Source organism: Oncorhynchus mykiss, chromosome 1 (genome assembly GCF_057628025.1).
Source record: "Oncorhynchus mykiss isolate SJ-2025 chromosome 1, ASM5762802v1, whole genome shotgun sequence".
Lineage (NCBI taxonomy): Eukaryota > Metazoa > Chordata > Actinopteri > Salmoniformes > Salmonidae > Oncorhynchus > Oncorhynchus mykiss.
In genome coordinates this window covers 14,625,001-14,837,500 of record NC_143022.1, presented here as the reverse complement: position 1 = coordinate 14,837,500, position 212,500 = coordinate 14,625,001, and the positions used below count along the sequence as shown (strand labels likewise).

Genomic DNA, 212,500 nt, shown 5'->3' with positions numbered 1-212,500 from the left:
CCTCATGGAGACCTGCCAATCTACATCAAGACTGTCTTCAGCAAGGTAACCATCTCCAACTCTGCACCATCACACACATGTCCTGATTTCCCCTCTGGGACATTAGATGGCAGCAAAGTTCCCTTCCCCACACACACACACACAGAAACACACACACAAACAGATCAGTGATTACTTGAAAGAAGGGAGGAAGGATCATAAGGTGGCATTTAAAAAATACTGTAACAAGGCCAATTTTTGTATTTACACCATTTTGTGTGTGTGTGTGTGTGTGTGTGTGTGTGTGTGTGTGTGTGTGTGTGTGTGTGTGTGTGTGTGTGTGTGTGTGTGCGTGCGTGCGTGCGTGCGTGCGTGCGTGCGTTCCCCTGTTGTCGCTGCAGGGGGCAGCAGCGGTGGACGGGCGTCTGAAGAGGGGTGACCAGATCTTGTCTGTGAACGGAGAGAGTCTGGAAGGGACCACACACGAGCTGGCTGTGGCCATACTGAAGAGACAGAAAGGGGCCGTCACCCTGGATGTGCTGTCCTAGCTCACACACACTCTACCCCTTGAACTGGTTTGAACTCCCCAACATGTTGGAAAGAGTTGACCAACAACTGATGCCCGTCTCCAGCCCATTAAACAGCCCGTTAACGTGAAGGGGACATTGGTTCTGGAAGGATTCAGTCAATAGTTAACACATGTGGTTGAACCATGGGAAATAAGAGGACTGTATATGGGGGGTTGCAGGAAGTAGGGACACCTCATTTCCTGTGTGCCATCTTATGAGCTTCACTGTGAGGGCGGTTCAACCGCTGTACTGACTGGATACACGACTCAAAATGGTGAATGTTTGGATATTATGAAGCGAGGAAGCGAAGTGGGAAGCTTTATATGTGAATATCGGATCTCTTTGTGTCATTTCAACTTTGTGTGATCACACATCATAGAACACTGATAGGGCAATATGAATGGTTCAGTTGGTTAAGGAGGTCTCTTCACCGTTAGCCTAGCGTTAGCTTAGCATCTCCCTTATGGGGAGACACTGGTTAGCCGTTAGCGATGTTAGCTGCAGGTACTGCTAATGTGAAAACTGTGAGGAGGAATGGTCTCGGCAGGACGCACTAAACTGGACAGATACTACACACACACACACACACACACACACACACACACACATGCACAATAGGCTAGTTAGTCACTGTCAGGTTGACACATTCTCATTCATCACAGACACTTGTCCATTTGTCTCATATCATGTCATACTTGTTGTAAACAGACCATTTAAACTCCTGGCTCTTACACCACAACACTACTCAGTTCAACAGTGATTAGGCTAGACATGGCCAAAGGAAGAAGAAATGCATTCTATAGAAACTGGTAAACAGCCGTGCACTTCTAATACACTTCATAGCATCAAGAATGACATAGCTCCCTCTGTAGACATTCAAAGGCAGTTATAAAGGCCACCCAACTACCAGCTGGTGTCACTAGTACCTTGTGTAGTCCTGCAGGAAGTTGCTGTAGGAAGCTTCTTTATTAATTTTTTTACTTATTTTTCTTCGCAATTTCGTGGTATCCAATTTGTAGTTAAAGTCTTGTCCCATCGCTGCAACTCCCATACGGACTCAGGGGAGGCGAAGGTCGAGAGCCGAGTCCTCCGAAACACAACCCAACCAAGCCACACTGCTTCTTGACACAATGCCCACTAAACCCGGAAGCCAGCCACACCAATGTGTCGGAGGAAACACCGTACACCTGTAGACCGTGTCAGCGTGCACTGCGCCTGGCCCGCCACAGGAGTAGTCGCTAGGTCACGATGGGACAAGGACAAACCCTCCCCTAACCCGGCCAAACCCTCCCCTAACCCGGACGACGCTGGGCCAATTGTGCGCCGCCCCATGTGTCTCACGGTCGCGGCCGGCAGCGACAGAGCCTGGACTCGAACCCAGAATCTCTAATGGCACAGCTAGCACTGTGTGGCAGTGCCTTGGACCACTGTGCCACTCGGGAGGCCTACAGGGAAGCTTTTCTTTAAAGTTGTGAGACAGATTATACCAGGTGCTAATACTTGTAGTTTGACCTGCCTTTATATTACGTGGATGGTACTACCTGTATGTTACTGCAAGCTTATTCTTTAGCTTTTCACACTAAAACAATTGATTATTTTTGACATCATTTTTGGGAACTATGAGAATCAACAATGATCCGTTATTTTCTTGTTATGAGACATGTTAATCATCATATAGCAGGGCTGTATTCATTAGGCACCAAATGGAAGAAAATGGTCTGAAACAGGAAGGGACAGACTGAACTTGTCCAGTAAGATACGCTTTTTTTTGTTTTTGCGAAGAAAAACATTTTGCTACGGTGTGCATTAATGAATACGACCCATGTGTGTCTGTGGCTTCACACTGTCCTGTCCAGTGGTGAGAAGCTTGCCACATCCAACAATGACAGGATATCCTGTTTCTCTCTGAGCCCTTCGTCTGTCTCCCGTAAACCCCTCCACACTCACAGGAAGTGAAAACATGTTCCTCCATAACACTTTGAGACTCCCCAGGGGTCATGTTCCTTAGGCACCAAACTAGGAAAAATGGTCTGAAACAAGGAGGGACTACCTGAACTGAATAAAAAAAAAACATTTTGCTACGCTGTGCCCTAATGAATACGACCCTGGTCGACACTGTATATTAACCCTGCATATTAACTCTCAAACCCGTCTCAGTTAAAGGGTGGCAGGTAGCCTAGTGGTTAGAGCGTTGGACTGAAAGGTTGCAATATCAAATCCCCGAGCTGAGAAGGTACAAATCTGTCATTCTGCCCCTGAACAAGGCAGTTAACCCAATAAGACTTTGTTCTTAACTGACTTAGTTAAAAAAAAGTTGAAGTGCAATCTGGTGGCAATATCTAATTGTAGGCTGTGTCTTAAATGTGCGCCTTGAATACTCAGAAGTGGTCCTAGGATTTAGAGGAAGTGTACTATTAGTGCCATGTGGTGCCTCTTAAGGGAACTACTGCTGTGCCATAAGTCTCTGATGTGCTAGAGTAGACAGTGGCTATTTATCATATGTCAGTCTTAGTTCTGTGAGAGCCTAGCGCTGTCAAGTCTTAATGCTCAACCCCTTTAAATGCACACATCCGGCCACTCACTGCTCTCTCTCCCACTCCCTCTCCTCCTGTGATCTCTCCATCTACTGTTGAATTTTAGCTTTTGTCTGGCCTTGTCCTAAGCGTGTCAATCAGCCATAGGCTGTGTGTGTGTGTGTGCACATACGTGTGTGTGTTCATCAGAAGTTGTACTGATGATGATCCTGTAACTCCCAATATTTCCGTCTTATGATGCCACCGATGAACTGACTGCTCGACCTTAGCGTCACAGAAAACATCTTAATTCACCTCATTGATCGTTGGGTCGCATTTTCAAATCCAAAGAAACGATCCACCTTTCATATGTCCACATGTGACAAGTTATGCTGTAAAACGTGTATACAGAGTATATACAGTGCATTCAGAAAGTATTCAGGCCCCTTGACCTTTTCCACATTTTCTTTCGTTTACAGCTAAAATGTATTAAATATTTTTTTTCCCTCATCAATCTACACACACACAAAAAAAACATTTTTGTATTTAATCCATTATAGAATAAGGCTGTAACGTAACAAAATGTGGATAAAGTCAAGGGGTCTGAATACTTTCCGAATGCACTGTAGGTCTATAGAAGAACTTGTGTGAAAAATATATTGTCTATGATCACAATTGCAAGTCGTATCTTTAAATGTGTGTACTGAGTGTGTTCCTACATTGATGCTCTTTATGAATTCTGATTCATTGTTTGATGATGAGGTTTTATTAAATGCAAGGGGACCACAACCATTTCCACCATGTCCTCCCTCTGATCTTCAAGTGTGGCTGTTCAGTCCTTAAAATACATGTATTTTAATAAGAGGTCATTCTACCATGTCTCATTGATACACTGTTAAGGAATATCTCAATTGCTTCCATTTTTATGAGGATTGTTCCTTTTATGTTTCATGTCTGTATATTATTAATACTTCAGTGGGCTAAATCAGGGTCATGCAGAGTGCTTCTTGGGAGTCTTAAACAAATCTACTTTGAAACAAAAGTATACACCTCACACACATGGTTATGAGCTTATAAAAAAGAAGACGCCTGTATCATACCAGATCTAGAGTTGTAATGTATTACATTTTGAGTTTGCACCCCAATATTACACTTTATATACATCACAGAAGATTGAAATACAGTATAACAAAATTATCTGAAATAGAAACACCAGATTTTCTTCTGTAAAAAAATGTAAAAAAATGTTTTATGATATTATGAAAAATATGAATAACATTCCACCCATGAGGCCACTAGATGGCGATTTGGTCATTTGACTGCAGGAATGGGTTTTAAGAGTTCTATCACACATTAGGCCCATATGTACTGTAGCTTTTTAAACAAATCAGAAAGTTGTTGGACAAGATTCTACACTCTAAGATTCACTTTAATGGATATCTACTGATCTTGAAACTTTTTGCGACTTGCTTGGATTGCTCTTGGTAAATTGCTTTTGCATGTCTCTGAAACTACGTGTGTGTGTGTGTGTGTGTGTGTGTGTGCGCGCGTCCACGACAAACCACAGATTGGTGGCTTCTATTGGTTCTCATTGGTCACATGACAGTGACTTTGTCTTCAATACCTTCGAGGTCCATGTTCTCATATGCACCCTCGTGATCTCTGCTCCTGTGGGTCACACACACACACACACACACACACACACACACACACACACACACACACACACATACACACATACACACACACACACACACACACACACACATACTTATTAGAACACAGGCCCTACTGTAATTGCACACACACCAACATTATTTCTCTGTGGGTCACTAGTACTGTACTGTTAGAAAAGTAGACTACGGCCTCCCGGGTGGCGCAGTGGTTAAGGGCGCTGAACTGCAGCTGTACTGCAGTGCCAGCTGTGCCATCAGAGACTCTGAGTTTGCACCCAGGCTCTGTCGTAACCGACTGCGACCAGGAGGTCCGTGGGGCAACAATTGGCCTAGCGTCGTCCGGGTTAGGTAGGGCTTGTCTCATCGCGCACCAGCGACTCCTGTGGCGGGCCAGGCGCAGTGCGCGCTAACCAAGGTTGCCAGGTGCACGGTGTTTCCTCCGACACATTGGTGCGGCTGGCTTCCGGGTTGGATGCGCTGTGTTAAGAAGCAGTGCGGCTTGGTTGGGTTGTGTATCGGAGGACACATGACTTTCAACCTTCGTCTCTCTCGAGCCTGTAGCTACTAAAACAATTGGATACCATGAAATTGGGGAGAAAAAGGGGTAAAAAAGAAAAGTAGACTACGAAACAAGAGCGATTAAGTGGCATCTTACCTGAACATGTCCAGGCTGGTATCATAGCTGTCTCCATTGGTGTTGGCATACCCAGGGGTCTTCCCACACTCACATTCTTTGGTGTCAGGCCTTCATGTAATCAATGGTATACATTCAGATTCAGAAGCAATTATAACGTTTTGTCAATCTCATGCCGTTGGGTGCAGGTGACATGGTGTCTTGGCTCACCTCGAGTCCTGACACCAGGCCTTGTTGACCAGAAACGCCACGAAGATGAGGAAGAGAAACACAGCCACAGCTATGATGCCTGTCAGCCACTGTGGCAGTGCCCGCTCCACCTTATCTTAAAGAGTCAGGACATAGGGGGGAAGTCATCATTGGATACCGGTGTGTAGGTGCAATATGCAGAAATCTCTCCGTCGTTTCCTGGTCGCTAAAAGTCTAATAGTTCGTCTAAATTCAGTTTATGTGACAAAACAAGAGAAACACGTATCATTGTATCATCTTAACTAAAATCTAATATTCTCAGCTGTTTGAGGCTAAAAGTAAAAGACGCAAAAAACAAAACTTAAGAACGGGAAGCATAGAAATAGAGCACATAGAACAGATCTGCAGGTTCTTATACTTGCTTTCAATGACAGTGACAGATCTATAACTACTATTTCTATGTGAATTTGGTCATGTCACCCAAAAATGTACATTTTGCCGCTTTAACGGTGCTCAATTAAGCAATCGTTTTGATTCCTCATGTTGTTACAGGTGCAATTGTTGCATAGATCACTTGTTTAAAATATATATTTCATGATATCCAATTGGTAGTTATAGTCTTGTCCCATCGCTGCAACTCCCCTACGGGCTCGGGAGAAGCGGAGGTCGAGAGCCATGTGTCCTCCGAAACACGACCCTGCCAAGCCGCACTGCTTCTTGACACACTGCTCGCTTAAGCCGGAAGCCAGCCGCACCAATGTGTCAGAGGAAACACCATCCAGCTGGCGAATGAAATCAGCTTGCAGGTGCCCGGCCCGCCACAAGGAGTCGCTAGTGTGCGATGTGACAAGGAAATCCCGGCCGGCCAAACCCCTCCCTTAACCCAGACGACGCTGGGCCAATTGTGCTTCACCTCATGGGTCTCCCGGTCATGTAAGTTACAGGTTGCACCTTTAAACGTTTAATTTAGACAATGCTGTATGTCTGTCACTTGTCATTCTAATGTTCTGTAATGTGATTTTTATTCTCTTGAGTTATCGTCCCAGTTGATGGGATTATTAACATGGCAGTCAAGATAAACTCTTGAGTGACAATATTAATTTATCCTCTGGTTGAAGGCTCTTAACTGATGAGAATCAAGAAACCCCAGGCAATGTGTCATTCATCTCTCAAAACTATACGCATAGCTGTAGGAAGTAGGGGTGCTAACGATGCTGCAGCACCCCCTGATAAATATAACTAAATAAAAAATACAAACATTTCCCCCCACAAAATGAGTAAACTAGGCCTTTATTACTCCTGTATGAGCAGAGAAAACAACTCCATGAACCTACTCATGCATTATGCTGACAGAGGGAACATGTAAATAGTAAGCAAAAGGCCAAACATTTGTTGTAAAAAAAAATATTTTTAATGAATGAATAGATGGTTCATTATGGAAAATGATTGCACACTGTTAGGAAAATTCAACCACTGGTATATTATATATATATATGTGGTATATATATATATGTTAATATGTGTGTGTGTGTGTGTGTGTGTGTGTATATATGTGTGTGTGTGTGTGTGTGTGTGTGTATATATATATAGTACCAGTCAAAAGTTTGGACACCTTCTCATTCAAGGGTTTTTCTTTATTTTTACTATTTTCTACATTGTAGAATAGTAGTGAAGACATCAAAACTAGGAAATAATGTAGTTACCAAAAAAGTGTTAAACAAATCAACATTTATATAATATTTGAGCTTCTTCAAAGTAGCCACCCTTTGCCTTGATGACAGCTTTTCACACTCTTGGCATTCTCTCAACCAGTTTCACCTGGAATGCTTTTCCAACAGTCTTGAAAGAGTTCTCACATAGGCTGATTTTCCTTCACTTTGCGGTCCAACTCATCCCAAACCATCTCAATTGGGTTGAGGTCGGGTGATTGTGGAGACCAGGTCATCTGATGCAGCACTCCATCACTCTCCTTCTTGGTCAAATAGCCCTTACACAGCCTAAAGGTATGTTGGGTCATTGTCCTGTTGAAAAACAAATTATAGTCCCACTAAGCGCAAACCAGATGGGATGGCGTATTGCTGCAGAATGGTGTGGTAGCCATGCTGGTTAAGTGTGCCTTGAATTCTAAATAAATCACAGAGCGTGTCACCAGCAAAACACCCCCACACCATCATACCCCCTCCTTCATGTTTCACGGTGGGAACCACACATGCGGAGATCATCCGTTCACCTACACTGCGTCTGACAAAGACGCGGCGGTTGGAACCAAAAATCTCAAATTTTTCCAAAGGACAGATTTCCACACGTCTAATGTCCATTACTCGTGTTTCTTGGCCCAAGTAAATCTCTTCTTATTATTGGTGTCCTTTAGTAGTGGTTTCTTTGCAGAAATTCAACCATGAAGGCCTGATTCCCTGCAGTCTTCTCTGAACAGTTGATGTTGAGATGTGTCTGTTATAGTGGTGTAAATAATGTTACTTCATTCGTTTTTGGGGGTATCTGTACTTAACTTAACTACTTTACTATATTTTTACAACTTTGACTTTTACTTCACTACATTCCTAAAGAAAAGATTGCACTTTTTACTCCTTACATTTTTCCTGACAACCAAAAGCACTTATACTTAAGTATATTTAAAACCAAATACTTTTAGACTTTTACTCTATTTTACAGGGTGACTCTCACTTTTACTTGAGTAACTTTCTATTAAGGTATCTATACTTTTACTCAAGTATGACAATTGGGTACTTTTTCCACCACTGGTCTGTTACTTGAGCTCTGTGAAGCATTTATTTAGGCTGCAATTTCTGAGGATAGTAACTCTAATGAACTTGTCCTCTGCAGCACAGGTAACTCTGGGTCTTCCTTTCCTGTGGCGGTCCTCATGAGAGACAGGTAACTCTGGGTCTTCCTTTCCTGTGGAGGTCCTCATGAGAGCCAGTTTCATCATAACGCTTGATGGTTTTTGCGACTGCACTTGAAGAAACTTTCAAAGTTCTTGAAATGTTCCAGATTGACTGACCTTCATGTCTTAAAGTAATGATGGGCTGTCATTTCTCTTTGCTTATTTTAGCTGTTCTTGCCATAATATGGACTTGGTCTTTTACCAGATAGAGATATCTTCTGTATACCACTCTACCTTGTCACAACACAAATGCACTTTTAACGAGGCACACCAATTAATTGAAATGCATTCTAGGTGACTACCTCATGAAGCTGGTTGAGAGAATGTGTGCAAAGCTGTCATCAAGGCAAAGGGTGGCTACTTTGAAGAATCTCAAATAAAAAATTTATTTGGATTTGTTTAACACTTTGGTTACTACATGATTCCATATGTGTTATTTCATAGTTTTGATATCTTCACTATTATCCTACAATGTAGAGAATAGTAAAAGTAAAGAAAAACTCTTGAATGAGTAGGTGTTCTAAAACTTTGGACCGGTAGTGTATATATATTATATTTTATGCTCCCCACTCTTATCAACAGTGAGTTGGAACAGCATGCAGTCACATAATTTAGCTATTTCTTTATGTAGGCTACTATAAACTTCAAATGTAACCATTAGTTTCAGTTCTTACCTATTTGAGCTGTGACTACTCCCAAAGTCAGCATCAGCCATATAACCACAGTAGGATCTCTCCCCATTGTTGACTCTGAAAATCCACAAAATGTTTTTAGATCCCAAAATGGCCTCGTGAGCAACTCTTCGGAATAGGTTTGTTCTATGTGGCTCAGTTGTGTTTTTTGGCATGTAAAGAACACACATCCTGGCACAGTATTCGGTTAATAATTAACCCATGCCTGCTTAGACAAACAACTGGTGATGATTCGGTAATAATCGCTATAACCTCATGTTTTATTTGCTGATTTCGTTCAGAGATTGACATTTGTAGGCCATCCATCTATTAACAGAAAATATGCAAATATTTGTATTATTTCAGATGTGCAAATGAATCTGTCTGTCCTACAAAAGTACACATAATTAGAGAACATTTACTTATTAGGTCCACTTCAATACATAACACTTGGTACAGGGGATTTTCCACTATAGTGACCAGGAAGTAGACTATATAAACACACTCCAATAGCAGCTCAGTGGAAACACACAAAAACCTAGAGAATAAATATTAATCTCTGAAGAAGGACTTTGGCTTGGTTAGTGTCTCATGACCACACTTCTAATATGTCACTGGAGGTTTTAGTTTAAAAGAACCGTGGAACTCAGTTTTTGCCCACTAAGGAGTTACCACTTGACAAAATCTATTTTTTCATAGTAAACTATATTAGCCTGAGTTAAACAGCCCTCTCCTGCTTAATGTATAATTCTAACATGATTTAGAGTTGTATACTAGGATGATTTGTTATCAGAAAACTATAGTTTACTATATCTCGTTAAAAAGGTGAACTTGACAATGCGCCAGAATGACTGACATAATGCAACAAGGGAGCTGACTTTGCAGTCAAAGTTGACGTTTAGCAGAGCCATACTTGTGTACTTTCAGTAGTTACTGTAGCCTGCATGGGTATAGATGGTGCAGTGGGCTTCACATGGGTGCATGTTGTTATTTCAGGCATGACGGGGAAATGTAAAAGGCTGGATTAGTCGAGCAGAAAGGGGGATGTGCAGGAAGGTTAGGGGACACACCCCCTCTGGACTCCAGGGACACATGATGAGCGTGTGTGTGTCTGTCCATCCGCCTGTCCGTCTGTCAGTTTATACAGTCCATCAGTACTAGGCTTTGTCCTAACCTTAGCACCAGCCAAATTAGCAGGTCCCTTTCAGCCAACCCCGCCCTCTCATTAACACCACCCCTTCTCCCCCCTCTCTCTTTCTCTATCTCCCTCACACACACCTCAGGGGAGTAGGTTGGCAATGATATCAGATAGCGACCCTGAGAGCCAGTAGTAGCGTCTCTCCCCACTGTCCCGTTACCTGCTGAGAACCAGCCCTCAGTTCTGTTCTCTGGAGAGAACACAATTCCCATATGGCCCATCCCATCCATCCCATCAACCACACACAGAGGCAGGGAGGGATGGGAGGGAGGGATGGGAGGAGGGAGGTAGGGAGGGGGCCTTTAATTGATTTCTCCCCCTGTCTATCTAGTTATCTCCAGCCATAAAGAGGTTTTATTTTGTTATCTGTCTGTAACACTGGTTTTTGTTTGAAAGGCCCAAATGGCAACCTATTCAGTGCACTACTATTGACACGGGCTCATAGGGCTCTGGTCAAAAGTAGTGCACTATGTAGGGAATAGGGGGCCATTTGGAACGCATTCCCAGATTGGCTCCTGGCTGCTCTGACTGCTCTCTCACTGTCTTCTTATGGGAGAAGGGTTCTAAGAGTTAAAAAGAGGCAAGAATCCGCTGTGATTTTGCTGAGTTAAAGTGTCTTGATTTAATCCATTATTTCAATGGAGGGAACTCGCTCTCATACTCAATACGCTTGAGTGGACATAATGCCATGAATGTGAAATGAACATATTTATAGGTGGATATACACCCGAGTGGTTTTTATGGATGGGGCTGATGTTTTGTTAATATCTGGAAGGCCTTATTCTGAGTGTTACCCTGAAAGCAATACATAATTGGTAGATAAGTGTGGCACAGACCTGTAATTAATATTGTTGGATCGCTGTTGCAAGTATAAAGATATGACATTCGGTGTGCGTGCGTGCGTGCGCGCGTGTGTGTACAGTGCCTATAAAATTTCCATTGCACACCAGCCTAAATTAATTTCTATACATACAGTGCATTTGGAAAGTATTCACACCCTTTGACTTTTTCCACATTTTGTTACATTTACAACCTTATTCTAAAATGGATCAAATAAAATAAAAATGCTCATCAATCTATACACAATACCCCATAATGACAAAGCAAAAGGATTTTTAAGAAATGTTAGCAAATTTATTACAAAGTAATACAGTCACTTTGCTATGAGACTAAGGTCCCACAGTTGACAGTGCAGAGCAAAAACTAAGCCGTGAGTTCGAAGGAATGTTTTTCAGCAACAGGGCCTGGGAGACTAGTCATAATCGAGGGAAAGATGAACGGAGCAAAGTACAGAGAGGTCCTTGATGAAAACCTGCTCCAGAGAGCTCAGGACCTCAGACTGGCGTGAAGTTTCACCTTCCAACAGGACAATGACAATGGCACACAGCCAAGACAACGCATGCGTGGCTTCGGGACAAGTCTCAGAATGTCCCAGCCAGAGCCCAGACTTGAACTCGATCAAACATCTCTGGAGAGACCTGAAAATAGCTGTGCAGTGACGCTCCCCATACAACTGAAAGAGCTTGAGAGGATCTGCAGAGAAGAATGGGAGAAACTCCCTAAATACAGGTGTGCCAAGCTTGTAGCGTCATATCCAAGAAGACTCGAAGCTGTAATCACTTCCAAGGGAGCTTCAACAAAGTACTGAGTAAAGAGTCTGAATTCTTATGTAAATGTAATATTTCAATTTTTTTTATCCACTTGCAAACATTTCTAAAACCCTGTTTTTGCTTTGTCATTATGAAGTATTGTGTGTAGATTGATGAGGGAAAAAAAACGTTTGAATCAATTTTAGAATAAGGCTGTAATGTGGAAAAAGTCAAGGAGTTGGAATACTTTCTGAATACACTGTAGCTACAGAACATAATCCACGTCTTTTATGTGAAGGCCTCTGAAATATAAACCTGTGTTTGTTTAATCTCTGTGTTTGCCTGTGTCATTATAGTGGGGGTGAGACAAGTGCACAGTTGCTGTGTAAATACTGGGGTGATGTAGCACCTCACTCATTGTGTATTTGTGTCATTACTTCCTTAAGGGCCAGTTCCCTGGACATACAAATTAAACCTAGTCCTGGACTAAAAATGAATCCCAATGGAAAATCTCTATTGAAAGTGCCTTTGAATTGTGGACTAGTCTTAATCTGGGTCCTTCATGTGCAGTATGAGATCAATGTAGTCCTTCTTAACGAAGAATATATACCCACATATACACCCATAATATATACCCACATATACACACATAATATATACCTACATATACACACATAATATATACCCACATATGCACACAATATATACACACATATACACACATAATATGTACTCACATATACACACATAATATATACCCACATATACACACATAATATATACCTACATATACACACATAATATACACCCACATATGCACACAATATATACACACATATACACACATTATATATACCCACATATACACCCATAATATATACCCACATATACACACATAATATATACCCACATATACACACATAATATATACCCACATATACACCCATAATATATACCCACATATACACACATAATATATACCCACATATACATACATAATATATTCTTACTTATGAACTGGATGGTTCGAGCCCTGAATGCTGATTGGCTGAAAGCCGTGGTATATCAGACCGTATACCATGGGTTTGACAAAACATTTATTTTTACTGCTCTAATTTCGTTGGTAACCAGTTTATAATAGCAATAACGCACCACGGTGGTTCGTGATATATGTCTATTATACCACGGCTAAGGGCTGTCTCCTAGCACTCCTCGTTGCATCGTACATAACAACAGCCATTGGCCATATACCACACTCCCTCTGGCCTTATTGCTTAAATATACACATATAATATTTACCCACATATACACATATAATATTGACCCATATGCTCATATTTTGTGTGATATACTAGTTTACTTACAATCAGAGCCATTTATAAAGAGACCGTATATCTCTGCTTCTAACCATTAGGCTCTTTTCCCCTGAAATTAAAATGATGCCCGTAGACCGCGATGGGAACTGGTGATGCGTCAGTATTTCACACACACCCCTTCATTCCCTACGGGACCAGTACCCTGACCTCTCCGTCTCTGATGGCTTTTTCATTGGCTGTGATTCTTATCAGTCATCTGCACCATCGCTCCACTCATCACAGAGCTGTAATCAGGACATACTGCTACCCAGTGCCCCCTTAAATACCTTCTAGCTCCACTCTATCACAATCCTATTAGTGGATAATAACAATAGTGGTCAATTCATATGGTGGGAACACGAAGGTTACATTTGACCCATTGCATCTCATCTGAAGAGGCATCTATCCTGATTGTGGGGTCTGTCTGTGGATGGATCTTTAGGGATTGGAATTTCAAATGATGGGAACTTCCCTAAAAATGGGTTGAAATTCAATTGGCATTTTTAATGGATAGTTTTGGGGGTTGGGGTCAACATAAAAAAATTATTATAATAAATAAATACAATTCCTTCCTCATACCAATTCCTTCCATGTACTGTATCTCTATTTGAAAACCAATTTGGAGTAGGCATAAATTATACTACTGCCATTGAATTAAACTGGAATTCAATCAAACTCATGCACCGAACAATGTTTACACCATGTCTTTGTTTGCAAACTACTGCCCATGCAGATTGCAGACAGGCCTCTAATTCACAAAATGGGAAGCATCTTCCTGTGAGGGGTATACCCACATATCCTATAATTCACTATGATTCTATACGTAGTTCTATGGGTCCACCTGGTTGATTTTAATACTTTTGTTTTTGAAATGTTTAAAGTAAAATAGATGATGGACAAATATAACATGTAACAATTGGAAACGATTAGCACAACAGCACACGATTGTCAAGTTATTTTTCTCCATTTTTTTTATTTTGTGGTTTCATACAATTCTCTGAGATATAACTTTGCATGTATTTATAGATGGAAAAGTTTTATCCTACAAAATATCACACACAAAAAAAAAAAACTTTATATCATCATAGAATTAAAAGGTACCAATTCTGGTTACTCAATAGTATGCTGAAATAGCATGTACATTATGTTAAATACAGTGGTAAAACACTTCCTTTATGAATGTTATCAATAAAAGATAAATGAAAGAAGTGAATGTGTAAAAATAGGATAAACTCAATGTACCGTGGTTACAGGGAAAGAAGGAGTTGAACATTTTTTCCATTGTCCGTTTTATGTACACTAGAAGTGGAATGCTTGTTGTACCTGTCTTTAAATATCTTTAGATACAGAGATATTATAATGTTGTTTTATTGTTCTGTTATTGGACAGGAATCATTTCCTCCTTTGTTTTGGCTCTCAGTTAACTTGAATGGTGTTTGTGTGTGTGAACTTTGAATGGTGTGTGTGTGTGTGTGAACTTCAAATGGTGTGTGTGTGTGTGTGAACTTTGAATGGTGTGTGTGTGTGTGAACTTCGAATGGTGTGTGTGTGTGAACTTCGAATGGTGTGTGTGTGTGTGTGTGAACTTTGAATGGTTTGTGTGTGTGTGAACTTCGAATGGTGTGTCTGAACTTCGAATGGTGTGTGTGTGTGCACTTGCGTCGTACTTATCTCAATTACATTTTGTATGGTAAATATTGCAACCATGTGGTTTATGTGAATATCACATTAACAAGTAGACTTTTAAACATTTTGTTCTTCTCCCAACATTGACAGCCACACTGAGACCTCACTTTTTTTTGTCTTGACCGATTATCGGTTATTATCAGTTATCTCACTGAATAACTATTTGTGCTGGGGATTAACTGTGCCATCCAACAACTAATGAGGTGATCTTCAAGAAAACCAATTCTGGACTTCAGGTCTGGACATTATTATTTGATAAACCCCAAATGTTAGGTTCTAAAGGAACTCAAATTAACTTTAGCGGACCCTAAAATGAAGACAAGTCACTTACATTTAGTAGTCTGTAGTACTTAAGAACACAGTTCTCATTCTTGTTTAGAGTCAAGCAGTGTACCTAAACAAACTTTCACCTTAGACAAGAAAAGGTATCATTTTGCAATTTCATGCCTTTTTCCATAAATACCTTCACTGTTTTTAAATATTTTCAACTTAGTTTGTACTTTCATGACTTCCAAATCCATCACCTGCTTACAACAGCAGCTGGGACATGTTCCACCAGAGAACACACCCTCCTCTGGATTGGCCAATAACAGACAGAGCCATTGAGCGAAACAGGAAGAAGAGAGAGAGCAAATCTGTACACAACACAAATGCATCACCATTCGACACACCCTCTCTACCCAGGTGGAAAAATGCTCCAAATCGCCAACCTCCTGCTTCTCACATTGTCTCTTTTCTTCTCCACATAGGGAAAATGCTGAGTCATCTGTGGTTGTGTTCGTCCATATGGAGTCCAGAGTGAGGATGGAGAACCCTGGAGGTTTGCGTTCGAGACTCGACAGACGAGTCCTGGTCCTCGGTGTAGCTGTCGGGACTCCCATCCCCTCCCAGAAGACTCCCGCAGCTGGAGTTGCTGGATGACAGCATGCCCTGGAGGAGCTCCTCCCGGACCAGGCTCTCCTCATGGCCCTCGGGAGCCCAGGCCCCCTCAGCACCACTGCCGCCCCCCACCACACCTTCCTGGTCGTCCAGTAGCTTGGCCAGGAAGTTGATGTACTTCATGGCCAGTCGGAGGATCTCGTTTTTGGAGAGCTTCTTATCGGGCGGGTGGGTAGGGATGAGCTGGCGGAGGTCAGCGAACGCGCCGTTCACGTTCTGCTGGCGCCAACGCTCGCGGCTGTTGGTGAAGATCCGCCGCACAATTTTAGGCTGTGAGCCTGAAAGGGGGAGGAGGAGAGGGTGTTAAATACTGTGGGTATTCTGATATGTTTGATAATACACTGTCTGCATACACCAGCAGTATGTACAGTATAGTTGAATCATATGTGTTAGAGCTAGGCTTTAACAAAAGCTTGCACTGTGGCCTTCCAGAACCTGAGTTTGTCATTCCTATTCCCTACATGCCCTTTCCTTCTGTCTAAAGACCACCAACCCAGATGTCAGCTCTCTGTGTTAAACCACACTTTAATGGTATGACAGTTAGACTTGATGCAGCACTTTACAAGTTGTCAGTCTCTCTGTATTCCTGTTGCAGCTTTTCTCTTTAAAATGACTATTGTCCAGAAACTCCCTTTGCACCCTGACAGTTTGATGCAATATCCAGAGCAAAGTGTGGATAGACATAATTATTAAAATCTAAAATACTCTTACCATTATCATCGTTGATTTCAATCTCATAAGGCGCGGGTCGTCGTTTGATCCTATGGCTGGGGTACATGCCATACTGTTCTGTCTCGCCACCATAGCCACTAGAGAAAGTAATTAGAATTAGAAGTGGAATTAGACCACACATTAATATATCTATAGACTTTTATACTGGTGATTTTGTTGGACATAACTATGACAGTTAATATAGGCCTACGCATTTCCATTTGCAAAGTAAGAAATGAAAAACGCAAAGCATTTATAATAACACAAATCATTATTATTATTACTATTATTTAATAGCCAATAATAATAATGAAAACAATTTAAATCGGAATGCACATTTCAGGCCTAAACTTGGGATAGACCTAGGCTACATAAATCCAATACATATCCAACAATAATTGCGCTGACCCACAGCATAAACATCTCAAGACCACGCACATAATTTGGACATAAAAACATTTCCAAACGGTTAGTATGCCTTACCTGTTCATTGTGGCGAGTGGTTGAGCAAAGTTACTGTACAGCATCGCTCGTGCAGGGAGAGGGAAGGCGAGCGGGCTCAACTGCACCATTCGAGTTTCGCTCAACAACGGGTCCCGGGAATCCAGTGGCAGGGGTATTTGCGGTCTGCACAGCTCCGTGGTCTGTACCTTGTGGTTAATGTCTGCCGTCTGCTCCCTAGCTTTTATATCCACCGGTCCTCCTCCCCTGGCCAATTCGATAACCGGTACTAACTTTTTTAGCTCGCTGTGGTACGCCGTTTCCTTGGAAACGCCATTAATGAAGATAGTCCCGTTGCAGTGCTCCCTGGGGACACGCTTCCTCTCAGCTGAGTCCCCCGACGCCGCAGTCGTGTTTTCCTGTGTCTCGCTAACAGCTTCGCCCCCCTCCCCACTGACACGACCTGTTATGGAAGTAGTCAGGCTGTCGTGCTGTGGGGACTTGCACCCATTGACAATAGGACTGAGATGCCTAAATTCTGGTTTCCGTTTTTCCATCATTTCAACGGCTATTCGATAGATTCGACCGTGCGTAAAAATGCATGAAATAGCCTAGTAAAAACGCAAAGGCTTAATGGTAGGCTTATCCGAGATTGACTGAGTTGAGCATCGAAAAGACCCCACTCATCTGGCGATATTAATCCTTGATGTCACCTGCAAAAACAAGATAGCTTTTATGCTTATGCTTTAATGTTATGAATATAAACATTTTCTAATGAATAAACTCATTTTTCTAATGAGTATCCAAAAATGCAGACTCCTGCGGTCGCGACACTGCGGGTCCAGTACTGTCAATCCCGCGCACGCCACCTCATCAACCAATTCAGCAGGCAGATAGCTGCATCCATTAATTTGCACTTGGTCTAGAGGTGGGTGCATAGGCCTATACTATCAACGTGTTTAACTGTTTGAGCACACTGTTGCATTACTGCTGCCCTTGTCAATTACAGGCTATAAGCCAATTAACAATTTTGAATGCACTCTTGTAGTCCATCAGATCGGAATTATCATATCACATGACATGGCTACTACTTTAGAGAATAGTATTGTTTTTTAAAACAATTGTTGTTCTATTTGGCCTGTACATAAAAGATAAATAGAGAATGTAACATAGCTGGCTTTGTTCTAACTGGTACTCCACGTTCACGTGACCCTGACCTTATAAGCTGCTATTAACTGGCAGGGTGGATAACAATTCTGATAACGCGCAGGTTTTAACAGGGAGGGGTCTTAATCATTCTTCCACATTGTTGCATTTGCCCGACAATCGTCGTGCGGTTAAACGGAAGCGATATCTCTGCGTGGACATTTAAAAAAAAAAAAAATATATATATATATATATATATATATATATATATATATATATATATATATATATATATATATATATATATATATATATTTGGGATTTTTAGACAATTGTCTAAATAAAAAAATACAAAAGTATATATTTTAAAATGTCCACGCAGAGATAACGCTTCCTTTTAATGTCTATTACAGACAATAGACTTAGACAAAATACAATAGACAACATTTCACATACATGGATCCCCTAAATTAAACATCAATATAATTAGCCTTTGTCTTTCGCTGGATCATTATCGTTATAATATAGCAGCCTATACCACACTCATATTCATTAAGTTGCAATGATAACCGCTGTCACTCTTGAGCACATATTTTTCAATTGAGCTCATAATTCTTCGTTCATTGTCTTTTTCTTTTGAATGTATTTTATTTGATATATTCTTACTTTTTTGCTTGAGCATAACTTAGTTTCAAATTAAATGTTATTTCTTCCCATGCTGCTAAAGGAATAAGTGTAGTGTTTTTCACAACCAATATTGTTTTGGTTATGGCTCGTGCGCTTAAAAGGTAATGACAATAACAGGGTATAGAGTACGTTTTTGCGTCGTTTATTTTAGGCTATCATTCATTATTAACTTATGGTTTTGTACGTTTGAAGCGAATTAAATCAGGTTTTAGAGTGCACAAAATGTGAGGTGGAAACCTTTTCATTCCATAGCCAAACTGTGTAGATAGACCTTGGCTTCACACATTTTTACAGAAACAGAGTGGTCATTTTCTGTTTCACAATAGCCTATAAAGATGTAGAGATTAATAACATTTTTAGACTGGGCCTACATAACGAATATATTAGGCTATTGCTCCGTAACCTAAATCAGAATGAAATTATCATCCACAAATTATTCTTAGCCTATAGCCTTCCCAAAGTATGTGGATAGTGGAAATTGACTGAGGATATGTTGCTAAACGAATAAAAAAGGAAAATATCGAAGCCTATTATATTGGTAGATAAAGTGAACGCCAAATCGATAGGCAAACTGCTGTATTTCCCTTGACCGAGAAACAAATTGGCCTGCATTTTCAATCAGAAATAGGAACGAACAATGATAAACAATTTTCTATATTTCCATTACAGATAACATATCCACAAATCCATACCAACAACAAATATGACTTGATAATGCCTATTTGGGTGTGCTGTCCTTACCATAGCCGGAGTGTTGTTGATAGAGTATGTGTGGAGCCATTTTGTCGAGGGTCGTCCATGTCTAAGGTTTTAGATTCACTGACGTACTGTGTGGAAACTGGAAGTGAGGTTTTATATAATTCCACATCATGTCCAGTGTGGCGCTTAGTGTGGGGAACGAGCTGAACACCGGTGCAATGTGGTGACGAGAGATAAGGGCGCGCAGTTGCGCCCCCTTAACCATTATTTATACAATTATTCATTATTATTTGACGTTTTATCGAGGGCAAATGGGAGGACATTTTTGTTGTTGTCTTATAGGCCTATTGAGAATGGATATGCACTGAAATATAGGCTAAGCGGGAAATTTGAAAGGAAAACATCCCATGTGCCTTGTAAAATGCTCCAAAGCTTAGTCCAAAATTAATTATAGAGCAATGGGGCGTATTTAAAATCATATCCGTGAAGATGTTGACTTGAGAAAAATACTATTAGGCCGTGTTTGTTTTGACTAATATCTTAACCTTTTATGACGGAGAATAACTAAACAGTGTGTGCGAAAATCATTAATGAATTTGAATAAATTAATGCGACATGTACAATTAATATCATTGGTCTTCTGAATGTATTTCTGATAATATTATATTGTGCAACAATGATAATTAATGAATTCTCTGTCATTTGGATCAAACTCTTAAGTTAATGCATTTGACAACACCCAGAACACTGTCAATCAATTATCTCTAACAAGTGTCTCTTGGGCCAGATATTCAATATTCACATGAGAGGTTTGCATGAAAAACCTCAATTGAAACAGCATAGCTTACACCTGGTAACCTACCTTGCCAATTATGGTTATCATTATTATTTAGCTGGCTCTACAATGATGTAGTCTATTCTTATAGCTAAATAGTCTATATGAAATAAACATATAGATCTACAGAGAAAAATAATAGGCTAAATCAGCTAAATTATCAGAAGCCTTTATCTTGCTTTGTTCATTTTGCAGGGGTTGCAGTCATTACCGAGATAAAGACAGATTCAGGTTGGATATTCATTCGCCTGTAGTTTTCCTTACGTCCACCAACAGCAGCTAGGGACCGTCAACATAGTGACAATTCAAATGTTCAAATTTCAATAGCTCTTTAACCATTACTCTTACAACATTCAAAACTGGTTCTAGCTAACCCGATGGCATAGACACACACATAGCTTTTTGGTTGTGACCTACTGACTTAAAACAAGGTTCAGAATGTACACTCAGCGGGCCTACACATTGCACCCCCTTTAGTTTGTCAATTTTCATCTCATGCAATTTTACATGAATTTTCTATGTTTTTTAATGTATCTAATTTCAATAGCTACTTGGAAATGTGACCTAAAAACCCCTGCTTGGACTCGGAGTTCCCCCCCGCCTTGATGGAGGTGTCCATGTGCACCTGGTAACCTGAAACAAGCTCTATGCACCTGGTGACCCACCTGCTTTAATCCACTCAGAGACTAAGTCCCCAACCCAACCTTCACAGCCTGAGTGCTGCCCCCAGCCCCTGAGTCCGGCCGCCCCTGCTCGGACTCTGAGTGCCCCCCCGCCTTGGGGGAGGTCGCCTCGTGCACCTGGTAACCTGAAACAAGCTCTATGCACCTGGTGACCCACCTGCTTTAATCCACTCAGAGACTAAGTTCCCAACCCAACCTTCACAGCCTGAGTGCTGCCCCCAGCCCCTGAGTCCGGCCGCCCGGACTCCAAAGCTTGGATCGAGGGCTGATTTTCAATAGATCGCAGCGAGTGAACTACTCTGCTACATACGAAACCCTGACCCAGAATCAGGTCGTCTACGAGTGCTTTAGTACCAGGTTCTCCGACAAACATGCGCATCAGGAGAGGGCCAGCATCTCTCCGGCCACACCTCAACCCTGTCAAGAACGGTGTGAGATGAAAATTGACAAACTAAAGGGTGTGCAATTTGTAGGCCCACTGAGTGTGCATTCTGAACCTTGTTTGAAGTCAGTAGGTCACATGACCAAGGAGCTATTGAAATTCAAATGTAAAAAAAAGTTTGTACTTTGTTTACGCTCTCTAACTAATTCAACTAGGAATACAAAATGTCTTTACCTCAGTGCAGTCTTTACAGGATCCCGGATGACTTTGGAAACTTGGCAGAATTAGGTGTAAAACTCACAGGACCACCTCGCCGACGGAGATTTGGTGGTATCAGTACGCCAGCAACCTGCAGGGTCATCCATCAAAGCAGGAGGCGAGACACTCGATGTGGGTATGGTGCGGTACAGTTTACTGTATGCTCAGAGATGCAAGCTTAGGTCCAACATTAGGTGTACTTTAGGCCTACATGTCTCTTTTGTCCTTAGGCCTACCATTTTCGATCCCATATTTCAAAGTAGTGTTTGGGGGGTAAATCTCAAAGACATATGCCGACATTAAATGAATATTCAATAATCAGTAGGCCTAGTGAACAGAACAAGTATCTAAATATATATGCGTGAGTCTATTTGAAATATATATATTTTCTAGCAGATTGGCTAATTAGCCTATGTCAGACATTCAAAAGATGTCTGACATTTAGGCCTGGAAAAAATATATAATAATATTTCCTTCGGTCCTCTGTTCTTTGTCAACGCAGCTCCCTCTGTCACGACCATAGACAAACAGTGTGGTCACGGCTCATGACCACCAACATCCATCCTGTCAGTATCCAAGTCCAAGCGTCACACAATGTAAACTACCGTAGCAGGCGAAAAAACACACATTCTAAACCCAGAGGTGCAACATCGTGAGACTTCCGGGAACGCTTGTGAAACAGACCATACAGGCCAGGTTTGGGGTTTGAGAAGTCAATGAGAGAAGTGAAAAATTAATAATTAGTTTATTGTGCCTTTATATTCTCGAAATATGAAGGCACAACCTAGATAAGAGCCAATGTCTTAAGTAGTTTAATTATTCAAACCTCGTGAAAGTGATAAACGTAAATTTTTATTTTCGTCAAAAACAACTTTATAATATAAAGTATATAATATAAAGTTGTTTTTGACGAAAATAAAAATGTAAGTTTATCACTTTCACGTTTCAGCGCATGAGTTTAGTTAGCTAACGTCGCCATGACATCGCCTACACGTGTGATCGGGGATTTCTATTGGATATGCATTTTCTACCTATCGTCATACTGTATTGCCTTTGGTAAAAACATATATATATAAAAAAAGACGCCTGAGCGGAGTAACCACATCAGTTTTTCATGGGGTATTTCAGAAGCCTATGAATGTGAATTCCTATGTTATGCTTTAACGTCCTCTGCTGGTCATTGGCTGGCATCACAAGAAAATGTATCTTGGAGCCCTAACTGTCAATACCCGCTCTCGCTGTCTCTCTCACACACGCATGTAGAGTGGAAAAGCACCTCAAAAAGTTAATACGTTGCCACAGTTTTTAGTAGGCTACATCTCTCTCACATTCTTTTCTACTTCTTGTTTTTCTCTCTCCCCTCTCAAAATTCGGTTCACACATAAATGTCCAGAGGAGATAACTCCCCCCTATCTGATATATTTACTGCAGTGTCATCCTCCACATACAACACCCTTTCTGCCAGTCACATTCTGTAAAAGGTCCCCAAAGCGCACACACATCCCTGGGTCGCTCATCTTTTCAGTTCGCTGCAGCTAGCGACTGGAACGAGCTGCAACAAACACTCAAACTGGACAGTTTTATCTGAATCGCTTCATTCAAAGACTCAATCATGGACACTCTTACTGACAGTTGTGGTTGCTTTGTTGTCTCTACCTTCTTGCCCTTTGTGCTGATGTCTTTGCCCAATAATATTTGTACCCAGCAGGTAGCCTATTTTTTAAATATTATTTTTTATTTAACTGGGCAAGAACAAATTCTTACTTACAATGACGGCCTAGGAACAGTGGGTTAACTGCCTTGTTCAGGGGCAGAACGACAGATTTTTACCTTGTCAGCTCAGGGATTTGATCTACCAACCTTTTGGTTACTGACCTAATGCTCTAATCACACCTGCCGCCCCAAGTGGTTAGAGTGTTGGCCCAGTAACCAAAAGGTTGCTGGATCGAATCCCCGAGCTGACAAGGTACAAATCTGTCATTCTGCCCCTGAACAAGGCAGTTAACACACTGTTCCCTGGTAGGACTTAATTGTTAATAAGAATTTGCTCTTAACTGACTTGTCTAGTTAAATAAAGGTTAAATAAAACATTTTTAAAAAATAACATATTTAAAAGGCCAATTTTTCTCCCTTATCATGCTTATGTCCATATCACCCTTCAACACACGCAGGGGCATCATTTCAGCTAAACCTGCCAGGGCAGCGTTTCCCAAACTTGGTTTCCCAAACATTTTGGTTTTTGCCCTAACACTACACAGCTGATTCAAATAATCAACTCATCATCAAGCTTTGATAATTTGAATCAGCAGTGTAGTGTTAGGGCAAAAACCAAAACATGCACCCCTTGGGGTATGTCATGCCAAATAGTGACCTCCTGCCAAAGCCCCCCCCCCCCCCCCCCCCCGTCACAATGGGATTCGAGAAGCTATTAGCGTCAGATTTTGGAGATCATTACAGACAAAATTCCTTTATTATCATTCCTGCTATGTAAACAAAGCTTATTTCTGCAACAATATCGCTGTTTAAGATGAAAACACTATTTGGAACTACTTTTGGGTAACCTAACATGTCAACAACGTTGAACAACGGAAACATGGCTCACTCGAGACACGATATCTGAGTCGGTACAGCCACCTGGTTTCTTCACGCATCGCGCCGACAGAAACAAGCTTCTCTCTGGTAAGAAGAAGGGCGGTGGTGTATGCCTTATGATTAACAAGACGTGGTGTGATCATAACAACATACAGAAACTCAAGTCCTTTTGTTCACCTGACTTAGAATTCCTTACAATCAAATGCCAACTGCATTATCTACCAAGAGAATTCTCTTCGATCATAATCACAGTCATGTATATTCCCCCCCAAGCAGACACATCGACGGCCCTGAAAGAACTTCATTGGACTCTATATAAACTGGAAACCACATATCCTGAGGCTGCATTTATTGTAGCCGGGGATTTTAACAAGGCTAATCTGAAAACAAGGCTCCCCAAATTCTATCAGCTTATCGATTGTGCTACCAGAGCTGGCAAAACCCTAGACCACTGTTATTCTAACTTCCGCAACACATGGGGCAGCAGGGTAGCCTAGTGGTTAGAGCGTTGGACCAGTAACCGGAAGGTTGCAAGTTCAAACCTGCAAAGTACAAATCTGTTTAACCCACTGTTCCTAGGCCGTCATTGAAAATAAGAATTTGTTCTTAACTGACTTGCCTAGTTAAATAAAGGTAATAAAAAAAAATAAGGCCTTCCCTTTGGAAAAGCTGATCATGACTCTATTTTGTTGCTCACTGCCTATAGAAAGAAACTAAAACAGGTAGCGCCCTTGCTCAGGTCTGTTCAACGCTGGTCCAACCAATCGGATTCCACACTTCAAGATTGCTTCGATCACGTGGACTGGGATATGTTCTGCATTGCGGCGAACAACAACATTGACGAATACGCTGATTCGGTGTGCGAGTTTATTAACAAGTGCATTGGTGATGTTGTACCCACAGCATCTATTAAAACATTCCCAGACCAGAAACCGTGGATTGTGATGGCAGCATTCGGGCAAAACTGAACACCGAACCACTGCTTTTAATCAGGGCAAGGTGACCGGAAACATGACCGAATACACACAGTGTAGCTATTCTCTCGCATAGCAATCAAACAAGCTAAGCGTCAGTACAGAGACAAAGTGTCGCAAAGTGTCGCAAAGTGTCGCAATTCAACGGCTCAGACACGAGAGGTATGTGGCAGGGTATATCAATCACGGACTACAAAAGAAAAACCAGCCCCGTCACGGATGACGATACCTTGCTCCCAGAAAGACTAAACAACTTTTTTGCTTGCTTTGAGGACAATACAGTGCCACTGACACGGCCCGCTACCAAAACCTGCGGGCTCTCCTTCACTGTAGCCAACATGAGTAAATCATTTAAATGTGTTAACCCTCGCAAGGCTGCAGGCCCAGACGGCATTCCCGGCCGCGTCCTCAGAGCATGCGCAGACCAGCTGGCTGGTGTGTTTACAGACATATTCAATCAATCCCTATCCCAGTCTGCTGTCCCCACATGCTTCAAGAGGGCCACCCTTGTCACTTTTCCCAAGAAAGCTAAGGTAACTGAGCTAAACGCCTACCGCCCTGTAGCACTCACTTCCGTCATCATGAAGTGCTTTGAGAGACTAGTCAAGGACCATATCACCTCCACCCTACCTGACGCTCTAGACCCACTCCAATTTGCTTACCGCCCCTATAGGTCCACAGACGACGCAATCGCTATCACACTGTACACTGCCCTAACCCATCTGGACAAGAGGAATACCTATGTAAGAATGCTGTTCATCGATTACAGCTCAGCCTTTAACACCATAGTACCCTCCAAACTCGTCATTAAGCTCGAGACCCTGGGTCTCGACCCCGCCCTGTGCAACTGGGTCCTGGACTTCCTGACGGGCCACCCCCAGGTGGTGAAGGTAGGTAACAAAATCTCCACCCCGCTGATCCTCAACACTGGGTCCCAACAAGGGTGCGTTCTCAGCCCTCTCCTGTATTCCCTGTTCACCCATGACTGCGTGGCCATGAACGCCTCCAACTCAATCATCAAGTTTGCAGATGACACTACAGTGGTTGGCTTGATTACCAACAACGACGAGACGGCCTCAGGGAGGAGGTGAGGGTCCTCGGAGTGTGGTGTCAGGAAAATAACCTCACACTCAATGTCAACAAAACAAAGGAGATAATCGTGGACTTCAGGAAACAGCAGAGGGAGCAGCCCCCTATCTACATTGATGGGACAGTAGTGGAGAGGGTGGAGAGTTTTAAGTTCCTCGGCGTACACATCACGGACAAACTGAATTGGTCCACCCTCACAGACAGCGTGGTGAAGAAGGAGCAGCAGCACCTCTTCAACCTCAGGAGGCTGAAGAAATTTGTCTTGTCACCAAAAACACTCAAACCTTTACAGATGCACAATCGAGAGCATCCTGTTGGGCTGTATGGTACGGCAGCTGCTCCGCCCACAACCACAAGGCTCTCCAGAGGGTAGTGAGGTCTGCACAACGCATCACCGGGGGCAAACTACCTGCCCTCCAGGACAGCTACACCACCCGATGTCACAGGAAGGCCAAAAAGATCATCAAGGACAACAACCACCCGAGCCACTGCCTGTTCACCCCGCTATCATCCAGAAGGCGAGGTCAGTACAGGTGCATCAAAGCGGGGACCGAGAGACTGAAAAACAGCTTCTATCTCAAGGCCATCAGACTGTTAAACAGCCAACAGTGGCTGCTGCCAACATGCAGACTCAACTCCAGCCACTTTAATAATGGAAAAATGTATGTAATCAATTTATCACTTGCCACTTTATATTAAATAATGTTTACATACCCTACATTTCTCATCTAAAATGTATTTACTGTACGCTATACCATCTACTGCATCTTGCCATCTTGATGTAATGTATCACTGTTACAGGAATTATATTCCTATATATTTTAATACCCAATTAAAATGAAACACTCTGTCAATCCCTAAGAATTTGTAAGACTCTTATTTGCATAAAATGGACAGGGACCAGTCTCAAAATCAACCAGCAGCGTTTATTCTGGAGAGTACTGAACATGATACAGTTGACCACAGGTTATAAACTGAAAATGACGTCATTAGTTTTCTAACTGTCCCGTCTCTTCTTCACCCTGGTACAAAGGCTGTATAGTTCTCAAGCCTTCCCACATCGTCTCTCCTAATTTAGATAATTTATGACCCGAGCCAAGGTCTGCCTGTGTAGATAAGCATTCTAGCCAGTCTGGCGATAAGTTCATTCATTTCTACCAAGGAACAGACAGTCATTGTTCTACTTCTTGATTATATTTACACACATTATATTCAGTACTAGGATTAAAAGAAAATTCATAGATATACAGTAACATAATAGTATTCTGATTAGTCAGTCCTGATTTAAATGTATCCATAATTAGTAATTATTGATAAAAATCCCTTAACAATCACTAGCCACTTTAAACAATGCCACTTTATATAATGTTCTCATACCCTACATTACTCATCTCATATGTATATACTGTACTCTATACCATCTATTGCATCTTGCCACCTTGATGTAATGTATCACTAGCCACTTATATGATATAATGTTTACATACCCTACATTACTCATCTCATATGTATATACTGTACGCTATACCATCTACTGCATCTTGCCATCTTGATGTAATGTATCACTAGCCACTTTAAACAATGCCACTTCATATAATGTTTTCATACCCTACATTACTCATCTCATATGTATAAACTGTACTCTTTACCATCTACTGCATCTTGCCTATACCGTTCGGGCATCACTCATTCCTATATTTTTATGTACATATTCGTATTCATTCCTTTACACTTGTGTGTATAAGGTAGTTGTTGTGGAATTGTTAGATTACTTGTTAGATATTACTGCATAGTCGGAACTAGAAGCACAAGCATTTTGCTACACTTGCATTAACACCTGCTAACCATGTGTATGTGACAAATAAATTTGATTTGATTTTTGAACATATTCTAGTCTGTGATAGCAAAACAGTCCTGTAGCATACATATGCGCCATCTGACCACTTCCGTATTGAGCGAGTCGCTGGTGCTTCCTGATTTAGTTTTTGCTTGTAAGCAGGAATCAGGAGGATAGAATTATGATCAGATTTGCCAAATGGAGGGCGAGGGAGAACTTTGTACACGTCCCTGTGTGTGGAGTAAAGGTGGTCTAGTTTTTTCCCCCTCTAGTTGCATGTGACAGGCTGGTAGAGATTAGGTCAATTGGATTTAAGTTTTCCTGCAATAATGTCATCGGCCACTATGTGCAAATCAGTTTAATTCATACACTGGCTCCTCTGGCTGGCATATTTTTATTTTGAGCTTCCCTCCCCGTGTCTTGTCTTGTACGCTATTAGTCCTATTATGATTATGTTCCCCTTCTTCCACCACATGCCATAGCTCAGTAATACAGCAGTATACTTGTGGTTGAATACGATGCAGTACACAGATAGTTGAATAATGTTGAACTCACAAATACCAAAAGGGATTTACAACAACACCTAGTGGGAAAAAAACAACCTGGCAATATTTAAGATTGAAATATGAAAAAGTCGTTTTTGTGTGGAACAGCTGGGTCATGTTGTGGAACTTGTTGATTTGAGTTAATATACCCACATGGCAGTTATAGATTGAAATACATGAGTATAGGCTAACATCAACACATCAACAATACAATAGTAAGAAGTAAGAATGACAATGAAAGTCTGTGCCTGTTTTGCTACGCTTTAACCACGTCGGAGTGTACATCCGTGGTCAGTGGACGGTTCTGAAAATAAATGAGTTGTTTGCATCACCGAGCGGTGGTCAGGAAATAATTAAATCCAATTGTTAGATGCTACCACCCCCTTCAAATCAAAACCGATGTCAATGTTTGCGAGCACACACTCCATTCTACTTCCTGTCTGCGGCAACATGTAAATAAGTCACATGGTTGGCTAGTGTTATACAAGACTGAGATCTTGGTCTAGAAGCTTGGCTAAGTAATATTCAGCTGTCAGAGCAGCTCACAGCTGTCAGAGCAGATCACTGCACCTGTACATAGCCCATCTGTAAATAGCCCATCCAACTACCTCATCCCCATACTATATTTATTTATTTATCTTGCTCCTTTGCACCCCAGTATCTCTACTTGCACATTCATCTTCTGCACATCTACCATTCCAGTGTTTAATTGCAATATTGTAATTACTTCGGCACCATGGTGTCACGCCCTGACCTTAGAGAGCCTTTTTATTTCTCTATTTGGTTAGGTCGGGGTGTGATTTGGGTGGGCATTCTAGTTTTTCTATTTCTTTGTTGGCCGGGTATGGTTCCCAATCAGAGGCAGCTGTCTATCGTTGTCTCTGATTGGGGATCATAATTAGGCAGACTTTTTTCCACCTTTAGTTTGTGGGATCTTGTTTGTGTGTAGTTGCTTTCTGCATGTAGCTTTACGTTCGGGTTCTATTTTTTTCTGGTGTCATTTAAAGATAGACAAATTGTTTTCATGCACATTTTTTCACTTGAGAAATACTACACCAAAGATCTTAGATGTAAAATTGTGCGACTAAGATCTCCTCTGAAAAACTGTCAAAATTAATGACCGATTTCTTTAGTTATTTTAGATTAATTCAGACTATTTTGAGGAAGAGTATATTGGGTACAGCGTCTCAAAATGGCCAAACAGTACTGTTGCCATTTTATTCTTGTTTTTCAAGCGAAGGGAGCATTTTAAGGGAGTATGCTAGCCGAGTTAGGCTAGATGCCAGCCAAACTGAAGCATGCTGACACCTTAACCCACCGTGTGTGTGGGTGTGTGTGTAAGCAGGGTCAGGCTTAGGTTCTACTTGGATGACAGACCGCCTGGGAATACCAGGGTACATATTCATGAAGCGTCTCAGAGTCGGATCTAGTTTTTCCATTTGCATCATAATTAATAAGATTAAGATGGACAGAGGGGACCTGATCCTACTCTGATAAGCATTAAAAGGGGTCTGGTTATGTAAACCTTTCCTCTTTTTTTCTCTCTTTCCCCAGCAGAGGGCAGTGGAACCCTAGTTGAAGTTTCTTAAAATTATATATTTTTAAAGCATCACACAGTCCAAAAATGTGGACAGAGAATTCTTTGGAGGAACAGCAGGCGGACAGAGCTTGTCAAACTACAGGAGTGTGTGAAGCTGTCTCCAGAACTCACGGTCATCCTTGACTTCTATCCTTGCTTTTAACAGGGATGGTCAGGGATGAGCACACTGACATCACCCGGTTCTAACCTATACCCTTAAACCCCTTGGTCTATATCCCAATATTTAAATCTCTCATTTGTGATTTTTAAAATGTCTGTCCTCTTCTGTATCTGTCCTAGAATCCATTGCATTGTAGTAGCCTTTGTACAGTAATTATTTCAGATCTGTTTACATACCAATACTAACTTTATTTGAAATGTGATTTTTATACATTGCAGTTGTTATTAAAATACAACCGATTGAAAAGAACAAGATACAATTAAAGAACACTATTTACAATAATAAAAAGTGGATGCTACCATGGTTACGGATAATCCTGAATGAATCGTGAATAATGATGAGTGAGAAAGTTACAGACACACAAATATCATACCCCCAAGACATGCTAACTTCTCACCATTACAATTAGAGGGGAGGTAAAGAAAAACATTTGGGGGGGGGGATGATATTTGTGCGTCTATAATTTACTCATCATTATTCACAATTCATTCAGGATTATCCATAATCATGGTAGCATCCAAATTCATGTAAAAGTGTTAAAAATTCCAGGCCTAAAATTAGCTTTTTGTTCCACAAGCCACTGTGGCAGGTAGATTATAATATTTATCAGTCACTCAGATTTTTTACCAGCCAAAACTATTTTTCCCAGCTAAAATTACACCAACAAAACACAAAAAAAAATATGATCATGATTTGTAATCTTTCTAAAACAATAAATGTATTACTAGTAAGAAGTAATGTGGTATATTGTTTAATTTCATATTTGTGACCTGAGTTTTTTAACCAGAATATCACGGATGAGACAAACATTTTCACCTGCCCCTTTAAGGGCAGGAGGTTACCGTGGTTACGCAACTCCAGTCATGTTTGTGCTGGGGTCGAGTGTGGGAAAATACTGCATTTTTTACAATGTATCGAAATAATGTATTGTAATAGCATTATGCAGTTTCCCGCAAGACATAGTTTCACACACTACAAAGGGTAAAGAGTGCGAGAAAAGCGGGAGACAGGCAGGGAGACAGACAGGGAGACAGGCAGGGAGACAGACAGGGAGACAGACAGGTTCTTGGTGCTGTGTAGAGACAGCAGGCCCAGGGAGGAGGAAGACAGACAGGCAGGGAGACAGACAGGTTCTTGGTGCTGTGTAGAAACAGCAGACCCAGGGAGGAGGAAGACAGACAGGCAGGGAGTCGGACAGGTTCTTGGTGCTGTGTAGAAACAGCAGGCCCAGGGAGGAGGAACACAAGAATGAAGACAGGAGTGAAGGCACACAGCAAACCTTTTTGTTTAATTTTTACTTGTTTTCACCTACACACACACTTTTCCACAGTGGACCCGAACACCACACATGTAACATGTGTACAGTGTGCACTCAAGGAAAATGTGTTATTTTACATGTTCTTCACAGAAAATGAGCCAAGGCTAATGAGTCTCAGCTTGGAAAAATTATTAATTGTATAATTTTTATTTGAATAAACATTGAAAATGGGTCCCACAGACCCACACAAGGGTTAAAGTAAATTAGACCAACTTTTATGCCTGTGCGCAGCGTTTCTAAAAATGAATATATGCCCACAGCCCCCAAGCCAAGCAGTGTTGCAGCGCGAGGAAATAGGCTATATTGGATAGGTAGTTCTTTGACTTTGTGCGATTTAATTTACCAGGTATGAAACAAACCGGCAGAACTACTTTAAAACTGCTGTTTTTGTTATCATACTTGACTATTTCTATTCACAAATGCGAGTGAAATGGTCACACTGTGGAGCCCTGCCCACCCGCCAATGTGGCTAGTGAAATAGACATCTTATCCGCCATGTTAAGACATTGAAAAAGTGATCCTTTTTAGATAAAACTATACTAAATATATTCACGTCACCAAATAATTGATTAAAACACACTGTTTTGCAATGAAGGTCTATAGTAGCCTCAACAGCACTCTGTAAGGTAGCAACATGGTGTAGCCGGAGGACAGCTAGCTTCCGTCCTCCTCTTGGTATATTGACTTCTGTTGAGGCTGCTGTAGACCTTCATTGCAAAACAGTGTACTTTAATCAATTATTTGGTGAAATGTGAATATTTATGTAGTATAGTTTTATCTAAAAAGGATCACTTTTTCAATGCTTTACCATTTTTAGTTTTATGAAATTCACTAAGAGGATGGTCCTCCCCTTCCTCCTCTGAGGAGCCTCCACTGGTCCCCCCCATTTCTAAACCCAAAGCTGCGCCCTTACAAAACCTGATGATATGAGTGGGCAGCCACCCACACAGAGAGTGTGGTGAAGAAGGCACAACAGCACCTCTTCAACCTCAGGAGGATAAAGACATTTGACATAACACCTAAAACCCTCACAAACTTTTACAGATGCACAATTGAGAGCATCCTGTCAGGCTGTATCACTGCCTGGTACGGCAACTGCACCGCTCACAACCGCAAAGCTCTCCAGAGGGTGGTGCGGTCTGCCCAGCGCATTACCGGGGGCAAACTTCCCGCCCTCCTAGACAGCTAAAGCACATGATGCCCTAACAATTCCAAAAAGATCATCAAGGACATCAACAACCCGAGCCACTGCCTGTTATTCCCTCAATCATCCAGAAGGCGAGGTCAGTATAGGTGCATCAAAGCTGCGACCGAGAGACTGAAAAACAGCTTCTATCTCAAGGCCATCAGACTGTTAAACAGCCATCACAAGCACATCAGAGGCAGCTACCTATAGACATAGATTAGGAATCACTGGCCACTTTTAAAAATGGATCACTAGCCACTTGAATAATGTTTCCGTATCTAGCATTACTCATCTCATATGCATAAACTGCACTCCACACTAGTCACTTTTAAATTGGATTTACATATTGCGTCACACATTTCACATGTATATACTGTATTCTATACTACACCACTGACTGTTAAACAGCCATCTCCAGCACATCAGAGGCTGCAGCCTATAGACATAGATTAAGAATCGCTGGCCACTTTAAGGAAATGAAACACTATGCACTTTAATAATATCTCTGTATCTTACATTACTCATATGTATAAGTCCCTTAGTCACTTTAATTGTGTGTAAATATTGCATTACTCATCTCATATGTATAAACTGTACTCTATACTATTCTACGATATCTTAGTCACTTTAATTGTGTGTAAATATTGTATTACCCATCTCATATGTATAAACTGTACTCTATACTATTCTACGATATCTTAGTCACTTTAATTGTGTGTAAATATTGCATTACTCATCTCATATGTATAAACTGTACTCTATACTATTCTACGATATCTTAGTCACTTTAATTGTGTGTAAATATTGTATTACCCATCTCATATGTATAAACTGTACTCTATACTATTCTACGATATCTTAGTCACTTTAATTGTGTGTAAATAGTGCATTACTCATCTCATATGTATAAACTGTACTCTATACTATTCTACGATATCTTAGTCACTTTAATTGTGTGTAAATAGTGCATTACTCATCTCATAGGTATAAACTGTACTCTATACTATTCTACGATATCTTAGTCACTTTAATTGTGTGTAAATAGTGCATTACTCATCTCATAGGTATAAACTGTCCTCTATACTATTCTACGATATCTTAGTCCAATGCCACTCTGGCATATATTTATATTCTTAATCCATTCCTTACTTAGATTTACGTGTATTTTGGGTAGTTGTTGTGAAACTGTTAGATATTACTTGTTAAATATTACTGCACTGTCAGAGCTAGAAGCACAAGCATTTCACTACACCCGCAATAATATCTTCTAAACACGTGTATGTGACCAATAAATTAGATTTTGATTTAACAAGATGTGACTTATTTTGGGTCGCCGGTTTGCCTGGCGTGGGTCCCTGGGCAAGAAAAGATTGAAGACCCCTGTGCTAGTACATTGATCCCATCGAGTAAATGTTAGGCAATCTAATCTGTTGTGTATCCATGGTGCTTTGGCGATGGCAAAGCTTCAGCAAGATCACCTTCAAGTGATTTCTGAACTTAATCCCAACAAATGCGTAGAAGACAGGGTTGAGACAGCAGTGGGAGAAAGCAATCAGTCGACACACATAGAACCCATAGTCAAGCCATGTGCTGACCTCACAAGTATTGAAAGGTGCTACGGAATAGTCAGTCAACAACCTCAGAAATATCACTACGTTGTAAGGCGCCCAGCCAATGAAAAATACTGCCACGATACTGAAGATCAGCTTCACGGTTCGATTCCTCATGTGTGACCTTGACTTGAAGATTGTCCTCAATATCCTCACATAGCAGAACCCGATCACTGCAAAAGCAGCCAAGAAGAAGATGTTCTGTTGGTAGCTGCCCACTCTCTTCCACAGCGGATCCCAGTATTCACAGTAAAAATGGTTGTCTTCTTCATGGGGGTTCTTTTGGACAGAGCTGAAAATCAAAGCAGGGACGGCCGCCACAAAACTAACAACCCAGATGACGAGAGAGACTGTGACCCCGTAGCAGCCCCTTTGGTAACCATGGTCGGACAGAGGATGCACCACGGCCAGGTAGCGGTGGATAGTCATGATGGTCAGGAACAAAACGCTGCTGTAGAAGCCAGCGTAGAAGACAAAGGTAACGGTCTTGCAGAGGATCAGGCTAAAGGTCCAGCCCCAGATGTGGTAGGCTGCCCAGAAGGGCAGACCAAAGGTGAAAACCAGGTCAGATAGGGCCAAGTTGAGGATGAAGATGTTGGTGAGAGACTTGAGGTTCTCGTACTTGGCCAGGATGGCCAGGACCAGGATGTTGCCCGCTAGACTCAGGATAGTCACCACAGAGAAGAAGGCAGGGGTGGCGATGGAGCCAAACTTGACAACGCCGTTCTTGTTACAGACCTCGTCTGTATAACCCTCATCATATTCGTAATCGGCGTCGTTGGTTTCAATATCGCCCATGGCATGGCTGAAATCTTGAAAAGTGAAGAGTGCAGATGAAATCAATTACATCACATCTTCATTCACAATACACTGTTTTTAAAGCAGCAATTCAAATAATTCTGATGATTTAGTAACACACCTACGACTACAATTACAGAAATATAAAAAGGCATAAAAAAAGAGAACACCTGAAACTGCAACAATTAAAATGTAAAAAATGCATATTGTTTTTGCTCTATAGTTTTGTTTGGGTTTAACTCTAGAATGAAGTTTGAAAAATGTGGCATACTATATCATTAACCAAATCAAACGTACCTGTCGTACCCGTCATAATGGTTTAGCGTGATGGCCTCACTGTCCCTGCTAGGCTACACAATGATACGAGGACAGGGGAGTTGTGATGAAGGTAAGGTACTGTATCTCTGTTATAAACACCCCCATAACGTATCTCTTCCTCTACAGCTCCAGCGTAAGACCGGACAAAGGCCGGACAAAAAAACAAAAAAAAAGATTTGTTATTTTTGGGCCAATATATGCGGCGCTTTCGTTGTAATGAACTGTCCGTTCTCCCTTTATAATGCACTGTCGGCTTTCTCAAGTTGATGCGCAAGAGACCAAACCACCACAGATCAAGCGCTCAGATCATGTTCGAGTCTTGGATTGGACAGTGAAACGCACACCCTCGCACCATCAGCCGACGTGCAGATGTTTCATTTCTCCCTCATGCAGTCATCGCTGAAACCAGCGCGAATTCCTACTGTTGTTGTGTCCAGATTAAACGTCATTATAAACAAACAGTCGGTTAAATTAACGGTTATTGGTTAATGCATATTTTTTATTTTATTAGAATCGATTATTGGATGAAACAACAATGTCATTGAACCAATGGACTGGCCAGAGATCAGGGCATTAATCAACAAAGACGCAGAGCAAGCTGATTAGTATTTTGGGCAACAAAATTGAAGTCAAAATGATTGATGAAATCTAAGTGTGTCAGCTGCAGTGGCGATTTTAGCCCGTAAATCTTGGCGGGGCAAAAACAAAATGGTGGGATGCATGCCAGCAAAGCCACTACACAACACTAAACAATACATTAATTGCACTATAACGGTGCCCACAAACTGTTAGGGCCTAAATAAAGCATCCCCAACAGCAGAGTCCCAACAACAGACCCAACACCTTACCACTGCTACACCTGGCTATCAGCAGAGCCTTGTCTTGCAGCAAAACAGGTCATTCAGCCTCATTTACTGCCATTAAAAAAACATAGCTGATATGGGTGACTTGCTTAAGCAAATGTGGTTTCTACTGACAATTGAGATGTACAAACTATGGCATAATGGGATGACAAGAGGATAAGAGGCTATCCGTAATTTCGATTAAGACATTCAGGGCTAGGACGGACGTAGTCAATAACTATTTGTTCAGCACTTTTGAAATGTACAGAGACAGAATTCAGAACATGGGCCATTCTTACAGTGTTCTCCCTGTACACCAAGTCAGAACCGTAGGATAAATAAAGGGTGCATTCATATAAGCAGTCAATGAAAGCTCTTACAATATTTGATGATTACATTTCTCTAAAACAGGTTATAGGCTACATGTGCACACCAAGTCAGAAGAGTAGGCAAAATTAAGAGGTGAATATAGATCAAATGATTAGGGTGAGGCACATGGGCTACTAACAGCTTACTACACAACATACACTTAGTATTTTTTTATTAGCTATAGCATGCATATCTCCCTGGCATATTACATAATTTATGCAGTAGCATACGAGACAGTTTTGGACACCTTGTTGTGCTGTGTTTACTTGGACAGGAAGGTGACGTGGCAGTCCTTCGTGGGCAAATGTTCTAATCAAACTTTGTCATCAAAGTCCGACATTCTCTGGATTTATGGGGCTTTCAAGACAACTGGGAACTCGAGAAAAAAAAGGTTAAATCATGATGACGTCAGTGATCTTCAGGTCGTAGCTCTAGAAAGAGGCCCGAGTTCCGAATTTACAATTTCAAGTTGGATGAAAGTTCAAAATGTATTTTCCCAGTCGTAGCTAATTTTCCACGAGTTCCCAGTTGTCTTGAACTCACTTAAGTCCGATTTTACAGTTCCAAGTTAACAGTTGTTTTGAGCGCACCACAAATCATGCTTCATTGATAGCATGGTGTCACGCCCTGGCCATAGAGAGGGTTTTATTCTCTATTTTGGTTAGGCCAGGGTGTGACTAGGGTGGGCATTCTGGTTTCTTTATTTCTATGTTTTTCTGTTTCTATGTTTTGGCCGGGTATGGTTCTCAATCAGGGACAGCTGTCTAACGTTGTATCTGATTGGGAATCATACTTAGGCAGCCTTTTCCCTTTTGTTATTGTGGGAAGTTATCTTTGTTAGTGGCACTATATCCCTTGTAAGCTTCATGGTCGTTTCTTTGTTTTTTGTTTTGTTGGCGACATTTATATTAATAAACAAAAATGTATGCTCACCACGCTGCGCTTTGGTCAACTTCTTCAGATGATCGTGACACATGGCCAATGTTGAATTATAATTCTAAACTATCAAAATAGACCCTTAATCTTAGACTTGGTACCACACAGCCACTCCACTGAAAAGCAGACTAATGATTGCTTTGCAATGCTTGCAGTTAGACACTGATTCATTCCAAACCATTCATTGTTGAATTTGCGATTTCCAACTTGTTGTGTAATGTTTATGTCCAATGGCCGTTGAGCATCGATACGTTTTATCTATCATTTCTCTTCATTATTTCTCTTCACATAACAAGGATTTAAAAGGATTTGCCAGTAGATTGTCAACTTGATTCATGATGATGACTGCTAGCTAAAATTTTGAAAGTATGATATTGACAGTCCAATCAAAGATACTGTAGATATAGCGTGATTTGACTTAATATTATCTGTGGCCAATGACCTTCTTGACAGCTCTATGACAGCACCCAAGGGGCTAGACTTTTCGAGGTCGACCCTTAGGCGTTGGCGTAGTGTCTCCATGAGTGACAGAACACTGAGCCAATCACAGTGCAACGCTCTGTATTTTCTGCTGGCTTGCCCCACCACAAAAAGCACTGCGGTATTTTACCTTTATTTAGCTAGGCAAGTCAGTTAAGAACAAATTCTTATTTTCAATGACGGCCTAGGAACAGTGGGTTAACTGCCTGTTCAGGGGCAGAATGACAGATTTGTACCTTGTCAGCTCGGGGATTTGAACTTGCAACCTTTCAGTTACTAGTCCAACATTCTAACCACTAGGCTACCCTGCCACCCCAATGCTGAAACACCTGCATTTTGGAGCTGCCTTACTCAAGTAAACAAAAATATGCACATGCTGCCAAAGTGAACAGCTACTTCCTGAGAGAAATGTATCAGTTTCTAACTGATGACAAAGAGGTCAGCAAACAATGATGAACAGGGCCTACTTGATGAGAGAGTATCCTTATTCCTCCTTGATGGTGATGACCCAGACCTGATCATGGATTTAAGGAAGCTGAATGGCAAACCACAATCCTCATTCCAGCCCTTTTGGGATGAAGTACAGAAGTATTTTAACGAATACACAGTTTAGGTCAAAGATAAGACATGGGGAGTACTTGTACTCACCTCTTGCTATATCAGTTGAGGACTTGCGTGACAGAGTGGAAAAGCGGCTTCCACCAGAAACTAAAATCCCATCAATACAGTGGCTAAGGAATCACTGGCCACTTTAAGGAAATTAAACACTAGCCACTTTAATAATGTCTCTGTATCTTGTATTACCCATCTCATATGTATAAACTGTCCTCTATACTATTCTACGATATCTTAGTCACTTTAATTGTGTGTAAATATTGTATTACTCATCTCATATGTATAAACTGTACTCTATACTATTCTACGATATCTTAGTCACTTTAATTGTGTGTAAATATTGTATTACTCATCTCATATGTATAAAGATATTCCTATAGTGGTGGGGGGCTGTGCTTTGGCAAAGTGGGTGGGGTTATATCCTTCCTGTTTGGCCCTGTCCGGGGGTGTCCTCGGATGGGGCCACAGTGTCTCCTGACCCCTCCTGTCTCAGCCTCCAGTATTTATGCTGCAGTAGTTTATGTGTCGGGGGGCTAGGGTCAGTTTGTTATATCTGGAGTACTTCTCCTGTCCTATTCGGTGTCCTGTGTGAATTTAAATGTGCTCTCTCTAATTCTCTCTTTCTCTCTTTCTTTCTCTCTCTCGGAGGACCTGAGCCCTAGGACCATGCCTCAGGACTACCTGACATGATGACTCCTTGCTGTCCCCAGTCCACCTGGCCGTGCTGCTGCTCCAGTTTCAACTGTTCTGCCTTATTATTATTGGCCAATGCTGGTCATTTATGAACATTTGAACATCTTGGCCATGTTCTGTTATAATCTCCACCCGGCACAGCCAGAAGAGGACTGGCCACCCCACACAGCCTGGTTCCTCTCTAGGTTTCTTCCTAGGTTTTGGCCTTTCTAGGGAGTTTTTCCTAGCCACCGTGCTTCTACACCTGCATTGCTTGCTGTTTGGGGTTTTAGGCTGGGTTTCTGTACAGCACTTTGAGATATCAGCTGATGTACGAAGGGCTATATAAATAAATTTGATTTGATATAAACTGTCCTCTATACTATTCTACGATATCTTAGTCACTTTAATTGTGTGTAAATATTGTATTACTCATCTCATATGTATAAACTGTCCTCTATACTATTCTACGATATCTTAGTCACTTTAATTGTGTGTAAATATTGTATATACTGTATTCTCTACTATGCCACTGTATCTTAGTCCAATGCCACTCTGACATATGTATATATATTCTTAATCCATTCCTTACTTAGATTTACGTGTATTTTGGGTATATGTTGTGAAACTGTTAGATATTACTTGTTAGATATTAGTGTACTGTCGGAGCTAGAATCACAAGCATTTCGCTACACCCACAATAACATCTGTTAAATACGTATACAGTGGGGCAAAAAAGTATTTAGTCAGCCACCAATTGTGCAAGTTCTCCCACTTAAAAAGATGAGAGAGGCCTGTAATTTTCATCATAGGTACACTTCAACTGTGACAGACAAAATTAGAGAAAAAAATCCAGAAAATCACATTGTAGGATTTTTAATGAATTTATTTGCAAATGATGGTGGAAAATAAGTATTTGGTCAATAACAAAAGTTTATCTCAATACTTTGTTATATACCCTTTGTTGGCAATGACAGAGGTCAAACGTTTTCTGTAAGTCTTCACAAGGTTTTCACACACTGTTGCTGGTATTTTGGCCCATTCCTCCATGCAGATCTCCCCTAGCAGTGATGTTTTGGGGCTGTTGCTGGGCAACATAGACTTTCAACTCCCTCCAAAGATTTTCTATGGGGTTGAGATCTGGAGACTGGCTACTCCTTCGTTGCCCGGGCGGTTTGGGATCATTTGTCATGCTGAAAGACCCAGCCACGTTTCATTGTCAATGCCCTTGCTGATGGAAGGAGGTTTCACTCAAAATCTCACGATACATGGCCCCATTCATTCTTTCCTTTACACGGATCAGTCGTCCTGGTCCCTTTGCAGAAAAACAGCCCCAAAGCATGATGTTTCCACCCCCATGCTTCACAGTGTCCTCCAAACACGACGATTTGAGTTTTTACCAAAAAGTTATATTTTGGTTTCATCTGACCATATGACATTCTCCCAGTCTTCTTCTGGATCATCCAAATGCTCTCTAGCAAACTTCAGACGGGCCTGGACATGTACTGGCTTAAGCAGGGGGACACATCTGGCACTGCAGGATTTGAGTCCCTGGCGGCGGAGTGTTTTCCTGATGGTAGGCTTTGTTACTTTGGTCCCAGCTCTCTGCAGGTCATTCACTAGGTCCCCCCGTGTGTTTCTGGGATTTTTGCTCACCGTTCTTGTGATCATTTTGACCCCACGGGCTGAGATCTTGCGTGGAGCCCCAGATCGAGGGAGATTATCAGTGGTCTTGTATGTCTTCCATTTGACTATGCATATAAGATAAACAGAGAGTAGCAGCAGCGTAAAAACAGGGGTTGGGGGGAACACAATGCAAATAGTTTGGGTAGCCATTTGATTACCTGTTCAGGAGTCTTATGGCTTGGGGGTAAAAACTGTTGAGAAGCCTTTTTGTCCTAGACTTGACACTCCGGTACCGCTTGCCATGCGGTAGTAGAGAGAACAGTCTATGACTGGGGTGGCTGGGGACTCTGGCAATTTTTAGGGCCTTCCTCTGACACCGCCTGGTGTAGAGGTCCTGGATGATTACAACAACAGTGGACTTGTACCGTTTGTCATGTTGATCCCAGACATCCCAGCATCTCCATCTAGTTCATTATATGATGGGAAAGTTCATGTCACTGTGAAGGACAAGGTTTTCCAGCCATCCAGCTCCCTTCGACACACAGTTGAAAATCTCAGCATCGTCAGAGGAGAGAACTACAGTGAAGATGATGTCTCTCTCAACAAGTCAATCTTGATCAATCAATCTGGGCCAGACCACAGAACCATGTATGCCTCTGTTTAAGCATGCCACACACTCCTGTTTGTTCAACTGGATCTTGACATGCTTATCGCCTGTAGAACAGCACCAGCTGACAGCTGGGCCAATCCTGCCGAGAGAGTTAATTCCCTTCTAAACTTGGGGCTTCAGGGAACAGCCCTGGCTACCCTGACCCTAGGGAGAAGATGGAAGAATCAAATGAGAAGCGTGTGAAGAAGTGAGGCACAATGACACGCCCACGTGAAACAGCCACCAAACAACCAGAGGTTTTTGAAAATGATGTGCATCCTGTTGCAGCTCTTGTGATTGGCCGGTTTGAGCGCCTGGCAAGGAACACACGTAGGAGTACATCAGCCCGCAACACAGGAAGAAATTGCCAATATTCCATAACAATTAAACATCATTGATACAGAAGTTGACATGATACATGACCTCAGCATAAAAGTCCTTAACAAGGAAAGTACAAGCAATTCCAGGTCACACATTTCAAGATGTCACAATACATGGTACAGATCAAGAAATGCGAGGGAGAAAATCCATGCTGGTACTTCTTGCCAGAAGAACAATTTAAGAAATGAAGCTTTGTGCCTGATCCAATATTGACAGCAGACAGATGTGAGCATCAGACATTTGATGACCTGTACAGCCTGGAAACCACTGACAAGGATAGTCCTTCTCTGACACCAAATATAGAACGTGTAAAGAGGTGTGCTGCCATGGTCAGTGGAAAGGGGAGAGCGACCATCAACTATGTTGAATGTGAGAAATCAAGGTGCTTGTATGCCAAAAGCTGCCTAAAGAAGAACAGAATATAGTCCAACGCATTCGGGATGAGAACAATTTTAACATGTGGTTCAGACCTTTTCCAAGAAGACAATCCATATCACGAGCAGATAGATGGTTTCAAGGGGCTAACCTGTGGAATGCAAATGGTGACGCAGTATTACTCAGCAATCACAGTGTCATTCCCAGATGTGTGTGTCCATTGCGGATGTCCAGATGTTCTTGAGGGGGAAGAGGTAGTGAGGCTCAAACAGCAATATTAACATGTCCGGCCAATGTGCCCAGTGTGTAAGCAAGAAGGAAAGCAGTTCATTACGAGAACTCCAAGAAATCTTAAAAAGAAATGGAACACCCTATAGAGATGAAACATCTTATAGAGATGGAACACCCTATAGAGATGGAACACCCTATAGAGATGGAACACCCTATAGAGATGAAACACCTTATAGAGATGGAACACCCTATAAAGATGGAACACCCTATAGAGATGGAACACCCTATAGAGATGGAACACCCTATAGAGATGGAACACCCTATAGAGATGGAACACCCTATAGAGATGGAACACCCTATAGAGATGGAACACCCTATAGAGAGGGAACACCCTATAGAGACCAGAATAATCAACAAATAAAGGACAACTGTTGAACAGTAAAAAGCAGCAGGTGATTGTGCTATTGCCTCTGACCACAGAACATTGGCCGTCATTTTCATTTCCAGATGATTCTACGAGTTGAATCGCCATTGTTTGTATTGTATTGTTTGTTTTCACCCTGTAGGCGATCTACTGCATCCGGCCAACCTTTGTTATGTTATGGTGTCTTGTGAAGCTGTTCTTGATATTTTTTTCTGTTTTTTTTTTTCTGTGTTTAATTTCTCATGGTTATAACAACATTGAAACATCTGCATTCTTTTCAAGAAAAATGTTGTAGGTTTTCACATGGAATGTGAATTAGGCCTAGAGCCTGCGGAAAAAATAGTGACATAAATGAACCAGAACCACACAAACCATATGTACAGCCATATATAATATATATAAGAATTCATGATTTAGTAATTATATGCAGAGCCACTACGCTATGGTAGGCTACCGTGGTAAATCCCCCCCTCCATGGTAGGCTACCGTGGTAACCCCCCCTCCCCCATTCACTGACCTTCATGTCTTAAAGTAATGATGGACTGTCGTTTCTCTTTGCTTATTTGAACTGAACATTACGACCAGGAATACGACTTTCCCGAAGCGGATCCTCTGTTTGGTCCACCACCCAGGACAATGGATCGGATCCCAGCCGGCGACCCAAAACAACGGCGCTGCAGAAGGGGCAGACGGATTTGTCTTCTGGTCAGGCTCTGTAGAAGGGCACATCGCCCACCGCTCCCGAGTATACTACTAGCCAATGTCCAGTCTCTTGACAACAAGGTAGACGAAATCCGAGTAAGGGTTGCCTTCCAGAGAGACATCAGAGATTGTAACGTTCTTTGTTTTACGGAAACATGGCTCACTCGGGATACGTCCTCAGAGTCGGTACAGACACCCGGCTTCTTCACGCATCGCGCCGACAGAAACAAAGATCTCTCTGGTAAGAAGAAGGGCGGGGGTGTATGCCTTACAGGAACTCAAGTCCCTTTGTTCACCTGATCTAGAATTCCTTACAATCAAATGCTGACCGCATTATCTACCAAGAGAATTCTCTTCGATCATAATCACAGTCGTGTATATTCCGTCCCAATCAGACACATCAACGGCCCTGAAAGAACTTAATTTGACTATATGTAAACTGGAAACCACATATCCTGAGGCTGCATTTATTGTAGCTGGGGATTTTAACAAGGCCAATCTGAAAACAAGGCTCCCTAAATTTTATCAGCATATCGAATGCGCAACCCGGGCTGGCAAAACCCTGGATCATTGTTATTTTAACTTCCGCGACGCATATAAAGCCTTCCCCCACCCACCTTTCGGAAAATCTGACCACGACTCCAGTTTGTTGCTCCCAGCCTATAGAAAGAAACTAAAACAGGTAGCACCCTTGCTTAGGTCTGTTCAACGCTGGTCCGAACAATCGGATTCCACGCTTCTAGATTGCTTCGATCACGTGGACTGGGATATGTTCCGCATAGCGCCGGACAATAACATGGATGAATATGCTGATTCGGGGAGTTTATTAGCAAGTGCATCGGTGATGTTGTACCCACAGCGTCTATCAAAACATTTCCCAACCAGAAACCGTGAATTGATGGCAGCATTCGTGCAAAACTGAACACGCGAACCACTGCTTTTAATCAGGGCAAGGTGACCGGAAACAAGACTGAATACAAACAGTGTAGCTATTCCCTTTGCAAGGAAATCAAACAAGCTAAGCGTCAGTATAGAGACAAAGTGGAGTCGCAATTAAACAGCTCAGACACGAGAGGTATGTGGCAGGGTCTATCAATCACGGACTACAAAAGGAAAACCGGCCCCTTCGTGGACCATGATGTCTTGCTCCCAGACAAACTAAACAACTTCTTTGCTCGCTTTGAAGACAACACAGTGCCACTGACACGGCCCGCTACCAAAACCTGCGGGCTCTCCTTCACTGCAGCCAACGTGAGTAAAACATTTAAACGTGTTAACCCTCGCAAGGCTGCCGGCCCAGACGGCATCCCCAGCCGCGTCCTCAGAGCATGTGCATACCAGCTGGCTGGTGTGTTTACGGACATATTCAATCAATCCTTATCCCAGTCTGCTGTTCCCACATGCTTCAAGAGGGCCACCATTGTTCCTTTTCCCAAGAAAGCGAAGGTAACTGAGCTAAATGACTATCGCCCCATAGCACTCACTTCTGTCATCATGAAGTGCTTTGAGAGACTCACCAAGGACCATATCACCTTCACCCTAACCTGACACCCTAGACCCACTCCAATTTGCTTACCGCCCCAATAGGTCCACAGACGACGCTATCGCAATCACACTGCACACTGCCCTAACCCATCTGGGCAAGAGGAATACCTATGTAAGAATGCTGTTCATCGACTACAGCTCAGCATTTAACACCATAGTACCCTCCAAACTCGTCATTAAGCTCAAGACCCTGGGTCTCAACCCCGCCCTGTGGAACTGGGTTCTGGACTTCCTGACGGGCCGCCCCCAGGTGGTGAGGTAGGTATCAACATCTCAACTCCCTGTTCACCCATGACTACATGGCCATGCACGCCTCTAACTCAATCATCAAGTTTGCAGACAACACTACAGTGGTAGGCTTGATTACCGACAACGACGAGACGACCTACAGGGAGGAGGTGAGGGTCCTCGGAGTGTGGTGTCAGGAAAATAACCTCACACTCAATGTCAACAAAACAAAAGAGATGATCGTGGACTTCAGGAAACAGCAGAGGGAGCAGCCCCCTATCCACATCAACGGGACAGTAGTGGAGAAGGTGGAAAGTTTTAAGTTCCTTGGCGTACACATCACGGACAAACTGAAATGGTCCACCCACACAGACAGCGTGGTGAAGATGGAGCAGCAGCGCCTCTTCTACCTCAGGAGGCTGAAGAAATTTGGCTTGTCACCAAAAACACACATCCTGCCGGGCTGCATCGCCGCCTGGTACGGAAACTGCTCCGCCCACAACCGCAAGGCTCTCCAGAGGGTAGTGAGGTCTGCACAATGCATCACCGGGGGCAAACTACCTGCCCTCCAGGACACCTACACCACCCGATGTCACAGGAAGGCCAAAAAGATCATCAAGGACATGAAACCACCCGAGCCACTGCCTGTTCATCCCTCTATCATCCAGAAGGTGAGGTCAGTACAGGTGCATCAAAGCGGGGACCGAGAGACTGAAAAACAGCTTCTATCTCAAGGCCATCAGACTGTTAAACAGCCATCACTAACATTGAGTGGCTGCTGCGAACATACTGACTCATCTCTAGCCACTTTAATAATGAAACATTTATGTAATAAATGTATCAGTAACCACTTTAAACAATGCCACTTTATATAATGTTTAATACCCTACATTACTCATCTCAGATGTATAAACTCTACTCTATACCATCTACTGCATCTTGCCTATGCAGGTAGTTGTTGTGAAATTGTTAGGTTAGATTACTTGTTAGGTATTACTACCTAACGGAACTAGAAGCACAAGCATTTCGCTACACTCGCATTCACATCTGCTAACCATGTGTATGTGACAAATAAAATTTGATTTGACAGTAAACAAATTTGTGCACAACATTGTAGAGAAATAAGCTTTTTGTGCATATGGAACATTTCTGGGATCTTTTATTTTCAGCTCATGAAACATGGGACCAACACTTTACATGTTGCGTTTATATTTTTGTTCAGTATAAATGGAGTGTCTCGGATTTACCTATAGAATACGAAATGCTCTGAGACCAGGTTTCAACCCACTTCGTGGTCATATTTTCACGGGCAGATATTGGGTAGAAGTAAACCCCTTCTCTTCGCCTGTGCAGCTCTGGCTAAAAGCCTATCTCCTACAAATCATGCCTGAGTTGGGTGTGGTAGTCCTGAGAAATAAACCAGTCCTACATTAATCATCCCACATGATTTTACTATTTACCTTGTAATACTCTACAACCAAACTACACATACCGAGTCCTCTGCCCTTGGGTCGTCACTAATTACCCCAGCCACAAAGTCGTACACACCGCCTATTTCTACAATTTATCTTCTTAAAATCTGATTTTAAACCTATCCCTAACCGCAAACCTTAACCTAATCACACTGCTATGTTTATGCCTAACCGTAACTTTAAATAAATACAAAAAAGCTTTAAAAAATAACGATAGGCCAATAGCCAATTTTGACTTTGTGGCTGTAGTAACTAGTGGAAACCCATTGCCCTTGTCCTCATTCTCGCATTGTAAGTGGTTGACGTACTTGTCAATCCAGTTATTGTTGCCGGCCCATACATAGCAAGATTGTGTGTGGACGTAAACTATCTGGATTTTCATGGATCACGCAGTTTAACGTACGTTTAAGTTGTTTTTTTCCCTTAAATGATCAATGTCTATTTGTTTATATTAATATAAATGTGTTTTATGTACATTCACTTAGAATGAAATAACTGATTTAGGGCTATATACATGCCAAGGACAGACTGTCACTGGATATAGTCAGATAATAACAACATTATTAGCTATGTGGACATACCAGCCCATTTTATTTTGGGTTTTAGTCAAATGTGTTGTTTAACATACTGTAGTCTAGAGTCAAATTATTTGGCAATTAGTGTTTTAATTTGAATAGCTATTAAGAATGAAGTACAGTCTATATTGTTACGTTTGGACAGCTTGTTCTTTTTGAAATACAAACCATAATAAATCCGCTCCCAGTTTTCGGTTCCCTTTATCCAACAATTAGCAAAATTATACAACAACGTAGGAATAGTTTCACTTAGTTTACAGTTCCTCCCCACTTCCTCTTTTGGCAACATCGCGGTCTGAGTGAACCTTTTTAGTCTCTCGCGTATTACAATCGATCGATGGATTTTCTCATGAATAAAACCTTGTTGTGTGCGAACATAATCAACTTTAAGCGTCAAGTAAAATGTTTAAAGGACTAGTGCCCAATGTTTTCGCATTCCGGGGATTGATAGTTAAACATTACCCTGTTCTTACGCTAAACATTACCCTGTTCTTACGCAACAGTTTTCAATGATCTGATTCTTGTTGCAGCCACAATACAGTCTGTTCCACTCAGAGGATACAACTATGCAATTTAAACACACACGTAATATACAGTTGAAGTTGGAAGTTTACATACACCTTAGCCAAATACATTTAAACTCAGTTTTTCACAATTCCTGACATTTAATCCTAGTAAAAATCCCTGTCTTAGGTCAGTTAGGATCACCACTTTATTTTAAGAATGTGAAATGTCAGAATAATAGAATAATATAATTATTTATTTCAGCTTTTATTTCTTTCATCACATTCCCAGTGGGTCAAAAGTTTACATACACTCAATTACTATTTGGTGGCATTCCCTTTACATTGTTTAACTTGGGTCTAATGTTTCGGACAGCCTTCCACAAGCTTCCCACAATAATTTGGGTGAATTTTGGCCAATTCCTCCTGACAGAGCTGGTGTAAACTTTTCAGTTCTGCCCACAAATGTTCTACTGGATTGAGGTCAGGGCTTTGTGATAACCCACTGTTCCCAGGCCGTCATTGAAAATAAGAATTTGTTCTTAACTGACTTGCCTGGTTAAATAAAGGTAAAATAAATAAAAAAATAAATAAAATATTCACATAATTTTTCTGCCTCATGATGCCATCTATTTTGTGAAGTGCACCAGTCCCTCCTCAGCAAAGCACCCCCACAACATGATGCTGCCACCCCCGTACTTCACGGTTGGCATGGTGTTCTTCGACTTGCAAGACTCCCCCATTTTCCTGTAAACATAACGATGGTCATTATGACCAAACAGTTCTATTTTTGTTCCATCAGACCAGAGGACATTTCTCCAAAAAGTATGATCTTTGTCCCCATGTGCAGTTGCAAACCGTAGTCTGGCTTTTTTATGGCGGTTTTGGAGCAGTGGCTTCTTCCTTGCTGAGCTGCCTTTTAGGTTATGTCGATATAGGACTCGTTTTACTGTGGATATAGACACTTTTGTACCTGTTTCCTCCAGCATCTTCACAAGGTCCTTTGCTGTTGTTCTGGGATTGATTTGCACTTTTCGCACCAAAGTACGTTCATCTCTAGGAGAAAGAACGCGTCTCCTTCCTGGGCAGTATGACGGCTGCGTGGTCCCATGGTGCATACTATTGAAGGAACAGATGAACGTGGTACCTTCAGGCGTTTGGAAATTGCTCCCAAGGATGAACCAAATTTTTTGCAGACTGGCTGATTTTCTTGGTTGATTTCTTTTGATTTTCCCATGATGTCAAGCAAAGAGGCACTGAGTTTGAAGGTAGGTCTTGAAATACATCCACAGGTACACCTCCAACTGACTCCAATGATGTCAATTAGCCTATCAGAAGCTTCTAAAGCCATGACATAATTTTCTGTAATTTTCCAAGCTGTTTAAAGGCACAGACAACTTAGTGTAATTATTAAACTTCCGACCCACTGGAATTGTGATACAGTGAACAATAAGTGAAATAATCTGTCTTTAAACAACTGTTAGAAAATTACTTTAGATGTCCTAAACAACTTACCAAAAGTATAGTTTGTTAACAAGACATTTTTGGAGTGGTTGAAAAACTAGTTTTAATGACTCCAACCTAAGTGTATGTAAACTTCCGACTTCAACTGTATATAATACAGTGCACATTTGCAGCCATCACATTAAACTGCGTTACTAGGCTAAGATAGATAGAGAGAGAAAGAACGTTGATAAGAAAGAAAGGAAGAACCAAAATAAAAGACAGTTGAATTAAGAAGTCTGATACGTTATTTTAGAATTGGCCTGAAGGTTGGCCTGCATATTTTATAGACATTTTGCCTTTGTAGCCTGAGTGCCAACCTAATAATATCCACTTCACCTATCGTAGATAAGACTAAGCAAAACTCTCAGTACAGTAAATGATAGGTGTGGAGGTGAGGCAATGGATGCTGTGGTAAATGGAAGAATCTCTATGTAACCTAACATGCTGACCACACCACCTGCGTTGCCTGCAAGAACGTTGCAAAGTAAATGTACACATACATGTTATTCAATAATTTCATCCAAAACGCTCGTGCACGTCAACTGGTGTCTGAGTAGCCAGGCGCTAAAATAGAATTTGGCAAGTCCAGTTGGTGGTGGTAATGCACCTTAAAGTTGTTTGCCAACCGCCATATAAAGTCCACAGAAGAAGAAGACTGAAGGAGGAGAGATTACTAGAAACTAACTAGGTTTCACCTTTTAACTCAAAATGAGTCAAAATTCTACAAAGTTCCAGAAAAAAAGGACCTTGTGCATTTCAGGTAAAATAACAACCCAATGTTTATATCCCAGGACATATTCGCTAGCTGGCTAAATGTCCATAAATGTTTCATGGGTTTCGACCTGTCCCAAATTAATATAGTTGGTTCGGAGTTTGTTTTGATATTTCAATCTGCGTGTCTAGATGGCCAAAATCAACATGTGTGTTATGGTGCACGCGGACGCATGCACGTGCCCAGTTTAGTCAGCATGTGACGTAGCAGGCATAACGGAAACACCTGAGCAGCATTTCATTTTTGATGGCCCTGTCGGGGAAGGTTATCTTCTGCTCTGGAGAACCAATCCAGTAAATGTGGAGGAGGAGTTACATGCTGACTACACTGGGCGTCCGTGTGCGCCATCTTGCACATGTTGATTTTGTCCATCCACACAGGATGAGATCAGGACATGCAGTTTGAAATATCAAAAATAACTCTGAACCAACTATATTAATGGGGACAGGAAGAAACACATGAGACATTCATGGACATTTAGATAGCTAGCTTGCTGTTGCCAGCTAATTTGTCCTGGGATATAAACATTGGATTGTTATTTTCCCTGCCCCAATGCATAGTACCAACTGTAAAGTTTGGTGGAGGAGGAATAATGGCCTGGGGCTGTTTTTCATGGTTCAGGCTCCTTAGTTCCAGTGAAGGGAAATCTTAATGCTACAACATACTGTCACGACTCCGACCGAAGGACACTCCCCTTCCCGTTCGGGTGGCGCTCGGCGGTCGTCGTCGCCGGCCTACTAGCTGCTACTGATTATTTCCTCCCCCTCCTTATGTGTTGATTGTGTGCACCTGTTTTGAGTTAGGTAGTAGGCTTTATTAGTCAGCCGGCCCGCAGGGTTCCTTGTGCGGGATTAATTATTGTGATCGTCTGTTTGGTGTACTTGTGTGCACGTCTATTGGGTTTTGTGGTTTCCCATTTTGTGGGTTTTCCCTGGACAGTTTAAGTCCCCCTGTTTGGGGCATTTGTTTGTTCGGTACGCCCTGTGTTTTTGTGAGGGTTGGCTTATGTTCAGCGTTTATTCAGTGCATTAAAATAGCACTCCCCTGAACTCTCTGCTTCCTGCGCCTGACTCCTCACCCACTTCACTCAGACCGTTACAGAATCCCGCACCCGCCTGGAATGGAGTCAGCAGGAGCAACAGCCACTCCCCTCCCATCGATGGAAGAGAGGGTTCTACATCACACCACCGTTCTCCATCGGATCGGAACGGCGATGGATCTGGTGATGGAGAGAATGGACCGATGGGAGAGAAGCGGTCTCCTCTCTCCACCTTCGGCCCCCCTCTCTCCACCTTCGGCCCCCCCTCCTCAGGACTCCCCATCTCCCGACTCCAGCACCCTCCGTCTTACGCTTCCAAGGGTCTATGATGGAGCGGCAGCAGGGTGCCAGGGGTTCTTACTCCAGCTAGAACTGTACCTGGCCACCGTCAGACCTACTCCCTCGGGAGCGGAGAGGGTGAATGTCCTCATCTCCTGCCTCACGGGTCGTGCTCTGGAGTGGGCAAATGCAGTTTGGAACGGCCCAGACTCAGCGAAGGAGCACTACCCCGAGTTTTCTCGCCGTTTCCGCGCCGTGTTTGACCATCCTCCAGATGGCCGAGCGGCGGGAGAACGACTATTCCATCTCCGGCAGGAGAAAAGGAGCGCCCAGGATTACGCGTTGGAGTTCCGTACCTTGGCAGCAGGATCCGGGTGGAACGACAGGGCCCTTATCGACCACTACAGGTGTAGTCTCCGAGAGGACGTCCGCAGGGAGCTAGCGTGTCGGGACACCGCTCTTTCCTTGGATGAGCTAATTGACATGTCCATCCGACTGGACAATCTGCTGGCTGCCCGCGGGCGTTCGGAGAGGGTCCTGTGTGTTCCACCACCCAGCACCTCCACTCCTGTTACGATGGAGTTGGGAGGGGCTTTGCCGAGGGGTACCGGAGGAGGAGGCTCCCTCTGCACCAACTGTGGTCGGAGAGGACACACGGCCGATCGGTGCTGGGGGGGTCCGTCTGGGAGTCGAGATGGTAGGCGGAACATTTCTCGATCACCCCAGGTGAGTCAGCACCAAACTCACCCAGAACCCCCTGTTGGTCACATGTTTGTCTTGATTTTTTTCCTTAAATTTTTCCCCTCTTCCCAGCATAGGGCGCTAGTCGATTCAGGCGCAGCTGGGAACTTTATGGATCGCGGACTAGCTATTAAATTAGGTGTTCCGCTTGTGCCGATAGATTCTCCCTTTCCCGTGCACTCCCTAGATAGCCGGCCATTAGGGTCAGGGGTGGTCAGGGAGACCACAATCCCACTGGACATGGTAACGCAGGGGAACCATAGGGAGCGTATCAGTCTCTATATTATTGATTCGCCTGCGTTTCCAGTGGTGTTGGGGATTCCCTGGCTGGCCCGGCACAATCCTAAAATTTTGTGGAGACAGGGGGTTCTCAAGGGGTGGTCAGAGGAGTGTTCTGGAAGGTGTCTGGGAGTTTCCGTCGGTGCCACCTCGGTGGAAAGTCCAGATCAGGGTCCCACAGTGTGCATTCCCCCCGAGTATGCCGATTTGGCAATCGCTTTTAGTAAAAAGAAGGCGACTAAATTACCACCACATCGACCGGGAAGAGATTGTGCGATAGATCTCCAGGTAAACGCTGCGCTTCCCAAGAGTCACGTGTACCCATTGTCCCAAGAGGAGACGTTGGCTATGGAGACATATATCACGGAGTCTCTGGGACAGGGGTACATTCGGTCCTCCATTTCACCCGTCTCCTCGAGTTTCTTTTTTGTGAAGAAAAAGGAGGGAGGTTTGCGTCCTTGTATTGATTATAGAGGTCTAAATGCCATCACAGTGGGGTTCAGCTACCCACTACCTCTCATTGCTACGGCAGTGGAATCCTTTCAGGGAGCGCAGTTCTTCACAAAATTGGATCTCAGGAGCGCGTATAGCCTGGTGCGTATTCGGAAGGGAGACGAGTGGAAAACCGCATTTAGTACCACATCGGGCCACTATGAGTACTGCGTCATGCCGTATGGGTTAAAAAATGCTCCAGCCATTTTTCAATCCTTTGTAGACGATATTCTCAGGGACCTGCACGGGCAGGGAGTGGTTGTTTATATCGATGACATTCTGATCTACTCAGCCACTCACGCCGCGCATGTGTCTCTGGTACGCAAGGTGCTTGGTAGACTGCTGGAGCATGACCTCTACGTCAAGGCTGAGAAGTGTGTGTTCTCCAAACGAGCCGTCTCCTTTCTGGGTTATCGCATTTCCACCTCGGGGGTGGAGATGGAGGGTGACCGCAGTAAGGCCGTGCGTAATTGGCCGACTCCAACCACGGTAAAAGAGGTGCAGCGGTTTTTGGGTTTTTCCAACTACTACCGGAGGTTTATCCGGGGTTTTGGCCAGGTAGCGGCTCCAATTACCTCACTGCTAAAGGGGGGCCCGGTGCGGTTGCAGTGGTCAGCAGAGGCGGACAGAGCTTTCAACAGGTTGAAGGTGCTGTTCACGGATGCACCTGTGTTGGCGCATCCGGACCCCTCTCTAGCATTCATAGTGGAGGTGGACGCGTCCGAGGCTGGGGTGGGTGCCGTGCTATCACAGCGCTCGGGTACGCCACCAAAACTCCGCCCCTGCGCTTTCTTCTCGAGTAAGCTCAGCCCAGCGGAGCGTAACTATGATGTGGGGGACCGGGAGTTGTTAGCGGTGGTCAGGGCTCTGAAGGTGTGGAGACACTGGCTTGAGGGGGCTAAGCACCCCTTTCTCATCTGGACCGACCACCAAAATCTGGAGTATATTCGGGCAGCTAGGAGACTGAACCCGCGGCAGGCAAGGTGGGCCATGTTCTTCACCCGATTCCGGTTCACTTTATCATATAGACCAGGCTCCCAGAACGTGAAGGCGGACGCACTGTCCCGCTTTTACGACACGGAGGATAGGTCCACCGAACCTACTCCCATCCTTCCGGCCTCAAAGCTGATGGCACCGGTGGTGTGGGAGGTGGACTCGGACATCGAGCGGGCGTTACGGGCTGAACCAGCGCCTCCTCAGTGTCCGGCGGGGCGGAGGTACGTGCCGCTTGGTGTTCGGGACCAACTGATTCGGTGGGCTCACGTCCTACCCTCCTCGGGTCACCCTGGGGTGAGGAGGACAGTAGGGAGCCTTCGGGGGAGGTATTGGTGGCCTACCTTGGCTAGGGACGTTAAGGTTTATGTCTCCTCCTGTTCGGTATGCGCCCAGAGTAAGGCTCCTAGGCACCTTCCTAGAGGGAAGTTACAACCCCTCCCCGTTCCACAACGGCCATGGTCACATCTATCCGTAGATTTCCTGACCGACCTTCCCCTGTCTCAGGGCAACACCACGGTTCTGGTGATTGTGGATCGGTTCTCTAAGTCCTGCCGTCTCCTCCCGTTGCCCGGTATCCCAACAGCCCTACAGACTGCGGAGGCATTATTCACCCATGTCTTCCGGCACTACGGGGTGCCGGAGGACATCGTTTCTGATCGGGGTCCCCAGTTCACGTCCCGAGTATGGAGGGCGTTCATGGAGCGTCTGGGGATCTCGGTCAGCCTGACCTCCGGTTATCACCCTGAAAGTAATGGGCAGGTGGAGAGAGTAAACCAGGAGGTGGGTAGGTTTCTGCGGTCGTACTGCCAGGACCGGCCAGGGGAGTGGGCGAGATACATCCCCTGGGCGGAAATGGCCCAGAACTCATTACGCCACTCCTCTACTAATGTGTCCCCCTTTCAGTGTGTGTTGGGGTACCAGCCGGTCCTGGCACCGTGGCATCCGAGCCAGACCGAGGCTCCTGCGGTGGAGGAATGGGTGCAGCGCTCCAAAGAAACCTGGAGGGCCGTCCAGGAATCCCTTCAACAGGCTAGTGGACGGCAGAAAAGGAGTGCTGACCGCCACCGCAGTGAGGCCCCCGTGTTTGTACCAGGGGACAGGGTCTGGCTCTCGACCCGAAACCTACCCCTCCGCGTGCCCTGCCGGAAGCTTGGGCCGCAGTGTGTAGGGCCGTTCAAAGTCCTGAGGAGAATAAACGAGGTGTGTTATCGATTACAACTCCCTTCCTATTATCGTATTAACCCCTCGTTTCATGTGTCTCTCCTCAGGCCGGTGGTAGCTGGTCCCCTACAGGACGGTGAGGTGCTGGAGGTCCCTCCTCCCCCTCTGGACATCGAGGGGTCCCCGGCGTATACGATACGGGCCATTCTGGACTCGAGACGCCGGGTGAGGGGCCTGCAGTACCTCGTGGACTGGGAGGGGTACGGTCCGGAGGAGAGGTGCTGGGTACCCACCAGGGACATTTTGGATCCGTCAATGTTGAGGGATTTCCATCGCCTCCATCCGGATCGCCCTGCGCCTCGTCCTCCGGGTCGACCTCGAGGCCGGTGTCGGCGCGCTGCGGGAGCCACGCGTCAAGGGGGGGGTACTGTCACGACTCCGACCGAAGGACACTCCCCTTCCCGTTCGGGTGGCGCTCGGCGGTCGTCGTCGCCGGCCTACTAGCTGCTACTGATTATTTCCTCCCCCTCCTTATGTGTTGATTGTGTGCACCTGTTTTGAGTTAGGTAGTAGGCTTTATTAGTCAGCCGGCCCGCAGGGTTCCTTGTGCGGGATTAATTATTGTGATCGTCTGTTTGGTGTACTTGTGTGCACGTCTATTGGGTTTTGTGGTTTCCCATTTTGTGGGTTTTCCCTGGACAGTTTAAGTCCCCCTGTTTGGGGCATTTGTTTGTTCGGTACGCCCTGTGTTTTTGTGAGGGTTGGCTTATGTTCAGCGTTTATTCAGTGCATTAAAATAGCACTCCCCTGAACTCTCTGCTTCCTGCGCCTGACTCCTCACCCACTTCACTCAGACCGTTACACATACAATGACATTCTAGACTATTCTATGCTTCCAACTTTGTGGCAACAGTTTGGGGAAGGCCCTTTCCTCTTTCAACATAACAAGGTAATTGTTTTTTATTTATTTAAACATTATTTAACTAGGCAAGTTAGTTAAGAACAAATTCTTATTTGCAATGAAGGCCTACCGGGGAACAGTGGGTTAACTGCCTTGTTCAGGGGTAGAACAACATATTTTTACCTTGTCAGCTCAGGGATTTGATCCAGCAACCTTTCGTTTAATGGCCTACGCTCTAACCACTAGGGTACCTGCCACCCCAATGCCCCCGTGCAATGCCCCCTGTGCAATGCCCCCGTGCATTGCCCCCGTGCACAAAGTGAGGTCTATACAGAAATGGTTTGTCGAAATCGGTGTGGAAGAATTTGACTGACCTGCACAGAGCCCTGACCTCAATCCCATCGAACACCTTTGGGATGAATTGGAACACCGACTGTGAGCCAGGCCTAACTGCCCAACATCAGTGTCCGACCTCACTAATGCTCTTGTGGCTGAATGGAAACAAGTCCCCGCAGCAATGTTCCAACATCTAGTGGAAAGCCTTCCATATTAACACCTCCATATTAACGCCCATGATTTTGGAATGAGATGTTCGACGAGGAGGTGACATACTTTTGGCCATGTAATGTATGTGTACATTTATTTTGCCACACTCGCACACGCAACGTGCTGGTGTGGCCAGTATGTAAAGGTGGCGTGTTGCCTGGTGTCGCCTTGTTAATGCAACGTTTCTAAAAACCATAGGTGGAACTTGCGAAACAGACTAAACAGACCAGGCCGGGGTTTGGAGTTTGAGAAGTCAATGAGAGAAGTGAAAAATGATTCCTTTGTTAATTTTCTTGAAATCTAAAGGCACAACCTAGATTTGAGCAAATGACTTAACTAGTTGAACATCTTAATACTCCAACCTCGTGAAAGTGACAAACTGACACTTTTTCATTTTTGTCCAAAACAACTTATATCGAAGAAGTGCTTTTGATTTGACGGCCTGCACATGCTCAGTTCAGTGCGAGATGACCATTAAACCCGCTGACGTGTTTCTACGCATGAGCTTAGCAAGCCAACGTCGTCATGACGTTCACCTACAAGTGTGATCAGGGATTTCACCTGGAGAAGCAGTTTCTGCCTATCTTCATACTGTACAATCTTTGTTGTTAACGTCCAAATGTGGTAGTTGCGTCACAGGATCTCTTTCCATTTCCCATGAAAACCAGATGCATCTGTTTGTTCTGGCCTCGCAGAGGGTGATCTCTATGCAACCAGGCAGCCAAGAACACCATATTCAGAATCCAAGAACACCATATTCAGAATCCAAGAACACCATATTCAGAATCCAAGAACACCATATTCAGAATCCAAGAATACCATATTCAGAATCCAAGAACACCATATTCAGAATCCAAGAACACCATATTCAGAATCCAAGAACACCATATTCAGAATCCAAGAACACCATATTCAGAATCCAAGAATACCATATTCAAAATCCAAGAACACCATATTCAAAATCCAAGAATACCATATTCTAAAAGTGAGTTCCCTGTGGAACTCATAGAAAGCTCATCTATTTCTTTCTCAGACTTGTCTTGAGGTAACACTGATCTCACAGGCTTATGTACCAGAATCAAATATTTAATTTTGTTTAGCCACGACCAAGGTAGGTGGAGTTCAAACCACAAGTTGGGAAACACAGCATGGTCTCCAGCGGTGCTTAGAAATGTGTAATGAAAGTGTGTGTGTGTGTGTTTGACTGTATGTGTGTGTTTGCATGCATGTGTGTGTGTGTGATATAGTGAGTGAATGACAGATAGAATGAGAAAGGGATGTAGTACTGAGATGTTGGGCTGGTCCATTTTTAGCCCAGTCGGATTGTCTAAATTGTCTAAATTATCATTATGTAGCTAATAATGGGGGTAGATTTTTGGTCCCAGTCCGCCCGCCCGTGTGTGTGTGTGTGTCAGTACATGCTTGTCTTTTGTTCCTGACTGTCCATCTGATTCTCTGATTCAGCAGACTGTGTATCACCCCGTGACCTGGTTGCCATAGAGCCAGTCGGACCATGGCCGGCGGTGTGGGGGAGAGCCAGCTTCAGAGGATTATCAGAGATCTGCATGGTACACTGCCATTGTGTGTTTTTGTGTGCGTGACTGCGTGTGACTTCTCGCGTGTCGGTCCCTTTGTAACAACCAGTGCGTGCGGGCCTGTGTGATAGTTACAGGGGTAGAGTCAGAGAGGGAGAGAAAGATAGAAAGAGAGTAGGATCACAGAGGTAGAGAGTGACAGAAGGGTTGCAGTGGCCTCGATGTAACTGGCTTGGCCTCGGCTTCAAGCCCGACAGCATTTCTTTCCACACATTGGTTGTCCGGTCTCCTCATTGGGACGACATCATGGAGCCGACCCTCTCCCCCAGTCCCCGGGGTGTACCCCCCAGGGTGTGGCTGGGGCGACAGAGAGGCCCTGTCAGCATGCAGCGAGAGAGAGAGGGGGTGCTTAGCCTCAGGGTGCACCCGTCACGGGTGTCTTTCCTGTTTTTACGCTGGATGAGAGGCAAGTGGGTAATTGTACTGAGCTGGGATGTGTGAGGAAGGGGTCATCTGTGTGGAGTTAGAGGTTGTGGGTAGGGGTTGGGGAGACATGCCTGGGTGGATATACTGGTTTGACCTGTATATGACCTGGAAACCATTGAAATGTATCCAGGGCACTGTGAGGATATTACATCTGACTGTGTGTACTGTATTTGTGGTACATTGTAATGGTTTCTAGAAATTTTAGGGTTTCTGTGCCCACTTAAAACGTTCCACAGATACTGTGCCTATTGGCCTAGATCGATTTACGTTTTTTTTTGTTTAGTTCAGGAGAAAGAGGCTACCAGGTCAGGGACGATCACAGTAATGTGTTTCTCTCAACAGGTAAAGCTCGTGTAGTAGAAACTCAGTTCCTGTCAGCTGTGTATGAGTGAGGGGAATACTTGTGTAACGTCGATGTACAGTACCAGTCAAAAGTTTGGACACACCTACTCGTTCCAGGGTTTTTCTTTATTTTTTACTATTTTCTACATTCTACAATAAGAGTGGAGACATCAAAACTATGAAATACCACATATGGAACCATGTAGTAACCAAAAAAGTGTTAAACAAATCAAAATATATTTTATATTTGAGATTCTTCAAAGTAGCCACCCTTTACCTTGATGACAGCTTTGCACACTCTTGGCATTCTCTCAACCAGCTTCATGAGGTAGTCACCTGGAATCCATTTGAATTAACAGGTGTGCCTTGTTAAAAGTGAATTTGTGGAATTTCTTTCCTTAATGCATTTGAGCCAATCAGTTGTGTTGTGACAAGATAGCGGTGATATACAGAAGACAGCCCTATTTGGTAAAATATCAAGTCCACGTTATGGCAAGAACAGCTGTGCTGATTCAGATGACCTGGCCTTCGCAATCACCCGACCTCAACCCAATTGAGATGGTTTGGGATGAGTTGGACCGCAGAGTGAAGGAAAAGCAGCCAACAAGTGCTCATCGTATGTGGGAACTCCTTCAGGACTGTTGGAAGCTGGTTGAGAGAATGCCAAGAGTGTGCAAAGCTGTCATTAAGGCGAAGGGTAGCTACTTTGAAGAATCTCAAATATAAAATATATTTTGATTTGTTTAACACTTTTTTGGTTGCTACATGATTACATATGTGCTATTTCATAGCTTTATGTCTTCACTATTATTCTACAATGTAGAACATCGTATAAACAGAGAAAAAACATGTCGCTCTCGCTCTCTCTCTCTCTCTCTCTCTCTCTCTTGTCCTCTCTCTGAACCACAGATGCTGTTGCTGAGCTCACTAAAGAGTACAGGGAGAATAGGGAGCCAATCACAGATGATAGTCCCAATCTGCAGAAATTCTCCTACAAACTGGAGTACCTTCTACAGGTGAGTCACTCACTGTTCATAGACAGTGGTATAGTACGAACAGTGTTTTCCCTTTCTTTAGGCGGGACCAAGGCCCCAAAGCAACATCCAGGACTGGTTAATTAATCAAAACATCTATAGATCAATACGTTTTTTTTTCCTACCAGACACAGATTAAGCAACATGCTTTTCAATCCAGGATTAGGTGTAATCTGTGTCCAGGAAACCGCCGCACAGAGTCCAAGTCAAATCAAGGCCAACCTGCTATGCTCACCAATATGGCATTGTTCAGATCTCTGTACAGTAGGTCACGTACAATTTGTCGCTAACACGTCATCTACGCTTTTCAGTTTGACCAGAAGGAGAAGACAACATTTCTTGGCACCAGAAAAGACTACTGGGATTATTTCAGCGACTGTCTGGCCAAGATCAAAGGAGCCAACGATGGTATCCGCTTTGTCAAATCCATCCCTGAGGTATTGAGATCAGCACTTTTAAAGGTCAATTATAAGGATTGTCAACTGTTATTACACAATGTATAGTAGTAATTCATACATAATGACGTTCTATCTTTAGAGTTCTTTACCACTTTTTTTATGGGTCACAGCAAACATTTCTGAAGTTATGTATACCATTACAGTTTCACCAAATGTGAAATAATGAAGGAACAAATTAACTGTATCTACAAATGATCTACCAAATCTACTTTGACGCATATTTCCCTTGTGTGATGAAACGGATAATACTCCTGACATTGCAGCTGTCACGGATTGCATAATTAACATAGATGCATTCAATTGTCAGTCTCACTGATAAGTAGTTATAAGGGCATGGGGGAATTTAGCATTCTGCCGGGTAGTGGATACTAGCCATGAAAAACAAATCATATTTGTTAACAGGATCTACACAACAGATTTAGTTGAATATGGATGATTGATTATAGACCACTTTTGAGGAATGAAAATGTCTGACGAACTCTGATTTTAACTATCCCTTTAATGGACACATTCAGGAAACATACGCTAGTTTAAGGCCTCATTGGCAGAGGAACAGCTATCACATATATTTGCTGTACAGCACTGTGAATATTTCCTGTACTTTTCCCTTCCAGCTGAAGACTTCTCTGGGGAAAGGCAGGGCTTTCATTCGTTACTCCCTGGTGCACCAGCGACTGGCCGACACGCTGCAGCAGTGCCTGATGAACCAAAGGGTGACCAGGTAAAACTCGACCCAGCACAGGATTCACAGGTCATTGGTTGAAATCCCTGCGGCAAAGAGGGGGTCAAGTCTCAAATAAATATCATACTTGGAAACTGCAAAGTGAGCAGACACTTTTTTTTTTCAAATCTCAAACCTGACCCCACTCCAGCAACAGTTTTAGCCGTTAAACATGGTAGGTCATAGGTTCACGTCTGGGATAGTGTTTGGCTAAATGAAGGGACTTGTTTATGTTACAGACTACTATTCTGAAATCGATTGTTTCAAGTAAACAACGTCTCCTTCCTGATTCTTGTTAGCGCCTTTCATTTCTCTTTTCCTTTGTGGTGTTTTACTTCTGTAAACGTTTCCCTGTTCCTCAGGTGAGTAAACACAGTGTGCTGGTTCTTATGTTGCCAAAGGTTACTGGAAGCAGTGTTCAGTGGGAGGGGAGTAGACGTTGTCTGACTCAGTATAGATACAGCATTTTGTACCAATCCGCTTCTCGAAAAGTTACTTCTCCCGTTGTACAGAACCACGTCTATATGCTCTATGTACTTGTGAAATGTACCTGTGTGTTTGTAAAAGGCATGTACATTAGTGCAAAAAAGTACTTTTTGTATGTGTCGAAGTGATTTAATATAAGGAACAATCCAAGTGTGTTAGTGAAGGTATTTCTATGTGAATGTATGCACATGTGTGTAGTTATGCCTATCTCTCAACTCATTTCCCTGTATATGCTTCTCTCCTTCTCCTTGCAGTGACTGGTACTATGCTCGCAGCCCCTTGCTGAAATCCCACCTCAGTGTTGACATTGTAAGTCACCTGTATGAGCTCAACGAGATCCAGTTTGACGTGGCTTCCAGGGGTCATGACCTTGACTCGTCCTGGCCCACCTTTGCACGGTAACCAATTGCAAAGTCATTATGTTTATAAATGCACCCCACACTCAAGATGCTGCGCATTGGATTGAGGAATTTATCAAATGTAGACACTTGGTGATGTCCCCTCATCACATGTGTGTTTTCTTATCTCCAGGAGGACACTGGGCATGCCCAACTCACCTGGCCACATGTGGAAACCACCCAGTCGCAGCTCCAGCATTAACAGCCTGGCCAGCACATACTCACAGGTACTGACACAGATCCTCAGAGCTTTTACTCTACTGGGACTAATATGGTTCTATAAGGAGCTAGTCATATCTTGTGAGATCATACAGTATTTCTAGTGAAGTCTTAACAATGTGTCAAGTCTGCAGTACTCACTCTAGTACCCTGTTTCTCTAATAACCCCCCAGCACGCTCATGAGTTCCCCGGCAGTCCTGAGTACGGCCCGGGCATGCTGAGCGAGCTGAACGAGTCGCTGCCTTCCGGCGTGGAGGTGAGCATGTTGGACGAGCTCCGCCTGGAGCTGGACCAGTCAGAGCTGAAGCAGCGGGAGCTCCAGGACAGGGTGCGCCTGATGGGGGAGGAGGGTGCTGAGCTCAAAGGCGTGGTGGTGGAGCTCCAGAGGCAGCTGGATGTGTCGCTGACCGCACAGGAGGAACAGCAGGGTATGCAAGGGACCCTGAAAGCCCTGGAGAGGCGTGAGGAGGCCTTGTCCCACGAGCTGGAGACCCTGAGGGCTGGGGAGAGGGCCAGGGAAGCAGAACAGCGCCACCTCCAGGAGAAGCTGGTGGCCGCAGAGGGGAAGAACGTAGAACTAATGGCCAAGCTGGACGGTGTGTTGGATGAGAAGGGCCAGCAGGTGACCAGCTATTTTGACTCAGCACAGAAGATCCACGAGCTGCTGGACAGACTGAAGGAGGCAGAGGGGGGGAAGATAGAGGCTCTGGCAGAGGGAGAGGATAGGAGGCGGCAGGCCGAGAAGCTGGCAAATGAGCTAAGGGTCAAGGAGGTGGCAGCAAAGGAGGATGAGGCCAAGCTGGAGGCGCTGTCAAAGTCTGCTGCAGAGGAGAAGTCTAAGTTCGCAGAGTGTGCAGAGGAGCAGTGTATAGCCATTGACAAGCTGCAGGGGGCATTGACTTTGAGGGAGAAGGAGGCCAGCAACCTGCAGAGGCAGCTGCATGACCTCCAGAGTGCTCTGGAAGAAAGGGAGATACAGGCCGAGGAGGCCAGGGACAGGGCGCAGGAAGAGAAAGAGGAGATCCAGGGAAGCATGGGCAATCTGAAAGAAGCCTTGGAGGTGGAACTCCTCTACCTGAAGAAGCAGTTGAAGACCAGAGAGGCGGAGCTGCTCTCCAGCACCCAGAAGCTCCAGCACCTGGAGGTCCAGAGCCATAGCCTGACCACAGAGCGCGATGGCCTGAGCACCAACCTCTCAGAACTGGAGTCCAGCGTCAGGGAGCAAGCCAATAGGATCGAGGAGTACAAGACCCAGTGCACCAACCTGATGGAGCTGAACGGGAAGTTGCTGGGCACAGTGAAGAGGAATGAGGAGCTGAAGAAGGAGCTGGCAGAAAGCCGGGTAGCCCTTGAGGGTGAGGTGGCTGCTCTGAGGGCCTCTGACAAGCAGTTGAGGAGCCAGCTGGACGACGCCAAAGTGACTGTGGATGAGAAGGACAGGAGGCTGCGTGAGGAGAACCGGGCCTTGGACGAGAGTCTGCAGAGGGCAGCCATGGCTGCCGAGGTGTCAGACGCCGCCGGCAAACGGCTGGAGCAGGAGAACCTAGGCCTGAGGGAGGAGCAGGCCACAGTGAGGGCGGCCCTGAGCTCCATGCAGGATGAGCTGAAGGCCATCCATGGGCAGATCGGAGAGCTGGAGAAGAGCTTGGGTCGGTCCCGCCGGAGTGAGGCCAGCCTGCAGGAGCAGCTCAAAGACCGGCAGGCACAGCTCGAGAACAAGGAGAAGGGCTGTGTAGAGCTCCAGGCCAGGGTGGAGGCCCTAGAGGCCAGGGGTAGGGCACTGGAGAAGGCTAAGACAGATGCAGAAAAGGCCTGCGCCAAAAAGACAAAGCTGATAGAGAGGGTCACCACCGAGAAGCAAACGGTGGAGAGAACCCAGCTAGTGAGGAGCTCTGCCCAGGCCAAGGAGAGCCAGGAGATAACCGCCAAAATGACCATGGTAGAGGGCCAGCTGGAGGTGAACATGAAGGAAGTGACCAGGCTCCAGGCAGAAGTGTTGGATCTGAGGGTGCAGCTGAACACCTCTGCGGAGGACAGGATGAGGAGCCAGGCCCAGCTGGAGGTGACGGAGGCCCAGAGAGACGAACTCAGGACCCTAACGGAGCAGCTTAAAGCCCAGACCGAGGCACTCAACCAGAGGCACGTAGCCGAGCTCCTGCAGTGCAATGAGAGGGAAGAGGCACTGAGCAGGGAGCGTGACCGGGTGGAGGCAGCCACCAGGGCAGAATTGGCTGCCGCTGAGGCCTCCGCTAGAGGAGAGCTGGCCACACTCAAGACCCAGAACGAGAGGCTGGCCATGGAGAATGCTGAGACACGCGAGAGCCTCCACCGGGCCAATACAGAGATGGCAGAGCTTGGGATGACCATATGTAGACTGACGGCAGAAAGGGAGGAGGCCAAGGAAGGCTGGGCGGGGGAGGCAGGCAGGATAGGGGAGCTAGAAGAGCGGACGTCCAGGGAGGTGGAGCGGCAGGAGGCTTGCATGGCCGCCCTTCGCCAGGAGAACGCCAGCCTGAGAGAGGAGCTGAGGATGATGGAGAACCTTCCGGCAGCCATGCTGGAACTCCAGGAGAAGCTGGAGAAGGCGGAGGGCCAGGTGAGGAGCCTCAAAGACTCAAGTCGGGAGGAGATGGAGGCGGTCAAATTCCAGATGAGCTCCGAGAGCATGAATCATCAGAACCAGATCAAGGTGAGTTTGACTGGAGTTCTGTGAAAAGCGTGTGCCTTGGGGGAATCCCGGACAGGAGCAAAATCATAGCATTACGGCAGCACATGAAAGGGCAGTTTATGGTGTATTTCCACCCAGTGTTTACCCAAAAGTCTCAGACTTTTCTGTTTCCATCTGCGGGGGTCAGCACCCGTGTCTCACTGGGCCATGACTCAGACGGACCTGCTCTAACTTGGGGCCAAAGCCAGGTCACTGGTACTTTTCAGCTGACATTTAAATTACAATGTCTGACTGTGGACTTCAACACCCAGCGGAGGATGTTGATTCTGCTCTTCACAAATCCTCACTGTCAGCCCTAGCTACGGAGACACAATTTCCCTAGTATATCATAAGGGTGTAAACAGTTAATGATTACTTGGCACCATTAGAACACCTGTGTGTTTTACTCTCCATTAGAACACCTGTGTGTTTTACTCTCCATTAGAACACCTGTGTGTTTTACTCTCCATTAGAACACCTGTGTGTTTTACTCTCTATTAGAACGCCTGTGTGTTTTACTCTCCATTAGAACGCCTGTGTGTTTTACTCTCTATTAGAACACCTGCGTGTTTTACTCTTCATTAGAACACCTGCGTGTTTTACTCTCCATTAGAACGCCTGTGTGTTTTACTCTCCATTAGAACACCTGTGTGTTTTACTCTCCATTAGAACGCCTGTGTGTTTTACTCTCCATTAGAACGCCTGTGTGTTTTACTCTCTATTAGAACACCTGTGTGTTTTACTCTCCATTAGAACGCCTGTGTGTTTTACTCTCCATTAGAACACCTGTGTGTTTTACTCTCCATTAGAACGCCTGTGTGTTTTACTCTCCATTAGAACGCCTGTGTGTTTTACTCTCTATTAGAACACCTGTGTGTTTTACTCTTCATTAGAACACCTGCGTGTTTTACTCTCCATTAGAACGCCTGTGTGTTTTACTCTCCATTAGAACACCTGTGTGTTTTACTCTCCATTAGAACGCCTGTGTGTTTTACTCTCCATTAGAACACCTGTGTGTTTTACTCTCCATTAGAACACCCGTGTGTTTTACTGTCCATTAGAACACCTGTGTGTTTTACTCTCCATTAGAACACCTGTGTGTTTTACTCTCCATTAGGACACCTGTGTGTTTTACTCTACATTAGAACACCTGTGTGTTTTACTCTCCATTAGAACACCTGTGTGTTTTACTCTCCATTAGAACACCTGTGTGTTTTACTCTCCATTAGAACACCTATGTGTTTTACTCTTCATTTGAACACCTGTGTGTTTTACTCTCTATCAATCCAGAGTGTGAATGATGAGCTGGGGAAACTGAGAGTCCAGCTGCCAAAAGAGCAGGAAAAGGTGTCCGGTCTGGAGGCCAAAGTCTCAGAGTTAGAGGTCTGTATCTTCACCTCTTCGCATTATTCACATACAGTGCATTCAGAAAGTATTCAGACCCCTTGTATTTTTCCAAATTTTGTTACAATACAGCCTTATTCTAAAATATATTAAATTGTTTTTTCTTCTTCATCAATCTACACACAATACCTCATAATGACAAAGAAAACACAGGTTTCAATAAATTGTTGCAAATTTACAATAAAAAACAACTGAAATTATCACATTTACATAAGTATTACTCAGTACTTTGTTGAAGCACCTTTGGCAGTGATTACAGTCTTCAGTCTTCTTGGGTATGACGCTACGAGCTTGGCACACCTGTATTTGGGGAGTTTCTCCCATTCTTCTCTGCAGATCATGTCAAGCTCTGTCAGGTTGAATGGGGAGCATCACTGCACAGCTATTTTCAGGTCTCTCCAGTTATGTTTGACCTGGTTCATGTCCAGGCTCTGGCTGGGCCACTCAAGGACATTCAGAGACTTGTCCCGAAGCCACTCCTTGGTTGTCTTGGCTGTGTGCTTAGGGTTGTTGTTCTGTTGGAAGGTGAACCTTCGCCCCAGTCTGAGGTCCTGAACAAAACATCCCCATAGCATGATGCTGCCACCACCATGCTTCACTGTAGGGATGGTGCCAGGTTTCCTCCAGACGTGACGCTGGTCTGAGAGTCTTTAGGTGTCTTTTGGCAATCTCCAAGTGGGCTGTCATGTGCCTTTTACTGAGGAGTGGCTTCCGGCTGGCCACTCTACAATAAAGGCCTGATTGGCGAAGTGCTGCTTCCTTCTGGAAGGTTCTCCCATCTCCACAGAGGAACTTTGGAGCTCTGTCTGAGTGACCATCGGGTTCTTGGTCACCTCCCTGACCAAGGCCCTTCTCCCCCGATTGCTCAGTTTGGCTGGGCGGCCAGCTCTAGGAAGAGTCTTTGTGGTTGCAAACTTCTTCCATTTAAGAATGATGGAGGCCACTGTGTTCTTGAGGACCTTCAATGCTGCAGACATTTTTTGTTACTCTTCCCCAGATCTGTGCCTCGACACAATCCTGTCTCGGGGCTCTACGGACAATTCCTTCGACCTCATGGCTTGGTTTTTGCTCTGACATGCACTGTCAACTGTGGGATCTTATATAGACAGGTGTGTGTCTTTCCAAATCATGTCCAATCAATTGAATTTAGCACAGGTGGACTCCAATCAAGTTGTAGAAACATCTCAAGGATGATCAATGGAAACAGGATGCACCTGAGCTCAATTTCAAATCTAGTAGCAAAGGGTCTGAATACTTATGTATAGAAGGAAGGTATTTCTGTTCTTTATTTGTAATCCATTTGCAAAAATTTCTTAACCTGTTTTCGCTTTGTCAATAGGGGGTATCGTGATGATTTTTTCCTTAATTAATCAATTTTAGAATAATGCTGTAACATAACAAAATGTGGGAAAAGTCAAAGGGTCTGAATACTTTCCGAATGCACTGTATGACAAGAGTGCAATATAACAGACAGTCTCCAATCCCTTGTCTTGTAATGTCTTTTGTCTGTAATGTCTTTTGTCTGTAATGTAAATTTTGTTATATGCCGGAACCCAGTAAGACTAGCTGTTGCCATTGGCGTCACCATGGGGATCCTAATAAATCACAATCGAGATACATACAGTAAAACACTTTGGGAAACACTGGCAGAGAAAAAAATGATTGGCTACATGGCATGTCTGTTCAGCACTGTCATTAGACTCAATTGAAATAGCTGACATTGAAATAGCTGAAAGCAAAGAATCAGTAAGATTCATAAGAATCTTAAGAATTCATAAGATTATCATATAATTGGGTGGATGACAAAGTCAGATGTGCACACGTCCAGCCTGTCTGCTCTGGCGTATGTTTTTACGTTTTCATTAGAGATGCCTAGGAATACATATGAGGGAGGGCAAAGAAATGAATATGAAAGAAGAGCAGGCCTGTACACACTTGACCGGGTTAATTAATACGAAACAGATTAGAGTTCGGTGTTCATCAGCCGAGTATGATAAAACAGAGAGCAGAGTGGTCTTAATCTCCTTCCTGTCCTTGCCTAGACAGGATGTGACACGTTGTAATTCATCTGCCTGTACTGTGCTATGATAATCTGAGTGAAGGAGAGAGATAGGCTGTTCATTTACAAAGCATCGCTCCTCTGTAGACTTCTTAAACCTTGGTCTGTATTAATTTATCAACCGATCAAACATCTGTTTCTGAAAGTTTGTTGGTTCTATTTTTATAACTACTGCATGTTATGATTATGTTTGATGAAGGGGGTGAATGAGGAGTACTCACGGCTGATTGGAGAGAAGGATGCTCACATCACAAAGTCCGAAGCAGCCATTTGTCAGAGTGAGGGAGAGATTCAGCACCTAAGAGACTCTGTCACCAGGTAAGGCTATAACCCCGGCATTTACCTATTATACCCCACACAGAAAACAACCTTTCCATTTAGATGAGCTAAGTAGCCCGTCTTAAGATATTTTTAAACGCATCGTACAGAATCGACAAGACAATTATGTCTGCTATTCTCTTATGTAAGTGCATGAGTCAAAGATTATGTCCCTGATTGAGTCTGTAATACCAACATGTTTCAAGCAGACCACCATAGTCCCTGCGCACAAGAACACAAAGGCAACCTGCCTAAATGACTACAGACCTGTAGCACTCACATCAGTAGCCATGAAGTGCTTTGAAAGGCTGGTAATGGCTCACATCAACACCATTATCCCAGAGACCATAGACCCACTCCAATTTGCATACCGTCCAAACAGATCCACAGATGATGCAATCTCTATTGCACTCCACACTGCCCTGGACAAAAGGAGCACCTATGTGAGAATGCTATTCATTGACTACAGCTCAGCATTCAACACCATAGTACCCTCAAAGCTCATCACTAAGCTAAGGATCCTGCGACGAAACACCTCCCTCTGCAACTGGATCCTGGATCCTGACGGGCCGCCCCCAGGTGGTGAGGGTAGGTAGCAACACATCTGCAACGCTGATCCTAAACACTGGAGCTCCCCAGGTGTGCGTGCTCAGTCCCCTCCTGTACTCCCTGTTCACCCACGACTGCATGGCCAGGCACGACTCCAACACCATCATTAAGTTTGCAGATGACATAACAGTGGTAGGCCTGATCACCGACAACGACAAGACAGCCTATAGGGAGAAGGTCAGAGACCTGGCCGGGTGGTGCAAGAATAAAAGCCTACCCCTCAACGTAACCTAGACTAAGGAGATGATTGTGGACTACAGGAAAAGGAGGACTGAGTACACCCGGGGCTGTAGTGGAGCAGGTTGAGTGTCCACATCACCAACAAACTAGAATGGTCCGAACACACCAAGACAGTTGTGAAGAGGGCACGACAAAGCCTATTCCCCCTCAGGAAACTAAAAAGATTTGACATGGGTCCTGAGATCCTCAAAAGGTTCTACAGCTGAAACATCGAGACCATCTGGTTGCATCACTGCCTGGTACGGCTCGGCCTCCGACTGCAAGGCACTACAGAGGGTAGTGTGAACGGCCCAGTACATCACTGGAGCTAAGCAGCCTGCCATCCAGGACCTCTACACCAGGCGGTGTCAGAGGACGGCCCTAAAAATTGTCAAAGACCCCAGCCACCCCAGTCATAGACTGTTCTCACTACTACTGCATGGCAAGCGGTACCGGAGTGCCAAGTCTAGGACAAAAAGGCTTCTCAACAGTTTTTACCCCCAAGCCATAAGACTCTTGAACAGGTAATCAAATGGCTACCCAGACTATTTGCATTGTGACCCTCCCCCCAACCCCTCTTTTACGCTGCTGCTACTTTCTGTTTATCATATATGCACAGTCACTTTAACTATACATTCATGTACATATGTACATACTACATCAATTGGCCCGACCAACCAGTGCTCCCGCACATTGGCTAACCGGGCTATTTGCATTGTGTCCCGCTACCCGCCAACCCCTCTTTACGCTACTGCTACTCAATGTTCATCATATATGCAAGGTCACTTTAACCATATCTACATGTACATACTACCTCAATCAGCCCGACCAACCGGTGTCTGTATGTAGCCTTGCTACTTTTATAGCCTCGCTACTTTTATAGCCTCGCTACTTTTATAGCCTCGCTACTGTTATTTTTCACTGTTTTTTTACTGTTGTTTTTATTTCTTTACCTACCTATTGTTCACCTAATACCTTTTTTGCACTATTGGTTAGAGCCTGTAAGTAAGCATTTCACTGTAAGGTCTACTACACCTGTTGTATTCGGCATTTCACTGTAAGGTCTACTACACCTGTTGTATTCGGCATTTCACTGTGAGGTCTACTACACCTGTTGTATTCAGCATTTCACTGTAAGGTCTACTACACCTGTTGTATTCGGCATTTCACTGTGAGGTCTACTACACCTGTTGTATTCAGCATTTTACTGTGAGGTCTACTACACCTGTTGTATTCGGCATTTCACTGTGAGGTCTACTACACCTGTTGTATTCAGCATTTCACTGTGAGGTCTACTACATCTGTTGTATTCAGCATTTCACTGTGAGGTCTACTACACCTGTTGTATTCAGCATTTCACTGTGAGGTCTACTACACCTGTTGTATTCAGCATTTCACTGTGAGGTCTACTACACCTGTTGTATTCGGCATTTCACTGTAAGGTCTACTACACCTGTTGTATTCAGCATTTCACTGTGAGGTCTACTACACCTGTTGTATTCAGCATTTCACTGTGAGGTCTACTACACCTGTTGTATTCAGCATTTCACTGTGAGGTCTACTACACCTGTTGTATTCGGCATTTCACTGTAAGGTCTACTACACCTGTTGTATTCAGCATTTCACTGTAAGGTCTACTACACCTGTTGTATTCAGCATTTCACTGTAAGGTCTACTACACCTGTTGTATTCAGCATTTCACTGTAAAGTTTACACCTGTTGTATTCAGCATTTCACTGTAAGGTCTACTACATCTGTTGTATTCGGCGCACGTGAGAAATAAACTCTGATTTGATTTTATACAGTCAACACCATGTAATCGTACACACTCCTTCTTCCATTCACTTAAAGTAACTGTCCAGTATTTCCAGATTTCTATGAAATATGGCCTATAATTAATTTAAAGTTGTTATTACTAAGTATGTTAAAAAGCAGCTTTCATGTGTTGGAAATATGTGGGAGTACCTCAACAACAAAATGGGGTGGGCGTATACCAGTCATTAAAATATTCATGGAAGTAGACCGCTGATTGGCCAGCTCAGCCAACAAGCCAACATGACATCATGCTCTATGAGGAAATAGCAAGCATTTTTTAAACAATCTTTTTGAGATACAAGTTTGAGGTGGGGTTTTTGAAGTGTTTTTTCTCCAATTTATGTTTTGGCCACATATACTAGTATAGGACAAGTCAACAACATTATTTGGGGTGAGTTAACAGAATATTAACTTGTACAAATATTTAGTGGACAGTTAAAGCCAATTTATGCTTACTCCAGAAATGCGATCCGGAGGCTCTGTACAGAGAGTGTGATGCAATTGCGGAGCCTCCGGAGGCTTGCGAAGGCCAAATCGAGCTAGCGCCGCACTGCGAAGGGCTCCGTATAGCTCCGCATTGACATGATTGGTTGATGGTAGGTGGGGGCAGGAGGTCCTGTATAAATACAATCAAACTTCCTTGACAACTTCCTTCACAGCAGCTCGACTCTGCTCCGCGATGCGCAAGAAGTATGAATGCTCTGACTTCTGTGGAGTCCTCATTGCAGTAAATGCTGTACGGCAACTTTAGATGTCGGATTGACCATGCAGAGCCTTGTACTTTAATATTTTTCTCTCCCTTATCTTTCTGTCATTTAGTGCTGAGGAGGCTCTCTCAACGGTCCAGGCGGTGTGTGAGGAGCTAAAGCAGAAACTGGAGCAGGCCGAGGTGGACAAACGTAGTTATTACCTTAGGACGACCGCAGAGATCGACGACCTATACCGAACCAAGAGCACCCTGGAGGAGCGCCTCATCGAACTTATCAAGTACGACCTAGTCCCTCCTCTGCACTATCCTGAGCGCGGGAAGAAAAAGACAAAGCGACAGCTGAAACTTTGATCTGTAGATCTAAGACAGGCTTTTGTTTAGAAACTGGAAAGGGTGTTGTTGTTTTCTGCCTTCGTTTGGGTGATCAGATAGCAAGGTCTGGTTCTACCCTCTTGGCTGAGTCCTGTGGGGAGTGTTTCTTCTGAGGATGCTCTCCCATAGCGAGCACAGTATGGGTCTTTGTAATGCCATCTCACCACTGACAGTCTCATCTGATGAAAAGGAGGGAGGGAGGGATCTGATGAAAAGGAGGGAGAGAGGGATCTGACAAAGGAGGGAGGGATCTGACATAAAGGAGGGAGGGAGGGATCTGATGAAAAGGAGGGAGAGAGGGATCTGACGTAAAGGAGGGAGGGAGGGATCTGATGAAAAGGAGGGAGAGAGGGATCTAATGAAAATAATGGAGAGAGGGATCTGACAAAGGAGGGAGGGATCTGACATAAAGGAGGGAGAGAGGGATCTGATGAAAAGGAGGGAGAGAGGGATCTGACATAAAGGAGGGAGAGATCTGACATAAAGGAGGGAGGGAGGGAGGGATCTGACATAAAGGAGGGAGAGAGAGATCTGATGAAAAGGAGGGAGAGAGGGATCTGACATAAAGGAGGGAGGGATCTGACAAAGGAGGGAGGGAGGGATCTGACATAAAGGAGGGAGAGAGGGATCTGACATAAAGGAGGGAGAGAGGGATCTGATGAAAAGGAGGGAGAGAGGGATCTGACATAAAGGAGGGAGAGAGGGATCTGATGAAAAGGAGGGAGAGAGGGATCTGACATAAAGGAGGGAGAAAGGGATCTGACATAAAGGAGGGAGAGAGGGATCTGACGAAAAGGAGGGAGAGAGGGATCTGACGAAAAGGAGGGAGAGAGGGATCTGATGAAAAGGAGGGAGAGAGGGATCTGATGAAAAGGAGGGAGAGAGGGATCTGACATAAAGGAGGGAGGGATCTGACATAAAGGAGGGAGGGATCTGATGAAAAGGAGGGAGAGAGGGATCTGACATAAAGGAGGGAGAAAGGGATCTGATGAAAAGGAGGGAGAGAGGGATCTGACATAAAGGAGGGAGGGATCTGACATAAAGGAGGGAGGGAGGGATCTGATGAAAAGGAGGGAGGGAGGGATCTGACATAAAGGAGGGAGGGATCTGACATAAAGAAGGGAGAGAGGGATCTGACATAAAGGAGGGAGGAAGGGATCTGACATAAAGGAGGGAGAGAGGGATCTGACATAATGGAGGGAGGAAGGGATCTGACATGAAGGAGGGAGAGAGGGATCTGATGAAAAGGAGGGAGGGAGGGATCTGACATAAAGGAGGGAGAGAGGGATCTGATGAAAGGAGGGATCTTTGCCTAGGAGTAGTCCATTCGGAATTCAGAAAGAATCCCAAGATATCAAGGAAGAAGACAGCGAGAGGGGGATATCAGGGAGGAAGACAGGAAGAGGGGGATATCAGGGTGGAAGACAGCGAGGGGGGATATCAAGAAGGAAGACAGTGAGAGGGGATATCAGGGAGGAAGACAGAGAGGGGGATATCAGGGAGGAAGACAGCGAGGGGGGATATCAAGAAGGAAGACAGTGAGAGGGGATATCAGGGAGGAAGACAGCGAGGGGGATATCAGGGAGGAAGACAGTGAGGGGGATATCAAGGAGGAAGACAGTGAGGGGGATATCAGGGAGGAAGACAGTGAGAGGGGGATATCAAGGAGGAAGACAGTGAGGGGGATATCAGGGAGGAAGACAGCGAGGGGGGATATCAAGGAGGAAGACAGTGAGGGGGATATCAGGGAGGAAGACAGCGAGGGGGATATCAAGAAGGAAGACAGTGAGAGGGGATATCAGGGAGGAAGACAGAGAGGGGGATATCAAGGAGGAAGACAGTGAGAGGGGATATCAAGAAGGAAGACAGTGAGAGGGGATATCAGGGAGGAAGACAGAGAGGGGAATATCAAGGAGGAAGACAGTGAGGGGGATATCAGGGAGGAAGACAGTGAGGGGGATATCAAGGAGGAAGACAGCCAGGGGGGGATATCAAGGAGGAAGACAGCGAGGGGGATATCAAGGAGGAAGACAGTGAAAGGGGATATCAAGGAGGAAGACAGTGAGGGGGGATATCAAGGAGGAAGACAGCGAGAGGGGGATATCAAGGAGGAAGACAGCGAGGGGGATATCAATGAGGAAGACAGTGAGAGGGGATATCAAGGAGGAAGACAGTGAGGGGGGATATCAAGGAGGAAGACAGTGAGGGGGGATATCAAGGAGGAAGACAGTGAGAGGGGGATATCAAGGAGGAAGACAGCGAGAGGGGGATATCAAGGAGGAAGACAGCGAGGGGGGATATCAAGGAGGAAGACAGTGAGAGGGGATATCAAGGAGGAAGACAATGAGGGGGGATATCAAGGAGGAAGACAGTGAGGGGGATATCAAGGAGGAAGACAGTGAGAGGGGGATATCAAGGAGGAAGACAGCGAGGGGGGATATCAAGGAGGAAGACAGCGAGGGGGGATATCAAGGAGGAAGACAGCGAGAGGAGGATATCAAGGAGGAAGACAGCGAGGGGGGATATCAAGGAGGAAGACAGTGAGGGGGGATATCAAGGAGGAAGACAGCGAGAGGAGGATATCAAGGAGGAAGACAGCGAGGGGGGATATCAAGGAGGAAGACAGTGAGAGGGGGATATCAAGGAGGAAGACAGTGAGAGGGGATATCAAGGAGGAAGACTGCGAGAGGGGGATATCAAGGAGGAAGACAGCAAGAGGGGGATAACAAGGAGGAAGACAGCGAGAGGGGGATATCAAGGAGGAAGACAGTGAGAGGGGGATATCAAGGAGGAAGACAGCGAGGGGGGATATTAAGAGGGAACAGAAAGCGACAGCTCTCGTCTGCTTATGAATTTTCAGTTTTTTTGGCAGGCATTGCTCTCTCGCTCTTTCTCTCTTTTTCTGTGTCTGGGTGTGTCTCTCTTTCGCTCTCTCTCTCTCTGTGTCTGTGTCTATGTGTCTCTCTCTCTATGTGTGTGTGTGTATGTGTGTGTGTGTGTCTCCCCTATTTGCATAGCTCTCATCCCCTGTAGGGCATAAAACACAATGCCAGCTCCCCTGGGGTGTCCTTATTTAACCACAATCTTTTTTGTTTGTCTTAATTTACTCCTACATTGTTTTATATTCCAACTGCTCATTGGCAGAGAGACGTACAGTACATCAGAACAGGGGGTCGTTGGAAGTGCATGTAAAATTAGATTAGGACAATATAACCAGAATAGCATGAATAATGATTTTGTTGACTTTATTGAGCTCATTTTTACAGGGACAGTACACATGAATCGACGTTTCAGGGAAAGTGATGGTTTTAGCTCGTTTTCAACCGCAGTCCTTGGGGATGTTAGAGAGTCCATGAGCAGGTGGACACTAAGTTTAGTCCTCAAATACCCACAAATCACAAAAATGTATGATTCACTGATTACAAAGAAACCATGCCTAAAGAAACCTCACTGAGCAGACAATATCCTGATTTTGAAGAGGGGAACAACCAGACTGATGTAACCTGCCCTCTAAAGGCATCCGCATGCTTCCCAGCCGGAAGACTTTGTGCAAATATTATGACAACATTTTGTGATGTTTTTGTTAGTTTTGGATTTACTTACGTTTTTTTCCGGTTGTTCGGGCACACATTTTTTTCTTGAGGCAAACCGAAGTTGGTAGCCAAAGTCGACGCCCCTACATCGGTGATTGGTCAACAGTAGGGATTCTTCAGTAAAGTTTTTGTTGTCATTCAACGAGAGACGACTCGTTTTCATGCACATTTAGTCATTGAGAAATACTGTTCCAAACATCTTAGTTAGATGTAAAATCACGTGACTAAGATCTTCTCGTCCAAAACGTCAAAGTTAATATCAGATTTCTTAAATTATCTTAGATTAATTCTGAATATTGTGAGGAAGTGAATGCTGGCTATGGCGTCTCAAAATAGACAAACAGTACTATTGCCTCTTTTTCTGTGTTTTTCAAGTGAATGTCTTTTATTTGAGCACACCTGTTTGGTTCAACGAGCCGACTTCGGCTAGCCGCCAGCGGAACTGAAGCATGCTGACGCCTTAACCGCCCACCTGTGTGTGTCTGTCTTTGGGTGTCTGTCTGTGTGTGTGTTGGTGATCTTTTGGGTCCATTGTACTTCCATGCTGGATCCAAACATAAAAAATGTATTGTGTGTGTGTGTGTGTGTGTGTGTGTGTGTGTGGGTTCCTGCAGGGATAAGGATGTTCTGTGGCAGAAATCGGACGCTCTGGAGTTTGAGCAGAAGCTGTGGGCAGAGGAGCGGTTGTTGCAGGACAAGGAGACCACCCACTGCCTGGGCTGCCAGGCCCATTTCACCTGGTGGTTACGCCGACATAACTGCAGGTGGGCACAGAGAGTGCGCTGACTCACTAGATGGCCTTGTTATGTCTTGTTACAGGAACAATGGACAACATGTTAAGCGCTACTAGCAACACAACCAGATAGCAGAGGAAGAGTAGGCAATGATTTGACTGAGATTTCAACTTGTGTTTTCACACACAATACACTGCCAGTCTTGGCCGAGATTTGGATTAGTGATCAGCGCATGTGTAGTGGAAAAAGGAAGTAAAATCAAACCAATGTTATTTGTCACATGCGCTGAATACAGTGAAATGCTTATTTACAAGCCCTTAACCAACAATTCAGTTTTAAGAAAATTCCCCAAAAAGGGAAGAGATAAGAATAACAAATAATTAAAGAGCAGCAGTAAATAACAATAGCGGGGCTGTATACATGTGGTACCAGTACAGAGTCAATGTGGAGGCTATATACAGGGGGTACCGGTACAGAGTCAATGTGGAGGCTATATACAGGGGGTACTGGTACAGAGTCAATGTGGAGGCTATATACAGGGGGTACCGGTACAGAGTCAATGTGGAGGCTATATACAGGGGGTACCGGTACAGAGTCAATGTAGAGGCTATATACAGGGGGTACCGGTACAGAGTCAATGTGGAGGCTATATACAGGGGGTACCGGTACAGAGTCAATGTGGAGGCTATATACAGGGGGTACCGGTATAGAGTCAATGTGGAGGCTATATACAGGGGGTACCGGTACAGAGTCAATGTGGAGGCTATATACAGGGGGTACCAGTACAGAGTCAATGTGGAGGCTATATACAGGGGGTACCGGTACAGAGTCAATGTGGAGGCTATATACAGGGGGTACCAGTACAGAGTCAATGTGGAGGCTATATACAGGGGGTACCGGTGTCGAGGTAATTGAGGTACTGGCAGAGGAAGCTGTAATGGCAGTGCTTCTATTGCTTTTAGAGCTGACTGGACACGTCAGAGAGAGTCGGTGACTTTGTTTTGTTTGTATCGTGGCTTCCACAGACTTCGGTCTGACTGGTCATTTGAATGTCACTCTTGAATTGATGTTGAGAGAAAAGGTGTTCCGCTCTATTGCACTGTGATACAATAGTTTCCAGAAATTTAGAAAATCTGAGAGGTTTCAGGTTTTGGGTGAATGTTCCACAGTGTTATAATACTACAGTACACTCTTCTTGTTTCAGGCTGTGTGGACGTGTCTTCTGCTACTACTGTAGTAACAACTTTGTGATGACCAAGCACAGTGGGAAGAAGGAGCGTTGCTGCAGGGAGTGTTACTCCCAGCACAGCGCCGTGGTGGAGAGGTTCACCGAGGGTGAGCTGAGCCCCTCCGATACCCAGCCACCTCCCCTCAGTTTTGGGCCTCACTCACCCCCCGAACCAGCCCCCTACAAACCCACTCCCAGGGTTAAAGGTGAGATGTACACACATATGCAAACGCACAAATATCATACCCCCAAAACATGCTAATCTCTCACCATTACCATAACAGGGGAGGTTAGCATTTTTTGGGGGGGTATGATATTTATGCCTCTGTAACTCATCATTATTCATGATTCATTCAGGACTATCCATAATCATGGTAGCATCCGCATTGATGTAGAAGTGTTCATATTATATTCTTATTTACAATAAAAGTGACTCCAAAATGACAATACATGATTTACCAGTCATTGCTATTGGGCACAAAATAATATGAAACACAACCAAAACAAACAAACAGCAAATGCATCCAACAAGTTCGTAGAGTCACAAGCTTGATGAGGTCCTTGTGTGCTAGGAATATGGGACTAAAGACTAAACTTTTGACAACTTTAATACACATATAAGTGAATTTGTCCCAATACTCTTGGTCCCCTCCATGGGGGGGACTTTACAAAAAGTGGTGTGGGGTGCCGGCCACCCCTAGCCTGGTTCCTCTCTAGGTTTCTTCCTAGGTTCCTGCCTTTCTAGGGAGTTTTTCTTATCCACTGTGCTTCTACATCTGCATTGCTTGCTGTTTGGGGTTTTAGGCTGGGTTTCTGTACATCACTTTGTGACATCTGATATAAAAAGGACTTTATAAATGTGATTGATTCTAGGGGTTTACCCTGTTCTGAGCAAAAAGGGAAACATTTTTTAATCTAATTTCTTTACTCTCCATTCTGCTTTACTGCATTCATTTGAAAATGACAAAACTCGCAGCGGAGATTGCGTTTAGATAAACTTTTAGATAAAGTTTGTAAGTGAATTAAACATGTTCAATTGCTTTGATTAGCTTATTCTCTCACTGCCCTGAGTTTAAGAGAAGGGTTTAGCTATCTTGGAATTAAAAACATTTCCAAGAACAAATCCAACTTTATTTTCAAGAATCGTATTTCTTCTTGAGTTATGGTAATGAGCTTGAGTCTGTATTCACGCTCCCGGATCCGGGATGGCTAAGTGCTAGAGGTTAACTATGTATTTTAGACATAAAAGCTGACAGTATCTCATTTTTATCCACATAAAATATGCGTTGAAATACTATCAGAAAGATTTTGGATAATTTTCACACCTTTTCATTTCCTTTAAACCGGTCAAACTTTTGAAATTCCCCTGGTCCCTAAATGGCCTCTTTCTGTGAGAGAAGCAGAAATGAAAAATAAAACGTTACTGATGTCAACTAGATTGTTGATGATGCATTGATCATTCTATAAATGTATGCCCATTATTGTGGTGATCAAGGCTTTCTTTAATATTCTGGACAAGCATCAAGTAATGACAGAATACAAACTGCATCTATCTAATTATAGACTAAGAAGTTGACTAAGAAATAGCCTACCAAATGTCAGAAATTATAAGCAGAAAAATATCTAAATGAGGCTTAAAAGCTATTTTTTCCCCCTGCACAGCCTATTGTTCTGCCATCCCTGAGTAACGTGTGCAGGTAGCCTACATGTTGCCTGGCTACCCAAACTCCTTGCTACGGCCAAACGCTATTCCACACCCACGGACGTTCGTTTCTTCTCCGCAATGAGTCTGGATCCGAGTACCCCCCCAACGATTTCTAGGACGCAAACACCTTCTAACTGTTCTGATTGGACCCAGAAACTGATGGGTTGGGCCAGAGCCAGAACTTTGATACTCTAGTTGATTAGAGATGATCCAATCTCGGATGACTTTGTTTTGTACAACACCCCTCATTTTGAAGTCGCCACAAAAAGTATCTAGCGAACTAAAGTATCTAGTGAACTAAAGTATCTAGTGAACTAAAGTATCTAGCGAACTAAAGTATCTAGCGAACTAAAGTATCTAGCGAACTAAAGTATCTAGCGAACTAAAGTATCTAGTGAACTAAAGTATCTAGCGAACTAAAGTATCTAGTGAACTAAAGTATCTAGTGAACTAAAGTATCTAGCGAACTAAAGTATCTAGTGAACTAAAGTATCTAGTGAACTAAAGTATCTAGTGAACTAAAGTATCTAGCGAACTAAAGTATCTAGCGAACTAAAGTATCTAGCGAACATAATGCAGCGGAATAATTCAGTTTGAGTCGTCAGGCAAGCCTTTTGGAGTAATTGTTTGACAATCGGATAAAAACATCATGACCTGTTGTGTTTATGCCACATTAAAAGGTAGGCTAATACATTTTCAAAGTTAAACAGCATATCTTCACTATTAGGCCCATAAAGACCCTATTAAATGAATAGGGATTTTATAAGTAATTCTATGATTATGCCCATATAAAAAGAGAAGTGCTTGAACATATAGGATATACGTCTACCCAGTGATGCCAACTTAGCAATTTCGTTGCTAGATTTAGCAACTTTTCAGACTACCCTGGCAGCTTATTTTTCAAACAGCACCTAGCAACAAATTTAGCTACTTTAAAAAATGTATTTGTAACTTTTAGCAACTTTTGAAAGGTGACTCAAATGTTAAAATGCATTTTCCCTCTAAATGACACAAAAGCGATTTTCTCTGTCACACAGTCAGTCACAACACACCTGCCTGGCTGAAAAAGTGCATTGTGAGTGATGTTAGCAGCAGGCGCTCAGCTCGTGCACAAGCAGCAGCAGGCCAGCAGCAATTTCAGCAAATTGCAAATCATTGTTGGCAGCAGTAGTACGGGTTCGATGAGCCAAACCCAATGATTATAGTTGGTTACTAATGTTTGATCTTGAACAGAACTTACAACATCAATCAACATGTCTCAATCAAAATTGTACAGCCAGAAGTACAGAAAAGAGTGGGAGTCTGCACCTGAACAAATGTCAAATCCTATTTTTTGCAGAGATGGCCAGTCAATTTGAGTAACGTTATTGTGTATGCTACATAATGACGCAGTTTTACGTCATTACAAATCAACCTGCCTCTAGCAACTTACCCTGAAAATTTGTTGGCAACACTGCTTCTACCTCAGAGGATAGTAGACAGGCTGGTAAGTACATCAAGAGAAAAGCCTTGGTGATCACAATCTGTTGTGCATAAACACACAATGTTATCATAACAATGGCTTTTCTCTGTGTAAAACGTGTATGACTGTCTGGTATTAGAATAGGCATAGGTTTGACTTCCTGTCATGTCTTATGTAGCTCTTATGAAGGCTTTATGAATGTATACATAAGAGGCTACAGTAAAGTGTTACAGGTACATGACTGGTTTGACGTCCTGTGTCCTTTGCAGTGTCGGACCCCAGTGCCAAGTCTGATGACGCGGCCTATGACATCATCACGCAGGAGGAAGTGAATGGGACCTACGACAGTGACTCACTGTCCCAAACAACAGGCGGTTCACTGGAGGGAGAACAGGACACACGGCCACTGGGGGCGCTAGACATGTGAGTGCAACCAGACGTGGACAGATACCTAGCCAAATTAAACACGCCCGCGCGCACACACACAAATGTGTACGTACACATACACACACACACAAATGTGTACGTACACATACACACACAAACACAGCATTCACAGTCCAAGTGTCCAGTCATGACAAACTCTCTCTCAAACAGTCATGTCAAAGCCATGACAAACTCTCTCTCAAATCTCTGAAAGACAAAAAGTTCAGTGTGACCTTCACACATTCTGCTGCCTTCCATTTATGAACACCTGCTGCTGAAATGATTGTAAATGGAAGGCATGAGCAGACCAAGGAGAACCCCAGGAGTAAACAATGGGAGAGAACATGACTGTGAGTTTATGCATCCAGAGGTGCGATTTAAGACATCCACATTTATAAATGTGATTTCTTATATCATCGTCTCCCGTTTTGGAGAATATTCTAATCTCAGATATTGCTTCGGCTTGATTGGACCCTTGTTTGTGAGGGGTGTCGTTATCAAAAAACACACCATGAACAAAGTGAGCGATGTCACCCAAGATCATTCCAAAAAATGTATTTGTGACTCACCGTAGCCATCAATAAGTCACTCTCTTTACAGGTTTCTCAGTCATCTGAGAAACCTTCGAAATATAGAGCTTTACTTGTCACACTTTCACTCTGTATCCTTCTGGTGATCTAGTCGATCCCCCTACGGACCCAAGCCCTAGCTGTACTGGGCCAGGTTACACTGGAGCCAAGCTGAGGCAAGCCTAGCTGTACTGGGCCAGGTTACACTGGAGCCAAGCCTTAGATGTACTGGGCCAGGTTACACTGGAGCCAAGCTGAGCCAAGCCTAGCTGTACTGGGCCATGTTACACTGGAGCCAAGCTGAGCCAAGCCTAGCTGTACTGGGCCAGGTTACACTGCAGCCAAGCCTTAGATGTACTGGGCCAGGTTACACTGGAGCAAAGCTGAGCCAAGCCTAGCTGTACTGACCCAGGTTACACAGGAGCCAAGCCTAGCTGTACTGTTCCAGGTTACACAGGAGCCTAGCTGTACTGTTCCAGGTTACACAGGAGCCAAGCTTAGCCAAGTCTAGCTGTACTGTTCCAGGTTACACAGGAGCCAAGTCTAGCTGTACTGGGCCAGGTTACATATCCACCATACTAGAACCGTGCTGGAAAGGACAATGTGAAAGCAAAATGTGGTCCAGCACAGCACGGTACGGTTCTGGTCAGTCCCATAGTGTTAATCAGCCCAGTAGGTACAGTGGGGCAAAAAAGTATTTAGTCAGCCACCAATTGTGCAAGTTCTCCAACTTAAAAAGATAAGAGAGGCATGTAATTTTCATCATATGTACACTTCAACTATGACAGACAAAATGAGAAGGAAAAAATCCAGAAAATCACATTGTAGGATTTTTAATGAATTTATTTGCAAATTATGGTGGAAAATAAGTATTTGGTCACCTACAAACAAGCAAGATTTCTGGCTCTCACAGACCTGTAACTTCTTCTTTAAGAGGCTCCTCTGTCCTCCACTCGTTACCTGTATTAATGGCACCTGTTTGAACTTGTTATCAGTATAAAAGACACCTGTCCACAACCTCAAACAGTCACACTCCAAACTCCACTATGGCCAAGACCAAAGAGCTGTCAAAGGACACCAGAAACAAAACTGTAGACCTGCACCAGGCTGGGAAGACTGAATCTGCAATAGGTAAGCAGCTTGGTTTGAAGAAATCAACTGTGGGAGCAATTATTAGGAAATGGAAGATATACAAGACCATTGATAATCTCCCTCGATCTGGGGCTCCATGCAAGATCTCACCCCGTGGGGTAAAAATGATCACAAGAACGGTGGTAAAAACTCAACTCGTCGTGTTTGGAGGACAAAGAATGCTGAGTTGCATCCAAAGATCACCATACCTACTGTGAAGCATGGGGGTGGAAACATCATGCTTTCTGTCTGTTTTTCTGCAAAGGGACCAGGACGACTGATCCGTGTAAAGGAAAGAATGAATGGGGCCATGTATCGTGAGATTTTGAGTGAAAACCTCCTTCCATCAGCAAGGGCATTGAAGATGAAACGTGGCTGGGTCTTTCAGCATGACAATGATCCCAAACACACCGCCCGGGCAACGAAGGAGTGGCTTCGTAAGAAGCATTTCAAGGTCCTGGAGTGGCCTAGCCAGTCTCCAGATCTCAACCCCATAGAAAATCTCTGGAGGGAGTTGAAAGTCTGTGTTGCCCAGCAACAGCCCCAAAACATCACTTCTCTAGAGGAGATCTGCATGGAGGAATGGGCCAAAATACCAGCAACAGTGTGTGAAAACCTTTTGAAGACTTACAGAAAACGTTTGACCTCTGTCATTGCCAACAAAGGGTATATAACAAAGTATTGAGATAAACTTTTGTTATTGACCAAATACTTATTTTCCACCCATGACCTGCAGAGGCACAGGAGCAGTGTCCCCAGACGACCCGGAAGAGAATGTACCCACTGTGCAGGACACAGAGATCACCCTTCTCAAGTCTGGAGAAGTCACGTGAGTCTAGAACCTTGCGCGCACAGACACAATTGCACACACACAATCACACATATGTTGGAAATAAAAGCACTACCGTTACAGCTTCCTCTGCCAGCACTTCCTTTTTCCACAATACCTACGCTGATCAAGAAACCAAATCCTGGCCAAGACTGCCAGTGTATTGTGTGTGAAAACTCAAGTTGTAATCTCAGTCAAATCAATGCCTACTCTTCCTCTGCTATCTGGTTGTGTTTGCAGGCTGGTTGTCCCTCTCAGCATCGAAGACATCTCTCAGTTTGGCGATGGCTCCCGAGAGCTCTTTGTCAAGTCCAGTTGCTACAGCGTGATCAACATCGCCGTGGTCGATTGTGGGCCTACCGTGAGTTGGGTGTTCTCCTCGGAGCCCAAGAGCATCTCTTTCAGCGTGGTGTACCGTGAGACCACCGATGTCCCGGTGGAACAGTCCAAGGTAGGACCACTATGGACCAGCTCCGCTCATAGACCAGTGGTCAGTCACTAACCCTGGACCTAAAGAGCTATTGGAGGTACAAGCAGGATTTTGTGCAGTCATCAAGACTAAGATGAGTTGGCCTGTTGCTCTCCAGGGCCGTGATTAGGAGGCCTGTTGCTCTCCAGGGCCGTGATTAGGAGGCCTGTTGCTCTCCAGGGCCGTGATTAGGGGGCCTGTTGCTCTCCAGGGCCGTGATTAGGAGGCCTGTTGCTCTCCAGGGCCGTGATTAGGAGGCCTGTTGCTGCAGATGATCCCAGTAGCTAATAATAACCCTCGTTGAGTCTAAATAGTGTAGGATGATGTTGCCCCTAGACGCTGATCTCTGGTCAGTTTTGCATTTCCCTAACTAATGTTTAAATTCTGGATTGAGAACGGAAAGATTATTCTAAATCTGTACCTGTAGGGGAAGCTTCACCCGAGAGCAGTGTAAATGAGAGAGGAGCTCCCCCTGCTGAGAACAGAACTCTTTATTGACCTTTCACCTAAAGTAGAGCAAGCAGCCTGGTGCAGCTCAGGTAGTCCATTGCACTCCAGGGAATTAACTATGGACTAGAGGTCGACCGATTAATAGGCAGGGCTGATTTAAAGTTTTCATAACAATTGGTAATCGACATTATTGGGCGCCGATTATGACCGATTACATTGCATTCCATGTGGAAACTGCGTGGCAGGCTGACCACCTGTTACGCGAGTGCAGCAAGGAGCCAAGATAAGTTGCTAGCTAGCATTAAACTTATCTTACAATCAATCTTCACATAATCACTAGTTAACTACACATTGTTGATGATATTACTAGTTTATCTAGCTGGTCCTGTGTTGCATATAATCAATGCGGTGCCTGTTAATTTATCATCGAAACACAGCCTACTTCGCCAAACGGGGGATGATTTAATAAAAGCGCATTCGCGAAAAAAGCACAATCGTTGCACGAATGTACCTAACCATAAGCATCAATGCCTTTCTAAAAATCATTACAAAGATGTAATTTTTTTAAAATCTGCATATTTAGTTAAATAAATTCATGTTAGCAGGCAATATTAACTAGGGAAATTGGGTTACTTCTCTTGCGTTCATTGCACGCAGAGTCAGGGTATTTGCAACAATTTGGGCCGCCTGGCTCGTTGTGAACTAATTTGCCAGAATTTTACGTAATTATGGCATAACATTGAAGGTTGTGCAATGTAACAGAAATATTTAGACTTGAGTTGCCACCCGTTCGATAAAATACGGAACGGTTCCGTATTTCTGTGTTTATTATATTATAATTAAGTCTATGATTTGATATTTGATAGAGCAGTCTGACTGAGCGGGGGTAGGCTGCAGCAGGCTCGTAAGCATTCATTCAAACTTTACTGCGTTTGCCGACAGCTCTTAGCAATGCTTGATTCACACGCGGTTTATAACTTCAATCCTATCAACTCCGGAGCTAATGCTGGCAATACTATTGTGCCTATTAGAACATCCAATAGTCAAAGGTATATGAAATACAAATGGTATAGAGAGAAATAGTTGACGCGTTGTAATTCCAATAACTACAACCTAAAACTTCTTAACTGGGAATATTGAACCTCCAGCTTTCATATGTTCTCATGTTCTGAGCAAGGAACTTAAAACGTTAGCTTTTTTACATGGCACATATTGCACTTTTACTTTCTTCTCCAACACTGTGTTTTTCCATTATGTAAACCAAATTGAGCATGTTTCATTATTTATTTGAGACGAAATAGATTTTATTTCTGTATTATACTGTATTAAGTTAAAATAAGTGTTCATTGTTCCTTCAGTATTGTTGTAATTGTCATTATTACAAATATATATAAAAACCGTCCGATTAATCGGTATCTGCTTTTTTTGGTCCTCCAATAATCGGTATTGGTGTTGAAAAGTCATAATCGGTCAACCTCTACTATGGACAGGCCTAAATGTAAATGCTTCTAATGGAAACAATTATGAAAAGCAACATGCATAACCATGGTAACAGGTGAAAGGGAACCCTTTAAAGCATGGGTTCCTAAACCTTTTGGGACCACCACCCCATTTTGACATCTGAACATTTTCGAGACCCGATCCATTTGAAAAAAAGTATGTAATTAACAGTCAATGTAAAAAATATATATATTTGGGGCTATGACAGAAAATTGAAAAACATTCTAACAGTATTTCTGATTGTCTTCTCAACTCATGATCCATACTTTTATTGTGGGGATATAACAGTCAATCTCAAATTAGTCTTACGTAATGTATCTTATCTCACCACCACTAATGAGATGGGTGTGCTTGATGCATGTCGCGTCAGAGCTTCTCAAAGTCAGGGGGCGTGGTCGACAGTGAGCACCTCATCTCTGCTGTCACATCCAACCTGGATTGATATTTGGTTTTAATGCAGACGAGAGCACTGATAAGAGCTGGCGAAGGGTAGCCTACCATGAGTTTTATGGTGCTTTCAAGACAGCTGGGAACTCTGAAAAATAAGAGGTCAAAACATGACATCAGTGAACTTTATTATTGTTATTATATTCTTTTTTTTATACCCCCAATTTTGTGGTATCCAATTGGTAGTTACAGTCTTGTCCCATCGCTGCAACTCCCGTATGGACTCGGCAGAGGTGAAGGTCGAGAGCCATGTGTCCTTCAAAACACGACCCCGCCAAGCCGCTCTGCTTCTTGACACAATTGGACACCTTCAAAATTCTTGTCGTAGGAAACATGTACACCTGGCAACCGTGTCAGTGTGCATGCACTCGTCCCACCACAGGAGTCGCTAGAGCACGATGGGACAAGGACATCCCGGCCTGCCAAACCCTCCCCTAACCCATACGACGCTGGGTCAATTGTGAGCCGGTGGAGACAGCCTAGAATTGAACGTAATGCGCCAATGTAAACTCAGATTTTGATATAAATATTAACTTTATCAAACAAAACACATGTATTGTGTAACATGAAGTCCTATGAGTGTCATCTGATGAAGATCATTAGGTTGCATTATGTTTGATTTGATAGAAGGGTTAAAACTCAAGCAGGGAGTTACATTCTGTTTTTCAGGAACTCAGGCTAGTGGCTGGTGGCTGGTGGCTAGTGGCTACAATATGGCAGCAACTACAAAGATGATTCTACATCATCACAGAAAACACTGATTGTTTTTGCTCCAATGCAATCTGTTAGGGACAGCGTCCTGCTTGTGGAACTGCAATATATGTTACAACTGACAATAAATATTTGTGGGAATGTTCGTTTAAAACGTCACAAGGTTTTCATTTCAGCTGTTTAAAAGTAGAGAGATAGGCTACATCATCATGGTTCAGAAGAGGTTGAGTAAAGACTGAAACGTAAACGGACGGGGAGTGTGAGCAGTAGCTACATAGTGTGTGTAAAATAACACGAGCAGAACGTGGTCCGGATCCTTAGCTTTGAGAAAGAGGTTTCCATAGGGACAGGAGAGGGCGGGGGCTAAAACTCTCAATAAAATAACTTTGGGTTTTGAATGGTCACCTAAAAGAAGGGCTCCCCCACTTCCCAATTCCCAATTAAATGAACCTATCAGATTACAACAAGACTGAAGATTGGGGCCTCTTTTTGAACATGAACTTTAATATCTCAAATATAAACGGCTCCACATCGACAATATTATCACTGAGTGTTATAAGCTAGGACTTATTCTCGTGTTCTCGTCTCAGGTGCTGATTCCTCTGACTCGCTGTAACTCTCACAAAGAGACCATCCAAGGCCAGCTGAAAGTCAGGAACCCTGGTCTCTACACTCTCATCTTTGACAACTCCTTCTCAAGGTATGATACACCACACACCTTTATTATTAGAATTACCCTTGTAGTCAGTCGACACTCTTTACCTCTCCTTGTGCTTGTGTAGAGCAGAACGTTATCCCTTCTCAGCGAACGATAGGCAAAACAGTCACGTTCTTAACCGTAACCACACTGAAACCCACCTTCTCATGGCAGTGTGCTTCTGTAGAACATCTATCGCTAGCATCAAGTCAGTCTCCAGTTCCCATGTGCCCTTGTGGTGAAGGATGACACAGCTCTCTGAAGCACTGCAGTACTATGAAGTTGCTTTATGAGGGTTTCATTTTTGTTGCAAAATGTTATATTGTTCTATTTCTTCACTACAACCCTGACAGGTTCATCTCAAAGAAAGTCCTCTACCACTTGACAATCGAGAAGACGATTATATACGATGGGAGTGACTTCTAAGTCTGGATAATGGATACTTACGCAGGGTGGAGGTTATAGTTTTTTTTCAAATGCGTATTTGTTTCTGGATGCCCCACCAAGTACACTATTTTATGTTTGGTTTTGCTCTTATATATATATTTAAAAAAAAAAGTTTTTGTTGGATCCCTATATTTTTAACACTAATGTTTTTATGTTTTGAGTGTGTTGGTCATGTTTTAGTTAGAGCACTACAGACATGGTGGTTGTTTTGAACTAATGGACTCTTCACATAGAGTATGTGGTGAAACAAACGTACAGATGTAGGGTCTTAATTTGATTACCCTCTTGCAGGAGAACTTTCATGAAATGTAAAACCTGTTGTGTATTTGAGGCTTAAAGAGGCTTCTAAAGTTTGTTGTTTCCACTTTTACATTTCAGACTTGATTTTCCCTTACAAAAATCTATCAAACCCTAAAGAAATGCCAATTAATTATAATTCACATTTTCTGTTGCTGCAGGATTATTTTCCTGCTGTAGCAAACGGGGTCCAAATTTAGATCCTACATCTGTAGGAAAACCAGGAATTCAAAACTTAACCACAGGTGAAGAGTTAAAAGGGTAGCCTTATGAGTTCACTACATGGTCTTGTTAAACAGAGATAGAGAGGTTATTGCGTACACATTTATACAATGTTATTAGCTATGATTGTTTTCTATCATGGACTAACACAGTGTCCACAAGTAAGATGACACTTATTGAGCAACTGCTCACATTGTAATCACACAATACAGAGGACAATACTGAACAAAATAGCATATTTTTCATGCTACAAAAACATGAATAATGTTAATAAAACAAGTACAGCTAGACTACATTATGTTTAGGAGGAGGCAGTTACTTTGTGTCATCCTCAAATGCTGCCAGGCTGAAGGGAAGATAATTGTGTGGGGGGAAAATGGGCACTAAGTAATACAAGAGATTGAAAGCTTTGCTACCAATTGCTTGTGTCTGTGGGAGCTTTTGAAGCCTTCTGTTTAAACGAATTGAACTCAGACTCATGGGTTATACACTATAGAGGAACTCTCTTCGACCGTTAATAGGCTTTCCTCAAGTTTTTCCATAGTTTCAAGATTTCAAATGAAAGACTGCAATATTTATTTGAATGTAAAAAGCACGTGGGGAGCATTTATATCCCAAAAGGATCGTTTTTAAGAAATCAATTTTCAAATGGTTTTGATGCAAAATAATGTTTAATGATAATTTCATTAAGATAACTGCAACATAATAATTTGGTTGTATTGCTTCAATATTATACAGCACACTATCAACTAACATGATCTATTACTGTGACCTATAAGAACAATGTCACTTACTGACAAAGCAAGTGCCAACTTTTGCCTATAGGAGATAAGTTCCCCTTCAACATAGTTTTGAATTATGTTTTGATTACAAAAGACACATATAAAATTGCACTTTAAAGAAAAAAAATTACGATTTTCCAAGTGTGGATTTACACGTGTTTTGCATAGCCAGTTCTTGCTATAGTCCGCATCTTTGAGAATACACTGCTGTGCCCAGGGCTTATACTCTTTTGTGTTTAGGCTATCCTCCCTGAGCACCTCAAGGCATAGTGTAGTGTACCACGGCAAGCTTATGTTTGTGTAAGGTCTCTTTGGATAAGATCTGGATTGAGCATAACAGCAGGCCTATAGATTATATACCATCATAGGAATATGATTTCGTTATGTTTCGTTATAAGGGATTTTAGTATTTTGTTATAGCCATACATTTTAGATACCGTGTATAAATAGGACATCTGTTTTTTTGTTCTTGTAAGGATCATAAGTGTTGATATTTTCCTTTGTATGTATTATAGTATCTGAAAGCAATAAGGAATGACATCTCAGTCATACCATCAGTCAAGGAGGCGACCAATGTTCTTCACTAATGAAGCCAGCTCTGGGGTGAATTTTCCTTTAGTACAGATCTAGGATGAGCTTCCCCTCCACCAGTCATAACCTTAACCCTTAGTGAGGAAAATTTCAACACTGACCCAAGATCAGATTCTAGGGGCAACTTCACCCTACCTACACCAATGGGGCTCAGTAACTACATCGAATGCTGCTTTTACAGAGAACTGTTTTCCATTTTTATTGGGAGCTTTTCTTTTGTATTTTATAAGTGGTCTAAATGTGTGCGATTTGTATACAAAGCCTCATATTTTCTCTACAGTTTTGCACTTTTGGATTGAATTTAGCAATAATAATGATTTACAATGTCACAAGGAATAGTATTTTGATAGTACTTTCTGGTGTTTGTAAAAGTGATTGTGCAGGGAAAAATATCCTATCTTTTTTAACAAACTGAGGGCTTTCAAGTCTGCCACCAGCATCATGTGACTTCAGTGAAATCCACATGACCCTATTCTTTATCTATGCAGTCACTATGATGTAAAAACATGTACAGTTCAACTTAAAAATAAAGTTTGTTAATGATGTCACTCTCTTCCTCCTCCTAACTCCTCACACCTGTTCCAGGTTGGAAGTCTTTAGCCCTGTTTATATCTGGTGCTGGTATCTGGTGCTAACATGCACTGGGTATAACATGCATCTTGTCCACATTCTGATTGGGCTCACAGTTTTAGACAGAAGTATTCAATTAAGATATGCATTGTGATCTGATTGTGATCAGATCTTCCTTACCACCTCCAGAGGATCCATTGTATCTTGTCGTTTGGAACTAGACTTGGCGCTCCGGTACCCCTACCTACATGGAATCATAGACTATCGTATCCACGCAGCTTGGGGGCAGCCGTGACAACAAGATGAGGCGAAAATGTGCATTGATGTGTGCGCCGGAGCTACCAGGCCATTAGTGAATTAAGTGCGCATTGTGCTTTAATGTTAATGTATGTATTGACTTCTAAGATTAAAATAAAGAGGAAAATCAACTGTGTACATTCCAGTCTACAGGTGATCTGTCCAAAGTGGAAATGGCCCTAATTACACCCCACACATGCTTACAGAAATGTCCAATGATGCACAAGAAAAGACTGGAATACAGTCGGACACTGGGTTTAACGCACATAAGGCGCAGTAAACCCACAATAAAAGTTTACATGGGTAGTGTTAGATGTGATAATCAAATTTCAAACAGATTCTAGCTTCAGTAATGTGACTTTGTAGTGTAGACCGCCGGTGGCACGCGCAGGCTCCGACGCAGCGGAGATATGGTTTTAGATGCATCCCTCCCTTCTTCAGCGCATGTCATTGGAGACTTAATTAAATAGACGGCAGTTCAGTGAGAGTGAACGGTTTGCTGAGTTGATCTGACGCATTCAAACAGCATCGAACACTCAAGATGCGTGTCCTTCTCTATTGGATTATTTTCGTGACGTCTTTGGCTCCATCTGTAAGTATTTGAAGTGCTTTCTTCCACAATATGACTTACTGTACACAGATGTTGAGGACCGTATTGTGCATGCATTAGCCTCTAAAAGTGTAAACAACTGCCGAAGCATTGACAATTAGGGTACACGCATGTATACAGAATAGGTTATCGCCTACATGTTTTGGATAACTTAAAATGTCACGTGTATGATGAAGAAATACGCTGTGTACAAAACATTAAGAACACCTGCTCCTTCAATGATATAAACTGACCAGCTGAATATAGGTGAAAGCTATGATCCCTGATTGATGTCCATTGTTAAACCCACTTCAATCAGTGTAGATGAAGGGGAGGAGACAGGTTAAAGAAGGATTTTTTAAGCCTTGAGACATGGACTGTGTATGTGTGCCATTCAGAGGGTGAATGGGCAAGACAATATTTAAGTGCCTTTGAACAGGTTATGGTAGTAGGTGCCATGCTCACAGCTTTGTGTCAAGAACCGCAACACTGCTGGGTTTTTCATGCTCAACCATTTCCAGTGTGTATCAAGGATGGTCCACCACACTCAGTGTACACTTTCATTCATCCCTTTATTTCCTTTTTTGAAATATCAAACTTTGATGTAGCTGTGTATAAAAAATATATGTATTATTTTTACCCCCTTTTCCTACCCAATTTTGTGGTTACGATCTTGTCTCACCGCTGCAACTCCCCAACGGCTCGGGAGAGGTGAAGGTCGAGTCATGCAGCCTCTAAAACGTGATCCGCCAAACCGCACCTCTTAAAACCCACTTGCTTAACCCGGAAACCAGCTGCACCAATGTGTTGAAGGAAACACTGTTCAACTGATGACCGAAGTCAGCCTGAGGCAACCGGCCCACCACAAGGAGTCGCTAGAGCGTGATGAGCCCATTATAATTCATTTGAAAGACTGCAAGGAGATAGCTATATCAAATTTTAAGTGTGTGTCTGTACATGTGTTTTGCGTGTGTTTGCGTGTTTGTGTGAGTGTGGAGGGGTCTTTCATTGGCGTAATTAAATCCATGGCACGAAAGCCCCATAATGAATGAGTTTGTGCTGACACTGATTGTCTTCTAATAAGCCCTGCTCCTCCCCTCTATAGGGAAATTATAATTAAAGTAATTCTTCAAGGTTAATGTTAATCCCATGGGACTACGTGGTATCTGCAGAGTAATGATGTGATTTATTAATGAATGTTGTTTGTGCCACAAGGCAGTCACCCTATATCCACATTTTGAAGTGTAGCCAGGCTATTAAATGAACTGTATCTCAATCATGAAATTAAAAGTAGACTGTGTTCCCATATAAAAGTAGGATTTGTGTTAGCCTGGTGGTCCCAGATCTGTTTGTGCTGTCTGTTTGCAGACTCCTATGGCTGATGTGTGGCAATGACAATGACCATATAGCCTAGTAGTTGACAAGACAACACAATTAGATCTTGGACCACCAGGCTAGGTTTGTACTAAATTGTTGTTGGAATATACTGGTCATATATGACCGTGTTGGCTTTCCTCTTCCTCCACATGGGTGGGCCTATGGTAGCCCCGGGGCCAGTCTGTTTGTGCTATCATGCCAACTCCTTGTCATGCCAATGACAATGTCGTGTTCAGCTTTTCAATGACAGCTATGTCGTTTGCAAGAGCACAAACAGATGGGACCAGGCTAGGCATACGGTGCTCTGATTTAACTAGAACCAAGGGTGATGTTGTCTCCGTCAAAATGAAATGTGATCAGTGAAAATTAAATGGTGTTCTTGGCCCATTCACTTTTGCAGAGACACCTAATAACCTATCTCTGGTCCACAACGTTAGTGTGAATTTCTCCATGCTCATTAACAACCTTGATTAGGAGCTCACACTAACGACATGGACCAGAGCTAAAAATAGCCAAGCAAATACTCTATGTTCAGCTTGGAGGGTTATGACTGATTCCACTAGCCATTAGAGTCTGGTTACCAATGAACAAACTTTATCTCCAAAGGTTTATGTATGTGACATCTGCCAAATTAAAACCATATTCCTGTCCCAAGCTAACAGTATGACAGTGTGTGTGTCCAGGATAATAATGGACAGAGTGATTACCTAACTAAGCTTGGTGGTGACAACAGAGTGATTCACTAACTAAGCTTGGTGGGGACAACAACAGTGTGATTACCTAACTAAGCTTGGTGGTGACAACAGAGTGATTACCTAACTAAGCTTGGTGGTGACAACAGTGTGATTACCTAACTAAGCTTGGTGGGGACAACAACAGTGTGATTACCTAACTAAGCTTGGTGGTGACAACAACAGTGTGATTACCAAACTAAGCTTGGTGGTGACGACAGTGTGATTACCTAACTAAGCTTGGTGGTGACAACAGAGTGATTACCTAACTAAGCTTGGTGGTGACAACAGAGTGATTACCTAACTAAGCTTGGTGGTGACAACAACAGTGTGATTACCTAACTAAGCTTGGTGGTGACAACAACAGTGTGATTACCAAACTAAGCTTGGTGTGACAGCAACATTATGATTGCCGAACTAAACTTGGTGGTGACAGCAACAGAGTGATTACCAAACTAAGCTTGGTGTGACAACAACATTATGATTACCAAACTAAGATTAGTGGTGAAAACAACAGAGTGATTACCAAACTAAGCTTGGTGTGACAACAACATTATGATTACCAAACTAAGCTTGGTGGTGACAACAACAGAGTGATTACCAAACTAAGCTTGGTGGTGACAACAACCGTGTGATTACCAAACTAAGCTTGGTGTGACAGCAACATTATGATTGCCAAACTAAACTTGGTGGTGACAGCAACAGAGTGATTACCAAACTAAGCTTGGTGTGACAACAACATTATGATTACCAAACTAAGCTTGGTGGTGACAACAACAGAGTGATTACCAAGCTAAGCTTGGTGGTGACAACAACAGTGTGATTACCAAGCTAAGCTTGGTGGTGACAACAACAGTGTGATTACCAAACTAAGCTTGGTGGTGACAACAACAGTGTGATTACCAAACTAAGCTTGGTGGTGACAACAACAGTGTGATTACCAAACTAAGCTTGGTGGTGACAACAGAGTGATTACCAAACTAAGCTTGGTGGTGACAACAGTGTGATTACCTAACTAAGCTTGGTGGTGACAACAGTGTGATTACCAAACTAAGCTTGGTGGTGACAACAACAGAGTGATTACCAAACTAAACTTGGTGGTGACAACAGTGTGATTACCTAACTAAGCTTGGTAGTGACAACAGTGTGATTACCTAACTAAGCTTGGTGGTGACAACAACAGAGTGATTACCAAACTAAACTTGGTGGTGACAACAGTGTGATTACCAAACTAAGCTTGGTGGTGACAACAACAGAGTGATTACCAAACTAAGCTTGGTGGTGACAACAGAGTGATTACCTAACTAAGCTTGATGGTGACAACAACATTGTGATTACCAAACTAAACTTGGTGGTGACAACAACATAGTGATTACCAAACTAAGCTTGGTGGTGACAACAACATAGTGATTACCAAACTAAGCTTGGTGGTGACAACAACAGAGTGATTACCAAACTAAGCTTGGTGGTGACAACAACAGAGTGATTACCAAACTAAGCTTGGTGGTGACAACAACAGAGTGATTACCAAACTAAGCTTGGTGGTGAGATGTGACTGCTCGTCTCTTACCTCATTCCATTCCGATGACCCAAGACCTCTAACTGCAGCATAACGAGAAATAATTCTAAACACTGATAATAATAACAACAACAACAATAATAATTATAATATGGGTCTCTCTGGTTATCTGTTCACCCTCTCCTGTTCTCTCTCTCTCTCTCGCTCTCTCTGTCACACATGAATTAATATACTGGAGACTATACATCCCTCTCTCTCTCTCTATTTCGTTCTTTCGTTCTCTTACTTTCTCCCCCCCTCTCTCACTCTACAATCGCAGATTTGGCGAGAGTGGAACGTTCCATTTACCGTCTGGAGTTATTTGTCAAGAGAGCTCTCTTATTTGTCCATCTCTATGGCTACGTTCCAAATGGTGCTACAGTACCTCTCTGCCCCCATGGAAACATCTGTAGAATTTCAGGAACACACACACACACACATCTGTCTATCTTACCCTCTTCTCTCTCTCTCTCTCTCTCTCTCTCTCTCTACTCCAATGTTTCCCACAGTTGTGTCAAGTTGGCCTGATGTTCTTTGGGTGGTGGACCATTCTTGATACACACAGGAAACTGTTGAGTGTGGGGGGGAAAAAGCAGCGTTGGCCTGGCCATGCTACCATACCCCGTTCAAAGACACTTAAATATTTAGTCTTGCCCATTCACCCTCTGAATGGCACTCATACACAATCCATGTCATAATTGTCTCAATGCTTAAAAATCCTTCTTTATCCTGTCTCCTTTAACAAGTGATATCAATCTTTCACCTGGATTCGCCTGGTCAGTCTATGTCATGGAAAGAGCAGGTGTTCTTAATGTTTTGGATACTCAGTGTATATTTCCTCTGTGGAATTGTGAAAATAATGATAATGCTCTGTTAGTGTAAGAGCTGTTGGAAAAGACCACCTGAAATGTTAGCCTGTTTTGGTGGGATGGAGTTTTGGCCTGCCTGGTGACATCACCAGTAAATTAGTTAATAGACCAATAAGAAAAAGAGTTCCAAACCTCTCTGCCAATAACAGCTAGTTTTCAGTTTTCCCCTCCCCGCTCAGGCAACTTCCAAACAGTCCTAGCAAAATTCTCTCTTAAGAAATACATTTTTGCTAAGAAGCTATTTTTGTTTATTTTTGACCATTTTAATTGAAAACATTTACAGTAAGATACTTAATTGTTACCCAGAAATGATTTGATCTATATTTAACTAGGCAAGTCAGTTAAGAACAAATTCTTATTTACAATGACGACCTGCACCGGCCAAATTGTGAGCCGCCCTATGGGACTCCCAATCACATCCAGTTGTGATACAGCCTGGAATTGAACTAGGGTGTCTATAGTAAGGCCTCTAGCACTGAGATGCAGTGTCTTAGACCACTGCACCACTCGGGAGACCCGTATTAACATACAAACTGCTACATTGAAACATTAACCGCTCTTTATCCCTCTTCCTCTGAAACATTTCTGTAGTCAGATTGAGACAGAAAGGCAGTGCAAACAAAATAACCAGGTAACTGGGTCAAGTATTACAAAAATTACTAAAAAGTGTTTTTACCGACAAAGTTAGAAGTTGAGCATTGAACTCCACCATGATATCTGACTGATTTTATTCAATTGTAGCACTTTGCTCTTCACATCAGAACATTTGGTCACATTTGGCAATGCACCCAGAGCGTTGGGCCAGTAACTGAAAAGTTGCTGGTTCCAATCCCCGAGCTGACAAGGTAAAAATCTGTTGTTCTGCCCCTGAGCAAGGCAGTTAAGCTGCTGTTCCCCCTGGGTGCCGAAGATGTCGATTAAAGCAGTCCCCCGCACCTCTCTGATTCAAAGGGGTTGGGTTAAATGCGGAAGACAGATTTCAGTTGTACAACTGACTAGGTATCCCCCTTCCCATACACCCTTAATATGGTATGACATCAGATTGTATTTGTCACGTGCTTTGTAAACAACAGGTGTAAACTAACAGTGAAATTCTTACTTAAGGGTCATTTTCCAACAATGCAGAGTTAAAGATAAGATAAAAATATAAAATCAAATTAGAAATAGTGACACAAGGCATAAATACACAGTGAATAACTATAACGAGTAAAAAAAATAACATGGCTATATACAGGGAGTACCAGTACCGAGTCGATGTGCAGGGGTACGAGGTAATTGAGATAGCTATGTACATATTATAAGGATTTGTGAAGCATCTTTAAAGTGCTTATGAAGATGTTATGTATGCTACATAAAGCCTTTAAAAGTTGTAATGCCTAAAGTGGGACTGAAAGTTTCTATTGGGTAGCCTTCATTTGAAGAGTGAAGAATTGACAGGAAACAGGAAAACAAAATGTAACCTTTTTCAGTGACAAGACTGACATATGGATGTGTGTATGAGAGAGACCCCGACCAACCTGTGAGTTATCTACACTTTTCTACTCCAGGGAGATTATGTCGTCGTTGTGCCTCGGCTTATCCAAAGAAATAAAGTCCTTTATCAGAATCAACGTGACCTGGTTTTTCAAAACGACAATTATCCATTTTATAGCAACTGCCAAACCAGGAGACAATAACGTCTGGTGGGAAATATTCCCATATGGTGAATTTGACAAGCGTGTTACTGACACACACATGTTGTTATTGTTGATGATATTGTTGTAATGAAGCCAATAAGAGCAACCAGTGTAAATGCTCTACACAAACAAGTTCAAAGGTCAATTACAGTAGTGATGTGGTTAGCATTAGCTCTCTTAGCGTTTTCCAACATGACCGACAACATGACCTGCATATCTTACAAATGTAAACATAAACCCTGAGATTATTTTAGTTGAAGTGACTATGCCACTAACTACATCATACAGAACACACATTGCTCTCCTCTTCTGGTATCCTTTTTTCTCTACTCTTCTACCCAGAGACTTGTAATTACCTAGTTATTAACCCTACTAACCTAACAGTGATCCAGACAAACACAGAGTGACTCTACTCTGCTTATGCTCAGTTCCATATTGATCCCTAGACCCTAACCCCTAGCCCTACACCTTAATCCTAACCCTTAGACCCTACACCCTAGGCACTACTGTAGATCTGAGAGGATTGGATAGATGGAACCAATAGGCCTATGGCAACCAATTAGAACCAATAGACCTATTGCAACCAATCAGAAGTGATTACCGTAACGCTGCTATGTAGCCAATCCTCTGAGATTAAGACAAGTGTCTAGGGGGCGATATGGAATTCAGAGTGTGTCGGTAAAAGCCACGAAACTGTCCGTGTCTGAAATCTGTCTTGCCTACTACTTACTAAAATTATAAGCTAACTATATAAGCTAACTTTTTTTGATGAATTTAAGCAAAATTCCCCAAATTAACTCCCCATGGAGAACTTCCAGAAAATGTCCGGAAATTTCCAGGAAAGTTTCCGACCCTTTGCAACCCTAGTCAAAATCGAGGGAAAGATGAACAGAGCAAAGTACAGAGAGATCCTTGATGAAAACCTGCTCCAGAGCGCTCAGGACCTTAGACTGGGGTGAAGGTTAACCTTCCAATATTACAACGACCCTAAGCACACAGCCAAGACAACACAGGAGTGGCTTCGGGACAAGTCTCTGAATGTCCTTGAGTGGCCCAGCCAGAGCCCAGGCTTGAACCCAATCAAACATATCTGAAGAGACCTGAAAATAGCTGTGCAGCGACGCTCCCCATCCAACCTGACAGAGCTTGAGAGGACCTGCAGAGAGGAATGGGAGAAACTCCTTAAATACAGGTGTACCAAGCTTTTAGCGTCATACCTAAGAAGAATCAAGGCTGTAATCTCTGCCAAAGATGCTTCAACAAAGTACTGAATTAAGGGTCTGAATATTTATGTAAATGTGATATTTTCATTTTTAATACATTTGCAAAAAAACAACTGTTTGTGCTTTGTCTTTTGTGTGTAGATTGATGAGGGGAAAAATACAGGTTAGAATAAGGCTGTAATATAACAAAATGTGGAAGAAGTCAAGGGGTCTGCATACTTTCCAAATGCAGAGTATGTCCATCCACACAACCACTCAACATATCCTAAAACTAACAATTCCACAAACATACTCTCACACACGGAAATGGAAGAAATATGCGTGTGTTGCTTCCTCCAGTCCTCCGTTCACGCAGGCACACGCGCACACGAACGCAGGCACACGCGCACGCGAACGCAGGCACACGGGCTCACGAACACAGGCACACGGGCGCAGGCACACGCGCACACGAACACAGGCACACGGGCACACGAACGCAGGCACACGGGCGCAGGCACACGCGCACGCGAACGCAGGCACACAAAATGTTTTCCCCGTACCTGCTTAGCCTTGTAAAGAGCACTGTATATATTATACTTCCCACCTAGAAGATAATGGTTTCATATGTCTGGTTACTTTATCTGATCATCCAGGCACCACACAATCATCTCTGCAGGTGTAACTGAGCATCAGACGCTTAATATTCAGGCTTTCCTAACTTGAAATTCATAAAACTCTTATCAACATTTGCATAAAATAACACACCAACAGTAACTCTTGAACCGTTCAAATTAGTCACCAAACCAACTTTCACATATTCAGGCTATCTTGTCCACCGCCACAAAAATACTTTTTAAAGAGCTGAAGCAAGTCACACAATTTTACTTCATGGAAAATGACCATCTAGTTTATATGTATATCTTAGATGCTTTTATAAAACGCAATTTATTTTTAGAAGGACTGTAGGTAAAGGGACTGTAGGTAAAGGGACTGTAAGTATAGGACTGGGTGTATAGGACTGGATGTATATGACTGTACAGTAAGTATAGGCAGATAGATTGATGGAAAGATAAACTATAGTAGATAGATCCATAATCGGCATCTAATGTCAAGGTACAGGTACTTAGTAATTCAGAGCAGTCTAGGCCTAAGTTAAAGGGCTCTAAGGGTTTGCCTATGTACATATTGACTTCAGGCGACTTGGCATGACAATGACCTGCGACCCTAATTGAAACGAATGTGGCATTTAGAGAAAACTTAATGAATTAATGTCTCTCGCTCGCACTTCCTTTCACCTGTCTCAGTAACCTACAACACAAGGCCAAATCTACACTGGAGTTGCTTACCAAGAAGACAATGAATGTTCCTGAGTGGCCGAGTTTGACTTAAATCTACTTTAAAATATATGTCAAGACCTGAAAATGTTTGTCTAGCAATGATCAACAACCAATTTGACAGAGCTTGAAGAATAAAACAAAAACAAAAAAACTGGCAAATGTTGCACAATCCAGGTTTGGAAATCTGTTAGATCCGTGACATACCTAGTCGATGTCCAATAGTACGAGGGAATTGAGGTAGACGTGTACAGTTGAAGTCAGAAGTTTACATACACTTAGGTTGGAGTCATTAAAACTCGTTTTTCAACCACTCCACAAATATCTTGTTAACAAACTATAGTTTTGGAAAGTCGGATAGGACATCTACTTTGTGCATGACAAGTAATTTTTCCAACAATTGTTTACAGACATTATTTCACTTATAATTCACTGCATCACAATTCCAGTGGGTCAGAAGTTTACATACGCTAAGTTGACTGTGCCTTTAAACAGCTTGGAAAATTCCAGAAAATGAATTAATAGCTTTAGAAGCTTCTGATAGGCTAATTTACATAATTTGAGTCAATTGGAGGTGTACCTGTGGATGTATTTCAAGGCCTACCTTCAAACTCAGTGCCTCTTTGGGAAAATCAACAGAAATCAGAAAAGACCTCGGAAAACAAATTGTAGACCTCCACAAGTCTGGTTAATCCTTGGGAGCAATTATCAAACTCCTGAAGGTACCACGTTCATCTGTACAAACAATAGTATAAACACCATGGGACCACGCAGCTGTCATACTGCTCAGGAAGGAGATGCGTTCTGTCTCCTAGAGATGAATGTACTTTGCGAAAAGTACAAATCAATCCCAGAACAACAGCAAAGGACCCTGTGAAGATGGTGGAGGAAACAGGTACAAAAGTGTCTATATCCACAGTAAAACGAGTCCTATATCGACATAACCTGAAAGGCCTCTCAGCAAGGAAGAAGCCACTGCTCCAAAACCGACTTAAAAAAGCCAGATTACGGTTTGCAACTGCACATGGGGACAAAGATCGTACTTTTTGGAGAAACGTCGTCTGGTCTGATGAAACAAAAATAGAACTGTTTGGTCATAATGACCATCGTTATGTTTGGAGGAAAAAGGGGGAAGCTTGCAAGTCGAAGAACACCATCCCAACCGTGAAGCACATCGTCATGTTGTGGGGGTGCTTTGCTGAGGAGGAACTGGTACACAAAATAGATGGCATCATGAGGTACGAAAATGATGTGGATATATTGAAGCAACATCTCAAGACATCAGTCAGGAAGTTAAAGCTTTGTCGCAAATGGGTCTTCCAAATGATCAATGACCCCAAGCAAACTTCCAAAGTTGTGGCAAAATGGCTTAAGGACAACAAAGTCAAGGTATTGGAGTGGCCATCACAAAGCCCTGACCTCAATCCTATAGAAATGTTGTGGGCAGAACTGAAAAAGCATGTGCGAGCAAGGAGGCCTACAAACCTGATTCAGTTACACCAGCAATCCTACCAAATACTAATTGAATGTATGTAAACTTCTGTCCCACTGGGAATGTGATGAAAGAAATAAAAGCTGAATTAAATCATTATCTCTACTATTATTCTGACATTTCACATTCTTTAAATAAAGTGGTGACCCTAACTGACCTAAGACAGGGAAGCTTTACTGGGATTAAATGTCAGGAATTGTGGAAAAACTGAGTCTAAATGTAGTTGGCTAAGGTGTATGTAAACTTCTGACTTGAACTGTACATATAGGTAGGGGTAAAGTGACAATGGGATAGATAATAAACAGTAGCAGCAGCTTATGTGATGAGTCAACAGGGTCATTGCAGATGGTCCGGGTAGCTATTGGTCAACTATTTAACTAACCATTTAGCAGTCTTATAGCTTGGGGATTGAAGCTGTTCAGGGTTCTGTTGGTCTTGTTGGTTAATTTTCCTTTCTCTGACATTCGGGATACAGACTCTGTCAATGTCAAGTTGTTTTGTGTTCTTTTTTTCCTTGGGAATAGCCACCTTCAAATTTCAAAAATGTCATTTCATCTGGGTGCACTTAAAATGAATAATAAAATGTGCAGACATCTCAGCTAGTAGATAACATTCATTACTTTCTTCAATAGCCATTCAGGTGGGTTCTGGAGGGAGACGTGAGTGTTCTTCCATACACTTAAGAGAAGAATGATTGGTTTTGTTTCTATGGTTTCAACTTTTGGTTCAATATTTGCCTCACTTTCTGTTTCTCTTTCTCTCCCCGACCCATCTCTCTCGCCAGGATCTGTCCAGTCTGCACCCAGACTGCGAGTATATATTACAGCTGGAGAGAGAGGAGCGGCATTGTCTTCAATACATCGCAGAGCATGACAACAACCACAGTACACTAGGTATCCATGTCACTATCGTCTTAGAATGAGCCATTACATTTTCTCACTCTCCAGTTTACTGCTCATCTCAATGAATAGTCAGTCATAATATGATATACAGTATGTTCACATGTAAACATGAGAGTCTGGCATTGAATAAATGGTTTATAGACAATAGTTTGTTGAAAGAGCAGATTCCAAAACGATTCTAGTGTAAAAGTAGTAAGTGTATTATAAAATAACAAAAGAGAGGAGCTACAGTGCATAGTTGAGGTGATCTATCCCTTTAAGGCCTATATACTGGGCATAGTTGAGGTGAGCTAGCCCTTTAAGGCCTATGTACAGGGCATAGTTGAGGTGAGCTATCCCTTTAAGGCAGGGGTGTCAAACTCAAATACCCAGTGGGCCAAAATGTAAAACCTGAACAAAGTCACGGGCCAACATTGAACAAATTAACCTTTTAATATGGACCCAAACAAGTTTTGCTTTAACATTGAATATGGAACAAGCATCGCTTATTACCATACAATATATAATTTAATAGTGGAGACATGCAAAATCGAATTTCAAATGAAAAAACACATCAATGGCATTAATTTATTAAATAAATAAAATTTAAATAAAAATTGTATGCCTCTTTTCTATTTGCAGCCTTCTGATTTAAATACCAAAATAAACTTTTTCCACTGGCTAATAATTTTACAAATAAAATGATAATAAATCAATCAACCATTCAAGCCCATGCCTTGTAGCAAGAAAAAGTGCATAAAGAAAACATTAATTATTGCACACTGGTCTAATCTGATGTGCCCAAGCCAGATACCTGGCATCTCTTCTTGGATGCTAGTTCATCAATGTCTGGGCTCAAGCTCTGAGCTGAAGAAATCCTCAGTATCGAGCGAAGATGTTCATCAGTCAGACGTCTCCTGTGAGTTGTTTTGGTCATCTTCATCGAGGAGAAAAGTTGCTCGCAGAGATAAGTGCTGCCGAACATGGAGAGCATCTGAGCAGCTTGGGTGCGGAGATGAGGCATTGTGTCAGGGATGAACCGTGGAGACTGTGCGGCGCCCACAGCATCATACTTTGACTTCAGCGTGTCGTTGAACTGGAGTTCAATCAGCTCCATTTGGATGTTGGTTGGTGCATTTTCCACATCAACTGCGAAGGGATTACTAAGCAGTTCAAACTTGCATTTCTGGGCATCGAAGTCGGCAAATCGCCGGCTAAACTCAGCGGCGAGAACACTGAGTTTTTCAGCAAACTGTGCGCATGGGAACACGGCGGTAGAGATCTGCGCTTTTATGGATTGGCAGCAGGGAAAATGGCAAGGGTTTCCTTGCAGCATCTGATTCTCCCACAGGCACAGTTTAGTTTTGAAGGCCCTCACTGCAGCGTACATGTCTGTGATGATGCGCCCCCGCCCCTGAAGCTGCAGGTTCAGCGCATCGAGATGGCTCGAGATGTCACAGAGAAAGGCCAGCTCACACAGGAACTTTTGCTCCCGGAGCTCTGCTGTATCCTTCCCTTTGGTTTCCAGGAATTGACATATTTCCTCACGCAGCTCGAAACATCTGTTCAGTACTTTTCCTCTGCTTAGCCATCTCACCTCTGTGTGATACGGCACGTCTGCGTATTCCGAACCACACTCCTCCAGAAAAGATTTACATTGGCGGTGATTTAGACCTTTGGCTCTTATAAAGTTAACTACCTGTGTTACTGTGGTCATAACATGTTCCATCTTTAGGGCTTTGGCACACAGTGCTTCCTGATGTATGATGCAGTGGTAAACAGTTAGCTCACCTGCACAGTTCTCTTCCCGCATCTTCTCCCGAACCATGCCCACCAGTCCACTCTTTTTACCGCACATCGCTGGCGCACCATCTGTCGTTAATCCAACGAGTTTATCCCACGGCAGCTTTATTTCAGTTACACATTTGGAAACCTCCTCAAATATTTCATTTCCTGTGGTTGTGCCATGCATTGATTTGAATCCTAATAGCTCCTCCGTAACACACAGATTTGAGTCCACTCCACGGATGAAGACTGACAGCTGAGCAGTATCAGATGCGTCGCAGCTCTCATCCACAGCGAGGGAGAACGCAACAAAATCTTTTCCCTTTTCCATCAGCTGGTCATACAGATTGGTGGCAAGATCACATGTGCGATCAGCTACTGTGTTCCTGCTCAGGCTCACGTTTGAAAATGCTTGTTTTTTCTCTGGGCATACGAGGTCACAAACCTTCATCATGCACTTTTTCATGAACTCTCCCTCATTAAAGGGCCGGGCTGATTTTGCGATCTCTGCTGCCACTATATAACTAGCCTTTACAGCAGCCTCGCTTTGGGATGTGGCTTTTTTAAACATATTCTGTTGTGAAACCAAACTTCTTTTCATCTCCTCTACTTTCTGGCTCCTTTGAGTCATGTCCAGGTCCTTGTATTTGTCATGGTGTTTCGTTTCATAGTGTCGTCTAATGTTGTACTCCTTACTTACAGCCACGTTGACTCCACAAACAAGACAAACAGGTTTGTCTTTTACATATGTAAACAGATATTCTGCCTCCCACTTGTCCAGAAAGCTCCTGTTTTCTGCCTTTCTTTTCGCCATTTTTGGGAAGGGTTAGCTCGCTGACAGTTGTAGCGTCTATGTTGCTATGACTACTGTCACAGAGGAGAGAGCGTTTCTGGGTCCTGTCCTGATTGGCGCGCGAAAACAGCAGAGCATTATGGGATTCGTAGTATTAGTGGTGAATGCGCTGTATAATACCGGCGGGCCAGCTCTAGTAGTAATTTGGTATTGTCTCGCGGGCCAAATATAATTACCCCGCGGGCTAAATTTGGCCCACGGGCCAGAGTTTGACACCTATGCTTTAAGGCCTATATACAGTGCATAGTTGAGGTGAGCTATCCCTTTAAGGCCTATATACAGTGCATAGTTGAGGTGAGCTATCCCTTTAAGGCCTATATACAGTGCATAGTTGAGGTGATCTATCCCTTTAAGGCCTATATACAGTGCATAGTTGAGGTGAGCTATCCCTTTAAGGCCTATATACAGTGCATAGTTGAGGTGATCTATCCCTTTAAGGCCTATATACAGTACATAGTTGAGGTGAGCCAACCCTTTAAGGCCTATATACAGTGCATAGTTGAGGTGATCTATCCCTTTAAGGCCTATATACAGTGCATAGTTGAGGTCAGCTATCCCTTTAAGGTCTATATACTGGGCATAGTTGAGGTGAGCTATCCCTTTAAGGCCTATATACTGGGCATAGTTGAGGTGAGCTATCCCTTTAAGGCCTATATACAGTGCATAGTTGAGGTCAGCTATCCCTTTAAGGTCTATATACTGGGCATAGTTGAGGTGAGCTATCCCTTTAAGGCCTATATACTGGGCATAGTTGAGGTGAGCTATCCCTTTAAGGCCTATATACAGTGCATAGTTGAGGTGAGCTATCCCTTTAAGGTCTATATACAGTGCATTCAGAAAGTATTCAGACCCCTTCCATTTTTTCACATTTTGTTACATTACAGCCTTATTATAAAATGGATTAAAATACTTTTTTTCCCCATCATCAATCTACACACAATACCCCACAATGATAAATAGAAAAACAGGTGTTTAGACATTTTTGCAAATGTATTATAAATAAAAAAACAGAAATACATGATTTACATAACTATTCAGACCCTTTGCTATGAGACTCGAAATTGAGCTCAGATGCATCATGTTTCCATTGATCATCCTTGAGATGTTTCTACAACTTGGAGTCCACCTGTGGTCAATTCAATTGATTGGACATGATTTGGAAAGGCACACACCAGTCTATTCAAGGTCCCACAATTGACGGTGCATGTCAGCGCAAAAACCAAGCCATGAGGTCGAAGTGACCAAGAACCCAATGGTCAATCTGTCAGAGATTCAGAGTTCGTCTTTGGCGATGGGTGAACCTTCCAGAAGGACAATCATCTCTGCAGCACACCACCAATCAGGCCTTTATGGTAGAGTGGCCAGACAGAAGCCACTCCTCAGTAAAAGGCACATGACAGCCCGCTTGGAGTTTGCCAAAAGTCACCTAAAGGTCTCCAGACCATGAGAAACAAGATTCTCTGGTCTGATGGAATCAAGATTGAACTCTTTGGCCTGAATGCCAAGCATCATGTCTGGAGGAAACCTGGCACCATCCCTATGGTTAAGCATGGTGGTGGTAGCATGGGGGATGTGGGGATGTTTTTCAGCGGCAGGGACTGTGAGGCTAGTCAGGGAAAGATGAATAGAGCAAAGAGATCCTTGATGAAAACCTGCTCCAGAGCGCTCAGGACCTCAGACTGGGGTGAAGGTTCACCTTCAATGAGGACAACGACACTAAGCACACAGCCAAGACAAGGCCGGAGTGGCTTTGGGACAGGTCTCTGAATGTCCTTGAGTGGCACAGCGCAGAATGCTCAATGAGGTTAAGATGAATCCTAGACTAACAGAAATCTCTGGAATATGCTAACATCTCTGTTGACAAGTCTACGATACGTAAAACACTAAACAAAAACGGTGTTCATGGGAGGACACCACGGAAGAAGCCACTGCTGTCCAAAAAAACATTGCGGCACTTCTGAAGTTTGTATAAGTGCACCTGAATGTTCCACAGCACTACTGGCAAAATATTCTCTGGACAGATGAAACTACAGTTGAGTTGTTTGGAAGAAACACACAACACTATGTGAGGAGAAAAAAAGGCACAGCACACCAACATCAAAACCTCATCCAACTGTAAAGTATGGTGGAGGGAGCATCAGGGTTTGGGGCTGCTTTGCTGCCTCAGGGCCTGGACAGCTTGCTATCATCGACAGAGAAATGAATTCCCAAGTTTATCAAGACATTTTGCGGGAGAATGTTAGGCTATCCGTCCGCTAATTGAAGCTCAACAGAAGTTGAGTGATGCAACAGGACTACAACCTAAACACAGTAAATCAACAACAGAATGGCTTCAACAGAATAAAATACGCCTTCTGGAGTGGCCCAGTCAGAGTCCTACCTCAACCTGATTGAGATGCTGTGGCATGACCTCAAGAGAGCGGTTCACACCAGACGTCCCAAGAATATTGCTGAACTGAAACAGTTTTGTAAAGACGAATGGTCCAAAATTCCTCCTGACCGTTGTGCAGGTCTGATCCGCAACTACAGAAATGTTTGGTTGGGGTTATTACTGCCAAAGGAGGGTCAACCAATCTCTCTCTCTCTCTCTCTCTCTCTCTCTCTCTCTCGCTCTCTCTCTCTAAGGTTGTCTACCGTTCTGGGACTCTGTGGTGTGCTGGCCATATGCTGCAGTTGGTGAGATGATCAACACAACCTGTCCTGCTGTCTTCTCTTTTTGGGGGAATAACACAGGTGCAGGTGACATTTGTGTATGAGTTCACATAGTGGGTGGTACAGTACAATGATATACAGGTAATATGTTATGGTTTTTCTCTTATACAGTAATTATCTTCGTCCGTTTTCCACTGGCTTTCAATCCCTGTCAGTCACAGTGACTGACAGCCCATAGTCCCGCCCCTCATGGGGGTTCTGTTTCTCATCCCCGGTGACCCCTAACCTTTGGCCTCTACCTCAGCAGGGTCAGTCAGCAGAAACTGCACCAGCATCGGATGGTCGCGACCCTTCCCCCCGTACCACACAGCCTGTAGTGTGGGCGACGACGTTCCCATTCCAGAGGTGAAAGAGAGTTTAGAGATAAGGTTCAGGGGTAGGGTTGCAAAGGGAGGGTATATTACTGGAAACTTACCAGTAAACAACCAACATTTTGGTAACTTTCAAGGAATATATGAATTTATCGATGACATCTAGTGGCCTTTTTGGGTATTTATTACAAAATTATTACAAGTGTCTGTAATTATCTCTGGCCCTCTGTGTGGCCCCATCACATGTAAAATATATATAACATCAAATAAGATCATTTAAAAATGTATTTAAAATACCATGATAAAGCTGTAAACATTATCCTAAATATAAACCATCAATGTAGTGAACACCATTGGTTTTCAGGGTTTCATAGTCAAATAATGGTATGGTGTTTAACATGTCAATGTTGTAAATGTTTTGGGGCCAAACTGGTGGCAGTTGTGAAAAAAACCTATAGTTGGAAATCTCATTCAAGTCATGGGACTGATATTATCATCATGAGCAAAAGCAATTGGTTTTCTACCCAAAGTTGCAAAGACAATTTTATAAAACACAAGAGACCAGAAACATTTATAAAAGGGTGTGGTGGCAGTAGCAGGAACAGCGACATCTAGTGGGCAACACTTGGTACTGTCACACTCATTTATGGTAAAGATTGCAAGTGACTTCAATGGCTAATTTCTCTGAACAGGGGGGATAAAAGTCACCATGTTCAAAGGGAGTGCATTACAAAGGTTGAATTATCAATACTCTAAGCAACAGCTCCATAATACTTTCAATCAATCAAATGTATTTAAAAAGCCCTTCTTACATCAACAGATGTCACAAAGTGCTTATAGGTAAACCTAGCCTAAAACCACAAAGAGCAAGCAATGCAGATATACAGTAGACGCACGGTGGCTAGGAAAAAAAACTAGAAAGCAGGAACCTCGCTGTGCCTGTGGAGATTAAAAGAGTACGTGGCCATTAAGACTAGACTGTTCCTCAAGATGTTCAAACGTTCCTAGATGACCAGCAGTGTCAAATAATAATCACAGTGGTTATAGAGGGTGTAACAGGTCAGCACCTCAGGAGTAAATGTCAATTGGCTTTTCATAGCCAATCATTCAGAGGTCGAGACAGCAGATGTGGCAGAGAGAGATGGAGGGTTAAAACATCAGTTCCGGGATAAAGTAGCAGGTCCGGTGAACAGGTCCGGTGAACAGGTCCGGTTCCATAGCAGCAGGCAGAACAGCAGAAAGGTCGACTGGGGAAGGGGACAGTCAGGAGTCGTCAGGCCAGGTTGTCCTGAGGCATGGTCCTTGGGCCTAGGTCCTCTGCGAGCGAAGAGAGAGATGGAAGAATTAGAGGAAGAATGCTTAAGATCACACAGGAAACCAGATAAGGCAGGAAAATTTCACCAGATAAGACAGACTAACTCTTTGGGGGTGGTGTAACGTCAGTGACTTGACTTCTGTCAAGACTTGATGCACCCCTCCTAGGGACGGCATGGGAGAGCACTAGCAAGCCAGTGACTCAGCCCCCCTGCTCTTAAATATAAGTCAAACTAAATGCATGCTTTTCAACCGATCACTGCCTGCACCTGCACTACTCTGGATAGTGTTTCAGGAATTATTATCTTATCTGTTTCTAACTACAGAAACGATTTCAGAATAATCTGAGTGGGTGTCATGGTTTGCTGAAATGACATGGAATGACCCCAGAGCCTCAGAGCTGATTTAGGATCAGGTCCCCCTGTTCATATAATTGTACTTATTATGATCTAAAATAGAGAACTGATCCTAAATGAGCACCCGTACTCTGAGAGGCTTCATGAGTACAGGTCCTGGTGTCAAGTGGGAGTGCCGATATAAGATCTGTTTGTTTTTAGATCATAATGAACAAAAGTATATGGACATGGTGAAGCTGATCTTAGATCAGTTCCACTACTCTGAGCCTGAATATGGGTTCTGATCTCTATGTGAAACCTATGCAGGACTCCTACTTTGCCACTGTCAAGCTGATCTACACCATTGGTTACGGCACCTCCCTGGTCTTCCTCTTCATCGCCGTGGTGATCCTATTGCTCTTCAGGTAGGAGGAGGTCAAAGGTCACAACAGGAGATTGTTTTGAGGTCGTTGTTGGGTGAAGAAAAATAATGGCTAGAATTTGCATACTCTACTGTAATACAGTAGAGGGGGGTGGCATACTAAAGCCGAGTGGTATAATTTATGATCTCAGTAACAAACACCTGCTAACGCCAGCACGCACTCTCTCTCTCTCTCTCTCTCTCTGTCAATTCAATTTCAATGTAAGGGCTTTATTGGCATGGGAAACATATGTTAACAGTGCCAAAGCAAGTGAAGTAGATAAACAAAAGTGAAACAAACAATTAACAGTAAAAATGACACTTCCAAAAGAATAAAGACATTCAAATGTCATATTATGTCTACAGTGTTGTAATGATGTGCAAATAGTTCAAGTACAAAAGGGAAAATAAATCAACATAAATATGGGTTGTTTTTACAATGGTGTTTGTTCTTCACTGGTTGTCCTTTTCTCGTGGCAACAGGTCAGGTATTCTGCCACTGTGTACTCTCTGTTTAGGGCCAGATAGAATTCTAGTTTACTCTGTTTTTTGTTATTTCTTTCCAATGTGTCAAGTTATAGTTTTTTTGTTTTCTCATGATTTGGTTGGGTCTAATTGTGCTGCTGTCCTGGGGCTCTGTGGGGTGTGTTTGTGAACAGAGCCCCAGGACCATCTTGCTTAAGGGACTCTTCTCAACATATTATTGTTTCTAAACCTGAGGCTCCCCTATTGTTGTACTATTCTCCTTGACCTAATTTTAATGTCTTTCAATTGTTGGTCGAGAAGTGTGGTCCTTCGTCCTGACAGTGTTTTGTGTGTGTGTGTGTGTGTGTGTGTGTGTGTGTGTGTGTCCTCTGTCCTGACGGTGTTGTGGGTGTGTGTTCTTTGTCCTGACGGTGTTGTGTGTGTGGTCCGTTGTCCTGACAGGGTTGTCCTGACAGGGTTGTGTGTGTGTGTGTGTGTGTGTGTGTGTGTGTGTGTGTGTGTGTGTGTGTGTGTGTGTGTGTGTGTGTGTGTGTGTGTGTGTGTGTGTGTGTGTGTGTGTGTGTGTGTGTGTGTGTGTGTGTGTGTGGTCCTTTTGTATTTGTATTTATTATGGATTAGCTGTTGCCCATTAGCAGTTGCCAAGGCAGCAGCTACTCTACCAGCAAAATTAAGGCAGTTATACATTTTAAAAACATTACAGTACATGCTCCGAGTGGCGCAGCGGTCTAAGGCACTGCATCTCAGTGCAAGAGGGATCACTACAGTCCCTGGTTCGGATCCAGGCTGTATCACATCCGGCTGTGATTGTGAATCCCATAGGGCGGCGCACAATTGGCCCAGCGTCGTCCGGGTTTGGCTGGGGTAGGCCATCATTGTAAATAAGAATTTGAACTTAACTGACTTGCCAAGTTAAATAAAGGTTAAATATGAAATCATAACAGATTTCACAACATAAATGTGTGCCCTCAGGCCTCTACTCTACTACCACATATTTATAACACAAAATCCATGTGTGTATAGTGTGTATGTTATCATGTGTTTGTATGCATGTTTCTATGTTTGTGTTGCTTCACAGTCCCCGCTGTTCCATAAGGTGTATATTTATCTGTTTTTTAAATCTCATTTTACTGCTGGCATGAGTTACTTGATTGGAATAGAGTTCCATGTAGTCATGGCTCTGTAGTACTGTGGGCCTCCCATAGTCTTCTGGACTTGGGGACTGTGAAGAGACGTCTTGTGGGGTATGCATGGGTATCCGAGCTGTGTGCCAGTAGTTCAAACAGACAACTCAGTGCATTCAACATGTCAATACCTCTCACAAATACAAGTAGTGATGAAGTCAATCTCTCCTCCACTTTGAGCCATGAGAGATTGACAACAGACTATGATCTATAATGTCAAAAGCCGCACTGAAGTCTAACAAAACAGCCCCCACAATCTTTTTATAATAAATTTCTCTCAGCCAATCATCAGTCATTTGTGTACATGCTGTTCTTGTTGAATGTCCTTCCCTATAAGTGTGCTGGAAGTCTGTTGTCAATTTCTTTACAGTAAAATAGCATTTTATCTGGTCAAACTCAATGTTTACTAAGGGTTGGTAACAGGCTGATTGGTCGGCTATTTGAGCCAGTAAAGGGGGCTTTACTATTCTTAGGTAGATGAATTACTTTTGCTTCCCTCCAGGACTGAGGGCACACACTTTCTAGTAGGCTTAAGTTGAAGATTGTCCTGATGGTGTTGTGTGTGGTCCTTTGCCCTGACTGTGTTTTGTGTGGGTGTGGTCCTTTGCCCTGATGGTGTTTTGTGTGTGCGGTCCTTGGCCCTGATGGTGTTTTGTGTGTGCGGTCCTTGGCCCTGATGGTGTTTTGTGTGTGTGGTCCTTTGCCCTGACTGTGTTTTGTGTGGGTGTGGTCCTTTGCCCTGATGGTGTTTTGTGTGTGTGGTCCTTTGCCCTGACTGTGTTTTGTGTGGGTGTGGTCCTTTGCCCTGATGGTGTTTTGTGTGTGCGGTCCTTGGCCCTGATGGTGTTTTGTGTGTGCGGTCCTTGGCCCTGATGGTGTTTTGTGTGTGCGGTCCTTGGCCCTGATGGTGTTTTGTGTGTGCGGTCCTTGGCCCTGATGGTGTTTTGTGTGTGCGGTCCTTGGCCCTGATGGTGTTTTGTGTGTGCGGTCCTGGCCCTGATGGTGTTTTGTGTGTGCGGTCCTGGCCCTGATGGTGTTTTGTGTGTGCGGTCCTTGGCCCTGATGGTGTTTTGTGTGTGCCCTGTGGTCCTTGGTCCTGACCATGCTTTGTGTTTGCCCTCTGGTCCTTGGTCCTGACACTGCTTTGTGTTTAACCTGCGGTCCTTGGTCCTGACCGTGTTCTGTGGATCTTCCCAGGAGGCTTCACTGTGCCAGGAACTATATTCACATCCAGCTGTTTGTCACCTTCATGCTAAAGGCGGTGGCTGTGTTCATCAAGGACGCCACACTATTCGCCAGCGACGACACCAACCACTGCACCCTCTCCACCGTAAGTCAACCACTGCACCCTGTAAACCATAAATCAACCAATGCACCCTGTCCACCGTAAATCAACCACTGCACCTTCCACTTCCCACTACTGTTACCTCTCTTTCTCAGTCTTCCTTCCCATGCCCTCTCTCTCTCTGATTGTCTCTCTCAATTACCTCTTCCCTGTTTTTCCCCTCTCTCCAGGCAGCCTGTAAGGCATCAGTGGCCTTCTGTCACTACTGTGTTATGACTAACTTCTTCTGGCTCCTGGTTGAGGCCCTCTACCTCAACTCACTGCTCCTCTCCTCCTTCCACCACTACCGTCGCTGCCTCTTGGGCTTTGGCCTGCTGGGCTGGGGTAAGCACTTTCCACCTCGCCCCTGTCTGTCTGTAGTAATTCCTTTAGTTCATTTAAGACCCATTTGTTTATGTGGCTTGGGTTCGTGGTGTGTCACTATTCAAATCCTGTTTGATATTCATTCCACTATGCACTTTTAGAATGAATTCAAATGAACTCAAACTGTGCAAAACAAAACATCACTTGCTTACTATTTTTAAATGGCACAAATAACTCTCTACATAGATGGTTCCATAATGAAAGTTTACTCCTAAGTTAAACTTATTGGCCTGTGGCAATTCTCACTGGTATTTTGGATTGGATTAAGAGTTGAATAATATATTTTTCCCCCCTATGCTGTCTAGTGTTGCATGCTTATTACAGTTATTAATCATCTGAGATACAGATTTTTTCTTCAATGAGGTGCCTCCTTGATATGCATATGAATCAACAGATTGATAATTAATAGTTCTGTCACCATTTCTCCCGCAATCGGACCATGATGCACATTCTGCTGAGATGTGAACAGCAGGTGTTTCCCACTCAGTTAATGAAATGCTTAAATACATTACTTTTACCATTTCAATGCTTGGTCCTTAGACATTCAGGTGTATTTAACTGAAGCAGAACGGGGAGTAGGTTACCGAGAAGTTCTAGAAAAACCTGTCCAGCTACTGCAAGTAGTACTTAGTTCTATGTTCTCCATAATTACTCAGTAAGTGCTACATCTCAGCATATAATTGTTACATTCCACCGACTAGTCCAAAATGTACATCTTATTTTCTATAATTACTATATGTCACTCATGTTCAGCCAAACAGCACATTCCTTCTTCCATCTTCACAAACTTTTACATTTGCCTCCACTCATTACATTAACGTTATGATTTTACATGAACATGTTTCCTTTTCAAGTTGATTCTTGGCCTTACTTTTTTAGGTGTACCCATCATCTTCACAGTCATATGGATTGGGTCCAGGGTGTATTTTGAGGATACTGAGTGAGTATTACTCTGTCATTCTCTCACAGTACTGTATAGTGCATTTGGACCCCTTCACATTTTTACATTACAACCTTATTCTAAAATTTATATAAATGATTTATTTTCCTCAAACACAATAAATACCCCATAATGACAAAGCAAAAACAGGTTGTAACGGGTGTCGTCTTCTGAAGAGGAGGAATCGGAGTGCAAAACACTAAACAGAAAACAACTACCCACAAAAACCATGCGGGAAAAAGCTACCTAAGTATGGTTCCCAATCAGAGACAACGATAGACAGCTGTCCCTGATTGAGAACCATACCCGGCCAAAACAAAGAAATACAAAACATAGAAAAAAGAACATAGAATGCCCACCCAAATCACACCCTGACCAAACCAAAATAGAGACATAAAAAGCTCTCTAAGGTCAGGGCGTGACACAGGTTACAAAAAAATTACAAAAAAACTTTATCTAAACTCAGCAAAAAAATGAACGTCCCTTTTTCAGGACCCAGTCTTTCAAAGATAATACGTAAAGATCCAAATAACTTCACAGATCTTCATTGTAAAGGGTTTAAACACGGTTTCCCATGCTTGTTGTAATGGGTTTAAACACTGTTTCCCATGCTTATTGTAATGGGTTTAAACACTGTTTCCCATGCTTGTTGTAATGGGTTTAAACACTGTTTCCCATGCTTATTGTAATGGGTTTAAACACTGTTTCCCATGCTTGTTGTAATGGGTTTATATACTGTTTCCCATGCTTGTTGTAATGGGTTTAAACACTGTTTCCCATGCTTATTGTAAAGGGTTTAAACACTGTTTCCCATGCTTATTGTAATGGGTTTAAACACTGTTTCCCATGCTTGTTGTAATGGGTTTATACACTGTTTCCCATGCTTGTTGTAATGGGTTTAAACACTGTTTCCCATGCTTGTTGTAATGGGTTTAAACACTGTTTCCCATGCTTATTGTAATGGGTTTAAACACTGTTTCCCATGCTTATTGTAATGGGTTTAAACACTGTTTCCCATGCTTGTTGTAATGGGTTTATACACTGTTTCCCATGCTTATTGTAAAGGGTTTAAACACTGTTTCCCATGCTTGTTGTAAAGGGTTTAAACACTGTTTCCAATGCTTGTTGTAATGAGTTTAAACACTGTTTCCCATGCTTATTGTAATGGGTTTAAACACTGTTTCCCATGCTTATTGTAATGGGTTTAAACACTGTTTCCCATGCTTGTTGTAATGGGTTTATACACTGTTTCCCATGCTTATTGTAATGGGTTTAAACACTGTTTCCCATGCTTGTTGTAATGGGTTTATATACTGTTTCCCATGCTTGTTGTAATGGGTTTAAACACTGTTTCCCATGCTTATTGTAATGGGTTTAAACACTGTTTCCCATGCTTGTTGTAATGGGTTTATACACTGTTTCCCATGCTTATTGTAATGGGTTTAAACACTGTTTCCCATGCTTGTTGTAATGGGTTTATATACTGTTTCCCATGCTTATTGTAAAGGGTTTATACACTGTTTCCCATGCTTATTGTAATGGGTTTAAACACTGTTTCCCATGCTTGTTGTAATGGGTTTATACACTGTTTCCCATGCTTGTTGTAATGGGTTTAAACACTGTTTCCCATGCTTATTGTAATGGGTTTAAACACTGTTTCCCATGCTTATTGTAATGGGTTTAAACACTGTTTCCCATGCTTGTTGTAATGGGTTTATACACTGTTTCCCGTGCTTATTGTAAAGGGTTTAAACACTGTTTCCCATGCTTGTTGTAAAGGGTTTAAACACTGTTTTCCATGCTTGTTGTAATGAGTTTAAACACTGTTTCCCATGCTTATTGTAATGGGTTTAAACACTGTTTCCCATGCTTGTTGTAATGGGTTTAAACACTGTTTCCCATGCTTGTTGTAATGGGTTTAAACACTGTTTCCCATGCTTATTGTAATGGGTTTAAACACTGTTTCCCATGCTTGTTGTAATGGGTTTAAACACTGTTTCCCATGTTTGTTGTAATGGGTTTATACACTGTTTCCCATGCTTATTGTAAAGGGTTTAAACACTGTTTCCCATGCTTGTTGTAAAGGGTTTAAACACTGTTTCCCATGCTTGTCCAATGAACCATAAACAATGTATGAACATGCACCTGTGGAACGGTCGTTAAGACACTAACAGCTTACAGACGGTAGGCAATTAAGGTCACAGTTATGAAAACTTAGGACACTAAAGAGGCCTTTCTACTGACACTGAAAAACACCAAGATACCTGCTCATCTGCAAGAACATACCTAAGACATGCTGCAAGGAGACATGAGGACTGCAGATGCGGCCAAAGCAATAAAGTGCAATGTCCGTACTGTGGGATGCCTAAGACAGGGCTATATGGAAACAGGGCGGACAGCTGATCATCCTAGCAGTGACAGACCACGTGTAAACACCTACACAGGATTGGAACATCCGAACATCACACCTGCGGGACAGGTAGAAGATGGCAACAACTGCCTGAGTTACACCAGGAACGCACAATCCCTGAATCAGTGCTCAGACTGTCTGCAATAGGTTGAGAGAGGCTGGACTGAGGGCTTGTAGGCCTGTTGTAAGACAGGTCCTCACCAGACATCACTGGCAAAAACGTCACCTAAGGACACAAACCCACCATCGCTGGACGAGACAGGACTGGCAAAAAGTGCTCTTCACTGACGAGTTGCGGTTTTGTCTCAACAGGGGTGATAGTCAGATTTGCGTTTATCGTTGAAGAAATATGCGTTACAAGGCCTGTAATCTGGAGTGGGATCGATTTGGAGGTGGAGGGTCCGTCATGGTCTGGGGCGGGGTGTCACAGCATCATCGGACTGAGCTTATTGTCATGGCAGGCAATCTCAATGCTGTGCTTTACAGCGAAGACATCCTCCTCCCTCATGTGGTACCCTTCCTGCAGGCTCATCCTGACATGACCCTCCAGCATGACAATGCAATACTGCTCGTTCAGCGAGTGATTTCCTGCAAGACAGGAATGTCAGTGTTCTGCTATGGCCAGCGAGGAGCCCGGATCTCAATCCCGTTGAGCAATGGGACCTGGGACCTGTTGAATCGGAGGGAGAGGGCAAGGGTGATTATACAAATATTTACACATGTTAAGTTTGCTGAAAATAAACGCAGTTGACAGTGAGAGGACGTTTCTTTTTTTGCTGAGGTTACATACTATAGGTATTCAGACCCTTTGCTATGATAATTTAAATTGAGCTCAGGTGCATCCTGTTTCCATTAATCATCCTTGCAATGTTTTTACAACTTAATTGGAGTCCACCTCCAATTAAGAGCTCAGAGACAGGATTGTGTTGGTACCGCTACCAGATCTGGGTAGGGGTACCCAAAAACATAGTGGCCTTCATCATTCTTAAATGGAAGAAGTTTGGAACCACAAAGACTCTTCCTAGAGCTGGCGGCCCGGGTAAACTGAGTAATCGGGGGAGAAGGGCCTTGGCGTGACCAAGAACCCGATCGTCACTCTGACAGAGCTTCAGAGTTCCTCTGTGGAGATGGGAGAACCTTGCAGAAGTACAACCATCTCATCAGCACTCCACCAATCAGGCTTTTATGGTAGAGTTGCCAGACAGGAGCCACTCCACAGTAAAAGACACATGACAGCCCACTTGGGGCAAAGGTTCACCTTCCAACAGGACAACAACCCTAAGCACACAGCCAAGACAATGCAGGACTGGCTTCGGGACAAGTCTCTGAATGTCCATGAGTGTCTCAGCCAGAGGCCAGACTTGAACCTGATCTCTGGAGAAACCTGTAAATAGCTGTGCAGCAACGCTCCCTATCTAACCTGACAGAGCTGGAGAGGATCTGCAGAGAGGAATGGTAGAATGTCTTCAGATACAGGTGTGCCAAGCTTTTAGCGTCAGACCCAAATAGACTCCAGGCTGTAATCTCTGCCAAATCTCATGCTTCAACAATGTACGGAGTAAAGGGTCTGAATACTTATGTAAATGTGAAGTTTATTTTTAATACATTTGCAGAAATGTCTACATCTGTTTTTGCTTGGTCATTATGGGGTATTGTATTGTGTGTAGATTTATGAGGGTGAAAAATATATTTAACACCTTTTAGAATAAGGCTGTAATGTAACAAAATGTGGAAAAAGTCAAGGGACCTGAATACTTTCTGAATGCACTGTATACCTGATAACCCTAATCGGATCCTGTCCTCAATTGAAGCCATTTTCTTTCCTCTGGAAAATGTGCTACTCGCTATTCTCAGTAGGGTTGTACCGTCAGTGTTTACATGGAACTATAATATTCACAGAGAAAGACTCCCACCAGAGAGTTCTGTCTGACCGATTGTTCGCATCTCCTCCTATAGATGCTGGGACATCAATGAGGACTCCCCCTATTGGTGGATCGTAAAAGGGCCAATTGTTGTTTCTATCGGGGTAAGTAGACCTTACAGGGGTGCAGTCATACACAATGTGTCATATTTTAAAGGGAGATACTTACTAATTATAGGCCATTTATATCATGGCATTGTTCAATACTCGTTTCTGACTAGCTTGAAGGGCATTCTAGAGTACACATTATTTAAAGTGGAACTTAAAGCATTAAGTACTTTGCAGATATTAAACAAACAAACAATCATAATATCAGTCAAAAATATATAATTCCCAGTTTTTGCCTCAAAACCAACTTTAAGAGGTTATAAAAATAGGTTATATTTCACAAATTCCATGACGTACAGTAAGACATTGTTGGCAGAATAGATGGATGCAGTTCAATGCATAATTAATATAATTCACCAATACATTTCTTTGTAGTCCCAAAAATATTGCTATCAAGTTGTAAATCACAGCTGGCCTGGTATATTGTTTGCTGCCTCCATTCAGGATGCACTGGTTCAGTTTCAATGACTCAATATTTTGAACAGAAACGGACAACTGTAACTAAGGCTGGGAACGACAATACAATCAAACTAGCAAGAGCAATGATCACAAGTCAGTCATAACGTGGCTAATAGGCTAGTGCACACGCAAGGCCTACGGGCTGAATAGGACACGCAAGGCCTACGGGCCGAATAGGACACACGAGGCCTGCGGGCCGAATAGGACACACGAGGCCTGCGGGCCGAATAGGACAAACGAGGCCTGCTGCGGGCCGAATAGGACACACGAGGCCTGCGGGCCGAATAGGACACACAAAGCCTGCGGGCCGAATAGGACAAACGAGGCCTACGGGCCGAATAGGACAAACGAGGCCTGCGGGCCGAATAGGACACACGAGGCCTGCGGGCCGAATAGGACACACGAGGCCTGCGAGCCGAATAGGACACACGAGGCCTGCGGGCCGAATAGGACACACGAGGCCTGCGGGCCGAATAGGACACACGAGGCCTGCGGGCCAAATAGGACACACGAGGCCTGCGGGCCAAATAGGACACACGAGGCCTGCGGGCCAAATAGGACACACAAGGCCTGCGGGCCAAATAGGACAGTATAAATGAGTCAACAGTTGAGTCATCTAGTAATTACAGCCTGATGTGCTTGCATCAGTGTATTCAAATTCAATTGTGCTGCTTTCGTGTGTCCCATTTACAGTACACAGTGGAGGGAAAGTGTACAGACACATGCCACAGTCCTAGCTAGGATACTAAAATGTTGTAGTCTGGCTTTGGTCTTTTGTTAAAGCTTGAGAATGAATAACTAAAAAACTAAACCTGCAACAAAACACCATGAATAGGCCTATGACAGCAACATTTGAGCAGTAGCCTAGGCTAGCTATTCAACTACAGTACATTGAGTGCACCATATAGCAATGTTGCATTCACCCGCACAAGTTCAGTGTTGCCAACTAATTTTCAGGGTAAGTTGCTAGAGGCAAGTTGATTTGTTGCTATAAGTTGTTAAATTACGTTGTGATGTCATTGCGTGATAACGTAAAACTGCATCATTATGTAGAATACATAATAACGTTACTCAAATTGACTGGCCATCTCTGCAAAAAATAGGATTTGACATTTGTTCAGGTACAGACTCCCACTCTTTTCTGTACTTCTGGCTGTACAATTTTGATTGAGACATGTTGATTGATGTAAGTTCTGTTCAAGATCAAACATTAGTGATCAACTATAATCATTGGGTTTGGCTCATTGAACCCATACTACTGCTGCTGAGTCAGCCAACAATGATTTGCAATTTGCTGAAATTGCTGCTGGCCTGCTGCTGCCTGTGCACGAGCTGAGCGCCTGCTGCTGACATCACTCACAACATACTTTTTCAGCCAGGCACATGTGTTGTGACTGACTGTGTGACAGAGAAAATCGCTTTTGTGCCATTTAGAGGGAAAATGCATTTTAGCGTTTGAGTCACTTTTCAAAAGTTACTAAAAGTTACAAATACATTTTTTTAAAGTAGCTAAATTTGTTGCTAGGTGCTGTTTGAAGAAAAACGAGTTGCCAGCGTAGTCTGAAAAGTTGCTAAATCTAGCAACAAAATTGCTAAGTTGGCATCACTGCCAGTGATACTGTACATGCAGTGCATTGAAAAAATATTACATGTTTAAAATGTTACAACAACCTATAGCTACGTTTTTGTTATTTGGAGTTAAATACTTTCGGATTAGGGTTGCAGCATATTATGCACATCTGCAAGCATCAAATCAAATTTTTTTTGTCACATGCTCCAGATACAACAGGTAGAACTTACAGTGAAATAGCAGCAAATGTTGGACACATATTATATCTCTTTTGTTTTAATGTTACAATGCTATATACAGCATTCTATGTACATAAGTTGACATTATAAAGGGTGAATTTGTTGTGTTTTATCTATATGGCCCGTGAGCTGATTGAGTTTGACACCCCTGTGCTAGCGTATCTATTTATCTAGCTAGCTATTTATTTAGCAAGCTAAATGCATTTGCTAATTAGCTAGCTATGCTAAACTTGAACGACTGTTATCCACAGTTAGCATGTCTCTTAGTTGTCAATCAAATATATTTGTCATTGACAAAATGGACGGGCAGGCAGGTAAGTTCCCATTCAGTTGTCAAAACGTGGGTTGGGGCAAGCTGCAGAAGGGCGAGCAGGCTACTCTTCCACATCGTTTATCAGTGCAATTTTGACGCCCAACTAGCTGAAAAAGTTTGACAGGGTTTATCTAATGTTACCTCGTTAGATTTGAGCTAATCTCGCTCTGGCAAGCGTTGGTTGATTTTGTTGTTGATGTGCATAAGCAACCGATACAGTAGGCCTATATTTGCATATAAGCCTACTGTAGCTCTGATTGGCTATAGTGCACCGGTCAGTGTAGACATATGTTTTTTTAGGTTTCATTTACAGTACTGCAGTATTTTTTATTTTTTTCACCTTTATTTAACCAGGTAGGCCAGTTGAGAACAAGTTCTCATTTATAACTGCGACCAGGCCAAGATAAACACAAAGCAGTGCGACAAAAAACAACGACACAGAGTTACACATGGGATAAACAAACGTACAATCACACAATAGGAAGATATGTATACAGTGTGTGCAAATGACGTAAGGAGGTAAGGCAATAAATAGGCCAATAGTGGCAAAGTAATTACAATTTAGCAATTTACACTGGAGTGATATATGTGCAGATGAGGATGTGCAAGTAGAAATACTGGTGTGCAAAAGAGCAGAAAAACAAATATGGGGATGAGGTAGGTAGTTGGTTGGATGGGCTAATTACAGATGGGCTGTGTACAGCTGCAGCGATCGGTTAGCTGCTCTGACAGCTGACGCTTAAAGTTAGTGAGGGAGATAAGTCTCCAACTTCAGTGATTTTTGCAATTCGTTCCAGTCATTGGCAGCAGAGAACTGGAAGGAAATTAATTAATTGTCCAAACTTGGCCGCTTTCCCACTCTATATTGCTATAGAATTTTCACAAAGGCCTTACTATACGTCATTCTCAAACATTCTATGGATTTATGAAAATTACAATTTAAGTGCTCGTTTGCCAGAAATTGTTTTTTAAAAAGTGTCATTCTTCCTGGGGGTGTAAATAAACCAATTTGAATAAGATTTCATGTTGCTAAAACACTGTCAGTTCCACTTTAAACAATAAGGCACATGAGGCAGTGCTATATCTTGAATACTGGAAGGTATTCTGTACTGTGATACAGAACTGGCCATCCATTCTAAACAAAATGGTGGCTACACAGGCTGGATAACGTTCTTGTCACTTGCTAGCTAATTAGCAAACTTCAGCTAACTCATTCACGTCAAACATTGAACCAGTTGTTTTTCCTCATATAACTAGGCAAGTTAGTTAAGAACATTCTTATTTACAATGATGGCCTACCCCAGCTAAGCCCTGTCCTAAACCGGATGATGCTGGGCCAATTGTGCGCTGCCCTATGGGACTCCCGATTACTTGCGGTTGTGATACAGCCTCGGGATCAAACCTGGGTCTGTAGTGCCTTGGACCGCTGCGCCACTCGGGCCCCCCCAATGACACTACACAAGCTGCATTTCCGTTTGTTTGATCATTTTATCTATTGCCATTTTCTTGGACATGTCCCATGATAATGACTACAGAGATCAAAATTCAACAGTGAAATGTTTCCAGACAGGCAGACAGCAAGGTTCATATTAACCTCTGCTTTACCAAACTAAATACTAGACTGGAAGCAAGGGGGGATAATGTGAGTTGATATAAATACACAAGATGATTCAGACAGCTACATGAACATGATATTATGTAATAATTTGGTAATCATTTTCAGATGGAACTGTTAGCAGGCATAGGTGTGTGTGACGGCCAATACAGCACGGCTTGGAACGCTGCTCATCCAATCAGTATTCCCTTTATAAACTGGGTGGTTCGAGCCCTGAATGCTGATTGCCGTTGTGCCCAAGAACAACCCTTAGCCGTGGTATATTGGCCATATACCACACCTCCTCGGGTCTTACTGCTTAAATAACTTATGGTACAGTATGTCAGCATGGTAGAATTCAATGATATAGTTCATTCTTACATGTTCTATGTTTGAGCTGCTTTTGAAAGCAAAAGTCAAATTGAAAACAGTACAGGCATTGTTGAATTAGATTTTCATAATAGCAAGCTAGGACTGATGGTAAAGTTAGCTAAACTGGCAAGTCTGTTTGGTTACCAAGGCAACTTCAGCGGCGGTTGAAGACATTTCTTGCTGCAAATGTGTTAAATTATAGCCATGGTACAAAAAGGATAATCAACCTGTGTCTTTATGCTTTCTCTGAAAACTCTGCAACTCTTTGGAAGGTTAGTTCCACCAAAGATTGTTATAACTAAACCAATAGCCCACAGCCTGTCGTTTCCAATGGGAACACGAGTCATAGTGGGCAGAACAAGCAAGAAGGTGGGCAGAGGCCAAAGGGTAAAGTCTTAGTCCACTCTGTTCATATGATTCTAGTTTGGGTAAAGTCTTCCACTCTGTTCCTATGATTCTAGTTTGGGTAAAGACTTCCACTCTGTTCCTATGATTCTAGTTTGGGTAAAGACTTCCACTCTGTTCATATGATTCTAGTTTGGGTAAAGTCTTCCACTCTGTTCCTATGATTCTAGTTTGGGTAAAGACTTCCACTCTGTTCCTATGATTCTAGTTTGGGTAAAGACTTCCACTCTGTTCATATGATTCTAGTTTGGGTAAAGTCTTCCACACTGTTCCTATGATTCTAGTTTGGGTAAAGACATCCACTCTGTTCCTATGATTCTAGTTTGGGTAAAGTCTTCCACTCTGTTCATATGATTCTAGTTTGGGTAAAGTCTTCCACTCTGTTCATATGATTCTAGTTTGGGTAAAGTCTTCCACTCTGTTCATATGATTCTAGTTTGGGTAAAGTCTTCCACTCTGTTCATATGATTCTAGTTTGGGTAAAGTCTTCCACTCTGTTCATATGATTCTAGTTTGGGTAAAGTCTTCCACTCTGTTCATATGATTCTAGTTTGGGTAAAGTCTTCCACTCTGTTCATATGATTCTTGTTTGGGTAAAGTCTTCCACTCTGTTCATATGATTCTAGTTTGGGTAAAGTCTTCCACTCTGTTCATATGATTCTAGTTTGGGGAACAGAAAACTGTATTGAGATCAAATGTTTCATTGATGAGAAAATGTGCAGAATGTCGGCCAAAATCCATCTCACGCCATCTTCTCCCACTGCCGGCCAATGGGCTTCCTCTCGCTACCATATTTGGGAGTGAGTGGAAACGCCAAGCAGATGCTTCACGTTCATACATCCAGTGAAATATCCGTCTCATTGTTCTGTGGTTCCACTCAGCGCGTCGTGGAACACCTTCCATGTCATTCATTATTTTCCATAGAATGCATAGCCTTATCCCTTACTTATGTGACAGGGAACTTGTCATTTATTCTGATATTTCACCATTGATCTCTGTCAATTCTAGGCAGGGAAAATTGTCCTGAATCCATACCAAGTACAGATTGGTGTTCCTGTTGCCATGGCAATGCAAGTTGCAACTCAGAAAAGGAGGAATATTGTTTAGTTTACTTTATTGAATCCCCTTGGGAAGATTGTCTCCATGTTTTTCTATAGTTGTACTCATGTTGTGTTACTGTAAAGCACTCAGACACTGTGGATAAAAAAAAGGGCTTTATAAAATGATTGATACAATTTGTATTAAATCAACAGGTCAATTTCATCCTCTTTCTGAACATCATCAAAATCCTGATACAGAAACTGAACCCTCGTCTGATCCAGTTCAACAACTCCGACCACTACAGGTGAGGTTTTCTTTTCTTCCATTGGATGATACAAGAATGGATCGATATGGGGGAGATGATTTGATTGGGCAGTTCCAATGGGAAGTTACTGCCCGGAAAAGACAGGGGGAGACAATTATAGGATACAATCTAGATTATATCTACTTTTCCATCTATTATGACGTCTGTCTGCAACAGATAAATGGGAGATCTGAGTGAAGTCAACTTTCCTAGTCTCCATTTTGAGGAGAGAGACAGAGTCACCATAATGACTGACTGACATAGTATTCTGAGTACCTTATGCAATGCAGAAGTAGGTAATGAAGGTTGTTGCTCAGGCACATTCTGGGGTCACTGAAGTTCAGTCCATTTAGCCTACAAAGGGAAGCACAGCTGCGAGCTGCCCAGTGACACGAGCCTGCCAGACGAGCTAATAATATGCTCGCTTCAAGGCAAGTATGCAAGCATGCATGAGAGCATCAGCAGTTCCGGACGACTGTGTGATCACGCTCTCCATAGCCGATGTGAGTAAGACATTTAAACAGGTCAACATTCACGAGGCCACAAGGCCAGACGGATTACCAGGACGTGTACTGCGAGCATGCGCTGACCAACTAGCAAGTGTCTTCACTGACATTTTCAACCTCTCCCTGTCCGAGTCTGTAATACCAACATGTTTCAAGCAGACCACCATAGTGTTCTTGGGTACAGGGACAAAGGCAACCTGCCTAAATGACTACCGATCCATATGCACTCAACCCCAGGTGATAAGGGTAGGTAATGACACATCCACCACGCTGATCCTCAACACAGGGGCCCCCGAGGGGTGCGTGCTCAGTCCCTTCCTGTACTCCCTGTTCACTCATGACTGCACGGCCAGGCACGGCTCCAACACTATCATCAAGTTTACCGATGACACATCAGTAGCAGGCCTGATCACCAACAACGATGAGACAGCCTATAGAGAGGAGGTCAGAGACCTGGTCGTGTGGTGCAAGGACAACAACCTCTCCCTCAATGTGATCAAGACAAAGGAAATTATTGTGGACTACAGGAAAAGGAGGTCCGAGCACGCCCCCATTCTCATCGACGGGGCTGTAGTGGAGCAGGTTGAGAACTTCAAGTTCCATGGTGTCCACATCACCAACAAACTAACATGGTCCAAGCACACCAAGACAGTCGTGAAGAGGGCACGACAAAACCTATTCCCCCTCAGGAGACTGAAAAGATTTGGCATGGGTCCTCAGATCCTCAAAAGGTTCTACAGCTGCACCATCGAGAGCATCCTAACTGGTTGCATCACTGCTTGGTATGACAACTGCTCAGCCTCCGACCACAGGGCACTAAACAGGGTAGTGTGTACGGCCCAGTACATCACTGGGGCCAAGCTTCCCGCCATCCAGCACCTCTATACCAGGCGGTGTCAGAGGAAGGCCCTAAAAAGACACCAGCCACCCTAGTCATAGACTGCTCTCTGTTACCGCACGGCAAGTGGTACCAGAGCGCCAAGTCTAGGTCCAAAAGGCTTAACAGCTACTATCCCAAAGTGTTACCCAGACCCCTCTTTTACGCTGCTACTGCTGCTCTCTGTTTATCATCTATGCATGGTCACATTATCTCTACCTACATGTACATTACCTTGACTAACCGGTGCCCTCGCACATTGACTCTGTACTGGTACCCCCTGTATATAGCCTCGCTATTGATATTTTACTGCTGCTGTTTAATTATTTGTTACTTTTATTTTATATTTTTTTTTACTTAAGTAAAAAATTGATAACCAACAAGTTAAGAAAAATGTGTTAAGGGCTTGTAAGTAAGCATTTCACTGTAAGGTCTACACCTGTTGTATTCAGCACGTGACAAATAATCTTTGATTTAGAGGATTACTGAAGGGAACGGTCTACTCAGTGGCTTGGCTGCTGCATGGCACTGGTTAAATGGAGTACATTTCAGCAATTAGAGAGAGAACGTGTACGAATTGTAAAGCACTTTTCATGTACACTGTTGGGTGCTTTTAGAGAGTTCAGAAACAGGCCTCTTATGAAGAGCTCTGTTGCAGTTTTAATGAGCTAGGAGGCTTCCTATACAGGCAAAACTGCATCAAACTTTGAACTGGAGTCAATTTACTTAAATGAACTGAAATCAAATGATCAGTTCATGTAAGTACATTTCCATTCAGCTCACTTCAGTTCCTCTAGTTCATTTCATGTGGATGTCTGTCTGCTACCTTCTGTAATCATAGCTGGATTTCACTTCTAAAACGCACATTGCACCACCTTTAACTTTCCCTCACAGATCTGAGAGCACTAACAGGTGAAAACAACGGTGGAAAATCGACCTATTACTTACCTATCCAGTCTCTTGATATCCAGGAAGGGGAGTAGTCAAGGGCTGAAGGAAACATGTGTTTGTAATGGAATGCTTCCAATGTGGGCAAGGTCTGATTCACCCACCTGGAACCTACACCACTTCACCACTCAAGAGGCTTAGTAGATGAGTACCTTACTGGGGGGCAGTGCAGAGTAATTGACTAGAGCCTTGAAAGCCCTATTATATTCTCAAAGGTCAGTGAAGTAGACTTAAAAAAAAGACATGAATAATATGATACCAGTATTTTCCTACTCGTAAATTACTTTGAAATGCATTATTGTACACAATCACATTTACTCCAACATTTCGCTACACCCGCTAAATTTGTGTATGTGACCAATACATTTGATAAACATGAACACCCCCAGAGCTTATTACTCAAACGTATTTTCTCTTCCCTCTCTGCTAGACGGCTGACTAAGTCAACCCTGCTCCTCATCCCCCTCTTCGGGACCCCCTACATGGTGTTTAACTTCCTACCTGACTACTTCAATGTTAGCGTGCGCCTCTGGTTCGAGCTCTGCATGGGGTCCTTTCAGGTACTCTGATCCACACACACACACACACACACACACACACACGCACGCACACACCAGGATTTCCGATGGAAAATGTGGGCTCCGGACACTTGACCGGAAGCCTTTACATTTACCGGGCATTTAAGAAATGTACCGGATCCATATTGGTTGGGCAACCTGAGGGGCATCCACTCACTGTGCTCAAAATTCCAGAAGTCACATTTATTTTATGGAAATTCATCTTAACACAAAATATAACAGCGTGCGGCATTCTAACCGAATTCTGATGAGCAATTTGAAGACGTTAGAATAAATAGGTGGGGCATCAATAAAGATAGGGAAGCTAGAAGTTCCCTAAATAGCTTACTCTTCTATACATAAACAAATATAATCATTCAAAATAGGCTACTACACCAGAAAGCATGATTTGGCCACAGAGGATCATTGGCTTATTTTTATTTTTTTTAAGCTGCTGATTGTTTTAGATCGCATAACCTACAGTCTGAAGGGTCGACAATTTGGCCAGAGCGCTCGGCAAATACCAAATAGAAAAACAGTTTGGAAAGCGAAATGGCTATTGCTGTTAATATAAGAATGAAAAGTCTCGGTCTTTTAATAAGCAAAATTCGCAATTTAATTGAGCGAAAAGTAGCCTCTTATTGGCACCAGCGGAGAACATCGGCTATGCCCCCCTCGGCGAGTGAAGCCTGTCTAGTTGCCTATGCGAGTTTCAATTTACCATTTGAAAAAAAAAGAGTATTTTTACACACCAATGCTTTTAGAATTGTTGTGCACTGATGTGTCTTATTGAAGCACGTTTCACTCTCGCTACAGCGACTGCTATTTCAATCAATGAATAGGCTCAAATGCATTATTTCGCAATGGATTTTTTCCCCTCTTCTCCTGGACAATACACCGGTGCCAATTTAATTCATCTGCTTTTATTTTTAATAGATTAAAAGCCAGCCATTACCGGCTAAAGAAAACACTGACACAGTCTTATGAAGTGGATATGTTGCCTCAAAATGTGTTGTGGCATGTACATCGTATGAATATTTATATAAATCTAATTTACATAAATTACATAAATTATTCCTGGGATTCCACTTTTACAGCCTGTAAAAAAAGGCATCAGAATATTGAAAAAGAGCAGTTACTTACATGAACAATTCTCAAGCTATGTAAAGCCTGATAATCATAGCATATTAGTTTTTCATTTGGCCTTTTACAAAACTTATAAAAAATCTGATCAAATAAAATTGGATAACATCCCCAAAAATGTTTTCAAGCTATCACTTGCTCTGCCCAATCATGCCCTCTAGAATGCTCCTCTCCCTCTGTAAGATCAAGTGCTTGATAGAGGGAGACAGCCCGGGCTAGTGGACCAGACAGCTCCGTAGAAACACTTGATTGTCAATATTTTATCCAAGGTCACATGAGGCTAGGGTCTGATCACTTCCAAAACAATGGTCGTGTGGTTTGGTAAAAATAATGCCTTTTTCCCCACCAGTGTGATTACTACTTCTGAGGGTTTAGAGCTTGAGATAGTCACCTCATACAAGTACTTGTGAGTATGGCTAGACAGTACACTGTCCTCTTAGCACATAGCCAAGCCGCAGGCTAAGATTAAATCTAGACTTGGTGTCCTCTAACTTAATTGTTCCTTTTTCACCCCAGCTGCCAAACTAACCCTGATTCAGAACGGAGTGCTCGGTTTGGGGTGTAGGCTTTGAGCACAGCCTGAAGGTGGGGAGGAGAAGTTCCTCTTGTTGCTCCGTAGTCAAGCACCATGGTCTCGTACTAGATGTGAGCATCGATTGGAAGCCAGTGGCGTGTGCGGAGGAGCGGGTGCCATGGGAGAAAAGTAGTAGAGTATCAACCGCATAGCAGTGATAGGAGAGACCATGTGAGGATGATAGGAGAGACCATGTGAGGATGATAGAAGAGACCATGTGAGGATGATAGGAGAGACCATGTGAGGATGATAGGAGAGACCATGTGAGGATGATAGGAGAGACCACGTGAGGATGATAGGAGAGACCATGTGAAGATGATAGGAGAGACCATGCGAGGATGATAGGAGAGACCATGCGAGGATGATAGGAGAGACCATGTGAGGATGATAGGAGAGACCATGTGAGGATGATAGGAGAGACCATGTGAGGATGATAGGAGAGACCATGTGAGGATGATAAGAGAGACCATGTGAGGATGATAGGAGAGACCATGTGAGGATGATAGGAGAGACCATGTGAGGATGATAGGAGAGACCATGTAAGGATGATAGGAGAGACCATGTGAGAATGATAGGAGAGACCATGTGAGGATGATAGGAGAGACCATGTAAGGATGATAGGAGAGACCATGTGAGAATGATAGGAGAGACCATGTGAGGATGATAGGAGAGACCATGTGAGGATGATAGGAGAGACCATGTGAGGATGCGAGAAGAGGACTCCTGTGTGGCTCAGTGGGTAGAGCATGGCACTGGCCTGCGAGGTAGGATGCAGGGTGGCGAGGAGGTTCTGATGGTTCACTGTGTTGAGGACGAGGAAAGAGAGTTGTCTTTGGCAGTGCGGAGAGCCTCCATGACACAGGAAGGCCGGTCTCAGTTGAGTGACCTGTCTTGAAGCCTGACTGGTTACATTCAAGAAGATTGTTAGAGACAGCACACTCAAGTGTTTTGGAAAGAAAATAGAGAAGGTCTGTAGGTTTTCACATCAGATGAGTTGATGGAGGGGAGCCTTGTGAGTTTCTTGAGGGGTGCGACTCAGGACATTTTGAAGTCCGAGGGGAAGCAGCCAGTGGTCAGAGATGAGTTGATGAGGGAAGTGAGGAATGGGAGGTTTCCAGACATGGTCTGGAGGAGGGTATGGGATCGAGAGGGCAAGTTGTCGGGTTGCCAGACCTCACTAGTCGCAGGATTTCATCTGGAGAGAGGGGAGAAAGAGGTCAAGGCATATGGTAGTTCTGTTTGAGTGGGACTATTGGACTCAATAGGTTGAGTGGTTGAGGAGTGGATGTTGTCAACCTTCTTTCAAAGTGGTTGACAAAGTCGTCAGTAGAGAGGGACGGGGTGGAGGATTAAGGAGGGAGGAGAAGGTGAAAAGAGGGTTGGAGGCAGAAGCCTGCCATTTAGATTGAGAAGGTAGCTTTACCAGCACACACAGAGGAGGAGAAGGTAGAGAGAGACTGAAAGGATGATAGGACCTCCAGAAGTTTAGTTTTCCTCCATTTTTCGGTCATCTGCCTGAAGCCCTGTTCAGTAAGCTTGCAATGAGTCACTCAGCCACGAAGCAGGAGGGAAGGTCCGAGCCGGCTGGGAGGAAACCGTGCGAATCATAGGATGCGGAAAGGAAGGAGAGTAGGGCCGAAGAGGCAGAATCAGGAGACAGGAAGGAAAATGATTTATCAGAAGGGAGAGATGATTGGATAGAAGAGGAGAGAGTAGTGGGAGAGAGAGCTTAGATTGCGATGGCGCATGACCATCTGGGTAGGGGCTGAGTGGTTAGGGTTGGAGGAAAGGGAGACAAAGGAAACAAGGTAGTGATCAGAGACCTGAGGGGGGGGGGGGGGGGTTGCAGTGAGGTTAGTAGGTGAATAACCTCTTGTAAAGATGAGGTCAAGTGTATTGCCTGCCTTGTGAGTTGGAGGGGATTGGGAAAGGGTGAGGTCAAGGGGCAAAGAGGGGAAAGAGAGTTGGAAAGAAATTAATCAAAGGCAGAAGTCGGTAAGGTTGAAGTTGCAAAGTAAGAAGTGTGGTGAGCCATTGTCAGGAAATTTGCTTAAAGGTGTCAAGCTTATTGAGGAACTCCCCAAGGGCACCTGGTTGGTGATAGATGACGACAATGTTAAGCTTGAGTGGACAAATGACAGCGACTGCATGGAATTCACATGAGATGGAGGTGAGAGAGGGAGAAAACATAAAATATCCAGTTAAGAGAAATGAATAGCCCTGTGCCATCACTGCGACGCCCAGATGCTCTTGGACTATGAAAGAAAATGTGGTCAGAGAGCAGCAGTGTTCTCTGGGTCTCCATCAGGGCCAAACAAGTAAAGGGAGTGAAGGGCAGCATAGGGTGAGATGAACTATGTGTTCTTGACCGTAGATCGGCAGTTCCAAATGCTGCCAGAGAACTTGAATTCCACATGGGTTGTGTGCACAGGCTACACTAAGAGTTGCAGCCAAGGGGTGGGAAACGTTTGTAAAGCCTGCAGGGAGAGGAGCGAACAGGTATAGAACACACACACACACACACACACACACACACACACACACACACACACACACACACACACACACACACACACACACACACACACACACCCCAAAGCTACAAAAGAGCTAAATGAGAATCTGTAAATAACTTTGTAAGATATTCAAATGAGATAATGGTGGGTAGCCTCCCTCTCCTTCCTTCATTATAACTCTGCAGAACCATCTTTGTTCCGGCGACGGTCTTTTCCGACGAGACTGACACGACCCGCCATTTACAGCTGCCGCTGAGAAACCAGGGGAGACTGAAGAACTAACACTAATTGCTAATTGCCAAGCACAGGTGGAGAGCACACCTCCCTGTACTAATTGCTGATTGCCTAGGAGAGTAGAAACCATTCCCCCCCAATAAAGTCACTGATTACCAAAACAAGTCACAAATTGCCCTGCCCATTGATTCTGGTGAATGTGTCAACAATCATCTGAGCAGTCAGCAGTTCACACCACAAGTACGCAACTGGGGAGACATACAGCACTTAAAGCAGATGGCCCTAGATAGCAAAAAGACAGTACTAGACAACAGATAAAGACAACAATTATACTTATCAAATATAGAAAAATAAACCGTTAGGCAACTATGAGAAACAGGAATAAACTATCATAAATTAGCTCTAATACAGGCTTTGTTCATGGGAAGAGTGAGAAACAGCTGAGAACTGATTCGTGCCACGTCTTTAGGTTGTAAAGGCGACAGGAAAAGCAGGAGAGTTTAGACAGTGCATGCGTCCCAAATGGCGCCCTATTATAGTGCCCTACTTTTGACCAGATCCCTAGTGCACTATGTTGGGAATTACAACCAGTCTCATCAACTAGTTCAACACTAGCATAGCTTACAGCGAGCTCATTAACAAGCACGATACATATTTGTGGTCGTTCAGCTGTTGACGCTATGGCTGAATCTGTGCAGCAATATATAATATACCTTTTATGGCTTTATGTACAATTATACTTGCAACAATTATACTTCTCTTAAATTTTGAGAACATCTGGGTACTTAAAATCTATAAATATTGAGTTATTGATGATATATCCTCTGTCTTGTAGGGGCTGATAGTAGCGATCCTCTACTGCTTTCTCAATCAAGAGGTGAGTAGCCTTCACTAACGTTCCAACAATAATAAACACCAACTATTCTGCTCTCTAAATGTTGCTTTGATATAAATCAGAAGCTAATAATGTAATATAAGCCATTGAGCAGATGCCTGTAGCCAAAGCAACTTACACAAGTGTTTTAGGTGTTAACATGGGTTACCATGGATCCCGGTGTTATTAATATGGGTTACCATGGATCCCGGGGTTATTAACATGGGTTACCATGGATCCCGGGGTTATTAACATGGGTTACCATGGATCCCGGGGTTATTAACATGGGTTACCATGGATCCCGGGGTTATTAACATGGGTTACCATGGATCCCGGGGTTATTAACATGGGTTACCATGGATCCCGGGGTTATTAACATGGGTTACCATGGATCCCGGGGTTGTCTCTGGAACACTCTTCACATTTCCTGAAAAATCGAATGACAAGACCTGCCAAAGAAATACAACATCCCCAATGTCGCACCAATGCAATTCCACAAAAATATGCAACATTGCTCCAGGGTCACAGTCAATAATGTTTGATCCCTGGCCGTGAACCCACTCTCCGAGGGTGTCTCAGGGGGAGCGGGATGTGGAACAAACACATAATGTTTGATCCCTGGCCGTGAACCCACTCTCCGAGGGTGTCTCATAATACATGCACATGTGTGAAATAGGACAAATGTTAGCACCCACCCACCTGCTGCCCGTATGAGAGCTTCGGGAGAGAATGTGTGATCAACAAACGGTATGACAGTAGAGATGATCCCCGTTAAGATACCTTGATATTTAAACAATTTCCACTCTCCACCCCCCCCCCCCCCTGTTATTCATGAGCTGATCTGCCATCTGTATAATCATCCACTTGATTTTGCCAAATATAGGATATATTCTGTCATTCGTCAAAGGAGGTTATCTAGCAAGCTTAGCAACTTTGGTTTTGACTGCCATTACAAATGTTGTATGATTGGAAAATGCTATACTCTGGGTGTGCTCTGTGTCGAAATGCGCTGAATTAATTGAGAAACATGATAACGCTATGAATCTATGAAAGGCCTGTTTTGCAATTCACAACAATGTCATTGGTGATCAAATATATTTAGCAATGCACGATAGTTACTCTATCAGTTTAATTTGCTCTGAAATCTTTACATAGTGGCGCAGTCAAGCCGACAAGGTGGCGCAGCACCACTCTTATTTGGGGAGAGCCCATAGTGACCACATCTTGGTTTTAAATGGTGTAGATGGGGCACATCTGATTTTTGCGGTATTTTCCGAGACTCTAGAGATAAATTTGAATTATTCCCGGTATTGAAACTTGGTAGAATTTCGGGAAAATATTCATCCCTACTGAGTTTACACCGAGTGCTTAGAAATCAGTTAATTTGACCCCAGCTGGGTTTTTTTTTTTTTTTCAGATGTGCACCACTTAATGACTAGCTTGTGTAATTCAGCAATGAAGCTCAGTGCTGCTGTATATAGAAACACACAATAGTCAATAAGTGATTCATTTTTTCAAATTAATTTATTTCATTTGTTTGTTAATTCGTTCATTTATTCATCCATCCAATCATTTTCAACAACACTAAAAACTGGCTGTCGTGATCTGAAGTATCTCCTACAATGTCTGTGGTGATGTAATCTGAGGTCTTTGTGTGTGTGCATTTAGATCCAATTAAATTACTAGAGGGGCTATGTCATAAAGTTCCATAATGGGGCGAAAATGGCAGCCATCTTGGTCAAGAAGAAATTCCAAACCAGTCTAATTGGATTGAATGGCAGTAGAGGTATAGGTGATGCATTCCCTGCTTTTAGTTATGCAGGAAAATAAAAATAAGGCATTTAATATATACAAAATTGTGTAATGGAATTATAATCAACCTGTCGTATAATTATAAATACAGTTTATATGGGTTTTATACACTTTCTGTATAAATAGCCTCTAAAATATATGTAAACAGACCATAAATGTTTTAGATACTGTTTTCTTGGAAATCAGTGAGTGGTGTTATATGATACAATATCAGTACATTTACAACTGGCCTGTCCTATCATCAACTGTTTTGAGCCAGTGTATAGCTGGGGATTGACTTTGAATGGAATGTTGGCAGTTAATTTGAAAAATGTATGGAATCATTCCTCTAAAACTGTCTGGCAATATAGCTAACACAGATACAGTGCAGATAAATTCTTCACCTTCATTGTTTTGCACAATGATCTTATCACAGTACTGGCAAATCATATTTGACCAACTCCTGACCAAAATGGTTGCCCTTTATCCCATCATCGTCCATTCTAGTATTCTAATTCCTAATTCTCTGGGTGTGTTTCTGTTTGTATCAGGTCCAAAAGGAAATCCATATGAGGTGGCTTAGGTGGCAGGAGAACAGCAACGGAGTGGTTCTGCCCGGTGCCAAGGGAAGTCAGATGGACACACATTTCTAGGGCTACATTCTTCATCCACCTCCTCCTCCTCCTTTCTCCAACCTCTATATGTGTGTCTTTCGGCGGGGTTGGAATAAACCAGAAGTTTCCATTGGACAACGGTCATATTCTTCTTCTAATTCCTGTGGCCTCCACACATTGCGTATATATTTTTAGAAGGAGAGGGTGCTGTACATTGTGTCCCTAAAGCATACAATGTCCTCTCTTCCCATCATCACAATCTCATTGCTAAAGGGACCACCACTGGGTTCATCCATTGTGTCCAGCTCAAGATGAACTGTTGCAGCACTGTGAAATGCCCTTCCTCCTCCTCATCCTCCTCCTCCTCCTCTTTCTCCTCTTCAGTATCATCTATGGTTAAGTTACAGAGAAGCCTGTCTCTGAGGTACTATACCATCAAGGATTGTATCCCAATTGGTATTGAGACAGCAAATAAAGTGTGGATTTTTTTTTTTTTTAACGAAACAAAGTTCAAAAATAATTTCGACTGGAAAATAGAGGGTTTTATGTATCAAATGTGTCCCTGTTTTATGGGAATATTGTCTTGTAGCTTTCTCTCTGTGTTTCAGTGCCTCTGTGTGTGTTTTGCTCTCTCTCTTTCTCTCTGTGTGTTTAGCTCTCTCTCTTTCTCTGTGTGTTTAGCTCTCTCTTTCTCTGTGTGTTTTGCTCTTTCTCTTTCTCTCTGTGTGTTTAGCTCTCTCTCTTTCTCTCTGTGTGTTTAGCTCTTTCTCTTTCTCTCTGTGTGTTTAGCTCTCTCTCTTTCTCTCTGTGTGTTTAGCTCTCTCTTTCTCTCTGTGTGTTTAGCTCTCTCTCTTTCTCTGTGTTTTGCTCTCTCTCTTTCTCTGTGTTTAGCTCTCTCTTTCTCTGTGTGTTTTGCTCTTTCTCTTTCTCTCTGTGTGTTTAGCTCTCTCTCTTTCTCTCTGTGTGTTTAGCTCTTTCTCTTTCTCTCTGTGTGTTTAGCTCTCTCTCTTTCTCTCTGTGTGTTTAGCTCTCTCTCTTTCTCTGTGTTTTGCTCTCTCTCTTTCTCTGTGTTTAGCTCTCTCTCTTTCTCTGTGTTTTGCTCTCTCTCTTTCTCTGTGTGTTTAGCTCTCTCTCTTTCTCTGTGTGTGTGCGTGTGTGCGCATGCATGCATGAATGCGTGTGTGTGTGTATGCATCCATGTCCTATTATCCAATGCTTTAGATTCTGAATACAGTATTAGGTCCTCTGGAGACCCTTTCATTAGGCTTCTTGTGGCTATTGATGGGTAACGTGCAATGTATACAGGAGTACTGTGTGTCGAAGACAATTCTCCCCTGGAGGATATTAAAGTTCATCCTATCCTTTCCTATTGGCCGTAAGCATGAGAAATACACACATGTATGGGCTACAGTACATCACCACAGGAGAATTCCTTAGCCTCTAGCAGTGTCAAGAAATATGAAAAAAATAGGACCAATTCTGTTTGAATTAAGCTGTGTGGTTTAATGTGGGCTGAATGTTCTGTTTGAATAAAGCTGTGTGCTTTAACGTGGGTTGAATGTGATGTATAATACGACAGAATTGAAAATACTCAGAAATATATGGTGTCTCCTGAGATACAGCTACATTTATACTCGAACAGGTTACCACTAAAAAGAAATGGCGTCTGCTAAGAGAATCAATTACATGTGCCAATACAACAATGCAGTTGTTTAAGAAAATATTTAAGAAAATACCCCCCCCCCCCCAAAAAAAGTAAGAGATAAGAATACCAACTAATTAAAGAGCAGCAGTAAATAACAATAGCGGGGCTGTATACATGTGGTACCAGTACAGAGTCAATGTGGAGGCTATATACAGGGGTTACCGGTACAGAGTCGATGTGCAGGGGCACCTGTTTTGAGGTAATATGTACATGTCGGTAGAGTTATTAAAGTGACTAAATAATAACAGAGTAGCAGCAGCGTAGAAGAGAGAGGGGGGGGGGGGGGGGGCATGCAAATAGTCTGGGTAGCCATTTGATTAGCTGTTCGGGAGTCTTATGGCTTGGGGGTAGAGGCTCTTTAGAAGCCTCTTGGACCTAGACTTGGCGATCCGGTACCGCTTACCGTGAGGTAGCAGAGAGAATCTTTGACAATTTTTAGGGCCTTCCTAAGACAACGCCTGGTATAGAGGTCCTGGATGGCAGGAAGCTTGACCCCAGTGATGTACTGGGCCGTACGCACTACCCTCTGTAGTGCCTTGCGGTCGGAGGCTGAGCAGTTGTCATACCAGGCGGTGATGCAACCAGTTAGGATGCTCTCGATGGTGCAGCTGTAGAACCTTTTAAGGATCTGAGGACCCATGCCAAATCTTATCAGTCTCCTGAGGGGGAATAGGTTTTGTCGTGCCCTGTTCACGACTGTCTTGGTGTGCTTGGATCATGGAACTTGACATTCTCAACCTGCCCCACTACAGCCCCGTCGATGTGAATGGGGGCGTGCTTCGTTCTCTTTTTCCTGTAGTCCACAATCATCTCCTTTGTCTTGATCACGTTGAGGGAGAGGTTGTTGTCCTTGTACCACACGGCCAGGTCTCTGACCTCCTCCCTATAGGCAGTCTCATCGTTGTCGGTGATCAGGTTCTCACTCTACTATAAGATGGCCTTGAGGCTGCGTGACTATCAGCAGGTGCAGGCAGTTCTCAGCCTGAGTACTAAAGCAGTACATCTCCATTTACCCAGTACTTTTCCATCATTGTGCATTGCAAGCATACAAAGGTTATCACATATATACAGTAATCATGGCATTGGCATCATGAGATGCTCGCTTGAGGTAGAGTAAAACCTCTAGACTTCCTTAGATATCGTGCACCAGCTGTTGTTTACAAATATGCGTCCCTGTGTCTTACCAGAGGCTGCTGTTAAATCCTGCCGATAGAGTGTATAACCCGCCAGCTGTATGTTATTAATGTCGTTGATCGTTGTTCATCCACGACCTGGTGAAACATAACATATTATAGTTTTAATGTCCCGTTGGTAGGATATACATGCTTTCAGTTCGTCCTATTTATTTTCCAGCGATTGAACGTTAGCTAGCAGTACAGAGGGCAAAGTCAGATTACCCACTCGTTGCCTGATCGTCACAAGGCACCCTGATCTCTTTCCGCAAAATCTCTGTTTCATTCTCCAGCGAATGACGTGGATGAGGGCCTGTTCGGGTGTTTGGAGTATATCCTTCTTGTCCGACTCATTAAAGAAAAACTATTTGTCCAATTTGGGGTGAATAATCGCTGTTCTGATGTCCAGAAGCTCTTTTCAGGCATAAGAGATGATAGCATCAACATTATGTACAAAAGAAGTTACGAATAACGCAAAAAAATAAATAGCTCGGTTGGTTAAGAGCCAGTAATACAGCAGACATCCCCTCTGGTGCCATCACAACAACAATTCACATTTCTGCAGAAATGTGTCAAATGAATCCGTAAAAGGCTAATTCCTGCAGGAGGAATTTATGCATCTATGCTATGCTTTATAACTCACCCTGAATATCAGGTTTAAAATCATTAGTGTATCTGGTGCCTACTCGTTCAACTGACTCACTGACTAGGCAGCGGCTCCCTCTGTGGGCTGTAACAAGCACAACACCCCTTGACACAGATTATCCATTATAGTTACCAGATTCTCTAGCCAACCCAGTATCACAGATTGTGAAATAGGCACAAATGGCTCATTGGAAATTCATGACAGGCACACAAAATGTAAAAACACTTTGTGTGCAGTACACAATGTTGTATGCATTGAATTTCAATCTCACAGATAAAGAAATGAGGTTACTTAAGACAGAAACAATGATCGAGGTTGGCCAGGTGTATAATGCCACTAGACTTGACTGATTAACTGCGTGATTCATTGGGACACATCTCAAATTACTAACAGGCAATTCATAACTGCATAGCTTTTGCAGAAACTATTCTCACAAACGTTTTATTGTATAACAATTTGTGTGTATTGTTGTGATTGCATTGTGTTGAATATAAACAAATCGTACAACTAACTGTACGGCACAACGTACATGTAGAGCTAGCTAGAGCACATTTAGTCTTCAATAAATGACTCGCATACAACTGCTTACACAAAATTACTTTTCATGTTTCTAGTGGTTGTGGTAATTGTGGTGGTGCAAAATTAGATTTCACCTCCCCCAACTAGTTGCAGCCATGCAGTCCCTGGCAACACTGGCAGACTGCCCAAAAGCTTCCTGCACTCATGATGAAGTTGTTGCTCGTGCTGCTCCGTTACTAGTGTACAGGCAAAATAGTCCCAGCAACGCCTCTATCACACCTACAGCATCTTGAGCAAAATGGTAATCATCTGGATATGTGTGCACCAAAAGTTCAACATTCACCTTCTGCTACCATTTTTGTCAAGTCCTCTATGCATACAGTGAGGCATACAGTTTGAGGCATACATTTGATAAAGCCAATGTATGCACCACACAGAACGCACTGCAACTGCCTCTGCAACACAATGTTGAAAGGAAAACGCAGCGTTCCATTGGAAATGTATGTACTTCTGGTGTACCAAAATGCAATGACACTATCAGTAACTAGCAAGATGGCAGCTACCACAAAACGGTGTATGCGTTGAAAACAACTGTCGGCCATCTTGGATGCTGTCTCCAGTTCTTTATACCTCAGTGATGGCGTAGCAGTGAAGACGTGTTTTTTTAATACTTTTGTATTTTTTTCATATTTTTTGTATATATATTTCAATTTATTTTCAAACTCTTTTCGATTTTTAATTAGATTATACCTTCCGGTAACCTGCCTCACCCAATGTGATACGGAATCGCTATTATTTTCAATTTTAGAACACATTCAAGAACCTCCAGAAGCTAACCAGCTAATTAGCTACAAGCTATTTAGTCATTGTTAGCCACTGCTAGCGGCTTTTACTTTCTGCACAGATACCAGCCCTGTTTTTAGCCTGGATAATACTCGCTAGTCTACCAGTATCGGACTGTCTCTCCACAACAACGCCGGATTCCTGCCGTAATCCCTGGACCACTACTTCTGATCTTCACAGCTAGCTAACAGCTAGCTTGCATTCACCGTGGCACCGAAGCTATCCCTGAGGCCCACCTCCTGGCCTACTCAGCTGTTCACCCGAACCCCACTCATACACGGCTAGAGCCCAATACTCCACCGGATCCTTGCTGTAAACTCTGGACCTTGGCACCGGATCACTGCTGCTACCGATTGGCTTTAGTGGCTAATGACACTGCCACGAAGCTAGCACCAGTTAACCGTGTTAGCCGTGAGCCAGGCGCATCTCCCGGCTAGCAAACTAAATTCTACATCGCCATCTGGCTTGGATTCTCTGTCGACACGGCGCCCCGCCGCACCACCACGACTGGTCTGACGATGAATACTCCATCCGCTGTGCCTTCAACCGGCCTCCGTCGGAGCAGACGCTCCTACTATCCCCGGGCTACTAACGCTGTGTCGCCCGCATGCTAACGTAGTGGCGGCTTCCCTGTTCCATCTACTGCTGCCCCCTGGACACTATGATCACTTGGCTACATAGCTGATGCCTGCTGGACTGTCCATTAATCACGGTACTCCATTCTGTTTATTTATTTTTATCTGTCGGCCCCAGCCGCGAACTCAGGCTCTGTGTGTAGTTAATCTGACCCTCTCTGCCTAGTCATCACCATTTTACCTGCTGTTGTTGTGTTAGCTGATTAGCTGTTGTTGTCTCACCTGTTGTTTTAGCTAGCTCTCCTAATCAACACCTGCGATTACTTTATGCCTCGCTGTATGTCTCTCTCAAATGTCAATATGCTTTGTATACTGTTGTTCAGGTTAGTTATCATTGTTTTAGTTTACAATGGAGCCCCTAGTTCCACTCTTCATACCTCTGATACCTCCTTTGTCCCACCTCCCACACATGCGGTGACCTCACCCATTACAACCAGCATGTCCAGAGATACTACCTCTCTTATTATCACCCAGTGCCTGGGCTTACCTCTGCTGTACCCGCACCCCACCATACCCCTGTCTGCACATTATGCCCTGAATATATTCTACCATGCCCAGAAATCTGCTCCTTTTATTCTTTGTCCCCAACGCTCTAGGCGACCAGTTTTGATAGCCTTTAGCCGCACCCTCATACTACTCCTCTGTTCCGCGGGTGATGTGGAGGTAAACCCAGGCCCTGCATGTCCCCAGGCACCCTCATTTGTTGACTTCTGTGATCGAAAAAGCCTTGGTTAAGTGCATGTCAACATCAGAAGCCTCCTCCCTAAGTTTGTTTTACTCACTGCTTTAGCACACTCTGCTAACCCTGATGTCCTTGCCGTGTCTGAATCCTGGCTCAGGAAGGCCCCCAAAAATTCTGAGATTTCCATACCCAACTATAACATTTTCCGTCAAGATAGAACTGCCAAAGGGGGAGGAGTTGCAGTCTACTGCAGAGATAGCCTGCAAAGTAATGTCATACTTTCCAGGTCCATACCCAAACAGTTCGAAGTACTAATTTTAAAAATGACTCTCTCCAGAAATAAGTCTCTCACTGTTGCCGCCTGCTACCGACCCCCCTGAGCTCTCAGCTGTGCCCTGGACACTATTTGTGAATTGATCGCTCCCCATCTAGCTTCAGAGTTTGTTCTGTTAGGTGACCTAAACTGGGATATGCTTAACACCCCGGCAGTCCTACAATCTAAGCTAGAGTCCCTCAATTTCACACACATCATCAAGGAACCCACCAGGTACAACCCTAAATCTGTAAACAAGGGAACCCTCATAGACGTCATCCTGACCAACTGGCCCTCCAAATACACCTCCGGTGTCTTCAACCAGGATCTCAGCGATCACTGCCTCATTGCCTGTATCCGCTACGGATCCGCAGTCAAACGACCACCCCTCATCACTGTCAAACGCTCCCTAAAACACTTCTGCGAGCAGGCCTTTCTAATCGACCTGGCCCGGGTATCCTGGAAGGATATTGACCTCATCCCGTCAGTTGAGGATGCCTGGTCATTCTTTGAAAGTACCTTCCTCACCATCTTAGATAAGCATGCTCCGTTCAAAAAATGCAGAACTAAGAACAGCCCTTGGTTCACTCCAGACCTGACTGTCCTCGACCAGCACAAAAACATCCTGTGGCGGACTGCAATAGCATCGAATAGTCCCCGCGATATGCAACTGTTCAGGGAAGTCAGGAACCAATACACACAGTCAGTCGGCAGGGTAGCCTAGTGGTTAGAGTGTTGGACTAGTAACCGAAAGGTTGCAAGTTCAAATCCCAGAGCTGACAAGGTACAAATATGTCGTTCTGCCCCTGAACAGGCAGTTAACCCACTGTTCCTAGGCCGTCATTGAAAATAAGAATTTGTTCTTAACTGACTTGCCTAGTTAAATAAAGGTAAAAAAATAAATAATTAAAAAGTCTGGAAAGCAAAGGCCAGCTTTTTCAAGCAGAAATGTGCATCCTGTAGCTCTAACTCCAAAAAGTTCTGGGACACTGTAAAGTTCCTCTGACAAGAGCACCTCCTCCCAGCTCCCCACTGAGGCTAGGTAACACGGTCACCACCGATAAATCCATGATAATCGAAAACTTCAACATTTCTCAACGGCTGGCCATGCCTTCCTCCTGGCTACTCCAACCTCGGCCAACAGCCCTGCCCCCCCCCGCAGCTACTGGCCCAAGCCTCCCCAGCTTCTCCTTTACCCAAATCCAGATAGCAGATGTTCTGAAAGAGCTGCAAAACCTGGACCCATACAAATCAGCTGGGCTTGACAATCTGGACCCTCTATTTCTGAAACTATCCGCCGCCATTGTCGCAACACCTATTACCAGCCTGTTCAACCTCTCTTTCATATCGTCTGAGATCCCCAAGGATTGGAAAGCTGCCGCAGTCATCCCCCTCTTCAAAGGGGGAGACACCCTGGACCCAAACTGTTACAGACCTATATCCATCCTGCCCTGCCTATCTAAGGTCTTCGAAAGCCAAGTCAACAAACAATCACTGACCATCTCAAATCCCATCGTACCTTCTCCGCTGTGCAATCTGGTTTCCGAGCCAGTCACGGGTGCACCGCAGCCGCACTCAAGGTACTAAACAATATCATAACCGCCATCAATAAAAGACAGTACTGTGCAGCCGTCTTCATCGACCTTGCCAAGGCTTTCGACTCTGTCAATCACCATATTCTTATCGGCAGACTCAGTAGCCTCGGTTTTTCGGATGACTGCCTTGCCTGGTTCACCAATTATTTTGCAGACAGAGTTCAGTGTGTCAAATCGGAGGGCATGTTGTCCTTTTCCTCTGGCAGTCTCTATGGGGGTGCCACAGGGTTCAATTCTCGGGCCGACTCTTTTCTCTGTATATATCAATGATGTTGCTCTTGCTGCGGGCGATTCCCTGATCCACCTCTACGCAGACGACTCCATTCTGTAAACTTCTGGCCCTTCCTTGGACACTGTGCTATCTAACCTCCAAATGAGCTTCAATGCCGTACAACACTCCTTCCGTGGCCTCCAACTGCTCTTAAACGCTAGTAAAACAAAATGCATGCTTTTCAACCGTTCGCTGCCTGCACACGCATGCCCGACTAGCATCACCACCCTGGATGGTTCCGACCTAGAATATATGGACATCTATAAGTACTTAGGAGTCTGGCTAGACTGTAAACTCTCCTTCCAGAATCATATCAAACATCTTCAATCTAAAATCAAATCTAGAGTCGGCTTTCTATTTCGCAACAAAGCCTCCTTCACTCACGCCGCCAAACTTGCCCTAGTAAAACTGACTCTGCTACCGATCCTCGACTTCAGCGATGTCATTTACAAAATAACCTCCAACACTCTACTCAGCAGATTGCATGCAGTCTATCACAGTGCCATCCATTCTGTCACCAAAGCCCCATATACTACCCACCACTGCGACCTGTATGCTCTCGTTGGCTGGCCCTCGCTTCACATCCGTCGCCAAATCCACTGGCTCTTGGTCATCTATAAGTCGTTGCTAGGTAAAGCCCCGCCTTATCTCAACTCACTGGTCACCATAGCAGCACCCACCTGCAGCATGCGCTCCAGCAGGTATATCTCTCTAGTCACCCCCAAAGCCAATTCCTCCATCGGCCGCCTTTCCTTCCAGTTCTCTGCTGCCAATGACTGGAACGAACTACAAAAATCTCTGAAACTGGAAATGCTTATCTCCCTCACTAGCTTTAAGCACCAGCTGTCAGAAAAGCTCACATATAATAGGTTTATTCAGAGAGAACAAATCATGCAGGGCGATTGATGGTTGCTGTTCATGCGCCCGTCCCCTGTGATTCTCTCCACAGAACAAAGGGACAGGATGTACTTTATAACCAATCCCTAGCCTGTGGTTGACAATTAGAATTCCTTGCAATAAAACTGTGCCAATGACCAAATAACAAGTATCCTACTTCAGGTTGTACCAATGAGAGCTTGCCACATGTAGCTATGAGTTCAGGACTGACGTTCCTAACAAATGTTGAACTGAAAACCAACTATTTCCATTGATAATTCCCTATTGAACGTTACTACTCTATTGACTGTTAGTACTCTTGATCTCTCGTTCTCTGTCTCTAGATCTCTCGTTCTCTGTCTCTGCGTTGTGTATTTATCTTCAAAATATTCTTATACTTCTGTAAATGAGACGTGCAAAAAGTCATAAAAACAAGTTCACTTGTGGGTGAAACTCACTTTAATCCATTTTGAATTCAGGCTGGAACACAACAAAATGTTGAATAAGGCAAGAGGTATGACTACTTTCTGAAGCCACTGTAGCTTTACTTTAAAGCATTGCTGAGCAATTTGAGTTAAAATAATCAGTTGATAAAAGCAACAGGGTTGAGAAGTTTTATTTGTCACTCTAATGTCTATAACATCTTAAAAAACAAACAGAGCAGAAGCGCTTCAGGTATTACAAAACAACCACAGGTGCTTTTTGAGGGGAATAGGAATTGAAAAATGTATGGGAAAATTACAATATCAAATAAGTGATAAGTGGCATAAACAATCAAAGTCAAGGAACCTGGTGGGTATGAACTTTAGGAAGCCTTTCATTAATGGAATACAACATTAAAATACACTAATGCGCATCGGCTTAGGCCTTCATCAGGGTGTCTGATACAAAGTGAGTCAAGGCTATACAACTGCATCTCCTCCATTTTGTATCAGACACAGTAAGCCGATACAATTTTAATAATGGTGTAGCCCATTAATTAAAGTATTTTTTAACTTTCAAACCACACGAGTGACTGGACTTGGATTTAACAGTCCAAGGGAAGACTTCTGCAGTCATTTTACATTACCCTACATTAATTACATGGTACAATATTGATGCATTATCAATGACCTGATCCATAGCAAATAAATATCATATACCACTGAGAATTTGAAAAACTCATAAATAACACAATGTCCTTCATTCAATTATGTTTGATATGCACATGGTTAAATAAATACAAACCAATATCATGAGCATTATGTTCACCTGTGCCGTATTCAGTTGGGTACAATGTAGCAACAATTTTGCAACACAAAACAATTCTGAATTGTTAAACAACTTCAGGTACTACCTTCCTGTTTCAAAATGTTTTATCCCATTTCGTGCCAATATAACACACACACACTTGGTTAAGTACAGTATGTCCCAATTCTAAACATCTGATCATGTACCTGTCAAAATGCCACTCTGTCAAAGAGCACTATTGCAGAAAAGTAACCCCAAAAGATGTGTACGTTCAATTTCAGAGTATATGTCATACAGTCAGTATATAAATGTATATGTCCCAGGAAAAAGTTTGGAAACACCTACTCATTCCAGGGTTTCTTCATTGTTACTATTTTCTACACTGTAGAATAATAGTGAAGACATCACAACTATGAAATAACACATATGGAATCATGTAGTAACCAAAACAGTGTTCAAACAAATCGAAATATATTTGAGATTCTTCAAAGTAACCACCCTTTGCCTTGATGACAGCTTTGCACACTCTTGGAATTCCCTCAACCAGCTTCATGAGGTAGTCACCTGGAATGCATTTCAATTAACAGGTGTGCATTAAAAGTTAATTTGTGGAATTTCTTTCCTTCTTAATGTGTTTGAGCCAATCGGTTGTGTTGTGACCAGGTAGGGATGGTATACAGAACATAGCCCTATTTGCCAAAATACCAAGTCCATATTATGGCAAGAAGAGATAAAATAAGCAAAGAGAAATGACAGTCCATCATTACTTTAAAGACATGAAGGTTAGTCAATATGGAACATTAAGAACTCTGAAAGTTTCTTCCAGTGCAGTCGCAAAAACCATCAAACGCTATGATGAAACTGGCTCTCATGAGGACCGCACCAGGAAAGACCCAGAGTTACCTGCTGCTTAGGATAAGTTCATTAGAGTTACCAGCCTCAGAAATTTTTGCCCAAATAAATGCTTCACAGAGTTCAAGTAACAGACAAATCTCAACATCAACTGTTCAGAGCAGACTGCGTGAATCAGGCCTTCATGGTCGAATTGCTGCAAAGAAACAACTAGTAAAAGGACACCAATAAGAAGAAGAGACTTGTTTGGGCCAAGAAACACAAGCAATTGACATTAGACCGGTGTAAATCTGTTCCTTTGGTCTGATGAGTCCAAATTTGTGATTTTTGGTTCCAACCGCCGTGTGTTTGTGAGAGGCAGAGTAGGTGAACGTATGATATGTATGGAGGAGGAGGTGTGATGGTGTGGGGGTGCTTTACTGGTGACACGATCTGTGATTTATTTAGAATTCAAGGCACACTTAACCAGCATGGCTACCACAGCATTCTGCAGTGATACGCCATCCCATCTGGTTTGCGCATAGTGGGACGATCATTTGTTTTTTAACAGAACAATGACCCAACACACCTTCAGGCTGTGTAAGGGCTATTTGACCAAGAAGGAGAGTGATGGAGTGTTGCATCAGAGGACCTGGCCTCCACAATCACCCGACCTCAACCCAATTGAGATGGTTTGGGATGTTTTTCTTGTTTTTTAAAAAACATTTATTTAACTAGGTAAGTTAGTTAAGAACACATTCTTATTTACAATGACGGCCTAGGAACAGTAGGCAGAATGACTTAGTTTTACCTTGTCAGCTCGGGGATTCGATTGTGCAACTTTCGATTACTAGCCCAATGCTCCAACCACTAAATACAAATACACCATGACAGCGCAACACACAAGGGGTGGAACAGTGGCAAAGGTACCCACAGGACCAACAGAATAATATTAGTCTGAGGAGAGATGAAATACTATTAATACCTGCCGCCCCGAGTGAAGGAAAAGCAGCCAACAAGTGCTCACCATATGTGGGAAATCCTATAAAAGACTGTTGGAAAAGCATTCCAGGTGAAGCTGGTTGAGAGAATGCCAAGAGTGTGCAAAGCTGTCATCAAGGCAAAGAGTGGCTACTTTGAAGAATCTCAAATATATTTTGATATGTTTATTACTTTTCTGGTTACTGCATGATTCCATGTGTTATTTCAGTTTTGATGTCTTCACTATTATTCCACAACGTAGAAAATAGTACAAATAAAAAGCCTTTAATGAGTAGGTGTCTCCAAACTTTTGACTGGTACTGTATATATGAAATTATGATTAGGAGGAAGTTGTAACCATGGCTTCCGTGTTTTAAAAGCATTTGAAAATGAGGTGGATACATAGCCAGTCATTTCAGGTATTGAACTACATTCCTATGGGGAAATGATTTACTTATATTCTGTTTTATTTGGACAAACTTCAAATTGACCCAGCGTTAAGTATGATGTTTCACTGCCGTAACATCAGAAAAACACAATACCGAAATAAAATGTTATTGAGAGCTAATCATACTGTATAGGTTCTTTTTGTGATCAGTCTTTTGTTAGTCTATAGCTACCACTGCTGCACATAATACTGTAATTGTAAACATAATGATTTAAAACATGAAATAAAAAAAGTTCCTGATTATTTTCATCAAACACTAGCAAAAAGTACAAGGTTACTTTTTTGCTATTTACAAATGTTTAGAAGTAGAAAAGCCTGACATTTAGACATCATTGCAATGGACTCATTGCTTTGAGGTGAAAGTTATTCAAGTATTGCAGTAAAATTGGTAAGAGCAATTATGTATTTACTATTAAACTGAACAAAATTGGTAAAAAGACAAATTAAGACAAAATAAATGCTGCAAGTCATGTATACTAAGCTGTATTTTTGAATTCAGACAATACGTTCCAGGCCTCCCGAGTGGCAGTGGGCTAAGGCACTGCATCACAGTGCTAGCTGTGCCACTAGAGATTCTAGATTAGAGTCCAGGCTCTGTCGCAGCCAGCCCGACTGGAAGACCCATGGAGCTGCGCACAATTGGCCCAGCGTCATCCGGATTAGGGAAGGGTTTGGCCGGCAGGGATGGCCTTGTCCCATCGCGCCCAAGCGACTCCTGTGGCGGGCCAGGCGCAGTGCAACGCTGACCCGGTCGCCAGGTGTATGGCGTTTCCTCCGACACATTGGTGCGGCTGGCTTCCGGGTTTAGTGGGCATTGTGTCAAGAAGCAGTAAGGCTTGGTTGGGTTGTGTTTCGGAAGATGCGCGGCTCTCGACCCTCGCCCATACGGGAGTTGCAGCGATGAGACAAGACGGTAACTACCAATTAGATACCATGAAATTGGGGAAAAGGGTTTTTTTTAAATGTGAAAGATAATACGTTGCAACCTCAGTGTGCTCCTGTCTATTTCTCTCTAGTCTCTATTATTATAAAGGACATTGAAACACCAGTGCATTACCAAATGCAAAGTAGAAATCATCTACAATCATATAGTTCATCCTGTAATAGGAAGCCTATTGGCAAGGTGGGTCGAGACAACCATTCAGGCCAACAGAAAAATCATTTACAAACATATTACATCCTATTCTTATCGGACTAATAAAATAATGAACAATACATCTTGATTCTTGCAATATATACATCCAACAACGCTCTTTTTAACCATAATTAAACCTTTGTATATAATTTTAAGACAGATGAAATTAAACAAAATAAGAGCCCAGTAACACAGGAGGGATTGTCATAAACACACATTCAAAGTACAATTTGAAACCTTTGTCCGCTGTGGCCGGACGTTAATAAAATGCAAACAAATAATCAATGCTCAAAAGCACACACACACACACACACACACACACTTCAATTTGAAACTCTCAAAAACCCATCCCCACACTCCTATTAGCCAGGTCAATACCTCTGCCAGAAATGAAACTGCAAATTGTAACAAAACCTTGCTGACCTCTGACCTCACACCCGGCAGAAGCCAGTTTAGGAAGCCATCCTGATTACGCCAAATAAAGACATTTATTTAGAATGGTCCGTCATAATGTCGAGATTCAAAAAGAACGTTGCTCTGATATGAAAACGAAGCCTCGGAGGTCTGCGGTTGAGGTGGACGATGAACGTCTCTCACTTGGAGGAGGAGGCCATGTGTCCGTGCACACGGAAGCGGTACACGCATGTGTACTCCAGGTGACCCCAGTTACTCAGAACGCGCAGCTCCACAAAATAATAGATGGCCCTGGTAGGATTCTGACATAGAGAACAGGAAGGGTTATAACAAGCAACACAACTGATGACTGTATGGATACTGCATTAGGGTCAACAGTAGCTACTAGCTAGGTATTTAGAACGAAGTTCTATGGTCCTGGTCCAGTTCTATTCCAGGCTTATTTCAGCTATAGTCTGTTGCATAAACATCGAGCCCGACTAATGTCTCACGCCCCCCAAAAATAACCTAGTAATCCTAACTGGAGGTCGTGTTCACTAGGCACCAAATGGAAGAAAAACTGAAAGAGGGACTACCTGAACTTGTCCAATAAGAAACACACATTTTCTGTAGCAAAATGTTTTGCTTCATTTTTGAAACGGTGTGTACTAATGAATACAACCGAGGCAAAGTTTAAATGATGGGACTCACAGGCAGTTGGAAGGTCTGGATTGCCCCTCCGTGCTGGTCATAAGTGAAGGTTCCCAGCCAGGTGCCGTCTTCTGTCTCAGTGGACATACCCTGCACCGATTTTTAAAGACAGAAATGAGTCATCAGCGTTAAAGATATTCACCATACTGCTCTAAACATCTCTGTAGGAAATCTTCAACAGTAGATTATGTAGATGTGGCTCTGGGAAAAAGTTGTGCACTGAATAGAGTGTCAGGGAAGGGCTAGAGGTCACAGATGACTCACGTAGACAGAGAAGGCCTTGGGCGCGCTGTCGATGCGCCCGGTGGGCGCGTTGGAGACCGGCAGGTGCTCCAGTGTGACGTGGGTGATGTGGGCAGGATGAGATAGGGCGATGACCAGGGTGCCCTGCGCTCCGTAGAACGCCCAGCACTTCCCAGCTTGCACCGCCTGACCCTGGATAACAGTGCGGGGGTTCTCAGAGGGGTACCAGAGGGGTACACCCAGGAAGGACACGCATGCCGAGCGGGTACGGTACGTCTCGGAACACCGTGTGCTCACAACACTGGCACCTTGGGACTCCAAGGCAAAGTCTGGCATCCTGTCAGCCAATAGGGGACTGCAGTTCTTCACAACCTCTTTCACCATCCGTGGCTCATTCTGGGGCACATTTTCATGCAGCCATTTGGCCATGGCCTCTTCGAGCTCAGGGGTCAGGTGTGTGTTGGCTGTGGGAGCTGGAGGAGGCTGGTTCTGAACAGAGTAAACCTGCTTCCCCAGCTACACAACAGAGAGACCACATCCATTAAGTTAGGAAGGCTCATCAATTATTGTGTCCCAAACAGCACCCCATTCCCTATATAGTGCACTACCATAGGGCTCTGGTCAAAAGTAATTGTAAGTCGCTCTGGAGGAGAGTGTCTGCTAAATGACTAAAATGGGAAATGTAGTGCACTATGTAGGGAATTGGGTGCCATTTTGGACTCTACCATTCACATTTGAGTTATTTAGCACCATCTCTTATGCAGAACCACTTAAGAAAGTGCAAAAGTTCAGTGCTACAAATTTGACTTGAGTTTGCGTGTTTTGTGTACATTACCGTGGCACTCTGGTCCTCCAGGGCAGCGACTCGCTGCTTGACGTGTGTGTGTTGGTCCTTCAGCTCGCCCACCTGACTGATGAAGCCGGCTGTCTGCTCGCTCAAACGATGCTGCCAATCCAGTGGATTCACACTACAATAGAAAAATATATAACTTAATTGTCCAGTGAGAAACAGAGATATTTATTTATCTTCAACCCCCTGAGACAGCAAACTCACAAAACATTTTTAAAGGCTAAGTCAAGATTGTCTTCAAATCAAACCAAATTTCAAATGTATTTATATAGCCCTTCGTACATCAGCTGATATCTCAAAGTGCTATACAGAAACCCAGCCTAAAACCCCAAACAGCAAGCAATGCAGGTGTTGAAGCACGTTGGCTAGGAAAAACTCCCTTGAAAGGCCAAAACCTAGGAAGAAACCTAGAGAGGAAATCTTAAAACCAAGGTTTTTTTTGCAAACAAGGTTTGGACATTAGATTGGTTAACAGAAAAAGTATGGGAGTATGTTTTCACTCCTTTCAATTCTTCCCAAGTGCCTAGGGAGCATGGGACAGGAGCTAGGGATAAGGGCAGGAGGTAGATGCTAGGAGGTAGGGGCTAGGGGCAGAAGCTAGGGGGCAGGTTCTAGATTGGGCTGGACACACACTCACCTGTCCACTCTCACTCTCACGTCCCTCATGTCTGTTCTGACGTCTGCCAAGTCTGTCTGCAGTCTCTCTACCATCTGTTGGGATAGACGAGCACTACATCTCAACCATATACGTAAATATACAACAATTCTATAAAACATATATACAGTACCAGTCAATAATTTGGGCACGCCTACTCAGTCCAGGGTTTTTCTTTATTTTTACTATTTTCTACATTGTAGAATAATAGTGAAGACATCAAAACTATGAATTAACATATGGAATCATATAGAAACTAAAAAAAAAGTTAAAGAAACCAAAATATATTTTACATTTAGATTCTTCAAAGTAGACACCCTTTGCCTGGACTCTTGGCATTCTCTCAACCAGCTTCCCCTGGAATACTTTTCCAACAGTTTTGAAGGAGTTGCCACATCTTCTGCGCTCCCGAGTGGCGCAGCGATCTAAGGCACTGCATCTCAGTGCAAGAGGCGTCACTATAGTCCCTGGTTTGAATCCAGGCTGAATCACATCCAGACGTGATTGGGAGTCCTATTAGGGCGGCGCACAATTAACTCAGTGTCGTCCGGGTTTGGCTGTCATTGTAAATAAGAATTTGCTCTTAACTGACTAGCCTAGTTAAATAAAGGTTAAAAAAAAAAGAATAATTGGCTGCTTTTCCTTCACTCTGCGGTCCAACTCATCCCAAACAATCTCAATTGGGTTGAGGGCGGGTGATTGTGGAGGCCAAGTCATCTGATGCAGCACTCCATCACTCTCCTTCTTGGTCAAATAGCCCTTACACAGCCTGGATGTGTGTTGGGTCATTGTCCTGTTGAAAAATAAATGATAGTCCCACTAAGCGCAAACCAGATGGGATGGCGTATCGCTGCAGAATGCTGTGGTAGCCATGCTGGTTATGTGTGCTTTGAATTCTAAATAAATCACAGACAGTGTCACCAGCAAATCACCCCCACACCATCACACCTCCTCCTAGAAGGCCAGCATCCTGGGGTAGCTGCTTCACTGTTGATGTTGAGACGGGTGTTATGCGGGTACTATTTAATGAAGCTGCCAGTTGAGGACTTGTGAGGCATCTGCTTCTCAAACTAGACACTAATGTACTCGTCTTCTTGCTCAGTTGTGCATCGGGGCCTCCCACTCCCCTTTCTATTCTGGTTAGAGCTAGTTTGCACCGTTCTGTGAAGGGAGTAGTACACAGGCGTTGTGCGAGATCTTCAGGTTCTTGGCAATTTCACAAATGGAATAGCCTTAATTTCTCAGAACAAGAATAGACTGACGAATTTCAGAAGTTAGTTCTTTGTTTCTGGCCATTTTGAGCCTGTAATCGAACCCACAAATGCTGATGCTCCAGATACCCAACTAGTCTACAGAAGGCCAGTTTTATTGATTCTTTAAATCAGTACTACAGTTTTCAACTGTGCTAACATAATTGCAAAATTATCTAATGATCAATTAGCATTTTAAAATGCTAAACTTAGATTAGCTATACAATAATATTTTGAAGATAAACACACAACGCAGAGGATGAGGACGAGCGTCCTAAACTAAATGGAGTACTATGGTCAATAGGGATGTGTCAATGTAAATAGGAGTTGGTTTTCAGTTCAACAGCTGTTTAGAATCTGTGGAATGTCAGTCCTGAAATCAGAGCTACGTTCTGTACATTGAGTCTGGAGCAGGATACTTGTTATATGGCCATTGGCCCAGTTGTACTGCAAGGACTTCTGATTGGTTAACCCCAAGCTAGGTTGGGGGGTTATAAATGACATCCTGTTATTTGTTCTGTGGAGAAAAGTTGAGGACAACAGGGGGAATGAACATCTACCTCCCAGCATAGCATCTATGATTTGTCCTTTTCAAATAAATACATTTTGCTTTGGGGTTTGTGTTATTGAAGAATAACAACTGCTAACAGCTAACACATCGTGCCATTGGAACACAGAAGTGATGGTTGCCGATAATGGGCCTATGTAGATATTCCATTAAAAATCAGCCGTTTCCAGCTACAATAGTCATTTACAACATTAAAAATGTCTACACTATATTTCTGTTCAATTTGATGTTATTTTAATGGACTATTTTTTTTGCTTTTCTTTCAAAAACAAGGACATTTCTAAGTGACCCCAAACTTTTCAACAGTTGTGTGTGTGTGTGTGTGTGTGTGTGTGTGTGTATATATTACATAAAAAAGAAAACACTATTTCCCAAATACTGCACTATTATAGAGCCCTATAAGAGGACTCCCTATCACACTACTACAGACATCTATAACTGAAACCCTGTTCTCCATACTAGACTGACCTTATGACACCCCATTCCACATAATACTGCACTATAGAGCACTCACCTCGGTTACAAATTTCTGCTGGTGTTCCTTCTTCTTAAGAATTTCAATTTCTCTCTGCGGGAGAACACGGACACAAGTGAGTTAACCAAATGAACACACCCAAATGCAGTATAGTTTGTGCATTCTCTCTGTCTCTCTTACTAGGATGGTGTTCATCTTGGCTTCCAGAGCAGAATGCAATACCGAAGCTCCATCCTGCAGAAAGAGTTTCAACAAACAAGCTTTTAACTGTACAATCCAGGAGTACACATGCAGAGCGTCAATGTAGCATCCTACCAAATCAAGAGAAAGAGAGATTATTGCCGGGTATGTGGTCCCATCAGATCCTACCATAGCCTTGACAGGTGGCGTAGTGAAGACAGGTGGCGGAGTTGGGGTGATGACAGGTCGGTTCAGGGTCATAGTGATAGCATTCAGGGCTGAAGTCAGGGTGGCCCATACCAAGGGGGCAAGGAGCCAGCAGCCTAGTAGAAAGGGGTAGAATAGACTTGAATACACTAAGGAGCACATTATCATACAGGACAGGCTACACAGACAACATTTTGAACATTTTTGCTCGTCAACAATGGGTGTGTGTTGTACTTCTGCTATTTAAATTGTCAGTAAGTACTATGGTTAGGCATGTCATCTGTGGACAATGTACTGCTGGCACCAATAAAGTAACAGTGATGTTGGTTCTTTTCATGGAAGTTCTATAGAACTATAGACTGTCTGATTCTGTAGTGTGAGGTCACTCACCGAAGGTCAATAGGATGAGGAGGATGGCAATTAGAATGGCCTTCCCCACATCGGCCGGGATAAACGGAGGGGCTACAGGAGGAGAGAGAGATAAAGCTAATGCTAACAAACAAGCTACAATCATAGAGACCAGCTAATGCTACGCTAGCACACACACACAGTACTCACTCCAATTGGCTCTAGCACTTGTCCTGTTAGTGCCAGATCTCTGGCTGGCGCTAGCCCTTTGTTCGCCTAAGGAAGAGTCTCCAGAGTATCCTCTGTAACGTCTTGCCTCTGAAGAGGAGTAACCAGAGCTGTCCATGGCGCTGGTCTGGCTCTGGGCCTGGTTCAGGCCGGTCTGGCAGGACGAGAAGCCCCTGGGGCTGGGAGCCTGGTTCAGGCCGGTCTGGCAGGACGAGAAGCCCATGGGGCTGGGAGCCAGGTTCAGGCTGGGGGCTGGGGCAAGAGGTTCCTGGAAGGTCTTCCTTCTCTGAACCAAGCTTGAGACCCCTGAAGGGCAGGGGGTGTGGGGACAAAGAGAGAGAGTCAGATGGTTCGTTTTGAATAGCCATAATAGCTAACTATAACCATAGACAAAGAGGCAGCTGCAATACAAAGCTATACTGTACAGTGTATACAGTATAGGCCTAGACAATGAAAGTAACTGAGTGAGTAGGACTGAGTGTCAATAGGACTGTGGATGCAGGAAGTGGTGTGAACCGTACCAATGTAGTCCTCAGCATTGATGGGTGGCTCCACTGTACTACCCTTGCTGCTAGCGGTGCTAGCCACGCTGTTGGCCCGGCTGGAGGTACGAGAGGCCGCCACTTTACGACCACCTGTCTTCCTCTTAGTAAAAACCCTGAGAGAGAGAAAGGGCTTTGTTCAAGCAACTGTCAGGCCTACAGTATTAGGCTATACGGTACAACATGAAACACAAACACACCTCACGGGGCTCTCCCTGTAGGAAACTGAGGAGGACTCATCATCGTCTGATGACTGGTGGTAGTATCCCCCTAAAACCAGCCTCATACTGCGCCGCGACATGTCTGACAGAGAGAGAGAGACAGAGACAATACTTCATACAGGATACTGTGGTATACGAACTGCTTTAACCGGAGGAATCCCACACACACAGCAAATCAATAATAACACTTTGTAACAGTCATTAGGCTTTTATATGTTGTTAAAAATAGATGAGATGTACAGTTACAGTAAAAAGGGAATTGAGGTTCCCAAGAGGTAGCCTAGGTAGCATAGCGCTAGCCCAGAGCTGGTGGTAGCAGTAGCCCAGAGCTGGTGGTAGCAGTAGCCCAGAGCTGGTGGTAGCAGTAGCCCAGAGCTGGTGGTAGGAGAGAGGCTCTCTGACAGATGCTCTCCTGTATAATCTCTAATCCAGTTAATCTACAGCACCTCACACTGCTCTCTCATGCACCCCCAGTCATATGAAAAGGCTAGAGCTATCAAACCCAGATATGCAAGGTGATTTGGGTAAAGCCTGACAAAGCCAGATCTGGTTAGGGATAAAACTAACCTTAGAATTTTTTTGGTGCGTACTTTGTAATTTACATATTACTCAGTGCAATGCTAACTGTGGCTGTGAAGGAATGAACTTCAACTTTCAAACAGAGCTAGCACGGATTAGCATTAGCTAACTGGCAGAAGGAGAGGTCAGTACAGGTGCATCAAAGCTAGGACTGAAAAACAGCTTCTATCTCAAGGCCATCAGACTGTAAAATATCCATCACTAGCCGACTACCACCCGGTTACTCAACCCTGCACCTTAGAGGCTGCTGCCATATATGCATAGACATGGAATCACTGATCACTAACAGAACACAAGTTACTTTAATAAATGTTTACATACTGCTTTACTCATCTCATATGTACAGTACCAGTCAAAAGTTTGGAGTCACCTTCTGTATACCACCGATACCTTGTCACAACACAACTGATTGGATCAAATGCATTAAGAAGGAAAGAAGTTCCACAGATGTAATTTTAACAAGGCACACCTGTTCATTGAAATGCATTACACCTCATGAAGCTGGTTGAGAGAATGCCACGAATGTGCAAAGCTGTCCAGGCAAATGGTGGCTACTTTGAAGAATCCAAATAAAATATATTTAGATTTTATAACACTTTTTTGGTTACTATTCCATATGTGTTATTTCACAGTTGATGTCTTCACTATTATTCTACAATGTGCCCAAACATTTCAATTAACAGGTGTGCCTTGTTAAAAGTGAATTTGTGGAATTTTTTTCCTTCTTAATGCGTTTGAGCCAATCAGTTGTGTTGTGACATGGTAGGTATGGTATACAGAAGATCTGTATCTGTACAGATCTCTGATCTGCTGCAGAGGATAAGTTCATTAGAGTTCACTACACTTCAGATTGCAGCCCAAATACATGCTTCAGAGTTCAAGTAACAGACATCTCAACATCAGCTGTTCAGAGGAGATTGCATGAATCATTCCTTCATGGTCAAATTGCTGCAAAGAAACCACTCCTAAAGGACAACGATAAGAAGATACTTGCTTGGGCCAAGAAACACGAGCAATGGACATTAAACCAGAGGAAATCTGTCCTTTGTTCTGCTGAGTCCCAATTTGAGATTTTTGATTCAAACCGCCATGTCTTTGTGAGACGCACAGTAGGTGAACGGATGATCTCAGCATGTGTGGTTCCCACCGTGAAGCATGGAGGAGGTGTAATGGAGTGGGGGTGCTTTGCTGTGTCAGTAATGGGAACTCCTTCAAGACTGTTGGAAAAGCCTTCCAGGTGAAGCTGGTTGAGAGAATGCCAAGAGTGTGCAAAACTGTCATCAAGGCAAAGGGTGGCTACTTTGAAGAATCTCAAATATATTTAGATTTGTTTAACAATTGTTTGGCTACTACATGATTCCATGTGTTATTTCATAGTTTTGATGTCTTCAGGTTAAAATGGCGCTGGAGAAGATGGCAGACGTTTACGTGCCCCCAGCCAATTGTGTTTTTTTGTTTTTTCTTATTTGCGTTGTCACTTATCTTGTACATAATGTTGCCGCTCTTATGACCGAAAAAACTTCTGGACATCAGGACTGCGATTACTCACCACGGACTAGCAGAATCCTCTTTTTCCTTTCACCACTAACGAGCCCGACGCAAAGGACACACTGCTTCCTCAGGAACAGGCCCCGATACCCATGATCTGTGTGAAGAGGAGGCGGAAAAAGAGGGGCCGAAGGTCCAGCTGCCTTCTGAGAATTCGCAGGCGATCCAATAAACCTCCACTTCCTCCACTCTGCTTGCAAATGTGCAATCGACAAGTTACGCGGAAGATTAAACTACCAACGGGACATTAAAAACTGTAACATCTTATGCTTCAGAGTCGTGGCTGAACGACATACAGCTGGCTGGTTATGCGTTGTACTGGCAGGATAGAACAGCCGCGTCTGGTAAGACAAGGGGCGGCGGACTATGTATTTTTGTAAAAAAAAAAAAACAGCTGGTGCACGATATCTAAGGAAGTCTATTGCTCGCCTGACGTTTATCTCATGATAAACTGTAGACCACACTACCTACCTCCATCTGTATTTTTCGTAGCTGTTTACATACCACCATAGTCAGAGGCTGGCACTAAGACCACATTAATGAGCTGTATTCAGTCATAAGCAAACAAGAAAACGCTCACCGAGAAGCGACGCTCCTAGTAGCCAGGGAGTTTAATGCAGAGAAAGTTAAATCTGTTTTACCAAATTTCTATCAGCACGTTAAATGTGCAATCAGAGGAAAAAGAACTCTGGACCACCTATACTCCACACACAGATGCATACAAAGCCTTCATTTGGCAAATCTGGCCATAAATTCTATCCACCCGATTCCTGCTTACAAGCAAAAAAAGCAGGAAGCACCCGTGACTAGATCAATAAAAAAAAGTGGTCAGATGAAGCAGATGCTATGCTACAGGACTGTTTTGCTGGCCCAGACTGGAATATTTTCTGGAATACCTCCGATGGCATTGAGGAGTACACCACATCAGTCATTGGCTTCATCAATAAGTGCATCGATGACATCGTCCCCACAGTACATACCCCAAACAGAAGCCAATGTTTACAGGCAGCATCCACACTGAGCTAAAGGCCAGAGCTGCCGCATTCAAGGAGCGGGACTCTAACCCGGAAGCTTATAAGAAATCCTGCTATGCTTGCCGACGAACCATCAAACAGGCAAAGCGTCAATACAGGACTAACATCGAGTCGAACACCGGCTCTGACGCTCGTCAGATGTGGCAGGGCTTGCAAACCATTACAGACTACAAAGGGAAGCACAGCCGAGAGCTGCCCAGCGACACGAGCTTACCAGACGAGCTAAACTACTTCTATGCTAGCTTCGAGGTGAATAACACTGAAACATGTATGAGAGCACCAGCTGTTACGGAAGACTGTGTGATAAAGCTCTCCGCAGCCGACGTAAGTAAGACCTTTAAACAGGTCAACATTCACAAGACCACAGGGCCCGATGGATTACCAGGACCTGTATTCCAAGCATGCGCTGACCAACTGGCAAGTGTCTTCACTGACATTTTCAACCTCTCCCTGTCCGAGTCTGTAATACCAACATGTTTTAAGCAGACCACAATAGTCCCTATGCCCAAGAACACTAAGGTAACCTGCCTAAACGACTATTGACCTGTAGCACTCACATCTGTAGCCATGAAGTGCCTTGAAAGGCTGGTCATGGCCCTCAACACCATCATCCCAGAAACGCTAGACCCACTCAAATTTGCATACCACCCCAACAGATCCACAGATGATGCAATCTCCATTGCACTCCACACTGCCCTTTCCCACCTGGACCAAAGCGACATCTATGTGAGAATGCTATTCATTGACTACAGCTCAGTTCAACACCATAGTGCCCTCAAAGGTCATCAATAAGCTAAGGACCCTGGGATTAAACACCTCCCTATGCAACTGGATCCTGGACTTCCTAATGGGCCGCCCCCAGGTGATAAGGGTAGGTAACAACACATGCGCCACGCTGATCCTCAACACAGGGGCCCCGTCAGGGGTGCGTGCTCAGTCCCCTCCTGTACTCCCTGTTCACTCATGACTGCACGGCCTGGCACGACTCCAACACCATCATTAAATTTGCTGATGACTGACAACGAGACAGCCTATAGGGAGGTCAGAGACCTGGCCGTGTGGTACCAGGATAACAACATCTCCATCAACGTGATCAAGACAAAGGAGATGGTCGTGGACTACAGGAAAAAGAGGACCGAGCACGGCCCCATTCTCAACGACGGGGCTGCAGTGGAGCAGGATCAGAGCTTCAAGTTCCTTGGTGTCCACATCACCAACAAACTAACATGGTCCAAGCACACCAAGATAGTTGTGAAGAAGGCACAACAAAACCTATTCCCCCTCAGTAGATTGAAAAGATTTGGCATGGGTCCTCAGATCCTCAAAGGTTCTACAGCGGTAGGTGATGTCAGAGGAAGGCCCTAAAAATTGTCAAAGACTCCAGCCACCCTAGTCATAGACTGTTCTCTCTACTACCGCACGGCAAGAGGTACCGGAGCGCCAAGTCTAGGTCCAAGAGGCTTCTAAAACAGCTTCTACCCCCAAGCCATAAGACTCCTGAACATCTAGTCAAATGGCTACCCAGTCAAATGGCTACTCCCTCCCCCCCACACCATTGCTACTCTCTGTTGTCATCTATGCATAGTCACTTTAATAACTCTACCTACATGTACATACTACCTCAAATAACCGGTGTCCCCGCAATTTGACTCTGTATCGGTGACCCCTGTATATAGTCTCGCTATTGTTATTTCACTGCTGCTCTTTAATTACTTGTTACTTTTACCTCTTATTCTTATCTGTATTTTTGGAAACTGCATTGTTGGTTAGGGGCTCGGAAGTAAGCATCACTGTAAGATGTTGTATTCGACGCATGTGATTTGATTATTTGATTTGATTCACTATTATTCTACAATGTAGAAAATAGTCAAAATCAAATTAAAACTGTTGAATGAGTAGGTGTGTCCAAATGTTTGACTTGCACTGTATTTAATTTTCTCCATTCAGCTTCACACAAAACCATCTCACTGCACTAGCTCAGACCTGTTTTGATTGAGTTTGCTGCTCCAATCAGAGAGCAGTGTGTGCGTTTCACTACCAAATCTGTTTTTTGCAAGTGCGGTACGGTCTCTGGCTGCGTGGAGAGCAATCCACAGAGACAAAACCTGGCAAGATAATCAAGTCAGTCTCAAGTCAAAGTTGACTTGGAGCCTCAAGAATCGGGACTCAAGTCTCAAGTTATCAAATTTGTGAGTCATGTGGCTTGAGTACTGCAGAGAAGCCAAAATACAGGGTAAAGGCATGGCATAAGGTGTAAGAGGATGTGGTGTGTGGTGAGACAGGAAGTCAGACATGCGAGTGATATGCAAATTCAGACAACAGAGTTGAGAAAAAGGAAGGTGGCCCACACTATCCGCAGCTTTGACAACACTACAGTAAACAACTAACAACAAGTTTAGGTTGCTAGGGCATGGAAAAGGACAGACACTGCTCTATGGTTACTGACAGACAAAAAGACACTGATGTAGGTCAAGTGATCAAGTGGGATTGAGCCAACACCATGAGATTGGGTAAAAACATCCAGCCAGCCAGGTTAAAGTAGCCTACATTAATAGCATTCTCATTGTTATGCAATGGAGTCTGGAATACATGACCTTCCTCTGGTGTGAAAATAAGCTTTAGCATCACTGAACATATTGTACCATAGGCTAATTCTCTCAAATCCTCTATTCCACTGAAAATGGCGTCTCTTGCCATCTCAGGCTTTATCCCGCTTCCCAATCCTCTTCTCATTACAATAGCCTTCAGTTCCCTCCTTCACTAAGCTCTCCTCCCCTCTTGCTTTACCTGATCCTGCAATCTAATCAACCCCTCTCATCTACAGTGCATTCGGAAAGTATTTAGACCACAACTTTTTCCACCACATTATGTTACATTACAGCCTTATTCTATAAATTCATTAAATTGATGAAGCAAAAACAAGTTAGAATTTCTCAAATGTATTATTTGCATAAGTATTATTAACATAAGTATTCAGACCCTTTTCTCAGTACATTGTTGAAGCACATTTGGCAGTGATTACAGCCTCGAGTCTTCTTGGGTACGACGCTGCAAGCTTGGCACACCTGTATTTGGGGAGTTTCTCCCATTCTTCTCAAGCTCTGTCAGGTTGGTTGCTGCACAGCTACTTTCAGGTCTCTCCAGAGATGTTTGATCAGGTTCAAGTCCGGGCTCTGGCTGGGCCACTCAGGGACAATCAGAGACTTGTCCCAAAGCCCCTGCTGCGTTGTTTTGGCCTTGTGCTTAGAGCCGTTGTCCTGTTGGAAGGTGAACCTTTGCCCCAGTCTGAGGTCCTGAACACTCTGGAGCAGGTTTTCATCAAGGATCTCTGTACTTCGCTCCGTTCATCTTTCCCTCGATCCTGACTGGTCTCCAGTCCCTGCCGCTGAAAAACATCCCCACAGCATGATGCTGCCACCGTAGGGATAATGCCAGGTTTCCTCCAGACGTGACACTTGGCATGCAGCCAAAGAGTTCAATCTTGGTTTCATCAAACGAGAGAATCTTGTTTCCCATGGTCTGAGTCCTTTAGGTGCCTTTTGGCAAACTCCAAGCAGGCTGTCATGGGTCTTTTGAGGAATGGCTTATGTTTTGCCACTCTACCATAAAGGCCTGATTGGTGGAGTGCTGCAGAGGTTGTTCTTTTGGAAGGTTCTCCCATCTCTACAGAGGAACTCTGGAGCTCTGTCAGAGTGACCATCGGGTTCTTGGTCACCTCCCTGACCAAGGCCCTTCTCCCCCGATTGCTCAGTTTGGTCGGGTGGCCAGCTCCAGGAAGAGTCTTGGTGGTTCCAAACTTCTTAAATTTAAGAATGATGGAGGCCACTGTGTTCTTGGGGACCTTCAATGCTGCAGACATTTTTTGTACCCTTCCCCCAGATCTGTGCCTCGACATCCGTCACCTGTGGGACCTTATATAGACAGATGTGTGCCTTTCTAAAATCATGTCCAATCAATGGAATTTAGCACAGGTGGACTCCAATCAAACATCAAGGATGATCAATGGAAACAGGATGCACCTGAGCTCTATTTCGAGTCTGATAGCAAAGGGTCTGAATACTTATATAAAGTTATGTTTTATTTGCAAAAATGTCTGAAAACGTTGTCATTATGGGGTATTGTGTGTAGATTGAGTTCTAAAAAAATAAATAAAGCTGTAACGTAACAAAATGTGGAAAAAGTAAAGGGGTCTGAATATTTTATTTTTTCGTAGCTTTCTAGCCTATAATTACATGGGGACACAAATACAGTCCACACACTACAAAAGAGCATCATTAGACCTGACACACACAGGAGAACAGCCGTATAAAATACACATAAACAAAGACACGTGTGTTTCAGTAACAGCTTGAAGCTGATCCTCATTAGTAAATTGGATGATGTTCCTCCTAGAACATCAGAGAGGAGAGTTAGGGTTTGAACGTTCTGTGTTCCTGTTAAGGGAGGGGCAGGTCATGGAGGCATTGCTGGCAGAGCTAGCATGACTGCTGCCATACACACAGCCAGGCTACATAGAAAAATAGACCACAACACACACACACACAGAGAGAAAGAGACCGAGAGAGAAAAAACCCGGCTGAGTCATTTTAAAGCAAACAGCACATAATTGCCATCTAAATAATAGGAAATGTGTTGACTGTGCCCCTAGAAGCTTGGAAACTGTTTCTCAAAAGTCTGTGTCAAAGAGATACTCGTGCATGTTGTGAACATCAGTACGCGTTATGTTTTATCAACAAGATGCTGACACTTCAGCCGCCGTCTCACGGACACAAACAGCATCATCCCCATATGAGAAAAAAGTCATTAATCTGCCTTGCAAACTGTTAGTTACAGCACGTCACGAGTTCACGACATAGCTACTGTAACTAGCTTGTACCATTAAACATGCATAAACAAACTTGGTGTAAACAAACGGATATATTTTGTCCAGACTTACCCGCTTCTTGGGTCGCCATCATGGGTAAGGCAGAGGCAAAGCTCCCTGTCCCAGGTGGCGAGCTGTCAAATGTAACCTCTCTCAAATGGAACGATAACTTGGCTAATTGCAACCAGCAGCCCTATACATTTCCGAACAACAATTTAGTGGTAGACAGAACGGGGTATAAAGAGCCAACCCCTTTGTTGGCTCTTCGTAACACTTTCACAAAAAAATCTGCTACAGTATTTGCTAGCACAAGGCAAACGGGACTCAACCAGAACGTTGCTACTGACAGTTAGGTGGAGGAGGAGTCCGCGGGCCAGACAGACAGTTACAAAACACCCTCTTATTTTGAGTTAAGGCTGCCTTTAGGTGCTCTCGTCTTTTTTACGCGTCACCCTGTGGCAATATCTGGTCAGCAACAATTCTTCCCCCCCTTTCTATTGAATGATTCATTAATAATCGTGGCAACTTTCCTTTGCATCTTGCGAGGTGAAATCAATTAATAAAAGTATGGGAAAATAGGCTAAACATGCACATATGATAAAACCAAGGACATCACATTTAGAAAAGATTACCTAAATCTTGTATAATGTTCTCAGTCTACAGTCAGTGAAGAAGATCCCTGACTCGGGTTGTTGTCCCGACACTGTTCATATTACATCGACTAATGCCTGACGTCATAATCAAGTCTCAGAGAACTGATTATGACGTCAAACATTGGTTGACTTTTTTGTTTTAAGTTTGCCTTGCTATCCTTACGTTTTCAAGTTAAAGTTAAATTAATTAATATAAAGTGCAATTTAATACTGAATTGCTTGATGAAATATATATATATATATAACACAAGAGCACGTTCATTATGGACATTGTCGATCCAACAACCGAGAGTCAGTGGCCTTTCCTTTTCTCAATTACATTTGCTCAACTCCTGCGTCCTCTCTGAGCCTTCCTCTCTGGCCTCGCGTTAAAGGTAGTAGAGGAGAGGGAAAGTGTTAAAAAAAAACACGCTTGTATTAAATGAGAGGGCTTGATTGACATAGCAGTTGACATTGCAGGCAACTGCCGGCAGACTGATCAACAAAAATAAATATTCATAAATTACTACTCCATGTTATTTGTAGATCAGTCAGTCACGCAAACGACGTTTACAAAATAAATGTATAAAGTGATTAAAAACAAATGTAGCTAGTTGTGCAAGACATTTTATAGACAAAGGGATAAGTAGCGTATACTTTTAGTCTGTTCGCATACTTTACTCCTTCAAGAAAACAATAGCTGATTTAAAAAAAAATCATGGGTAACTGCATACATGGAGTGTCTGGAAGTGGGCGTGTCAACAGAAGTGTGCGGATGAACAGAACAGGATGTATGGAAAAGCGAATCAGCTCATTGGGCATATTTGTTGCCACTCAATACCGTTTTGACTGACTGATTGGGTTGCACAACATGTCGATTGTTGACAACTGTAGCATTTTAGCTAAACCTAACTCCTTTCCTAACCTTAACTTAATTCTCTAAACCTGCCACCTTAATTATCCTAACCTGCTACGTTAGTTCTCTTAACCCTCTATGTAAACGAGTGGCTATGCCCGGTCTAACCAATAATGGAGTGCTGATGACGCACCATCTAACTTTACTACTTACGCCAATCATATGCTTTTGGGAGCGGGCAGAAAAAGGTTGTCGATCCACTTAGGCAAAAAGGACAACATCGGAGTTTAATTCAATAAGAGAAAAGCTGCAAAATTGAGAGTTTAAAATAAAGGGAAGTGAGGGCCAGAAAAGTAATGTTTGGGAATGATTTGGTGAAGTAGTTAAAGAGGATGATAGGAGCGTGATGATTGTGAGGCGCTATACAAATTAGACAGTCACAAGATGGGGACATCAAATAGGCCAATGGCACATCAAGGGAACTGTAGTCTACTGTTTCCTTTGCGCGCACCGCTAACTAAGCTAGCCGTTTCACATCCGTTACATATATATATATATATTCAGACCCTTTGCTATGAGACTCGAAATTGAGCTCAGGTGCATGGTGGAAACTGAAATCTGGACACTGACTGTAAGTCTATAACCTCTCACATCATCTTAATATATTTACAACCGGTCAAACGGATGTAATTTGGAAATTTTGCACATTTTCCTCATCAATCTACACACTATACCTCGTAATGACAAAGCAAAAACAGGTTTTAGCCATTTTTGCACATTTATTTAAAATATATATGTAACAGTATAATTTTAAACCATACCCGGGCGCGAACCAGGGACCCTCTGCACACATCAACAACAGTCACCCACGAAGCATCGTTACCCATCGCTCCACAAAAGCCACGGCCCTTGCAGAGCAAGGGGAACTACTTCTTCAAGGTCTCAGAGCAAGTGACGTCACCGATTGAAACGCTATTTAGCGTGCACCGCTAACTAAGCTAGCCGTTTCACATATATCACATATATATATATATATATATATATATATATATATTCAGACCCTTTGCTATGAGACTCGAAATTGAGCTCAGGTGCATACATCCTGTTTCCATTTATCATCCTTGAGATGTTTCTACAACTTGATTGGAGTCCACCTGTGGTAAACTCAATTGATTGGACATAATTTGGAAAGGCATAAACCTGTCTATATAACGTCCCACAGTTGAAAGTGCATGTCTAAGCAAAAACCAAGACGGGATGATGTTGAGGCACAGATCTGGGGAAGGGTATCAAAAAATGTCTGCAACATTGAAGGTCCTCAAGAACACAGTGGCCTCCACCATTCTTAAATGGAAGAAGTTTGGAACTACCAAGACTCTTAATAGAGCTGGCCGCCTGGTCAAACTGAGCAATCGGGGGAAAAGGTCCTTGGTCAGGGAGGTGACCAAGAACCCAATGGTTACTCTGTCAGAGCTCCAGAGTTCCTCTGTAGAGATGGGAGAACCTTCCAGAAGGACAACCATCTCTGCAGCAGTCCACCAATCAGGCCTTTATGGTAGAGTGGCCAGACTGAAGCCACTCATCAGTAAAAGGCACATGACAGCCCGCTTGGAGTTTGCCAAAAGTCACCTAAAGGGCTCAGACCATGAGAAACAAGTTTCTCTGGTCTGAAGAAACCAAAATAGAACTCAATGGACTGAATGCCAAGCATCACGTCTGAAGGAAACCTGGCACCATCCCTACGGTGAAGCATGGTGGTGGCAGCATCATGCTGTGGGGATGTTTTTTCAGTGGCAGGGACTTGGAGACTAGTCAGGATCGGGGAAAGATGAACAGAGAGAAGTATAGAGAGATCCTTGATGAAAACCTGCTCCAGAGCGCTCAGGACCTCAGACTGAGGCGAAGGCTCACCTTCCAACAAGACAACGACCCTAAGCACACAGCCAAAACAACACAGGAGGGGCTTTGGGACAAGTCTCTGATTGTCCCTTAGTGGCCCAGCCAGAGCCCGGACTTGAACCCGATCAAACATCTCTGGAGAGAGCTGAAAATAGCTGTGCAGCAACGCTCCCCATCCAACCTGACAGAGCTTGAGAAGATCTGCAGAGAGGAATGAGAGAAACTTTTTTTTTAAATCTAAAAACCTGTTTTGCTTTGTCATTATGGGGTATTTTGTGTAGATAAATGATGGGGGAAAAAACAATTTAATCCATTTTAGAATAAGGCTGTAACAAAATGTGTAAAAAAATCATTTCAGAATGCACTGTATCTATTTATAAACAAGTTGACTAACAAGTAGCCTACCAAAATGTAGGAAATTATAAGCAGAAACATATATAAATTAGGCACAAAAATCATGCACCCCCTGTCAAAAAAATCATTGTCTCGGACTGTAGCCTGCAGTTCATTTTCTATATTAGCTGGTTAGGGTCGGGTGCGGGCCTCAGATTTTCACTTTTTGACATATGGGTCTTGCGGTTTCCGATGGGTTATTAGCAATTGCAGGCGGTTGCAGGTGTAAAAACTGCTGATCTACACATCACTAGTGTAACGGATGTGAAACGGCTAGCTTAGTTAGCGGTGCATGCTAAATAGCGTTTCAATCGGTGACGTCACTTGCTCTGAGACCTTGAAGTAGTGGTTCCCCAGATACAAAGATGAGTTCTCTATCTATCTCTATTGGTAGGATAGCCTACACTTGCCTTCCACGCTGAAAGGAGGCTGTCGATGAGGGGAGAACCATTTTCCTTTTGCTTACTAACATATTGACACACTCCACCAACACGTATCGGTTTCTGGGTCATGGTGTCAGGTGCGTGAATGAGGACCCAAAAGCGAATTAACAAACAGAGTTTCTTTAATGATAAACACACGTGGGCTCAGATGGACAGGTAGATTCCGACAGGACAGGACAAGGTTGCAGCAAACACGATGATAGTCTGGTTCAGGCATGAGACACACAAACAAGAATCCGACAAAGACAGGAGCAGAAACAGAGAGAGATATAGGGACCTAATCAGAGGGAAACAAGGGAACAGGTGGGAAAAGGGGTGAATGAGGTAGTCAGAGAAGACAAGGAACAGCTGGGGGAAAGAGGGACAGAAACGGTAACCTAGTACGACCAGCAGAGGGAGACAGGGTGAAAGGAAAGGACAGAAAGACACAACATGACAATACATGACAGTACCCCCCCACTCACCGAGCGCCTCCTGGCGCACTCGAGGAGGAAACCTGGCGGCAACGGAGGAAATCCTCGATCAGCGCACGGTCCAGCACGTCCCGAGAGGGAACCCAACTCCTCTCCTCAGGACCGTACCCCTCCCAATCTACGAGGTACTGGTGACCACGGCCCCGAGGACGCATGTCCAAAATCCTACGGACCCTGTAGATGGGTGCGCCCTCGACAAGGATGGGGGGGGGGGGGGGAAGACGAGCGGGGGCGCGAAGAACGGGCTTGATACAGGAGACATGGAAGACCGGGTGGACGCGACGAAGGTATCGCGGAAGAAGAAGTCGAACTGCGACAGGATTAATGACCCGAGAAATACGGAACGGACCAATGAACCGCGGGGTCAACTTGCGAGAAGCCGTCTTAAGGGGAAGGTTCTGAGTGGAGAGCCAAACTCTCTGACCGCGACAATATCTAGGACTCTTAGTTCTACGCTTATTAGCAGCCCTCACAGTCTGCGTCCTATAACGGCAAAGTGCAGACCTGACCCTCTTCCAGGTGCGCTCGCAACGTTGGACAAAAGCCTGAGCGGAGGGGACGCTGGACTCGGCGAACTGAGATGAGAACAGCGGAGGCTGGTACCCGAGGCTACTCTGAAAAGGAGATAGCCCGGTCGCAGACGAAGGAAGCGAGTTGTGGGCGTATTCTGCCCAGGGGAGCTGTTCTGACCAAGACGCAGGGTTGCGAAAAGAAAGACTGCGTAAGATGCGACCAATAGTCTGATTGGCCCGTTCTGCTTGACCGTTAGACTGGGGGTGAAAGCCGGAAGAGAGACTGACGGAAGCCCCAATCAAACGGCAAAACTCCCTCCAAAATTGAGACGTGAATTGCGGACCTCTGTCCGAAACGACGTCTGACGGAAGGCCATGAATTCTGAAAACATTCTCGATGATGATTTGTGCCGTCTCTTTAGCAGAAGGAAGCTTAGCAAGGGGAATGAAATGAGCCGCCTTAGAGAACCTATCGACAACCGTAAGAATAACAGTCTTCCCCGCTGAAGAAGGCAGTCCGGTGACAAAATCTAAGGCGATGTGAGACCACGGTCGAGAGGGAATGGGAAGCGGCCTGAGACGGCCGGCAGGAGGGGAGTTACCGGACTTAGTCTGCGCGCAGACCGAACAAGCAGCCACGAAACGACGCGTGTCATGCTCCCGGGTGGGCCACCAAAAACGCTGGCGAATGGAAGCAAGCGTACCCCGAACGCCAGGGTGGCCGGCTAACTTGGCAGAGTGAGCCCACTGAAGAACGGCCAGACGAGTAGGAACGGGAACGAAAAGAAGGTTCCTAGGACAAGCGCGCGGCGACGGAGTGTGAGTGAGCGCTTGCTTTACCTGCCTCTCAATTCCCCAGACAGTCAACCCGACAACACGCCCCTCAGGGAGAATCCCCTCGGGGTCAGTGGAGGCTACTGAAGAACTGAAGAGACGAGATAAAGCATCAGGCTTGGTGTTCTTAGAGCCCGGACGATAAGAAATCACGAACTCGAAACGAGCGAAAAACAGCGCCCAACGCGCCTGACGCGCATTAAGTCGTTTGGCAGAACGGATGTACTCAAGGTTCCTATGGTCAGTCCAAACGACAAAAGGAACGGTCGCCCCCTCCAACCACTGTCGCCATTCGCCTAGGGCTAACCGGATGGCGAGCAGTTCGCGGTTTCCCACATCATAGTTACGTTCCGACGGCGACAGGCGATGAGAAAAATACGCGCATGGGTGGACCTTGTCGTCAGAGAGGGAGCGCTGAGAAAGAATGGCTCCCACGCCCACCTCTGACGCGTCAACCTCGACAACGAACTGTCTAGAGACGTCAGGTGTAACAAGGATAGGAGCGGATGTAAAACGATTCTTGAGGAGATCAAAAGCTCCCTGGGCGGAAACGGACCACTTAAAGCACGTCTTGACAGAAGTAAGGGCTGTGAGAGGAGCTGCCACCTGACCGAAATTACGGATGAAACGACGATAGAAGTTCGCGAAGCCGAGAAAGCGCTGCAGCTCGACGCGTGACTTAGGGGCGGGCCAATCAATGACAGCTTGGACCTTAGCGGGATCCATCTTAATGCCTTCAGCGGAAATAACAGAACCGAGAAATGTGACGGAGGAGGTATGAAAAGTGCACTTCTCAGCCTTCACAAAAAGACAATTCTCTAAAAGGCGCTGGAGGACACGTCGAACGTGCTGAACATGAATCTGGAGTGACGGTGAAAAAATCAGGATATCGTCAAGGTAAACGAAAACAAAGATGTTCAGCATGTCTCTCAGGACATCATTGACTAATGCCTGAAAGACAGCTGGAGCGTTAGCGAGGCCGAAAGGAAGAACCCGGTATTCAAAGTGCCCTAACGGAGTGTTAAACGCCGTCTTCCACTCGTCCCCCTCTCTGATGCGCACGAGATGGTAAGCGTTACGAAGGTCCAACTTAGTGAAAAACCTGGCTCCCTGCAGGATCTCGAAGGCTGAAGACATAAGAGGAAGCGGATAACGATTCTTCACTGTTATGTCATTCAGCCCTCGATAATCTATGCAGGGGCGCAGAGACCCGTCCTTCTTCTTGACAAAAAAAAACCCCGCTCCGGCGGGAGAGGAGGAGGGGACTATGGTACCGGCGTCAAGAGCTACAGACAAATAATCCTCGAGAGCCTTACGTTCGGGAGCCGACAGAGAGTATAGTCTACCCCGGGGGGGAGTGGTTCCCGGAAGGAGATCAATACTACAATCATACGACCGGTGTGGAGGAAGAGAGGTGGCCCTGGACCGACTGAACACCGTGCGCAGATCGTGATATTCCTCCGGCACCCCTGTCAAATCACCAGGCTCCTCCTGTGAAGAAGAGACAGAGGAAACAGGAGGGATAGCAGACATTAAACATTTCACATGACAAGAGACGTTCCAGGAGAGGATAGAATTACTAGACAAATTAATGGAAGGATTATGACAAACTAGCCAGGGATGGCCCAAAACAACAGGTGTAAAAGGTGAACGAAAAATTAAAAAAGAAATGGTTTCGCTATGATTACCAGAAACAGTGAGGGTTAAAGGTAGCGTCTCACGCTGAATCCTGGGGAGAGGACTACCATCCAGGGCGAACAAGGCCGTGGACTCCCTTAACTGTCTGAGAGGAATGTCATGTTCCCGAGCCCAGGTCTCGTCCATAAAACAGCCCTCCGCCCCAGAGTCTATTAAGGCACTGCAGGAAGCTGACGAACCGGTCCAGCGTAGATGGACCGACAAGGTAGTGCAGGATCTTGAAGGAGAGACAGGAGTAGTAGCGCTCACCAGTAGCCCTCCGCTTACTGATGAGCTCTGGCTTTTACTGGACATGAAGTGACAAAATGACCAGCAGAACCGCAATAGAGACAGAGGCGGTTGGTGATTCTCCGTTCCCTCTCCTTAGTCGAGATGCGGATACCTCCCAGCTGCATAGGCTCAGCTCCCGAGCCGGCAGAGGAAGATGGTAGTGATGCGGAGAGGGGGGCAACGGAGAACGCGAGCTCCTTTCCACGAGCTCGGTGACGAAGATCAACCCGTCGCTCAATGCGAATAGCGAGTTCAATCAAGGAATCCACGCTGGAAGGAACCTCCCGGGAGAGAATCTCATCCTTTACCTCTGCGCGGAGACCCTCCAGAAGACGAGCGAGCAAAGCCGGCTCGTTCCAGCCACTGGAGGCAGCAAGAGTGCGAAACTCAATAGAGTAGTCTGTTATGGATCGATTGCCTTGACATAGGGAAGACAGGGCCCTGGAAGCCTCCTCCCCAAAAACAGATCGATCAAAAACCCGTATCATCTCCTCCTTAAAGTCCTGATACTGGTTAGTACACTCAGCCCTTGCCTCCCAGATTGCCGTGCCCCACTCACGAGCCCGTCCAGTAAGGAGAGATATGACGTAGGCGACACGAGCAGTGCTCCTGGCGTAAGTGTTGGGCTGGAGAGAAAACACAATATCACACTGGGTGAGGAACGAGCGGCATTCAGTGGGCTCCCCAGAGTAACACGGCGGGTTATTGATTCTGGGCTCCGGAGATTCGAAAGCCCTGGAAGTGGCCGGTGGATCGAGGCGGAGATGGTGAACCTGTTCTGTGAGGTTGGAGACTTGGGTGGCCAGGGTCTCAACGGCATGTCGAGCAGCAGACAATTCCTGCTCGTGTCTGCCTAGCATCGCTCCCTGGATCTCGACGGCTGAGTGGAGAGGATCCGAAGTCGCTGGGTCCATTCTTGGTCGGATTCTTCTGTCAGGTGCGTGAATGAGGACCCAAAAGCGAATTAACAAACAGAGTTTCTTTAATGATGAACACACGTGGGCTCAGATGGACAGGTAGATTCCGACAGGACAGGACAAGGTTGCAGCAAACACGATGATAGTCTGGTTCAGGCATGAGACACACAAACAAGAATCCGACAAAGACAGGAGCAGAAACAGAGAGAGATATAGGGACCTAATCAGAGGGAAACAAGGGAACAGGTGGGAAAAGGGGTGAATGAGGTAGTCAGAGAAGACAAGGAACAGCTGGGGGAAAGAGGGACAGAAACGATAACCTAGTACGACCAGCAGAGGGAGACAGGGTGAAAGGAAAGGACAGAAAGACACAACATGACAATACATGACACATGGAGGAAAGAATCCAGAGGAGATAGGACATAGACCCCGCTGCAAGTCTATTGCTTGGTATTAATGAAGGTGGGTGGGGACAGGGGTTCCCCTAAGCTATATGGAATTGTTTAAAGAAGGTCATACCAAGTGTTATGTTCTGTTAATTACTGATGTCCCCTTTAAGAATGGAGCACCCTTGGTCATGTACATTTTGAATTTTAAGACCCCTTAAAGTATCACTACATGAAAAATATCTGAAAGATTTAAGAAAGATCAGGAAACATTTGTTTTTATTTTGGACATTATTTTTTGCCACCAAACAGTCTCTATATACTTCCATTCTTGTGAGTCTTGTGAGTCCTAGTCCTTGAGCAAAACAACCGACATGTACTTGTTGTGAGAGTCTCACCCACAGAGGGGTCATATTAGCGTGTAGCCCAAACTGTTCGGACGCTACAGACATAAATTGGCAGATCAAATTCAGAGGAGTCCCAACAAGCTTGTGGGGGTCGTATAGCAAAACACCATCGTGTTCGTGAGTCTCATCTTTCCAGAGGGGATTGAGATGCATCCAATGCAAAAAACAGATATCTCTAGTTTAAACTGTTGGATTTGTATGGAGATGTTTGTATTATGCTAATTAGATTTCAGTGGAGGGCGCGGACATCGACCTTAGGGATTTGAAATAAAGAAATAGATTCATAAACTCTTTCCGCCTTGCTTTCATTGTGTGTATTTCTGCCTTGCCCACATGATGTCGCCATTTAATAATTCAAACGAGTGTACATCTTGGCAACGCCCAACCAAAGATGTTTATAGCTCAACCAAGATAGACCACAATCTGTCGTTTCTATTGGGAACCAACGAGTCATAGTGGGCAAAACAAGCAAGAAGGGGGGGCAGAGTCAAGTACGAGCCTATTGGCGTGTTCTAGCATGTATTTGCATAATTCCGTTAGGGAACTTTATACTCTGAAGTGCGTGTGTGCAAAAACTCAATTATCATTTGTACTCCTTTAAACAACTCGGTTTTAATAAACTTTTACAAAGGGTAAAGCCTACAAAACTTAGTCAACTCTGTTCATAATCTAGTTTTGGGAATAGAAAATCAGATCAGCTTTGAAAAAGATCTGAAGTGGAAAGATCTGATATGGTTGGTCAAAATACCATTTAGTGCCTGTAAGACCCACATAGATACATGTATATTTACAATGAGGCCTATTTCTATAGCTTGTAAAGTGGTAACTAAGCCAGGATTATGATACTGACACAGAGTCGATGGGAGAGGGAACCACTGAGAAAAGTGAAACCACATCCTCATCTCCTTCTCCTGCAACCACTCCCACTTAGAAAAGAAGTGTCCTCCTTGATAAACGGTAGAAGGAAAAGGGGTTTCAGAGCAACGACAAACACCAATGTAAGTAGACTATATTTATCTCTATTTTTCCATAGTCCCGCAACCAGCCATTGTTTACAGACAGACTGTTTAATATAATCTATATTGATGTCATTAAAAACAATTATGGATGAGTAGCCTTTCTCATCCATAATTCTTTGCAGAGTTGAGATGGGATCTGGTTTCAGCGGCTGCGTTCGGCAACAAAGTCCAAATAAGACCAAAGACGGTGAGGCAATACCTTTCAGCAACCCTTCATCCACTGTTCGGAACTCAAACACAGCGTTTGCTCTGGGCCTTTACCGTACACTGAGTGAAAACCATGCAGATGGAAACATATTTTTCTCCCCTCTGAGCATCAGTTCAGCTCTGGCCATGGTCTATCTGGGGGCCAAAGGAGATACCGCCGAACAGATGGCAAAGGTAGCCCTACAGCCCCCCCCCCCCCCCCCCCCCACACACACACACACACACCAGCAACCAATTTTGTTCTATGTGTATATAATAATTTACCAGCCCTGTCTGTCTTTGCCACAGCACTCAACCTGGTAAGTGTGTGTAAGAGATACTACTCACTCATTCTACTATTCCTAGACCCTGTGTCTCGACACTGCCACTGATGTCCACTCTGAATTTCAAAAACTCGGCTCAAAAATCAACAAACCCTCAGCTTCATACCAATTGAAACTGGTCAACTGCCTGTGTGGAGAAGAGACTTTCAACTTCTTCCCAGTGAGTTAGACCAGCTACTTCCCAAATATCTAGCAGCAGGCAGTAACCCTACTGAATATCACTGCCTTGTTTGCAAATGTTGCCATTCCTCTTTCCCCTAACTTGAGAATTATGTAAATATAGGAAATAAATTCATGACCATTGGAAATATTCTACTCTAGACTGTTTGGTAAAACGCTCAGCTGCTTTAGTTTAGAGTGACTCTTTAGGCTTCCTCTAGGAGTTCATTGAAGCCACACAGAAGTTCTACCATGCAGAGCTGAAGGCTATGGACTTCATAGGGGCTGCAGAGGAGTCCAGAGCACAAATCAACAGCTGGGTGGAAAAGAAAACAGACAGTAAGATGACTGGTGTAAATCAGGAGTGTAAAATCGAACTATTATACGTTAATGTAAGGATGTGTCTGCTCCAACTTCAGTAGTTGGATCCGTTAATTATTTGTGTTCTTTATCTACAGGTAAAATTAAAGTGATGTTGAAACCTGGCACTCTAAGCAGCATGACCAGGTTGGTTCTTGTGAATGCAGTCTACTTTAAAGCACAATGGATAAGTGAGTTCCATGAAGCTGATACCATGGAACACACCTTTCAAGTCAATGAGGTGAGAGAACTACAGTGTCTGAAAATCCTCCATTTGAGTCATAAAAACATACTTCTGAAATCAGTGTGGAAAATCCACTGTCTGCAACAATTGCATAATTGCAACCAGCCCCACCAATTGTTCAAGCCATAAAACTTGTGGAAATACAGTCCTTAAACATGGTTCTTGATTACGTGTGTGTGTGTGTTTGTTCTCCACTCTTCCACCCTCTGTGTCTTGGCAGAATCTATGGTCATTTGTACTGTAATTATTGATGTATGACCCTGCCTCTTTTGTGTGGTTTCAGAATGAGAAAAGACAGGTGCAGATGATGGTTCAAGTCAAGAAGTTACCATACAACTACATACCCCAGTTTAAACTCCAAATCCTGGAGCTTCCATATAAAGGGGAGGAGCTGAGCATGTTCTTCCTTCTGCCTGCAGATTCCAATTACCCTGACCAGTTACTGGAGGTAGGTGTAGCCAAAACCACTATTGACCCAGCCTTTAGCTCTGTCATGACTGTCCATAAGAATCTAAATAGGTCAGATCAGGTATGCAATGAATAACTTCAATCAGAGGGAGGAAAGAGGTAGTGGTGATTAACAACTCACGTCCTGTCGTAAATCAAGGGGAGAAGACTGATAAGAGAATTATGTTCTCAAGGTACATAACCCAATTTAATTATTATATTATATTACTCTTTCTGCAAACCAGAATTTGTAAGATCCTGGTCGAATGAAACAGACGGAGGCCCAGCTAAATAGTCAAAAAGGTTTATTCACGGGAACGTTCTGGCGAGCACAATACAAAGACCTTCATTTTATACTGACTTCTCACGCCCATACATTCACACCACACACACACACAAACAGACGCACACACATACACACAAACAGATGCACACAATGTCCTGCTACACACACACTGTCTGTCTCACTACCCAGCCGACAGAGATAGTGACCTTGTCCTGCTACACTGTCTGTCTCACTACCCAGGCGACAGAGATAGTGACCTTGTCCTGCTACACTGTCTGTCTCACTACCCAGCCGACAGAGATAGTGACCTTGTCCTGCTACACTGTCTGTCTCACTACCCAGGCGACAGAGATAGTGACCTTGTCCTGCTACACTGTCTGTCTCACTACCCAGGCGACAGAGATAGTGACCTTGTCCTGCTACACTGTCTGTCTCACTACCCAGGCGACAGAGATAGTGACCTTGTCCTGCTACACTGTCTGTCTCACTTCCCAGCTGACAGAGATAGTGACCTTGTCCTGTCTGTCTCACTACCCAGCCGACAGAGATAGTGACCTTGTCCTGTCTGTCTCACTACCCAGCCGACAGAGATAGTGACCTTGTCCTGTCTGTCTCACTACCCAGCCGACAGAGATAGTGGCACCAAGCTCAGACAGCCTGTGTTTTAAAATACCATAAAGACATATTGTTTTACCCTAATTCTGACTAGGACTACACATTTATTGATTATGATTTCATACATTCTAATCAATTCCATACAATTATATGTTTCAGGGCGGAATATTCTAATCATTCAATTAACATATAATTCTCAACTAACAAAGATTCAGGTCTCCCTCTCCAATATTCACCAAGGCATGTCCTTTGTTTCAAGAGACCTTTCCTGACGAAACTCTAACACGTTCAAAAGCAAATACTGGAACAATATTTCTAACATAGAACGTGGGGAATGGTCAGAGGCGATCTACAGAACACTAATGTAATTTTGTTTGTTATTTTGTGATGTCATTAAAAATGTTATGAAGGAAATACTGTAACTTGGAAAGTATACTCACTACATGTACGAAGTTTCCATACTATGCGTTGTGCATGTAATATGAAAAATGATGAAAGTGTTTCTGTTAAGAGAGGAATGTGATTTGAGAAACTATAAGAGATAATTATTTTACATAAAACTTTATACAAGTGACAAGTCACGCCCCCAGAGTGAGGTCAGAGAGTGTGTCAGCCTGACGGAACCGCCCATTTCAAACAAACTGTATAAATGATGAGTCAAGAAATTAACATACTAGACCAGAAAAGCATAAAGCTGCAGCTGCACATTTAAAGTGGTTTGAACTGTGAATCTCAACATGAGGTAGAGACGATAAAGTCACCTCCCGGACAATCTCTGGTATGGCTGATTAGCTGTCCTAAGTAAAGTATCTTCGAAAGCAAATTTAAGTAGGACCATTCTAATACTCTGCTCAAACAATCGTATTACGCTACTCTCATGACCCCACTGGGAACCATCTACACGTCTGCCTAGCCTATCTTCAAAGAAGCATCTTCAAATGGAAGAAAAATTAACTATGTAGTTCTGTTCAGGACTACACGACAAGTCACCAGATACCAGACAACTACAGAGGAGAACAAAGGTAGAAGACTTGTTGGAACTCTTTTGAACAATCAGAGCCTTACAAGTGTGCCGCGAAAAGGCCCAACTCCCTTTCCAAGAGAGAGAGATCCGGCGAACCAAGGCATTTCATGTAAATGCATTCATGATTTCTTACTCAAAGAAGGCGGCAGTTCGTGTGCAAAGTATATGGTTACTGTAAGTGAGAGTAGTTTCTGAAAGTACCAATGTTAAGTGTCTCTGTCCCGCTCTCTCCCTCCCTCTCCATCTCTTTTGTAACAAGCAGCCACGTTGTTGTCATTCCGCTAGGGACCTGTTTTTTAACATATTAACTGTGTATGTTTATCCTGTGTTACCATTTAATTAGCTAGTAAATAAATATACCAATTTGTGTAGTACTGAAGTAAGGTTCGGGTTTTTGCAGATGCAAGGAGGTTACGACTGTTCAGAATGACGATATGATACGAGGTTATGATTAATAAGTTGACTGTTTATAGATGTGATAGGTAAAGACCCTTTAGAGTTTAATTGGGGAGATGGTAACTCTTTAAAGAACCGCTCTCATGGTGCCCCAGATCCTAATGAGTTACTCGTTACATGATTAATTTAATTAGGTAACAATTAAACATATTTCAGTAATTTAGATAAATAACAGTCTTCAGATTAATGTTAAAGTCAAGTCACGACAGCTCAGAGGACTATTAGTCTTGTGTTGCGTGGAAGACCATGGTTCAATACTCTGTGGATCATACATCCACAACTTTTCCAGTATGAAGCACAGGATGTTGGTGGCACCTTAATTGGGGAGGACGGGGTCGTGATAATGGCTGGAGCGGAATCAGTGGAATGGTATCAAATACATCAAACATGGTTTGATGCCTTTTCATTTGCTCCGTTCCAGCCATTATTATGAGCCGTCCTCCTCTCAACAGCCTCCACTCATATGTAGATATAGTGAAAACCTCTGCTGTCATTTAATTGCTTGGAAAGTAATATGTCACAAAGCAAATTTCTCCACAAACTGACTACAAAAACATATCTCTTCTTACCTTTTAAATGCGTTAACATACTGTAGGTAAGACTGGCAGCAAGGTTCATATACCGCCAATATAGAGTTGTGCTGTTTTACATCCAGTGGAGGGGTGGACGCCTCATAATAGTGGCTGGAACGGAGCGAATGGAATCAAACACATTGAAACCATGTGTTTGATGTTGTTGATACTTTTCCACGTATACCGATCCAGCCATTACCACATGGCCGTCCTCCCCAATCAAGGTGCCAACAACCTCCTGTGGTTACATCATCCCCTGTTTGTCATTCTCCACTGTCTGACACAGCTTGAGAGAGAGCTGACACCGGAGAGGATCCACAAGTGGACCAAACGGCAGAAAATGGGCACGAGGACCAAAGTCCAGGTTTCAATCCCCAAGTTTAAACTGCAGGAGGACTATCAGCTGAACACACCCCTGGCCTCGCTGGGCATGGTGGATGTGTTCGACCAGGGCAGAGCAGACCTATCTGGGATGAGTGCAGCGATGGAAGAGGAAGTCTACCTATCCACTGTAGCCCACAAGGCCTTCGTAGACGTGAATGAGAGAGGCACAGAGGCAGGCGCGTCCACAGGGGCAGAGGGCAAAATGTACGGTTTCAGTAACATGCATTACTTCACGGCAGACCACCCCTTTATTTTCTTCATTAGACACAACCAGACCCAATCCATTCTGTTTCTGGGCAGGTTCTCTTCACCTGAGGAGGGTGACAGGGAGGGAAGATTTCTGTAGGAAGGTAAAATAATGTTTTGAAAAACATGTTATGTAATGCAAGAGAGCCCTTCACAGTTTAGTTGATTATTGTTGATCTTGTGTACCGAGTTTGGATTTGACCTTTACTACGTGGATAGTGCTGTTATGTATTGTTATGTAATATAGCTCTCACGTGCTTATAGTTTGTGATATTTAATGTATTGAAAATCATCAATGATATAATAAAGTGAAAGTTTCTCTATGTAGATTGTCTACACGTGAAAATATTAGGAAATAGAATGTAGTAGTCTGTATTGGCACATTGCAGGCAAATATTCCCTTGTGTAACTAGCCTATCACAGAGACCTTCATTGTGCAGCTATTGCGTAACAAATGTACGAATATCCCAGACTGAATTCTTGCCCCAGTAAAAGTCCGTCTGAACAGGCTGAGACAGCTGGGTCACACAAAACTACAAATGTAAGTACCATTTTAGGAAACCTTTTCCTCATTGGTTTGGCCGGAGAGGCAAGGAATGTGTTTACATTTGTGAAAGCTAGAAGTTGTTGAACTCTGCTCTATATCACTGCAGTCCTCCATGGATTTATGTTCTCTTACAGAATAAGACTTGTTTATTCTAGAGAAAAGTTTACGGTTTTGTCCGCTGACCACATGTGATCTTCTAATACATGCCGTAAGAGTAAAGACTTATACTCAGGGTTTCTACTGCCTCTGTACGCATTACCAGAGAGTTCAGTGAGGGTTTCCACCATGTTGGAGGCGTTAGTCTGTCTGGTGGGACAGTGGATCGATACCAAGGGGGTCCTCCTGTTCCTCTTGGTTCTGTTGGTGACCAAGTACATCCATGATCTGCCGCCTAAGAACTACCCACCAGGCCCCTTCCCCCTGCCTTTTGTTGGGAATATGCTGAATATCAGCATCAAGGACCACATAGGCTCCTTTAAAAAGGTAAGGACACGTGAGAGATAAGGTCGTGTGTAACTGCTCAAATTATACACTCTTAGAAAAAAAGGTTACAAAAGGGTTCTTCGCTTGTCCATCATAGGAACACCTTTTTTGGTTCCAGGTGGAACCCTTTTTGCATCCAGGTAGAACCTTTTTTGGGTTCCATGTACAACCCTTTCCCCAGAAGGTTGTACATGGAAAGCAAAAGACTTCTAGCTGGAACCAAAAAAGGTGTTCCACCTGGAACCCTTTTTTGGTTCCAGGTGGAACCCTTTTTTGGTTCCAGGTGGAACACCTTTTTTGGTTCCAGCTAGAAGTCTTTTGCTTTCCATGTACAACCTTCTGGGGAAAGGGTTGTACATGGAACCCAAAAAAGGTTCTACCTGGATGCAAAAAGGGTTCTTTAAAGAGTTAACCTATGGGGACAGCCGAAGAACCCTTTTAGGTTCTAGCACATTTTTTCCCCCACATCTCCATAGGCTTTTCCACAAGAACAAAATATGCTATACTCAGTGACCAATTGGATCTAGTCATTCTGTAATCATCCGTTGTTTTTGTAGATAACCTATCTAATAAATTATGATGTAATTAGTGTGCTTAGTGTGACATGCTCACTAAAGTGTGTTTTCTATAGTTTGTAGAGACCTACGGGGATGTGACTACACTAGACCTGGGTGGAGGGAACCGCTGTGTGCTCCTCTCAGGTCTCCGAGGCTTTAAGGAAGCCTTTGTGGATCAGGCCGATGCCTTCACCGATCGGCCATCTTACCCCCTGAACGACAGGATAAGCAGAGGCTTGGGTAGGCTAATATGGTAGCTTAATGCAGGGGTTCCCAAACTCCTGGGTCCCCCCCGGGTACACAAACCAAAATGTGCACCCAGGAGGGGCCCCAGGGCCGTGTTTGGGAAACCTTGGTTTAATTAATTGAAATAAGTTTGACCAGTATGACATTGTGCCACCAGTAAGAGTAATAACACCAATGAGACATTTTTGGTACATTTTCTAGAATGGAGGTCACAATCCTTTAAAAAACATTTACTAAAGGGATATGATTAATCATTTAGCTCACAATGTTATTTCTCTTTATTTAAATTGACACCAAGTGAGGCTTTGGATTTAGACACCACATGATCAATATGGAATCTTCACATTTATGACATAATTTTCTTTAATATAGACCCCTCCCCCAATAACAGTTTGCCACTTGAGATGATGCTCAAGATCCTTGTATATCTTTGTAATCAGTGATTTTCAAGGCGGTAACAACAATGACGTAACACTGAAGGAAACACATTCTGCTAGTGTTTTAATAGTCTTCTTTGTTTTTATTGATCTGTACAATATCTTTCATTGTCACGCCCTAACGTTAGTTATCTATGTTTTATGTATTATTTTGGTCAGGTCAGGGTGTGACGAGGGTGGGTATGTGTGTTTTTGTCCTGTCTAGGGTTTTTGTATATCTATGGGTTTTTTGTATGTCTAGGTAATGTAGGTTTATGGTGGCCTGAATTGGTTCCCAATCAGTTCCCAATCGTTGTCTCTGATTGAGGATCCTATTTAGGTTGCCATTTTGGTTTTGTGGGTTATTGTCTATGTGTAGTTGCATGTCAACACTCGTTCTATATAGCGTCACGGTCGTTTTTGTTAGTTTAGTGTTCTTTCATTATTAAAAGAAGAATGTATTCATATCACGCTGCGCCTTGGTCTCCTCTATACGACAAACGTGACATGAATACTTTTTTTTCACTGTCTAGCATTCAAAATAATATCTCTAAATCCCCAAAGCATTTCACAACACTTCTAAATATCACCAGTGGGACAAGTAAATGTTTTATTTTACCTTTATTTAACTAGGCAAGTCAGTTAAGAACAAATTCTTATTTTCAATAACAGCCTAGGAACAGTGGGTTAACTGCCTGTTCAGGGGCAGAACGACAGATTTGTACCTTGTTGGCTCAGGGATATGAACTTGAAACTTTTCGGTTACTAGTCCAACACTCTAACCACTAGGCTACCCTGCCGCCCCTACACTCTAACCACTAGGCTACCCTGCCGCCCCTACACTCTAACCACTAGGCTACCCTGCCGCCCCTACACTCTAACCACTAGGCTACCCTGCCGCCCCTACACTCTAACCACTAGGCTACCCTGCCGCCCCTACACTCTAACCACTAGGCTACCCTGCCGCCCCTACACTCTAACCACTAGGCTACCGTGCCGCCCCTACACTCTAACCACTAGGCTACCCTGCCGCCCCTACACTCTAACCACTAGGCTACCCTGCCGCCCCTACACTCTAACCACTAGGCTACCCTGCCGCCCCTACACTCTAACCACTAGGCTACCCTGCCGCCCCTACACTCTAACCACTAGGTTACCCTGCCGCCCCTACACTCTAACCACTAGGCTACCCTGCCGCCCCTACATTCTGACCACTAAGCTACCCTGCCGCCCCTACACTCTAACCACTAAGCTACCCTGCCGCCCCTACACTCTAACCACTAGGCTACCCTGCCGCCCCTACACTCTAACCACTAGGCTACCGTGCCGCCCCTACACTCTAACCACTAGGCTACCCTGCCGCCCCTACACTCTAACCACTAGGCTACCCTTCCACCCCTAAACTCGAACCACTAGGCTACCCTGCCGCCCCTACACTCTAACCACTAGGCTACCCTGCCGCCCCTACACTCTAACCACTAGGTTACCCTGCCGCCCCAACACTCTAACCACTAGGCTACCCTGCCGCCCCTACACTCTAACCACTAGGCTACCCTGCCGCCCCTACACTCTAACCACTAGGTTACCCTGCCGCCCCTACACTCTAACCACTAGGCTACCCTGCCGCCCCTACACTCTGACCACTAGGCTACCCTGCCGCCCCTACACTCTAACCACTAAGCTACCCTGCCGCCCCTACACTCTAACCACTAGGCTACCCTGCCGCCCCTACACTCTAACCACTAGGCTACCGTGCCGCCCCTACACTCTAACCACTAGGCTACCCTGCCGCCCCTACACTCTAACCACTAGGCTACCCTTCCACCCCTAAACTCTAACCACTAGGCTACCCTGCCGCCCCTACACTCTAACCACTAGGCTACCCTGCCGCCCCTACACTCTAACCACTAGGTTACCCTGCCGCCCCAACACTCTAACCACTAGGCTACCCTGCCGCCCCTACACTCTAACCACTAGGCTACCCTGCCGCCCCTACACTCTAACCACAAGGCTACCCTGCCGCCCCTACACTCTAACCACTAGGCTACCCTGCCGCCCCTACACTCTAACCACTAGGCTACCCTGCCGCCCCTACACTCTAACCACTAGGCTACCCTGCCGCCCCTACACTCTAACCACTAGGCTACCGTGCCGCCCCTACACTCTAACCACTAGGCTACCCTGCCGCCCCAATTAGCTAGCCCCCAGTATTTTCTACAATACATAAAAATACGTTTTTCAGTATAAAGGACTTACATTGGTTTGCACATTAAATAACAGTTAAATAAAACAGCAGTAGATTTATTATTTGTCACGTTTTTGTGTTTTTACAAAATGGTGCCAAAGTTATCGGAAAGCCACAATACCACCACAATTCAAGAATGACCCATCAGGCAGAACCACACAATCATATTGGGTCTTATTTAGTTATATTTAATCTTAGTAATTCTGTCATTGTCTCTATGTCTTGACCGGATGATGGTTATCTAGGCCTGATCTCCTCTAACGGTCACATGTGGCGGCAGCAGAGGCGGTTTGCCGTGTCCACGCTCAAATACTTTGGAGTGGGGAAGAAGACTCTGGAGACCTCCATCCTCCAGGAAAGCCACTTCCTGTGTGATGTCTACTTGGCAGAGAGAGGTGAAGTCAGCGTTTATGTTACACTTTTATGGTGCCCAAACCAGGGAATGAACCACCGTCTCAGTTGTTTAACTGGCACTCTTATCCAGAATGGCTAGTTGTTGTATGGTTAATTGCTATCTGGCGTTCAAACCCAAAACGTTGCTATTGTGAAGTCCAGATGCTTCTTAGCTTTAATTTCCAACAGTCTCTGATCAAGGTATCCTCTCTCTACTTTTAAATGAATGCTATGAACAAGCATCTTGAGATGTAGTTATTTGCATATTTCCATTGGGGAACGCCTACTCTGTGAAGTGTGCATGTGCAATAACTCAATTCACCCTTGCACTAGTTCTAAACAATGCTTTTTTTGCTGTTGTTGTTGTTTTTTTGCAAAGGGTCAAATCTACAAAACTGAGTCCAATCTGGTCATAACAGATTTTAGTTTTTGGAACAGAAAACTGTATTGAGATCAAATGTTTCATAATGTTGGCCACAATCCATCTGGGTCCATGATCTCCCACTGATGGCCACTGGGCTTCCTCTCATCACCGTATTTGTTTTTGTTTGGAACCGTCAACCAGCTGCTTCACACTTATACATCCGGTGAAATATCTGGCTCATTGTTCCATCTGTGTCTAAACTGTCTGAGTAAGACATCTTCATTTATCCACCATCTTTGACCCAACCTCTGAACTGTTTCAGGCCTGCCCTTTAACCCTGAAGACATTACCAACAATGCAGTGGCCAACATCGTTTGCACCCTGGTGTTTGGTTGTAGGTTTGAATACAACGACCACCACTTCCAACACATGCTGAAATGCTCTGAGGACATTTTACAGCTGCCTGCTACCTTCTGTGGACGGGTATGGTTACAACGACACAGACGTGTCTGCTATTCTCTGTTGGGTGATCAGTGTATCTCTTTGGCAAAGTGAATTATAGTGCACAGCATCTGCAAGGACACACATTGTCCTCAGGAAATCTACCATCTCAGGCTAATTTCATGTTCTTTCGACAGATGTATAATCAGTTTCCCACATTGCTGCACTATTTACCTGGGAGGCACCAATCAGCCTTTATCAACCTTGGTACCATAAAGCAGTTTATCAAGGAGGAAGTAGAGAAACACAAAGAGGACAGGAACCCGTCCAACCCCAGAGACTACATAGACTGTTACCTGGAAGAGATAGAGAAGGTAATACCACAGCCTGACCTTTTCAGCTCTATTCTATCTTTAACAGTTACTCCCTGTGATCTACTCTCATTTCTTTAGAATTACGATAGCCGTGTTAATATAGTTTGTCATATTTTGGGCAAATTTTGTCAAGACAATTGTACATTTGTGGTTTAATATGACTTTGTCAGCAAACTCCCCACAGCCTGACAATGCATGATGATTTGCCCTCAACTTAACATCACCTGATGACCATTCCCCCTACAGAATCAGGATGGGGCGGCTGGCTTCACTGAGGAGAACCTGCTGCACTGCGTGGTGGATCTGTTTGGTGCCGGGACAGAAACAACGTCCAACACCCTTCTCTGGGCAATGCTGTACATGGCCAAGTACCCCGACATTCAAAGTGTGACACTGGCAGGAACACATCTATTAGTATTAAAAAAAAATGGTTTCAAATGGCTGGTTTCCCAGATACAATAGAACATTTTCATTGAGCATGTTTTTTAATCCAGAACTAGGCTTCATCTGTGTTCAGGAAATAGGCGCTAAGCGTAAACAGGCCCTAACAGTACTCTGTTATAATAGCCTAGTGTTTACCAGGAAAATTACTTGTTTTATGGCTTTGTTAATCCATTATATTGCATGCGCTATGCAGCCATCTGCCCTAGCCAATCACTAACTTCCTCATTCTGACTCCGTCCGTAGAGAAGGTGCAAGCGGAGATCGATGAGGTCATAGGTTCGGCACGCCAGCCCTCAATGGATGACCGAGCCGACATGCCATATACCTACGCTGTGATCCACGAGATCCAGAGGTTTGGGAACATCGTCCCCTTCACGCCTCCCAGAGTGGCCAATAAGGACACCACCGTGGCGGGCTATCTAGTGCCCAAGGTGGGTGTAGGGTCGATGGATATGTTGTGATTCTACTGCTGGAGTACATGATCAACTGAATGTTTGAGTTGATGCGTGCTGGTTCAATAGTGCATGTTGACTTCACACTGAAGGTTTTACTGGCAATGATGTTTGACAAATTGACTCTTCTGTTTTGCACAGGGAATGATGGTGCTTCCAATGTTAAAACCAATCCTACAGGACAGAGATGAGTATGCAACCCCTAACCAGTTCAATCCTGGACATTTCCTGGATAAAAATGGAAAATTTGTCAAAAAAGACAACTTTATCCCATTTTCTATAGGTAATGTATTATGAACATGCGTTTAAAGGGGAATGGAAACACTAGGATTGGAACTGTACATCGCCATATTATATTATTTTGGAATTCCCAAAAATAGCTGAATTTACAGAGTAGCTCCAAGTCTGAGAATTAGTTTATTACAGAGAATGAAATAATGTAAGGTTAATATCCATAGTGGTTAGGTGCTCAATATATTGCAATGAAACAGCAGGGAGCAGGTCTCGAATCCTCGACCTTTTAGCCCGAGGTCCGGCGCGCTATCGACTGTGCCGCAAAACCATGCTCGTGCGGCAGGGTCGATTTCCGTGCTTATAAACCCAGGGTCGTTACAATATATAATCAGTATCTTATAACGATGTGTTTCACCAGCGCCTTTTGGCGCGATGGTAAGACATTTACCATCGATTAGACGACCGGAGTTCTAATCGCAGACAGTGTCATGATTTATGAAATCTCATTCTAACCAATAACGGGGCGTGCTCATAGATACATTGTGATTTAGTTTCGGTATCAGACTAACTTCAATGATTTTGTTTGCTTACCATACAGGGTGGCAGTTTATCGCCAGTTCACCCTATGGGCACAAGGGAGAATTAGACGAGGTGTACGGCGTGTGTCGTTTCTTCCCTAAGGCGCGCATACCCAGAAGCAAAGGCATTTACATAGAGTTTGAATAAAACCAGTTAATTTAGTAAATCTATCCTTTTTTTCAAGACATAGTGCCTGCGCCTTTTGTAAAAAATAGTATTGGTTAGCTTGTCCACTATAACGACAGGTTCAAGCATAACCAGAAACTTGCTTATAAAATAAAATAACTCTCAACGCGCACTAATCCCGTGTCCCTGTCGCTAGAGCAGTGACTTCAACTAGCTGTTGCTCCCATCTATTGGAAAGGAATGGTAACTACACTGGGCAGCTAGTAACAGTATAGCTTGCACCACACCGTTTGTACCACACTGAACGCACTGCAACTGCCTCTGCAACACAATGGTGCAAGGCAAACGCAGCGTTTCATTGGAAATCAATGTAATTCTGGTGTGCCGAAATGCAAAAAACGCTGTCGGTGTGTTCGAAGCCTCAACACCACAGACAATTTGATGATTCCTGCCAGTGACGCACTGGCGTCAGTCGTTACTATGGCAATTTAAAATGGCGCTGACCATAGCTCAAATAAACCTTGTCAATGATCAAAATACTAAATGTAGAGATGTGTTTATGTTAAATGCACATGTTTAGTATTAGTGGATTGAATACATCTCTTTGCTTAGATGTACTTTCTGTTTCCATTACCCTTTAAAATGTAAAATGTTATTGTTAATTCATAACAGAAACCCTTAATTTGTCTCCCAAACGTGTATCACAAAGCTATCTTCCTTCAATCCTCCCTAGCAGAGAAATGGTTGTTCAAAATCAAATGTGCTACTGCAGGGTCTTTAAACAGGATTCGGGTTCATTTTCCATAGATTCTGCCAAGACACGGAGGGTGGAAGAGTGGAGAACAAACACACACACACACACACACACACACACACACACACACACACACACACACACACACACACACACACACACACACACACACACAATCCATCCCCATGTTAAAGGTATCTGTGTGTGTGCTCTACTCTTGCTCAGGTAAGAGGATGTGTCCAGGGGAGCAGCTGGCCAGGATGGAGCTGTTTCTGTTCTTCACCTTTCTGCTCCAGAGGTTCACCTTCACACCTCCACAGGGCTGGGAGCTGGGCCTGGAGGGCCAGGTGGGCATCACCAGTGGACCAAAGCCCTTCAAAATCTGTGCCTTGCCTCGATGAGACGCCTTGGGTGAATCTCTATTGTATTTTGTTGATTCCTTGTGTTCTGTCTCCTTGCCTCCTTCTCAAAATACATTGGAGGAATGTGCCTTGAGAAGGAGACGAGGAGGGAGAATTTGAGGAATCAAGAAAATACGATTGATATGAATTCGTTGTGCTTTGTGTAGGACTAGGCCCTGCATGAACTGGTTGATGAAGATAAATAGCATTGTTTGTCAAGCCTGTCTAAAATATTTTGTACTCTAACTGAAGAAATATATGGTAGTAGAGGTGGAGAGAATTCCAGCATCCATCTGGTGCATCATGATGTTTATATTGTAAGAGTGGTGTATTAGAATTGCATTCAAATTCTTTCTTCATTTTTTTTTTACTGGAAATTATATTTCTGGAAGACATTGTATACAAAATGTGTTTACTTTACTTATTTTTTTTATAGCTTGAACATACTCTGCTCCTGTAAGGTGGCAGGTAAATTCAAAATACTACCTTGACGATATATAATCAGAGTTCAGAATATAGTTCAAAGGTCAGTCAAGGCAAGTCCTTTTTATCTATACTTACCTTAATCATACTAATTTAATATCTTCTGCAAAACAAGACATGGGCTGACTAATGATCATTTTAACCGTCTATGTAAATAACTGTCTCATGACCGTTCAAAACAGGGTGTATGATTATTATGAGCTTATGGATGATGAGTGAAACATCTCATGTAATTATGTTAACTGTTACTGTGGCGTGAAGAAACCATGCCATCTCAATGGATCCGTGCCCTCTCATTGGTGCGGGGTGGCACAGATGTCATGGGGAACGGGTGACAGGGTGATGCCAAAGTTGTCGTCCCATCACGGGCTTCACTCTGGGCGGCATGGAGAACAAGAACCTCTGTATGAAGGTGAAGAAGAGGAATAGCTCCATCCTGGTCAAGCTCTCTCCCAGACGCATTAGTTTACCTGGAGGAGAGACAGGATGGTAGATTTAAGCAATAAGGCTCCTCTGACGTTTGTGGTATATGGCCAATATACCACTGCTAAGGGCTGGTGTTACGCACCGCGGAGTGCCTGGACACAGACCTTTGCCATGGTATATTGGCCATATACCACAACCCTCCGAGGAGCCTTATTACTATTATAAACTGGTTACCAACATAATTAGAGCAGTAAAAATACATGTTTTGTCATACCTGTGGTATACGGTCTGATATAACATGTCTGTCAGCCAATCAGCGTTCAGGGCTTGAACCACACAGTTTTTAATCAGTATTAGCTAATTACTGTACTTCATTGTGTGAACATAATGCTATAGACTTCTTATGCAGTTTGTGAACTATATCCCTTTATTCTTCATCGTATACTGACAAAATATTTTTTAAATAAATTCGTGTTACATGATTTACACTTCGAACACACCGACAGCGTCATTGTCACACCCTGATCTGTTTCACCTGTCTTTGTGATTGTCTCCACCAGGTGTCACCTGTTTTCCCTATTAGTCCCTGGGTACTTATTCCTGTGTCCTGTTTGTCTGTTGCCAGTTCGTCTTGTCAAATCAATCAGTGTGGTTTTCTGTGCTCCTGGTTTTTTCCTTATTTCTGTTTTTGCTAGTCCTCCCAGTTTTGACCCTTGACTCTGAACCAGCCTGCCTGACCATACTGCCTGCTCTGACCTCGAGCCTGCCTGCCACTCTGTACCTCCTGGACGACCTAGTTTATGATCTTTTGCCTGTCCACGACCATTCTCTTGCCTGCCCCTTGGATTATAATAAATATCAAGAGACTCGAACCGTCTGCCTCCCATGTCTGCATCTGGGTCTCGCTCTGTGCCCTTATAAGTCATCGCATTTTGGTACATCAGAATTACATTCATTTCCAATTAAATGCTGAGTTTGCCTTGCAGCATTGCGTTGCAGAGGCAGTTGCAGTGCGTTAGGTGTGGTGCATAACTCTTTGAACACGCTGCTCAAAATAGGATGCAGCATCATCTGGATATGAATGCAACAAAAGTTCAACATTCACCTTCTGCTCCCTCCTCTATGCATACAGTTTGACACATATGTTCAATAAATCCACTGTATGCACCACACCGAATGCACTGCAACTGCCTCTGCAACGCAATGCTGCAAGGCAAATGCAGTCTTTCAGAATGTAATTCTGGTGTACCGAAATGCAACGACGCTGTTGGTGTGATTGACGTATAAGTTGGATTTATCAAACTTATGAGTCAAACTGTATGTGTAGACGGCTTGACAGAAATGGTAACAGAAGGTGAATGTTGAACTTTTGTTGCATACATATCCAGATGATGCTGCATCCTATCAATGAGGAAATGGCACGAATAAGATACCGGGGAGATGGCACGTGGGTACCTGCTTCTATAAACCAATGAGTAGATGGGAGGGGCAGGACTTGCAGCGCGATCTGCGTCAGAAATAGAAGTCAAATCATCAAATCATCAAGGAACCCACCAGGTACAACCCTAAATCTGCAAATAAGGGCACCCTCATAGACGTTATCCTGACCAACTGGCCCTCTAAATACACCTCCGCTGTCTTCAATCAGGATCTCAGCGATCACTGCCTCATTGCCTGTATCCGCTACGGGCCAGCAGTCAAACGACCACCCCTCATCACTGTCAAACGCTCACTAAAACACTTCTGCGAGCAGGCCTTTCTAATCGGCCTGGCCCGGGTATCCTGGAATGATATTGACCTCATCCCGTCAGTTGAGGATGCCTGGTCATTCTTTAAAAGTAACTTCCTCACCATCTTAGATAAGCATGCTCCTTTCAAAAAATGCAGAACTAAGAACAGATATAGCCCTCGGTTCACTCCAGACCTGACTGCCCTCGACCAGCGCAAAAACATCCTGTGGCGGACTGCAATAGCATCGAATAGTCCCTGCGATATGCAACTGTTCAGGGAAGTCAGGAACCAATACACGCAGTCAGTCAGGGAAGCAAAGGCCAACTTTTTCAAGCAGAAATGTGCATCCTGTAACACTAATTCCCTCAAAATGTGGGATACTCTAAAGTCCATGGAGAATAAGAGCACCTCCTCTCAGCTGCCCACTACACTGGGGATAGGAAACATTGTCACCACCGATAAATCTACGATTAAGGATCATTTCTATAATCATTTTTCTATGGCTGGCCATGCTTTCCACCTGGCTACCCCTACCCCAGCAAACATCTCTGCACACCCTGCAGCAACTTGCCCAAGCACCCCCCCCCGCTTCTCCTTCACCCAAATCCAGACAGCTGAAGTTCTGAAAGAGCTGCAAAATCTGGATCAGCTGGGCTCGACAATCTGGACCCTCTCTTCCTAAAATTATCCGCCGAAATTGTTGCAACCCCTATTAGTAGCCTATTCAACCACTCTTTCGTTTTGTCTGAGATCCCCAAAGATTGGAAAGCTGCCACAGTCGTCCCCCTCTTCAATGGGGGAGACACTCTAGACCCAAACTGTTATAGACCTATATCTATCCTGCACTGCCTTTCTAAAATCTTCGAAAGCCAAGTTAACAAACAGATCACCGACCATTTCAAATCCTACTGTACCTTCTCCGCTATGCAATCTGGTTTCTGAGCTGGTCATGGGTGCACCTCAGTCACGCTCAAGGTCCTAAACGATATCATAACCGCCATCGATAAAAGATAGTACTGTGCAGCCGTCTTCATCGAACTGGCCAAGGCTTTCGACTCTGTCAATCACAGCATTCTTATCGGCAGACTCAAAAGCCTTGGTTTCTCAAATGACTGCCTCGCCTGGTTCACCAACTACTTCTCAGATAGAGTTCAGTGTGTCAAATCGGTGGGCCTGTTGTCCGGACCTCTGGCAGTCTCTATGGGGATGCCACAGGGATCATTTCTTGGGCCGACTCTTTCCTCTGTATACATCAATGATGTCGCCCTTGATGCTGGTGATTCTTTGATCCACCTCTACGCAGACGACACCATTCTGTTTCTATCTGGACCTTCTTTGGACACTGTGTTAACAAACCTTCAAACGAGCATCAATGCCATACAACACTCCTTCCGTGACCTCCAACTGCTTTTAAATGCAAGTAAAACTAAATGCATGCTCTTCAACCGATTGTTGCCCGCACCCGCCCGCCCGACTAGCATCATTACTCTGGACGGTTCTGACTTAGAATATATGGACAACTACAAATACCTCGGTGTCTGGTTAGACTGTAAACTCTCCATCCAGACTCACATTAACTTCTTAGGCCTGAGATCCCGTTAACGGGATCGATATGACAACAGCCATTATCTCCAATTCAAAATTAACCATCTCCAATTCAAAATTAAATCTAGAATCGGCTTCCTAGTTCGCAAAGAAACATAGCCTCCTTCACTCATGCTGCCAAACATACACTTGTAAAACTGACTATCCTACCGATTCTTCTTGATTCTTCTTGACCTCTCGATTCTTCTTGACTTCGGCGATGTCATTTACAAAATAGCCTCCAACACTCTACTCAGCAAACTGGATGTAGTCTATCACAGTGCCATCCGTTTTGCGACCTGTATGCTCTCATTGGCTGGCCCTCAATACATATTCGTCGCCAAACCCACTGGCTCCAGCTCATCTATAAGTCTCAGCTCACTGGTCAACATAGCAACACTCACCCGTAGCACGCGCTCCAGCAGGTATGTTTCACTGGTCATCCCCAAAGCCAACACTTGCTTTGGCCGCCTTTCCTTCCAGTTTTCTGCTGCCAATGACTGGAACGAACTGCAAAAATCACTGAATCTGGAGTCTTATATCTCCCTCTCTAACTTTAAGCATCAGCTGTCAGAGCAGCTTACTGACCACTGTACCAGTACACAGCCAATCTGTAAATAGCACACCCAACTACCTCATCCCCATATTGTTATTTATCCTCTTGCTCTTTTGCACCCCAGTATCTCTACTTGCACATCATTATCTGCACATCTATCACTCCAGTGTTTGTGCTGAATTGTATTTTTTCCGCCTCTATGGCCTATTTATTGCCTAACCTCCCTACTCTTCTACATTCGCGTACACTGTACATAGATTTTTCTATTGTGTTATTGACTGTACATTTGTTTATGTGTAACTCTGTGTTGTTTTTGTTGCACTGCTTTGCTTTATCTTGGCCAGGTCGCAGTTGTAAATGAGAACTTGTTCTCGACTGGCCTACCTGGTTAAATAAAGGTGAAGTAAAAACAATCATTTGAATATGGACACTAGAAAGGCCAATCAATTTTTTTCTTCTTTTTTCTTGGACTTTGCCCTTTGATCTTGGAGAACTCACTCTGTTCTTAAACAATTTTCGGGGTGTTTCATTTAGAATTTTTTTTTTTTTTTGGGGGGGGGGGGGATTTCGAATTTGGGAAATAGGTCTAGATGTGAAATGGCTGTCCTGTACGTGACTGAGTCCCTTTAAAAGGTATGTATGTAACTACTCCGTTGCACAATGCAGCAGTAGCGTACAGTGAGTGACTCAACTAGATGCCATTATTAAACATAGAAGAAGTAGCGGGTCGTCACCAGTTACCATAGCCACAAAGTTATAAACCTCGCTCATTTCTACAATTTATCTTCTTAAAATGTGATCTTAAACCTAGCCCCAATCGTAACCCACTGATAATCTTATGCCTAACCTTAAATTAAGACCAAAAAGGAATAACAAAAATATGTCTACGATATAACCATATACTCGACTTTGTGGCTGTGGTAACTAGTGGACACCCGAAGTAATGTGACGACACGATAACATCCGGTGAGTGACCTGGACTGGTCCGTCCTCCAACATCAAATTCATCATCTAACAGTGGGTCATACCAGGTCAAGAGCATAAACGTCATGGTTTTCGAGGAGAAAATGATCCTGAACGGGGAACCTGAAGATGTAAGACGTGAACTCACCATGTTGTATTCAATATCTCGTTAAATAATGAACGGGCTCATTTGTTAAAGGCCAAACTTGAGAGAGCCAAAGTGGCTAGCAGATTCGTTAGCATACTCGCTAGCTAGTTAGCCAATAATCTGCTAGGTTGCTTTCGATCAACCAGTGGCAATAAATAGTACGCGCTAGCTAGCTTAGTATATTGCCCAGTGTGTAACATCGGTGTAATGTTTCGAGTGGTTTAAAATGTGTTTTTCTTTCAGGAGGAGGAGGAAGAGGAGGAGGAAGATATGGTGGTATGAATCGATTTTGTTTGATGCAGCATAATCTGCCCACCTTGCATTTGTTCTAAAACCCACATCATATGTTCTAACATAGCTAACTGGAGGGAATTAATAGCCTGGTCCCAGATCTGTTTGAGCTATAGTCAAGTCTATGGTCGTTTGTTATGCCAGACATGTTGGCTATAGCACAAACAGATCTGAGACCAGGCAGGGGAATAGATGGTTTGTGTACTTATTGACCTTGGTTTATCTGTTCCAGGACCCCCTTGAGGTGGTGCGGGACAAGTGTGCGCAGGCAGAGCACTGCGTCCACGCCAGGGCGAAACTGGAGGACTGTGAATCCAGGGTCGGCTCCAAGTCCGAAACCAGAGAGGACTGCACCGAGGAGCTTTTCGACTTCCTCCATGCGCGGGACCACTGTGTATGTGAGATCTACCCATACACTTTCACCAACAGTGAAGAGGGGGTGCAAGGGAATACATACAAGCAGGCATGAGAGTGCATGTGACTTCATTGATAATGCCTGCAGGTCTTGGTAGAGCCTACTCAAATCAAATGTTATGTCATATGCTTCGTAAACAACAGGTGTAGACTAACAGTGAAATGCTTACTTACGGGCCTTTCCCAACAATGCAGAGAAAGAATTGTAGAAAAAACACAAGGAATAAATACACAATGAGTAACGATAACCTGGCTATATACACAGGCTACCAGTACCGAGTTTATGTGCAGGGGTACGAGCTAATTGAGGTAGATATGCACAGTTGAAGTCGGAAGTTTACATACACCTTAGCCAATTACATTTAAAATCATTTTTTTCACAATTCCTGACATATAATCCTAGTAAAAAATCCCTGTTTTAGGTCAGTTAGGATCACCACTTTATTAAGAATGTGAAATGTCAGAATAGTGATTTATTTCAGGTTTTATTTATTTTCATCACATTCCCAGTGGGTCAAAAGTTTACATACACTCAATTAGTATTTGGTAGCATTGCCTTTAAATTGTTGAACTTGGGTCAAACGGTTCGGGTAGCCTTCCACAAGCTTCCCACAATAAGTTGGGTGAATTTTGGCCCATTCCTCCTGACAGAGCTGGTGTAAATTGAGTCAGACTTGTAGGCCTCCTTGCTTGCACACACTTTTTCAGTTCTGCCCACAAATATTCTATAGGATTGAGGTCAGGGCTTTGTGATGGCCACTCCAGTACCTTGACTTTGTCCTTAAGCAATTGTTCCAAAACTTTGGAAGTATACTTGGTCATTGTCCATTTGGAAGACCCATTTGCAACTAAGATTTAACTTCCTGACTGATGTCTTGAGATGCTGCATCAATATATCCACATAATTTTCCTACCTCATGAAGCCATCTATTTTGTGAAGTGTACCAGTCCCTCCTGCAGCAAAGCACCCCCACAACATGATGCTGCTACCCCTGTGCGTCATGGTTCAGATGGTGTTCTAGAGTTTGTAAGCCTCCCCCTTTTTCCTCCAAACATAACGATGGTCATTATGGCCAAACAGTTCTATTTTTGTTTCATCAAACCAGAGGGCATTTCTCCAAAAAGTACGATCTTTGTCCCCATGTGAAGTTGTAAACTGTAGTCTGGCGTTTTTATGGCGGTTTTGGAGCAGTGGCTTCTTCCTTGCTGAGCGGCCTTTCAGGTTATGTCGATATAGGACTGTTCTTTACTGTGGATATAGATACTTTTGTACCCGTTTCATCCAACATCTTCACAAGGTCCTTTGCTGTTGTTCTGGGATTAAGATGCACTTTCACGCCAAAGTACGTTCATCTGTAGGAGACAGAACGCGTCTCCTTCCTGAGCGGTATGACGGCCCATGGTGGTATGATTGTCCCATGGTGTTTATACTTGCGTACTATTGTTTGTACAGATGAACGTGGTACCTTCAGGCGTTTGGAAATTGCTCCCAAGGATGAACCAGACTTGTGGAGGTCTACAAATATTTTTCTGATTTTCTTGGTTGATTTCTTTTGATTTTCCCATGATGTCAAGCAAAGAGGCACTGACTTTGAAGGTAGGTCTAGAAATACATCCACAGGTACACCTCCAATTGACTCGAATTATGTCAATTAGCCTATCAGAAGCTTCTAAAGCCATGACATAATTTTCTGAAATTTTCCAAGCTGTTTAAAGGCACAGTCAACTTAGTGTATGTGAACTTCTGACCCACTGGAATTGTGATACAGTGAATTATAAGTGAAATAATCTGTCTGTAAACAATTGTTGGAAAAATGACTTGTCCTAACCGACTTGCCAAAACTATTGTTTGTTAACAAGAAATTTGGGGAGTGGTTGAAAAACTAGTTTCAATGACTCCAGCCTAAGTGAATGTAAACTTCTTACTTCAACTGTACATATAGGTAGGGGTAAAGTGACTAGGAAACAGGATAGATAATAGGTAGCAGCAGCAGCGTATGTGATGAGTCAAGAGTTACTGCAAAAGAGGGTCAATGCAGATAGTCTGGGTAGCTATATGGTTAACTATTTAGTAGTCTTATGGCTTGAGGGTAGAAGCTGTTCAGGGTCCTGTTGGTTCCACACTTGGTGCATCGGTACCGCTTGCCGTGCAGTAGCAGAGGGAACAGTCTAAAGTATTGTTTTATTTATTTATAGGGGACAATGCACATTAATCAACATCAATATTACAATAATTACGGAAGTTCTCGACCCTCTCCACTATAGCCCGTCGATGTGGATGGGGGCGTGCTTGGCCATCCATTTCCTGTGGTCCATGATCAGCTACTTTGTCTTGCGGATGTTGAGGGAGAGGCTGTTGTCCTGGCAACACAACTGCCTGGTCACTGACCTACTCCCTGTAGACTGTCTCATCGTCGTTGGTGATCAGTTCTATCACTGTAGTGTCTTCAGCAAACTTAATGACAGTGTTGGAGTCGTGCCTGGCCGTGCAGTCATGAGTGAACAGGGAGTACAGGAGGGGACTGAGCACGCACCCCTGAGGGGACCCCGTGTTGAGAATCCCGTGTTGTCGTTACCTACCCTTACCCCCATGGGGCGGCCCGTCAGGATGTCCAGGATCCATTTGCAGAGGGAGGTGTTTAGTCCCAGGGTCCTTAGCTTATTGATGAGCTTTGAGGGCACTATGATGTTGAACGCTGAGCTGTAGTCAATGAATAGCATTCTCACATAGGTGTTCCTTTTGTTCAGGTGGGAGAGGGTAGTGTGGACTGCAATAGAGATTGCATCATCTGTGGATCTGTTGGTGCGGTATGTGAATTGGAGTGGGTCCAGGGTGTCTGGGATGATGGTGTTGATGTGAGCCATGACCAGCCTTTCAATACATTACATGGCTACAGATGTGAGTGCTACGGGGCGAAAGTCATTTAGACAGGCTACCTTGGCGTTCTTGTGCTCAGGGACTATGGTGGTCTGCTTGAAACACATAGATATTACAGACTGGTACTGTATGTAGGCTGGAGGTAGATCTCTCTGTCTGCCAATAATGAACATGACACTGAGGCTGGCTGTCAGACTGACAGGAGAGTGATATCAGTGGGTTCATCTCAATAGTATATAGTGGTTTCCTCTCCTTGTCTCCTCTCCTTCATCTGTACTGTTCTGAAAACAGTTGACAGAACTGTGGTTGAAACCATACTGGGTGTTTGCATTCACCTGTCCAGTTCCTTCACGTCAGTGCAGATGATGGAGAGAAAGCGACTTAAGACTATTGAGATGCGTAGTAGTATACTCCCTCCCTATATCTCTAGGGAAAATAATAGCCTAGTATTACTGTCAGCATTGGGCTAATCATCCAGGTGTACCACCACAACTGATGCATGGGTAAATTAGATGACTCAACATTTTAACTTCTACAAGCAAGATTATATCCAGGAGTCAGTGGATTTACTCTATCGCATGCTCCTCCTTCATTAAGTTCCTCATGATTGGAGATGTTATAATTTGAGAACAGTAGTTGAATAGCAGGATGGAGGAGAACGCTGTGGAGAAACAGGGACATATGAGTGGACCGAACCTCATTTGGTGATAAGTCTGGGTGCTTTCTATCGTCAGACAGGAGGAATGAATAGAAAATACTCCCAACTTTGGATGGGATGACTAGCTACTTTAGGAGGCAAGTGTCACTCACTTTGCATACATTTGTACAAGACCGTTTGCAATAACTTGTCCTTTAATTTCTGTCCTACAGGTGGCTCACAAAGTCTTCCATTCTGTCAAGTAAAGTCCCTCCAGCTCCCTGCACTACTGGCAGAAGTTCCTTGTCAGATATAGACAACTACCATTTAACTTAAGTGACAAGTACCTGGTTTTAAAGGATTCCTCTGAGTCTAAGTTGTAACCTCATACACACTGTATTTGTTCATGTGAATAAATTATAAATTAAGTGTTGAATCAGTGTTTGTTTTCTGTGGTTGGATTTAATATATTGGATGATGTGTCTAATCTTGTCTATCAGCTGGCGGTATAGCTATTGAGACGGAATGATGCATCAATTTGACAAGTGCAGCATACATTAATTTGGTCTAAACTGGATAATTGCAAAGCATTACAATTGTTTTATGTTTAGCTTAAACGCAATTTCACATAATGAAAACCTTGTACCTTGTACTCATACTATATGGCACAAGAGTAGCCTAATGTGCCATGAAATATGTATCACAGGTTCCCCATCCGAATGTCTGTGCCTCTACTGATCGCTACATAGCTACTTCATTGCAGAGAAGACTGTGGCGTTTGGCCAGAGCAATGAGACTGGGTAGCCAGGCAATCATCCGAAGGCAAACTGGATAGGATCTATGAACTGGACCATCAACTGCGTCCTCTACCGTACACAGGCAAAACCAGGCTTCCTCTGCTAGTTAGTTCTTTCCTCATCTTGTCTCGTGCTCGCCCGGAAGGGCTCCCGCAATTCGGGGCGTTCCTGCATCTGCAGGAACCCCTCTTTATACTTCTATAGGTCAATTTCTAAAATAGGACTCCGTTTCACATGCGGGAGCGCTCAAGTACATTACAGTAAACCCCACAGAATAAGGGGCGGGGGCGACAACAGTAGCTTGCTAGTTAGGACAACAGTAGATAGACACGTCCTTCGCCCCCGCAGTTATGTTAACCATGTGCTAGTTAGGACAACAGTAGATAGACACGTCCTTCGCCCCCGCAGTTCTGTTAACGATGTCAGTTGTTTGGCAGGCGTTTAGGACTCTGGGTAATAACTTGCGAGTTGGAAAACTATGACTCCGGTACACAGCAGGCGGGATAGGTAACGTTAGCTAACACACCGGTGAACTTCGCCCCCGCTTATCGGGCACTGTTTCCCGAAGTTATGTTATTAACGACGGCGAGGACAGGTGTACAGCAAGCGGGAGCGAAGGACATTTTGCTAGCTAGTTAGGACCCCAGTACACAGCCGAAGAGATAGGTAGGTAGCTAACGAATCGAGGCGAAGTTGGTTTTATATTCGCACATTCGCCAAAAGCCATTTAAAAATGTAAAAATCAATAACTCATTCACCGTTTGTCACAGAATCATCAAGCTAGTTATGATTTGTTCTATAAATGTCAACCATACTATTAGGACCTTTGTTTTGAGTAGAAATTCCAGTTTTGACTTGATAGAAATACATAAAATCTATAAAATGCCATTTTAAAGCGGTAAAAATCAATAACTAACGTTAATTCACTGTTTGTCACAGAAACATCAAATGATGTATGATTTATTCTATACATGTCTATCATACATTTTCCAGTTTTGATTTGATAGAAATACATAATCTCAAATATTGCATTTACAGATGAAAAAATAATTAACTAATTCAGTGATTGTCACAGAAAAAAGTGAAAATATGCATTGATTTGCATAACTTTAAGATGTGTTAATTTGAAGTTACATTTGTTATATATGAAGTTAGACAATGTTTACAAGATTGTACAATGTTTACAATCTTAAATTGTATGTCAAATCAATGTCTGCATGTTATTGCAACAGTTCCACATTTTAAAGTAGTTACAAGGTACACCAGTCATTTATTTATACGTCTCTAATTTAACAGCAAAAAAGCCCCTTTCAATCATTTTCTGTTTTGGCTTTGTTGAAGTTCTTCTTTGTCATCCCAAGACAAACTGAATGGTGCCATCTCTGGCACACAGAGCATTCTATCTGCAGTATTAAAAACATAAAACAGGGTTATGTTTATTTACATGTAAATTACAGTTCTGGAATACCCTAATTCTGTTACATGCTTTTGCAATGAGGAACATTTTCAAATTAAATAGGATTTTTATTCAATTGCAAAATGTCAGTCTTTGAATAAAAATTCCACAAAAACAAAGCCAGATGGTCATCATTTTTCTGTGGATGATGCAAAGCACACATTGAGCAGTCTTGCTTCGCATTGAAGACTGGAAAAAAAGAGGACACACATTTGTTGTGCATTGTTGACACATTTAAATATGTTTTCTGGAACCCATAGTTATAAACGGTTGTGCTTCAAAGACACAATCTGTCCACCACCGTTGCATACTACATTGTTCTCTCACTGTCTGTGCTTTGACCCTTTCCCACACCCTGTAGCAAAGGGTTCTCCAGAGCGAGGCGTTGTTTTGGTCGTAAAAAAAAAAAGAACATGTCAAGCTTTTTCAAGATTAAACGCTCACCAATTGCAACCTTGGAATTGTATTTTAGTGCTAAACAGTGTGCATTTTTATGAGATTATATTTGCTTCCAATCTCAATATGGTTAGTTGCCAGTCTAATGGTTCCTTGCCTTGAACTGAAATTGGAAGGCTGGTCTACATTGCCAAGACTGCAATATCAAAGTAGGGAGTTCATTGTTCAAGAGAGTCATTCTGCAATTGGTAATGTATGGAATACAAATGGACACATCCAGCTGATCGATGTTTAAAAGAAGTAAAAACATTTTTTGACCCACTTTTTCTTCAGTCCCATTTGTTCATTTCCAAATTCTCCTTCTGTCCGGGCAACTACTCAGCAGGTGCGGAATAGTCAAGGGTGCGCATATGCCTCCTTCAAGCAAGTGTCGGCAGCCGGCCGATTCTTGTCACACTGCTTGCTCAACACAGAAGCCTTTAGTCGGCACATTTTTGCAGAAGGATATACACATTCGCCAACTATACTTCCATGATTGAACTCACAGGTGCCCGATCTGAACACAGGAGGCTGCTGTTGAGCAATGTGGCAAGGTTTTACAGTCCCAACTATTTACACCTCTACCCTTGTTGGAGCTCTGCGCATATTTGTACTTTTTTCCCACCTTTATTTAACCAGGTAGGCCAGTTGAGAACAAGTTCTCATTTACAACTGCGACCTGGCTAAGATAAAGCAAAGCAGTTCGACACATACAACAACGCAGAGTTAAACATGGAATAAACAAACATACAGTCAATAATACAGTAGAGAAAGTCTATATACAGTGTGTGCAAATGAGGTAAGATAAGAGGGTAAGGCAATAAATAGGCCATGGTGGCGAAGTATTTACAATATACCAATTAAACACTGGGGTGATAGATGTGCAGAAGATGAATGTGCAAATAAAGATACTGGGGTGCAAAGAAGCAAGATAAATAAATACAGTATGGGGATGAGGTAGTTGGATGGACTATTTACAGATGGGCTATGTACAGGTGCAGTGATCTGTGAGCTGCTCAGACAGCTGGTGCTTAAAGCTAGTGAGGGAGATATGAGTCTCCAGCTTCAGTGATTTTTGCAGTTCGTTCCAGTCATTGGCAGCAGAGAACTGGAAGGAAAGGCAGCCAAACCAGGAATTGGCTTTGGGGGTGACTAGTGAGATATACCTGCTGGAGTGCATGCTACGGGTGGGTGCTGCTATGGTTACCAGTGAGCTGAGATAAGGTAGGGCTTTACCTAGCAGAGACTTGTAGATGACCTGGAACCAGTGGGTTTGGCGAGGGCCAGCCAACGAGAGAGTACAGGTCGCAGTGGTGGGTAGTATATGGGGCTTTGGTGACAAAATGGATGGCACTGTGATGGACTGCATCCAATTTGTTGAGTAGAGTGTTGGAGGCTATTTTGTAAATGACATCGCCGAAGTCGAGGATAGGTAGGATGGTCAGTTTTACGAGGGTATGTTTGGCAGCATGAGTGAAGGATGCTTTGTTGCGAAATAGGAAGCCGATTCTAGATTTAATTTTGGATTGGAGATGCTTAATGTGAGTCTGGAAGGAGAGTTTACAGTCTAGCCAGACACCTAGGTATTTGTAGTTGTCCACATATTCTAAGTCAGAACTGTCCAGAGTAGTGATGCTGGATGGGCGGGCAGCGATTGGTTGAAGAGCCGGCATTTAGTTTTACTTGCATTTAAGAGCAGTTGGAGACCACGGAAGGAGAGTTGTGTGGCATTGATGCTCGTCTGGAGGTTAGTTAACACAGTGTCCAAAGAAGGGCCAGAAGTATACAGAATGGTGTCTGTTGCGTAGACGTGGATCAGAGAATTACCAGCAGCAAGAGCGAAATAATTGATGTATACAGAGAAGAGAGTTGGCCCGAGAAATTAACCCTGTGGCACCCCCATAGAGACTGCCAGAGGCCCAGACAACAGGCCATCCGATTTGACACACTGAACTCTATCAGAGAAGTAGTTGGTGAACCAGGCGAGGCAGTCATTTGAGAAACCAAGGCTTTTGAGTCTGCCGATAAGAATGCTGTGATTGACAGAGTCGAAAGCCTTGGCCAGTTCGATGAAGACGGCTGTTGGCGGTTATGATGGCGGTTATGATACCATTTAGGATCTTGAGTGTGGCTGAGGTGCACCCATAACCAGCTCAGACGATACGAAAGAGAGGTTGAACAGGCTAGTAATAGGGGTTGCAACAATTTCGGCAGATAATTTTAGGAAGAGAGGGTCCAGATTGTCTAGCCTGGCTGATTTGTAGTCCAGATTTTGCAGCTCTTTTAGAACATCAGCTATCTGGATTTGGGTGAAGGAGAAATGGAGGAGGCTTGGGCGAGTTGCTGTGGGGGGTGCAGGGCAGTTGACCGGGGTAGGGATAGCCAGGTGGAAAGAATGGCCAGCCGTAGAAAAATGCTAATTGAAATTCTCAATTATAGTGGATTTATCGGTGGTGACAGTGTTTCCTAGCCTCAGTGCAGTGGGCCGCTGGGAGGATGTGCTCGTATTCTCCATGGACTTTACAGTGTCCTAGAACGTTTTTGAGTTTGCGCTACAGGATGCAAATTTCTGTTTGAAAATGCTAGCTTTAGCTTTCCTAACTGCCTGTGCATATTGGTTCCTAACTTCCCTGAAAATGTGCATATCACAAGGGCTATTCGATGCTAATGCAGTATGCCACAGGCTGTTTTTGTGCTGGTAAAGGGCAGTCAGGTCTGGAGTGAACCAAGGGCTTATATCTGTTCCTGGTTTAATTTTTTTTGAATGGGGCATGCTTATTTAAGATGGTGAGGAAGGCACTTTTAAAGAATAACCAGGCATCCTCTACTGACGGGATGAGGTCAATATCCTTCCAGGATACCCAGGCCAGGTCGATTAGAAAGGCCTGCTCGATGAAGTGTTTTAGGGAGCGTTTGACAGTGATGAGGGGTGGTCGTTTGACCGCAGACCCATTACGGATGCAGGCAATAAGGCAGTGATCGCTGAGATCTTGGTTGAAAACAGCAGAGGTGTATTTGGAGGTCAAGTTGGTTAGGATGATATCTATGAGGGTGCCCGTGTTTACGGATTTGGCATTGTACCTGGTAGTTTCATTGATAATTTGTGTGAGATTGAGGGCATCAAGCTTAGATTGTAGGATGGCCGGGGTGTTAAGCATGTCCCAGTTCAGGTTACCTAGCAGCACGAGCTCTGAAGATAGATGGGGGGCAATCAATTCACATATGGTGTCCAGGGCAATTCCAAAACTACTACCTTATAGACACAAGTGTAAGGGGATAAAGAAAATGTACATAAAGATATATGAATGAGTGATGGTACAGAGCGGCATAGGCAAGATACAGTAGATGGTATTGAGTGCAGTATATACATATGAGATGAGTATGTAAACAAAGTGGCATAGTTAAAGTGGCTAGTGATACATGTATTACATAAAGATGCAGTAGATTATAGAGTACAGTATATACGTATACATATGAGATGAATAATGTAGGGTATGTAAACATTATATTAGGTAGCATTGTTTAAAGTCGCTAGTGATATATTTTACATAATTTCCCATCAATTCCCATTATTAAAGTGGCTGGAGTTGAGTCAGTGTGTTGGCAGCAGCCACTCAATGTTAGTGGTGGCTGTTTAACAGTCTGATGGCCTTGATATAGAAGCTGTTTTTCAGTCTCTCGGTCCCAGCTTTGATGCACCTGTACTGACCTCGCCTTCTGGATGATAGCGGGGTGAACAGGCAGTGGCTCGGGTGGTTGTTGTCCTTGATGATCTTTATGGCCTTCCTGTGACATCGGGTGGTGTAGGTGTCCTAGAGGGCAGGTAGTTCTTAAGTCCAGTTGGAGTTTATTACAGTCAGTAAAAGCTGAGTGTTGGATTTTTTATTTTTTTTTAAACAGTTTTGTAGACCATCACAGACTGTGTTGTCATTTTGCACGTTCTAAAGTTCAAACAAACAGTAACAGAATACCTGAATACTTCTCCGCATGCTTTAGTGCCTAGTAAGCCAAGACCGCTGGACTTGCTGTATGTAGGAGCAATTTATTATTGTGAATCAGGGTGGTGAACCTAATAAAGTGGCAACTGAGTGTAGAGCCTGGTTGAAGTCCTAGTTTTAATGGTTAGTGCCAGTAGATTGCAGAGGGGTTCACATACAGTTCAAAGGCAAATCATAATGTATACATTTAGCCCAAAAACCAAACATGTACTTCTTATATTATGATTTTTTTTTGTTATCCACCCTCTGGTATCTTTCAATACCCATGCTTATATATATATATATATATATATAGAGATATATATATATATCTATATATATATATATAGATATATATATATATATATATATATATGTTTACATGTATATACAGTAAAAATGTATGTTATGGTTCACTCTCAGTTTTCCTTATCTCCGCCATGGAATGTCCATGTTGATCCTCATGTTGATCCTCTTAGTTCTCATGATCCATCCACCTGTCTTCTTTGTTAGTCAGGCCTGACCCCTTCATCCCGTAGTTTCTTCCTGTAATCTAATTTAATATGAATGAAGATGCAGAATCTTCTGTCTAGACATTTATAGAATAAATCATACATAGTTTGATGTTTCTGTGACAAACAGTGAATTAGTTATTGATTTATACCGCTTTAAAATGGCATTTTATAGATTTTATGTATTTCTATCAAGTCAACACTGACATTTCTACTCAAAACAAAGGTCGTAAAAGTATACTAGACATTTATAGAATACATCATATCTAGCTTGATGATTCTGTGACAACCAGCTTTACCTCGGTAGCTAACGATACCTAGCACACCCGTAGACAGGTGTACTTCGCCCACGCCTGTCCGGCACTGCTTTCCTGCAGTTCTGTTAACCACGAGGGCAGGTGATCGGCAGCCCGGAGCGAAGGACACTACTAACTTGTTAGCTAGCTAGGACTCCGGAAGACCATGTCTTTCGCCACTGAAAAACTCAGATAATAGTTTTATTTCCCTTTTGACACACATTTTAATCGCATAGACAATCAGGGGAAATCCCGAATATCAAGTATCACACAAGTAGGAAGATGGCGTGCTCGGAACCAATGGGATGCTCGATAGGGGGCGTTTCTGTAGACGCATGAATAAACTACATTTAAGGAACGCCCCGAATTGCGGGCCGCAATCACACACCATATATGTTTATGATACATGGAACGTTCCCACATTAGTTTAGAAAGTATGTTGTCCAAGGTGGATAGCTTTAACAAAGGCGTCATGGACCAAATGGATAACTATAAACAACTTATTTTTGGAGCAAAGCCGAAATGGACAGTGATTCTGACAGTCACTGCATGCGGTGCAAGTGCCTTGGTCCTTTTGTTGAAATGGTTCGGACACCAACAGTCGTGGAAGAAAATTCAGAAGGCAAAAGTGCGAAGAGAAAGGTCGCTGCAACGAGCAGAGCATGCTGTCTGTCAGTTCAACGAGTCGGTAAATTTGACTTTAGTTTAGCAAAAATTTGCTCTCGAGAACCCGAGGGTGGATTCTGCCTCTATGAATAGGCTAAGCGAAAGCTAGCTAACAACGAATGAACATTCAACACGGCTGATTAGTCAGACACAGCTGTGACTGGAACTTGCTGTCAGACACTCTATTACTATATCACAACTGATCAATTTCATGTCAAACTCAGTCCAAGTTCAAACCAGTTTTCACTTAGCCATGCATGCATCAAGTGGAAAGAGGAGTAGGGGGTATTCAGATGACCCCCTACACGACTAGCCCACTGACATGACAGATAACATGACATTCATTTTTATTTTCAGAAAGTGTAGTTAGAGAGAGACATCTGGTGGTATAGGCCTACCCAATGTTCATATTCTCCTTCTTTGAATCCCATGTCAGCACCCTGAAACAGACACCTCTCTCATCCTCTCACTGTCCCTGGCTGAGCTGTCCAAACAACTGAAGGACGGAACACTAACTCCACAAGCTGTGTTCCACTCATACATGGAAAAGGTAATGCACAATCCAATCAACACCCCCAGTATTCACATATAGCTTATACCAGCTATTTCTAATGTGCATGTTGTGGATTTTTGTGGACTGCATCATTTTTTCCCCCATAGTTTTGTTTTCATTGCAAGCATTGGTGACCTAGTTTTGTTCCCTAAGTCGGTGATCTTTGACGGGTCACATCCTACTCCTGCAATGTTTTCTGCAAACCATTAACTGACTTTAATGTATTTAAATCGATTGTCACAGCCGACAGCCTTGAAGGTCTGTCTATATGTTTACACTGAGTGTACAAAACATTAGGAACACCTTCCTAAAGTCGAGTTGTACCCCCTTTTGCACTCAGAACAGCCTCATTTTGTCAGGGCATGGACTCTACAATGTGTCAAAAGTGTTCCGCAGGGATGCTGGCCCATGTTGACTGGATGTCCTTTGGGTGGGGGACCTTTCTTGATACACATGGGAAACTGTTGATTGTGAAAGTCCCAGCAGCGTTGCAGTTCTGGACACAAACTGGTTTGCCTGGCACCTATTAGGCAACATTTATTGTGGGGTGTGGTAATCAATCTAGCCTGGTCCCAGATCTGTTTGGGATCTGTTTGTGCTCTTGTTACCATGACCATAGGAGTTGACAACACAAACAGATCTGGGACCATGCTACTAGGCCTATCAATCTACCAAAGCAGTCCCATTGATTTATCCCATGTTTCCCCACAGACCTTGGAGGTGAATAGGAGACTGAACTGTTGCACTGAGGTCCTGCTGGAAAGTTGGGATCAGCTGGAGGATGTTGACTCTCACAAGGATGGTCTCCTTTATGGGGTCCCTGTCAGCATCAAGGAAAATATTGGATACAAGGTAGTGTTGATTAGGTGTTTCATTGCCCTTTTCCCCTGTACCTAGACCTAGTCCTGGACTAAAACACTTTTAAATGGAGATTCTCCATAGAGTATGCTTTTTAGGACAAGGCTTAATCTGTGTGCAGGAAGCTGCTCCACAGTTGGCCTGTCTGTAACATATGTTTGTTTGCTTCTAGTTGACTCTCTCATGACATAAGCCCAACCGGTAACATGGTTCTGGGTTCAGAGATTGTGCTTCTATACTGAAAAAATATATAAATGCAACATGTAAAGTGTTGGTGCCATGTTTCATGAGCTGAAATAAGATATTGCATACATTTTCCATATGCACAAAACGCAAATTTCTGTTTGTGTACAAATTTGTTTACATCCCTGTTAGTGAACATTTATCTTATGCCAAAATAATCCATCCACCTGACAGGTGAGGCCTATCAAGAAGCTGATTTTACAGCATGATCATTACACAGGTGCACCTTGTGCTGGGGACAAAAGGCTATTCTAAAATGTGCAGTTGTCACATTGCCACAGATGCTTTGAGGGAAGGTGTATTTGGCATGCTGACTGCAGGAATGTCCACCAGAGTTGTTGTCAGAGAATTTAATGTTAATTTCTCTACCATAAGCCGCCTCCAACGTCATTTTAGAGAATTTGTCAGGACGTCCAACCGGCCTCACAACCGCAGACCACATGTAACCACACCAGCCAAGGACCTCCACATCCGGCTTCTTCACCTGCGGGATCATCTGAGACCAGCCACCTGGACAGCTAATGAAACTGAGGAGTATTTCTGTCTGTAATAAAGCCTTTTGTAGGGAAAAACTCATTCTGATTGGCTGTGCCTGGCTCCCCATTGGATGGGCCTATGTCCTCCCTGCGCCCCTTCCCAGTCATGTGAAATCCATAGATTAGGGCCTAATTAATTGAATTAAATTGACTGATTTCCTTATGAACTATAACTCAGTAAAATCATTGAAATTGTTTCATGTTGCGTTAATATTTTTGTTCAGTATAGTTGAATCTCGCGTGACAATAGCCCTACCGGTAAGATGGTTCAGAGATGTGCACGTCTGCTGAAATAATATATTTTTACATGAATGATTTCCTTGTTTTAGTTTTTCCTCTTGTTTATGTGTTTAGGGTCATGACTCTACATGTGGCGTAATCTGTAAATTGGACCTGCCTGCCACAGGGGACAGTGTGCTAGTTGAAGTGCTGAAGAGACAAGGCGCCATTCCCTTCGTCAAGACCAACGTGCCCCAAGGCCTGCAAAAGTATATAGTTATTTTAGACTTGTGAATGCAACAAATGAGTTTCAGAATATTATTTGGATACCAAACAATGTCAACTGGTGACTGATCGCCACATACACTTGAACTACATTGACACACTGTAGTAGGTGAGACGTGCACCACAGTAAGCCATGTAATTTAGTGCAAGAGCTTTGACTTGAGTAATGTGATTGAGGATTGTATGGACGTGGTCCTCGTCGAAGCCCTAAGACCAGGCTAGTCCGCACCCAGAGTAAAGCTGGTTGGTCATACCATGTGTCATGTTAGCAAGCAGTCCTTTAAATATGTCCTAAAAATATGTTTATTGTCCTAATTTCCAGCTTTGACTGTGGTAACCCTATCTATGGGCTGACTCTGAACCCCCACAACCCACAG

General features: G+C 43.6%; 11 protein-coding genes across 23 annotated transcripts in view; 7 read left to right on the top strand and 4 right to left on the bottom strand.

Moving 5' to 3' along the window:
* The window catches only part of LOC110511200 (inaD-like protein), a 297,471-nt gene extending 293,595 nt beyond the window's left edge, over positions 1-3,876 (top strand). The window contains exons 43-44 of the mRNA XM_090184789.1: positions 1-45; positions 381-3,876. The exon at positions 1-45 is cut by the window's left edge and continues 79 nt beyond it. Of these exons, the coding sequence (XP_090040915.1) occupies positions 1-45; positions 381-527 (192 nt within the window). The 3' untranslated portion in view covers positions 528-3,876. The remainder of the gene's footprint in view (positions 46-380) is intronic.
* A 285-nt stretch (positions 3,877-4,161) lies between these two features.
* Positions 4,162-9,313, bottom strand: pdzk1ip1 (PDZK1 interacting protein 1). Its single transcript, XM_036946195.2, has 4 exons — positions 9,140-9,313; positions 5,582-5,696; positions 5,393-5,482; positions 4,162-4,729 (listed from the first exon to the last, which is right to left on the bottom strand). Exons 1-4 carry the CDS (start codon positions 9,204-9,206, stop codon positions 4,657-4,659), a joined length of 345 nt encoding a protein of 114 aa, XP_036802090.1. The 5' UTR covers positions 9,207-9,313; the 3' UTR covers positions 4,162-4,656.
* A 5,368-nt stretch (positions 9,314-14,681) lies between these two features.
* LOC110485322 (T-cell acute lymphocytic leukemia protein 1 homolog) lies at positions 14,682-19,822 on the bottom strand. Its single transcript, XM_021556420.3, has 4 exons — positions 19,630-19,822; positions 17,098-17,768; positions 16,615-16,712; positions 14,682-16,181 (listed from the first exon to the last, which is right to left on the bottom strand). The coding sequence occupies exons 2-4, from the start codon at positions 17,613-17,615 to the stop codon at positions 15,727-15,729; spliced, it is 1,071 nt and encodes a 356-aa protein (XP_021412095.1). The 5' UTR covers positions 17,616-17,768; positions 19,630-19,822; the 3' UTR covers positions 14,682-15,726.
* A 12,759-nt stretch (positions 19,823-32,581) lies between these two features.
* LOC110485223 (chemokine XC receptor 1-like) lies at positions 32,582-36,062 on the bottom strand. The gene is made up of 2 exons (XM_021556316.3): positions 35,752-36,062; positions 32,582-35,468 (listed from the first exon to the last, which is right to left on the bottom strand). Exons 1-2 carry the CDS (start codon positions 35,765-35,767, stop codon positions 34,432-34,434), a joined length of 1,053 nt encoding a protein of 350 aa, XP_021411991.1. The 5' UTR covers positions 35,768-36,062; the 3' UTR covers positions 32,582-34,431.
* An 11,537-nt stretch (positions 36,063-47,599) lies between these two features.
* Positions 47,600-92,296, top strand: LOC110485093 (FYVE and coiled-coil domain-containing protein 1). 4 transcript variants are annotated; one of them, XM_090184568.1, is made up of 19 exons: positions 47,648-47,718; positions 55,770-56,611; positions 58,577-58,677; positions 60,382-60,488; positions 60,818-60,943; positions 61,579-61,685; positions 62,426-62,569; positions 62,703-62,796; positions 62,962-65,478; positions 66,787-66,879; positions 69,159-69,277; positions 72,740-72,907; positions 77,209-77,358; positions 78,533-78,762; positions 81,993-82,146; positions 84,586-84,678; positions 84,919-85,129; positions 88,846-88,955; positions 89,306-92,296. In XM_090184568.1, exons 3-19 carry the CDS (start codon positions 58,623-58,625, stop codon positions 89,376-89,378), a joined length of 4,551 nt encoding a protein of 1,516 aa, XP_090040694.1. In that variant the 5' UTR covers positions 47,648-47,718; positions 55,770-56,611; positions 58,577-58,622; the 3' UTR covers positions 89,379-92,296. The 4 variants fall into 4 exon arrangements, with proteins under 4 accessions (XP_021411843.2, XP_021411896.2, XP_090040694.1 ...); XM_021556168.3 differs by lacking the exon at positions 55,770-56,611 and having other exon boundaries at positions 47,600-47,718; XM_021556221.3 differs by lacking the exon at positions 55,770-56,611 and having other exon boundaries at positions 47,642-47,718; positions 58,574-58,677.
* A 296-nt stretch (positions 92,297-92,592) lies between these two features.
* On the top strand, positions 92,593-138,831 carry LOC110539125 (growth hormone-releasing hormone receptor-like). Its single transcript, XM_021626148.3, has 13 exons — positions 92,593-92,750; positions 103,771-103,879; positions 109,131-109,238; positions 109,465-109,562; positions 111,505-111,602; positions 114,463-114,595; positions 114,781-114,934; positions 115,853-115,913; positions 120,280-120,349; positions 126,558-126,649; positions 129,411-129,540; positions 134,840-134,881; positions 137,221-138,831. Exons 1-13 carry the CDS (start codon positions 92,700-92,702, stop codon positions 137,320-137,322), a joined length of 1,248 nt encoding a protein of 415 aa, XP_021481823.2. The 5' UTR covers positions 92,593-92,699; the 3' UTR covers positions 137,323-138,831.
* Positions 138,832-146,981: 8,150 nt separating this feature from the next.
* Positions 146,982-166,518, bottom strand: LOC110538561 (uncharacterized). The gene is made up of 13 exons (XM_021625573.3): positions 166,134-166,518; positions 158,016-158,118; positions 157,795-157,931; positions 157,256-157,579; positions 157,088-157,159; positions 156,680-156,813; positions 156,491-156,544; positions 156,350-156,403; positions 154,000-154,073; positions 153,348-153,480; positions 152,534-153,028; positions 152,270-152,359; positions 146,982-151,881 (listed from the first exon to the last, which is right to left on the bottom strand). Exons 1-13 carry the CDS (start codon positions 166,153-166,155, stop codon positions 151,759-151,761), a joined length of 1,815 nt encoding a protein of 604 aa, XP_021481248.1. The 5' UTR covers positions 166,156-166,518; the 3' UTR covers positions 146,982-151,758.
* Positions 166,519-176,681: 10,163 nt separating this feature from the next.
* On the top strand, positions 176,682-182,450 carry LOC110538774 (leukocyte elastase inhibitor). 3 transcript variants are annotated; one of them, XM_021626026.3, is made up of 8 exons: positions 176,682-176,779; positions 176,923-176,987; positions 177,115-177,181; positions 177,353-177,490; positions 177,711-177,828; positions 177,948-178,090; positions 178,377-178,541; positions 181,780-182,450. In XM_021626026.3, the coding sequence occupies exons 3-8, from the start codon at positions 177,134-177,136 to the stop codon at positions 182,221-182,223; spliced, it is 1,056 nt and encodes a 351-aa protein (XP_021481701.3). In that variant the 5' UTR covers positions 176,682-176,779; positions 176,923-176,987; positions 177,115-177,133; the 3' UTR covers positions 182,224-182,450. The 3 variants fall into 3 exon arrangements, with proteins under 3 accessions (XP_021481701.3, XP_021481451.3, XP_090040421.1); XM_021625776.3 differs by having other exon boundaries at positions 176,687-176,779; positions 176,923-177,181; XM_090184295.1 differs by lacking the exon at positions 177,353-177,490 and having other exon boundaries at positions 176,690-176,779; positions 176,923-177,181.
* LOC110538684 (cytochrome P450 2J4) lies at positions 181,822-192,957 on the top strand. 8 transcript variants are annotated; one of them, XR_016483259.1, is made up of 10 exons: positions 181,822-182,664; positions 182,933-183,153; positions 183,785-183,950; positions 186,863-187,012; positions 187,697-187,857; positions 188,013-188,189; positions 188,436-188,545; positions 188,882-189,064; positions 189,227-189,368; positions 191,004-192,957. XR_016483259.1 is itself a non-coding variant. In XM_090183954.1 (10 exons), exons 2-10 carry the CDS (start codon positions 182,956-182,958, stop codon positions 191,177-191,179), a joined length of 1,497 nt encoding a protein of 498 aa, XP_090040080.1. In that variant the 5' UTR covers positions 181,822-182,664; positions 182,933-182,955; the 3' UTR covers positions 191,180-192,957. The 8 variants fall into 8 exon arrangements, 4 of the variants coding, with proteins under 4 accessions (XP_090040080.1, XP_090040204.1, XP_090040238.1 ...); XR_016483262.1 differs by having other exon boundaries at positions 188,877-189,064; XM_090183954.1 differs by having other exon boundaries at positions 188,436-188,574; positions 188,877-189,064.
* Positions 192,958-196,639: 3,682 nt separating this feature from the next.
* Positions 196,640-201,726, top strand: uqcrh (ubiquinol-cytochrome c reductase hinge protein). The gene is made up of 4 exons (XM_021625378.3): positions 196,640-197,053; positions 197,314-197,346; positions 197,594-197,755; positions 201,524-201,726. Exons 1-4 carry the CDS (start codon positions 197,009-197,011, stop codon positions 201,554-201,556), a joined length of 273 nt encoding a protein of 90 aa, XP_021481053.2. The 5' UTR covers positions 196,640-197,008; the 3' UTR covers positions 201,557-201,726.
* A 7,369-nt stretch (positions 201,727-209,095) lies between these two features.
* LOC110538411 (fatty-acid amide hydrolase 1) overlaps positions 209,096-212,500 on the top strand; it is a 16,651-nt gene continuing 13,246 nt past the window's right edge. Inside the window, exons 1-5 of the mRNA XM_021625264.3 lie at positions 209,096-209,451; positions 209,866-209,979; positions 210,694-210,834; positions 211,974-212,107; positions 212,446-212,500. The exon at positions 212,446-212,500 is cut by the window's right edge and continues 152 nt beyond it. Of these exons, the coding sequence (XP_021480939.2) occupies positions 209,170-209,451; positions 209,866-209,979; positions 210,694-210,834; positions 211,974-212,107; positions 212,446-212,500 (726 nt within the window). The 5' untranslated portion in view covers positions 209,096-209,169. The remainder of the gene's footprint in view (positions 209,452-209,865; positions 209,980-210,693; positions 210,835-211,973; positions 212,108-212,445) is intronic.

Bases quoted from the DNA above. Each gene is read 5' to 3' on its own strand.
- pdzk1ip1 (XM_036946195.2), bottom strand. From the start codon at position 9,206: ATGGGGAGAGATCCTACTGTGGTTATATGGCTGATGCTGACTTTGGGA. The intron at 5,483-5,581 runs GTGAGCCAAGAC...GATTACATGAAG, and splicing joins GCCTGGTGTCAGGACTCGAG to GCCTGACACCAAAGAATGTG. The intron at 4,730-5,392 runs GTAAGATGCCAC...TGTGACCCACAG, and splicing joins ACCAGCCTGGACATGTTCAG to GAGCAGAGATCACGAGGGTG.
- LOC110538561 (XM_021625573.3), bottom strand. From the start codon at position 166,155: ATGATGGCGACCCAAGAAGCGG. The intron at 156,814-157,087 runs GTGAGTGACCTC...CCTTTCTACTAG, and splicing joins CCTCATCCTATTGACCTTCG to GCTGCTGGCTCCTTGCCCCC. The intron at 152,360-152,533 runs GTGAGTCATCTG...AAATCGGTGCAG, and splicing joins CCAAGGCCTTCTCTGTCTAC to GGTATGTCCACTGAGACAGA.
- LOC110538774 (XM_021625776.3), top strand. From the start codon at position 176,930: ATGGGATCTGGTTTCAGCGGCTGCGTTCGGCAACAAAGTCCAAATAAG. The intron at 177,182-177,352 runs GTAGCCCTACAG...TACTATTCCTAG, and splicing joins CCGCCGAACAGATGGCAAAG to ACCCTGTGTCTCGACACTGC. The intron at 177,491-177,710 runs GTGAGTTAGACC...GGCTTCCTCTAG, and splicing joins AGACTTTCAACTTCTTCCCA to GAGTTCATTGAAGCCACACA.
- LOC110539125 (XM_021626148.3), top strand. From the start codon at position 92,700: ATGCGTGTCCTTCTCTATTGGATTATTTTCGTGACGTCTTTGGCTCCA. The intron at 109,563-111,504 runs GTGAAAGAGAGT...AAACCTATGCAG, and splicing joins ACGACGTTCCCATTCCAGAG to GACTCCTACTTTGCCACTGT. The intron at 114,935-115,852 runs GTAAGCACTTTC...TTACTTTTTTAG, and splicing joins CTTTGGCCTGCTGGGCTGGG to GTGTACCCATCATCTTCACA.
- LOC110538684 (XM_090183954.1), top strand. From the start codon at position 182,956: ATGTTGGAGGCGTTAGTCTGTCTGGTGGGACAGTGGATCGATACCAAG. The intron at 187,013-187,696 runs GTGAAGTCAGCG...GAACTGTTTCAG, and splicing joins TGTCTACTTGGCAGAGAGAG to GCCTGCCCTTTAACCCTGAA. The intron at 187,858-188,012 runs GTATGGTTACAA...TTCTTTCGACAG, and splicing joins CTGCTACCTTCTGTGGACGG to ATGTATAATCAGTTTCCCAC.
- LOC110485093 (XM_021556168.3), top strand. From the start codon at position 58,623: ATGGCCGGCGGTGTGGGGGAGAGCCAGCTTCAGAGGATTATCAGAGAT. The intron at 66,880-69,158 runs GTCTGTATCTTC...TGTTTGATGAAG, and splicing joins CCAAAGTCTCAGAGTTAGAG to GGGGTGAATGAGGAGTACTC. The intron at 77,359-78,532 runs GTGGGCACAGAG...TTCTTGTTTCAG, and splicing joins TTACGCCGACATAACTGCAG to GCTGTGTGGACGTGTCTTCT.
- uqcrh (XM_021625378.3), top strand. From the start codon at position 197,009: ATGGTTTTCGAGGAGAAAATGATCCTGAACGGGGAACCTGAAGAT. The intron at 197,347-197,593 runs GTATGAATCGAT...TATCTGTTCCAG, and splicing joins AGGAGGAGGAAGATATGGTG to GACCCCCTTGAGGTGGTGCG. The intron at 197,756-201,523 runs GTATGTGAGATC...TCTGTCCTACAG, and splicing joins TCCATGCGCGGGACCACTGT to GTGGCTCACAAAGTCTTCCA.
- LOC110485322 (XM_021556420.3), bottom strand. From the start codon at position 17,615: ATGATGGAAAAACGGAAACCAGAATTTAGGCATCTCAGTCCTATTGTC. The intron at 16,713-17,097 runs GTAAGGCATACT...TACTTTCTCTAG, and splicing joins CCACTCGCCACAATGAACAG to TGGCTATGGTGGCGAGACAG. The intron at 16,182-16,614 runs GTAAGAGTATTT...TCCCCCTTTCAG, and splicing joins TGAAATCAACGATGATAATG to GCTCACAGCCTAAAATTGTG.